The sequence below is a fragment of the Lynx rufus genome, unplaced genomic scaffold (assembly GCF_022079265.1).
Source record: "Lynx rufus isolate CCGP_SWC_20201006 ecotype Redwood Valley unplaced genomic scaffold, mLynRuf1.p SCAF_5, whole genome shotgun sequence".
Taxonomy (NCBI): domain Eukaryota; kingdom Metazoa; phylum Chordata; class Mammalia; order Carnivora; family Felidae; genus Lynx; species Lynx rufus.
The window spans coordinates 98,924,576-99,127,313 of record NW_025814867.1 but is presented as its reverse complement, the minus strand read 5'-3'; the positions used below and the strand labels follow the sequence as shown (position 1 = coordinate 99,127,313).

Here is a 202,738-nt window from a genome sequence, read left to right as displayed (position 1 = left end):
TCTTTTCAGCATCCTGATAGCTCAAGAAGTTACTTCCCAATGCGTTAAATATCCCTCCCAATTTTGTATCTTCTTTGAAGGATCCAGGCATTTTCCAAAAGAGATAAACTATTACTTTACCTGGTGGCAACGTTGTATTCCTTTAAGGCAGCCTGATATTACATTATCTTTTTGGGGTGGGGAGGTGGTAGGTTCATCACATACTGACTCATCATAATCAGCTTGTAACCAACCAGAATGACTACACCGTATTTGTGTGTTCTCAGCCATGTCCCATCTCGTATAACTGAAGTAGCTAGGTTTAGGAGTCTACTTGCAGAACTATCTTAAATCTTCTTTTATTACCCTCAGGGTCATTGATTCAGCCTATGACTCATTCTGTTAACCAACTCATTGAGTATACTGTCAAGTTTTGAGACAACCCTGAGGAAGTAGAAAGAAAAAAAAGAGTCATAGTTACACAGTGGTGCAAAGGCATGTGTTGTTAGAAGGAGGTTGGCTGGAAACCAGAGAGAATGGTCCCCAAGATGGCACTACTTAGATTCATCCACCAGATTCTAGGGTCAGTCTTCAGTCTCACCAACTCAAACACTCCGCAGCAGCGTGCCAGAGCTGGCCATGTTAAGACTCAGAGGTTGTCGTATAAAACAGATGCTCAGTTTTTACTTTACAATGTGAAATACCACTGTGGAAAGAATAATGATAGCCCATGTTTGCTGAATGATTACCATATGTCAAGCACCGTCCTAAGGATTCGGCACATACTGTTTCACATGTTTCTCAAAACAACTCTATGAGTTAAGTGCAATTTACAGATGAGAAAGCAGAGCAGTTACTCTTTGAAGTCTTCCCTCTCACTCAACTCATGCAGTTGGTTTCTATGTTCTGTTGCCAAGTAAACAGTTATTAAGCCTTTTGAATTCACCCTCTCCCTTCTATTCCCACTGCCAGTACCCTACTCTGGTTATGCTGTCTCACCTCTTCCATTACCGCAGTCTCATACCTTGTCTCTCTCTCTCTTCTCTACTCCATTTCTACCTGCCTCTTGTAGTTTCAAAACACAGCTTTTAGGGTGCTACTCTTCCTGTTTGGAACCTTTAATGGCTCTTCACTGCCACAGAATAAGAACTCGGATTCCTTGGCATGGCACAACGGTCCCTCATCTTCAGGTCTGCAGCTCATCGCCTGTCACTTGCCCCTTTCCTGGTCCCTCCTTAGCTCCTTCTCCTTCTCAAAAGTATTAGTAGCCATCTGGGACGACTCACAATTGACCAGACACACTGAATACTTACTCGTATGCTACTATATCTACTTGTATGCAAAAGTATTTACTCTGTACCAACTACATGCCATGAATGTGCTACTCACTTTACCTGTAATATCCTATTTAGTTGTAACAAGAACCCCATGAAATAAACATTATCATCTTCCTTTTCAGAGAGTAGAAAGCTGAAGTGCTGAGGGGTCCATGTGCCGAGTGTCACACAGTTAAGTGTGGTGTGGGCTGGTTTGCGTGACCCCAGAACCCAGACACTTTCCCACCAGACTCCTTGCTTCTGGAGCCTGGGCTTAGCCCGGGTCTGGCACCCCTGGGTCTGCTGTCTTCCGCCCCAGCCGGATTAGGAGTTCCTTGCAGGCAGGAACCGTGTCCACTTTGTACCCAGTGTCTAGCTCCATGCCCGCCAATACTAGCCGTTTCAATGTTTGTTGAACGGATCGTAGCAAGGACGAAGGACTACGTCTCAGCAAGTCTGGACAACGCTAGCTCAGTCTAAGAGAAACCCTAGTAGGCTCAGCTGCTCCCTGACTCCCTAACAGATTTGAGGACGAGTTCGCGGGAACTGCCGTGCTGCCAGGCTCCAAACTTACCCAAGGCACCAACAGCCGCCACGCATTTCTAGTCCCAGCGTCAGCCCCGGGTCTCCGTTTACAGAGGTCACCACGGCAACGAAGCCTCGCCTCCCGGCGGGCGGAGCCGAGGGGCCAGGAGGCGCATGCGCCACCGGGAGCTGGTTTTCTGGGAGATCCCGCGGCGGTGCCACTGGGACCCTCAATGTCACTCGCCCTTTGGTCCCAGCTGTTTCGTGCCACATGACCCAAGTTGGAGACAAACAGAAAAGCCCAACATTCTATGAGTTTATCATCCCATTTTTAATTTTATATACAGTTTATATTATAATTAACCTAAGAATGGTATATTGATAAACGAAGTGACTTTTGAATACTTTCTTAGATAACTGCCCAGGAATAAAAAAAAAAAAAAAAAAAAAAGGTCCAAAGGAGCCCTGATTGGGCACTATCATCCTCAAAGTTACATCGCCAGACTTCTTTATTTAGTAGTTGTTTATTTTCCGCTGTTATCTCTGTTGGCTTTTACGGTAACAGATTGTATGTTGTGGGATCCTTGGCCTCCTGACGCTGGGCACACAAAGTATAGGGCTACCTTGACAGATCTCGGTTTAGCAGTTTGCTCTTTAGCCTCTCTGTGGTACAGGCAGCGCTCAGTATTGAATTTTAAGTACCTAAAGTCACTGGTTACAAACATCATTTTAAAATGGCTACATTGCACACCAGAAACTAATAAACTGTGTTAACTGGAATTTAATTAAAACGGCTACAATATTGCAATAAGTGACAAAGGACTTTGCATCCAGAATAAAGGATTCTTATAATTGAATGAGAAAAAAAAAAAACCGACAAGTTAATTTTTCAAATGGGCAAAGGACTTTGACTACTTCACCATATCAGCGGTATGAACGGCCAGTAAACATATGGTAACATGCTTCACAGTAGTCCTCAGGGAGATGCACACCACAATGCATATACACCACACCTACCAGAATGGGTAAAAATTCAAAAACTGCCAGCACCGAACGTGGGAGATGTGTAGATACTGTAACTCTCATGCCCTGCTGGTAGGAATGTAATAAGGCACAACGCTTTGGAAAACTGTAAGGTAGTTTCTTTAAAAGTTAAATATATACCAAGCCATTCCATGTCCAAGTTATTTACCCAAGGGAAACAAAAATTTATGTCCATACAAAGCCTTGAATGTAAATGTCCATAGCAGCTATATTCACAATAGCCAAAAATTGGGAAGAAAGCCAATGGCCATTGACAGGTGAATGGATAAACATTCATACAATGGAATACTACTCAGAAGTAAAAAGGAAGAAACTGATACACACATGAATGAATCTCAATAGTGAGTGAAAGAAGCCAGACACAAAATAGTGCAATTATGATTCCACTTAGATAAAATGTAAACCAATCTATGATGACAAAAAGCACATCAGTGGTTGCCCAAGGCTGGAGCAAAGGGTGGGACGCACTGCAGAGACAGGAGGAATCTTCTAGGCATGAAAGAAATGTGTCTTGTGGTTGTTTTGTCTGCCAAAAGTCAATGAATTATTCTCTTTAAATGGATGTAGTTTATTGCATATAAATTATTTCTCAATAGTTTATTTTAAAAGGCTATATTCTATTTTTGTTTATTGTTTTCCATAATGTTACACAACAATTTTCCAAGACCTTTATACCATGCATTTGTTGGTAATATTGAAATGTTTTCTTTAGTCAATTATTCTTGACTTAAAGTCTCCTGACTTAAAAAAAAAAAAAAAGGATCATTATCTTTGCTGTTAATTATAAATGGCATATGCAGGGTGTCTGGAAAGCCAGAAAACAGGAAAAAATTAAACAGCTTATTAGTTACATTTTCAAATAAAATTCTCAACATGTTTTCTTTCAACTTCCAAATATCTTTTCAGGTGAAATAAACTCTAAATTTAAAGCACTGGGTCCAATTGTTAATCTGAGAAAACCACTATAAATTCACCATTTAATACCTTTAAAAATCTGGAAGCACAGAGAAAATAGTGTATTTTTTTGTATACCAAAAAACTGGCAGTCATCATTACTGAATGCTTATCGTGAGTCGGGCTCTGTTCTTAACATATTTACATATACTCACCTCACTTACTCCTCACAATCCTAGAAGACATATCATGTCTGACTCTCAAATGGGAAAAATGAGATTAATTTACCCAGGGACACAGCCCAACTGGCAGAAATGGCACTTGGATCCAAGCTTTCTGCTTGCAATACTTGCAGACTTAGCCACTGTGCTAGATTAGCTATTTCTCATAAGTAGGAGAAGTCCAGTAATTTTTTTCAAAAGAGCTTCAAGTCATGGCTTTACCTCATACATTCTGACATTAGGCAACTTACTTCACCTCTAGGGCTCAATTTCCTCATCTGGAATGGGGAGGTGGATGGCATTCAAACACCTCTAACTCACAGTTTTATTGAAATAATGGAGCTACTTTTAGCTCAGCACCGTGCCCACCACAATTACAACTCTATAAAGATAGCTATTACTATTATGGGGCTTCCACATCATATTCACTGTAAGATGGCAGCACGGCATAGGTTGTGTAGAAAGACTTCCTATGTCCCATCCCAGGGCCACCATTCCCAAGCTGTGTGACCTTGAGAGGGTACTTACCTTCTCGTACCTCGGTTTCTTCATCTGCAAAGTAAGGATAATACGATCTACCTCATAAAGGTGTCATAAAATCATGAGGAGTGGCTAAAACACTATCTGGCATTTAGTAAACCATAAACTATTATTAAATTCTGCTAACTTAAAGAATTCCACTATATACTATAAGAATGATTATATCATTAACCGTGGATTTGATTATCAATCTAGTTTCTCTCCCGAGCTGTAATACGGAAAATGGAAAATTTTACTAAAGTTTAGCAAGTGCTTAGCAGCTTTCTGGGGCACTCTAGAGAAGTCATGTGTTGACCAAAAACATGAATCTATATATAAGCAATACAAGTACTCTGAGTTTGAACTGTGAAAGTAAATACAAATCATCAAATATAGCAGAGTACACGCTTTGTGATGCCATAGATCCAATGGTTCCCAAATTTGAGCATGGATCAGGATGACAGGAGGGGCTTATTAAAACAGAAACAGAGTTTCCTATCCATAGGTCTGGGGTAGGGCTCAGGAATTTTCATCTCTAACAAGTACCCCTGGTGATCCTACTGATGGTGCTGGTCAGGGTTCATACAGATGCGGCTGGCTCTGAAAGCTAATAAAGAGGGCACAAGGTAGTGTTAATTAAAACCAAACATGCACCACTTTATGATTTAGGGATGATAAATCCTTATAATGTTTCCCAGGCTTGGCTATACACTGGAATCATCTGAGGAGGTTTCTCAAAATGCTGATGCTTGTGTCCTGCCCCCAGAGTATAAGTCAACTGGTCTGGAGTGAGAGTTGGGCAATGGGAATTTTAGAAGGTTCCTCAGTGATGAATGGTGGCCAAAGTTGAGAAGCACTGCTTTAGAAAGCCTAATAAAGCTCTTTTTCTCTGTATCTGTTATTATTGGAGTATTTTCAATCTACTTTTGTATTTTATCAACAAAAACAAATATTAGCAGGACAGATACTTCAATGTGAGCTCCACAAACCTGTGGAGGTTTGTGAGCACTGGTTCTCTACTCTGGCTGCACATTAAATCATCTTAAGCAGTTTTTTAAAATGTCATGCCAAGGACTCACTCCCCAGGTAGTCAGTTTGGTCTTTTTTCAGTGCTCCCCAAGTTGAAAATCATGGCTTTTGAAGCTTAAAGAGTTATAAAGGAAAAAAGTAAAGAGCCAACCAGTTGAAGAATATTAATAAAAATGTATGTCAGGGGCACATGGATGGCTCAGTCAGTTAAGTGTCCGACTTTGGCTCAGGTCATGATCTCATGGTTTGTGGGTTCGAACCCTGCGTTGGGCTCTGTGCTGACAGCTTGGAGCCTGGAGCCTGCTTCGGATTCTGTGTCTCCCTCTCTCTCTGCCCCTCCCTGCTGACACTCTCTCTCTCTCAAAAATAAATAAACACAAAAAAAAAAAGCAAAGAAAAAGAAAAATGTATGTCAAAAGAAAGCCTTCACATGGAATCTTGCCATTTGCAATGACATGGATGGAACTAGAGAGTATTATGCCAAGCAAAATAAGTCAGTCTGAGAAAGACAAATACCTTATGATCTCACTCATATGTGGAATTTAAGAAACAACAAACGAGCAAAGGCAAAAAAGAAAGAGAAAGAGGCAAACCAAGAAACAGACTGCTTACTCTTGAGAACAAACTGATGGTTACCAGCACGGAGGTGGGTGTGGGGATGGGTTAAATAAGGGATGGGGATTAAGGAGTCCACTCGCTGTGATGAGCACAGGGCGCTGTATGGAAGTGTTCAATCACTATATTGTACACCTGAAACTAATATTATGCTGCATGTTAACTAAGTGGAATTTAAGTAAAAACTTTTAAAAATTAAAAAAAAAAAAGAATTCATTCACAAACCAAGCAGATAACTTGACATTTAATAACAGAAGGAATGGTACTAAAATGGTTTTATATTCCAGGCAGGGATAGTACTTATTAAATACCAGGTTTCAAAAAGTATAATACAGATGGAAGAATCTGCAATAATGCAAATGAGGTCAGATGACTTCATGAAAATACATTCAGTGATACTAGAAAAAAATCTTTATTTTTGTCACCATAATGATGAAGCCCATATGCCACTTCCTAGAACAGTGGTTTATAACTGCAAGACAAGGGACAGCGTTGTCTGAAAAAGTTCCCCAAGTAGTTCCAATGTGTTTCCCCAACCCCACTCCCACCATTCCAAGCTGAGGATTCTCATCATACAGCAAAAGGACAGAAATAACTTAAAAAGTAATTTTAAAATAAAAACCAGTGTCTGAGAGCCAAACAGGTGCCTTGAAGAAAACTACTTTGAACGTGTAGTAGATTCAGGGCTGGGAAAGTTGACTGCAACTTTTTGTACTCATTTCTGTTTCAACACAAGCTCTATGATCACTATCTATTTGATGTGCACTATCATTATTGATGACATTTTCGCATTAGAAGACTATATAAGAATTTTATAATACATACAACCACTCTTACCTGTGTAAGTAAATATAAGCAAATGTTCCCACACCTATTTTTTAAAGCTGTACATTCCACTTGATGGGAAAGTGATGAACAACAGTGGCTTCCCTCCCAAAAAGAGATCAAAGGGAGTGTTAAATTTTTCCGAAAGCCAGACATTAACTACCGCAGCCCATTTTATTGTAAGCTACATGCAAAGCAACTTAGTTCTTCAGAAAAAAATAAATAAAAGAAATACATCATTTAAGATATACTAAGACAAAAAGAAAAAAAACTATTGAATAAAGATGATAAAGGTAAAACTGTGTTAGAAAAACCTTAGTTATGAAATTATCAGAATATAAAACTTCAATTTTCCTATAGTCAAAATTTTATTCAAAGGAGGTTGTACGTTGGTTAGTTGTTGGAAATTTATTTGCAAAGGTCCAAACTGAAATAACTGCTTTATTCTTTGTTCCATAAGTACTAAGTCACAAGATCTTTGAAGGTTTTATCTAAAGGGACATGAAAACTTGCAAGCAGGGGTAGGGATATGGGAGTGGAAGTTCAAGAACATGCTACCAAGAACAAACTGTACAACTAACTTCATTTATGACACGTGGGTAGAAAGAGCAAACCAGCCTTCTTCATTTTGCTTCTCAATCTGTTGAACAAAGATGCAAAAAAGGATTTAGAAAGTAATCAGAAACATGAGCCCATTCCAGGTTTACAATTATTTAGATCAAGTACACAGAATCATGTTATCCTATGCCATCAAATGGTACTGAAAATTAAATTGCTACTGGTAATTTTAATTCTCCAATAGAGAAATTCCCAAATAACTGATTCCCTGGTCAACATATCCCCTTATTGATTGAGGGAACCTAATTTTTAAATAAAGGATAAATCCAGTGTTTTATACAACTTGTATGTGCAACTTCTTAAAATAACAAAGGTATTTGATCTTAGTAAACTAAATCTGTTACTAAATTCCAGAAACTAAGGGCAAATTAAATAAAATAATTTATAACTTTTTTAGGATATAGGAAACAATAAAGGATAAATCTTCTAGTGCTAGGCAACTGGGATATGAGCCTATCGATTAATTTGGGCTATAAATACTCAGTGTTTACTGAAGCATTCACCATTTGGTCTAATCTAGAACAAAGCAGAACACATGAGGAATATGTACAACATTGATTCACCGTAACCTCTCTAACTAGTGGCACACTCTGATACAGCACACTGGGGTAAAGGGACAAGGAAAGTGGCCCCAGGGCTCTGTCTATCCCAAGTCCCACACAGCCACAGCAAGCACTGAGGGAACCAGTATCTCGGTATACCTACTACTTCAAGGCACGCCTGTATGTCCTGCCATGTAGGAATGCTCTGCCTGAAACCAGTAATTTCCAGTCTATGTTGAAATCCTATTGAATTTCACCTTGTTCCTTAGCTACCCCAGAACACAAAAGAAACTGTATGGCTTTTTCGGTTTTTTTTAGCAAAGGTGAATTAGGAATTCTCCTGAGAATTTCATGTCACATTAATAATGGAAATCACTAAATCGGCCACCTTCCACCCTCACTCTCCTGACCCTTACACACATTTCACAATTACATTTTATCACATACCTTTGCTCTTGGATTAACAGGAGTGAATCGCCCACTTCCTGAGGTGGCGTTTAATGGAGAACAAGAATTACTAGTAGCCCCTGAAGACCTATTTATGAGAAATGAGAAATAAAAGAGGGTGGGAGAGTGATCTATCATTACTAACCTTGAATTATAGAAGAATGACAAATCTCAGGATTGGCAAGAGTTTGAAAAAGATTGGCTGAGTTACATCCAAATTATTTACAACATTTTTACCAACCTAAGTCTTTTTTTTTTAAATAACAGACTTTCTTTTTTAGAGTAGTTTTAGGTTTACAGAAAGATTAAGTATAAAGTACAGAGAGTTCCAATATACCCTTCACCTCCCTTGCCCAGTTTCCCCTACACCTTGCATCATTTGCATCATTTATTACAATTGATACTATTGATACATTATTATTAATTAAATCCATAGCTTAAATTAGGGTTCATGCTTTTGTTATACATTCTATGGGTTTGGACAAATGTATAATGAGGGCATCCATTGTGATAGTATCATGTTGTAACATTTTTACTATTAAAGGGGAAAAATGCATGTGCATGTGTGGGGGTGAGGGGGAAAAGGCCAGGGGGTGGAAGAGTAACGAGCCTTGGATCAGCAGCACAGCGTCATGGTAAGCACAGAGAGTGCTGACAGAAGAGCCAGGTCCATCCTCAGTGCCACCATTTACCAACCACATGACCTATCTAGAAAAACCACCCAATCAGCTAGCTCTCTGAGCTTCAGCTTCATTTACTGTAAAAGAGAAAAATACTACTGTTCAGTTACTCACCCTGTCATATGTGATCTCCTAATTTCGTAACCTACCAAGAGCTCCATATATGTGCTACTATCCTATTTTTGTTCTTAGTAACAACCCACACTGCTCTACTTAAAGCTCGTCCTCACTCCTTTTCCCCCCCAGAAATTCTCTTCTCCCATTACTTTATTTTCTCTACAAGAGTGAGTCTGCCTGAACCTAAGTCAGATACTATGCACTTTCTTTTTTCCCCCAAAGAGAATACACTTAATTGCTTTCTTGATTTTTTTAAGTAACTATTCACATTGTAACCCTACCTTCTTGAATTTATCCCACTGGTAGGAGAGATAGTACTGCATTTTGAGCTTTCTGGGGCTTCTGCTCCTGGAATGGATACTTCAATCGTCCTCTTTCCTCCTTCTAAAATATAAAAATAAATATCAGTTTCATTAACTTTCATTAAAATAAAAGCAAAAATTTAACTTGATTTCTATCTTACTGTAAAATTTCACATTATAAATTTGGGGGTTCTTTCTATATTTTCATTATGACCCACAGACACACTGGAAGAATTTTTTTTCAAAATGAACTGTGAGACAAGAAACTTTAGTTACTAGTATCAATTCAGTAGCATGCCAGGTCATACAATGCCAGAATCTTCAGACAAGTGGTATCATGTCAGATCTGGAAGTGAAAAACAGAAATTAAGAGCTAGCCCTAAAAAACTTGTGATTTTTGTCAAAACAGCTTATCTCAAGTTTCCAAAAAGAAAAAGAAAAAGGAAAATTTCTGAAGTCATTCAGTGAAACTTCAAATCTTCTAAATCTATTACATTATTCGATTCCTGAAGACAACTTAGGTTGGGGGAAGGTAGCTGAGGAGATCACATGGCCAATGGCAAATAGTTGTGTTCATTTTCAGTATTTCACAAGAAGGTTATCAATCAACAAATATTTACTATCTACTAATGAAAGACTTAATGTTTACCCCCAGTTTCAGAGACTCCTATGAATCACTACTTAACACCAGTGATTTCTGGGCTTTAATGGGTAATGGAGCCATATTTAATTGTATAACATATTCCTCCATTACTCTAGAAAACAAAAGAGGTTTTGCATGGCATATGATTTATTTTTATCTTTATCATCATAGTGCATGAAGGTTCTCATGAAAGCACGAATTTTACTTTAAAAAAGAATATCTTGGAGATAAAGCCACTGGAATGAAAAGAACACTGTTGCAAATTTACCAATTTGCTTTAGATAATCAGTTAACTTCTTTTGCCTCACTTTACTCAGGTAGCAAATAGCTGTAATATCAGCTCTATCTACTCACAGGATGTGTTGAGGACTAAATAACAGTAATGAAAGTACTTTAAACCTTAAGGAACTATTGACACACAGATGTCTAATGTAATTACAAAATTATTCTTAAGAGTGATTTGCTTTATTCTTCTTCACTGCACTTAGCACTAACATTATCTATTTATTTGCTTCTTTGTTTCCTGCCTGCTCCCCAACTTGAATGCTAAAGTAGTCAAGCTGGACAGGGATTTGTCCTGTTTGGAGCAGTTTCCCCAGGGCCTAGAACAGGCTGGCAGGTAATAGATGTTCAGACTTATTGAGTGATTTAATGTACTCATTCTAATCAGAAGTCATCTCTAGGCTTCATGACTATGAAGAACAGCAGACAAAGCTGTCATGTGAAGAAGCCTAGACTAAACAAAGAAAGATCCCCAAGGAAACGGATTATCCGTCATTTTCCAGTAATTTTCAAGAGTCTGCTCTCTAGGTCTGAAGTTTCAAAACGGGAATGATTTGTAACTGAAAGGAAAATTCTTTTTGGCAAAGAGGAGGTGGGTGGGAGGATGGGTCAAACAGGTGAAGGGGATTAAGAGTACACTAACCAGCAGGCACCTGGCTAAGCATTTGACTCTTGGTCTCAGCTCAGGTCATGATCTCAAGGTTTGTCAGTTTGAGCCACGCATTGGGTTCCGTGCTGACAGCTTGGAGCCTGCTTGGGATCCTCTCTCTCCTTCTCGCTCCACCCACCCTTCTAGTGCTCTCTCTCTCTCTCTCTCATCTCAAAAATTAATAAATATCTTTATGGGGCGCCTGGGTGGCACAGTCGGTTAAGCGTCCGACTTCAGCCAGGTCACGATCTCGCGGTCTGTGAGTTCGAGCCCCACGTCGGGCTCTGGGCTGATGGCTCAGAGCCTGGAGCCTGTTTCCGATTCTGTGTCTCCCTCTCTCTCTGCCTCTCCCCCATTCATGCTCTGTCTCTCTCTGTCCCAAAAATAAAAATAAACATTGAAAAAAAAATTAATAAATATCTTTAAAAAAGAGTACACTAGTTGTGGTAAGCACTGAGTAAGGTACACAATTGCTGAATCATTATATTGTACACCTGAAACTGATGTAACACTATGATGATTACACTGGAATAAAAATTTTCTAAAAGTCTTATTGGCAGATACCTTAAAGGTAGCCTTCCTTCTTCAACCACCACAGGACATATGAATCCCTCTAAAACACCGATGCTTGAGCACCTTAGGGAAAATACCACTTACTGATATAAAGATTTTCCTTCTTTTATCCTGAGCCAAAATTAGTTTCTCTATAGCTTTCACACAGCTCGACCCTCTTGAGGGTCTTAGGAATTCAATTTTTGCCTAAAGAACAACTTGAGAGCCACTTCATCAGTACCTTTTTGAACGTAAATATTATGACAACTAATTTTTTAGTTGCTGTTCTATTATTTAGAACCCCCTCTGGTTTTTCACATTCCTAAAAGTAATAACAGAATGGAAAGTTTAATTTACAAATAAAAATGTTTTAATTAGTTTTAACAAAATAACTTGTAATTTGTTGCTGATGAAACTCTAAATCATTTTGATGCTTAGGTTTTTGTTTATTTATTTATTTATTTATTTATTTATTTATTTATTTATTTATTTTAGAGAGAGGAAGGGCACAAGCAGGGTGGGGAGGAGCAGAGAGAAAGAGAGACAAAAAATCTCAAGCAGGCTCCACCCTCAGTGTGGAGCCTGACATGGGGCTCAATCCCATGACCCTGGGATCATGACCTGAGCTGAACTTGAGTCGGACACTTAATTGACTGAGATACCCAGGCACCCCAATCCTTATGTTCTACACTTAGCCACAGCAAATATTCCTAAGTGAATCATACACTTTAATGAATCCCATTTACACATAGGGCAACTTAGGAACTCAGACACCAAAGATTACCTACAGGCACCATGGAATAGCTTTCTACCCAGAGACTTAGGTCTTTTTCTTTCTATGTAAAATTGACATGACTCAGGTCTATTTCTTTCTATGTAAAATTGAAGGCACTGAAATATATGCTTTGAGATTTCTTTCAGCTCAAAATCAAGAAAGTGAAAACTCTCATGTGTCTAGCTTTTAAATCATGAATTTGTGACCAACCAGTCCATGCTCTGAGAGGTGATGGAATAGGTGATACTGGTGGGGAAGAAAGATTCAAACCAATAAGTTTCTGTTGCTCTATTAACTGCAAGAGTTTTCCACGAGCCTCCATACTCTGCCGATTCAATTCTGCAATCCGTTCCTCCATGCTAATTGGTGTGAAAGGCTGTGTTGTTGGATAAGTCTTAAAAAAAAAAAAAAGGCACAAATTCCATATCAGAAATAATCCAAACAATTTTGACTGTTTGTAAACATAAATTCTTCCACTAAAAGCCACCTAGTTAGTATTCACCACCCTTGCTATATGTAAACTTGAATAGTAGGCAAAGAATAAAATCTACAAGTCATTTAATTGAAAAATTAGGGCTGGGGCACCTGGGTGGCTCAGTCGGTTAAGTGTCCGACTTCAGCTCCGGTCATGATTTCATGGTCCGTGAGTTCAAGCCCAGAGTCGGGCTCTTTGCTGACAGCTCAGAGCCTGGAGCCTGCTTCAGATTATGCGCCTTCCTCTCTCTCTCTGCCCCTCCCCTGCTCATGCTCTGACTCTCTCTCTGTCTCTAAGGTAAACATTTAAAAAAAAGAAAAAAAAAAGAAAAAAAAAAAGAAAAATTAGGGCTAAAGGAAAGGGATACGAATCCTTCTGTTACTGGTACCACACAGACCTTCTACTCCCTCTCTCCATGGGGAGTACTGTAAGGCAAAGCTTTCCTGTATCTCTTCACGTTTGCTGAGGGGCACAAAAGATCACATGAGCAAAGACAATACTGCTAGTGACCTGGCTTCTAAATAATTATAATGACAGATGTGCAGTTTGAATCGCAACATACAAAAGAGGATCTGCTGTACTTGAGAGATGATTCTGCCACCCCAATCTTCATACATGTACCATGAGTTATTTGGCAAAGATTTCTAGGAATCTTATCGCTCTCCTTGACCACAGGTCAGCCTCCCCAGGCCACGTTTGGCCTCAGAGATCTAATTTGAAAAAGGTGATGACTGTGAAGGAATATGGGAGGTAGAGTGAAAAAAACCACATATACATATACATATACATACACATGTGGAATATAACTACGTTTAGTATGAAACTTCCTAAGAGGAATATATGTGTCATTCTTATTTAATTTAGTTAAATATGTCCCTTTGGGAAAAAAACAATTCGTAATAGAAATCACTAATTTGTAGCTTATGCCCATTAGTAAAAAAAAAAAAAAAAAAAGAGAGAGAGATACTAATTAGAAAATAAGGCAAATTCAATTTTTAACTCTGTTGCCTTTTTAAAACCAAGACTTAGTTAACCTGTTTTGAACAACTGTCAAAACTCTGTAAACATAGAAACACCTTCAGTGACTCAAAGATTAAGGCAATTTGTACTTACACACATCTACACTGATGTCCTGCTCACTCCTAATTTTTTTCTCCTCTTCTGCTAGTCCCTTCTGACCGAGTAATAACTCAGTGACTCCGTACTCACATTGCCCTTATCTCCCAGGAGCCAGCGCTGACAGAAGTGGCCCTTGTTCCCCCGCCCCTTTCTGAACTTCCTCATAGAAGCCCTGAATCTAACATTGGTAAAGCTCTTTATAGAAGCAATCCCCTCTGGAGCCCCACTAATCCATAAAGTTTCCCAGCTCCTTCCCACTGCCAAAACACTATCCCATCCCCTATCAGAACCCTCACAGGAGCCACTTTGGCTCATGAAGGAATAAAAGGAAGTCTCCCCCATCACTGGGACCAGCATGAGAACATGTCTGTATAAACACTTACCAGTTGGAACTTCGAATTCCTTTTCTCCCCACAAACAAGAAAATGAAGATTTTAAGTTACCAGCTTAGCCTACAGTTTATTTAACTTACAAAACTCCTGGACTATAATAAGCAGACTTTTGTTATTCAAAGTATAATCCTCAGTCTACTATCTGGGAACTAACTAGAAATGTACAGGTGCTATCTCAAAACTATTTAATCAGAAACTGCATTTTAGAAAAATCTCCAGATGACTCATACATACATTAAAGTCTCACTTTAATAATCCTTTAAAACATCATTTCTTTAGGAAAATGTATTCTGCATCCTAAAAAAATAACTCCTCATGAGTTGAGGGCCAGCTACACATAATTCTCTTGTATAAGCCCCTTTAAGAGTAAAAATGCTTTTGGGGTACCTGGGTGGCTCAGTTGGTTAAGCATTCGACTTCAGCTCAGGTAATGATCTCACAGTTCATGGGATGGAGCCCCGTGTTGGACTCTGGGCTGACAGCGCAGAGCCTGGAGCCTGCTTCGGATTCTGTGTCTCCCTCTCTCTCTCTGCCCCTCCCCTGCTCATGCTCTATCTCTCTCTCTCTCTCTCAAAAATATACAAACATTAAAAAAAAAATTAAGAGCAGAAATGCTTTCAGTTAAAATGTAGCTGTGTGGCAGACTTTCAATTCATACTAATTCTACATTTTATATTTACAACTTCATTCCCAGTTTAATTTTGGCTTTGTTCCATATTTTACCTTGTCCTATTTTCCTCATTCATTTTCCTTGTGTTCTATTTTATATTATCCTCTTTTACTGTATGTGTTAAATAAACTGATAAATAACTTTTCCTTACTCTGTGATGAGGACATGACTAAGCATAAACCTTCGAGTAGCAGCCTCAAAGATATCCAGGATCACTTCAGGAAAGGAGGCCCTTAAGATGTTCCAGCAATATAGTTAAACTCCTAAATGTTCCTAGTCGATCCTTAACTGGTACTCACTGCAGCCACGTCGCTTGCATGACTGGTCTCTTGTTTGTTTAATTCCCGAAGTCCATCCCCTTGCTCTCCTCCTGGCCCAATAATATTATTCAGATGTGCTTTGATAGCTGAGTTCTGCAGTGTCAACTCTGCGATCCGGGCCATGATGTCCTTTCTTTGTGTTAATGCCTCATTTGCTCTAAGCTGTTGCCCCTCTCCCAGTACTGGGGGCTCTTCTGAGAACTCGGGGTTTCTGGCCTGCTGAGTGTGTGAATGGGAACTATAGAAGGGCTGTGAGAGGTTAACAAAAGGAGCCTGGATTTTGTTCTCCAGATCTTCCCCCATGTGAGAGACCCTCCACCTCTGAGTGAAGAGGTGACTTTCTTCATTTGGATTCTGATTGTCTGTGCCAGTAGGTAAAGTCTTCCTTTCCCAATTTTGTTCCTTCTCAATTATTTCCACAGTTGGAGGAATTTGTGGAGCAGGGCGAGTTTGAACAGTCCTCCTCAATACTGTAGATAAAATATCAGAATAAACATGCATCATTTAACCACAGATTCGCACTATAATCTTTTCATTACTCATCATGGTAGTTAGAGATGTATTTCAGTAGACGGGTTTGGCTTCTGAATGCCTGAATTATTTCAGCAGGAAATATTTCAGCAATGCCACCTCTAACAATCAAATCACAGACAATTTCATATTCCTTAAGGCTTCGTCAGTATCCTTGTAAAAAAAAAAAACCTGCCAAGTTCACATTTTAATACATGTATTAATTCATACCAGGGAATCCTGGGGTTAGGGAGAGTATAAATACCTAATATAAACTGAGGATGGTCAGGAAAGGCATCTCTGAAGAAATAAAATTTTTAAATGGTTACGTATGTGGCAGAAAGCAGAGCGAAAACATTACAGGCAGAGAGAACAACATATGTGAAGGTCCCAAAATAGGAAAGAGCAAAGAAATGAGGCCAGTTTAGCATAGCACAGCAATAAGGGAGAACTGGAAAAATATGAGCCTGGAGAGGTATACAGAAACTTAAGCCATGTTAGGAATTTTATAATTTTTTTAACATTTATTTATTTTTGAGAGACAGAGAGACAGAGCATAGGCAGAGGAGGGGCAGAGAGAGACAGGTGGACACAGAATCTGAAGCAGGCTCCAGGTTCTGAGCTGTCAGCACAGAGCCCGATGCAGCACTGAAACCCATGACCGTGAGATCATGAACTAAGCCGAAGTCAGACACTTAACCAACTGAGCCACCCAGGCGCCCCTGGAATTTTATAATTCAATCCAAGAGCAATGAAACCTGGAGAAGGTTTGGCAACGACTCAATTTATATTTCATAAATGCTGTGGTTATTTGGAAGGCCCAGGAATGGAAGTAGGGAGACCAGTAAGCCATGGTAGTCTAGAAGAAAGATGACAGTAGCTCTGATGAAGGTATGTTGATTACAAAGATGGAGAAGTGAATAAATTTGAGAAACATTTTAGCAACATAACTAAGAGTGATGAACTGGAAGTGGGGAGTAAAGGAAACACCGATCAAGACGGCACGCACAGCTGAGTGGGTAGTGATACAATTTAGAGATGGAGAAGATAAGAACAGATTTGGGGGAACGGAAGCTACCAAGAATTCCATTTTGGGGGCACCTGGGTGGCTCAGTCAGTTAAGCAACTGACTTCGTCTCAGGTCACGATCTCAGGGTTCGTTAGTTTGAGTCCCACATTGGGCTCCATGCTGTCAATGCTTTGGATCCTCTGTCCCCCTCTCACTCTGCCCCTCCCCCACTCATGCACGCTTGGTCTCTCTGTCTCAAAAATAAACAAACATTTAAAAAAAAAGAATTCCATTTTGAACAGGATAAGTTTAAAGGTGCCTTATGATTTATCCCAATATCCATCCAAGCAGATGGATTCTTCATGGGTCAGGAACTCAAGAGAGTCATCTAGGCTAAGATACAAAATTGGAAGTCACTGGCATATACATAGTATTAGAAGCCAAGATTATCTGGAGAAAAAGAATAGAGTCAGAAAAGAAACCAATACCAGCAAAGAAGGAAGTCAGTGTTTAGGGCTTCATAAAGGAGGGGGGGCGCCTGGGTGGCTCAGTGGGTTAAGCGCCGAACTTCAGCTCAGGTCATGATCTCACTGTCCGTGAGTTCAAGCCCTGTGTCAGGCTCTGTGCTGACAGCTCAGAGCCTGGAGCCTGCTTCGGATTCTGTGTCTCCCTCTCTCTCTGACCCTCCCCTGTTCATACTCTGTCTCTCTCTGTCTCAAAAATAAATAAATATTAAAAAAAAATTAAAAAAAAAAAAAAAAGGAGGGGAAGCTAGCAAACAAAGCAGACTGAAATGGGGCAGCCAGAAAGGAGAGAGAAATATTATAAGAATATGGTATGAAGGAAACAAATGTGGTATGATTATATATTAATCATATATAATGCTACTGTAAGAACTAGAACACAAAGACAGAAGAAAAATACACTGGAGTTATTAACCTGGAGGCCAGCAGAGCTCTTAGCAAGAGTAGTTTAGGTGAAATGACCTAATAGGGAGTGAACTGGGGAGACAGATGCTCCTAGTTCAACATCATAGGCTCGCTTCCTTTCACTGACAACAAGGAAATGAAATTTAAAAAATTGTAAAACCCACATCAGTAAAGATAATGGTCTAGGAAGAGAGTCATTAGCAAATGAGATACTTCAACACATTTCTGAAAGACTGAAAGTAGATGAGAAGGATGTGAAAGAATGAAATTGAGCAGAAGACACGGTGCAGAACACATATATGTATTCTAAGGAAGCTACAGGTAAAAGCCAGTCTTTCTGGGGGAACCCTAAAAAGGCTGTTAGCTCAAAGACGACAGTACAGAGGGAGAAAGTGAGAAGTAGGACTGAAAACTGGAGAATAACTTGGAAGTTCATCTACTGTATAGTTACGTCAGTCAGGCTGTGCTCACTACTTACCCCCACCCATCCTTGAAAGCAAAAACAAAAAACAAACAAACAAACAACAACAACAACAAAACGGCATTGGGGAAAGTAAATGTGGTAGCTCCAGTAGAACAGCTCGATCTTAGCTGCATATTGCATACCCTAAAAGGAGGCCAGCAGTTAACAGAGCATGTCCACATATACAAAGTAACTGCTGAAGGGAAAGCCTACTGGGAAAACAGACCAAGACTCACCTACACAGAAGAGCAAATGTATGCCAACCACCTATAACATTCAGTCATGTCATTTATTCTTAACTATCATGGGCCATGAAGTAACACCAGACATATGAGGAAAACTGACAGCACAAAGAGAAAAACCAGGATAGGTAAACAGAACAAGAGACTAAGAGGAAGAGAAGGAAAATCTAGGTACAGAAGATAATGTAACAAAATTCTAAATGGTCTACTCAGAAGAGAGTTTCTAGAAGACAATGCAGTTGTAATAAGCATCAATGAAAACAGATTAGACAATAAGAAAGGGCTCTTGCTTAGAAATTAAACATACAACTTGGTGAATTAAAGAAATCTAAAAGACAGGTTTGAACACAAAATGAAAAAAATCCTCCAGAATATAAGAAGGAAGATATAAAGCTAAATACATAAGAAAATAATCCAAAAGGTCAACATACAGTTTTCTAAAACTGCAGAAATTCATGTGTCTTTAGTCCAAAAGGTCTCACTGGTGCCTCTTTGTGCAATGAGAAAAAAAAAAACAAACTATTATTTAGACACACATTATGCAATGTCAGAATTACAACAAAGGAACCCTAAAGCTTCCACAGAGAAAAAGTAGGTCAAATACAAAGAAATAAAAATTAGATATTGCATCTGACATCTCAACCACAACACCAGATACTAAAAATCGATGGAACAATGCCTTTGATTTCTCAGGGGGAAACGAATATGAACCTAGAATTCTGTATCTAGACAAATTATCAACCACGTATAATAGAAAAGTAAAAATATTCTCAAATTTTTAAGAACTTAGGGTTTACCTTCTATATACCCATTCTGATGATTTCTTTCAAAAACTTGAGGGAGAAAATCAAAGAAGAAGAAATGGCATCCAGGAAATAGTAGATGCAATCCAGGAGTGTAATGTTAGCAATTCCCAAGATAAGAGGCATGCAGTGGGCCCAGCGAGCAATCAGTCAATACCAGACCAGGGGATGAAGAGCTTTTGCAAAGTATCTCTGAGATGAAAGTGGATTCCATGCCACAGACAGTATAAGGACCAGAAGATATTATTCACGTGTAAAGCACATTATTCTTGTGAAAACAAGAGGTAAGAGCAATTTGAAATTCCAGGCAAAACAAAAACTGAGCAAGAAAGTCACCATAAATGCAGAGCAAGCTTAAAGATTCTGAGCAACAGATGAAGTGAAATAAAGAAATTCACACACACACACAAATTTCACTTTGATCTTCAGAAGAACTTTTTCCTTCCTGTGGCACAAGGATTGATAGTTACAATGGATCACAAAACAAAAAATAATTGTCATTTGTTTTCAACTTTCAGTATCCATCTGTAGACAAGACACAGAAGACGGAAGTGTGGTAATGGAACAACGTAAATGTTACCAACTGTGATCCCGTAAAAGGAAAGGTAGGCTGACTGAAGGTGGGAAGTAGAAGCAAAGGAGAGCCAGAAAGGGGAGCCAGGATCCTTGTCTTACATAGCAGAAAGCTGAGATATACTGCCTAAAGTGAACCAAGAAGAAATTAAAACTATTTGAAAACACAAAGTTAAACAACAGAAGAATTAAAAATTAAAATGTAATCTTCCAAATTAGAGAAGAGAAGTAGGTTAATATTAATTAAAACCTCTTCTTTAATACGGGGTGCCTGGGTGGCTCAGTCAGTTAAGCGTCTGACTTCAGTTCAGGTCATGATCTCACCATCCGTGAGATCGACACCCAAGTCAGGCTCTGTGCGGACAGCTCAGCCCTTGGAGCCTGCTTTGGATTCTGTGTCTCCCTGTCTCTCTCTGCCCCTCCCTTGCTGGCGCTCTGTCTCTCTCAAAAATAAAATAAAAAAATAAAAAATAAATTTTTTAAACCCTCTTCTTTAATAAAGGAGAGTCTATAATTATTGTGTAAAGCTGACATCTAAGCAAAGAAATATAAAAATATTTTATATTAATTATGGAGACCACCACAAGATAAGCAGAAATCAAATTGGAAAAAAATGATTCCCTCTTAGCACAGGCCTAAAGATGAAAGAGGAAGAGACCCTTGTATGTGCTTTTTTTTTTAAGCACATGGAAATATAAATTAGAATTAACATCTGAAAGTAAAAAACGAATAGGAGATAAGAAAATGAAAACAGCTTAATATACTACTCTTTCAAAAAGTGTGGCTGTAAGTAGAAGTCGATTAGTAGCTAAAGGAAAATATCTATGACAGGAAATTCTAGAGTGAGCCTGTCCATTATGATAGCCTTTGGGCATATGCAGCTATTCAAATTCAAATTCAAATTAATTAAAGTTAAGTAAAATTATTAATTCAGTTCTTCAGTAATATTAGCCACATTTCCAGTGATCAACAGTCCCCTGAGGCTAGTGGCTACCATACTGAATGGAAAAGACATAGAACATTTTCATCACTACAGGATGTTCTATCAGGCAGAGTTGTTCTAGAGCACAACTAAATGCTGATCAAGGGCCCTATGTATCTCCTACCTTTATCCACATGTTCAGTTTAACCGAACAATTCTTTACATGTGAGCATTCTAAACAAAATGCTGAAAAATATGATGATAAAACTTCAACTAACAATACACACTCAAAGGTTATCCTATCTGCACACTCTAAAAGAAATGTATAGTGTTATTTTCAGTGCAAACCTGCTAACAAAGTGTTGTCTATAATAGTCCCCAAATAATTTGCTTTAGTAAACATTTAGTATTATTTGTAATCAGAGTAAAAATATTTACCGTCATCATTTCTTTAAAAGAATTTCAAGCTATTTTACTATCACCAATGGAAAATAATTTAGAATATCTCAAAAGAGATCATTAGACAAGCTTACTAATACCATGTAAACATTTGAAAGATTACTTTAAGGAATGAAAATCTAACCTGAACAGAAATCAGAATTGAAATCATATTTCCTAAATCTAACCAGACTTAACAATACTCTCTAGCCTCTGAAGAGGAAATACTGAATCACAGAATTACAGAGCTCGAGGAACATTAAAGATAAAAGAAAAATCTTTCATTTTAGAGCTAGGAAAATGAAATGCAGAAAATGCATGCCTCACGGCTAGTCATTGGGTTGGCCAAGACTTCAGCACTTCTGACTCTCAGTCTAGCACTGTCTCCCTATGCCACACAGATCTGACAGATTCTGCAATCACATATTAAAGGCCAAGACAAATTTTATAATGGTAAGGATTTGTCATTTCTTTAACCTTTATGGCCTCTTCCTGTCCTTTATTGAAAAGTACAGAAAATCTGACAAAATTTGTAAGTCCCAGTGACAACAAAAGCTATTACTGTGGGGGCGCCTGGGTGGTTAAGACAGTTAAACACCATACTTGATTTCAGCTCAGGTCATGATATCATGGTTCATGAGTTTGAGCCCCACGCTGGGCTCTGCACTGTCACTGCACAGATCCTCTCTCTCTGCCCTTCCCCTGCTCATGCTCACACTCTTTCTCTCTCTCTCTCTCTCTCTCTCTCTCTCAAAATATAAAAAAAAAAAAGTTATTATTCTGTTCTCCTATTCAAGAATGTAAACACTCTTTTTAAAGAAATAAAAATGTAGGCAAATCAAGGCTGAATTAATATTTCTCTAAAAACACTGGAAAAGAGTCTAAGGTACTTTTTTGATTAAAGAACTGTTCTGAAAATGGGGGGAAAAAAGCTATAGTTCTAGAAGAATGCACAGGTGGACAAATAAATATAATTTTCCAAACAATGAAGCACTCCATGGAACTTCTAAAGACCATCCATGAGCCCCCAAGTGAAGAATCTCTGACCTGATTTTAAATTTAAATGTTTTTATTCTTAACTCTATATATGCCCTGCAAAAAGTGGCTCTAAAGCTATTTTTAATTTTCATTATAAAATTACCTCAACTGACTAATAAGCTAAACAGTTTCCATGAGAAAGATGTTAACCACATATGAATTACAAATGCCTAAAAGTCACAACTCTTACCCTTCTTTGGTTAAGCTTTCATTACTCTCTGGAGGATAATCTCCTCCTGTTTCTTACCCTTTCCTGTGTTCCTGGAACACAGGGAAAAGAGGATTTCCCTTACTCGGCATTTTAATGCTGAGGACTTTGATCCTTTGATCTGATTTAATATTTACAATGTCCAACAGAACAGATACATAATGAAATTCAACATGATATTTCACCATTGATGTAACATACATGATATAAACAACCCTGAAAAATCCTCCTCCAGCTTAAAGATTATGTGTGGCAATCAATAGCTTTCAAAATTCAGTTTATCAGGTAAAAATGGACACAGTGTTACATATTTAAGGCATAAAAAGGCAACAGGCACACCACTCTAGAAGAAGCCTGCTCACCTTCCTGCAAGGGAGAGAATCCGGAGCTGCTCTTCTGCCTGGGTGGTGTTAACAACACAGCTGGCTCAAATACATGTGCCGGAAAACTGGTGGCCACGTTCGCACTACCCGGCGGGGCTGGCACCTGAGACAGTTTAACAGGCAAGTCTTCCTGTGCCAATGCAGCCACTTCTTCCCCTCGGAACACCAACGGCACAGAGACATCAGCATTTACAGCTGGGCACTCTGAAGAAGATGAGAGGCCATTAGCACTTAAAGAAACCATGGACACACTGCAGGTGTTTATACTTACATGCATTTCCATAAAAGGCAAAATCACATGGACTCTAGAGCCTTCACTTTCTAGGCCACATCCTCCTTAGCCGTAACTCGTGAGGGGGCAGCACCGGGAAGAAGAGGCCGTTTTTGAGAAAAGCACTGGTGGCCCCTAGCCCTTGAGACCTGCCCTAGCCATTGAGTGTATCTCACACAAGTCAAATTTTACTCAGCCACTTCTTAGAATCCCTCATGAGAAAACACTCCTACATACATAAAACACTCTCCACACAAGACACTCATCAAGATATTACTTAGAAGCAAAAAACATGAAAAGGCCTAAATGCCCTATTCAGTCTGTGGCATATGAAGGTACACAAAGTGAAGAAAGGTTTTCAAAACATCAGAATTTCTAAAACCCGGTATTTCTTTTTCTTTCCAAGACCATCTCCTCTCCTCCTGAGCCTGGTGCACAGTGATGAAAAGTGCTGGCACGAAATCCCCACTGGTATAGGAAGCAAGTTCTGCTACTTTCTAGTTGTATGATCTTGCTAAGTTACCAGTTCTCTCTAAGCCTTGGTTTTCTCCTCGAGAAAATGGGGATAACACAGATACTTACCTCATAAGACTATTATGAGGGGTATATGAGATAATACATGTAAAACACTCAAAAAGTGCCTGGCATACAGCAATAACCCAATAAATATTAGCTGAAAATAGTAGTGGCCATTGCCATACTGACAAAGTAGTGACAGTGCTGCATATGTACCAACAACCAATAACTCCACGCAAGTTTAGAGTCTTGTTTACTCTATCAGTGTTTTAATACCAACCTGGGGTAATAAGACCACACCCACCTGGACTGTCTATAATTTTCCTACTCGTAGATCCCCTTTCTGATGCCTGATTTTCTTCATTGCTTTTTATCACAGGACAGTTCTTCATGGCATGTGTGAGCGATATAAGTTGCTCATCTGTTGTGACCATGTACTGCTGAAGCCTTGCCTGGAGAAAAAAGAATTAAATAACATCATTGACATATCAGACATCAAATCATCACCTAGATATGTTTAACCATATCATTATCTTAAATAGTCTAGGAACTTTGAACTTCCATTCAAACACTAAAATAGTGCCTTTGTAAGAACACGTAATCATAAATATTTTAAAAGTCTCATGATAGAAGAATGGTTAAATGTATCACAGAATATTATTAATAAATACACCGCCAGAATAATAAGGATTAACCTTTTATAGGGCTTTTGATTTATAAAACCTCTTTTATATAGATGGTATCAACTGACTCAAGCTACCCCAAGAGGCAGGTATATCAGGTGGAGGAAATTTAACAGAATATTATAAGGGCATTTAAACTGAAAAAACGTGATCCTGTAAGTGTTTATAGTAACATATAAAATAATGTTAAGAGAAAATATATACAGAGAGAAGAGATATTATACACACATAGATATATACATATATATCCAAGAGGTACAGACATTTGATAAAAATCAGAGATGGCCAGAAGTCAGAAGTATTACTGGTAGGACTAGTGAATGAAATCTACTAAACAATTTCATATCAGCCCAAATTTTTTCCCAAATTCCACACTCCTCTCCAATGACCTGCTCAGCATCTCCACCTAGAACTCACATAGGCTCCAACTTTACATGTGCACAACCAAATTCTCCCTGAACACCCCCACCTCATCAACAGCACCTCTATCCTTCCAAATATTCAGTCCATAGCTTTGGAATCATCCTTGACTCTTCTCTCACATCCTCTCCTTGGCCCCATATCAGCAAATCCTACTGCTTGCCTTCCAAATACATTCACAGTTTAGTCCCTTTTCACAGCCTCTCCCACTTCCAACCTAGACCAGGCTGCCATGTCTCACTTGGATTATTTCATTAACTCCTGTCTGTAACATTCTGCTTCCATGTTTGACCACCTAGAGTCTAGTTCTATACTGTTCCCCAAAATGTTTGAAGCACTTTGGGCCTCCACAGGGGCACCACAGGACATCTTATATTTTTAAGGAAAACACTGCTGCTCAACATCTGTCAGGCACCAGTGAACTCCTAGCTTGAGGTGGTTCACAGCTTCCATATTAGATCAAAATACATTCCTTTTCATGATGTCGTATCTTCATGAAGCTGGGCTGTCAGTAGCTGCTATGATAAAAAGCAACACTGCATAAAAATTACTGTGGAATAGGAAATAAGAATGGCAATATCCAAAATGATTCCAAGCTTTGAGAAGCTGTACAGTACCCAGCAGGTAGACATATCCCATCAGTAAATAATTGTGGTTATTTAATCATGAATACAAATAAAACTTTTTCTATCAATACTTCGATATTTTGTGGGTTTTTTTCCAAACAGCATCTAAGTTGTTGAGACATAAATACTTACTAAGTAGTTTGAGCCGAACTACTTAATAAAGGAAACTGTTGGGTATTTCTTTCAGCCTACAGGGACCTTGAGATAATAAGGGCACCATGAACCGAGAAAGGGCAGTGATCTCTGATCTAGTCTCCACACAGCCGCCCACAGTGATCCTCATAAAACCTCAATCACATCACATCACATCTCTTCTCTCCTCAAAACCCTTCCGTGGTGTCCCTTCTCACCCAACATAAAAACCCAAATTCTTACCCAGCTTGCAAGCCCTCATGACACAGCTTATCTATTGGCTCTTGCCTCCTACTACTCTTCCACACTCGACTCCAGACATTCTGGTCCTCATGCTTTTGCGCTCAACAGCCACGCTCTCACCTCAAGACCTCTGCACCTGCTGTTCTTCTGCCGAGACTGCTCTTCTCTTAGCTATCTGCACACTCGCTCCCTCACCTCCTTCAGGCCTTCCTCACAGGCATGGCCCACCCCAATTACAATTCCCATCCTAGGTACTTGCTATGCCTCTTACCTGCTTTATTCTTCTTTATACCACATACCACCATCTAACTTACAATATACTCCGCTTTTTTTTTCCCCAGGATTTATTTAGAATATAAACTCCACGAGGGTAAAGATTTCTTCTTTGTTCACTACTGTACTTCCTACACCTAGAACAGTGCCAGGCCCAAATCAATAAAGATTTGTTGAGCCAGTTAGTACATTTAAAAACCATTCATTGTCCCAGGAGAACTGAAAACCTGTGTTCACGCAAATACTTGTACATGAATGTTGACAGCAGCATTATTCATTCATAATATACAAAAAGGTGGAAACAATTCAAAAATCCATCACTTGATGAATGGATAAGCAAAATGTGGTGTATTCACATAATGGAATACTAGTGGACAAAAAAAGTAATGAGCTACTGACAACATGCTACAACATAGATAAGCCCTGAAAACATAATGCTAAGTGAAAAAAAAACACAGACACAAAAGATCACAAATTGCAAGATTCCATTTATATGAAATATCCACATTCGGCAAACCTATAGAGACACAGAGTGGAGAGCAATATCCAAAGAATATCCAAAAGGCACAAATGAAGAACATAGCATTGAGGCAGTAAGATTTCCTAGAAGAAATACTGTGTAAGTTTTTTTTATTTTCAGTTTTTTGGTTTTGTTTTTGAGAAAGAGAGAGAGCATGCATGAGCAGGGGAGGGACAGAGAGAGGAAGAGAGAGAATCCAAGCAGGCTCTGCTCTGTCAGTGCACAGCCTGATGCAGGGCTCATTCTCACGACTATGAGATCACGACCTGAGCCAAGAGTCAGATGCTTCACTAACTGAGCCCCCCAGGCACCCCCTGTGTAAGCGTTTTAAAAAAAAAAAAAAAAAGCAATTATCCAGACAAGTGGCAAAGAAGACTTCTATAATAAATTTGAAGATACTGTAAACAATTTTAAATGGCAAATGATTACAGCAAGCTTCCTCAAATGGTATCCCCTGATGTTTTGAAATTAAAAGTAGCTATCATAACATTTTTTTATTTCACATTTTGGATCAACTACTGGAATACTGGTAGTTACCATTTAAATGTAGATTCTGTCTTCCCCACTAAATAATATGTTTCTTAAAGACAGTAGATTTATTCTATATGTATTTAAAGTCCAAGTTTCTACTATAGTACCTTCAATGTAATAAATGTTCAATAAAAGCTACCATTGATGATAATAAAGAAGTGAGAGGTAATCACATCAGCATAACAAAACCAAAGGCAACTAGAAGAGAATCTTATATATTCTTTTTTTCTTTATTATGAAATGTATTGGCAAATTGGTTTCCATACAACACCCAGTGGAGAATCTTATATATCCTTAGACGTTTTATGATACTAAACACAGAAAAGCTTGATTGCATCTAAGTACCTGGGTTGCGGTATTTTCTTCTCTGAGAAGAAGAATTTCAGCTGTAAGAGCATCAATGAGCTCTCGATGATCACCTAACATTTGTTCCAGTTGCTGCCTTGTCTCCACTTCTTTACGCAGTTGGAGCTCACTCTACAAAAAAAAATCCACTTCCATCAATACAACTCCCATCCAAAACTAAATTACTATCAACAGCATCAAGTACTGAAAACTAAAAGTTTCTACGCAAAGCTGTCAAAAAAATACTTAGAGTATATGTGACAGTAATGAGAATGAAATATTTTTATTAAAAGGTTTATATTTCATTAAAATGAAATACTGTATCCTTTTCCCTTCTTTAAATAGAACACCATAAACACAATGGTATGCAGAATTAAATGACTACAACTTTTGCAGAATGAAGTGGAGGGGGAAGTACATATACATATTGGTTGAATACACACAGAGCATCTCTAGAAGGACACGCTCACACCTGGTCGTCAGAGCTGGCGCCGAGGAAGCAGACCCGTAAAATGGAAGTTAAGGATGGGAAGTAGGGGGCGCCTATGTGGCTCAGTCGGTTAAGCATCCGACTTTGACTCAGGTCATGATCTCACTGCTTGTGGGTCTGAGCCCTTCGAGGGGCTCTGTGCTGACAGCTCAGAGCCTGGAGCCTGCTTCAGATTCTGTGTCTCCTTCTCTGCCCCTCCCCCTCTTGTGTGTACACTCGCTCTCTCTCAAAAATAAATAAGCATTAAAAAAAAAAAGGTGAGAATTAGAATTTTTATCTGTATCTCTGTTTCTCTGAATTTCATACTGTATGAATGCATCACCAATTCAAAAATTAAGTTTGTTAAAAGAAAATTAAAAATAAATGACAGGCTTAAATGGTTTAACTTCATAAAGCAAGTGATTAGCTAAAAAGTATATGCTTCTAAACCTGTAATACTTTCAGAGAGCCAAAAGTACACTCCTAGAGATTCCTAACTTAAGGGTGGAAGAATGTGAAGACTTTCCTAAGTCTGACCATACAATAAATATTTCACTAAAAAGCAATTTTAAGAGGACATCTCCAGAGAAATTGGAACATCTGAATTAGACTGGGGCGCCTGGGTGGCTCAGTCGGTTTAGTATCCAACTTCGGCCAGGTCATGATCTCATGGTTCATGAGTTTGAGCCCCACGTCAGGCTCTTTGCTAACAGCTCAGAACCTGGGGCCTGCTTCAGATTTTGTGTCTCCCTCTCTCTCTGCCCCTCCTCCACTTGTGCTCTCTCTCTCTCAAAAAAATGGATAAACACTTAAAAATTTTTGAATTAGAGCAATGAATCAACAATTTTAATAATAAAATGTCCTTGAACATTTTTTGTTGTATTTAACAAATTTAAATGTATAAAAAAATAATAGTTTAAATAGATTTTTTGAAAGATGAAATGTTTACCCAACTCTAATTCCACAGCATTCTGAAGACTGATTATTCACAAATGAACTAAAAAACAATTCCTGCTAGTTTTATAAATTATTTTCACAACAACAAAATATCTCCCACTTCAGACACTAATGCAAAGCCTGAGTTAGTCACACAGATAACATGAAGAACTTTCCCCATCTGTGTCTATAGATTACAGGTATGCCGCTTTCCAAACTCAACTAAAGTGGGAGTAGGAAGCAGAAAAAGCATCAGAAGGAGGACACGTTGAGTAGTTCTACTGAATTTAATACTGCCAAACAATAATATTCAATATCAGCATAAGACATGATCTTATTTATAGCAGATTAACCCCTCTAATTATATTTTACTAAAGCTCATATTAAAATCAACATCACTAGCTGACCATGTATCAGTATATGAGATGATACATAAATCAGCATGCAGAGGAAAATTAAGAGGATAAAACTTCACTGCAGATAATCTAAAGTTGAGGTATTTTATTTTTTATTTATTTTTTTTTAATTTTTTTAAGATTTATTTTTGAGAGTGAGAGAGAGAGAACACAAGTAGGGAAGGGGCAGAGAGAGAGGGAGACACAGAATCTGAAGCAGGCTCCAGGCTCTGAGCTGTCAGCACAGAGCCCGACACAGAGCTCGAACCCACGAACTGCGAGATCATGACCTGAGCCGAAGTCGACACCTAACCGACTGAGTCACCCAGGCGCCCCATGCTGAGATATTTTAAATAAAGCTATTCAGATTTGACTATATTTCATTTGGAGACTGCAATAAATTAAGGGTAGAGCAAAAACAAAAAAACAACTCTAAGCATGTCTACCCACACTCTGAAGAGGAGACTCTAATAACTTCTTGCTCTTACCTCTTTAAGGTACCGAACCAGGCGACAGAGGGAGCCCACCAGAGACAGAGTGAAGCCTGTGAGACCCTGACTACTTTGCAGTCCCTTGACCTCACGTCCTGTACACCGTTCATATTCTTCCATTTCATGTTCCACTTCATTTATCATGCGTTTGAGGACATCCAGGCTGGAATTATTGCTATTTGGTAAGTCTGTGGAGGCTGTGCTAGCTGTTAGTATGCTCTTTTTCTGCTTGGAAGGAGCATGAGAATCCAGTTTTCCTTTAACTGATAATGAGAGAAGTCATTCTATTATAAGACCAAGAAAAATTATACCAGAAAGCTACTAGAGAAAACTTTGACTCTTATTCACAATTTATAAACAAACAATTTTTAATGTTTATTTATTTATTTTGAGAGAAAGAGACAGTGCAAGTCAGGGAGAGGCAAAGAGAAAGAGGAGAGAGAGAGAGAATTCCAAGCAGGCTCTATGCTGTCAGCACAGAGCCCAACGTGGGGCCTGACCTCATGAAACCGTGAGATCATGACCTGAGCCGAGATCAAGAGTTGGACACTTAACCAACTGAGCTACCCAGGCACCCCTATAAAAGGTTTTTATAGAAATTATAACCATTTTTTCGTAAAAATCCATATAGGTTTACACTGTGTATAACAAACACACTAAAACTATCTTTCTACAGAGTTACATGGCATAGAACATTTCTTAGCCACCATTCAACAAAGTCTTAATCAGTTGGCTCTGACTGGATGAGTTTAAGGGGAAAAACTTTACTAAGAGATTAAAGAAGTTGTATCAAGTTATGTGTTTACTAATTCATCTTGGCAAATCAAGGGATTGAACCTTTATTTAACAACTGTTTTTGCTTCCTTGAGTTCAGCACTTGTCCCACAACATAGCTTGAGTCTAGAGTCTCAGTAGATTCTTCAGATTGAAGCCTGGTGTGGATTCTCTTGACAGCATTGGTAGCATTCAGAGCAGCTAAAAGAAAAAGTATTTCCAAAAGAATCTCCAGTGAACAACAAAAAAGTTTTAAGCATTCCAATTAACAGATCTATCAGTATCTTATTCAATTAGGTAAAGACAGTCTAGACTAAATACCATTGCTTTAAAAATTGCTATGTTTAAAAAAGAACACACTAAAACAAGTCACTGTTCTGGGAGAAGTAAGACAATGGGGGAGCAAACCGTTTTGTTCCCCTGATGGAGGAGCAGATGATGGAGTTTCTGGAAGGGTTGTTACTTGTGACTGTGTTGTTATTTTCTGCTGAATATCAGTCCACAATTTTTTAATTAAGTCAGAATTATCTTCCTTTAGTTGGTGGAGAAACCTATAAATTATGAGACAACAAGCTACATTAGAATTAATAAATGCTGTCATTTAAACTGTTCAACTGCTTACATATTTGCTTGATGGAGCTTTTAATACTTCATAATCAAAGAAAAAATACATTTTCTTCAACTTATAAGACAGATGACTAAAATGCCAATCTTCTTAGTGTTAGAAGAAATCATTCCATCTTCCTCCCAGTTTCCTACCTACATGGCTCCTAATCAGAGGAGCAATTTGCCCTTTCTGGACTTCGGTGATATGGGCCCCATCCTCCTCCCTCTTTCCCAGAGAAAATACATGGCTTGGTCTTTTCTATTTTCTCTCTCCTATGAAGGCTGTCCTCAGAACATAGCCTCCGCTCATCGCTGAACTGAAGGGACTGGAGCAGACTCTGCCCTAAGTCTCTGGGAGCAGGGGAAGGAATGGAAGAGCTTGCAGTACAGGGAGTTAGAGCACTAAGCCTTTTGCTATAATCATCTTTAGTACTGATAAGGCTGATATTTTATCTCTAATCACCTGATTCCTTTGTCTTTTTCTCAGTTGGACAGAGGCTTAGAAGAGGTAGGAGACAAAAAAGTGGAAACAACCCAAATGTCCACCAACTGATGAGTGGAAAAGTAAAACGTACTACAACCACACAATGGAGTATTACACAGCCATAAAAAGGAATGAAGCAAAGATACATGCTACAACATGGATGAATCTTGAAAACATGCTTAGTAAAAGACACCAGACACAAAAGATCACATATTGAATGATTCTATATATATGAAATGTCCAGAACAGGCAAATATATAGAGATAGAAAATAGATTAATCTGATAGATCAGACAGGGCTAAAGGGCTTGGGAGGAAATGGGGTTTGACTATTAAAGACCATAGGGTTTCTTTAGGGTAATGAAAATGTTCTAAAATTGCCTATAGGTTGCACAATTCTGCATATACTAAAAATCATTGATTATACTTTATGTGGGTGGATTGTATGGTATGTGAACTATAAATCAATAAAACTGTTATAAAAAAAAAAAAGAGGAAAAGGGAAATCTTATTTAGTGGCTCCACAAATGTCAACCTAAGGGAGTTGCCTTCAAGCAAATTATGCACATTGCACATTAGTTGCTACGAAACATATTTAGCAAAAGGCCTATAATGCAATCCATTCAAAGGGGGCTAGTTATCAAAGCATCAGAAAGAGTTCTCTGTAAGACAGTATTAGCTCTAAGTCCAACCTTCAGGATAAATCCTAAGAAAAGTGCTGTAATGAGATTTCTGCACAAGTTAGGAAAGTCCAAACCAATCTGAACTCACTGTCTCTAATGTTTATACTTTTAAAAGTCAGGTTATATGAAATAATAACAAGAAAAATGATACAATGCTACTTATGGTAGGTTTAAGAATGGCCTCCCCAAAGATACTTACAACTGAATCCCCAGAACCTATGAATGTTACCCTATCTGACTAAAAAGGGCCTTTGCAGATGTGATTAAGTTAAGAAGGATCCTGAGAAAAAGAGATGATCCTGGATTATCTGGATGGGACCTACATGAAATCAAGTGTATCCTTATAAGAGGGAAACATAGAGATTCTGACACAGAGATGGTAATGTGAAGACGGAGGCAGAGGCGGGAGGTATGTGGACTCAAGCCAAGGAAGGACAGCAGCCACCAGAAGCTGGAAGAGGCAAGGATTGGATTTCTCCCTAGAGTATCCAGAGGGAATGTGGCCATACCAACACCTTGATTTCAGCCTCGTGAAACTGACTTCAGATTCTGGCCTCTAGAACTGTGAGAGAATAAATTTCTGTTGTTTTAAGTCCCCAAGTTTATGGTAATTTGTTAAAGTGGCCACAGAAAACTAATATAGACTTTGGTACCTGGATATGAGGTGCTAGCGTAACAAAATACTAAAAATGTGAAAGGAGCTGTGGAATTTGAAAACGAGTGAGGCTGGAAGAATTTTTAGGTAAATGACAGAAAAATCCTAGATTGCCTTAAATAGGCTATTCGTAAAATATGAATGTTAAAGACCCCAGCACTGAGGGTTCAGGAGGAAGTGAGGAACATGGTAGGGAAAGCCTCGATCATCATAACAGAATACTGGTAGAAATATGACTATTAAAGACCCTACCACTGGAGGAAGGGTTCAGAAGGAAATGAGAAACATGTTATTAAACTGGAAGAAAGGCAATCCTTATTATAAAATGGCAGAAAACTTAGCTGAGTTGTGTAGAAAGCAGAACTTGTAGGCAATGAACTTGGATATTTAGCTGTGGAGATTTCTAAGCAGAGTTGAAGGTACAGCCTGCTTTCCTATTGCTACTTAGAGTGAAATGCAGGAGGAAAGAAATACGTTGAGGGAAGAACTACTAAGCCAAAAGGAACCAGAACTTGATGATTTGAGAAATTTTCAGCCTGTCCAGAATGCAGAAGATGCTCAAATTAGGAGACACTATTAGGAAAGCATACCCTGGACAGAAGGTCTAGTGCATGGCTGAACGATGCTTTGCTAATATGAAAAGAGTAGGCATCTGACTCATGGATCCCCTCAATGATCTCAACAGAGGCCAGCAATATAGATGGGATTATCCAGGAAAGATCTCTGGAAGGCCTCTTATCTAATGGCATACAACATACAAAAGAGACCCATAAAGTCTCTTGAGAATGTTATACCTGCAGAAATACTGCCAGCTTGGACTGAAAGGGACAGAGATAGGATAAAGTGAAGGAAGGATGTCAAACTCCCAAAATTCTACAGTCAGCAAACAGGCTGATAAAATTACTTGGTGTAAGCATGGGCTTCAAGGAAAATGAAGAATGACTTCAAAGCCAGAGCTGCAGGTATAAAGGCGTGCATAGGCTAAGGACAGAGCCACAGGCCCAAAGGACACAGCCATGGACCCAAAGGGTGAAGCTTCAAGTCACAAAAGATTATTACCAGGCTTTGAAACCTAATGGAATTTGCCTTGCTGAGTTTCAAAGTGGCCTAGGACTGGTGACCCCTTTCTTCCTTGGATTTTCAAATGGCAATGTCTATAATTATCCTATGTCTCTTCCATTATTGCATTTGAGAAGCAGATAACTTGTTTGGGTGCCTGGGTGGCTCAGTCAGTTAAGTGTCTGACTTTTGATTTTGGCTCCAGTCATGATCTCGTGGTTCATGAAATCGAGCCCCGTGCTATTAGCATGGAGCCTGCTTAGGATTCTGTGTCAAAATAAAGAAACATTTAAAGATAAATAAATAAAAGCAGATAGCTTGTTTTCTAATTCCACAGGATCATCCACAGAGAGGAATACTGGCCCAGGATGGCTCTTATTCAGAGCTCACCCATACTTACTTTAAATGCTAAGATTTGGTTTGAGTTGATAACATTTAGAGGAGATTTTGAACTTGAGTTCATGCTGAGACACCGGGGAATACTGCAATGAGGGTAATTATAAATTTTGCATGTGGGCCACTGGGGGCACTATGGTAGAACCTGAAGATACGTCCAAGAGAGGCAAAGAAAGACTTTAACATACAAAGAGAGGAAGGTAGAAGATAGAGGCAGAGATTGGAATGATGCAGCCACAAGCCAAGGAAGACCAACAGCCATCAACACCTGGAAGAAGCAGGAGCACCTGGGTGGCTCAGTCAGTTAAGCATTGAACTTCAGCTCAGGTCATGATCTCACGGCTTGTGAGTTCAAGCCCCACATGGGGCTCTGTGCTGTCAGCTCACAGCCTAGTTCAGATCATCTGTCTGCCCCCCCCCTTCTCTCTCTCAAAAGTAAATAAAACATTTTTTTAAAATAATAAAAAAACAAAAACAAAAACAAAAAAAAACCCTAGAAGCGCCAAAGAACAGATTCTCCTCTAGAGCTCTGGAGGGAATGTAGCCCTGCCAAAACCTTGATTGGTCCGATGAAACTGATTTCAGATTTCTTGCCTCCTGAACAGTGAGAGAAAAAATTTCTGTTGTTTTAGACCACACAGGAACATATATTTACAGAAATTTTCAAACCAGAAGGCACCTTAGAGTTCTAACCCTCATATTTTGCAAGTGAGGAAATACAAACTTACAGATTATCCAACTATTAAATAACCCAAGGCTTACCCTCCAGATTCCAAGTCTAATGCTTCTTCTGATACCTCATGTTTAATAGTTAAAAAGTAACATTTTGAGATATTAGGTATTCAAAAAAAATGGAAACTGTCTATTCACACAACTGATGAGATAAAACTAACCTTGCCCAAATAAAAAACAGTAATTTGATTCAAATGTAAAGAATAAAAGCAATTTGTACAAGATTAGTTGTATTTGGGTTCTGAAAGAAAAAACTGCTTAAAAGATGATACATGTTTCCAGGTGTCCTTAAGAAAACGGTGACCAGCTAAATTTGAATCACTCTATGCCAAAACCCACGAGACAAGGCAACAGGAAGAGCAAAAACAGCATATAACCCATACCTTCTACATTAATGGAATACAGACAATACTACTAACTTCAAATTACGTATTCGTAGAAAAACACACACCAAGTTCCAGCAAAGATATTTCCTGAGTTCCTGTCAGAAACTCTAGCTGGATGTGAGGACAGTTCAAAATGACTGCACAAAGAAGAAAGCTGAGAGCCTAATGGTGACAAAATTACCTCCAAAAAGAAAATATGCAAATACTCTAGGTATGCAAATACTTAAAAAGAAAAGAAAAACACACACACACACAAAACTCCAAACCTAAACATCACAATACTACTAAGAAGTGTATGGAACCCAAGGTGGTCTATCTTAGGAGGTGAGTGCTGAGGGCAAAAAGAAGTGTATTATCTTAACACATTTAACTAGGGAGCACGGTTTAAGACAAAAAAGAACAACAGTACTGAAAGACAAACCAACTTCTACCTACTGATACTTAAAAAAAAAACAAAGCACCCATTAAAATAACTCTGCTTCACTGTAACTGAGAGAAAAACTACCCCAAACCCCCAACCCTCTCCACAAAATACACAAACTAAAACAGTCTATATCCATACAAAGACAATATAACAAAACAGAAAATTTAATTGAAATATTCCAGCTAATAAAAATTTCTCCCCTCCAAAGAAAAAGCAGAAAATAAACTGTGACAAACACTTTAAATGGAATTAAATATACTTAAACAAGCATTTGGAGATATATATCTTTAATCAGAAATTCCAACACTAAGACCAGATATGGACAAAATCCAAGAAGAAACAAAATAAGAAGTGACTGAACTCAGGAAAGAATAAGAAGAAAAAGAAAAACTCAGAAATAAAGATTAAATTACAATGCATCCAATGGAGAATTGCTAAATAAACATTTAATAAGGAAGACTGAAGAATTATAGGAAAACAAAAAAATATATAGAAGAATAAAAAAGGTTAGAAAGTACTAGAAGTAGAAGACAAGAAACATCATTTTATGTATATAAAAGGAGGCTCTGAAAAAGAAAAACAATGATATCAAACTAATATTTGAAACTACAATCCAAGGGGAAAAAAAAAAAGAAAGAAAGAAAAGAACTGAATCTATACACAAAAAGGGCAGCTGTGTTGGAAAAACTGACCTGGAAAGGTAAACCCAAGACACAGCTTAGCAATATTAAATTTTAAAGACAGAAGAAACAAAATTTAAATATAAAGGAAATTAAGTACCTACATAAAAATGCCAAATTATTTATAAGGGCAAGAACATTATTCTAGCATCAGACTTGTCAAAGCAACATTCAAAGCAAACTAAGAATGGAGGAACATTTTCAAGAAAATGGGGAAATTTAAAGAAACAATGCATCAATCAAAGATTTTCTATCTGGCCAAGCTGTCCCTCAAACTTTTAAGCCTTTCAAGAACTCAAGGAATACTATATTCACAAGTGCTATAGCATGAGCCCTGACAGATCCAACCAAGAGTTAACTAGGGAAACATCAAAAAAAGACCAATGATGACCATTTACTATATTTAATTGTAGCTCCAAAATAAAACCAAAATGGCAATACACAGGGAAGAATAATATGTTTTATGTTCTGTCAAAGCAAAAAATATGCAGCTAAAAGAGAAGAAGGCCTGAGAGAAAAGGGAAAGAATGAGAATACAGAATAACTTATTTGTTGTACAGGAAGCAGGTAGAAGTCAAAATACCACTTAATGCCAACACACCAGACAACAAAAGATTAAAGAAAACAGGGGACTGAAACCCTCTATAAAAGGTAGATATAAAGGCAACCAACCAGAACAAAATTACCAACTTCCTAGACACCAACAGAAATTTTTAAGAGAACAGAGAAAACATCACATAGAGAAAGAAAACCGTAATTACAGTATAACACCATAGTACTATAAAATAATATGACAAAGTTGACATCAAACACATCAACCATATTAATAAATATTACAAGCTTACTTTACTAATTAAAGAAAAAAAGATTCTCAAACTGGCTAACAAGGCAAGACCCAACTCTATGCTGAAAATAAAAGACACACCTAGCACCCAACAATTTAGAAAGGCTAAAATAAAAGGATGAGCAAAGATGAACCAGGTAATTAGAAGCAGGAAGGCAGAGATTTCACTCCTGATATCAAAGTAGAACTGAAGCCACAGGTATTAAATGTGAAAAAGGACACTCATAATGCTAAAAGCCATACTTCACAATGAAGATACAATACTTCTGGATATCCATGTACCAAAAAACACAGCAGTCACCCATACAAGGATGAAGGTATTCAACTACAAAGAGAATTAAATATACGTAAACATCAAATGCGAAGAAAAATAGAAAACACTAACAGAGACTTTAATACACTACTCTCAATATAAGATCGTGGCAAAAATGAGACAGAAAAAGTAAACAACATAATCAATGAAGTAAATTTTATGGATATACATATAGAACTTTACACCTTGTTAATATAGAATATACCTTCTTCTCAAGCACACAAATGGAGCATTCACAAAAATTTAATCATATATTAGGCCACAAAGAAAACATCATTAAGCTCTACAAGTAGGAATATCATAAACCACCCTCTGAGTATAATAAAACTAGAAATAAGAAAACCAAAAACAAAGAAGCCCCTCTGTCTGGAAACATTTTTTAAAAACCTTCTATTAAACAACTCTTAGGTAAAAGAAAAAATATAAACTGAAATTACCTAATTTCTAAAATAATAAAACACTACGTATTAGAATATACGTTACACATTTAAAGCACAGACCAGAATAAAATTCAGAACCTTAAACGTATTTACCAATTAAAAATAAAGTATGAAAATAAATATATTAAATTGCCAACTGCAAAAGAAAGCAAAGTAGAAAAAAGCAAAGTAAATGAAAGAAAACTAAAAGAAGCAAAGATGAAAGTGAAAATTGATAAGAAGACATCAGAAAAACAGTAGCTCTAATTAATAAATCAAAATCCTGGTTCTTTAAAAATTTAACAAGATAGACAAACCACTAACTAACCTAATTATAAAACATGGAAGGGAGGACAAAAAGAAATGAAGAAGGGGAGATAAGCATGAAAGCAAAAGACATTTTTTAGAAGTACAGAAATTATTTGCACACCTCTATGGAAATACATTGACAAACCTACAAAAAAATGGATAATTTCCTAAGAAAATATAATTTACCAAAATTGCCTTGAGTAGAAGTAGAAAGTTTAATCCGCTCTCCATGGAAGAAGAAAAGTTATTATGACACTTCACCACAAAAAAGCACCACATTCAAATAGTTTCACAGGGAAATTCTACAAACCTTTTGAAGAACACAGGGTCCCAAACTACATAAATTGTTTTAGGACTTAAACAATTAGAAAATGTTCTGGATGCTTCTCATGAAATCAAGTATAATATTGTTACCTCAATCTGATATTATATATTTAAAAAATTATAGACAATATTATTTAAGATTAATGCAAGAATACTAAATAAAATATTAACAAACAACATCCAACACCACAATAATGAAAAGAATACACGATGGCCAAGTGGAATTTATTTCAGTAATGCAAGAATAGTTCAATATTAGGAAATCCATAATCTAACGCACCATATTAATAGATCTAAAGCAGGAAACTTATATGATTATCTCTATAGATCTTGAAAAAGTCAACACTCATTCCTGATTTAAAAAAAAAAAACAAAACCTCAAAATAAGAACTGATAGACCTTTCCTTAGCATTGTTAAAAAACAAAAAACAAAAACAACAAAAACTTCACTTCTAAAACCAGCACCTTACTTAAGAGGAAACAAAAGAGTCACTTTCACAGATCAGGGACAACACATAGATGCCCACTATTTCCACTATTTTTTTTTCACTATTTCCACTATTATTTAATACTGTCCTGTAGCTACTGCAATACACAAAAGAAACCAACTAGAGATATAACACTTAGAAAATATATAAAACTATGTCTATTTGCAGATGACATGATGGAATACCTGGAAAACTCTAGAAAAACAATGCTAAAACTAACTCAACCAAGATTCAATAAGTTAGCAGAATATCAAGATAACACACTGAAATCAACAGCCTTCGTAAACACAAACAACTACTTAGAAGGTATAATGGAAGAGAAAAATCCCATTTAAGAAAATAACAACAACAAAACATTAACTACTTAGGGATAAACCACAAAAAATGAGCAAAATCTATATAAGAAAAATATTAAAACACTAAAAAAACAAAAATGTAGACATTAACAAATGGAAAAATATACTTTGTCCTGGATAGTAAAACCCAACATAATAAAGATGTCAGTTCTGCCTAGTTTATTTATTTTATTTTTTTATTAAATTTTTTTTAATGTTTATTTTTGAGGCGGGGGAAGGAGAGGGAAGGGGGAGGGAGGGCCAGAGGGAGAGGGAGACGCAGAATCAGAAGTAGGCTCCAGGCTCTGAGCTGTCAGCCCAGAGCCTGACACAGGGCTTGAACCCACAAAACACAAGATCGTGACCTGAGCCAAAGTCGGACGCTCAACCGACTGAGCTACCCAGGCGCCCCTGCCTAGTTAATTTATTAAAAGAACAAAAATACCAATAACCTTTTCTTATGAAGCTGGATAAATTGATATTAAAGTTCACATGGATAAATAAACATGTAAAAATCATTAAGAAAATTCTGAATTAAAAAACAGCTACGAGGCAAGTCTATTCAAACACCACAAACTCTAATTAAAATAGTGTGGTATTAGAGCATAACTAGAGAGACAAGGCCAATGGACTAGAATAGTAAATCCAGAAATAGACCCAATATTATAATATGTCAATAACATATGTCAATATATATATAATATTATTATATTATATCTCAATAAAGCTGAAAATCAAAAGAAGTATACTTGGAAGAAAGGGAAGCACTGTAGAGATTTATGCCACATATACATACCTGTCTACATTCGTATTTGACAGAGAGTTGATAGAGTTATCCAATTCATTCTCACTTTCTCCAGACTGGCTGTTAACGGTTCCTTCTTCTTCTTCATCATCTACTTCATTAAGAGCCTTTCTCAACGTAACAATAAAAATAAAAACACAAGTTGGTTATATATACACTCATCCTTTCTTTCTTTTTATCGTAACAATTGAGAGGTCCCTCCTTCTAAGGCTAACAGCTCCACAAGTGCTCTAGAACCTAAACCCTCTCACCTCCATTCTACTCCATGACCTTCTATCTCCTGCCTCTCCAACCTCTCTCTCTGTACCGGCTTCAGCTCATCCACATTTAAATGTGAACAAGTCTCTCTCATTGTATCTTCTCCCTTTCACCACCAAACCTCTTGAAAGAGTCGCCCCCCACTTCCCATTTACCATCTGTGCCCTACAACTTTGCTTCTGCCCTACCATTCCACTCAAACTGGTCTCTACAAGGTCAACATTGTCTTCTGATTTGTTCCTAGATCAAACAGATTATTTTTTTTAGTTTTTGCCTTCCCTTACTTCTTTGATTCATTAGACATTAATTACCACTCCTTTCTTCCCTTCAAGATCTTCTTGATACACTCTTCCTTTTAATTGGCATGATACCAGATTTCTCTGTTGTTTTTTGTTTTTTGTTTTTCTATTCCCAATCTCCTTTATTGGTTCTTCTTTCTACTATTTCTTAATATCTAATGGGACTCAAGGTCCTCCCTTTGGACCTTTTCTCCTCTCGTCTGATTCCCTTTCTGAATGATTGTAGTTCCAAAGCTGCAATCACAAGTAAAATGCTGTGAATTCTCAAATTTCTACCTTTACCCAGATTTCACTGGAGCCCTAGGCAATTATATCCAACTGCCTAAAAGATATCCCTAGTAGACATCCTATATACATATAATAAACATGTCCCAAATTAGTCATCTTCCTAAGCCTCTCCTATTATTCTTCCAGAAGCTTTGTTCCTGCCATATTACCTAAGACCATGAACAGCATCACTATCTACTGATATGCTCAAGCCAGCAAACTGGGAGGTATCCTTCTTTCTCATACATCACATCCAATCAGCTCCCAAATCCTGTCAATTTTATCCCTTTTTAAAATCTCTCAAATTTATCCCTTTTCCCCTCTACCTCCTTCTCTACTGCCACTGCTTAGGTTAGGCTCCCACTACTTCTCACTAAAATTCTATCCTAGGGTACCTGGGTAGCATCCAAGTTCAGCTCAGGTTATGATCTCACTGTTCCTGAGTTCAAGCCCCACATCAGGCTCTCTGCTGCCAGTGTGGAGCCTGCTTCGGGTCTTCTGTCTCCCTCTCTCTGCCCCTCTCCTGCTCACACTCTCTCTCAAAAATAAATATACATACATACATACATACATAAATAAAATTCTATCCTGAGTCTTCTAATCAGATCCTCTCACCAGTCTCCTCCCTCCCAAACCCATCTTTCACTCTACAGTCGATTTCATCATGACTCTACTCTTCCTATAATCTTTTGGTGGCTCTACTCTTACTTTCTGGTTCCTTAGCCCTTCACTATCTAGTTCCTCCCTATCTTTCTAATATCAGCTCTTGCCAATTCCCCATCCCCATAAAAGAGACCATGATATCTGAAAGCTAACATTTTTAGTAAATGCCGAAACATAATGGTTTTTGGCTAGAGATACGGCTAATGGGTGTTGTCTATTTAAAACGTGTAATTTTACTTAACTGCCTTTGTAAATAGAAAACAATACTTAACATGGTTTTTTATGATTTTGGACCTTATAATTCCCTAGGATCAACCCTCTAATTGATGATTCTCCTTTTCTTCATAGGACATATACATAACCTAGGAAATTGCATTAAACAGGTATTGAGTCCTAATCAGTTCTACAAAGTTGTTTTATTTTAGTATTAAATTCTTCAAGTGCTTTTAAAAAATGTGTCCCATCTCAAAATTCTAAACATTTTGATTCATGAGTTAATCATTAATGAATTAATCATTAATTAATGGTTTCAATTAGCTTAGGATATGGTTAATTAACGTTTTACTACTAAAATAAATTTTCCCATCTAACTAGACAATAAATCCCAAGTTTCCTGGGTAGCTACTTTTTAAACACACTATTAGAAGGGACTAACATTTAATGAAGAGCTAGTATCTGGAATTATGCAAGGCATTTTACATAATTTATCTCAGCTGATCCTCACAACAACCATAGTAAGTATATTCTATTCCCATTTAACAAAAAAACCAAAAACACTCTGAGCCAATTCAGACACCTTAAGAAATCAACTCCAGATCAAAGAGCTAGTAAGTAATAGAATACAAACATAGATCCACCTGATTCCAAAATGCAAGTGAAAAGACTCCCCACTCCTTCCATACTGGCAGATGGAGCCCAGCTTGAAGGCCATCTCTGATGCCAACAAGCTATGTGATCTTGGACAAGGCACTTAATTTTTCCGAACCTCAGGTTTTTCTTCTGCTAAACGGAGATAATAATAGCTTACCTTGTAGGTAAGTACTCAATAAAAGGTAGCTATCATTATCCAGTCCTGTCTTGTTTGGTAGAAACATTACTCACAGAGAGTGCAATATGCTTCAGTAAGAACAATTCTAACAACCATAACTAGATATCTGTTGATATTTAAGCTTTTGAAATGTTTACCACAATACCTACATAAGCTTAATTTCCACATAAGTATGATGGCTATGAGAATAGCACATTACCTGAGGCTCTATGACAGATTCACTAAGAATGGCCTGGGTGACAGGGTCTTGATTTACCACGATGGGACCCTGAGAGGAATCAGGAGCCACTGTTACATTCGGAAACCCTGCAGAAGGAAAATAAGTAATGATGATTTTATTTCATTTAGTTAAATTGACTTTACAAACAATACACATTGCCCTAAGTTTGTTATCACATGAAAATCTTAAATAATAATAATAGCAGCTCACATTCATATAAACACTATATGCCAGGCGCTGTTCCAAGTACTTTTACATATATTAAGTCACTTTACCCTCACAAAATCTGATGAGATTGTTACTAGTATTATCTTACAGACCAGTAAACTGAAACTCAGAGACATGAAGCAAATGGCCCTGAATCACACTAATAAATGGCTAAGCCAAGATTGAAACTTTACACTAAAAACTAATGATCTATTTTTAGGGATTAAACAATAGATTACATACACATTAAAGTGAATGATGCTATGTATCTGAACAGAGGCAAAGTCCCTTTTAGAGAGAGATTGAAGTAGATTTAGACTTCAAATTAAGTTTTACTCAAGTTACACAAATACAAATACTTTATATGGTAACTTAATATTAATAAACTGGAAATTAAGTCATATTTTAAATTATAAAATCTTGTATATTGCCCTATAAAATATCCTAGTAAATAATAACAATTTACCTTTGCTTAGCTCAGTAATTTGTAATAGTTAATATTCTTAGTGAAAAAAACCAAATTATAATGAGTCTATGCCTAACAACTCTTATATGTTATCCACTCTAGAATACTTGTGATATAAATAATGTGGTGCCCAAGGGGCACCCGGGTGGCCCAGTTGGTTAAGCAGATGACTCTTGGTTTCAGCTCAGGTCATGATCCCACATCCTCGTGGGTTCAAGCCCTGTGTCGGGCTCTGCACTGATGACGTACAGCCTGCTTGGATTCTCTCCCTCCCTCTTTCTCTGCCCCTCTCCCACTTGCATTGTCTCTGTCTCTCTCAAAAATAAACTTTAATAAATAAATAAATAAATAAATAAATAAATAAATAAATAGATAAAGTGGTGCCCGAGAAATGATTTAAAATTCTTCCAAGTAGCCAGCTATGGGTTATGGCTAATAAGAAAAAGAAGTTTTTGTTTGAATTGAATACATTACCTGTGCGCCTACGAGGAAAATCAACAAATAGATCTTTTGCTTCAGCCATCAAATGATCAGATTTTTCCAAAACATCCTGCATCTGGTATTGATCAGAAAGAATCTAGATACGTGTTAATGATAAATATATTACTCAGAAAAATATATATACATATACTTATGAAATCACAAAGGAAAAGTCCATACAAAGGTAGCGGGCATAAAAATAACCAAAGGCCACTACCTTTCTAAAATCCTTCAGTGACAATATCCTTAAGTACCAGTAGATGGGGCTATTACAATAATTAGTAGATTTCATGTGCTTGGCCACAATCCAAGTAAGAAATACAGTATTTAACTGCGAACCAGCACACATACAAATGTAAATGTATAACAGAATAAAAGTTTTACTTAACCTTACTCTTTGAGAACCACTCTGAAATTTTCCTTTTAGCTCCTATTTCATTTTTTTAAATAATGGCTACAACACACTAACTCAATTTCACAATCCACTAAAAAGTTGTGATCCACAGTTTGAAAAACACTGATTAAAGACATAAATCTCTGAGCCATAAATTCAGAGGTGTTTCAACCTTTAAAGTGTATTTCATAACCTACTATGGGATCATGATCAACAACTTAGAGAATATGAGCTAAGATATGAGGTTTAGGGCATCAAACAAAGTGATGTTTCTGTATTTATAAACAAGATGGATTTTTATCATGGGGGGATGAGAACCAAAACAATACCATTACAGTAGTGCCTCTGATTAGGCACTTTCAACTTAGGAACTTTCATAATTACAAGCAAGGACATGCAGGCAAGTCAACTCTAGCCACCACCGCCAGATGGCATTCTTAAACTGAAAGGAGTCACAAAATTGGAAACGACCCACTGTTTCCAACAATGATTCAAAACAGTAAAGCATCTGGCAACAAATGCTCTTACCAGAACCTCTCTAGCCCATGGAAACAGGTATATAATATAACCTTAGTTACTGTTTTAGGACACTGACAAAAATAACAAGAATAAAATTCTATTTCCCTTCTTCTCCTGCTGTAGCCAACCATGTTGGCTAGCTCACTAGATGAGAATAAAGTCCTGAATTTGTTCCTTCCACAAAGAGTAAGCTTTGGAATGCTATAAGGCAAAGAGCATATTTGGAGCCAGAAGACTGGGATCCTAGGCCCAGTCAAGGGATACTAAGCAAAATCCAACCTCTCTAAACTTAGTTTGCTAATATGGAAATGAAAATACCACCACCTTCCCCAAACCCAAAGGGGTATTATCAGGATGTAGACACAATGAAAACCTGTATCATTCTAGAGATATTTGACAATGTTGTTACAACTTAAAGTGTATTATCCCATGAACCAAATTTCAGTCCCTGGTTAGCGATCTTGCAAGTACATACAATACATGCAATTAGAGCTTAGGAAAGAAAGTAAATGGAACACTATAATCTATCATTTAAACTAGAAAAACTACACACAGAATATTTCCTAATAGCAGTTTGATATTACTATTTAAAAAAAAAATCACTGACCTTCCATCAAAATAAAAAGATATAACTGACAGAAGCAGATTACAGAGAAATAACTTTATCATATCAAGACCTGATATTAATTATAATGAAGTCTCCAGTAAAGCCGCTGCCCTGTTGTACTCTGCCAGTCTGCCCAGCCTTCTAGGGGCAGATGGTTTGAGAGACCAGAGATCAGTGTATTGGCTTTCTTTTGCTCTTTCTAGATTTACTTATCGCTTCTTTCGGTTAAAACTCATCCTCTTGATAGGTAAGCCAATCTGTGCAAGCCCATCTGTATACATTACTTTCCCAGATGGGTTCACAGAACACAAGGCCAAAGTTATGAATGGTGGTACACAGCCTGGATTTGCAAAGGACTGTCCAAGATTCCTTCAAAAACATTATAAAAAACTTCCCATCCTAGCACTTTTGTTCTCTGATAATAAAAACCAGATTGAAATAGGAAATTGCAGAGAGACTTGGGAAGTTATTATACTTTTAGAATTTATAAAATCTTCATCAAAGTCTCCCTCTCTCTGAATCTGGACCCTCATTTGCCTGATTCCCATAACATGAATGCATCCTACAGCAAATGCCAAAGAGCTTTTCTCTGAATTTTTGTTAATCCAGGAGTCCAGCCCTGGGGGCTGGACGGGTAGCGGTAGCTCTTAATACATAATGATAACTGCCTACATGAATATTCCCAACAAGCCTTCTTCATTTGATCCCTTCACATCCCTGAACAGAGACATTACAAATTGAACCCTGAAATAACAGATATACATATCCTTTGACTCAGCAATTCCATTTTTAAGAATTTGTCCTATAAATAAAGTTTTACATGTACTTAAAAACATTCAAGGATATTCAATGTATTATTTGTAGAACCAAGACAGGTAATAATCTGTGGGTGACAGACCTGCCACTTATCCACCAATCTCCTTTCTTTCCATTTTCCTTTCAACAGCAGAATCCCCAAGTTTTAGCCAAGTACATAGCTAGATTTCCTGACCATCATTCCAGGTGAGAATGGTCATGTGATGAATTTCTGGATAATGGGAGACAAGCCAGAATTTCTGGGCAGTATGTGAAAGGAGTAGCATGCATTCTCTTCCCCTTTTCATGCTGGCTGGAATACAGCTGAAGGAAGCTGGAACAGCCATTCTCTACTCAAGAGGTGGAAGTCCTGGAATAAAGGACCCCAGCGTCCCAACCAACTACCATTTTCTTCTCAATTGTTTTATAGACAGAAATAGATTTCTATTTTGTTTAAACCACTATATCTTGGGGTCATTCTTCTTCCAGAAGCCTAAGCTTTACTCCAGTACACTTCCTAAGTGCCCACAAATAAAGCAGTAAATAAATAAACTGTGGTACATCTATATACTATCTGGCCAAAAAAAAAAAAAAAAAAAAAGAAAAGGTAGATTTCTAGACACCGACATGGATAACCTCCAAAATATATTGTTAAATGGAAGTACCTGAATCCTACTAACAGCAGAGGTTCTCAATCCTGCAACGTACTAAAACTGTCTAAAAAATACCCACATCACAGGTCCACTAAATCAGAATATCCTTGTATAGCTACATCTTGGTCCAAATGTGGTGATTATTTAATGGAAGTTCTCAACCCTGATCTACTGTGCAGTGAGTGTTGAGAACCACGACACCAGAGCCTGAGGAGCGGCCCTGGAGTGGAGGCAGAGAGACTTTACACACCCTCTTTCACTGCTCTTCCTCTGATCCCTACTTCTACCACACCCATTCCTTGTATAAGCAATTCAGAACCTGAGCAGGAGCCACAAGAGATGGGACACAAAAGCCCAGAGCCACCTCAAAGGGGCTGCCTTGTTTCCTGGTCACTGAGAATTACCCTAGAACGTTGAAATATGCATGACGGTCCAAGATCACCAAAACATACTTATCTATAAAGAACCATATTCCCTCCATCCACTGTTCTTTTTATAAGTTCATGTAAACATTTATTTGGGAGCTAGAATTCTTCCTGCTGATATATAAGATCAAGACTTTTACATTTCACTAAGAAGCCTAATGGATTCCTCAAAAGACAGAGTGATTTAAAGCTGCAGTGAAAGGTCACCCAGACATCCAAGTGCCATAAGTTTCAATAATGAACAAGAAGCAACACGACAAAGTATATTTCTTTTACAATGATTACAGTGATATCATCCCAAATAAAAGATTTTTTACTGTGGTTTCCTCTTATTTGCCATATTGTTTATTCCTATACATCTGATTACTTATTCAAACACCCTACATCTGTCAAAAGATTAAGCCAAAGACAAATGGCTAACACATTTTTTTTGCAAAGTAATCAATCTAACATCACTTGTGTGAACTGAGAGAAGTAATTATCTATATGACACTAATTATGTGCCAAGGACTGTCGTAATCCCTTTATTACTACATATCACGAAAATCTCTTAACAATACAGTCAGACAAGTCACACAAACAGTAACTTGCAGAGCAGGAATTCAAACCTCCAAACTAGACTAATCGTCACTCTGCTGCTTTTTTCAAAGTCCATGTGTAGATCACTGTATAAGGACGCAATCATTTGCCAGACCTTCTCCAATGTGAATCAAATTTAGGGGGAAAGAGAGAACCCGATTTATCACTTCTTCTCTAATATTATGCAGCTCAGCATTACCTCTCTCATGATAGATAATCTCCTTCTCTCAAGATGAGAAATTTCTGGTTTCTGCTTCTTCCATTTTCTCTTCAAAGCTTTTTCTTGCAGTTCCCAGTGTACTAATGCTCTGTTCTTTGATTTGTGTATTTCATGACGACGTATCTGTACAGAAGGAAAAAAAATATAAAAGAATGTTTCAGGAACAAAGATGTTACCTATTCAGATGGTGGGAACACCTAATCTAACTCATCTTTTAAAAATATTTTTCTGGTCCAACACATATATATTTATTCATATTCACAACCAAAATTTTCACAGTCTTCTACATTTTCAAAAGTGATTAAAAAAAGAAGTCTCTAGAACTAGTAGACCTAGCAAAAAGACAAAATGAAAAAAAATCAATTTTTACCTCCTTTGTACAAGACTATTCAATAAACTGCTATTTTTCAAACTGCAGGTGAAGACTCATTTAATGGGTGGCAAAATCAATTCATGGGTCAAATCAACATTTTTGAAATAAAATAGAATATAGAATAGAAAATATTAAGAGTACATCACATTTAATAAAGTTAAAAACTGTGTTTTATTAAACTTTTCAGTTATGCATGTGTGTATATGTACAATTACATACACACACACACAGTGACTAACCACAATGTAAAAGATACAAAGCCCACTGAGTCACCTTTGGCAAAGTCACACCCATTTCATAATACTCACATCACTACCAAAAACTAACAATGCACTGTTTTTTAGAGCCCTGCAAAGGCTGCATGTGGAAGAGGGTCGCTGGAGATGCAGAACTCCAAGAAAGTAGAATTGCTGAAGCAGAAGCAGAGATTTGAACCACAACTTAAGAGTTAGAGGAGAGTTCACAGAGCCGGCTAAGGAAGAGGAGCAGATACTGGCTTCACAAGCACTCTACTATTCAGAACTATGAAGAGAACAAGATCTATAGGGCATCTGATAAAACGTACCGCAACAACCAAATACCGTGTAAAGATTCTGAAGACCAAAAACAAATGAAAATGACATTTTTGAGACAACTGGGGAAATACGAATATGGACTGGGAATTAGGCAATACCAAAAAATTATTGTTACTTTTATTAGGTATGATAACAGCATTGTGGTTATATAAGAAAATATCTGCATTTTTTTAAATGCAAACTGAATATGTTGGCACAAAATGACACGTTCTCTGAGATTTGCTTTAAAATGCTACAGTGAAGGAAGAAAAGGGTATGAAAAATGAAGCAAATATGGCAAAATTTTAATAACTATTATATCTGGGTGAACACTGTATGGGTGATCTTTATACTTTTGTCTCCATTGTCACATAAATTTGAAATTTTTCATAATAAAAAAATTTAAGTCAGTAGGGGATCATTACTATCCTCAACAAATATTTAATGAGTATCTACTAGGATTAAGATTCCCAGGTCCACAGAGACACATAAGAGGCAGCCCCTATCCCTCAAAAGCATTAACAATCTGCCCAGGGAGATTGGGAACATACAGCTGACCTTTGAATGACAAGGGTTTGAACTACGTGGATCCACTTATACATGGACTTTTTTCAATAAATACAGTACAGTACTATAAATGTAATTTCTCTTCCTTATGATTTCTTAGTAACATTTTCCTTTCTTTAACTTCATTTATTGTAAGAATATAGTATATAATACATATTACATACAATATACATGTTAATCATCTGTTTATGTTACCAGTAAGCCTTCCTGTCAATAGTAGGCTATTAGTAGTCAGGTAGGGGAGTCAAAGCTCATACACAGATTTTTGACGGTGCAGGGGGTTGGCACCCGTAACTCCTACACTCTTCAAGGGCCAACTGTACATGTAAAAATAAATGATATGCATTAGGCAGCACATACTTAATGCCTCATACACAGTACGTACAACCACAGTTCAGAGGAGATACCAATTGTTGGGCAGCTTCAAAAAACTTCACACTTAGAACAGAGCTATAATAATCAAGACAACGTGGTGAGGCATAAGGATAGACATATAGATGGGTGGAATAAAACTTAGTGTCCAAACCAAACCCTTATGTTTACAGACCACTGATTTTCAACAAGGGTGTCAAGATAATTCAATGGAGAAATGGCACATAGGACAACAGGGTATTCATTTAGAAAAGAACGAAGTTGGACCCCTATCTCACACTATATACAAAAATTAACTCAAAATGAATCAAAGACCTAAATATAAGAACTAAAATTATAAAACTTTTAAAAGGAAACATAGAAGTAAATTTTTATGAATCTTGGGTTAGATAATGGTTTCTTAGATATGACACTAAAAGCACAGGTGACAAAAGATAGATAAACAAGTTCATCAAAAGTAAAAACTTTTAGGGGCGCCTGGGTGGCTCAGTCAATTAAGCATACGACTTCGGCTTAGGTCATGATGTCACAGTTTGTGGGTTCGAGCCCCGCGTCGGGCTCTGTGCTGATAGCTCAGTGTCTGGAGCCTGCTTCGGATTCTGTGTCTCCCTCTCCCTCTGCCCCTCCCCTGCTCATGCTCTGTCTCTCTCTGTCTCAAAAATAAATAAACATTAAAAAATTGAAAATTTAAAAAAAATTTTAATTAATTAATTAAAAACTTTTGTGCTTCAAAAATACCCATCAAGAAAATGAAAAGAAAACCAACAGAATGGGAGAAAGTATTTGCAAATCATACATCTTATAAGGAACCTGGATCCAAAATGTGTAAAGAACTCTTACAACTCAAAAATAAAAACACAAGTAATCCAATTTTTAACTGGCTAAGGAATCTCAATAGACATTTCCCCAAAGAAGAAAATAATACAAAGAGCCAATATGCACACAAAAGGATGCTTAACATCATGAGTCATTAGGGCAAATCTAAACCACAATGAGATTCCACTTTACACCCACCAGGAAAACTAAAACCAAAAATACAATAATAACAAGTGTTGGCAAGGGATATGGAAAAAGTGGAACCCTCATGCATGATAAGAATGTAAATAGTGCAGGGGCACCTGAGTGCTCAGTCGGTTAAGCGTCCGACTTCGGCTCAGGTCATGATCTCACAGTTGGTGAGTTCGAGCCCCGCGTTGGACTCTGGGCTGACAGCTCAGAGCCTGGAGCCCGCTTCAGGTTGTGTGTCTCCCTCTGTCTGCCCCTCCATTGCTTGCACTCTGTCTCTCGCATTGCCTCAAAATTAAATAAACATTTAAAAAAATTAAAAAAAAAAAAAAGAATGTAAATAGTGCAGCCACTGTGAAAAACTGTGAAAGACTGTTTGGCAGCTCTTCAGAAAGTTAACTATAGAGGCACCATATGACCCAGCAATTCTACTCCCAGGTATACAAGAGTACTAAGAACATATGTTCACCCAAAACTTGTACATGAATGTTCATAGCAGCATTATTCATAATAGTCAAAAAGTGAAAATAACCCAAATATCCAACAATGGACAAATGGATAAATAAAATATGGCATATCCATATGATGTAATAGTATTCAGCAATATAAGGAATGAAGAACTGATACATTCTACAACATGGATGAGCCTTGAAAACATTATGCTAGACACAAAAGGACACACACTATATTCCATTTATATGAAATGTCCAGAATAGGCAAATCCATAGAGACATAAAGTAGATTAGGTGTTGACAGGGATTAGAAGGAGGGGGAGTATACAGAGTGACTGTTAATGGGTACAGGGTTTCTTTTAGGGAGTGATGAAAATCTTCTAAAATTAGAAAATGATGATAGGTATATAACTCTATGAATATACTGAAAACCAATGGGTTGCACACTTTAAAATGGTGGATTTTATGGTATGTGAATTGTATTGTAATAAAGCTGCTTTTTTTAAAATCTACAGTAGAAACCTTTCTAAAAGTAAACCTTGAACTAGGATAAGAAAGCAAAGTAATATTTGGACATGCACACAAAAAGGCAGACAAACTGTTCCAAGTAAAGAAAACAGCATGAATTGAGGCTCAAATGTGGAAATATACATGGCATATTCAAGGAATAAATTAGTACATTGACTACACCAGTACGTTTGTATAGGGAAGTAATAATAAAGCTAGAGATATCTATGATGTGTACAGGACAATACTGACCACAGAGATTTGAACTGTAAACCAAACCTATCTAATAAAATTTTAATACACACTAAGTGACATTCCTAGGTAAATTCAGGAAATACTGAAGATATGCTTTTCAATTTTATATAGACATAAGATTAAATAAAACTAAACAACTTCCAGGAAGTGTCTCTGGTTTCTATTCTGAATGTCAGAAACCAAATACTAAATGAAACATTGAATAAATCTTAACTTTTGATATTAAACTTACCAGATCCTCAGGAGTTGCCCGATGAACTGTAAGATCATTCACAGTATTCTGCAGAAAAAGAGGACCTTTCTTTAAAAACAACAACAAAAAAAAGATTTCTTGCAAAATATTAGTATATATTGGATTTTTTAAAAAATAGGACTTCAATGTTTATTAACTTTCTTTGGGTTATTTTCTTACAGGAAAATTTGTCTTTAGACTAGGTTAAAAAACATTTAAAATCAGTTTTAGTTTATTTTTGATAAATTCATTTTCCTTTTTTAAAAAAACCTTCTTTTTTATTTTTTAACTTTTTTTTTAAGTAATCCTTATGCTCAGTGTGGGGTTCAAATTCACAACCCTGAGATCAAGAGTTGAATGCTCTACTGCATGAGCCAGGCAGGTGCCCCTCAAAAATCTCCTTTTCTTAGTTTAAGCCTTCTGTACCTTTTTTTCTTCTATATGCCAGATGGGCCTCAGTTAAAAGATTATGTACTTAACTAAATAAGCAAGCTAACCTCCAAGAAACCTTTCTTCAAAGAGTTTAGGGATTTGTCTGATCATCTCATTTTAGCAAGATAAAACTGCTATTTTAAACTGAAATAGGGGTACCTGGGTGGCTCAGTTGGTAGAGCTTCTGATTCTTGGTTTCGGCTCAGGTCATGATCCCAGGGTCATGGAATTGAGCCCTACGTAGCCCCACATCAGGATCCATGCTGAGCAAGGAGCCTGCTTAAGATTCTCTCTTTCTCTCTCTGCCCCTCTCCCCTGCTCACACACTCTCAAAGTAAATAAACAAATAAATAAAATTATTTATATTCTCACATAATATATAAAACAAATGTGTTTATTTAAATTAAAATAAAATGTTAGTTTTATTACTCAAACTTCTTATCACATTTTTTCACATCCTCCAGAAAGTTATATCACACCTATGACCTTATATTGTTCATTTATGTGTGGTGAGATATGAGTATGTACTGGATTTTAATGGCTGAAAATGGATTCAAACTCCTGGGACCAAAACGAATTTCTGTCCAGGAACCAGTATCCTCAATTTAAATATTAATATGGATTATTGTTAGTTGTCTTGGTTAAAAAATAACAGGCTATTTTTAGATGTCTTACAGAAAATAAGCAGTGTATTTACCAAGCAGTCATACATTCCATTAAAACAATAAATAAAACAGGGTAGTATGTAATTCAAAATGAGTAAGTTTAACTAAAATTGTAGCTTTCAAAATGCACTCCGGAATGAGGCACCTCTCAAGATTCCTGAAAGATAAACTGTGATCACTACAGAGAGGTTAAATCTGTATCCATGCAAACAACTTAAGCATAGAATCTGTCACACATAATAAAGGATAAAGTCCGAGTGCACTGTATAATTTCATAAAATATGAAAATAGTCACTTATGTAAAAAGGTACTAAACCTACATGGCAGGTCTACCACACTGCACAACTCCAGGAACTCCCGCTATTACTCTAGTCCATGTAAAAGTACCCCCTTGGAACTAAGCAATGCACAGCCTACACAACTTTAAGTAGCTGCCCTACGATTTGGCCCTTTCCAAAATGACTTCAGCCATTTTGTCATACAGATTTGGTAAGGCAGGAAATAAAACAAGTTAGAGTTCTACTTCTAACAGAAATAGAACTGGGTCTGGTGAAATGGCTTATATTAGAAGATGGATATATTCAAAGACCTAACTTTTTGGTCACAGTTCATACTTAACTCAAGGGTTCTCTATACTAAAATTGCCATTCCTTTCATATTAATTTATAAAAGTACAAGATAGGGGCACCTGGACACCTGAGTCAGTTGAGTGTCTGACTCCTGGTTTCGGCTCAGGTCGCGATGTCAAAGTTCATGGGTTCAAGCCCGGAGTCAGGCTCTGTGCTGACAGCAAGGAGCCTACTTGTGGTTCTCTCTCTCCTTCTCTCTCTCTCTGCCCCTCCCCCGCTCATGCTGCATGCTCGCTCTCTCTCAAAATAAAAATAAACTTTAAAAAAAGAGTTTAAAAAAAAAAGTACAAGATATAACTATAAGATCTTGAGAATTATTCTTAATAATCATAATAAAATTCAAGCATATAAGTTATATGCTTGGATTTAGTTCTCATGGGAGAAAATATAATTTCATTAATACTACTATTGCTTAAAACTATTTTCTTTTGTGGGGCGCCTGGGTGGCGCAGTCGGTTAGGCGTCTGACTTCAGCCAGGTCACGATCTCGCGGTCCGGGAGTTCGAGCCCCGCGTCAGGCTCTGGGCTGATGGCTCAGAGCCTGGAGCCTGTTTCTGATTCTGTGTCTTCCTGTCTCTCTGCTCCTCCCCCGTTCATCCTCTCTCTCTCTCTGTCCCAAAAATAAATAAAAATTAAAAAAAAAAAAAACTATTTTCTTTTGAAATTGCCTTTATATATAAATTACAAGCCATTTCAAAAAAATCTCATTATTTTTATCAAAACAGTATTATTCAGTTTGATCTCTCCTCCCTCATTCACCATTTACTCCAAATGACTTAAAACTACTTTCAAGTTCAGTCTACAAAAAACAGATTTTTCCAGCACTAGAGACAATAAAAAAGCAAATGAGGAAAATTCTGAATGTAATTTCAAATGGTGGGTTTTGATTATGTTTTGAGCAATAGCAGCAGCATATCAGAATATTAAACTTCCCAAAGTAACCACTCTGAAGTAGACAACTTAAGTTATCATATGCATTTTTTTCTTTTAATAAGTTTCATTTATTACCTTAGAGTCACACCCTTATAATATCTTATAGCAAATCAAATGACAACAAAGTAATATAAACACAGATAAGTCCCCCTGACCCACTTCAACAAGGCTGTCAGTTTGCCCAGAAGTTTCCAAGTCCAAAAGAATCCCAGAGATCCAAAGTAGTCCCTGACTAGTTGCTCTCCACAACTAGAAAGAAAAGGAACCTAAAGTGTTATGGTCCAAACTAAAGTACCAAGCTGCACAAGATAAAGATCCCCTTGATAATACCAAACAGTATCAGAGTGGAAGCCAGGGATCACATGTCCCAAGTACTTGAGACTTGTCTTACATCTTAACAGAACCTTTCTACTGAAACTGACCAGCCTCGGGAGGTGAAAAACAAACAATTCAGGAGAGAGAGTAAGAATCACCCATTTTATCAGCCAAAAATGCCACTCATATGATTATGACGTCACTGGTTGCCATGGGCAAATCTAAAAAAAGTACCAAAAAAATTCAGACTTCAGCAACACAGGTTAGCTACAGTTGCCTTAAGCAGTGAGTTTTCAAAGTTCGGGAGGGGAGATTTTTAAAAACACTCCCCACCCTCTTAAGATTCTCTCTTCAAAGGAGGTAGAGGTTACGGGCCTGGCATGTGTATTCTTAAAAAAATCCCCAAAGGATTCTGCTCTTAAACACTCCCAGAAATCTATTGAGCCCTATTACATTTAAAGCACTGTCTTGTGTAGACTAGGTTCATGTCATCACATCTATTCCTCCAGAGCAATCTTACAGGTTTATTATCCCGCCTAGACTTACATCCCATTCTTGCTTCACTGACGTTTTCTTCTTCTTTACTTTCAGCGCTTTCCTTCCTCCTCCTCGGGTACCATAACGGTTCACTCTGACAAGTGACATCTAGAAGTAATAATCATACCACATTTTTAAAATATAATAAAAAGTGGTAATTAGGTATCACCAGATGGGAACAAAGACATCTAAGAAAATAAACTAAAGTGTCAGTAGAAAAATTTAAGCATTATGAAGGGAACAGCCTACCAAAAATACTTGGTTCTTTTACTTCACAATTAGAAAACTGTACTGATAACTATAATAAAACAGGTTTCAAGTTAATAACTTATGTATATTTGCTTAACAAAGAACTCCAGGAATAAAAATTATGACCTAAAACAGAGCTATGGCAGTAGTCACAAGCTTTGTCATCAGTTAAACTTCACAATTAATAGAGAAAATGTCAGTCAACATGCTAACAATCTAAAAGCAAAAGGAAAAAGGCAGAGTTGGAGTTCTTTATTAAGCATTCTAGCATTCAAAACCACTACCAGATATGTATGTGTTTACTTAAAATAAAGGTGGCTAAAGTTTAGAAAACAAGTGAGTTATATCATTTCTAGTATATTTCCACATAATACTAAATGGGGATGACTATTGATACTAAACTAGCATTTGGAAATTGCCAACATTTGCTTGGCACTTGAAATAACAATGCTAAGGATACTGGACTAAACATTACACAAAATTTGAAAAAGACTCATAGTCTCTGTATACTAGGATTTTACAATATGTATATATGACTTTTAACAAGCAACACATATACATGAACTTCATTACACAGCTAAATAATTACAGAACTTTCCAGCTGACCCCCTTATTCCAAATTATCTTAAAACAAAAGACTGTAGTATTTTCCTTATGTACATTTAAAAAAAATTATTTAGTCGACTGTAATAAAAACACCTAAATGCAAGTATTTTCATAGGCTTCTCCTTAGTCCTCTTTGCATTCTGTCTTAATCCATCATATTCATTCCTCGAACATGTTATCTATTTTCAGGTTTTACAATCCAGCAAAAGAGAGAAGCCTGGCTTTTACAAGTTAGAGAAAAATCTTTAACTTGTGTTATAGTGATCATGCTGATAATGATGAGGACAGTGAAGATTGTGATAATGATGGCATTAGCTAACACATATTATGTGCATGCTGTCTACAAGGTAGTGTTCCAAGTAAGCTCTTCCTACACAGTACTTCCCTTAATTCTAACAATAATTCCATTAAGTACTTACTATTTGTCACTCATTTTACAGCTAAGGGACAAATAGTTAACCAACTGTGAAGGTCACACAGTAAGTGGCAGAACCATAAATACCATTTTAAAAATGTGGAATAGAATAGAACTAAAAGTCCAGAACAAACCTTTACATTTACAATCAGTATATTTTCAACAGAGGTGCCGAGAAATAATTCAATAGGGAAAGAACAGTCTTTTCAACAAATGGTGCTGGAACAACTGGAAATCCATACAAAAAAGAATGAATTAAGACCTCTACCTCACAACATATATACAACTTAACTTAAACTACCAACTTCAGTGTTAAGAGCTAAAAGTACAAAACTCCCAACAGAAAACATAAGCATAAATCTTCATGAACCTTGGGTTAAGCAATGGTTTCTTAGATATAACACTAAATATAGAACACTAAAGAAACCAAAGAAAAAATAAAGTGGACTCCATCAAAATCTAAAACTTTTGTGCTTCAAAAGACACCATGAATAAACTGAAATGAGGGGGCGCCTGGGTGGCTCAGTCAGTTGAGCGTCTGACTTCAGCTCAGGTCATGATCTCACGGTTTGTGGGTTCAAGTACACAACAGGCTTTACACTGATAGCATGGAGCCTGCTTCAGATTCTCTCTCTCTGCCCTTCTCTGCCTCTCTCCTGCTCATGCTCTCTCTCTCTCTCTCTCTCAAAAAAAAAAATAAACATTAAAAAAAGAAAGAAAGAAAATGAAATGACAGCCAACAGAATGGGAGAAAATACTTGCAATTCATATCTGATAAGGAACTTGGATCCAAAATATATTTAAAAAAAAAAGAAAACCTTACAACTCAACAATAGAAACACAAATACTCCAATTTTATTTATTTATTTATTTTTATTTATTTTTGAGACAAAGAGAGACAGAGTGCAAGTGGGGGAGGGGCAGAGAGAGAGGGAGACACAGAATCCGAAACAGGCTCCAGGCTCTGAGCTGTCAGCACAGAGCCTGATACGGGGCTCGAACCCACGAACCGTGGGATCATGACCTGAGCCGAAGTCGGACGCTTAACCGACTGAGCCACCCAGGCGCCCCATACTTGATATTTTTTAAAAGTGGAATTGTTTCACTAATTTTTTTCAACATTTAAAAAAGCTAAGCATGTGTATCATAATGTATTGAATTAGTGATTTAGTTGTAAGATTTTTTTAATTTATTTAAATTCAAGTTAGTTAGCATATAGTGTAGTACTCGTTTCAGTAGAACCCAGTGATTCATAACATACATATAACACCCAGTGCTTATCCCACAAGTGCCCTCCTTAATGCCCATCACCCAATTAACCCATCCCCCACCCACCTCCCCTCCATCAACCCTCCGTTTGTTCTCTGTATTTAAGAGTCTCTTATGGTTTGCCTTCCTCTCTGTTTTTAACTTATTTTTCCTTCCCTTCCCCTATGTTCATCTGTTGTGTTTCTTAAATTCCACATAAGAGTGAAATCATATGATATTCGTCTTTCTCTGATTGACTTATTTCGCTTATTATCATACACTAGTTGCATCCACATTGTTGCAAATGAAAAGATTTCAGTCTTTTTCATCACCAAGTAATATTCCACTGCATATATACAGTATAATGGGATATACATACATTATTAATTAATTGTTGATTAATATATCTTATAAGCACTTATTTATGCTAAGCACTTCACATTTAATCCCACAACGCTATGAGGTACATACTTTCTTGAGAGACAATACAGCACAGTGGTTAAGAGTACACTCTGGGGGCGCCTGGGTGGCGCAGTCGGTTAAGCTCCGACTTCAGCCAGGTCACGATCTCGCGGTCCGGGAGTTCGAGCCCCGCGTCAGGCTCTGGGCTGATGGCTCAGAGCCTGGAGCCTGTTTCCGATTCTGTGTCTCCCTCTCTCTCTGCCCCTCCCCCGTTCATGCTCTGTCTCTCTCTGTCCCAAAAATAAATAAACGTTGAAAAAAAAAAAAAAAGAGTACACTCTGAAACCAGACTGTCTGGGTTCACATCCCAGCTTTGCCAGTAATTGTAAAATGGAACTAATTAAATACATTAGGTGCTTAGATCCCCTGCCTCGCACATACTAAGTTCTATTTAGGATTAATGACGATGATGTCACTGGTAGCTATTAACCATTTCTCAAATGAGAAAAATGGGGCTTAGAGAGATTACATATATTGCTCAAAGTCACATAATGGGCAGCTTGGAGGTGACATTCAACACCAGGTCTAAATGTAATGCACCGCCTAGAAAATGGTACCAACACTGTGTTATCTCTGATTGGTTCTATATTTTCCAAATTCTCTACAATGAACCCAGGTTACTCCTAAGATAATTCATTTCATGTTACGTTATTTAAAATCCTATACTTATTCAGGGGCTGAAATTCTACAAGCCTCAATTGTGAAAAACCTACCATGAATCTGAAGTATGCAAAAACTTACGAGCAGTCAAAAGGCCCAGGTACTTGTTTCTTTCATTCGTGAGGCCTTCAACATCACAATATTTGAAATTTAGGAAAAGCAGTACTTTTTAAATCATAGCTATTTGTACACTAATGGTGACTTCTGATGATAAATATAATGTATTCAAACAGAACTTTTCTTAAGCAAAGAGACAAGGAAATTAATATAAACAATTGATCAAATGCCTGAGTATTATTTGTGGAAATATCAACAGTTATCAATTTTAGCATAAAAAAATGTTATGTCCAAAACACCTCCATATTCACTGCCGAAAACAGTGTGAAATGAAGGGATATGCTATGGTCTGAATGTGTCCCCCCAAAATTCATGTTAAATTCTAACCCCCAAAAGTGATGGAATTAGGAGATGGATGGAGCCTTTGGAAAGTGGGGTCTTTGGGAGGCAGAGCCCTCATGAATGGGGCTAGTGCCGTCATAAAAGAGGCTCCAGAGAGATCTCTAACCCCTTTCACCATGTGAGGACACAGCAAGGTATGCTGGCTATGAACCAGGAAGAGGAGCCTTACCAGAACACGACCATGCTAGAGCCTTGATACTGGACTTCCCAGCCTCCAGAACTATGAGAAAAAAACCTCTCATTTATAAGCTATCTAGTCTGGTATTCTGTTATGAAAGTCTGAATGAACTGAGTATACAACTGTTATCTTTTTTTTTTTTTTTCACTTCAATTTAGCCTAGCAAAGCTGGCTGTGGTTACTCTAAGACAACTCACAATGAATCATGACCATTGTATAATCCCTGGCCCTTGAGTTTGGGCAGAATCCATGGCTTATTTAGTTTTTTTTTCCCCCGTGATTTGTTTTATCCAGTAAAACAAGACAAATGTGAGATATCCTTCCTTTGATCACATTATGTTATATAAGTCTTATATCTAGTCTTATAAGTCTTATATCTAAGCCTTATGTTATATAAGGAGAGTAGAGCAAGAGAGTCCTCCTGCTAGCCTTGAAGAAGCCAACTGTCACTGTGACTGTCTGTAAAAAGGGCCATATGGTGGGGGCAGGGGGTAGGGGCAGGGAGGGTGCCTGGATGGCTCAGTTGGTTGAGCGTCTAACTCTTGATCTCACCTCAGGTGTTGACCTCAAGGTCATGAGTTCAAGTCCCACCTTGGGCTCCACACAGAGCACACACTGGTCGTGGAGCCTACTTAAAAAGGGGGGGAGGGGCCGTATGGCAGGGAATTCAGACAACTGTGGAAAGCCCCCAGCAGAAAGTCAGTATGAAGACTATCACGCCCCCCTCCCAAGGCATACAAGGCATACAGACACAAGGAAATGAATTCTGCCAGCAACCTAAGTGAGGTGAGCCTCAAGGAAGATTTTTCCCAAGCTGGGTTCCAGATGAGAATGCAGACCACCAACACCTTAATCACAACTTTGTGAGACCCTAAGCACGGTACCCTGTCCACAGGAATAAGATAATAAATGAGTATTGTTTTAAGTCACTAAGTGTGTGGTAATTTGTTACACAGCACAGGAGACTAATGTACTGGCCAAGTTCAGCCTGTGTGTGCTAAGATCATAAAGGTAGAACTAAGCTGCTATCCCACCTATGGACTTCCTTCCACCAACAAATTTCATGAAGGAATGAAGGAGAGGCATATTTTGGCACTTTTACGTACTAACCCACAGTTACACATCAAACTTTTGTAACATGGGAACCACCTTTGCACTGAAAAGTGTTCTCCTGAACATCACCAATAAGGATGACCATATTTTTCTTAACCCAGGATCAGACTCTATGGTCTGACAGAGATTCTTGTGCTACTCAGAGAAATCAGATTTCACACGGGAGCTATAGTTTACATGTTGAAATGTCAGACTGTAGAGATATTCTGACGGTTTGTAGTACTAAGGGTACAAAATCAGCACAGCCCAGAAAATCTAGGCCTGTTCGGAGAAAATCTAAAATATCAATAGCTTCCTAACAGATAAAATTATTGGCGTCGTCTTACCTTTTAAGCCCTTTCCAACTCTACAGACTCCCACTCCTGGAAGCCCTCCCCTCCCTTGACTTCCATGGCACTCTTCCTCCTGGTTTCTCTCCTATTCATCTATCCTTTTCTTTGCAGGCTCTGTTGGCGCCTCCTCAGATACCACATAACCAAGAAGCCTCACCCAGTTGTATCCCAACCCTCTTGTCTTTCCATTGGACACCCTCTCTCTTCATGCAATAATTCTTTTTGGATGACACTGGCGATAAAATAGTAAACAGGTCTAATACGGTGCCAATTCTTATGGAGCTTGTTTGCTAGATCACCAATAGGCAGTTCACCTCTTCCCTCAGTGATCTCACCCACACCCTTAAGCAAAACTACAAATGCACTGGGCAAACAAGCACAAATCAAGGCTCCACACCTTTCCTCAACACACCTCATTTCCAACTGCCTTCTGGGCACATCTTCCAAATATCTCACATACAGTGTAGTCAAAATACAGCTTATCATCCATGCTCCTCCCTCCCCGCCAACCTCTAGTTCTTGATACACAATTGGCGTGCTCCGAACTTAACAGAATTACCATCCTTCTGGTTGCTCCGGTTTAAAACCTTAGCACCACCTTCTGTTCCAATCAGATACCAGATCTATTCATTCTTTCCCTGAAATATGTCTCTCCCCTATCCCCACTTCATTTCTACCACCACTGTTTTTGTCCAAGCTCTCATTTCTTCTAATTGAACTTCCTTTCACCCATTTGCTCATTTCATTATCCGTTATTTCAACAAATATTTTGAAAGCACCTGCCAAGCGCCAGGCACGAGATACAGAAAGAAAGTACAATAGGCTGCACCCTCACAGAGCTTAGGGTTTATCAGAAGACCACAATTAAATGAGTAATTACAATAAATGGGTAACACAGAAAGTAAATTCAGTGTCATGGAAATACCTTACTCTACAAAGTAAGAAAAGACCACTGCATTCCTCTAATTGCCCCCAAAATGTTTAAGCTGAGAGCTAATGTATGAATAAAGCTAGAAGTGGGGGGAAAAATGTTTCCGGTGGCAGAAAAGGCATTTACAAGTGGTTTGAGCAGTTTGACTAACAGATTTGAGGCGAGAGGCTAAAAAGAGGATAAAAAGAAAGGCGGAGGCCAGATCATGGCTTTGTAAGCTACAGTAATTTGAACACTTATCCTAAAGAACCCATAGGAAGTCACTGGAGGATTTTAGATAAGGTAAATTATGATGAGATTTGAAAACTGATGAAAGGGAAACAAGTCCAAACACTGTCCTTTCAATCAATCCTCTACCCAGATGTAAGAATGCAATATAGCTCTCAGCCCTTTGCTTTCTTCCCCAAAAGATTTTAATGGCTCCCTCCTGCAGAAAGGAATCCAACTCAGCTAGGCACTCGGACCCTCTCCCTGCCTTGTGGCCCGGCTGACTTTTCTTTCCAGTCTTTTCTCCTCACATCTCCCAAACATTCAGCTCTCGTCTTCACGAGTTGTTTCACCCATTCTTTACGTTCCGCGTGGAACACCCTTCAGACTTTCACTGCCTTCCTTCCACGCGGTTAACCCACTCATTCAAGTTGCCCCTCATGATACACTCTTTCCCGGCCATCAGTCGACTTAAATGACCCTCCCAGTCCCCAAGTACCCTGGGTAGTCAGTCTGTCTCCTACTAGACTGTAAACTCCTTAAAAGCTGCAACAGGGTAGCCCCAACTCTCAGCTCTGCGCACAAGTGCCCGACAGCGGTGCGCACACTCAGGGTACGCGTAAGGGGAGCGTGCCAGACAGCAACACACCCAGACACGCAACCTGACACGCACACACACTAGCAAAACAGAGTCGCCGTGCGCTTTCCGTAGTAAAGATCCTCCACCCAGACGCCCGGAGCTCTAGGGAACAGAAGGGAGACGCCACCACTGTTCTCCCCGCCCTGTAGCCCGGTCCCTAAGACTCGGTCGGGCTGCAGGCTGAAGGCCTCCGCCACGTCATCGCAACCTGCCTTGCCGTTTCCCGACGGCTGCCTCCACCGCCACTAAAACTTCAGGCTCCAGAACGGCCGGGCCCGCCACAGGTTAACGTAGCCCGCCACTTCCGGAATGTTGCCTAGGCTACCCGAGCGCCGTACTTCCGGTGGGGCCAGAGCGCAGGCGCGTCCCAAAGGCTGGCAGGGAGTGTGGTGGGTGGAGGCAGTTCCTCGTCCGTGTGCTCTGTGCAGGGTTCTAGGCAAAGCTTTCGAGGGTAGGCATGTAACATTAACCAGTTTCTCGTGAATTCTCTTCGCTCTCCACACGAAGCTTCACATATAATATTGACTTGCTTTCACCTTTTTTTTTTTTTCCAGAAATATTACCGCCTACCAATGTGCCATAGACTAATGCTAGGTCCTGCGGGATCTAAAAATAGGCAAGATCCCTGTCTTCAGAAAGCTTACTGCATAGTAGTAAACAGCTGTCAACAGACACAAATGTAAAATTAGGACTGTGACAAGTGCTAGAAGATACTAACTAGATACGAAATTTATAGGAATATTTGTTGGAATTACTCAGGAAAGCTGAAAAGCATGAGTCAGCTACCAGGAAAGAATAAAACATTCCTGCAGAGGGAGCCACATACGCAAAGCTGTGTGGCAAATGCAATAAAAAAAAAACAAAAAAAACAAAAAAAACAAAAAAACTGGAAGTTCAGTATATCTGGAGATCAGAGAGCAGTGGGAGCTTGTTAGAGAAGCTGACTTAATAGGTTAGCCCCAGGACAGGAAGAGCTGTGTAGGCTATGGTAAGGACTTTACAAAGCATTTTATTTGAAAATGGAGTTAATTTGCTCCAGTAAGACAACTTCGTTTAGTCCCTGGTTTTCTACTGTTAAGACACATCCGTACAGGGATCAGCAAATACATCTTCAGCACCTTCTAGATGCGAAGAACTACCTTGAAACAGTTTCCACTCTGGGGAAATTTTATGTACATATATTGACGGGTCAATCAATATAATCACTCCCTACATACATTCTCAACTCCCTGCCCCTCTCTGAATTACTGTAATTCTGGGCAAAACCATAGTTCTGGCCATTGCAAAACTCCTCACTAAGTGCCTGCATCTTTGCAGCTGAAACTGGAAGGAGAAAAACACCCAACATGCTAACTTTAAATTCATGATTACTAATTTTAAGTGTGCCCTTAAAGATGCCTGAAGACCATATTAAAGATGCCCCAGTGATTTCTCCCACCTTCCTACAGGACGACTTTATACCTTCTGTCATGGCCAACATATCTTCCTCTGTCCTCAGTCTTAGCCAGTGACCTTGCTTCCTACTTGATTGATAACACTGAAGCAATCTGAAGAGAATTTCCATAAGCTCCCGTTGCTAATTCAGTCCTTCTATCACATCTTTACCCACAAATCTGCCTTCCAGAAACTCAACAAAACCTAAACAAAAGAAAGATGAAGAACATTACATCAGTGTACATAATAATTAAATTGCTCAGAACCAGTAATAATAATTTTTAAAAAAATGCTTTAAGCAGCCAGAGAGAAACATTACAGAGAAACAAAAATAAGGATAACATTTTATTTCTCATTAGAACTTTGTAAGCAAAAAGACAGCATAGAACATTTAAGTGTATTGAAAGAAAAAAGCTGTTAACCTAGAATTCTTTTCTGTCAAAATATTTTTTTCAATGAGAATGCTTCCACACATAACTGCTTCCACACATAACTGATACAATTTATCACCAGGAGATCCTCACTATGAGAAATGTTAAAGTGAATACTTGAAGCAGAAGGAAAATAATACCAGATAGAAATCTGAGTCTACATAATGAAGAGCACTAGAAATAACTTTAGGGATAAATATATACAATTATTTTTCTTATTATTTTAATCTCTTTAAAAGTAATTAACTACTTAAATAAATATAATAAAAAATGTATTATGAGGTTTATGGTATATGTAAAAGTAAAATGCACAGGAACAATTGCATAAAGGCCAGAGTAGACCAGTGGAAGTCTATTATTGTAAGGTTCTTAAATTATTCCTGACATATATAATATTACTTGCAGGTAGATGTAATAAGTTAAAGATGTGCATCATAAACCTAAAGCCATCACTAAAATAATAAAAGAGATATTTATAAAAAAAGACATTACAAAAGAGATACTAAAATTTATTTGATTAATCTAGAAGCAGAAAAAGCACAAAAAAAAGGAAACAACAGGCTAGTGAAATAGGAAATAAATATCGAGATGATAGATTCATATCAATTATTATATTAAATGTAAATGGTCTAGGGTTGCCTGGGTGGCTCAGTCGATTAAATATACGACTCTTGATTTCAGTTCAGGTCATGAGCACACAGTTTCCGTGAGTTCAAGCCCCACTGTGCCAACATTGTGGAGCCTGCTTGGGATTCTCTCCCTCTGTCCCTCTCTCTCTGTTCCTCCCCCACTCATGCTGTCTCTGTCTCTCTCAAAATAAATAAATAAACTTTAAAAATAAATAAATCTTGCAAATGGTCTAAATGCCACTATTAAAAGGCAGAGATGGTCAGATTGTATTTTTTTTAATTGATGCCTATTAGAAGAAACATACACTAAATATAAACATGGAAGTTTAAAGCACAAAGATGGAAAAAGATATATCATGCTAACATTAGTTAATTGAAAGTTGGAATGGCTTGGGGCGCCTGGGTGGCGCAGTCGGTTAAGCGTCCGACTTCAGCCAGATCACGATCTCGCGGTCCGGGAGTTGAGCCCCGCGTCGGGCTCTGGGCTGATGGCTCAGAGCCTGGAGCCTGTTTCCAATTCTGTGTCTCCCTCTCTCTCTGCCCCTCCCCGTTCATGCTCTGTCTCTCTCTGTCCCAAAAATAAATAAATGTTGAAAAAAAAAATTAAAAAAAAAAAAAAAGAAAGTTGGAATGGCTTTATCAGTATTAGATGAACTAGTTTGCAGAGCAAAGAATATTACCAGGGATAAAAAAAAAAGATGATTTCAGGGGTGCCTGGGTGGCTCAGTCAGTTAGGCGGCTGACTTCTGCTCAGGTCATGATCTCGCGGCCTGTGAGTTTGAGCCCTGCATTGGGCTCTGGGCAGACAGCTCAGAGCCTGGAGCCTGTTTCAGATTCTGTGTCTCCCCCTCTCTCTGCTCCTCCCCCACTCACACTCTATCTCTCTCTCTCTCTCCCAAAAATAAACATTAAAAAAAAATTTTAAAGATGATTTCACAATGGCAAAAAGGACATTCAATCAAAAATATGTAAAAATCCAATATATATATCCTATATATAAAAATCCAATATATATATATATATATAATATATATATATATTATATATATATATTATATATATATATCCTAAACATTTATTCACTTAATAAGATGGAACTGCATTGTAAAATAAAATATTCATAATTATAGTAAAAAATTTCAATGCCCTGCAGTGCCTGGGTGGCTCAGTGGGTTTGGCATTTGACTTCAGCTCAGATCATGGTCTCATAGTTCTTGCGTTCAAGCCCCACATGGGGCTTTGCATGCTGACAATGTGGAGTCTCCTTCGGATTCTCTTTCTCCCTCTCTCTCTCTGCCCATCCCCCACCCATGCACGCGCACTCTCTCAAAAATAAACATTAAAAAAAAACTTTTTTAAGAAATTTCAATGCCCTTCACTGAATAATTTATAATACAAGTAGGCAGAAAACCAGCAAAGTTATAATAGGCTTTACAACACTATCAATCATTTTGACCTGATTGATATTTAAAGAACACTACTCTAACAACCAGAAGAATACACATTCCGTTCACGTATATACAGAAATTTTAGCATGATGGACAATAATCTGGACCATAAAACAAATTTCAATAAATTCAAAAATATTCAAGTCATACCAGGAATATTCTCTGACTATAATGTAATTAAATTAGAAATCAGTAATATAATGATTCTTGTCAAATCCCTCAAAATTTGGGGAAAAATAATATACTTATTAAAAAGCCATTAATCAACAAGAAATCAAAACAATGTATTTTGAATTAAATGAAAATGAAATACAGCATATCAAAATTTGTAAAATGTAACTCAAATAGTACTTCAAAAGAAACATATAGCACTAAACGCCTATATTAGAAAAGATCTCAAATCAGTGACCTCAGCTTTTGCCTTCAGAAATTAGATAAATAAAACAAATTAAATCCAAAGTAAGAAGAAAAAAAATAATAAATATTAAAACTGAATCAATAAAATATAAAGGCCAAAAATAATAAAACTAATGACACTGACAGTTGAATCTTTGAGAAGATTAATTAAATAGCTAAACCTCTAAACAAATTAATCAGGAAAATTACCTATAAACTACCAATATCAGAAATGAGAAAGGTGAAATATTCTATAGATGAAAAGAATGTATTTTGAACAACTGTATGGTAATACATTTGATAATATAGATAAAATGAACCACTTTCCTGAAAGACATAAATTACCAAAGCTTTCTCAAAAAAAAAAAAATGCATAACCTGAATGAATAGCTCTGTATCTATTAAAGTAATTTAAATTTCAGTTACAAAAAAACCTTCCCACGTAGAAAACTACAGGCCCAGATGGCTTTACTGATGAATTCTACAAACATTTGTGGGGGAAATATCACCAATTCTAAACAAACTATCTCAAAAAAAAATGGAAAAGGAGGGAATACTTCCCAACTCACACTCTGAGGCCACCATTACCCTGATACCTAAACCAGACCATTACAAAAAAAAAAAAAAAAAAGAAACAAACAAAAGCAAAAAAACAAAACAAACAAGCAAAAAAAAGAAAAACTACACACCAATATCTCTTATGAATATAGATGTAAAAATTCTTAGAAAATTTTTAACAAAACTCTTCTAACAAAATAATTATGCTGAGCGAAAGAAGCCAAACTAAAAAAAAGTACATACTGTGTGGATCCATTCATATAAAACTCTAGAAAATGAAAACTAATATAGTGACAGAAAACAGACCAGCTGTCACTTGGGAATAGAAAGGAAACAAGGAAGGAAGCAGGAGAGAGATATAAAGGAGGAAGGAAACTTTAGAGAGTATTGAATATATAGATAATGGTTTCATGGATATGTATGTATATAACACAGGTGATATGTGTGCTTTAAATATATGAAGTTATACTAAGAAATATGTCAGTTATACTAAGAAAGCTGTTTATATAGCTCTCTCTGGGTGGTCCAAATGTGAGCCAAATGTGTTCCCCAAACCATAAGATATCCTGCTTCTACTTAGTCTACCTCCAGCTTCCCCATTCCAACTTTGAATCAGTGTTTTTGAAGTCTTCCCTTTATAGTTTATTTCACTATAAACCTTTCCCACTCCCCTCCTGTCTTTGAGTCTCTGACAAATGCAAGTGATAGTGGCCGAAATCCTCCCTATATTAAGTTCTGAATAAATAGTCTGTTCTCATATCAGTTGACTTTGTTTCCACAACTGCTTATATCTTTTAATGACATTGATTCTTTTTCATATTGGCAAGATTTGTAATAATATCTGATAAGATCCCTTTCAGTGAGGTTTAAGAGCATTTTTTATCCAACGTCTCTTCCAACATGAAATTTCTGGGTAATGGCCATAAAGAGCCTGTTTTAGAAGTGTTGTGGGAAGCCGGGCTTAAGCTGTTCATGATAGGACTGGGTATAGTACATGACTCCCTTGCAATATTTTGCCACATATCCGTGCAGCAGAGAAGAGTCTAATATCAGGCATATAATTTCTAAATGTATGGGCCTTCCTGTTAACAGTTCATAAGGACATAACCAATGTGTCCCTGAGGAAATGGATCAGATGGCCATATGGGATAGTGGGAGTACTTTTACCCAAGGAAGCTCGAGTATTTCTGAAAGTTTTGCTAATTTTAATTAAAGGACACCATGTTTCTTTGGATTTTTACAGAAGTTTGTAGGTGGTAAGGACAGCACAGTTTTTGAGAAGGGGTAATGCCTTACAAAGTTCTTTTAAAAGGATTCATATAAACCATGTCTTGGTCATTTAATATAAAAATTGGTATGTCCCAGGTTGGAAACAAAATCAAGTAGCTTTTCAGAGACTGAAAAAAATTTCAGCCAAGATTTTCAGCAAGAAAATGCTTCAACCCATCCTAAAAATAAACAAATCCTGTGGAGAGTGATTGCTGGATAAAATTCATCTGAAGGTGAACTTTCACTTTCAAACCAGTGTTGGTTTGAAATAGTAAGCAATTTGTCTTTACCCTGATGAGTAGCTTCATGGAGAAATTCAGCTAATATCCATGAAATCTTCTGGTGCCACCAAATGGCCTTCTTGAGCATGCTGAGGATTATCTTAGTGAAGGGTATGCTGCATTTTTCCATTCTTCTGTTTCCAAATCAGAGGCTAAATGTGAGTATTTGATGATAGCCTCTTTGACTCAATCCAGAGATTTATCCTTTGGGGGTTTAGTTAGTATCATAAACTTGGTTAAGACAGCTTGTTGGCTTCTTGGCAAAATGATCTGCCAAAGCATGTCCTTTAACTTCCATATTATCTCTGTTACCATGGGCCTCAATCTTTACAATAGCTGTCTCACTAGGAAGTAGAAATGCATCTAAAAATTCCTGAGCTTGTTGTCCACTTTCGATGGGGTGGTGAGGAAAGCAGAGGTGTGGAAACCTTTTTGTTTCTAAAAGCATCACGTACTACTCCAGAAGCATACCTGCTATCTGCATGCATGTTTACTCTCTTGTCTTTGGCTGGTTAACAAGTTCTAAGTGTTATCAATTCTGCCATATGGACTAACTTTACCTCAGATAGAGGACTATCCTATAAAGGACAGTTTAGATTAGTGACAGCATTAGAGATAGCTTGATAACTTCAGTTTCAATTTTGAAGTATGACCCATGAACAAATATTAGGTCAAGATTCTCAATGTAAGTCTCTAATAAAGCCAAGCAAAGTACAGGAAAGTCCCATCACTGAAGTAACACAGTTATGGGGTTCCTCTTCTTCAGAACAGAAGAGTGGTAGGATTTAGGGTGTTGCAGCAATAGTAATGTAAGGGGGAGAGGGTCAACAAAAATTCATAAGAGGTTAATCAACTCACTGAAAGGTGTTGTGTGTTTTCAGTCAGCAGTAAAGTCTGTACTGCATGAGGAACCATAAAGTCTAACAGGGAACCTGGAGCTAATTCCCCAGAAGCATCGACAAGTTTTGCAGTGGCAGTACTGCCCTAACACAAAGGGTATCAGCCTTTGCAATGGGGTGAGGGTGAGGCTACAGCAAGTGATGGGTTTTTGATGGTTTCCATGAAATTGAATTAAAACTCCAAGGCTTTAAGCCCCAGAACACTCATGCACAAATAGGCAAAAGGGTTTCTTTTGTTACGGATGTCAAGAGAAGCAGACTGTCGAAGAGCCTTCTTCAGGTTAAAGAAAGCTTGTGTAAAACCTGGGACCCCAGAAGACAGTGGATCTTACTGAAGACTTAGCCATTTCATAAAGAGGTGCCACAGTCTCAGAAAAAAATTGCACCCGTTGTCTGAAATATCCAGTGAGACCCAGATGTCATCTCATTTGTAGTTTTGTGAGAGGTCCACGATAGTCGTGGATTGTCTTTACCCTGTCATGAGAGAATGTTTTTCCCTCCCTACCCTAAATATACTACTATGTTTTCACAAAATTGTGATTTATCTTTTTTGAGACATTATGCCTTTTTTCTGCTAAGACTGAGAGCTATAGACTTCTCTAACAAAGTAGGAAATCATCTATAGATTATATCAGAAATAAACCACAAGGGAAACTCGTATCTTTGCGTTCTTGATTAAGGACCTAAGAAAATAGGAGGGGGCTTTCAAAAAACCCTTAGGGCCTAGCTATCCATGTATATCCATGTCCTCTCAGATGAAGGCAAAAAAAAAAATACTGACTGTTCAGTGTAGGGATACACCCCGAAAAGGCACAGCAATGATCCACTACATTGAGGGAGGTGGCTTGGGGATGAACTGATGACAGGATGATATTTGGGTTAGGTACCAATGGGGAAGGAAAGATAACAATTGTATTGATATCCTGAGATCTTGAATAAATCAATATATTCTGTCCATTTCTGGCAGGACAGAAATGTTACGAGGATTAGTGCACGTTATGAAAAGACTCTCAATATAAGGCCCTCAACTAAAAACGTAAAGACTTTTTGGCTTAGGTTTCTACCCTTGGTGATATGTGGGTAACAGTTTGGTAATATCTATCTGAACTTTAATAGATTCTGTTCCAATTATTTTTCCTATGTCCATGGGAACATTAGCCCATAGAGTGTCAAGTATAATCTCAAGATCTGTATCTGGAGTATACATTAAGTATAGTGGAGAAGGAAAGGATTATATAGAACAGACACAAGTTGATCAGGAATTGACAAGTCCTCTGAAACCTCAAGAAATAGTCCCTCTGGTGTCCGTTTTTAATATTACAGTTCTATTTGTGAAGTATATCTCTCGCTAATAAATTTGTAGATGTGGTATCACAGAGCAGGAAACGATGTTTTTTGATCAAGGACCCAAGAGTTATAGTTAAGGGCTGGGAGATAGGGACAAATCTGTGAGTTATCTGAAATACCTACACTCGTGTTCTATATTTTCTCCAAAGAAGAGGTTAAGCAAAGGTGACAGGACTTAATACAGCAAGATTAGTGCCGGCGAAAGGCATTTTTATTTATCCTGAAATCTCCTGTAGTTTCATCTTTTGTTTGCACGATTGAATTATGATGTAATCAACTTTTATTAAAAATGTTTCAGGTATGGCTTTAAGAAGACTTTGACTTATTTTTCAAGCCCATTTCCTGACCCTAAGGCTTTTTGTGGAGAGAGGAATCCTGTAGGTCCCTCTCCAGATCGGTCCAATCAGCTTGTGTTATCCAGGATTTAGCACTGGAGGTTCTGATCAACATGCATACAAATTGATACAGGTCAGGCAGTCTGGGTTATGTGCACCCAAAGAATTACAGATTCTTCTATGAATCTTTGCTAGTCTTGTTTGGGATTAGGAAAATCTTTCTTAATTCATCTTGGGTCTGAGGTTTAAATTCTATAGTCATCTGCATACCTGGTTTATGGGAGGGATAGACCATTGGAGGCAATTAGCATTTGGAGGTTTTAGAGAGTTGTTGGGAAAAGATAGGAGGTCTGGACAAGGGAAAGAGGAAGGAGGAGGTGCAGAAGAAGGAATATTAGGGGGAAGGGGACCACAGGAAGGCAACTGGAGGACCAGGAGGGGGAAGGCTTACTATGGAAATGAATCTAGATTATTAAGTTTGCCAAGTTTTTCACTAGCTTTGACCAAAGAATATTTTAGTGAAACAATTTTTGAACACAAAATTTCATTTGAAGGCCTCTGCAAACCAGTCAAAAAGTAGGCCCCATTGGATCTGAGAAAACTTCGTTCCTTTTCTTTTTTAAGACACCTGTCAAATGATTTTGTTCAAGTCTAGTGTCCCACAGAGTGGCCATTGAAGGCCCAGGTCATCCTTGGTGAAGTTATGTCACTTGAAACATAGGTGTAAGAATTAGAACTGTAGGGGTGCCTGGGTGATTCAGTCTGGTAAGCGTCCGACTCTTGTTTCAGCTCAGGTCATGATCTCATGGCTTCATGGGTTCGAGCCTTGCATTGGGCTCTGTGCTGGCAGCATGGAGTCTGCTTGGGATTTTCTCTCTCTCTCTCTTTGGCCCTCCCCCACTTGTACTATCTCTGTCTCTCTCAAAATAAGTTAATGAATTAAAAAATAATAATTAGAACTGTAGTGAGCAGACACTTATCAGGAACTTCTCCAAAAGGAAGAGAGAAATTAGACTTAGCTGAGCCTGTAAGAGCTGGCAACTGAAAACGATGCTTGTGCACTTCGAGTCTTGAGATCCCAACTTGAAGGTAGCTGCCTCCAAATGTAGACCCAATGACCTACACCTGAAGGCAGGTGGAAAAACAGAATGCTCTCTGTGGGTCAAAACCAAACTCTAAGGACAAAACAAATGAAACAAAGAATAGGCGATCCAAAGCAAAGTTTGTCCAAAAGAATGCTGGCCCAGTGTTCTACGTTGTGACAAACAATACTTTTAGACAGCATAGCACAAAACAGAAGCAGAAGAGAGAGTAAAAAGGGATGAAAAAGAACAGCCTGACTCCACCAAAGATGCCAAACAAATGGGAACCAATAACAAAACGCACGTATCCAACTGAGACTGGGTAGCCACAGAACTCAAAAGCGAGGAAAGGGGAGCTCAGACACAAAGCTCACTTACCATGTCAACACACACTCAACACTGCGAGGGGTAAGGCGCAGGAGCCTTGGTGTGTATCACATCTGGTTAAAGGATAGAGTCCACGGTGACAGGCAGTGCAGACAACATCTCATCGGAAACTTCAAGGAAAACTAGGGACATAAACAAAAACCACTCAAATGAAAACAGAGGTTATTTATTCAGAGCTTGCTGTAGCAAGCCACCATCACTTGTGTTTAACCAAGACTCAAAGGCAGGCAGGGGACTGGGAAAGCTTTATAATGAAAAAAAGGGAAGGTTTCAGAAAATCTCTGATTGGACCTCGGTAGCACAGAGAAGCTGCGAGCAGGCTAACTAGAAGTGGGCCATTTTATGGTTTGTAGAGCATATTTAGCTTCCTCCAGTTGATCCTGAGCTGGAAGCAGAGGCAAAAATTGGGGAAGCTGGCAGTCACTGACCAAGTCCTGATTGTTCTGGGCCATTTGCTACAGAGATTGTGTTTTGTCTTCCAGGACCAGTTGCTGTAGAGGTTGGGGTCAGAGGTCTATTTTCATATATGGTCTGGTCATGATCTGTTTGTGTATTTAGCCTCTCACAGTGCAAGCTTGGGATTGTTAGATATTTTACAAGCCTGGCTGGTGGACCATATTTAACTTTTTAGCTGTTGAACTAGGAGTCATACAATAACAATATTTGGCCATATGACATTTTAAACTTTCTAATACAATGTCAAATACGTTCTTCTTCCCACTCCCCTTATCCTTACAGCACCCTTGTGATCCTGGGAGGTTAATTACCTGAGGTCATTCTGTGGAATGACGATTAGATCACAGTATAGAGTGATTTGTAATATATAATTCAAATTAGTATATATATCATCGATAATGGCTTTAAAGTAAATATTTTGGGTTCTTTGCTAAGATAAAGGATCTGTTCTCATCGCTTCTAATTTCATTACTTACAGTTAGGGTCATAGCTCCTTCAAATACCTACAAGGCTGTCATGTGGAAGAAGGATTAGGTTTATTCCTATGGCTCCAGAGGGCAGAATTCATGCCAGTGAGTGGAAGAGAGGCAGATTCCAATTTGGAATGTGAAATATCATTCTAATAAGTAGCCACTTGCCCCCAAAAGAAGGATAAGGAGTTCCTTATCTCTTGTGGTATTGAGCAGAACTCCATGACCCTATCCCTTAGAGGGTACCTCAACTGGCCAGTCCAGTTAAACTGGAAGAACTTTAGAAACTTCGTTTATGAAATTTTGTTAAATCCTAAAAAGAGGCATAGACATTTGAAATACAGCAGTTTAATATCATTCAAATTCTGGATGAAATTATTATATTTCTCAAAACAATGAGCTGCACTTTAAACTTTATTTTTTTAAGTGAAAATTATCCTAATAAGGAGTCTCTAACTCAATCTTCCATCAGCATTGGTTTCTGATTGCACAGTTATAAAACATTATACCAAATGTTTGGAACTCATTTTTGATATTTTAGTAAGTTATAGGAATTCAATGAAGTTTTAAATTAAAAAAAAAAAACCTTCCTTTGAACAGTAAATGCTAGGATTTCAATCTGTAACTTAACTCTTTGAACATCATCTCTTCTTCGTGGCTTCTCTTTAAATGTTCCTTCAGGTTCAATGCAATTATCTTATTTTCTAGTTTACAAATAACTTGAAGCTAAAATAAAACAGTAAGTCCTCTTCTACACCTGAAGTGTGATTGTTCGACATTCCACAAAGACTTCCCTGGGACCCTCTGCCCACCTCACCCTTCACCTGCCTTTTCAAGTGTTTAAATTGAATCCCCTAAATTTTGCCAGAAGGGTATTTCCTTTTAATGATGGACTGTGGTTTCTCTCTTTTGAAAAACAATCCCGAATCCCAAGGATTCTCCCAGAATTTAAGAAATCATTGCAGAGGTAAAGTAGGCAAGAACTTGGGGCAGAAAGAAATGCCCACTGCATAAACCTTGCTGCTCTGAGTCGTCCTTGACAACTTCCGGGAACAGACTTCAGGTGGTGTTTGAAATCGTCTCCTTTACCCTGTCTATTCATTGCTTTTATGACTGTACATATTTAATACATACAGCGAGGGAGAGAGAAAGCGATGATGTGAGGCACTGCTGGAGAAGAGAAGATGATAAGGAAATAAAACAGGTGGCTGGGAAGGGTTGCTGTTAGAGAAGGAAGAACTGAGCATTAATAGCCATCATTCAGATGGGCAGGAGTTCTCTGCAGGTAGCAGACAGGAAAAGCGAACTCGTGCACCCTCTTTGGGGACAGGCTCTGTTGCTTTCTATTTCTTCTCTTGCAGCCAGGGTACACATTTACTTGAAACAGACTGTTATTTCCTGTTCGCTGGCTGGTCAGGTTGACTCTTTAAGACTAGTGAACATTTCTAATGTATCTTATGCCTTTTTTTTTTTTTTTTTTTTTTTTTTTTTTTTTGAGGTTGAGTAGGGAAGAGATCTGTTGAAATTCTAGCTGGGTAAGTGGGGGATTCTCAGAAATGAGAAAGGGGGAAGGAAAACGATGTAGAAGCCGGAGAGCACAGCAGCAGCCCGAGACCCCCCGACCCCCCGCCTCCACTACTCTCGGCCCGCGACCTCGCGCGGAGACCCCAGGCGGCTGCATCAATATTTGATCGACCCTTCGCCCGCGCGCGCGTTGCCAGCACTCGCCGGTGGGGCTTGCCTGGCATCGCCCGCGCTGCGCTGTAGCGCCGGGGCCCGCAGGGGGCTTTGGAAGGACCAGCTCTGCGCTCGCCCCCTCGCCAGGGCGGCTCTGCTTCGCGGCAGGGGCGCGGCGCCCACCATGCGGGGCTGCCCGCGGCTGGCGCTGCTCTGTGCGCTGCTGCCCTGGCTCCTGCGGGCGGCGGCACCCCCGAGCCCCGCGCAACCCCTGGAGCGCGGAGACCCCCGCGAACCCGCCAGGGGCGCCGATTTCGATCGCGTCTACAGCGGGGTGGTGAGCCTCAGCACCGAGAACATCTACTCCTTCAACTACACCAGCCAGCCTGGCCAGGTAAGACACTCGCTCTCCTCGCTCGACTCCCAGGAACTTGCCAGATCTCAGAGCCCCGTCGCTGCTTTGGGTCCCCCGGGAATTGACCTCGGGAGCCCTTGGGGACCACAGGACCCTCGCTCCCTTTTCTCTTCAAAGCAATCACTGCCCTGCCAGAGCTGCCGCATCCCCCGCAACCGGCCTCCGGGACAACTCCGGTTCATCTCGCACCTTCCCTGGCCTGGTCCCCTGGCATTTCGGGGCTTTGTAGAAGCGCAGGTTCCCTGCACCTTCCGTGGCTCCTGCCCCCTGGTGGGCCTTTCTCTAGGAAACTCAAGGTTTCTAGGGTTGCGGAGGGAAAGGTCCGCACCGCTGTTTCTAATCCCCTGCGGAGAAGGAACCTCATTTCATTTGGATGATTCGGCCAGACCCTTCTATTTCATAGCGCATGGGGAGGGAGAGCTGCTCAGAATCTAAAATAGGAATGTGTGAGAATGGACGCAAGCTGCCTGCCGAGCCTCTGTGTGTTCAATAGTCATTTCCTGTGTTTTTGTACTACTGTCACACGTATGTGCTCCAGGGAAAGCCACAAGACCCGGCCAGAGATGTCTGAACTGCAGCCAGCAGCTGATCTATGAAGGTTTTGATGTGAAATAAGGGTGGGTAATTGTCTGAAAGTTCTAGACCTATTTCTGTCAAGAACGGAGGTGACACAAGGGGAGGAAATGACTGTCACAGCAACTATCCCTTTGACACATATATTCTGATTATATAATGTAAAAACAAAATGCACAATTAGGTCTTTCCTTCTAATATGGTACCCTCTAGGGCATAGAAAAAAAAAACAAAACAAAACTCCCCAATGTACCTGCCCCAGGCTGGCACCAAATCCTAAGGTGCTGTCACCGTGGCAGCAGAGCCCTGACCCTGGCTTGTCCTCTGCTGACCTTCAGGTTGTATGTCCTGAAGTGAGCAGGGTGACTCTGCAGAGCCATTCTATTGTGAACAAGTAGGAGGGGCAGCTTTTATCGCCCCAGTTCCATACAACTCATCTCTTCCTGTCCAGTGTGCAGTATGGGCCAGCTGACATGCGCATGAGTTGTGTTACTAGCCCTATAATTTGATCAGAAAAAAATTCCGTGATCTCTGGGGTATCCTGTCAGTTTCCCCCTAAATCATCAGTAAGGAAACTCAAATGGTATGTGCAAAGTTCTGATATCAGGCTTTAGTAGTTCTTTGCACTTCTGCTTAGAAATGGATTGACCGTGTTGGGGGGTCGCCTGGGTGGCTCAGCTCAGTTGGTAAGCGTCCGACTCTTGATTTCAGCTCAGGTCATGATCTCACTGTTCGTGGGACCAAGCCCCATGTCATGCTCTGCACTGACAACAAGGAGCCTGCTTAGGATTCTCTCTCTCTCTCCCTCTCTCCGCCCCTCCCTCAATCAATTCTCCCTCCCTCTCTCTCTCAATAAATAAATAAATAAACATTAAAATAAAAGAAACAGATTGACTTTTTTAACTGTTGCTTGGCCTTTCGCCCTTAATATCTCGTGAGTTTCTCTACCACAGCACAGGTGCACTGCTTGCTTGACTTTCCCTAGAACAGTGTGAGAGATTGAGGACAGGGCAGAGTCATGTTCATCTCCATATTCCAGTACCTAGCACAGTGCTTGGCACATGAGAGGTTTACTAATGTCTTTGAAAAGTGAATAAATAAGTAAAGAAAGATTTGAGGAACCTGGAATAAAACTAAATAAAATAGAATATGTACTTTTTAATTGGTTCAGAGTATGAGACCATTCCAGATAAAAACATTTTTAACAGTTGTTATGAAATTAGGCCCTTTCCATGGTGCCTGTCTACATGTTTAAATACCTTTTATTGGGGCACCTGGGTGGCTCAGTTGGTTAAGTATCTGACTTCAGCTCAGGTCATGATCTCATGGTTTGTGGGTTCAAGCCCCATGTCAGGCTCTGTGCTGACAGCTAGAGCCTGGAGCCTGCTCTGGATTCTATCTCTCTCTCTCTCTGCTCCTCTCTTGTTCACTCTCTCTCTCTCTCTCTCTCAAAAATAAACATTAAAAAAAATTTTTTAATACCTTTTATTTTATGAAACAATGGTACCTTTGTTAAATAAATACCTTTTGTTTTATGAAAAATTAGTTTGTAAAATATCTTTGCGTAATACAATAAAAAGTTGACAACCCCAGCAGTCCCTTAAAGTCCACTAGTCTGAGAAATACATTTGGGAACCATGGGACTGGTAGATAACTCAAGTGTTTATACTAGCAATCCCACCTTACGATAACATGAACACAATGCTTTTGGAGATAGCAGGATTTCATTGAAGGTTTGGAATAGCATAATGGAATTACAGAACAGCACAGGGTAAGTGATAGATGAAAGCAGAAATCTAGGCAATACTGTCATAACGTTTACCGACTGTTCCCCACCAAGGGAAATTTCAAGATGGTGGCACTACTATTTAGGTCCTGCCTTATCACCCTCTTATTGGCTACTTCCCTACCCCAAATGCTAGCCTCCCACTCTAAATTCTTGTTATTCATGAGAAGCAGTTTTGCTGTCATTACTGAAGGGGTCTGCTAAGTGAAGATCTATGAACCCAAGAGCAAAAGCTTGGCCAGGACCTTTTTCCTTTAATCTGACAAAGTGTTGGTCAGGGATTCCTTCCCTGTAGGGGTCATTTCTCACCTATTGCTCTTCAGTGCCACAAAGAATTTGGTTTAGAAAAAGACATAATAAAGTATAACTTTGTGAGTTTTAATCTTTTTTCCTTTTCTCATCAAGCCGTTGTTCTGTTTGCCTTTATTTTTTCTTCAGTTTGGAGGAGAAAAGCTATTCTCAGTTTAGGCTTTGGGGAGGAGAGGAAGCTGCTTTGGGAGCCTTTGGCCCTAATCTTTCCTGTCAGCCACTGCATCTCCCTTACCAAACACTGTCCCAAGGAACTAGTTAGCCAAGCATTTGTCATGCTAATTAGCTGAGGTCAGCATCAGGAAAGGTCTCACAGGCCTTCTAGGCAGAGTAATGTAAATATGAAGCTGCCATTAAAAAAAAAAAAAAACTGAAAGAATGGAGTGACTGCTTTAAAGAAGAAAAATGAAAATAAAGATCAAGTTACAGGTTAGGCAAGGTCATGAGTCATTTCATTTCCCTGGAGGGGAAGTATCTGGAGACTCCTTTCCAGGGGAGTAGGGTTTTACTTTGGCAAACAGAGTGTTCTAGAACTACAGGGCTGGAACTAAACTAGAAGGAAATCACCTTGTTGAGAAAGTCACCAGGCATATGTTTGACTGGGACAGAGGGCACAAAAGCAGGTTTATTGAGAAATGAGAATACTCTTGTAGAGACAGGTGGTGGCAATAATCAAATGTTTAAACTTGGGCTAGATGCTGATAAGGAGCTTTTAAATAAAAATCAAACTACCATGCAACAAGATGTCTTCTTGGAGGCTTTCAGTAACAGAATACATTGGTCACCATAGATTTTTAAAATTGAAATATTTCCCTGGAAATACTTCTTGTGTTTATTCAATGGAGACATGGAGACATGTATCTTTTAATGACATATGCTTTTCTATGCCCAAGGAACAATCCTTGGCTTTATTCATACCAACCAGTAGTTGCAGATCTAGAACCAGTTATACTGCCTCTTGGATCCAGATTCCAAAAGCCTATTCAATTCTCATGAACGATGAAATACATATCAGGATGTTCCAGTAGTAACTTCTAACCACACGTTACTGGTTACATAAAAGAATTAAAACCTTGGATGTGATAGCCTCAGCTCCCCCAGTCTGAGATGTACTCTTCCTGTGTTCCTTACATACTGAGGCAGAGAAGCCCCCTCTGCTGGCTTCATACTTCATACTTCCTCTTACTGACCTGCTTGTTTGTGAGGAGGAAATCATCTCATTAGCACATTATCTGGCTGAACAGAATACCATAGACTGGGTGGCTTAAAAAACAGACCTCATTTCTCACAATTCTGGAGGCTAGATAGTCCCAGATCACAGTGTCAGCAGATTTGGTGCCTGGTGACAGCCGGCGTCCTAGCTTGTAGACAGTGCCTCACAGCTGTGTCTTCTCATGGCCCAGAGATCAGGGAGAGAAACAAGCTCTCTCCCGTCATTTTTAAGGGCACTAATCTCATCATGAGGGCTCCAACTTCATGATCTAATTCCCCTCCAAATACTGTCACGTGGGGGATTAGGCTTCAACATGAATTTGGTGGCAGAGGGGGACACATTCAGTCCATAGCAGTCACCTCCCGCATTTTCCTCTGTGTCTCTGAAAAAGCAGCATCAACATATTATAAGGATGTTTAGGGGCTGACATTACTTCAGTTACAGGTCTGATTTTATAAAGAACCCATCTTCTTCCTGCCTAGACCTGACAGTCATGTGCTAAATTATATAATGGATTCTGTAAGTGTGTGATGTCCAATATGGTAGCCATTATCTACACGTGGCTACTGAGCACTTGAAATGTGGCCAGTCACAAAATGAGATGTACTGTAAGTATAGATTGCACACCAGATTTCAGACAGTATAAAAAGACATGAAATGTGTAATTAATATTTTTATTGATATGTTTAAATGATAATATTTTAGATATATTAAGTTAAATCAATATAGTAATAAAACTAACTGTGTTTCTTTGTACTATTTTATTTTTTTTAAGTATTTTGAGAGAGAGAGCGAGCACATGCGAGCAAGTGGGGGATGGGCAGAGAGAGAGAGAGGGAGAGAGAGAATCCCAAGCAAGCTCTGCACTAGTCAGGGCAGAACCCGACAATAGGGTTCAATCCCACAAACCATGAGATGATGACCTGAGCCAAAATCAAGAGTCAGATGTTTAACCAGCTGTGCCACTCAGGCACCCCTCTTTGTACTTTCTAAAGTAGCCACTAGAAAATTTAAAAACACATATGTGGGTCATGTTATGTTTTCTTTGGACGGCACTGTTCCGAGTACTACAAGAACCTTAGAGAAGTCATTCATCCCACAGATAGCTTTGTTGGAGGAAATGAAGCTTGGAAAGGTCATAATGGATAAGCAGAACTTGGATAGGCAGAAAGAAAGGGGAAAGTCCTTTCAGGTATGGAAACATAGATCAGATTTCTGTTTTGACAATACTACATTGAAAGTGGTGGTATATTTTACCAGGAGGCACATAGTGTCTGGTTGTCTCTTTTTGTGATGATAGCCACCTTTGGTCATTATTGCCTAGTTTCATGAATTCATTAGGAACCAGGTGATAATATATATATTTTTTAAATACTTTATTTTTAAGAGGGAGAGAGACAGAGCACCAGTGGGGGAGGGGCAGAGAGAGAGGGAGACACAGAATCTGAAGCAGGCTCCAGGCTCTGAGCTGTCAGCACAGAACCTGACGCAGGGCTTGAACCCACGAACCGTGAGATCATGACCTGAGCAGCAGTCAGATGCTTAACTGACTGAACCACCCAGGTGCCCCAACAAGGTGATAATATTTTAATTATCACATACTTCTTCTTTTTTTTAATGGGTGAGGTTTTTTAAAAATTATTTTAGAGAGAGAGTGTGAGCAGGGGTGAGGGGAAGAGGGAGGGAGAGAGAATCTTAAGCAGGCTCCACCCCCAATTCAGAGCCCAATGTGGGACCGGATCCCACTAGCTGAGCTGAAATCAAGAGTATCAAAAGTGGGATGATGCTCAACCAACTGAGCCACCCAGGCACCCCTGTTTATGAGCTGGAATACTTCTTCATTTTTTATTCTTTTCTTTCTTTCTTTCTTTCTTTCTTTCTTTCTCTCTCTGTCTCTCTCTCTCTCAAGAGCATGTGCACGTGAGCGGGAGAGAGGCAAAGCGAGAGGGGGAGAGAGAGAGAGAGAGAGAGAGAGAGAGAGAGAGAGAGAGAATCCCAAGGAGACTCTACGTTGTCAGGGCAGAGCCCAACACAGGGTTGATCTCACAAACCATGAGATCATGACCTGAGCAGAAATCAAGAGTCAGATGCTTAACTGGCTGAGCTACCCAGGCGCCCCAAAGAGCTGGAATAGTTCTATAATAAGAAACCTCTCCTCATCAGCTATTTGGGCACCTTAGGCTACTGTATGTAAACAAACATGAGATAAAGTCTTCATTTTTTTACCTTTATTTAGCAATTTTCAATATAATGAGTTGGTCTCCTAGCATTCTATAATAATGATCAATGAGATTTCATTTAGCATAATCATGAGCTCATGAATTTAAACCTATTTGATTTGCCTCAACCTATTGTCATTACTAACTTTATGTTCAAATTGTTCATTGGCCAGTGAAAGCCAATTTGAGTTGGAGCCTGAATTCTCTTGATAAAATCCAAGTGCTCTCTGACATCTTCCTTGCTTTCTGGTATGAAAAGTTATTCCAGATTCATCAGGTTCCGTTCTCTTTTTTTTTTATGTTTATTTTATTTATTTTGAGAGAGAGAAATAGAGTGTGAACAGGGGAGGGGCAGAGAGAGAGAGAGAGAGAGAAAGAGAGAGAGAATCCCAAGCAGCCTCCCCACTGTCAGCATACAGCCTGATTCAGGGCTCAAACTCACCAACTGTGAGATCGTGATCTGAGCTGAAATCAAGAGTCAGATGCTTAACCAACTCAGCCTCCCAGGCACCCCATCGTCACATTCAGTTCTTGTCTCCAACATGGAATCAGCCATTTTTCCAGAAGGTCAGGTTCCTTTGAGTAGCAAATAGAGACCACAGTATGCTAGTAGTCAGTCTGCTAGTGCCATTAGTATTGCTAATGGCTTGGTAAGTTTTTTTCTAAATCTTTTCAATAGATGGAGCTAAAGGAGAGACCATATCATGAGTTCATACTAGTTCTTCTGATTCAAATTCAGAAACACAGGGTTTTTACTTAACCTCATCCATCTTACACATGTATGTATTTCCTTTCTCCTGTGCCAAAAACCCTGTTTCTCAATGATAACAACTTACTCATTTGCTTTAATATACACACAACAGTTTTAGATAACAGTACTAATATTGCCACAAACAATAAGATTGCTGGCAACAGTTAAAGATTTATTTTTACAGTTCCTTTTACCTTAGGGCATATTTCATGATTGATGTCGAGACAAATTCCTACGTTTTAAAGTAAGGTAGCAGGACAGTCATGTTACCCTTTCAGGGCAGTTATGTTATCAACTTGTTAGGTTCATTTGTGTCCTTTTATGTTTGAATTTCAGGGATGCTTCTTAATTTTGTTTGAAAACTAACAAATAAAAATCTAAAAAACATGATATATTTGCAGAAGTCCAGCTTCTACCTCTGTTCCCTGCATCTCATTCCCTCTGTTCTTCTATAGGTAGCCATTTAAAATTTTATAGCCTATAAACTAAAGCAGTTTTGGGGTGCCTGGGAGGTTCAGTTGATTGAGCATCTGACTCTTGATTTCAGCTCAGGTCATGATCCCAGAGTCTGCTGACAGTGCAGAGCCTGATTGGGATTCTCTCTCTCCCTCTCTCTCTCTACCCCTTCCCCACTTGAGCTCTCTCATGAGCACGTTCACTCCCTCTCTCCCTTAAAATAAATAAACTTAAAAACAAATAAAGCAGGTTTTTGTTGCTCTAATAGTTTCCTCTTTACTAATATATTTATATAATGCCATTAGCCTCTTCTAATTTCATCTCTTAGTTCTCTGTGATGAGCAATATTGAAATTAGCCGGTATCTTCTTCTCCGTCTCTTTTTCCAACTCCAAAATCTAAACTCTAGTTAATACCTATAAAAAAATTAATTATCTTATCTACTTTTCATTTAACTTCATTATTTCATTATTCTTCCCATTCTCATCCCATTTTTGGTTCGTGGTACTTATCTATATTGTGAAAGCATATCGTCATTATGAGCTAGACTACCTTCCTTACAAACAACATTTAGTTTTAGCTCTACAGGTACTTATATATTAAAAATACACAACTCGTCTTTATATTAATGTCCTCCAGCCATTTTTCTCTAAAGCTTATTCTCTAGGATCTTCTAGGATCCTTTCAGGTTTATAATGCTTTGTCCACCGACTTTATACTTATAGGACTGTTTAGCTGAATATAAAACCCTTGGCTTACAGTTTTTTTTCCTTCAGTTTTAACCATATTATTCCTTTGGCTTCTGGCAAAACTGATGATAAAAGGGATTCTTCCCTTTGCAGCAATTTCATTTTTCTGCCTGGATTCCTGACACTTTTTCCTTTTTCTTTGAAATCCAATAGTTTTAACAGATGGGTCTGGTAGGTCAGTCTTTCCCAGGTATGTGATGTAATCTTTCAATATGTAACTTCAATAATCTTTTTTTAATTCCAGAAATTTTCCTTATAGTTTTTATTGTATGTATGTATGTATGTATTTAATTTTTAGAGAAAGAGCACACGCACAAGTGAGCAAGGGGCAGAGGGAGAGGGAGAGAGAGAATCTCATGAGATGCAGCAAGAGGGAGATAGAGTGAAGAGCCTACAGTGGGGCTCGAGCTCATGCAAAGCAGGGCTGGAATTAATGACTGTGAGATCATGACCTGAGCCGAAGTTGGATGCTTAACTGGCTGAGCCACCCAGGCACCCTTCTTTACAGTTTTTAACATTCGTTTATTCCAATGCTTGGTTATCTTCTTTAGGAATTCCCTTTATACTTATGTTGGCCCTTCTTTATTGTTTCCTATAGCTATCCATTTTTCTAGAATTGTTTTTTTATATCCTGCCCAGATTAAATTTTTTCTCCTTTCCATCTTCTATTTTTCTTTTTTCCTTCATACTATTCATTTATAACATAATTTTAAAATTTATTTGTAATCTTTTCCTGAGTTCTGCCATTTCTTTTTTAAAACTTCATTTTCTCCAATAGCCTCATTTCTTAATTTTTAAAATTCTGATTTATGGCCTTTTTCATAGATTTTAAAATGTTCATAATTTGAAATTTGGAAATATTAGGCTATGCTTTCCACCTGTTTTATAGGTACAGCTTTCTGGCATACCTTCACCATCTGAAATGGTGTTTTCTCTTCCTTATTCTCTTTGACTTGCAATGACTTTGTGTGGGATTCAACGGCAGTCCTTGTCTATTGCTCATCTTTACTTTAGATGAGTTTTCCTTATTTTATTTTTTTAACATATATATATTTTATTTGAGAGAGAGAGAGAGAGAGAGAGAGAGAACATGAGTGGGAGAGAGGGGCAGAGGGAGACAGAGAGCAGGCTCCACTCTCAGTGCAGAGCCTGACTCAGGACTCCAACTCACGACCCTGGGATCATGACCTGAGCTGAAATCAAGAGTGGGACACTCAATACACTGAGCCACCAGGCACCCTGAGTTTTTCTTACTTTAGAAGGGAAAGACAGACCTGGATAGCTTTCCTAGCTTTCTTCTCTTATCATGGTGAGGTGATCAAAACATGATTTTCTTTCTGAGAAATTTCATAGGTCCTCTCCCCCATTTTATGGAGACTTCCTCTTTCCTTTGTTCTTGCTTCATCCTGTTCAGTTTGGGTTCCACTCCCACAGCTTTTCGTCAGGCAGAATTTTTTCTAGGAAGGGAGTTTTGATTAGTTTTGAGGATCCATGAGGCCCAGACTACTCCAGAAGGGTCTGGATTTCCTCAAGTGTTCTTACACCTACTCACAACTTGAAGCCTATAAAGCTGCCTCCAGGTTCAACTACTATTCTCAGGTTGGCCCTCCCATCTTTTTAGGGAGCACTTTTAGATGGATTTTGGGTTCTCTGATTCTCAGAGCCAGCAGAGCTCCATGCTTCCTTCTGATTCTACCCACACAATTGCTGATACCACACAGGTGTTGAAGCTGTTGGTAATTTTTCCCACCCAGTCACGTTTTGGAGTTTGTGCAGGATACCTTATCTTGGTAAATGTTCTCCATGAAATTTTGGTTCTGTCTTCCCAGTTGCCCTATTTTCACAAGGCACACTTGAGATTTAAATTCTCTGCTGCTACTGACACCATCTTCTCAGAATCCTCTCTCCATTCTTTTCTGTAAGTTATAATTTTGAAATAACTTCAAATATACAGAAAAGTTAGAACCATATAAAGAACTCCAATATGCCCTTCACTCAAATTTCCCAATTGTTTTTGCCAAATTTGTTTTATCAGTCTCCCTCCCCATAAGCAAATTTTCCCCCAAAACATTTGAAACTAAGCTACAGATATGATGCTCCTTTGTCTCTAAATACTTCAATGTATATTTTCTATGAACAAGAATATTTTCTTATATAGCCATGGAATAATGATGAAAATCAGAAAATTAACATTAAATTAAATTAAATTAAATTAATCCCCTTCACCTATTTCACCCATCCCCCCACCTACCTCCCCTCTGGCAACCACCAATTTGTTTTCTATAGTTAAGAATCTGGGTTTTTTTTTTTTTTTTTTTTTTTTTACCTGTGGACCTCAATGTTTTTGAAGAGTATAGCCAGTTATTTTATTTTATTTTATTTTATTTTATTTTATTTTATTTTATGTATGTATGTATTTATTAAATGTTGCTCAATTTTTTTTTTTTTTTAAAGAGAGAGAGCACATGAGTTGGGGGTAGGTTGGGGATGAGTGGAGGGGCACAGCCAAGTGGGGAAGAGAGAGAAAGAATCTTAAGCAGGCATCATACTAAGCACAGAGCCTGAAGCAGGGCTCCATACCATGACCCTGGGATCATGACCTGACCTGAAATCAAGAGGCAGACACTTAACCAACTGAGCCACCCTGGTGCCCCAGCCAGTTATTTTATAGATTGTCCCTCAATTTGGATTTGTGTGATGTTTCCTCATGATTAGATTCAGGGTATACATTTTCAGCATATCATCACACAAGTGATATTGTATCCTTAGTGCATCATATCAGAGGCACATGATATTAAGTTTTCCTATTGTTATTGTGGGTAATGTGGGTTACGTGGTTAGGATGGTCTCTCCCAGGTTTCTCCACTGTAAAGTTACTATTTTCCTTTTGTAATCAAAAAAGTAATTCGTGGAGCAATACCTTGAGACTATAAATATTCTATCCCTCATCAAACTTTCAACCACCAGTTTTAACATCCATTGATTATTCTTGTCTAAATCAGATATTACCATAGTGGTTTCCAACTAGTCATTTCCTAATTCATCATTCCACATTTATCAGTTGATATTCTACTATAAGAAAGAGCTTTTCTTTCTCTCCCATTTATTTATTTATTCCTCTTAAAAAAATTTTTATGGATAACAGGTGATTTTTTTTCCTCTTCAAGTCAGTCGCACTCCTTGTCTATCGTGGGCATATTAAGGAATCTCTCTTTTAACTCCAACCCAGAAAGTAGGTTTCTTCTCTTTGCTCCTGTAATATCATGATTATAACAAGACATATATATATATATATATATATATATGTGTGTATATATATATATTTGGTTTTCAGTTTCTGGCACAGAGCTCCTAAAACCCTTGGAATTTTCTAAGTGATAAGAGTGATAAAGATGTCTTATCATTGAACCGCACCTGAGTTTATGTTAATGAAGTGATTTTTGGAAAGACCCTAAAGATGGGACTGGTTGCCAGAGGGAACCAACCATATAATCGGAGGGTTGGAACTTTCAGTCCAACCCCGTTTGACCTCCTGGGTGGGGAGGGGGCTGGAGTTTGAATTGCCAATGGCCAATGATTTAATCAATCTTTACTATGTAATGAAGCCTCCATAGAAACCCTAAAGGATGGAGCTCAGAGAGTTTCTCAGTGAGCACGTGGAGATTCAGGGAGAGATGTGCGCTCCAAAAGCATGGAAGCTCCACACCCCTTCCCACATGCCTTGCTCTGTGCATCTCTTTCATCTGGCTATTCCTGAGTTACGTCCTTTGTAATAATAAACAGGTTATCTTGGAAGTAAAATGTTTCACTGAGTTCTGTGAGCCACTCCAGTAAATTAATTGAACCCAAGAAGGGGGTTATTGGAATCTTTGATCTATAGCTAGTTAGTCAGGTGACAACCTGGACTTTTTTTTTTAAGTTTCTTTTTCATTTGTTTGTTTAAGTCATCTCTACACCAAACCTGGGGCTCCAACTCACCACTCTGAGATCAGGAGTTGCATGTTCTGACTAAGCTGGCCAGGCACCCCCAACCTGGACTTTGTGATTGGCATCTGAAGGTGGGAAGAAGTGGAGAGGTAGTCTTCTAGAACTGAACTCTTAACCTGGGGATCTGACGCTATCTCCAAGTAGATAGTAGATAGTGTCAGAATTGAGTTGAGTTGCAGATCACCCAGCTAATGTCTGAGAATCTTTTGGTGGTGTGGGAAAAACACATACTGTAACTGGGGGTGCATATTTGTACTTCTCCATCACTAGCAAAATAATAATATTTCAGTGGCTTTTAGGGAATCACAAAGGAAGATGACATCATCAGTTATCATCTAGGGCATCTATTGCAACCCATTATCCAGATTATCTGTTGGGTTCCAAGCAAATCTGTCTCTAGACCATTTAATAAGTATAGTGATCCTCAGTTTTGAATTTGCAGTTAAAAGGATAAGCATATAATTATTTTTTTACTCATGAGAAACTGAAAGCCAGAATAGTCAAACAAATTATATAAGTAATCACTGTGGCTAGAATATCTGAGTGTCTGAATTCAGTTTCATAATTTTATCCATTTCAAGTCCTTGACTATGGAGTTCTCAGTATGTTTTTTTAAATGTAGGTTTTCATTAGGGATCTTTGAAATATGATAAACTTTACATTGTCTCTGTGTGGTGAGATTATGGTGAATTTTAATGGTCTTTTCTGTATTTTCTAAATATTTCACACAAAAAAACATGTTTTACATTCCCAAGGCAAGGACAACAAAACACTGACAGGCTGAGCAGTATTGGGGAAGAACACTGTGTGGGGCACCAGAAAATGTGTGTTTTTATCTCCTTAACAACCTGTGTGCCTCCAGCAAATCCTGTTTCCTCTCTGAGCTTTATTTCCTCCCACTGAGAAGAGAAAACTACATCTTTTATCTTTATTCAAGCACTAAAGTTCAGTGCTCTCTTTTTTTTAACCATGTGTGAGACTGTAATTTTTTTCTTTTTTTTTTAATGTTTATTTATTTATTTTGAGAGAGAGAGAGAATGAGAGAGTGTGTGCTTATGGGAGGGACAGAGAGAGAGAGAGAGGAAGAATCCCAAGCAGGCTCCCTGCTGTCAGCACAGAGTCCAAATCAGGGCTTGAACTCACAAACCATGAGATCATGCCCTGAGCTGAAATCAAGAGTCAGACACTTAACTGACTGAACCACCCAGGTGCCCCCTGCCCCTTTTTTTAATTCTTGGCTTTATATTTTTTTATTATTTTATTCAAATCCAAGTTAGTTAACATATACTGTAAGAATGGTTTCAGGAATAGAATTTAGTGATTCATCACTTACATACAACACCCAGTGCTCATCCCAGCAAGGGTCCTCCTCAAAGCCCATCATCCATTTAGCGCCCCCCCCCCACCTCCTCCAGCAATCCTTAGTTTGTTCTCTGTATTTAACAGCCTCTTATGGTTTTCCTCCCTCTCTGTTTTTATCTTATTTTTCTTTCCTTTCCCCTATGTTCATCTGTTGTGTTTCTTAAATTCCACATATGAGTGTAAAGAATGTAAAGAATGTATACAACTTTTTTTTTTTTTTTTTTTTTTTTTTTTAAGTAAGCTCTCTGCCAAATGCGGGGCTTAATCTTGCGACCCTGAGGTCAAGAGTCGTATGCTCTACCAACTGAGCCAGGCAGGCATCCCTAATTTTTTTCTTAACTATTGACAAGTAGGAGAAATTTCTTGCCAAAAAGATCATTTCTAACTCCTTGTCTTATAAAAGCCAGTAAATGAAATCTTTAAATTATTGTTTCTTTTTTTTTTTCAACGTTTATTTATTTTTGGGACAGAGAGACACAGAGCATGAACGGGGGAGGGGCAGAGAGAGAGGGAGACACAGAATCGGAAACAGGCTCCAGGCTCCGAGCCATCAGCCCAGAGCCTGACGCGGGGCTCGAACTCACAGACTGCGAGATCGTGACCTGGCTGAAGTCGGACGCTTAACCGACTGCGCCACCCAGGCGCCCCTAAATTATTGTTTCTAAAACACTACTCTTTTCTCCTTTGGTTGGTTTTCTTTTCTTTTGAGAGGCTTCCCGTAGGGCTCCACCACCTGGAAGTGTTTTATTTTGTCTCCCTCTTTTACCTCCACCTTTGCCACCAGTGCTGAGCTTGTATTCAAGTTCCATTTTGTTTCTCTCTCACATTCCGTTTGTTTCTTCCTGAGTGCCATGTCAGTAGGCTTGCTATAGTGTTGGGTTTCGTTTTTTGGTTGTTATTTTGTTTTGATGATATTGTTGTGTTGCCCCTTCTGAAGGGGTATTTTAAGGTATCTGATACAATATGTAGGGATTTTCAGTGTTCGTTCCTTTCCCGCTTTGGTTGCAACATGTTACCTGAAGGGTCTCCTGTGTCATTTCTCCCCGTTGGCTTGAATGTAAAAGACCAAGGGACTTAATGCTTGTGAAACCGTGAAACTTCTTTGCTTCAAGAAGATGCCAGTATCTCTTTTTTCCTTTCAGACTGATTGATAATTATCACACGTTGCCATGCAGCAGCCAGAGTTTGACAGCCAGCTCTTCCTACATTGTTTAACTCTGGAGCTAACAGAAGTTCCACGTCAACACACCAAGATGGTGCATTAATGATTTAAAGGCACATCTAATGAGCTGTTCGAATTGGGGCCTCACCATCCTTTCTGCTCATTTGCGAAGGAAAATATCAAACATATCATGATGCTTCAGGCAATGGAATCACAGTCTTTTCTGTTTTGCCAAAAAAAAAAAATACATTTTAAACATTATTTTCTTTTCTTGGATATTGTGAAAATGGAAAATTTGAAGGTCTTTTTTTGAGGTATTTTAGTGGCTATGCAAACCAAAACCAAAACAAAACCTAAGGACCTGTATTTTGCTTAAAATAAACTCTGGTCAGCAGGGACACCTGGGTGGCTCAGTCGGTTAAGCATCTGACTTTGGCTCAAGTCATGATCTCATGATTTGTGGGTTTGAGCCCCACATCAGGCTCTTTCCTGACAGCTCAGAGCCTGGAGCCTGCTTCAGATCCTGTGTCTTCCTCTCTCTCTGCCCCTCCCCCACTTGTGCTCTGTCTCTCTATCAAAAATATAAACATTAAAAAAATAATAATAAATAAAGCTAAGGTCAGCAATAAGAACCAACTGTCCGACTTAACCCTTAAGTCCTCAGTCTGAGATCCTTCTGCTTTCATATGTAATGAGTTTCTAAGAACATGTGTAAAAATTATTGATACATGAGAAACAATTGATTTACCTATCAAAAGATAGTGCTCCATTCCTGGAGAGAGAGAAAGCAAAGCTGAGTGTCATATAGCAAATGTACATTACATATTAAATGTTATTAATAATAAAATTAATTGAAATGTTTTGCTGTAGTAATTAATTACTTCAAATTCTCATTTGCCTTATCCCCTCAGTTTATTTGAAGTGACAATAATAGACAAATAAATTGATTTTGCTCTTAGAAAGGATATGCAAATGTTGATTTTATACAAGATGGAACAGGGGATTTTTCAATGGGTTGGATAAGAAGAGTGAAACTGGTTTGAAGGTATCTTATATTGAAAAATGTGTCCAAAGAAAGTTGAGTGTAAGCCTTCTTTTCTGACAGGAAATCTATAGGAATCCATTTCCCTGTCATAGCTCCCAAGAACTGGGAAATTTTCCCTCTGTTCCACTGAAAAGCTTTTCAAGAACTAGTTCTCAGCCCATAATTTTAGGGAAGTTTATTTGGGACCCAGCCTTCTATAGTTGATCCCAAGGCTGGCCAGGGATATCTATATGTAATTATGAAAGTATTGGCTTCTTTGAAGGTACAGACCACCTGTTTTGGCTAAACTCATAAGTGTTTAAATAAAATATTTTATTTCTGAAAATGGTGGCAAAATGAAAGTTTATCTAACATCATCAAGTAGCATGTAGTCCTGAGTAAAAGCACCCTCTGGCTACCTGGAGTATTTACCATTGATTGGACCATTAAACGTGTAAATAAAATGGGGTGCCTGGGTGGCCCAGTTGGTTAAGCATCTGACTCCTGATCTCAGCTCAGGTCATGATCTCACAGTTTGTGGGTTCAAGCCCCGCATCAGGCTCTGTGCTGGCATTGAGGAACCTGCTTGGGTTCTGTCTCCCTCTCTCTCTGCCCCTCCCCACTCCCACATCTGTGGGCTTTCTCTCTCTCAAAATAAATTAAGCTTTAAAAAAGTAGTGTTTTTTTTTTTTTTACTAGAGCAGGCATTTTTAAATTTGAGAAAGTACTCAAGCGCCTGGGTGGCTCAGTCAAGCGTCCGACTTTAGCTCAGGTCATGATCTCATGGTTAGTGAGTTTGAGCCCCTTTTGGCTCTGTGCTGACAGCTCAGAGCCTGGAGTCTGCTTTGGATTCTGTGTCTCCCTCTCACTCTCTGCCCCTCTCCTGCTTTGTGCTCTCTCTCTCTCTCAAAAATAAATAAAAACATTAAAAAAGTTTTTAATAAATAAAAAAGTATTTAAATTTAAGAAAGTACTACTTACTTACCAGGTTTTTTTTCATGAATCGTGCCTTTGGTGTTGTATTTCAAAAGTTGTCACCAAGTCTAAGATCACCTAGCTTTTCTCCTGTGTTATCTTCTGAAAATTTCATAGCTTTGAATGTTACATTTAAGTTAATGATCCATTTTAGGTTTGCTTTGTGAAAGGTATAAGGTCTCTGTCTAGAATCTTTTTTTTTTTTTTGATATATGACATCTAATTGTTCCAGCACCATTTGTTGAAAAGAAAACCTTGTTTTTAGTATTACAGTGTTGTGTGTGTGTGTGTGTGTGTGTGTGTGTGTGCATTTATAGCCCACCTTGGACCAAAGAGTTTGAAGCAGCTCCTTACCTGGAGCTCATTATTCTTGTCATCGTTCCCAGCCTTCCATTCTGCTGCCACCACCTCCAATCTCTACCATTCTCTTGTTGCTACTTTTTTCTGGGTATCTTCTGCTGCCTGCTTCTCCCATCCTTTTTGTCTTGCAAATCTTTTATGAATACTGTTGGTCCTTCAAGGTTCTTTCTTTTCTCTGGCTGTTCCTCTTGTTTGAGGCTTTGCTACTGGCAAAGACGTTCCTTCTTCTTCATTTTGTTTTGTTTCTTACTTCCTCATTCAAAGCCATTGTGGGTTATCTCGGTTACTAGAGAGCTGGTCTCCTGATTTTTTAAGTTTTGCTATAGAATTTTAATAATACCAATAGTGAAGGGGCGCCTGGGTGGCTCTGTGGGTTAAGCATCTGACTTCAGCTCTAATCATGATCTCTCAGTTCATGAGTTTGAGCCCCGCATCAGGCTCTGGGCTGACAGCTCAGGGCCTGGAGCCTGCTTCGGATTCTGTGTCTCCCTCTCTCTTGGCCCCTCCCCTGCTCACACTCTGCCTCTTTCTCTCTAAAATAAATAAACATTTTAAAAAAAATTTTTAATAATACCAATAGTGGAGGATGAAGAACATATGCTATTTGGAAAGTCAGTATATATTTGTGTTGACTTTGTGTGCCATTATTTCCTTTGTTTACATCAACAGGATTTTCTTGTCAAGTCTTGTTGGCTACAGAAGCGTAACTAGGCTTGCATTTGAGACTTTTTTTCTGTTCTTTTTTCTATCATTAAAAGAAACATATAAAGTATCACTTGAAACAATTGGGATGGAAAGGGATTATTTTATTTTATTTTATTTTTATATTATTTATTGTTTTTTTAATGTTTATTTATTTTAGAGAGAGAGAAACAGGGCTCGAGCTGGGGAGGCCAGAGAGAGAGGGAGACATGGAATCCGAAGCAGGCTCCAGGCTCTGAGCTGTTAGCACACAGCCTGACTCAGGGCTCAAACCCATGAACCATGAGATCATGACCCGAGCCGAAGTTGGATGCTAAACTGACTGAGTCACCCAGGTGCCCCTATTTTATTTTTAATTTTTTTTAGGTTTATTTATTTTTGAGAGAGATACAGAGTGTGAGCAGGGAAGGGGCAGAGAGGGAGAGGGAGACACAGAATCCAAAGCAGGCTCTAGGCTCTAGGCTGCCCGTACAGAGCTCGACGTGGGGCTTGAACCCACAGACCAGACCATGAGATCATGACCTGAGCTAGAGTCGGACACTTAGCTGACTGAGCCATCCAGGCACCCCAGGGATAATTGTATTTTAAAACTTAAGAGCTAAAACTACCTTTTAAATCACCCAGTGTCTTCTCCACAGGAGAGAAAACTGAAAGCCAGTGAAATAAGTCACTTGTCCACAATCATGTAACTAGTGTGAAGCAAATCCCAGAACATAACTCCAGTTCCCACGTATATTTCTTCAAGATATTTTTACTAGACCACTCTCCCTCCCACAAGAACACATCTGTATACTTAGCAACAACAAAGCAAATAATTTAAAATACCACAGTCACGCTTTCAGTCAGGTCATTTGATCATGCTTTATGTTGGATTCCCTTACAATTTCCTTCATCTATTTGAGTCAGGCCAGCAGGACTGACACTAAGTAAAACGTAGAAGTTGGCAGATTTTCTTCAGTGTTTCAGAGCTGTAGCCACCCATCAACCATGATGTTACTTGGACTCCCTGTGGACCCAGAGGACTGAGCTTCATCTCTTTGGTGGTTGATTTTCATCAGTGCTGGTTTCCTTTGCGACAGACACAGGGCAGCTTAGAGACCCAAGCAGTTAGCCTATGTGTCACTCAAGGACAGGATTAATCCTGAGAACTGGTATTTCTGGATCTCCATTAAACAGCCATGAAGATAAGCCATAGCAAACAGGAATGACCAACTGTTTCTGTCCCTCTAGATTTAACTGCCCTGTTGTGGACAAATTGACTCATAACCATTTTAGTTATCTAAACTGGAAGAATATATTAAAAATTGACATGAAGGGCACCTGGGTGGCTCAGTTGGTTGAGCGTCTGACTTCCGCTCGGGTCATGATCTCACAGTTTGTGAGTTCGAGCCCTGTGTCAGGCTCTGTGTTAATAGCTAAGAGCCTGGAGCCTGCTTTGGATTCTGTGTTCCCCCTTTCTCTGCCCCTTCCCCGCTCATCCTATCTCTCTCTCTGTCTCTCAAAAATGAATAAACGTTAACAAAATTTTTTTTCAATTGACATGAAAATGCTCATAGGTTTTTTTTTGTCCTTTCCAATATTTGCAAAAAGAAATTCCATGTTTGTCCCCACTCTCTCCCCATACCATTTTCACCAAAGCAGAGTAATTACAGCTTTCTAGGACAGAGACAATGTTTATCTGCATAATAAAGGGACAAAAAGTGTGGGATAAGGAGAGAGGCAAATAGGATGACATTTGGGTATGCAGAGGGGGTTTGGCTTGTGGACAGTAAGTTTCCAAAATAGCTGTGGTATGAGTGAAGTAGAAAAGGGAAGAGAATATAGGATTAGGCAAAGTTCTTAGTTGCAAGCAACAGAAATCAAATGGCTAACTTAACCAGAAAAATAACTTATTAGAAGGATATTAGGTAGCTCACAAACCTGAGATGCCAGACTCAGACTATGATTGGAGACCAAGAGAGACTAAACTGTAGGAAATTGTAGCAACAGTCACGCTATAGAATGGTTTCATCAAGATGCTCCACTGGGAACCAGCACCTCCTCTACCATTAGATATCGTCACCCCTGGACCCTGCTGCCATGGACACTACTGGTGTCTGTATTGTCAGTGAATTCTAAACTCTCCCTTCATCTTTGTATCATGTAATCATCATTGAACATACCAAGTGGAAGCATCCAACTATCTGAGCATAGGTGGTATTCTTGGCTCCCTTGGCATTCAGCAGCAGCCTTGCCTCCCACAAAACTCACACAGTTCGATACGGTAGAGGAATCTCCTCTAAAACATGCAAAGGATCTGGATGCTGGGTAGGCCCCGAGTCAACTCCACCAAAATTTCTCATGGAGTCTTCTCAAGACAGCTATATGAATCCAGACGTGGTCAGGGACCAAGATGTGACAGGGAGAAAAAGGGGCGCTATAGCATTCTATCTATGCCCATTAAAGAGGAACATCTAATCTGAGCATCAGAGAATTTCAAGTTGCATATAGCATCCCAGTCACCATGTTCATTCCAATTACAAATAGTTTCGTCTCTTAAACATGGCCTTCCCTGAGGCCTCTTCTGCTAACCTCAAGAAATTTAGTTTTCAGAAGATGTTTGCAGACGATCAGTTTTGTCTTGTTTAGAAAGCAGTTTCCTATAAGTAATAATTATATCCTGACAATACTTATTTAAAATTATAAATGGCACTGGTCTAGCAATAAATACCATTACAGGGGTGCCTGGGTGGCTCAGTTGGTTAAGCATCCAACTCTTGATTTTGGCCGAGGTCATGATCTCACAGTCATGAGATCAAGCCCCACACTGGGTTCCATGCTGGGTATGGAGCCTGCTTTGGATTCTCTCCCTCTCTCTCCTTCTCCCCCTCCCTTGCTCGCATGCTCTCTCTCTCTCTCTCTCTCTCTCTCACTCTCGCTCTCACTCTTGCTCTCTCTCTCTCTCAAACATTTTAAATAAATAAAATAAATTTAATGCCACTACAGAAAAAAACTGCTTATAAGTGTCAGATCATAACTCTGACAACCATAACAATAATTTTCTAGTGCCTTCCCATCTTCAAAGCATTAATTAATTAGGCCTCAGAATAGCTCTAGATGAAACTTGCCTGCAGTGCAATCACTCAGCATATAAATAAAATCTAAGGAGTGGATCCTTGAATTCTGCCTCAAACCATAAAATAATTATGTTTCCCTCTTCAACCCTCTCCACTTGTACTCCAGAGTGAAGGAATTATAAGGAGACGGAGTTTAAGTGGGAGATAGAAAAAGACAGGAAAGGTAAAGAGGAGAAAAGGGATCATGCACAAGAGATGATCAGATCCTGATACCTGGGAGTTGTCTCCCAGGAACCAAGTCTGGAGATGCCTAAAGTCGGAGGAAGGTCAGGGGACAGAGGAACTAATTCAAAGTCTATGAGAAACCCTGGAGAGACAGAATATGGTTAGCTCTTGGAGTTAGAGGTAAATGGCAGCCCACAATGTAAGAGGCCACTGGTGAGGAATAGGTTGAAGGAAGGCTTTTTTGTTGTGCTTTTTGCCTCCCTCAGTTTGGCCTAGGTGGATTGCCACCTGCCCTGCCTTAGTGCCCTTGTGAGAGAGAAAAACAGCAGCCCCAGCCCAGGGCTGGCTGGGCTCCACGAGCTAAGGTCTGCGAGGGCCTGCTTGAGTGCAGAGGATAACCACTGTGGCTGTCCACCTGCTGTCTCTGAGCATTCCCTCCTTCCCCTCAACCCCCTTCACAGTTCATGGGCTGGCCTATTACAATGGGAGCAAAGCAGTGTGTGGATGGGGAGTGGAAGTAAAATTATATGGAGCGGGAACAGACTGGACCCGTGTGTGGGGGTAAAAGGGGTGTGGTCAACTCAGAGGCTGTCTACCCTAAGGGGGCTTTCCTTCCAGTCCCTCTTGATTTTGGCCTAAGTCATGATCTCACAGTCTTGAGATCAAGCCCTACATTGGTTTCCATGCTGAGTATGGAGCCTGCTTTGGATTCTCTCCCTCTTTCTCCTTCTCTGAACCTCCCTCTATTCTAAACCCCCTGATGTTTAACACCTCCCTTCTGGGGTTCTCAGTACTGCCACAGGTAGCTGATACCCCAGGGAATTCAAGCTGATAGGATAAAATAACAACACATCTGCAGAAGGAAGCTACCCGAGAGATGTTAAACTGGATGGCCTTTACCAGATGTAGCTGAATTAACAAACAAGAAGAATAAGACTTTAAACTAAGCAAAGTGAATATCCTGAAAGAGATGGGGACAGAAGGGCTTTGTTAAAGTAAAGCAGGTTACAGTTATAAAGAGGAGCCAACTGGAAACCTCAGAGTTAAAAATAACACTTTTCACATAAAGAACTCAGCAATGGGTTGGATATTAGAATGAACAGTGGATTAGAGAACTGGAGGATCTACCTAAAGAGATGTAGGATATCAACAGAAAAATTAAGAAATTGGGAGGGCAGACCCAGTCATGACATCAACATAATAGAGGCCCTACAAGAAAACAAATAGGGAGAAAGAAATCTTTGTAGAAATAATGCTGAAGAATTAATAACAGCCACTTACTCAACATCGTGGGAGTGCTTTCTTAGGGCTTGTTGAAAGCTGCAAGCTTAGCTAGACTATCCCCACTCACATAAAAACAGGAAATTTTGGGGCGCCTGGGTGGCTCAGTTGGTTGAGCATCTGACTCTTGATTTCAGCTCAGGTCATGATCTCATGGTATATGAGATCAAACCCCGCTTGGGGCTTTCCACTGACAGCACATGGAGCCTGCTTGGGATTCTCTCTCTCCTTTTCTCTCTGCCCCTCCCCCACTTGTGCTCTTTCTCTCTCTCTCAAAATAAATAAATAAACATTTTTTAAAAAAGGTAAATACTTGTAGTGTATGTACTGTCAGATACATTGCTAGATCCCAAATATGCCATAGATAAAATCTTCTAAGAGAGACAAAACAAATGCACGGAACAATGACCAAATATAAAACATGGAAAAAATGATACAATTGAGTATAAAATTGGGTAATACAGTCCATAAGTTTTATAGGTTACGGTCTTTGGGGTATACTTGACCCCCATTCTTGTGAAGAAAATATGTAGGACAGCAGTTCCCAGTGTGCTGTGTGGAATATTTGTTGTATAGAATGGTCTTGGTGTTCCATGTAAAAGACTTTCCAACTTGGCCATGTTTTGACTGCCTAACATCTGAGCTCCATTCCTATATGTTTGGGGAAATTCCTCATTTCATAAGTCTCTGCTGGAGCAAGAGCTCCTTCTTGTACACAAGTGGAACAGCAGCACCTGCTTTCACACACACACACACACACACACACACACACACACACACCAAATTCAAGCATGGCCTGTGGCCTCGGTACTACCAATCCAGACTTTGATTTGGGGGCAAAAGATGCAGGGAAGCAGCTGTTCAGCAGCAACAGAGGCAACCTTGGTTTCCAGAAATGGCCATGGCAATGGGGTGGTGGCACTTAAAACCCTCCAAAGGCTTTCTGTTGCCCTTAGAGTAAAGCCCCAACCTCTCCCACATGGCTTTAAGACTCTTCGGGACTGTAATATTCCTCATACACTGTCAGCTTCAGTCAAACTGATTTTCTCTTAATTTTTCAAACCTCCTTCTTGCCTTCTCCTTCCTTCCTTCCCTCCCTCCTTCCTCATACCTACTACACTGTTCCCTTTGTTTGGACATTTCTCTTGTTCTGGTTAATGTTACTCACTCTTTAGGATAATACTCAACCTGAAAATCTATGTCATGGACTTCTACAGGAACTTAAATATTAATGTAATTCCTTGTTTAATTGGCATTCCATAGGCAAACCTGTGATCTCAATGAGGGCACACTATATCTACATTGCCTAGTAATGTATCTCCTGTGCCAGAGCAATGCCTGGTACAGGACAGGGAGTCAAATATTTAATCAATGAACAAAGTCCATTGCCAAGCAGCTGGAATTTAGACTGTGTATTGTTCTGTACTCCTGGCCTGCCAATTATTATACCTCTCTTTAATGTTTCCCATGTTTTTATTGGAATTGAAATGCTCAATATAAAATTTAAATCATAAGCCTAAAGAGGAAAGTTTATATAGATATATTTGTGTGTAGATTATTGTTGGCATAATGAAATGGGTGAGATGAGGTATGTAAATCATGGTGCTTAGAAAAGTGCTTCGAGGGGCACCTTGGGGGCTCAGTTAGTTAAGTGTCCAACTTTGGCTCAGTTCATGATCTCACAGTTCATGAGTTTGAGCCCCACATCGGGCTCTGTGCTGACATCTCAGAGCCTGGAGCCTGCTTTGGATTCTGTGTCTCCCTCTCTCTCTGCCCCTAGCACACTCATGCACACACACACACTCTCTCTCTCTCTCTCTCTCTCTCTCTCAATAAATAAATAAATAAATAAATAAGAAGAAAAAAGTGCTTTGAATGCAAAATGCTGAGAATCTACAACTATAGAGAATAAATAGTTCCCAAGGGTAAACTGCTCTTTTCAACAAGATGAATACACTGTTCCAGGAAAGCTGGAAGCCAAATGGTGAGAGGAAATTAATATCTTACGTGAGATGAACCATATAAACTTCTCCTTTGCCAGGGACAATTGGACTTATAAGTGTGTCTGCACACATGAAAGACATCAACACCGATTGGTGTGTCCGTGAGAGTGGAAAAGCACTGCCCAACCCAAAACCCTGGTGGGACACCTCTGCTTTCTGCTGGGCCTGGTGCTCTGCAGGTCACAGAATACTGTTGCCCGTAGTCTATGGAGGTGGATAGCCTGGGTGTTACTGTTCCCATTCTACAATTGAGGACACTGAGGCCCAGAGAATTTAAGTGATTTGTCCAAGGTCACCCACATAGATGTCAGTGCCAGAAGTAAAAGCTAGGTCTATATATTTTTCTTCATTATGGTATAAATTTACGTGAGATGGTTTTCTAAGGCCGAATCAGACAGAGAGAATTTTAAACAGTCACATCATAACTATAGGAATTATTTTAATGCTTATCTCTTTAAAAAAAAAAAGGTATAATCTGTGATTAAATAACTTCATTCCTTCTAGTAGTTATGAAAATTTGGGGATGAAATGCTTCATTTAATAGGACTTTCTAACCTCTAATAAGAAAGGGATTCATAGGGTGCCTGGGGGACTTAGTCAGCTGAACATCAGATTCTTGATTTCAGGTCAGGTCATGATCCCAGGGTCATGGGATCAAGCCCCATGTTGGGCTCCACACTGAGTGTGGAGTCTGCTTAAGATTCTCTCTCCCTCTGCCCCTGTTCGCCCCCCCCACCTCCTTCTTTCTTTCTAAAATAAATTAATTTAAAAAAGAAAGAAAGGGATTCATAACTGCAAGGCCACTTTGCTCAGGAGAAGCTGTTTTCATACAATAGTCACATAATGGACCCTCCCAACAGGCCTGCTTCACTCAGCTCAAAGGGTCTTGGCAGGTGGGTACAAGTTGAAGATACAGTGATGGTCACGGAGAGATTCAGAGTCTTGGAGAATGACTTTATTGTTTAAAAATCCTATAAATCTAATGTTAGGGTTGATTTATGTTCCCTCCCCCCCCAAAATATATGTTGAAGTCCTAACCCCTGGAATCTATGAATGTGACCTTATTTGGAAGTAAGGTCTTTGCAGCTGTAATCAAGTAAAGATGAGGTCATTCAGGTGGACCCTGGAAAAAAAATCACGCTGGATTTTTTTAAAAGAGAGATAAGCATTAAAATAATTTCTATAGTTATTGATGTGACTGTTTAAAATTCCTTATTCCTGAATCAGCCTTAGAAAACTATCTTCTGTAAATTTACGCCATAGTGAAGAAAAATATGTAGACCTAGATTTTATTTCTGGCACTAAGAAGAGGGAAATTTGGATACAGACATGCACAGAAAGGGCATCAGCTTGTGAAACAGACACACAGAGTGTTGAAGAAATGAATAAAGTAATGCACCAAAGATGGCCGATGGGACTAAAACAAGCTCTGGTCTCTGACTTAGAAAGCCCTCTTCCAGGTTCTGCTTGCCCTGTTTGCCACACGTGTGAAACCTCCCTCCCCCCAAATATGGAGGCTGACAACTATAAATTACCCTTTCTGCTTGCATTCGGCACTCAGATCTTTGGAGAATCAGTCTCCTCTGAGCCCGCTGGCGTTAAATAAATCTCCGACCCACCAAGATCTCCAAGTGCCGCTTAGTTTTTCTGCCAGCATTCCGGCTGGTTCCGTAACATATTTGGTTCCCTGCCCGGGAAACCCAACTGCACTGGCCCATTGTTGCCACCGGTTTGGGAGAATGGTGAGGCGGTGACGGAATGAGGGATCGCAAGGGAGAAGGCGCGCCCTGCCCGAATTTTGGCAGCTTCCCTCTAGGTTGCCTCAGACTGACCCCCACTCCGCCATCCCCGCCAGACTCAAGGAGACTTGGCAGGGAAGGACCTGTACCCGATGTCAGAACTGGTAAGGCTGGGGCCCAATCTAGTCAGGCCCACTCGCAAGAGTGGAAGGGGGACTTGATCACTTCCCGGAGACCTCAGAAGTCTCACAGGTAGGAATTCTGTGGGAGGGAATGTAATAACCTCTGGTGTGTATGTGAATGTGAATGTGTGACTCGGTCTAACTTGCCTGCTGTGTTCGATTCTGTGGCTCCACGGGCGGGCACCCTTAAGATCCCCAAAAGCCCAAGAAGTCTGAGTGGGCTATCTGTGATTCCATGGTGAATGGCACACAGTCTATGGCTGCATCAGAATAGTTTCTGATTGTAAGTCACAAAGCTGAGACCGCTACCGCTAAGCGTCACCTAAGTTCCTTTGGGACACAGCCATATGGGCATCTGACTGGTCTCTTCATTAGAGGGGGCACCCCTATCCCTCTGTCTGTCTTTGCGACTCTGCCTCCCGGGAGCATTGTGGGGTCAGGACGGAGCAAGGAAGGGGTTTTTGGGAGACTGGAATTGGGATAGCCCCTGGCATGTTGGGGGCCCTGTGTGAATTGAAATGGCCCACTTTTGGTGTGTGGGGGGCCCTCTGGGGGAAGCTTTGATGTCCCGATGGTCCGCTGCATCTGGCATATTGTCTCCAGAGACCCAGGTCAGCCTGGTCAAATTCCATGCATCAACTCCTGGCTTGAAATTTCCCGAAATCCTCCGCCTTGGGTGTGATTTGTCCATGGCGGGTGGAGCCAGGCAGGAGTTTTGGCCACTTTATCTGGAAACTCACCCAGGGAGCCAAAGAAGTGACCCACCGCTCCCCTAGTGTTTACAGGAGACAGAGGAAGATATCATCTTTCTTCCTCCTTATGACTCATCAGTGTCCCTCCCCCTTGCCCCTGAGCTTGAAACTCCTCCCCGCCTGTCTCTCCATCACCACTGCCCATCTCTCTTCTCCTCCCACATGTGCTGGTACCAAGAGGCTCTCCTCCAGAGATCAGAGCAGGGGCTGAGAAGCCCACAAATATGCCCAGTAGCAAGGGGATTTCCCCCCATGCCCCTGGCATTATTATAAGAGACTTTGCGAGGCTTAAACCCTGTTTGCTCCAGATGCACAAAAGAGCCAGGACAAAAGGATGGGGAAGGTCTAGCCGCCAAAAAGGGGGAGGCCCAGAACCTCCTTAGCAAGTGGTCAATGAACCTACTGCAAGGGGAAGGACATTAAAAAGAATAAGTGTCCCAACCAGGGAAAGTCCCAGAAATCCAGCCGATATCAGGAGGAACCCCAAGAAAGGGACCTTATTGGTCTAGCCAAGATAGAATCAGACTAAAGGGGACACTGACTGTCTCTCCCTGTTCCTCTGCCTAATAGATGTGAGGGATTCTCCCTCATTTCCCAGGTTAACGGCTATAATTGGAGCCAAATGTGGTTAGTCTACCACGGGACAGGGACTTTAAGGAATATTCCCAAGCAGTTGCTGCTTCTGCTTTCCCCTCCCCCTCACGTGTCTGTACCAACTTGGGTGTGGTCCTATACCATCCTCAGTGTCTCAGGCACCATTGGTTCCTCCTCTCACCCTCCAGGTCAAGGAGCAAAGTGCACCCCCTTGGACCACCCATTTCAGATACCTCCACTGGTGCCCCAGGTGAAAATTGACAATGGGGAAAAATGGATTGACTTTTAGGTGGACACAGGTGAAACATATTCAGTGTTTAAACTAATTTAAGTTTGTTGGACCTATCTTTAAAGTTATCAGCAAAGGTCAAATAAGCTCATGTTATCTCTGTTGCAATTTGTTAATGATAGTTAATTTTGTCTGTCTCAAAGTTTTCATGGGTAATTGTTAAGATAACTTTCAAGGTCCTTGGTTACCTGAAACTTTCCAAATAGGATGGAATGCTAAAGCTTTGATTATTGAACATAGGTTTGTGTTTTTAACTTCTTATTGCTGAGAAATCAAGGCTATTCATACCTATTGGAAAACATGCTTTGTACTTAATTGGTTCACAAATTTACCATCTAAAAAAATTCTAATGTAAACACCTCTCAGTTGGTTACTAAGTCCTCGGTTGGAGACTAAGGTTTCCTAAGAGTTAAAATTCTGCTAAGTGTACTTAAGACTGATGGAAATAAAGAAAGCAACCCTGTATGTAGGAAAGTAGGAGGTATGTAAGAGATATAAGGAATGGAAATACAGTTTTATTGAGGGTAGAAGAAAGTAATTTTGTCCTAAATGAGACTGGTTATTTGGAGAGAAATGGCTTTAGGACAAAGTTTGAACGCAAAGCAAAGAAGGTTCATGAAGGGAAATCTTTGGAAAGGAATTTTATGTGTGCTCAGGATGGACTAAGGTTGAGATGAATGGAATTTTACAAGTACACTGGTATAAGGTTGAAATTCTGCTTTTCTCCGTGCTCAAATTACAAAGTTTTCTTGGACCATTGATCTGCTCTTGATAAGACAATGCAAACAAAGGTTTGTCTTCCGGGAAAGCCAAAGTATTAGGTTTCATTTCTACCAGGTCTTTGATTACTTAGTTAAAACTTCTCAATATTAAAGGAGCTAGGTTTTGGTAACAACTGTATAATGCTATACATTCACCTTTGGGATCTTTTATTGCCACCTTGGTTGAGTAAATTAAATTTTAAGATCTGTAATGATCTGTAATCCTATTTAGGATGTGCTTATGACATCCTGGGGTTTTAATAAACTTCCCAGGATTTGAATGGTAGGTGAAGTCTTTTTGACTGATTGGGCCCTTTTATTTGGGATGCTAAGTTACTTGGAAAAGCACTGCCATACAATGGTAACCCTTAGGTTGTATTGCACAGGTAAAAATGCTGTAACTGTCCAAATATATGCAGTTCCTGAAGCTTTAATGTTTTGGTATAAGGTCATCACTTAATATTCTGATTACTTGACGTGTTATGCATCACAGACATAACTGAATTTCTTTGTCAGTTGCATCATAATGAACTTTCATCAGATCTTTAACAATGTCTATTTCTGAGATTTTGTCATTTATAATTGTTCTTATTCTCTCACCAAAACATGTTTCTTCTTCAAGGAGATTTATAAAAAGGACTTTGGGGACAAATACAGGTATTTGACATCTTTAAGATTAATACTAAAATGGGTAAGAATTTCCAGAACTAAAAAGCTACATTCTAATTGAACAAGGATTAAGAACATGGTGATTAAATGAACTGAGGAAGATTATAGTTTTGTGATTCTTGTTAAAAATATTGCTGGTTCTCTAATGTTTCCTTTTACAGATTAAGGAAACTTTCTCTTAAGATATCTAGGATATACAAAAATGTCATAGGGTATTCATTTGTAAACTGAAGCATTCATCTTTTCTCTCTACATAATTCCCCTGAAATTCAAAAACTCTCTGAGTATTCTTTCTTTCTGACAATTACAATTGTTTGCATAAGTTCAATAAGAATCTGTTCATCTTATAACTGGTCACCATCGGAAATACTGGTTATTTTACCAAGGCTTTGACTGGAAGGTCATATATAAGAGTGACATTCATAGACTCAGATATGACCAGACAACTTTAAGGAACTAAGGTTGGCTTTATGAAACATGGAGCCATAAAGACCCTTGGAAATGTTGGCCTGATACCTTGCTTACAGAGCTCCCAGCAGCCCCACCAGGTGAGTAAAGAAGGTCACTTCCTGGCAGATGCAGGAACCTCAGGATATCTTGGGGACCTCATGAAGAGGAATTCACCCAATTCTACAGATATTGCAGGCCTGTCTGATGGCGAGTATTTGGCTTGGCTTCTGGCCTGGAGAGGCTACTAAAAGTTCAACCTGGAGATTCCTTATGACAGGTTCCAGAAAAGCAAACTTCAAAAGATCCTCATGATCAATCACTATTCTTGCTGGGCTTACGTAAATAATTAGGCCAGGTTTGTTAAGACTGGACTTGTTCTACAAATGCATTGGTCTCAATTTGGCTATCTCTGGAAAGGGGGGTTTTTAGAGAGAAAACTATGTTTCAACAATGCACCATTATGGATATTAAATTCTAGTTATGATTGTCTTTAAATGTTTGTTGTTTGCCTAAACTAGACAACTTGAGGTAAATTTCAGAAAAATTGTTACAGTATTTCACGTATAGACAATCTGTGCTTGTTATTCTGTGGGGATAATAATAAGACCCCATGGGCATATGATTATTTAAACAACTAGAAAACAGGATGGATCTCTAAATATGCAAACCATATCTTCCCTAAACCTGATCTGACAGTTATCAGAAACCCGCCCCTTTCGAAGACTTGGAGATGGACTTTACAGATATACAACCAAATAGAGGATTCAGTTTCAAGTATCACCCCATGGGTCCATCACTCCAGAGTTAAGAAGGCCAACTCAGGGGAATCCACAACCTGGAGAAGTGATCCAGATCCAATCAACCCGCTTAAACTGACCCTCAAAAAGACACTGGACCCTGAGATCTCCAGCCCTGCTCCAGCCACACCCCAGAAGCTGGCTGGCCTGTGCACGGCATAAGCTTGAGGGATCAACGTGTGGACTGAGCCCAGGGGTTCGGATGCAACTCTGCCAGCCCTTGCCCCTTACTGGTGTCATAGCCCTGATCTTGCTTCTTGCTGTTGGACTGAGAGAGACTGCACCAACAAGCTGGATGTGGAACGGATGGCAGACTCCCTGGTAACCTGACAAAGCCAAATAAACTCCCTGGCAGCAGTGTCCCTCCAAAATAGGCGAGCCCTCGATCTCCTCACTTCAGAAAAAGGAGGGACTTGTATCTTTCTGGGGGAGGAATGTTGCTATTTTGTAAGCCAATCAGGAATAGTCAGGACTAAGGTTAAAGAACTCAAGGAAAGAATTCAACATAGACAACAGGAAAGTATCAGTCAATGGAGAGGATGGGATCTCACAGACTGGGCATCCTGGCTCTCTGCCCTGGCAGGGCCCCTCCTTTCCATAATTTTACTTGTGACCATTGGCTCCTGCATACTAAATACCCTGGTACATTTTACTGAAAACACTGTTGCTCGCCAAACTGCAGCACGTATCTTAGCCTTCCGAGAGTACAACCTGTAAAACTGAAAGGTGATGCCTACTGAAAGTTTTTTAAAAGGCATCAAAGAGGGGAATGTTGGAGAAATGAATAAAGTAATGTGCCAAAGATGGCCGATGGTACTAAAACAAGCTCCTTAGAAACCCCTCTTCCGGGTTCTTCTTGCCCTGTTTGCCATGTGCATGAACCCCCCCCCCCCCCCCATATATGGAAGCTGACAGCTATAAATTACCCTTCCCACTTGGATTCGGTGCTCAGATCTTTGGAGGAAATGGTCTCCTCTGAGCCTGCCAATGTTAAATAAATCTCCAATCCACCAAGATCTCCGAGTGCTGCTTGGTTTTTCCACCAGCGTTCCAGCCTGGTTCTGTAACAAAAGCACCATGTGACAACAGGTAGACACTATGGTGATGTAGCTGCCAGCCAAGGAGTACTAAGGATTGATGTCCACCAGCAAAAGGTACAAAGAGTCAAGAAAGGATTCTCTCCAGAGTTTCAGAGGTAATGTGGCCTGGCTGACATCTTGATTTCAGACTCCTGGCCTCCAGACTCCAGGCCACCTCCTTCCTGTTGTTTCAAGCCACCAAATTTGTGGTACTTTGTTATAGCAGACCTAGGAAATTCATATGCCTGGTACAGAATCTAGGTTAGGCAGCTTACCGTTTAGGGCAGTGCTAGCTTCATCTGGGGCCCTGACCATATTTCTTTTCCAGGGTAAAGCAGTGGGGAAATGAGTTGTGTTATTTAGAGCAAAGACAATGCAAAGTTCTGCAGCTAGCTGAGAGAGAGAGGGAGAGAGATGGAGGGAGAGAGAGAGAGAGAGAAATCAGTGAAGTTAGCATAAGCAGGTCCAGCACTAAAATAAGGATAGACTATAACAAAATAAGCCAAAGAGCAACAAGAGTGTGTTGGTAACTGTTTGCTGCATCCCTGAACAACAAAGAGACTACATAAACTGAGGGCTGTCCCTCAGAAATGGGTAAAACATCATGGCTTCCTTTTTATTATTACAATGAAATATTTTAGATATGTAAACAAGTATAGAAAATAACGCAACACCTGTGTGCCCACAACTCAGCTTAAGAAACAAACAAACAAAAAAACAAACAAGGGGCGCTTGGGTGGCTCAGTCAGTTAAGCATACGACTTCACGCTCAGGTCATGATCTCACAGTTCGTGGGTTCAAGCCCCGCGTCCAGCTCTGTGCTGACAGCTCAGATCCTGGAGCCTGCTTCGGATTCTGTGTCTCCCTGTCTCTCTCTCTCTCTCTGCCCCTCCCTCACTCATGCTCTATCTCTGTCTCTCAGAAATAAATAAATGTAAAAAAAAATTTTTTTTAGAAACAAAAAGACAATTAGAATTCTCTATTTGTCCCCACCCTAAAGTAGCTAGATTCTAGACTGTCCTCAGATGTCCTTCATCCCCCAGAGTAATCATTTTGGGGAGACAGTTCTTCATGGGTCTCTTGATTTCTGCACATCTTACAGGGAGACACTGACTGAATTTTTTTCTATACTATTGTGTCAAGAATATTTGTATAGCAAACAACCTCAGAAGATAGTGTCAGTCTCTGGAGCAAAGGTGAGGCAGGTTTGCTGCCCATTATAAAAGATATGCATTCCCTAAGCTCATGGTTCCTCTTCTGTTGTGCAGCCTACCCATATATGGGCAGCAATCTGGGCCCATTCTCATCACCTTAGTGGTACTCGATGGCAAGAGGAACTGTTGCAAATGTGCTGATGTTCATGCTGCTTGCTGTGACAAGAGGAATAAAGTCCTTTGTCCCTAACCCAGAAGTCTGTCTTCCATAGTATCAATGAAACTGTGGCAATGGGGGTAAATAAAGTCTCAGCTCCTTCAAAGCTTTTGAAAACAATTACCTTTTATTTTATTTTATTTTTATTAGTTTTCTTATTTTTGAGAGGCAGAGAGAGACAGAGCATGTGTGGGGGAGGGGCAGAGAGAGAGGGAGACACAAAATCTGAAGCAGGCTCCAGGCTCCAAACTGTCAGCACAGAGCCCAACGCGGGGCTCGAACTCATGGACTGTGAGATCATGACATGAGCCGAAGTCAGACTCCTAACCAACTGAGCCACCCAGGTGCCCCTAAAGATAATCTTGTCCTTGAGGAGTTCATGATCTAGTCAGAGAGACAAATGATGTTATCACCAACAGCATAATGTGATGATGTTGTGGTAGCAATGTAAGCAGGTACATTGCTAGGATCAAAGTGGCTACCTATGTGGGGGAGTCAGGCAATACAGCACAGAAGCTGGTTGGTCATTCCCCCAACTGTAGTTAAGTTGGACTTGTCCACATAGGTCCTGTCATTGCCTGCCTGTGCACATGACCTTGACTCATTAGAGAAATTTATTGTATCTGGGAAGGTGCTCAAGAAGATGATCTAGTCCCAAGATACTATTTACAGATGAGGAGCCCAAAACATAGAGGCGGTGTGACTTCCCCAGGGATACTCAGCTATGGAAGAATCATGACTGGAACCCAAGCTTCTTGCATCCCAGTCTGCACACAGTGCTTGGTCAGATCATGGTATTATCACCATTTTGAATCCCTGACTCCATTGAGCACCGCTATGGATATAGGCTTCTCCTATTGTTTCACTGTGAAATCAAGAAACTATAAACACCATGAATGAAGGAAAGAAATGAGCCATAGAATAGGAGATGTTATTGGTACATATATAACAGACAAAACATCAGGAACGTGAACATATAGAACTGACAGAAAAACAGAACAACCCAACAGAAAAATTGGTAAAGGATATATATGAAGAGCAACTGCAGAGGTGAAGAATGACCGAAGAATATGTGTAAAGATGTTTAGCCCTCTACACTCACAGAAAGGTAAAGCCTCAAAAGTATGATACCACATTTTCAAGGATGCAGAGAAACAGGAACTCTTTTTTTTTTTTTAATTTTTTTTTTTCAACGTTTATTTATTTTTGGGACAGAGACAGACAGAGCATGAACGGGGGAGGGGCAGAGAGAGGGAGACACAGAATCGGAAACAGGCTCCAGGCTCTGAGCCATCAGTCCAGAGCCTGACATGGGGCTCGAACTCACGGACCGCGAGATCGTGACCTGGCTGAAGTCGGACGCTTAACCGACTGCGCCACCCAGGCGCCCAAAGAAACAGGAACTCTTGCATATCGCTTATGAAAATGTTATTTAGTACAACCACTTCAGAGGGCAAGTTGGCAATCTCTGCTAAAGCTGAATATGGGTTCACATTACATGCCAGCATTTCCACTAAGTTTATACCCAAGAAGAACCCTCTTACATAAGGACAAGGAATTATGAATAAGAATGAAATGAATAAACTATGATATGGACCAGTATGGGTCACTCTGAAGAATGTCAATTGAGAGAAAGAGCAGGTTGCTGAAGAATACATACTGCGTGATCTCATTTACATAAACTTTGTAAACAAGCAAAACCTTTATTTCTATCTATCTACCTATCTATCTATCTATCTACCTATCATCCATCTGTAGTAAAATATACATACACAGAAGTGATAAGCACCAAATTTAAGATTATTGTTTTCAAGGTATACCTGGCTGGCTCAGTCGGTTAAACATCTGACTCCTGGTTTCAGCTCAGGTCATGATCTCATGCTTCTTGGGTTCAAGCCCCGCATCAGACTCTGTGCTGACAGTGTGGAGTCTGCTTGGGATTCTCTCTCTCCTCTTCTCAGTGCACTTCTCCTGCTCGCTCTCTCAAAATAAAAAAAAAAAAAATAAGCATTAAAAAAAAAAAAGGTAACTGCTGCAGATTCTGTGTCTCCCTCTCTCTGACCCTCCCCCATTCATGCTCTGTCTCTCTCTGTCTCAAAAATAAATAAACATTAAAAAAAAAAAAGATTGCCTTTAGTATGCCCACTTCATATCCCAGTGCTCTTAACTCAGGGGATGTTTGATGAATGTTGGTGAGATCGTGGAAGGGTAGCAGGAAAGGGTGGAAAGAAGGAGGGAAGGAAGGAAAGATCAAAGAACCTAAACACTCCCAAGATATACACCTTCTGAAAATAACACAGTTACTAAAACAACACACATTAGGAAAAGCAAATTCTATTTTAGCTATTTTATAAGTAGACTCTGTTTTTCAAGATCACACAGGAAAACAGGGCCATGCTTAATAATGGAAACCAATAATCTCTGATTTATAATCTGATGTTCCAACTAATAAAGCCTACAGCCTCATTAATTTAGCAAAACCAAACCAGATTTTAAATTAAACTCATTTTCATCCTCTTTATGCAACAGAATTATATTACTTATAATTTTGAACTTTCCCCTAGTGACATGTTCCAAAAGATTAAATTGGGAGTCTCAAAGCTTTAAGATCTTTCATAATTGTGATCTATATAATATCAGTAATGAGAATACTTAAATAATTTTTCTCCCTTAGCTATAACACAACCCCTTACTTGTAAAAAACATAGAAAGAGGGGCGCCTGGGTGGCTCAGTCGGTTAAGCGGCCGACTTCGGCTCAGGTCATGATCTCACCGTCCGTGAGTTCGAGCCCCGCGTCGGGCTCTATGCTGACAGCTCAGAGCCTGGAGCCTGTTTCAGATTCTGTGTCTCCCTCTCTCTGACCCTCCCCTGTTCATACTCTGTCTCTTCCTGTCTCAAAAATAAATAAAACGTTAAAAAAATTTAAAAAAACATAGAAAGAAAATAAGATATATATATACTGTATATATATATACAGTATATGCATATATACTGTATATATATATATACAGTATATATATCTCTTATTTTCTTATGCATATATACTGTATATATATATATACTGTGTATATATATATATACTGTGTGTGTGTGTGTGTATATATATATATATATATATATATACACATACAGTACCCCCCCCCCTTATCTGTGGTTTCACTTTCCACAATTTTGGTTACCCATGGTCAACCACAGTCCAGAAGCAGATAATTCTCCTTCTGACATATGGTCAGAAAGTCCACAGTAACCTAATACTATGTCATGATGCCTACGTCATTCGTGTCAAGTAATCTCATCATGTGAGAATTTTATCCTCTTACATCATCGCAAGAAGGGTGTGTACAGTACAGTAGGATATTTTGAGTCACAGAGAGACCACATTCATGTAACTTTTATTACAATTATTGTTATATTGTTCTATTTTATTATTAGGTATTGTTATCAATCTCTTACTGTGCCTAATGTATAAACTTTATCATAAGTGTGTATGTGTGGGAAAAAGATGCTATAATAGGGTTTGGTACTATCTGCAGTTTTTGGCATTCACTGCAGGTCTTGGAACATAGGCCCCATGGGCAAGGGGGGAGCACTGCTAGGTGCTCACGACAACAGAAAAAAAAGCAATAGGAGGGAAAATCTTGGCTCATAAGAATGATCTGTTACAAGGTGTCATGATCCATTATGCATGGTCAACACTGTCCTTCATTCACTTTTGCCTTTACATGGCTTATTTCACTGCTGCAAATATAATCCAATCTTCTCAGTTGTGTGTTAGCCTCTGAAAAAGCAAAGCAATATTTCAACAGGACTCTTTATCCCTTCCTGGTGGCAATGCGTTATTTATTTGTCTCAAAAAAAAAACTGCCCAGTTCAATCTCCTACTCTATTTTTCTGCAATTTATTATGTCAGTATCTCTGAGTTTGTTTTTATTATAATTAGTAAGATCATTATTAAATAATACAAAAGTAAGTGGATTACAAGAGCCAGACAAGGAATAAAATTAGGGTGTGGCAATGAGCAGTGAATGGGGTAACCATGGTGGTGATACATCTGTTCTCCCTACAGACTTCCTTCCTTCCAACCCAGTTTTAGCCCCAGATGACACCAGCTTCCAGACATGCTAGTGACATTTGGTGGTCTCAGGGTTGTGCATCTCATAATAATGGGCAGTTGGCAAGTTGCTGACAAATGTGGTCATCCACTAGATGGTTTCGTTGGAACAGTACTTCCCAAAGTGTAGGCTCCAAGTCATGTGCATCAGAATCTCGCAACATGCTTAAGATGCATACTTTTAAGTTCTATTCTTGATCTGCTGAATCAGAAATTTATAGGGGTGGGCTTGAGGGATTTGAATGCCAAAAAAGCACGCTAAAATTTAAGAATCACTGTCTTAAAGTGTGAAAAAACAATGGAGGGAAATCCCTTCTGGTACTAAGTACCTAAGAAGGGAAGAGGAGGCTGCATTTCTAGGTCCAGAAAAGGGAGCAGACAGGCTAAAGATGAAGCTTGTCTAGTTCACAGCTTTCCTTAGGTTGTACCTCAGTTCTGACTGCTGTAGATTTAAGCCGCCTAAAAGTGTGCTTTTAAATCATGTGCTGCATGCATAATGCTGTTGAGTGTTCGTATTATGCACCACAAAAGTGAGCTTGCTTCTGAGCTAATTCATTCTGTCAACACTAGGGATACCAAACATAAAGTTTGCACCTTCCTAAAAGAGTGCAGGGTGTATTCAGCTGCCTCTGCCTATCGCCTATCGAAACTCCCCTATACATTCCCAGACTGGCTAATGTTGACCCGTAGGTAGGGACGTCTTTATGCTCCCATTCAGCAGGAAGAAATTACAGAAGATGAGACCTTCTGCCTCCAGCAACTTTAAAGATTTAAGCGTCAAAATTGTTCAGGGGGGATAGGATGAGGGATCATAAGGTAAGATGAGGGCAAAGCACAAGCAACACCCTCCCCCAGCCCCCGGGTGGGATATGTGTGACATTCCTCAGGCACTCCTGGCTGCCCAAGAACAAAGGAAAGGGGAAAAACAAATGATTAACTGATAGAGATCACTGTCATGCAGGACTGGAGTCTCCATCAGTTTACAATATGTCTTAGTAAATTACAAGAAAAAGGCAATCTTATCAACAGCCTAGTCTCCAGAAACCTATGTACTCTGTTTCCTGGAGCCCCTAGTATCATCCTCCCCTCCATATGATGTGGGGAACAAAGGCAAGAATAAAATTTAAATAACATTAAATTTCCTTATAACCTGCATCCCATTGACGAATACTTGAGACAAACACAAAGTATAACATTTCTCCAGGAACTCCCTCCTGTCTTAATGTTAATGCCTTACTAAAGAGAAAACATCCTTAGTTGGAAAATAGCAAGGCGTCCAGTATCTTAGGAGTACTCTTTAGCATATGAAAGTCCTTTTGGAGACCTCCCTTTTGCCTTTACTTCCCCCGACTCTATAGTATATAACTAGTCTTCAAAACCCCAGTGCAGTGCCCACAGTTCCTGTTCCCATGCTTTAATAAAACCATCTTTTTGCACCAAAAAAAAAAAAAAAAAAAAAGCTAGGCAGGTAAACAGTTAAAATACCATGTGGTTTACAAGGAGGTACTCACACCTACTAGGAGAGTTATAGGCAAGAAGATAGTAACAAGTGTTGGCAAGGATGTGGAGAAATTGAAACACTTATATATTACCAGTAATGTAAATTGCTAGAATGTAAAATGATGAATCTCTTTGGAAAACATTTTGGCAGCTCCTCAAAAAGTAAAACATAGAGTTACCATGTCATGTAACAATTCTACTCCTAGATATACACTCAAAAGAATTAAAAACATATTCATACAAAAACGTGTATATAAATGTTCATAGCAGCATTGTTTGTAACAACCGAAACAGCCAAAAGGTGGCAACAACCAAAATGTCCATAAACTAAAAAATATATTTAAAAAATGTGGGATATGCATACAATGGAGTATCATTTAGCAATAAAAGAGATGAAGCATTGATGCATGCTACAACATGGAAGAACATTGAGAACATCATGCTATGTGAAATAAGCCAAAAGAGCATATAATATTCCATAAGTCCAGAATAGGTAAATTTATAGAGACAAAAATCAGTTTAATAGTTACCAGGGATTAGGGGAAAGAGGGAGTGAGGAGTCATTGCCATGAGTACAGGGCTTCTCTTTGGAGTGATGAAATATTCTGGAAGTAAATAGTGGTGATGGTTGTATAATTCTGTGAATACTGAATTGTACACCTTAAGAGTGGGTTGTGTGAATTATAGCTCAATTTTAAAAGTGATGGAAGAAGTGTCCAAGAAAAAAATAATAATTGACTACATGAAAAAAAATGCTTTGTTGTTGTCTATAGGGAAAACTCACTTCCATTTTCTTCTACTCAACACTTCTGATACCAAATGGGTAGATCTTCCACACATCAAGTAACACTGTGACACCAGCTGGGTGTCCTGCAGTTCAGTTCAGGTCTAGCTGGTTTCAGCATCAGATCTCAGAGGTTAAGGGCTCAGTCCCACAAGGCTGCCCATCGCCTCATTTAAGATGTCAGTTGCATGGCATCTGGGTGGCTCATTTGGTTAAGCATCCAACTCTAGATTTTGGCTCAGGTCATGAGCTCATGGTTCATGAGATCAAGCCCTGGGTCGGGCTCTGCCCTGACAGTGTGGAGCCTGCTTGGGATTCTCTCTCTCCCTCTCTCTGCCCCTCCCCTGATTGAATGCACATTTACATGTGCACTCTCTTTCAAAATAAATAAACTTTAAAAAAAGATGCCAATTGCACATCCAGGTGTTGGGGTAAATCAGAAAATTCCCAGAGCCACTAAAGGCCTTTTCATATAGGAGGATGCCAAGATGGAATTGACATCTGAGGGGGCAGAGTCCTGGGGATAAGACTAGCTAAGGTACTGTTGATGAGGAGATAAACTACGAGAACTATGACAGCATCATTGTAGCGGGGAGAGTCTGGATATGGACAGAGTGAAGGAGGTAGAAGCAATAAAACTTGATGACCTATTGACTGAGAAAAGCTAAAGAAGTAGGAATCAAGGATGACTCTCATCTAATGGTTGTCATTAGATGAAATGGCTGCATGCTGAGGCCGTTCAAGAAGCAAAGAAATTTAGAGGAAATTAAAGATGAAGAGAATGATAGATTCCATTTCTGACAGGTTGAGATTGGGGTGCCTATGGAACATCCAGAACTTAGGAAGGAGGTCTGCACTAGAGGTAGGGTGTTGGCATTTATCGGCTGCACCATAACTTCCATGGAAACATGTAGAGTTTAGGCACAAGGAAATGTTCCCTTCATGAGCAAGTGCTTCTTATCAAATTAATTACTCTTGGACTGTTTCAACATTAAAATAGCAAAGTGGTTTAATGAAGAATGATATAAGAGAACCAAAGAGTAGCATATGATATCCATGTGGTTCTGCTTCCCCTCAACTTTCATTTTTTTTCAAGTTGATTTATTTATTTTGAGAGAGAGTGTGTGCATGGGAAGGGAAGAGGCAAAGAGGAAGAGGGAGAGAATGCCAAGCAGACTCTGCAGTCAGCACAGAGCCCAGTTCAAGGCTCCATGTCACGAACTGTGAGATCATGACCTGGGCCAAAACTGAGAGTCTGGCACTAAACCAACTGAGCCACCCAGGTGCCCCCCAATTTCTGTTTTCAGTATGTATAGTTCTTCAGGGTTTAAATGCAAGATTTTCTTGTTTCATTTCTTCTTCCCAATAAAGAAGCTTTCAAGCGAACACTAAGGCTTTCATACAACATTGGGGTGGTGGGGGGAGTCTCATGTGAAAGATCAGGTTTTACTTTTTCTTTCTTACCTTGTCTTTTTTCTATTTTGTTCTTTCCATTTAGCCTATGGTATTATAAAAACAGAAGGAAAACACCAAAACTATCTAGATCGAGGGCCACAGTTCAATTTTCTGTCTTTAAAACAGCATTGATAGTGTTAAATCCTTGGGTTGAAATGCGTATTCAGAAGGAACCATGGAGCTGCTGATGTAGAAAAGCATTTTGTCTAAGGGATTGATTTATGCCTCGGAGCAGGGCAAAGAGAAGAATTCTCAGCCCCTGTGGTATCTGTTGCTAGGGGAGCATCAGGCCATCTGCTAGGCTTGAATAAAACGTGGCAATAACATTTTGGATTAAAGCACAGAATGATTTTCCAAAAACAAAATTAAAGTTTGTCAGCAATTGAGGAGCTTGTAGGTCTTTTTTTTTTAAGGTATTTGAATCTGTAGTGTTTATATTCAATTTCTTTTTCTCTTGTGGACTTATTCCCAAAACCTTGTATTGACTGCCCAATTCGAAATATTCAGCCTGCCATTTGAAGCTTCCAGAATCTGGTTTCACCCAAGATGATGTCAGGTAGCAGCTATGATGCATATGCTGTGTGTGTGTGTGTGTGTGTGTGTGTGTGTGTGTGTGTGTGTGTGTGATTTACTTTATCCCCCTCTCTGCCCTGGCTCCCAGGTGAATGCTGTGCGGGTATATGTGAACAGTTCCTCCGAGAACCTCGACTACCCAGTCCTCGTTGTGGTTCGCCAGCAAAAAGCGGTGCTGTCCTGGCAGGTTCCTCTGCTCTTCCAAGGACTGTAAGTGGATATTCTCCTGGACAATTTCACATTTGGTTTCTTTCAGTGATTTAGACCTTAATTGGTATTTTCCCTAGTAAAGACAAATTAGGCTTTTGGAATGCTGACATTGTATGCTAAGGGCAAATAATGATCATGCACATAGCCTGACCGTTTCGAGCATGTTCAACTTCCATCCTCTTAGAATTCAGATAAACTCTCTGCCTAGATTTGTAGCACCTGGAAGAACTTTTAGCATTTTGATTATATCCAGAATATTCTATAGCTCTGGGTCAGTGGATTATCCACTAAGGATAGGGTTAGGCTCATCAGTCAACGTAAATGAGTAACACCTCCTCCATTCTTCAGAATGCCCACAGAGTATGCATTCTTCATTCCATAGTATTTATTAAGCACTACTAAGTTCTAGAGCTAAGAATACAGCAGTGGGAGGTGGGGGGAAGAAAAACAAAATCCCTGCCTTCAGGAAGTTTATATTTTTGCAGAGAAACTATGTAAGGTACTATATAGCACTACTAAGAAAAAAACCAGAAGACATTCAGACATATGTACATAGTATGGTGTTAAATCATTTTTAGTGGCTGAGTAATTTGAGAATCAAAATAGTCACTCTCACAGCCTTGACTTGGGCTCTGGGGCGCTTTTTTTTATGTTCCATTCAGTGAAAGCTTGAGTAGAAATATGAAATCAACTGGTTGTTTTACCAGGACAGTTTCCCCTTCAAAATATGGTATATTTTCCTCCTTGAATTAGGAAGATCATTGAGTATAATGTAGGCATGACTGAATTGAACTGGCCAGCACTGAGAAGTACTCAAATCCCTGTTATCACATCACACAAGCTTATGCCAAAGACACTCGTTCTAAATCACTATCAATAGGTCCAGTCTGAAATTCAAAACATAAGGACTCAAAAACAAATTTGGAGAGAAATGAAATAAGATCGGCTTTTTTCCCTGCATGTTCACTGAGTCTCTTTCTCTTGTTTTTGCTGGTTTTTCCTTCCATTGGCTGCTACAGATACCAGAGGAGTTACAACTACCAGGAAGTGAGCCGCACCTTATGTCCCTCCGAAGCAACCAATGAAACAGGACCTCTGGAGCAACTGATATTTGTAGATGTAGCCTCCATGGCACCCCTGGGGGCCCAGTACAAACTGCTGGTTACCAAGATCCAGCACTTCCAGCTACAGTAAGCAGGACTTATTGTGGCCTTTCTCTATTCATTTGTCTGCTGCTGCTGTGCTTGGGCATGCTCAATCCACTTTCCAAGTCAGCACTCAAGAAGGAAATTATTCACTTGGCGTCTTGTCTGAGAACCTTCTGAACTCACCTACTCACAGCTGGGCAGCAGGGCCATAATCTGTGCAACAGGGAAGCAGTAGGGACTGGTGCAGAGGGGAACAGTGCTTGACATCATAGGTGTATCTGTTCTCAGGGATCTGTGAGGACCCCGTCTGTCTGTAGTCCAAGAAAGAGGCCCTGGTGACCAGGTACTTTTGCATTATGCATCAGTTCCACTCTCCTGAAGGATTTTATTCTAAGGAATACCTTAACCTATTTTTCTTGTCCTTACTGGTAGGGATGTGTACAGGTAGAAAATAATGTTATGTGGCTTTGTCCTTTGTGCAAAAACTCATGGTAATTTCCTCCTTCTCCTTGCACTACCATCCTTTGAAACCAAAATCAGTTGGGATTCACCATCTCAAACTGTTCATCTTAGACATACATATAATAAAGTCAATTGGGGGAATTATCTCCAAGGGATCTGTTCTCTTCCAAGGGTACCTTTTGTAAAATATTGCATAAATCTGTGTGAATACTTAAGCAGAAAGACTAAGGTCATTCCTTAATAAGGCCAGAAAGTTCAGGGATTTTCTGCCTCATTCTCTTCTAAGACTAAGGCTTCTCAAGGGTTCAGACCACTTCCTCTTCTCTGTTTTAAATAAATTTCAAAAGAAAATATTGTTAAATTTATTATATTAAAATTAGAATTTTACTCATCAAAATGTTTCACTAAGAGAAAAAAAGATAAATCATAGACTAAAAGACACATAACTGTAAAGGGTTCATAGCAGGATATATAAAGAACTTCTACAAATCAATAAGAAAAAACAGGCAAGTTCTTGCCTGCTCCCCCCATTATCACCCACCCTTCTGTGGTTCTGGCTTCTTACAGGGAAGAATCTTGGAACTGATGAGTTTGGGTACCGCTGAAGATGGAGACTGGCACCCAGGTGTGTGCAAGCCTGTGTGCCATAGGGCCAGACTCAGCTTCACTGGAACAATATGTTTTCTGAGAAAAAAATGAGGAGATCTCAGGGGCAGAAACTATACTGGAGGAAAAAAAAAATCCTGTGACCTAGACTTCTCGCTAGAACTTTGAAACAGAGAGTGAAGAGTCTCAGGAATTGAATCAATGTTTATATTTACCCAATGAAAAAAATATATATAATATAAACAGACTCAAATATGCCAAGAAAAAGACTAAGAATGTCAATGAGATTTAGAAAAAAAAAAGGAAACTATGTGTTGCTTACAAGAGTACAACCTTAAATAAAAGAATATATAAACGTAAATAAAAGGATAGTAAAAGAAATATACTAATACTAACCAAGAGAAAGTTTGGTTACATAAATTTGTATATATCATATTTATCATATTTGTATATATCATATTTGTAGTATATCATATTTACAAGATATTCCTTAATGCAAGAAGCATTACTGAAGATAGAGGGGACAGTTCATATTTCTAAAAGAATCAATTCTAAATTTATATGCACCTGCTAACATGACTTCATAATATACAAACAAAAATTTCAGAATGAAAATAATGGGACTAATTTGCAATTGCAGAGATTTCTCTATAGATAATAGAATAAATAGACCAAAACATAATTAGATAGAACAGGCATTGGCAATCTATGGCCCACAGACTGGCCACTGGGTTTTGTAACTAGAGTTTTACAGGAACATAGCTGCACCCATTAATTTACCTATTGTCTCTGGCTGCTTTCATACTACAATGACAAAGGTGAGTAGTTGGTTTGGAGGCATTATGGCCTGGAAGCCTAAGATATTTGCTATCTAGCCCTTTAAGATATAAAGAGCAAGTGAATATGAACAACTAGCTTGAACAAATTAATGTATTTAGGAAACTGTATCTCAAAATGATAGAAAGCCTAACCTTTTCAGGTGCACATGCAACATTTACCAGTTGCCAAGCTCTAATGCATGTCTTGATAGATAGATTTAAAAGAACCGAAATCCTGTATATGGAATTGAGGTAGAAATCACCTACAAGATGATATCTGTAAAAGTCTCCAAATGTTTGGAAATTAAGTAGCTTACTTCTAAATAAATTATGAGTCAAAGTGTAATTACCATAAAAATTAGAAAATATTTAGAAAAAAATGATAATGAAAATATGACATATCCAAACTTCTGGGATGCAACTAAGCACTGCTTAGAGGCAAATGGATAGCTTCAAATGTATATGTTAAGAAAGAAGGATGGCTGAAAATCAGTGTGGTAAGTGTCCATTTCAAGAAGTTAGAAAATAAAACTCAAAGAAAGTAAAAGAAAGTAATAAAATAAGAGCATAAAACAATGAAATAGAGAACAAATCAACAGTGGACAGAACCAACCAAATCACAAGTCAATTATTTGAAATGACTAGTATTATTTTTATACCTGTTTTTTAAAATATAATAAAGCAAGCCCATTGGAAAAAAAATAAGCAAGAGAGCTTAACAGACACTTTACCAAAGAAGGTATCCAAATGGTCCTAAAACCCAACCTTATCAGCTACCAAATTAAAACTATAAGGAGATTTCCCTACACGTACCAATTTCTATAATTTGTGAAGACTGACAATGCAATTTCACACCTACTTATTATAAACCCAACTCCTAAATATATAATTGTCCTATTCATCCCAGGGAATACTCTACAACAATAAAAATTAACAAACCATTGCTGTACCTAGCAACATGGATAACTCTCACAAACGCAATGTTAAGCAAAAGACACCAGACAAAGGGAATACATACTGTTTCGTTCCATTTATATGAAGTTTAAAAACAGGCAAAACTTCTGTAATATTGGAAGTCAGGATAGTGGTAACTTTGAAGAGGAAAGAGGAAGTATATGGTTGTTTACCTGGTGAGGATTCGTTCAGATACATATTTATGACTTGTGCTTTTTTCATGTTTTTTATGCTTCAATAAAAAGATTAATTTTTTTAAGTCAGAATATTTACAAATAGTATATAATACTTCTGCAGTTTATTGTTGTACTCAGAATGTTTTGTTCAATTATAAATCTCACTTTAACTTTTCTAAGGCAGTTTATAAAGAAGTCTATAGCCAGTAGAGTTGCTAATAGGAATCGGATATTTACCTTGGTCTTCTGTGCAGCTCTTGACAATGTGTGCCCATAGCAATGGATGGACAGATGGAGGAGTGAATGGTTAAAAGGATGGAGGAGTGGTCACAGCATTTTTTCCAAGTCCCTCCATTAATTTTGGTGTAGAAAAAAGTGACATGGTAATTTCAAGAGCAGAAAACTCTCACTCCCACCCTCCCCCCAAAAAAGACAGAAAAAGTTTCTCTGATAGACAAAATCCACCCAGATCAACTAAGTCAGAGTTTCTAGGAGGGAGGTTTGAGCATTAGTATATATAATTTTAAAGTTCCCCTGGTGATTCTAATGTGTAGCCAGAGTTAAGAACCACTACCTCTAGGGGCGCCTGGGTGGCGCAGTCGGTTAAGCGTCCGACTTCAGCCAGGTCACGATCTCGCGGTCCGTGAGTCCGAGCCCCATGTCGGGCTCTGGGCTGATGGCTCAGAGCCTGGAGCCTGTTTCCGATTCTGTGTCTCCCTCTCTCTCTGCCCCTCCCCCGTTCATGCTCTGTCTCTCTCTGTCCCAAAAATAAATAAACATTGAAAAAAAAAAAAAAACCACTACCTCTAAGCAATTTCTAAATATGGTGCTTACATTTAATGATTTTAATACTTAACTATTTATGATATTAAACAATGTGGGAATTCACGGTGATACGTTTGAAGGAGGTTGTCGCACATTACTTGAACAGAGTACAGTTTGAACTTCAGAGAAGCATCGCATTTACTGATTGGTTCTGTGTCTTCGACCTGTGACTGTCATCTGGTGGCAGTGTACTTGAATTCTAGGGCTGGTTTTCCTGTGAGGCTAATTTGACCCTTTGGAGAACTGAATTCTGTGAAACTGAAATCATAAGGTCACAGGTCTGCGCAAGTGTTAATGAATGATATGCATGCTGCTGGAACTGCAAATCTGTTCCTTCGTGTTGTTTTCAGCTTCCACCTCTTATCATGTGATGACCTCAGCAACCAGACATTCAGAGCATTTCAAACTGTATGGTTACTAGGGTTTTTATGAGAATAAGATAAGTCTGAGAAGAGATGGTTACTGAAATATGTATGTCTCCTTCTCCTTGGCTCTGGTTTGTCCCACACCAACTTTGCTGGTGACTCAGAAATCCAGAGGATGATGATAACAAGCAGGAGCTGGGGACTGTGGTGAGATCTGAAGTCTAGGTGTTGGGAGAGATGCTGAAAAATCAACTCAAAAATTCCCAACATGGCAGTTTCTGTTGCAAGTTTTTGAGTGGCACACTAGAAGGTATATGAACCATGTTTCAGGATTTTTTTCTAGAAGCATATATTTTAACAATGAAAGGAACTTTTTTTTTTATTTTTTTTTTCAACGTTTTATTTATTTTTGGGACAGAGAGAGACAGAGCATGAACGGGGGAGGGGCAGAGAGAGAGGGAGACACAGAATCGGAAGCAGGCTCCAGGCTCTGAGCCATCAGCCCAGAGCCTGACGCGGGGCTCGAACTCCCGGACCGCGAGATCGTGACCTGGCTGAAGTCGGACGCTTAACCGACTGCGCCACCCAGGCGCCCCTGAAAGGAACTTTTGAAATTGAATCCACTCACCTCATTTTTACAGATGAGCAAACTGGTGCCCAGAGAGGTTAAGTGACTAATCCAAACACACAGCTAGGAAAGGATAAAATCAGGACTAGATGCTACTTCTGACTCCCAGCTCTGAGCAATTGCCACTATAATATGCTATTTCTACTTTGTGTTTAAAGCTGTCCTCCCAATGTTTATGTGGCCCTAAATATATTTCTCAATTCCATGAAGCATTTATTTCAATTGAGCCTTAAAAATAAAATTCTGTCTTAAAGCATTACTCCCTGCCATCCAGCTATCCCTCACTCATGTTGCGGAGTGTGAAGTCGCAGACAGGGAGGAGCAAGAGGCTGTTGGAGCAGGCAGGCACCTGATCATGGGCTGGGCGGAGCTCAGAAGGAGCGTGAAGAAATTCTGGCAGTTGTCTAAGTCGGAATGGTTGCGTGGAGGATTTGAAGGGGACGAAACTGGATGCAGAAAATTGAAGGTGGATGCAGCAGTCAAGATAATAATGAGATGAGTGGAAGAATTTAGAGGTGACATTGACAAAACTTGATGGGGTATGAGGAGTAAGGGAAATGGGAGAGTCAAGGGTGGCCTGCTACCCCATAAAAGGTCACTAAGGGAAAATGAGAATGCTGAGGAAGGAAGGAAGAGAGGATAAGTTCAGTCTGGGACATGTTGAACGTGACGTACAGATGCTTGGCAGGGTGTTGGATACACAGCAACATGATGCTCAGAAGTAAGGTCTGGCTTACAGAGAGCAGCCCGAGTAGAAGTGCTTCAAGGAGGCAGGCCCACGGTGCCTGAAGTGGAATAAGAGGAGACAGGGTGGAGACATGGGTAGCAGTACCCAATCCTTGATTTTGAGATCTTCTATGCTAACCAGGGAGTTTGGACTTCACCTTTCAGGTTACAGGAGCCACTAAAGGATTTCAAGCAACGGAATAAGATAAACAAATTTGATTTTTAGAGATGAATTTAGTAGTCACGTGGAAGATGAACTGGAGAGAGGAGAGGGCAGGGACATATAGACAAATGAAAAGTTATTTGAGTAGAGAAGAATAAACAATGATTAGGGACTGAATGTGTTATAGCAGCAATAAAGTTGTCAGGGAGAAAAGGGGTTAAGTAATATACATAAGGATAATTCACAAATTCAAAAAATACATGTGGCAGAATAAAAAATATATAGTCCTATATGAGTACCTGCAGCCTTTGACCCTCCTCCAGTCTTCTAATCAAGGATTTGAGTCTGTGTTGAGAGAGTTTTGAGTGAGATCGTTCAGCTACCAAGCTGTGAAAAGTGGTAGATTTTTTTGAGAAAATAGGTAAGTGAAGAGGCTTTTAGACCATTTGGTCATGTGTCACACTAGGTAATCACCCTTAAGTATTTGAGGGTAGACCACAGTAATGATTTCCATTACTTTTCCAATTGTTTTCTTAGTGAATGCTATATTGGGCAAAGATAGTGCTTCAGGTGGGTCAGGTGCATCCAGGTTACATTTACACTAAGAGTAAGACTTGGTGATGAATCAAATGTGGAAGTCAATAAAAAGGGAATCCAAGATGACTCCAGCAATGATGTCAGAAGTCTGGTGAGGTTTCCTACCAAAGAGACCTAGTGGCTCAGGAACAGGGAAATTACAGCACATTCCATTTTGATTACGTGCAGTTTGAATGTTTGAGGGATAGCCATGTGCAGAAGCCCAGCAGATAATTACTCCTCCATGACTGGAGTTCACGTGATAGCCCTGGGCTGGACATGGAAACCCGAGATTCACTGACATTTGTATGGATTTTGTGGCAATTGAATATACATTTAATATATAGTAATTAAATATAATGTTTACTATTATATTAATGACAAAGTATTAAATATAATATGTAATATATAATATTTAATTGCCATTATATATTGTATAGATATATAATGTACATGGCTAAGGAAAATGAGAAGGTCAAGAATGGGACTGTGGGGAACGTACTTATGTAAGGGGTCATCTGAGAAACAGAACTATCACAAGAAGCTGAGTAGGCATAGCCAAATGTGTGAGAGAAAACCCAAGGAAAGCAGGTGTCACATAGCCCAAGGGAGGAAAGTTTCAAGGCAGAGGGAGTGGTCGTCAGAGTCAAATGTCACAGAGAGGTAAAGTTAAGGATGAAGTCACTGGCTTTAGCAATTAGGAGGCGACTTACCCTCAGCAAAGGCAACTTCAGGGGGATGGTGGGAAAAGAATCCTGATGGCAGTGGGGAGAGGAAAAAACAAATGAGGGATGAGAGATTAATACTATTTTAAGAAGCTAGTTTGTGAAGGAGAGGGAGGATATAAATGACATCAAAGGAGCAAAATATAGGAAAAAGGGAGGCATTTTGTTGGGGCGTTTTTGTTTACTATTTATTTTGAAAGTGGTTGAGATTTTAGTATATTTATAAACCAAGAGTGTATAAAATTTATAGGACTGTTGAATTTTGTAGAAGCAGAGTCCCAGAGGAGGGAAGAAAGGATAGGATGTAGCACATCCATTCAGAGTTTGTACTTCTACTTAGACCAGAGCGATGAGCTGGAGGGTTACACATGACCAGAAGGTGGGTGGAAGGGTTGGGGTGAGCGAAGGGAGTTCATAACAGATGGCAGTAAGGAGATAACAGGGAATGATATTCTGAAGTCCATAGTCCAAATGAATAATAGGGCATAATTTCCTTCAACAAACAAAGTGGGGGTTTTGCACGCCCACTGGGCTCTGTGCCAGGGGCTGGCTATCCTAAGATGAAGAAGATGTCATGTATCTCACAGTCCTCTCTGATACCCACCTCAAAAACTACTTAGCTTTTGTCCCTGCCTGTCTTCCCACCTACCCTTTCTTCCAAACCCCCTTTCTTTTTTCTTCTGTTTTTTTCTTCTTCTCTCGTATGTATCTCTCCTCTCTCTTCTACCTTCTCCATGGGCCTCTCTCTTCCTCTTCTTTTCCTGCCTCCCTTATTTGCACACCCACCTCTCTTGACACCATCTGGTCTCTTTCTCTTCCCCCCTCCTTCAAACTAACCAAAACAGGGGAACAAAGTCAGCTTTTAGTTTTTATTTACCAAATAAACCTTTGTTTCCTGTGTTGAATTTTTTTAAACAAGTAAGTTGAAATGTTTATACCTCTTTCTCTAGAGGTATATGAGAGTCTCAGTTAGCTTTGTTCTGTTGGTTAACGACTCTTGGTTAATTCAACCTCCCCCAGCCTCTGACAGGGCCCATGGGGAAGGAAGCAAAATGTTTCATCTGCAACAGACACGATGTTTATTTTACACACACTGTTGACTCTATGAGAAAGAGAGGGCTTAAATGTGATAGTCTTAAAGAAAACAATGTTTTGGAAGTTTGTATGTGATTATACTGGTAAAGAAAACATAAAAGGACAAGGGGAAAAAATCATATCGATGCCCATACTTTCAGAGTATAAAAAAGAAATTCCTGGCCAAAGAATACTGGTTGCATCTGGAAATCTCATGCTGTCTGTTGCTAGCCAAGAAAATCAGTGTCGTTTTCCTTCCCCTGACCTGGCAACGAACAGAATTTAAGGCCCCATGTTGCCCTGGTAATAGCAGATGACACAACACTACCCAGCCACGCACGGCACCAGGGTCCTGACTCTGGTTGTGGAATCTCAGGATCAAACACACAACTAGATTTGGCTTCGTTAGCTGACTTAGAGCCACAAGTTTTCCACTGTGCTTCAGCAGAATGAATCCTTGACACTGATAATATCTGTTGAGAGTAAATACATACACATTGCACCCATTGTTAAATTCTGAGCCCAGTCTGCCAACAGCCTAAAATCGTTGGTCGTTAAATTTAGAAACAGTGCTCAAGTTTTATGACTTCTAAACAACACCTCCAATTATAAACCTCTTGTTAAATGTCTTGACATGTCCTTTATAAAGGAACCTTTAATAAGGTTTTTAAAACTGTTTTACTTTTTTAAAAGGAAAACTAGCAGTGGGGAGAAAGACTTGTTAGAGAGCACCGAGGGATGAAGCTGGGAAGGGCCCCAGAAGAAGTTCAGGCTCAGGTTCCCCAAAATTCAGGCCAAACAAAGTAATTATTTCCATAGGCATGACATCATGGGTATATAGAGACATAAAATTGATCCCTCCCCAGTTTGATCATTCTTGAGAGTTGAAACCAAGTCCCCATGCAGTTAACTTGGTCAGTTTGACAGGACTAGAATTCCTTTCACAAAGAGTAAGGCTCTCCTTGCATCTAGTTTAGGGTGGTTTTCTTTTACAGAAATATTTTTTGCTTGCTAACTTAGCTTTTCTCTCACTTTTCCCCCTTTTCTTTCTCCCACTTACATTTCTCAGGACAAATGTTGCCTTTCACTTCACTGCCAGCCCCTCTCAACCTCAGGTAAGTGAAGCATTTCAAGGTTATCATGATTCTACCTACTGACATTACCCAACAAACCCATGGTAATAGGCAGAGTCAGCATGTGGCATTGCCCTTGACCTTTCACAATTTGAGATATATTTGTATTTTTGGAATGTCGTTCATATTACTGGGACTTTAGACACAACATTCGATCTTATCCCCTTAACTGGTGTGAAATGAGAGGCATGACATTTGTTTGCAGATGTTCCTTGGCTCAACTGTTAGCAAACTGTGCATCTATTATGCACCAAGGACAGTACTAGACTGAACTAGGTGCTGAGGATATGATATGAAGAAGATGGAGATATAACTCCTGCCCTTATGAACCTTATTATCAAAATGGGGAGGGACAGGGAGTGGAAGGCCAAACACAAAACAGGTACACAAATAATTAATCAACTGAGAAATACAATAAAAATGGGACATACTTTAATTTCTAGAGTGTTATGGTATAATAGTTTCTCCTGTCATAAAGAGAGAACAGGAATGCTGACATTAGAAGAATTAGATATGTGTGTTGTGCTCTCCATTAAACCATAATCATAAGCAGAATAAATACATGAAAAAAAATACATGAAAACTTTAAGCTGCTTTTCCATGGACACTTCTAGCTACCTTTTTATTTTTTCACAGCCTCTGAAAGAGTTAAGTCTATGCAATAGCAGGCTTATCACAGATTTATTTAATGTCCCAATATTTATTGTAAATCTTCTGTAGGCTGTAATACAGCTTAGGTCATAAATGGCTACTTAATTTTTGCATTGAATGTATTAAAACTGGAATTAACACAATACATGGATACTGTTTAAATCTATTACAAGCACTTATGTGTTGGTAAATATTTAACAACCAGTTCCCAGAGAGAAACCCCTGATTTGTAGCATTTGCCCATTTCTGTGGTGTAAATACCTCCATTATGGCCAATCTTAAGCTGCCAACATGATGCCCTTGAATACAGAGTTGGGATGAGATGTGCACAATCAGCCCCCAAACCTGTGTGGGCCAACTCCCATGCATCTTTTAAGACTTCAATTTCCCATCAGTGAAGGCCTCCACAGTGCATATATACTGCCACCCAGTGACAAAAGAGGACTACAGGCCCACATGAATTGCCCTCAACATTTATTGGCCACTTAATTCATGAAATATGTGAAAGCACTAGTTGCTAGGTGCAATGGGAGATATCTAAAAAGAGGAAAAACTTACATCCCAACCACACAAATAGTATAGTGTAATAGTGCTGTACGGAGATATACTAAATATGGTAACTAACTGAATGCTGAAATGCACTCTCAGTTTTAGAAAATCAGTGATGAGGGGAGCCTGGGTGGCTCAGTGGGTTAAGCGTCCAACTTTGGCTCTGGTCATGATCTCACGATTCACGAGTTTGAGCCCCATATTGGGCTCTGTGCTGACAACTCAGAGCCTGGAGCCTGCTTCAGATTCTGTATCTCCTTCTCTGTCTGTCCCTCCCCCACTCGCTCTCCGTCTCTCTGTCTCAAAAATAAATCAACATTAAAAATTTTTTTTAAAAAGAAAATCAGTGAGAATTATATATTATAGCTTTCTCTCATTTGAAAAAAGGTATGTAAATATGAAATTCTAAGTAGTTTTATATAAATCTCAAACTAGAGTAAAACATACTTAGAACTAAAAAACAAAATAGAAATTATTTGATATCTATGAAAGTTTTACTTTACTATTAACTGTTCCCATTTTGACCTAGATTTTATATCCCCTTCAACTGTAGGAAAGATTTTCTATTTATATAAAACCATCCAAATGACTGCACATTCTCACAGAACCTTGATTATCAGATAGAAGCAGGTTACAGAAACTGGGTGGGTAATGAAGACCCAAGATGGTGATTTGTGGCCTAAATTCCAGCCATTGCTTTGGGTACTTGTCATTTGCTTCTTTCTGATTAAAGTAGATTCTCGAGGCAAGGGTCAAAAGTATTTATTTGGGGTTTATGGTAATTTAGAGATAAAGAAGACTGATAATAGTTTGGCAAAAAGAGAAAGCTTCAGTAGATGTCTGATTTTTGCACAAAACCAACTCCTATAATAAAAAGAAATAGATATGATACTCATTATTGCTAACAGTAATCATAACAATGCTCTTAGGTTACAAAGTTTGGCTTCCCTAGGAACCAAGAACACCTCTTGGGAATTGCAGACCATTCACCTTTGGATAGACCTCTGTCTTACATGTATTGAATCAGGGTCCAAGATGAAAGGTCAAAATGAAGTGGGTTCTTAGAAGTGTTGCCATCTGTGACAAGGTGTGAACAGACCTCCAAACAGCAATGTTAATGACATTCCTTAATCTTGAGGTTATTTTTTTCCCCATCAGAAGTCTTTGGATTATTGAAAAATATTCTATTTTTATTCTCTGATTCTCAGAGTAAGGTTAGTAAAGAGGATGTTAGAATTCAAAATTAAGTTTTTACATGTTTTGCCTCTCCTTTAAACTGATAGATTTGTGGTGCCTGGGTGGCTCAGTCGGTTGAGCCTCCAACTTCGGCTCAGGCCATGATCTCAAGGTTCATAAGTTTGAGCCCCACATCAGGTTCTGTGCTGTCAACACAAAGCCTGCTTCGGATCCTTTGCCCCCCACCCCCACCCCAGCTCTACTTCCTGCCCCTCAGCTCTCTCTTTTCTTCTTCTCTCTCAAAAACAAATAAACATTTAAAAAAAAAAAAAAACCTGATAGATTTATTAGAGTCCTAGGATATTGAGCTTGTTTTAGTTGGTATCCTCAAAATCTTAATCAGATATTTAATGTTAAGCTTCTCAACCAGCTACCACATTTATAATTATTGACAAAAGTCCCCTTTCTTCATTTATTAGCAATATGTTTAAAACTCGGTGTTAATAAACGGTGGATTCATAATCTAATCTAGGTAAATGGTATAACTTCTGATTTCCTGATTCTTACGATATCTGAGAAACACTTTTAAAGAATATCTCAGCCTGCTCAAAATTGTGAACATATTTCAGGGGAATAGATGTAGCGCTTGATCTTTGAATGGAAATATTGTCTCTCTATATTTCAGCCAGGAAACAGATTCTTTAGCAAGAAGTCTAGGGGCCCGATGGGCCTGGTAGTAATTCTCGCCTATAGGAAGGTGGTTAAGAATCTTGAAGAACCACTTATCTGCTTTTCAAAGTGGAATTTCCTATTTCAAAATGATCCCATGGAAGTAAATCTTGGCTCAGATTACATCTTGAATATCCCTAGTTCAAAGGGTTGGAGGGATTTTCTTAAGCAGAAACTGGAATGAAGTGTACCCAAGTTTATTTGGGAAAGAAATGCTAGCGAATGAAATGACATTGTCTGAAATGGCTACCTTGTTTTGTTCACTGCTTATCCCTAATAATCTGGCACAGAGCCCAGAGCCCTGCACAGAGCAGTTGCTCAATATGTATGAGATGAATGGCTGATGGAATGAATGGAGATTTACATCTGAACTTTGTGCCTTGTACTAGAAAGGAAACAATCCTATTCATGTAAATCTAGTTTTGAGTTCATAACTGTAAACATTACTTAGTATTAACAAATCATGTCTTTCTTTTTTCTTATTCTCAGTATTTTCTATACAAATTTCCTGATGATGTGGACTCAGTTATTATTAAAGTCAGGTCTGAAATGGCTTATCCATGTTCTGTTGTCTCAGTCCAGAATATCATGGTGAGTCTTAATAACTTGTCAGTTTTTCAATATGGAACATTATGTTGTCACAGGGTAAATGAAAGAGAAGGGTGGGGACTATGTTGTCCTCTTACTATGTATCTCCTGCAAAACTGTTAAATAATAAAAACAGTATCTTGTGCACACAAGTGGATTGTCTGTTTGGAGACATTGATTTGGGGAGATAGAGAATAGTTGACTCCTCACCAAAATAAGCAATGGAAAGAAGGGAGGGAGGATTATGACAAAGAATAAGGAAGACCAAATTGTGGGCTGCACAAGAAATATCGAAACCTATCATTTATTCTGTTTTAAAAGTCTTACTCTAACAATGGGCCCTTTTCTGCCTCAAATGTGTTAATAAAAAATGGGAAAGGTGTTATATACTTGAGGACCATCTTTTCAGTTCTTTTTGATATAAAGTGACCTTTAGAGGACTTTAGAAGGCAAGGCACTAAGCTTTAGGAGGACTGTGTCATGACTTTCCTCAGAGAAAACTTTTCATGCTTTCTGGCTTAGTAAGGAACCCCTTGCTCTGTGATCCTCTGGGTAGAATGTGTGTTGTGTGTAGTATGGCTTTAGTGATGCTTTCCTTTTTATCCTTCATGCATGTTGTAGTGCCCAGTATATGATCTCGACCACAATGTGGAATTTAATGGTGTCTATCAGTCCATGACCAAGAAAGCTGCCATTACACTGCAGGTGAGACATCACTTTGGTGGCCACTATTGTCAAAGACAATGCACAGTTTATAGTCAGGTTACCTGCTGGACGAGCATTCAAAACGTATTGTCATTCACTGTGTCCTTGGATCTCTTTCCTTTATGATTGGCTTTAAATTTTTTTTTCAACGTTTATTTATTTTTGGGACAGAGAGAGACAGAGCATGAACAGGGGAGGGGCAGAGAGAGAGGGAGACACAGAATCGGAAACAGGCTCCAGGCTCTGAGCCATCAGCCCAGAGCCCGACGCGGGGCTCGAACTCACGGACCGCGAGATCGTGACCTGGCTGAAGTCGGACGCTTAACCGACTGCGCCACCCAGGCGCCCCATGATTGGCTTTAAAACAAGGATTCCTACTCCTGAAATCAAAGACCAGGCCATGGTGGACAATAGTGCTCTGCCAGGGGCCCCATTCCCGTTAGGGGGTCTTGGGAACCCATGATGCAGTGGGACATATATCTGACAGATTGCTTAGAGAGGTAAGGTGAGATGCCAGTGTACTTATTGGGAGATGCCGATTTAGTGTAAAGTTTATCTGATCCATTTAAAGCAATTAAACATATTCTAATACTCTGTATACCTATAACAGTATACAAAAAAGGACTTCAACTCTGGACAGAATGGGTAGGTTCAAAGGAATATGGGCCTCATGTGTATGGCCATTTGCCCTTTTGTTATTTGTAATTAAATTATTTCAATGGTAATTTTATAGCAAAAATGATTTTCAAAAAGATTCTGTCCCTGCCTTTAAGGTGGCATTTACTTAAGGTACCTACAACTTCATCTGTTCTCCAAAGTAAGGTGATACTGTCTACTAAAGGACAAGGAACGAGGGCTTCTGGGTGGCTCAGTCGTTTAAGCTTCCGACTCTTGGCGTTGGCTCCGGTCATGATCTCTCGGTTTGGGGGATCAAGCCCTGCATTAGGGTCTACGCCATCAATGTGGAGCCTGCGTGGGATTCCCTCTCTCTCTCTCTCCCTCTCTGCCCCTCCTTTGCTCACACTCTTGCTCTTTCAAAATAAATAAGTAAACATTAAAAAAAAAAAGAACAAAAAATGAGGATTTAGCTATCAAATGTAAAAACTTCTCTTAGGCTTTGATTTCCTAGTGCCTCAGTTTTGATAATCCAACATCTCTGCTCCTGTTCACTCATGAATAAGGAGACTGGGACACAGAGAAGAACACTTAGAGAAAGTCAAAGCCAGGACTATAACCCAGGTCTCACTTTTGCATCCCTAACCTAAATTATTTAACTGTGACTGTGTGACTGTTAGGAAAGTCATGTATCATTGGATTTTCAAATAATAAAACCTGAACATAGTGAACCCAAAACACACTAAAAATAAAGTATGTTAATTTTAAAAATATAAAGTACAAGTATTATTATTAAACATAGGCTGTTGACATATTTTTTTACATGGGGCCTATTACAGTTCTAAGCACATAAGTGGGCACAAGATAGATTGAGATTAGAATAGTGTACCTGTTTAATTTTTTGGATTTAACAATTATTTTATTGTGGCTAAACTCTGGAGTAGATCATAGGTATCTGAAAGTTCTTTCTAAGAAACTAGGGGCAAGGGCGAACTTTACTTTTCTTCTCTTTCATCTCTTTCTGCTCCCACCCCCACCACCATGGACTTTCTCCCCTCTTGCTATCCTTTCTTGCTATCATAAGTTGTTATGTCTTATGCAGAAGAAGGATTTTCCAGGCGAGCAGTTCTTCGTGGTATTTGTGATAAAGCCTGAAGATTATGCCTGTGGAGGATCTTTCTTTATCCAGGGTAAGAGATAGTGAGGAATGTTTGTGACTTAGAAGAACCTAATGAAATAGAAGAGAAGGGAAGCCAAAAGCTCCCCATGGCCCCTTACTACCATCTCTAATTCTCATTGGGGATCATCAGCAGTAACTTGCAAGGCAGTCTGAGAGATCTTTGAAAAAAAAAAAACATAGGGAAGAAAATGATAAATCTAAAAGGATTACTGATACTACAAAATGTCATCTAGTGCACTACATCTTTTCAAAGTGTTGGGCTCTATCAGACCATGTGAGGTATATTCACTCAGTTTGCCTTTTACTCAACAAATATTTGCTGTTGTGAAATAATGATTTTATGTAGCATATCAAGGTCCACTGTCTAAGACTGGTTTGGTAGCCAGCAGTAATGGAGCCATTTGTGTTAGTCAGTAGTCCTCATTTCCACAAGGACATACAAGGAAAATTCAGAGTTCTCAATTTCAGTTGCCAAAATTATACCTTGCAAGATAGTAAGAAAGCAAAGCAGGACCATTTATCCCAATGACAGGGACTGTGTGTAATACCCTTAGGCATAGTACAAATGGCTATGGCTAACTACCCAGTCACTACTGTGGGAATGCAAGAGGCTATTGATTGAAAACACAGACCCCCAGCAGCTGATGAGCCACATGTGATCAACACAGAGGGTGTTTAATGTTCAGTATAATATGGTTCTCTTGACATTCAGGTGAGATGTATTCTTCATGTATTCTTTAATCTCTTGATTACCTAACTCTAGAGTTTTGCCAGTGTCCAATGTTCTTTGGTAAACTACAAGTCATTTTATGACTATGTAACAAAAAAATTTTTTTTTCACTGGCTAGAATAATGCAAAGCAAAAGACAAGACAGTTTTCTATTTTTGTAGCCATTTTCTTCAGATGTCTATGGCATATTGGGCCACGTGGATATCAGAGGATGAGTCAAGCTTTTTTACTCAAGAAGGGAGGCTACAATCTCACTTCTTCAATACTACCAAAAATGCAGTGAGGCAAAGGCTATCGTGAAAGTTTAGCCAAAAGCCATATGAGATAGTTTGCAGCTTTGGGAGTTAGGTTTTCCTCTAGTTCTTGCTAAAAGAAAATTCAACAACCAGAGCTAATTGTGGACAGTTTTTGAACAACTGTTTAGATGAGAGGCCAAGAACCAAGTATCTGATCTATTTTGCCTTTTTCTTTTTTACCAGAAAAGGAGAACCAAACCTGGAATCTACAACGAGCAAAGAACCTTAAAGTGACCATTGTTCCTTCCATTAAAGGTCAGTATTGGCTCTAGGATTCCATGGAAAGATTTCTATGTCCGAAGGCAATCATATACTTCAACACTAATGTCATCCTTCCAGAGAAACATCATAAGAAAACTAATATTTACCTTGGAGATAGAACAGAGAATCAAAGCATGTTGTTAAATCTCTTCCAGAAAGAAAGGGAACTCAATTATGACATCGTATACAGGAAGTCCCTTCCTGGCTTCCATTGGGAAGTCATTACTGTGATAGGTAGCCATTTGTGGAGAATGTCTGGGTGACCTCCAGTAGCTTTGCTGCTTTGAATGGAATTATATTAGGACTTAAGAGTGGGTGTGATGGAGATGAGCCCTTGAAGCCATGCTGTCCCGAACATGGTTCTCTTTTTTCCTGAGGACACCCTGACCAAAGTTGTTTCTCTTCCCACAGAAACTATTTATGTGAAATCCATCCTTCTCAGTTTCCTCATCTTCTTCTCCTTCTACTTGGGATGCCTGCTTATTGCGTTTGTTCATTATATCAGGTAGGTCGAGAGTATCAAGAAATGTTAACCCCCTTTGCTTGTCTCTGTGTGGTGAGTAGAGCATTAGGCTTTACAGCCATATTGACCAGATTCAACTCTACCTCAACCACTAACTGTGTGACCTTGGGCTAGTTACTTAACCTCTCTGTGCTTCAGTTTCTTCCTCCTCAAAAATGAGATAATAATTTACCTCATAGAATTGTATAGCTGCAGTGTTTACGTCAATGTCCTGCACAGAGTGAGTACTGTTTAGAGTATTAGTTATTTTCATAGTTAATAAAACCTCAACAGAAAGACAGCTTGGGTATTTTTTTGGATCAGGAAATACTGTAAATCCTATGGAATGTAGGAAATGAGGAGTTCTTCCTAATATGGAGATTTAGGAACAGCTTTAAAAATTCCATCAACAAGTAAATTTAATGTCTAAAATAAACCTTGAGGTATAATAAATAGCAGGAGTGATGTGCTTTGATATTGCACTGCCAAGTGCTTTCTTACTATTATAGCATCAATTTTCCAGTAAAATGTCCCTTGAAGGGAAAAAAAAAGGAAATGATTATATTGTAATTTGACTAAGACAATTTCTCTTCCCAAGAGATTGGAGCCCCTAATAAAAAGAGCTCCAGTTTTTCCTGGTGTCTCTGAGCAGGCCCAAACATTGAAAATTCTGTACTTTGTTGTGGTCTCTGTGAAGCAACTACAAAAGAATGGCAGAAGGCCTACAATAAACAAATGTTCTTTCCCCTCTTGAACATCTGAAGAAAACAAAGCCAGCCCAGAGTTTTCAGACTATTGGGCAATTTAACAGCATCAGTAGAAAAAAAATAATTCTCTTCTGTGACTTTACAAAGCTTTTCAGTTGAGAAATTGAATTTTAAAACCCTGGGACTACCATTAACCATATCTAGAACAATTTGAGCATCAGAATACTTAAGGAGAGTAATAAATTATAAACCATTGAGAAAAGTAGAAATTCATGAATCCATATTGATGGAAGAAGGAAGGAAGGAAGGAAGGAAGGAAGGAAGGAAGGAAGGAAGGACCTAAATATCTCCAGATACAATCCAAAGTCAATAAAACAGGTATACATTGAGGAAGTGAGTCATTAGCAAATGCCCACAGTATAAGGAAGAACTCTTGCCTCCATAAGAATGCCAAAAGCTGACTGGAAAAAATGGAGGGAGTGCTGGAATTGGAAAATCATCATCTTGCATATATCAGGTTAAGAATAATTAGTGGATACTAAAACTAAGAGGAAAATCTGATGAAAATCAAAATATGTGCATGACCATAAAGTGTATCCCCACGAGTTGCTTAGTTATTCTAAGGGAAAACATAGTAACTATACAATGGAGAACTCAGACAAGGATTGACTGGGTGATCAAAATTAATGTGAGCAAGGGGAAGGTAAGACACTGTGTGCCTCCACATGTGACAACCTGAGGACACAGCACTACTCATGCAGTATTCCAGCCAGAAATACATATTTTGAATATAATCCTGAGGAAAAATCAAACTACCCCAAAATGACAAGCATTCTATTAAAGACAAATGAAAGGCTGTGCAAATGATCCAGATTGAAGGAGACTAAAGAGATATGGGCAACTAAAGACAACACCTGGTCTCAGATTGGATGTTTTACTAGAAGAATATACTATAACGGACATTATTGGGTCAATTGACAAAATTATAATACAGACAGATTAGAGTATCTTATCAATGTTAGATTTGCTGAATTTGACAACTATACTATGGTTAGGTACGAGAATATCTTTATTCTTTGGAAATATTTAGGTCGCCTGGCTGGCTCCGTCAGTAAAGCATGTGACTCTTGATCTTGGGGTTGTGTGAGTCAAGACCCACATTGGGCATAGAGCTTACTTTTTAAAAACGGAAATATTTAAGAATAAAAGTTCATGACATATGCAACTTACTTTCAAATGGTCCAAAAATTATATATAATATATATATAACATATATATAGTTATATACATATACACACATACAGAATGATAAAGCAAATGGGATAACATGCTAACAAATGAATCTAGATAAAGCATATGTGAGTATTCTATATTTTATTCTTATTCTTACAACTTCTCTGTAAATTTGAAGTTATTTTCTAATAAGAAATTAAAAACAAAAACCCCAGTTCACAGGCAAATATATCTTGAAAGTATATACATTAACTGATTATCAGCCCACTTAATTTATTAGATCATAATCACTGACATTTACTAGGCACCGTGATTATCTGAGATTATCTCAATTGATGCCCTACAACAAGCACTAGTATTATCACCATTTGACAGTTAAGGAAATTGAGGCACAGAGAGGTGAAGCAGTTTGACCACAAATTCACAGCCAGTAAATGAGGGAGCTGGGATTTGCCTGGATTTCCAGGCAACGTGGCTCCAGAGCCTTACCTATGAAGCAGGCTGGTCAATACAGGTCTGGAGTGGTAAGGGCATGCGAGAGAGGGCAGTCCTGATCAAGGGGGCCAGACCAAAAGCCTGGTACCCCAGCATGGATTCGAATGGAAAAGGATCCCAAAAGCTGTCAATTTGAACTCAGATGAACTCCAAGATCATGGAAAAAGAAGTTCATCTCTTATGCTCTCTTAGGAAGACTGTCTCTACTCCTGATGTTTTAGATTTTAGAAAATAGGATTTCACTTCTTTAGTTAGCTAGCATGCATAATCAGCATACAGACAAAAAACGTAGAGATGGATATCAATGTCCCTGACATTGTCATGCAGCTACAGCAGGAAACACAGGTTTTGAAAGATGTGGTATAAGGCTTTGTTGAAACCTCTGGCTGCCAGGTTATTTTGCTATAGTCAATCGCACAAGCATAGATTCTTCCCAAATATAGCGAAAGTGAAAACTGAAATCTGGAGACATAAGAACCATTTGGCATCCTAAATAAAATAATAGACCGAGGAAAAATGCTAACAGAACTCTTTCTCATTGAACTAAGCAAAAATAACAAAGTTTTCTACAGAACCAAATGAAACTAGTCCTGGAGCATAACGCCATTTGCTTGATAAGTTCTCTGTACTTTATTATTAGTACACATGGGATTTGTAGTACATGCTATGAAATTAGGATGAAAATATGGATAAGAGACATGGCCCTGCTCTCAGGAAGCTAAGAATCCAAAGTATTAGCTATACTGGCTTGAATCTAAACACCATCCCCCTCCCATTGCCAGCCACAATCCATTCAGCAAGTATGTAAGGAGTCACTACAATAAATGTGCAGGACCGGGGCCAAACACTGGATACATGTTCTCTTATTCATTTCTTTCAACCACCCTACCAGACATTGAGTTCAAACTGCACAACCCTGAGTACTCATCCCTCCCTTGATTCTTGCATCAATTATCTGTGGCCACAATAATGCTGCATAAAAATCAACCATAAAAGCTCCAATGGCATACAGAAATAGTTAAGTTTACTTACAAATCTCTGGGCCAGAAGGATGACACTGCTAATCCAGACCGGGCTCAGAGGTCGCAGTTGGGTGTGGCTATAGAGTGCTATCACCTGGCGTCAGCTAGGCGCTGGCTCTTCTAGACCAGCCTCAGCTGCACGTGGTCTCCCAAATTCCAGCAGGCTAGCCCTTGTTTGTTGTATCGCCAAGAGAGATAGCAGAAGACTTTAAGGCCTCCTTAAGATGTAGGTTCAGAAGTGGCATGATATCACTTCTCCTTTCTATTAGCCAAAACAAGTATGAGGACAGTCCAGACTCAAGAGGTGAACACACTAACTCCACCTTTTGATTTAAGGAGCTAAATACAAGATGAGGTGTAGCCATTTTGCAATCAATCTAGGAGAGTTCTCATTTACGATCTTCTCCTTTGCTCACTGGATACAGTCTGCCTCAGCCTAGCTTTCTAAATCATTTAACCTCTACTGAAGAATCTTATCAGCTCCTAAATCTATAGCAAATGTGGGTACAGCCTGTTAGCACAAACACATCATTTTTTCTTTTAATGTTTTATTTATTTTGAAAGAGTACAAGTGGGGAAGGGGCATAGAGAGAGAGGAGGATAGAGGATCTGAAGCAGGCTCTTCCATGAAAGAAGTGAGCCCGATGTGGGGCTTGAACTCATAAACTGTGAGATCATAACCTGAGCTGGAGTCGGACGTTCAACAAAATGAACCACCCAGGTGCCCCCAACACATCATCTTTTATGAGTGCATATAATTGCTTGCCACTTAATCTCACTAGGATTGTTTTAAAAAGGGATTTCAACAGGTGTTGGTGAGGATGTGGAGAAAAAGGGACCCTCATGCAATGTTGGTGGAAATGCCAACTGGTACAGCCACTGTGGAAAACAGTATAGAGATTCTTCAAAAAGTTAAAAATAGAACTACTCTACAACCCAGCAATTACACTACTAGGTATTTACCCAAAATTACAAACGCACTAATTGAAGAGTATTATGCTAAGAAAGAATTACAGGCCAATATCCCTGACGAACCTGGCTGCAAAAATTCTCAACAAGATACTAGCAAATCATATTCAACAATACATTAAAAGAATTATTCACCATGATCAAGTGGGATTCATTCCTGGGCTGCAGGACTGGTTCAATATTTGCAAATCAATCAACATAATACATCACATTAAGGGATAAAAAGAAGGGATCACAAGAAGGGATAAAAACCGTATGATCCTGTCAATAGATGCAGAAAAAACATTTGACAAAATACAGCATCCTTTCTTAATAAAAACCCTCAAGAAAGTCAGGATAGAAGGAACATACCTTAACATCATAAAAGTCATATATGGTTTTATACAGCTTTATACAGCTAATATCATCCTGCAAGCTTTCCCCTGAGATCAGGAACACAATGGGGCTGTCCACTCTCCCCACTGTTGTTCAACATAATATTGCAAGTCCTGGCCTCAGCAATCAGACAATGAAACTAAATAAAAGGCATCCAAATTGGCAAAGAAGAAGTCAAACTTTCACTCTTCGCAGATGACATGATGCTTTTCATGGAAAACCCAAAAGACTCCACCAAAAAACTGCTAGAGCTGATACGTGAATTCAGCAAAGTTGCAGGATATAAAAGCAATGTACAGAAATCGGTTGCATTTCTATACACCAATAATGAAGCAACAGGAAGAGATATCAAGGAATTGATCCCATTTACAATTGCACCAAAAACCATAAAATACCTAGGAATAAACTCAGCCAAAGAGGTAAAAGATCTGTATGCTGAAAACTATAGAATGCTTATGAAAGAAATTAAAGAAGACACAAAGAAATGGAAAAACATTCCAAGCTCATGGATTAGAAGAACAAATATTGTTAAAATGTCAATACTACCCAAAGCAATCTGCACATTCAGTGCAATCCCTATCAAAATAGCACCAGCATTCTTCACAGAGCTAGAATAAACAATCCTAAAATTTATATGGAACCACAAAATACCCTGAATAGCCAAAGTAATGTTGAAAAAGAAAACCAAAGCTGGAGGCATCACAATCCCACACTTTAGCCTGTACTACAAAGCTGTAATCATCAAGACAGTATGGTATTGGCACAAAAACAGACACATACATCAATGTAATAGAATAAAGAACCCAGAAATAGACCCACAAATATATGGCCAACTAATCTTCGACAAAGCAGGAAAGAATATCCAATGGAATAAAGACAGTCTTTTAGCAAATGGTGCAGGGAGAACTGGACAGCAATAAACAGAAGAATGAAACTAGGCCACTTTCTTACACCATACACAAAAATAAATTCAAAATGGATGAAAGACCTAAATGTGAGACAGGAAACCATCAAAATCCTACAGGAGAAAACAGGCACAAACCTCTTTGACCTCGGCCATAGCAACTTCCTACTTGACATGTCTCCAGAGGCGAGGGAAATAAAAGCAAAAATGAACTATTGGAACCTCATGAAGACAAAAAGCTTTTGCATAGCAAAGGAAAAAATCAACAAAACTAAAAGCTAACAGATGGAATGGGAGAAGATACTTGCAAATAACATATCAGATAAAGGGTTAGTATCCAAAATCTATGAAGAACTTACAAACTCAACACCCAAAAAACAAATAATCCGGTGAGTAAACGGGCAGAAGGTGTGAATAGACACTTTTCCAAAGAAGACATCCAGATAGCTAATAAGACACATGAAAAGATGTTCAACATCACTCATCATCAGGGAAATACAAATCAAAACCACAGTGAGATACCACCTCACACCAGTCAGAAGGGCTAAAATTAATAAGTCAGAAAACAGTAGATGTTGGCGAGGATGTGGAGAAAGGGGAACCCTCTTACACTGTTGGTAGGAACGCAAATTGGTGCAGCCACTCTGGAAAATGGTGTGAAGCTTCCTCAAAAAATTAAAAATAGAACTACCTTATGACCTAGCAATTGCACTACTAGGAATTTATCCAAAGATAAATTTTTATAGCAATGTTTATAGCATCACTAATAACAATAGTCAAATTATGGAAAGAACCCAAATGTCTATCAACTGATAAATGGATTAAGAAGATGTGGTTTATGGCACAAAAACAGACACATAACCAATGGAATAGAATAGAAACCCCAGAACTAGACCCACAAACGTATGGCCAACTCATCTTTGACAAAGCAGGAAAGAACATCCAATGGAAAAAAGACAGTCTCTTTAACAAATGGTGCTGGGAGAACTGGACAGCAACATGCAGAAGGTTGAAACTAGACCACTTTCTCACACCATTCACAAAAATAAACTTAAAATGGATAAAGGACCTGAATGTGAGACAGGAAACCATCAAAACCCTAGAGAAGAAAGCAGGAAAAGACCTCTCTGACCTCAGCCGTAGCAATCTCTTACTCGACACATCCCCAAAGGCAAGGGAATTAAAAGCTAAAATGAATTACTGGGACCTTATGAAGATAAAAAGCTTCTGCACAGCAAAGGAAACAACCAACAAAACTAAAAGGCAACCAACGGAATGGGAAAAGATATTTGCAAATGACATATCGGACAAAGGGCTAGTATCCAAAATCTATAAAGAGCTCACCAAACTCCACACCCGAAAAACAAATAACCCAGTGAAGAAATGGGCAGAAAACATGAATAGACACTTCTCTAAAGAAGACATCCAGATGGCCAACAGGCACATGAAAAGATGCTCAATGTCGCTCCTTATCAGGGAAATACAAATCAAAACCACACTCAGGTATCACCTCACGCCAGTCAGAGTGGCCAAAATGAACAAATCAGGAGACTATAGATGCTGGAGAGGATGTGGAGAAACGGGAACCCTCTTGCACTGTTGGTGGGAATGCAAATTGGTGCAGCCACTCTGGAAAACAGTGTGGAGGTTCCTCAAAAAATTAAAAATAGACCTACCCTATGACCCAGCAATAGCACTGCTAGGAATTTACCCAAGGGATACCGGAGTACTGATGCATAGGGGCACTTGTACCCCCATGTTTATAGCAGCACTCTCAACAATAGCCAAATTATGGAAAGATCCTAAATGTCCATCAACTGATGAATGGATAAAGAAATTGTGGTTTATATACACAATGGAGTACTACATGGCAATGAGAAAGAATGAAATATGACCCTTTGTAGCAACGTGGATGGAACTGGAGAGTGTTATGCTAAGTGAAATAAGCCATACAGAGAAAGACAGATACCATATGGTTTCACTCTTATGTGGATCCTGAGAAACTTAACAGAAACCCATGGGGGAGGGGAAGGAAAAAAAAAAAAAGAGGTTAGAGTGGGAGAGAGCCAAAGCATAAGAGACTGTTAAAAACTGAGAACAAACTGAGGGTTGATGGGGGGTGGGAGGGAGGGGAGGGTGGGTGATGGGTATTGAGGAGGGCACCTTTTGGGATGAGCACTGGGTGTTGTATGGAAACCAATTTGACAATAAATTTCATATATTGAAAAAAAAAGAAGATGTGGTTTATATATACAATGGAATACTACTTGGCATTGAAAAAGAATGAAATCTTGCCATTTGCAACAACATGGATGGAACTGGAGGGTATTATACTAAGCAAAATAAGTCAGAGAAAGACAGATATGTGATTTCATTCATATGTGGAATTTGAAAAATTAACAGATGAACATGGGGAAGGGAAGGAAAACTAAGGTAAAAACAGAGAGGGAGACAAACCATAAGAGACCATAAATACAGAGAACAAACTAACAGTTGATGGGGATAGTGGGCTGGGTTAAATGGGTGACCAGCATTAAGGAGGGCACTTTTCGGGATGAGCACTGGGTGTCATATGTAAGAGATGAATCACTGGGTTGTACTCCTGAAGCCAAGACTACACTGTATGTTAACTAACTTGAGAATAAAACAATAAAATAAGGTTTTTTTTTAAAAAAAGTATTATGCCATGTGAAATAAGTCAGAGAAAGACAAATACCATATGATTTCACTCGTGTAGAATTTAAGAAACAAAACAAATGAGCAAACAGGGAAAAAAAGAGAGACAAGCCAAGAAACAGACTCTTAACTACAGAGAACAAACTGATGGTTACCAGAGGAGGGGGGGTATGAGGGAAGGGTGAAACAGGTGATGGGGATTAAGGAGTGCACTTGTTGTGATGAGCACAGGGTGATGTATAGAAGTGTTGAATTACTGTACTGTACACGTGAAACTAAGATTGCACTGTACATTAACTAACTAGAATTTAAATAAAAACTAAAAAAGGGGACACACATACCCCTATATTTATTGCAGCACTATCTACAATAGCCAAATTATGGAAGCAGCCCAAGTGTCCATCAAGTGATGAATGGATAAAGAAGACGTGGTATATATACAGTGGAATGTTATTCAGCAATAAATAAAAAAAGAAATGAAATTTTGCTGCTTGGAACAACATGGATGGAGCTAGAGAGTATAATGCTAAGTGAAATAAGTCAGTCAGAGAAAGACAAATACCATATGATTTCACTGTTGTGTGGAATTTAAGAAACAAAACAAACAAGTAGAAGGGGCTGGGGAAGAAAGAGAGGCAAACCAAGAAATGGACTCTTAACTATAGACAACAAACTGATGGTTACCAGAAGGGAGGCAGGTAGGGGGATGGGTGAAATAGGTGAAGGGAATTGAGTACACTTACCGTGATGAGCACTGAGTAATGTATAGAAGTGTTGAATCACTATATTGTACACCTGAAACTAATATAACACTGTGTGCTAACTGTACTGGAATTAAATTTAAAGCTTAATTTTTACCAAAAGGGACTTAACCATAGCCTCATTTGCCAGCTAGAACAGTCAGGCCAAATTGTAACCATTCTTAATAATCTGCCTTGCTCGGTCAACAAATATTTAGTTATCATTTTCTATGTGCCAGGCTCTGTCCTAGCGTTCAGGGATACAGTGGTGAACAAGACAGTCCAGATCCCTGCTCTAACAGACTTTACATTGTACAGAGGGGAAACATATAAGCAAGCAAGTATTAATAAAGCAAATAATTTCAGCTAGTGACAGGAGGGAAAAAAAAACACTGTAGTGTGAGAGGGAATGGTTGGATTGGGAATCTACATTAGATTTGATTTGTTCAGCAAGGAAGATATCTCAGAAGGAAGACTTTAATAGGAAGAAGAGGCTATCCATGTGAGGATCTGGGGAGAGAGTGGCCCAGGCAGAGAACAAGAGCAAAGGCCCTGGGGTGTCTGTGTGGCTCAGTCACTTGAGCATTCGACTCGGACTTAGGTCATGATCTCACTGTTGGTGGGTCCGTGCTCCGGGTTGGGCTCTGTGCAACAGCTCCAGAGCCTGGGGCCTGCTTCAGATTCTGTGTCTCCCTCTCTCTCTGCCCCTCCCCCACTTGTGCTCTGTCTCTCAAAAATAAATAAAAAAAAAAAACACTCAAAAAAAAAAAGAAAAGAAAAGAAAAAGAGCAAAGGCCCTGAGGCAGGGATGAATTTGCTGTCTCTAGGAACAAAAGAGGTATAAAGAGAAGTTCTTCCACCAGACATACCAGGATCTGGGGTGTGCGATTTCTAGAGTCTCTGTCTAGAAGTAAGAGTATGTATGAAAGCACAAACACATCTAATCCCTAACTTTCCTCCTCCCTGACCAACCTCACATCCAAAAGGGAAGCTCATTTTGCGAGAAGACAGTGATTCACATTTTAATGTTTGATAGATGTTCCCAAATGATATATCTGGCTTTTTTAGTAATAGTTTTATTCAGATATAATTCACAGACCACAAAATTCACCCTTTTAAAGTATAAAGTTCAATGACTTTTAGCATATTCACAGTTGCACAACTGTCTAATTTTAGTATATTCACAGTTGCACAACTGTCTAAAACCACTATCTAATTTTCATCACCTCCAAAAAGAAATCCTGAGTTTATCAAGATTACAGGATACAAGATCAATATACAAAAGCCAGTTTTATTTCTATTCACTGGCCATGACTAATCCAAGCATGAAATTAAGAAAACAATTCCATTTACAATAGGATCAAAAATAATAAAATACTTAAGAATAAATTTAACAAATTAAAGACTTGTACATTGAAAATGACAAAACAGGGGCGCCTGGGTGGCACAGTCGGTTAAGCGTCCGACTTCAGCCAGGTCACGATCTTGCGGTCCGTGAGTTTGAGCCCCACGTCAGGCTCTGGGCTGATGGCTCAGAGCCTGGAGCCTGTTTCCGATTCTGTGTCTCCCTCTCTCTCTGCCCCTCCCCCGTTCATGCTCTGTCTCTCTCTGTCCCCCAAAAAATAAATAAACGTTGAAAAAAAATTAAAAAAAAAAAAGAAAATGACAAAACATCCTTGAAAGAAATTAAAAAGGACCTAAGTAAATAGACATCCCATGTTCATGGTTTGGAGGGCTTAATATTAAGATGGTGTAGTCAAATAATGGCCCCCAAAAGGTGTCCACATTCTAATATCCAGAACCTGTGAGTATGTTACTTTACATGGCAAAAGAGATTTTACAGATGTGATAAAGTTATGGAGATTGCTTTGGATTATCCATGTGGGTATAATCTAATCACAAGGGTCTTTGTAAGAGGGAGGCAAGAGGGTCTAGGGCAGAAGGAGGATATGTGATGATGGAAGCAGGGCCAGAGCAATATACTTTGAAGATGGAGGAAAGGGCCATGAGTCCAGGAATGCAGGCAGCCTCCAGGAGCTAGACAAGGCAAGGGAAAGGGTAATCCCCTGGCAGCCCCTAGAAGGAATACAGCCCTGCTTCATACCTTGATTTTAGCCACAGTAGATGTACTTTGGAATTCTGACATCCAGAACTATAAGATAATAAATTTGTATTGTTCTAAGCCACTATGTTTGTGATAATTTGTTACAGCAACAATACAAACTAAAACACATAGCAACACTCCCCAAATGGACGTAGAGATTCAAAATAATCCCTATCAAACTCCCAGCTGACTTTCTTACAGAAACTGACAAACTGATCCTAAAATTCATATGGAAATGCAAGGTGGGGAGACCCAGAATAGGTAAAATACTCATGAAAAAAAAGAGAACAAAGCGGAGGTCTTACACTTAATGATATCAAAACTTACTACAAAGCTACATGATTGAAACTCTGGCACTGACATATAGAAAGACGTATAAATCAATAGAATAGAATTGAGAGTTCAGAAATAAAGCCTTACATTTATGATCAATATATTTTTGACAAGGGTACCAAGACAATTCAACAGAGAAAGGATATTCTTTTCAACAAATGTGTTGAAACAACTGGGTATCAACCTGAAAAAAATGAAATTTTACCCCTACCTCACACCATATGAAAAATTAACTCAGAACAGATTAAAGATCTAAATATAGAAGCTAAATCTATAAAACTCTGAGAAGAAAACTTGGGTTTAAATCTTTGTGACCTTGAATTAGGCAACAATTTCTTAGATATGACACCAGAAGAACATGTAACAAAAAAAATTAGATAAATTGGACTTAATCAAAATTAAAATTTTTACACTTTTAAAGAACGCCATCAAGGAAGTGAAAATACAACACACAAAATTGGAGAAAATGTTTGCAACTCATATATCTATCTGGTAAGAGTCTAGTATCCACATGATATAAAGAATTCTTACAAGCCAGTGATACAAAATAAATAAATAAATAAAATGGGCAAAGAGTTTGAATAAATATTTATCCAAAGATCTACAAGTGGCCAATAATAATATGAAAAGATGTTCAACATCATTAGCTATCAGGGAAATGAAGATAGAAAGAACAAGGAGATACCACTTCTTACCCACTAGGCTAGCTACAATATTTTTTTAATGGAAAACAACAAGAGTTGGTAATGCTGTGGAGAAATTGAAACTCCATACATTGCTAGTAGGAACATAAAATAGTTTCTGCTATAAAGCTGCTGTGGAAAAGTTTGGGGAAAAAAAACCCACAAAACAGTTACCTCATACTAAGCACATCTGTACCTAGGTGTATACCCGAGAGAATTTAATACATATATACCCAGAAAAACTTGTACATAAATGTTCATAGCAGTGTTATTCATGATAGCCAAAAAATGGAAATAATCAAATGTCCACCAAATGTAAACATATAAATTAAACATGGTGTATCCATACAAAGGAATACTATTTAGGGGCACCTGGGTGGCTCACTCAATTGTGTCCAACTTTTACTCAGGTCGTGATGTCACAGTTTGTGAGCTCGGGCCCCACATCGGGCTCCGTGCTGACAGCTCAGAGCCTGGAGCCTGCTTCAGATTCTGTGTCTCCTTCTCTCTCTGCCCCACCCCGTTCATACTCTCTCTCTCTCTCTCTCAAAAATAGACGTTAAAAATTTTTTCACATAAGTAAATAAATAAATAAATAAATAAACTAATAAATAAATAAAGTAATAAATAAAATGAAGGAATATTATTTATACATAAAAGACCAAAGTATTGATTCATCCTACCACATAGATGAACCAGAAGCCAGTCAAAAAAAGACCACATATGCTATGATTCCATTTATGTGAAATTTCCAGAACAGGCAAATTTACAGAAAGTAGATTCATGGTTGTCAGAAAGTGTAGGAGTGGGGAATGGGGAGTGACTGCTAATAGGTTTTAAATTTCTTTGGGGGGGGGATGAAAATGTTCTGGCTGCAATTTTGTGAACATATTAAAATGCATTGAAATGTGCACATTAGAGGATGAATTTTATGATGTATGAATTATCTGAAAATAAATGAATCTGAAAATAAGTAAATGAATTTATGTATGTATGTACACGCCTAGGAGCGGGATTACTGGGTCAGATGTTAAGTCTGTTTCACTTTCGAGTTTTTCAAAGTGGCTGTACCATGTTACAATCCTACCAGCAACATGTCAGAGTTCCAATTTCTCTACATGCAAAGGCTTGTTTTAAGAGATCCTAGCAGACAAATCTGCAACAAATGTAAAATGCTGAAGTTTTCACGGTCTTAGGAGCATGTGTATGTTCTTGTTTACAGATTTCAAAGAAAATCCATTGATGGAAGCTTTGGTTCCAGTGATGGTAAGAAAATTTCCTGGTAAGAAAAGTCAATTCGAATGAGAGAGAGTGTGCGGCAACATCCCATTTGGCACTTTTGTCTCTCTGACTTTCATCATTGCCAAACCCTCCCTTGATTCCTATCCCACAGACTAATCTAATCTACAGTCTTTCTAGAGAAAGCAGAGCTAGTGAGAACCAGTTTTCAGAGTTGGTAAGTACTGAGATATGGAGCTCCTACTAAGACCCTTTGCTTAGAGTGTCCCTTGCAATTGTCCATGGCTCATTTATCAGCCATTCATCTTCTTTAGAAGTTTAATCTTTTATAGGATGTAAATTGTTCACACCTATTTCATCCCAAAGCCAACTTTCGAACAATAAGAATTTATTGTCTCAACTCTAATACACAGTTCAATTTTCCCAAATTGAAATAGAGGCTTTTTTGTTATTGTTGTTCAAGTGGCTAAAAACCTGAATTATTTGAGACTAACAAGTGTAATAACTTTGGGAAATCCAGAATAATTGATTATTTGACCATTGTAATGTGCCCTTTCCTCCACTCTGATAATTTGAAGAAACTCAATTACCTGATCTTTTTATAAAAATTTTTTAAAAATTGAATGTCCTCATTTTTTAAAATCAAGAAATAACTGACATGTAACATTGTAAGTTTTGAGTATACAACACAATGATGCAATATTTGTATATATTGCAAAATGATTACCACGATTAAGTCTAGTTAACATCCATCACCACACAGAGCTACAAATTTTTTCTTGTGATGAGAACTTTTAAGATCTACTCTCTTGGGCGGGGGCGGGGGGGGGGGGGGTGTTGTGCCTGGGTGGCTCAGTCAGTTAGTTAAGCATCTGACTTCAGCTCAGGTCACGAACTCGAGGTTCGTGGGTTCAGGCCCTGCGTCAGGCTTTGTGCTGACAGCTCAGAGCCTGGAGCCTGTTTCAGATTCTGTGCCTCCCTCTGTCTCTGCCTCTCCCTTGCTCACACTCTGTCTCTCTCTGTCTCTCTCTATCTCTCAAAAATAAACATTAAAAAAAAAAAAAGATCTACTCTCTTAGGAACTTTCAAATACACAATATAATGACCAGCCTGTACCTTATATCCCCAGGACTTAGTTAGTTTATAACTGGAGGTTTACACCTTTTGTAAATATCCTCATTTTTAAAAAGTCTAAGCATGAGTTACTCAGTGTTCACAAGTTATTTGGCACAGAGTGATGATTTAGAAAAGGAACGATGAAATGAGACTTGATTTTTAAGTCACATGCAGCAGATGTTCAGTTCTGTGTTTTCTGTACTTAACTGAGCCCACAGAGTCTTAGAGAAACACAAATTGATCCCCTACCCACCCACCAGGAGCATTTCTCACTCTGCTTCTCCTGCCTTCCTTTGACTTTTGTCTTCCTCAATGTCAGCATGTTTATTTTCCAGCCACCCAGGAAATTGGCTTTGACAACATTCGACTAGCAATATGAAAGACTATCAAAGGACACCTGCTCTAGCGTCTTTAAAATACTAAGTGCTACTTTCCCTTTTATTCGTAAAATGTTTAAATGAATTTGTCTTCTCTCTGGATCTCATCCTTTTTCTTCTAGTGCTTTCCAAGTTTTGCTCTTATTTTAGGTCCCAGTTGAACTTAGAAAGCCTGATTAGTCCAATCCAATTGGTGCTCTGTGAAAGTATGGTCTGTTATTTTTATTGTATCAATGAAGTATTTTATTACCATATTGATAATTGAAAGAATTTCCGTGTTCAGAAGAGTTTCTTGAACAGTGAAGTGTAGGTAGACAGAGCTGAAACTTTAGCTCAGATCATTATCTAAGATCAAGAAAGCTCTGAAAATTAGCTCTGAAGGGACCCTTCAGATGGCAAGCAGAAGTGAATGAGTGACAAGAAAAGAAAGAAAGAAGAAAAGGAGGAAGGGAGGAAGGAAGGGAGGGAGGAAGGAAAGAAGGAAGGAAGGAAGGAAGGAAGGAAGGAAGGAAGGAAGGAAGGAAAGGGGGGAGGAAGGAAGAAAGGGAGAGAGGGAGGGAGGAAGGGAGAGAGAAAGAGAAAGGAAACGGAAGGGAAGAGAAAAGAAAAGAAAAAAGAAAAGAAAAGAAAAGAAAAGAAAAGAAAAGAAAAGAAAAGAAAAGAAAAGAAAGAAGATGGAAAGGAGGGAGAGATGGAGGGAAGGAAAAAAGATAAGAGTAAAGATGCATCAGTTAGGATTCACATCGCTGCAAATAACAACAAATTATATCTCAAACCACACTTAATATAGATGCTTGTCTCCCTGGAAGTTGAACAAAAGGGTGCACTTAGGACTGACTGAGTCTGGTGGCCCTGGTCCTTTCCCCTGCCATTCCCTTGGCTCTGTTTTAATTCCAGTGCCAGTGGTGAGATGAATCACTCTGACACCCTCACCTGACAATGTCCAAAGGGAAGGACTTTTTCAGAAGCACTCAGTAACTGCTCATGTTTCATTGGCATAGAGTGGATCATTTGCTTGTTAAACCAGTCACTGCAAAGGAATAGATTTACCTACAGATCAATCAAGCCTCCTTACAGAACTAGGATGAGATCATCTTCCTCTAAGACTGGTGTTTCTCAAACTCAACGTTATTGACATTACAGGCCAGATAATTATTTGTTGGGGGGGGGGCTGTCCTGTACATTGTAGGATGTCTACTCCATTCTTCACCTCTACCTACTAGAAACCAGTAGTACACTCCCTCCTTGTGACAACTAAAAATGTCCCTAGACAATGTTCTCTTGGGAGCAAAATGGTTCCCCCACCCCTACCCCCAATTGGGAATCACTGACTTAAACACACAGACTGCCTGACGAGGATACCTGAACAAAATCCCAGCTTAGTTAGGAAGTAGGGACTAGGAGTATTCACCACAAAGGACTTTGAAATAGGGAGGAAATACAGCACCTTTGTTATGCAGACAGGCTACAGGGAGAGAAGGCACATGACAAGTGAGATGAAACCTAGATGCGGGAGACAAGAGCAGAGAAGGCAGCCTGGAGCAAGAGACACAAGCAAATGAAGGGCACTGAAATGAATGTGAGACATTCAGGGGAGGAAGGTTTGCAGAGAAGCAAGGATATAGAAATGTCTTTCTCGGGACCCCGGGGTGGCTCAGTGGGTTGAGCATCCAACTCTCGATTTCTGCTCAGGTCGTGATCCCAGAGTCATGGGATTGAGCCCCTGTGTCAGGCTCCACACTGAGCATGGAACCTTCTTGAGATTCTCTCCCTCTCTCTCTCTCTCTCTCTCTTTCTCTCTGTCCCTCTCTCTCTCTTTCTCTCTCTCGGCGCCTGGGTGGCTCAGTCGGTTAGGCACCCGACTTCGGCTTAAGTCATGATATCGTAGTTCATGGGTTCGAGCCCCGCATCAGGCTCTGTGCTGACCACTTGGAGCCTGGAGCCTGTTTTGGTGCTGTGTCTCCCTCTCTCTCTCTGCCCCTCCCCCATCCATGCTCTGTCTCTATCTCTCAAAAATGACTAAACATTAAAAAACATGACAAGAAAAAAAGAGTCTCTCTCTCTCTCTCTCTTCCCCGTTCTCGGTCTTCCTCTCTCCCCTGCTTGTGCATGCTATCTCTCTCAAGATAAGAATAAAAGTAAAAAGTTAAAAAATATTTCTTTCTCTCCCAAGGGCCAGGATCGGTGTGACTGTGGGGGCTACAGGAAGTTCAGTGGAGCTCAGAGCTACAGGAAATGCCCTGGGGGACTGCTAATCAGAGAAAATGCTAGGAGCAGTATCTGAAAGGGAAGGAGGATCCCATTAGGCTTGGCATGGTGTCCACCCAAATCAGTGTGGACCTAGACATCTGAGGAGCTGGGCCTGATGCTTTCACCTTGCCTGTGCTTCACGCAGAAAACATGGAGCCAGGTCCCTACAAGGCTGTCAAATTGGTGGCAGTCCTGTTTTAGTTACATAACAAAAGGAAGGCTGCATTTGGAGTATCTGTCAGCTCCCCTGTATTTGTTTTTCTTTCATTTGCCCGCCATTCTTTAAGTTCTATTTGAAAAATATTGACATTGGTTCCGATTGTGCTTAAAACAAAGAGATGTCTTTCATACTTCACGGGATAAAGATGGAGATAATTTCATGGAGTCAGGTGAAATGGAAATAGTGTTTGTAAAGACTTTCTTGAGGCCATGAAGGCATTTTTTACTGTATTCCCCACTCATCGCTTAGCACTGAAGTCAGGGACCTCTGGGGTATTGTGAGGGGTCCTAGGAAAGGCTCTGTGCTCTAAAAACCTTTAGTGGCCCTGTCAGTGAAAAATCCCACATTTCACATCATTGTAAAGAACCTATACAGAAATTCAGCCACAACTGGAGAGAAAGGTGAATGAAGTATGTCTCACAGCCTTCTGGGACCACATGAGCTGTCAGCATGGAACCTGAGGGTAAGAGAGGGTTACTGTCTCAAGTGAGAGAGCTTAACAAACGTGACAAGTTGTTAGATTTAAGAACCCAATGGCCAATCAAATTCTTCCCTCCATGGAGCCATTACCAAATCAGCCTCTTAGCAAAGAGCAGGGTGCAGAGGGAATGAAGACAAGCAGTGTGAGTTTGGAGGAGTCAAGGAGCATAGGCCACATCAGGTTCTGTGGCAATGGGTCTCAAACTCTAGTCCTGATGCTTCTTTTTACAAATTTTCTTGGCTTGGCTTTTCTTGCCACTTCTTCTTTAAGAGAAATCTCATTTTTGTGGTTTTCCTCATTCTCTCAACTTAAAAACAAAACAAAACAAAAACCTCCAGACTCACTTTGTTTATCTTACCCCACTGCACGTGCCATTGTGACCCCAGAGAAGGGGAGAGGTTGAAGGCTACCACAGCAAGAAGATGAGGCAGAGAAACTCTTGCAAGAGAGAATGAGGCCACTTCTTTGAGGCCAGTGGGATGGTGGGAGGAAAAAGTGACCAGCTAAACATGACGTGTATTTCTCCCTCTCCATGCTGGCATCTGGAATGTGGCCATGGAGTGCCAAAAACAGAGGTTTTACCCAATTTGCCACTGAGGACTCAGGATGCCTGTCCTTTTATTTTTTTCCCCTCAGAAACATTCTCTTCAATAGATACGCTTAACGTTGGCGGCAAAATTTTACTAGAGTAGAAAGGCTTCACTGTATATGGTTTATATTTAAAGTTTATTCATCTTTCTGCAGAGAGAACTTCTAAAACTAATGTGTACTAAGGAGGTGGGCCAGCTATGACACCTGGGCCATGCTCCCCTGTACTCCATCCAGGTGGAGGGGGACAACGAACCAAGACCCTGGCCAGACCCTCCCAGCAGAGAGAGTTCCAGTAGCTCTCCCACCGTTTGCTGGAGTTTGAAGGCTGGATCTTTCATATTTGAGTTGCCCTTTTATTTTTTTTTTATGTGTTTTTATTTTTTGATTTTGAGAGGGACAATATGCGTGTGCATGTGAACAGGGGAGGGGCAGAGAGTGAGAGAGATAATCCCATGCAGCCTCTGAGCTGTCAGTGCAGAGCCCATCTCGGGCTCGAATCCACGAACCATGAGATCACGACCTGAGCCGAGACCAAGAGAGTCAGATGCCCAACCAACTGAGCTGCCCAGATGCCCCTAGTTGCCCTTTTAAACCGTGGTTTTTGTCAGCATCCCAAGGTACACAGATCTGCTCATGGTCCCTCCCACTGTAGTTCCCATAGTGCCCTTCCTTACCATGTCTTTGTTTTTCTTGCTGTTCTATCTTTACTTGCGCAGAAGCTACTCAGGCAGCCCTAGGTTCTTCGGGAGGAATTGCTTTATAAATGGGTGTAGATTTGGTGTGTCCGTGGAGGAGGTGAGCTCGGTGTCTTCCCATGTTGCCATCTTGGACTGGAACTCTCTCCTCATCTGTTGAGACTAGTTGGGATAGGTAGCCTATTGGCATAAAACTGAAATTTTCCAGCAGCTAGTTCCCATCATCTCTGACTACCTCTTCAACTTCCAACCTCCTGAGTCCAGAGACAGAAGGCAAGACAATTATAGATATGAAATCACTGAAAGATCCAAACATGCTCAAAATGAAGTAAAGTTTTTCTCCTCATGTTGAGCATTTAATATTAAAAGCCAACATGCAAACATATCTTATGCAGTGTAAGTAAACAGATGGCAAAGGGCTCATGCTCAGAGAAAAAGATGCCAGAATAACTCTCTTCATTAAGATGAGCTCATTCACAACTTTATATGTTTACTTATTCCCAGCCAGAACATCTTGGTCTGTCCTATAAACTGATATTTTGTGTTTAATTCTTTCTAAATACCATACAGTTAAATATAAATATAACTCTCCTTCTGGGAGCATACTTGAAGTTTGGGAGCCAATGTTCTGGTTTTTTGCATTCTGAGAAGGTCTTAAACATTAGAAAAATTAACAGAATACTGTTATACAAAGTTGCCAATCTCATATTTAAATTGTGCCTATAAAAGTCCACAGAGTTAGGGGTGCCTGGGTGGCTCAGTCGGCTAAGCGGCCGACTTCGGCTCAGGTCATGATCTCGCGGTCCATGAGTTCCAGCCCCACATCGGGCTTTGTGCTGACAGCTTAGGGCCTGGAGCCTGCTTTGAATTCAGTGTACCCTACCTGCCCACCCCCACCCCCGCCACTCTCTGCCCCTCCCCCACTCATACTCTGTCTCGCTCTGTCTCTCAAAAGTAAATAAATGTTAAAAAAAAATTTTTTTTAAGAGCACATTTCTTAAAAAAAAAAAAAAAAGTCCACAAAGTTAAAACATCTTTATGTTCTGGCACTTGTCTTGCCCGTGAAAATCTTGGTTCTCTTGTCCATCCTAGAATTAGTGATGTTGCAGATGCCTCAGAGTGAAAATGGCTAACAACCAGATTAGAATCACAGCTTGCTCAATCATGAGCCAGAGCTGAGTACAGAAATCAGTGACACATCCAAGTCTGAACAGACCCACACAGCTGGCTTTTGCTTTTTAATGAAGTGTCACCTAAAAAAACAGCGATTGTTTTTGTTTGCTCACTAGCTTTGATTTTAGGTTTTGTGGGTTTTTTTCTCCTTTGTTTACACCCACAAAAACATTGCCTCCCACAAACCATTTCAACCTCCTGTCATAACCAAACTCAAGCACTTTCCTATGCACACTTCTGCCTCTCGTGGTAGAGGGCTTCTCAGTAGCACCAAAATGCCAAAAATTCTGGGTTTTATGATTTTAGTGTCATTCTTCACTTCCTATTTATACATTTAATAATTTTAAAATTACATCTTTATAAAAGGACATAGGGTAATGGTAGAACTTATATGTAATGTAGATCTTACATCTACAGATTTAATCCCTATCAAAATACCAACAGTAGTTTTCATAGAATTGGAACAATAATCCTAAAATTTGTCTGAAAACACAAAAGACCAAACAGCCAAAGCAATCTTGAAAAAGAACAAAACTGGTGGTATCACAATCCCAGATTTCAAAATATACTATAGAGGTATAGTAACCAGGGGCACCTGGGTAGCTCAGTTGGTTAAGCATCCAACTCTTGATTTCGGCTCAGGTCACGTGTCATGATCTCACAGTTCGTGAGTTCAAGCCCCATGTGGAGCTCTGCACTGACTGTGAGGAGCCTGTTTGGGATTCTCTCTCTCTCTGCCCTTCCCTTACTTGCGCTCTCTCTCTCTCTCTCAAAAATAAATAAATAAACTTAAAAAAATATATGTGGTAATCAGAACAGTGTGGTACTGGCATAAAAATAAGACACATAGATCAATGGAACAAGGTAGAAAGGCCAGAAATGAGCCCACACTTTTATGGTCAATTAATCTACAGCAAAAGAGGCAAGTACATACAATGGGAAAAAGACAGTCTCTTCAGCAAATAGTGTTGGGAAAGCTGGATAGCTACATACAAAAGAATGAAACTGGGCTGTTTTCTTATACCATACACAAAAATAAACTCAAAATAGATTAAAGACCTAAGTGTGTGACCTGAAACCATAACATTTCTAGAAGAAAACACAGGCAGTAATCTCTTTGACCTCAGCCTTAGCAACATTAGCTATGTCTTCTCAGGCAAGGGAAACAAAAGCAAAAATAAACTATTGAGACTACACCAAAATAAAAAGTTTCTGCACACCAAAGGAAACCACCAACAAAACAAAAAGACAACTTATTGAATGGGAGAAGATACTTGCAAATGACATATCTAATAAGGAATTAATACCCAAAATATATAAAGAACCTATATAGCTGAACACCATAAAAACACATAATTCAATTTAAAAATGGGAAGAGGACATGAACAGACATTTCTCCAGTGAAGACTTACAGGTGGCCAACAGATACATGAAAAGAGTGCTCAACACCACTCATCCTCAGGGAAATGCAAATCAAAGCCACAATGAGTTATCATCTCACACCTGTCAGAATGGCTAAAATCAAGAAGGCAAGAAATAACAAGTGTGGGTGAAGATATGGAGAAAAAAGAACCCTCATGCACTGTTGGTAGGAATACAAACTGGTGCAGCCACTGTGGAAAACAGTGTGGAAGTGCCTCAAAAAATAAAAGAATCAGGGCACCCAGGTGGCTCAATCAATTGAGTATCCAACCTCAGCTTAAGTAGGTTCACGCCCATCAGGCTCTAAGCGGTCAGTGAAGAGGCTGCTTTGGATCCTCTGTCTCCCTCTCTCTCTGTCCCTCCCCCACTTGTGTGTTCTCTCTCTCTCCCTCTCTTTTTCAAAAGTATATAAATATAAAAAAATAAAAAATAGGGGCACCTGGGTATCTCAGTCAGTTAAACATCTGACTTCGGCTCAGGTCATAATCTCTTGGTTCATTAGTTCAAGCCCCACATCGGACTCTATGCTGATAGCTCAGAGCCTGGAGCCTGCTTCAGATTCTGTATCTCCCTCTCTCTCTGCCCCTGCCCTGATCACGCTCTTTCTCTCTCTCTTTCTCCTTCTCAAAAATAAATAAACATTCAAAAAAATTTTTTTAATTTAAAAATAGAATTACCATATAATCCACAATTCCACTACTGGGTATTTATCCAAAGAAAACAAAAACACTAATTCAAAAAGATTTAGGCACATCTATGTTTCTTGCAGCATTATTTACAATAACCAAATTATGGAAGCAGCCCAAGTTTCCATTGGTTGATGAATGGATGAAGAAGATGTGTGTGTGTGTGTGTGTGTGTGTGTACTAGAATATTACTCAGCCATAAAAAAGAATGAAATCTTGCCATTTGCAATAATATGGATGGACCTAGAGGGTATAGTGCTAAGTGAAATAAGTCAGTCAGAGAAAGATAAGTACTATATGATTTCACTCATATGTGGAATTCAAGAAACAAAAGAAATTAACAAAGAAAAGGACAAATTAAAAAAACAGACTTTTAAATACATAAAACAAACTGGTGGTTGCCAGAAGGGAGGTGGGTGGGGTTACAGGTGAAACAGGTGATGGGGATTAAGAGTACATTTATGATAAGCACCGAGGAATGTGCAGAATTGTTGAATCATGTTGCACACCTGTGACTAATGTCACACTGTTTGTTAATTACACTTGAATTAAAAACTTTAAAAGAGGGAGTTTAAGCTTGAAAAGAGACAAATATGAAAGACACTGAGGGAAATGACCCAATAGAAAATCATTGGTAAGCAGTAGCAGACAACCTAAAAAAGCAAATGTTGCCCTTAGACGCTTCTTTAAAGTATCAGCTTATTATAGTGGAGATGAGAACAAGTCTCAACCTCCTTGTCTTTTTGAAAGATATTCTTGAATACTCCATGAAAGTAACATGCCCGCTGCCAGTTATTCATATACTGAAAGAAAATCCTGGCGTTGTTTTTCAATTAAGAAGATAAGGTTTGGGGGGCGCCTGGGTGGCTCAGTTGGTTAAGCGGCCGACTTCAGCCAGGTCACGATCTCGCGGTCCGTGAGTTCGAGCCCCGCGTCAGGCTCTGGGCTGATGGCTCAGAGCCTGGAGCCTGTTTCCGATTCTGTGTCTCCCTCTCTCTCTGCCCCTCCCCCGTTCATGCTCTGTCTCCCTCTGTCCCAAAAATAAATAAACGTTGAAAAAAAATTTAAAAAAAAAAAAAAAGAAGATAAGGTTTGGGGCACCCGGTGGCTCAGTCAGTGAAGCGTCCGACTCTTGGTTTCTGCTCAGGTCATGCATGATCTCAGGGTTTGTGGGTTCGAGCCCCACATCGGGCTCCGTGCTGACAGCAAAGAGACTGCTTGGGATTCTCTCTCTCTCTCTCTCTCTCTCTCTCTGTGTCCCTCCAACACTCTTACTCTGTCTCTCAAAAAAAAATAAAAATAAACATTAAAAAACAATAATAAATAAATAAATGAATAAATAAAAAGAAGATAAGTTTTGACTGAAACTAATACAACAAACCACTCTCGGTGCCTCTTTTTTGTTATTTTAAAATGGTGAGAACAGTACCCACCTCATTGGGTACTTAAATGAGTAAATTCTTGAAAAGAAATTAAAAGGGTGTCTGACATGCAGTAAGTTCTCCATAAACATCAACTAGCATCAACAACCACAGTAGTGAGATGCAGTAGTTCTATAATATATAATAGCAGTGAGAGCATTAGTTATCATAGCAGTACTAGAGGTGGGGGTCATAGTAAGTAGTACTTGTTATTGTCAATAGTATCCAGCAGCAAAGCTCTGTGCTGTAACTACGACCAAATCTGTCCTAGAACGAAGAGTCAGTCAAGTTGTACACATCTCCACATGACGTTATTATTGGGCAGAAAAAAAATTTAATACCTCATACTTACGGGTCTGAAAATAACCTGTTTCTTTGTCTTGAAGTTGGATGAAAAGCAAAGATGGTGGTGAAACCACGTTCCATATTTACGGGTAAGCCCAAGAAAGGCCAAGGTACATCTACTTTCTTGACGTGATGAGAAATCTATCAAGGAATCTCCAGGCCTAGGAACAGTGCCAGGGAGTCTGCACTCTGAGGGCCTGGGAACAACCCTGCCTGCCAGGAATGCTGTGTTAGTTAAAGACCTTGGCTGAGCCAGCTCTTGGCTAAGCTACCAAAAGGAGGAAGGAAATTGAGTCTCCAAGACCATCTCTCATCACCTGACTAAATATTTTGAACTCAGGATTTAAATATTTTCCTTTCTTTTTTCTTTTAAGCTTATTTATTTTGAGAGAGAGCAAGAGTACGAGCAGAGGTGGGGCAGAAAGAGGGGAGTGAATCCCAAGCAGACACGGGGCTCGAACTCATGAACCCATGAAAGCACGACCTGAGCAGAAATCAAGAATCTAATGCTTAACCGACTGAGCCACCCAGGCGCCCCTTAAATCTTTTTCTTCATGAAGGAAATGAATGGACACAAAAAGACTAAAAGATATGATAAAGCCTACAAATTGGCCTGAAAAACCGTGAGTGATTTTACTGCCCACCAGCGGAAGGAAGTTTGAGAGGTGGATGAGGAGAGCTGGCTGTGATAAATGATGAACTGGTGAGGCTTTTGGTTCCATTGTGTGGGTTACATACTGCAGCATGAACGCAAACTGTAACAAACTGCATTTTCAATGAAGAAATGGAAATACATTTACAGTGAGGGTATCATAGAATATCCTCAGTTATGTGTCTTCACTGAAAATCTATTTCTCTGCAACCATATAAGAGACTGACTGGGTAACACACAGACCTTTCTGCCTGTAATGTGATACAAGCGATCTCACTTCAGAAGGAAGATACTATATTGAAATGCCCACCAGCCTGACAATATCCTAGATCCTTGACAAAGCTCAGGAGGCGTAAAGAAACATTTTCAAGCATCTCCGCGGATGAGTGTGGCTCCTGGAAATATTGTAGCATGAAGTCAGAGTCAGAGAAACTGCCTAGATACCCTGCTTAATTGTGGTTTCTCCTCTCCTTGTTCAGATCCACCTAATTCTCAGGGGTGAATTAACTCAGTGAATAGCATCTTGCCTAACAACCAAGGAGAAGGTTGGAAGCTATTTCTCTCTGATATTAGTGGTGGCATGGCTCCAGATGACAGCACCAGACACAGAGGGATGAGTTCACTCCCTGTACTACAAGGAGTACTTCAGTGGAAAAGTTTGAGGAACATTATCTTAATTTATCTCTCACTGCCAACAAAAATTTGGCAACAGATACAGAAATATCTCTCAAAATATCTCATATTCTTCCATATCCTTAGTTCAGTTTTCACCATTGATTGCTCCAAGGAGTGCTGTAATTTCCTCCCTATCTGGACTTATCCTGCCAGTGGTTAAGGTGCTGCTAAATACTATTTTGAAAGCCTCCACATTACAGCGGTTTAATGACAGACAGATACTTCTGTGTTTCTGTTCAGTGGTGACCTTCCTCAAAGTGATTTCAGGACCTGTGCTCCTTTGTTCTTGTGATTCTGCAATACTTTCAGGCAGGAACTGGAAGATTTTTTTTTTCTCTGTAGAGTGCCAAATAGCAAATATGTTAGACTTCACAGGGCCGTATCGTCTCTGTCACAACTGCTCAACGCTGCCACCATAGCCAAAAGCAGCCATAGACATACCCAAGTGGCCGTGACTGTGTTTCAACAGGACTTCATGTATGAGTACTGAAATTTGAATTTCATGTGATTTTTACCTGTCATGAAATCTTTTGATTTCTTTCCCCAACCATTTAAAATATTTATTTTCCTTTCCAAGATTTTACCTAAGTTTAGGTTAGTTAACATATACTGTAGTTGTGGTTTCAGGAGGAGAGTTTAGTGATTCATCACTTGTATATAACACCTACTGTTCATCCCCACAAGTGCCCTCCTTAATACCCATCACCTATTAACTCATCCCCCCACCCGCTTCCCCTCCAGCAACCCTCAGTTTGTTCTCTATAGTTAAGAGTCTCTTATGGTTTGCCTCCCTCTCTGTTTTTATCTTATTTTATTTTTCCTTCCCTTGCCTTATGTTCATCTGTTTCGTTTCTTAAATTCCACATATGAATGAAATCATATGGTATTTGTCTTTTTGTGACTGACTTATTTCACTTAGCATAATACACTCTAGTTCCATCCACATCATTGCAAATGGCAAGATTCTATTCTTTTTGATAGCTGAGTAATATTCCATTGTGTATATATAAACCTCATCTTCTTTGCCCATTCATCAGTTGATGGACATTTGGGCTCTCCATAATTCGGCTATTGTTAATGCTGCTGTAACACATTGGGTTATATGTGCCCTTTCAAATCAGTACTTTTGTATCCTTTGGATAAATACTTAGTGCAATTGCAGGGTCATAGAGTAAGTAGTTCTATCTTTAACTTTCCGAGGAAAGTCCACACTGTTTTCCAGAGCGGCTGCCTAGTTTGCATTCCCCCCAACAGTGTAGGAGGGTTCCCCTTTCTCTGCATCCTCACCAACCTCCATTGTTTCCTGAGTTGTTAATGTTAGCCATTCTGACAGGTGTGAAGTGGTATCTCATTGTGATTTTGATTTGTATTTCCCTGATGATGAGTGATGGTGAGCATTTTTTCATGAGTCTGTTCACCATTTGTATGTCTTCTTTGGAGAAATGTCTGTTCATGTCTTCTGCCCATTTCTTAACTTGATTATTGATTAGGTGTTGAGCTGAATCAATTCTTTATAGATTTTGGATACTAGCCCTTTATCTGGTATGTCATTTGCAAATATCTTCTCCCATTCCATAGATTGGCTTTTAGTTTTATTGATTGTTTCCTTCACTGTGAAGAAGTTTTTTATCTTGATGAAGTCGTAATAGATATTTTTTGCTTTTGTTTCCCTTGCTTCCAGAGACATGCCTAGTAAAAAGTTGCCACAGCTGAGGTCAAAGAGGTTGTTGCCTGTATTCTCCTCTAGGATTTTGATGGTTTCCTGTCTCACATTCTAAAACCATTCTTAGTTAAAGGGTTATACAAAAATAGGTAGCAGGCTAGATTTTGCCTGTAGGTCACAGTTTGGTGAGTCTTGTATTGGACTGATGATTCAAGCTACTTAGAGTTGTGTTGTTTTAGCAACTGGACATGAAATGTTTGCTTTTCTTTTTAACAGGATCTGGAAATATGGCGGTGTCACATCCCATTGCTGCCAGCACCCCTGAAGGAAGCAATTATGGGGCAATAGGTATTGCCTACTATGAGTCCATTCATTGAAGTATTTCTTAATTCTCCAGAGAATAGGATAAAAAGGGCCTTCCAGCCACTATTAACTGTGTGAGTGGGCAAGGCAGTCATCGTCTAAGATTGTCTTCTCTTTATAAGAGAAATTGGTTGGAAGATCTGGAAGGCTCCTTCCAGCTCCAACCTTCTCTAGTTTGTTATTCTATGCTAGCCACACTTGAGCAGAATTCCCTACCATGGTTGCCGTCAACTCCCAAAGTCCGTGTGGGGATGTTTTCATACCCGGCCTGAGTTTAGGGCATGAACAGTATGTCAGAGCCGGTGTCAGGGAGCCCGAAATCAATTGACGAGCTCTTTCATTCTCAGGTTTCAGTGGAGTAAGGGCGATCAGAAGACTAAGGCTGTGCTGCAGGTGAACATGGCTGTAGCCTGACAATCGTTCATTTTGGCTAACTTCATAATTGAACCTAGTCATTCACATGGCAACCCCTCAGTGTTCATTGCGTGGCCTGAAAGAGACAGAATTCCTGTGGGTCTGTGAATGGTTTGCTTAATATGTCAGGGAGATGGGCTGGAGTCCTTCCTACTCTGGTGTACTGTAACTTTGAGAAGCATGTGGGTTTCATGCAGGCTACTTATTTCTAGCTCTGCAAGAACAGGATTTTTTTTTTTTTAACTAACTGAACAGAAGCAATAAAACAGAAGGTAGGCTCAGCTCATGTGCTCATCAAGCTGCACAAATTCCCATCTGCTCTGGGAAACATTCATGAGAACACAAGGATTCTTCTTCCTGAGAGTGTTGTTCTCATTATATAATCATAGATGCGGCATGTGGGGGGTTTCAGTGTACAAATACTTTACCCACGAGCAATGTATAGCTGCTGGATATGCGTGTGCTTACACGGGTCTGTGGTCGATGCTATACATAACTGTGCATGTGTATGTTTATATATTTATGTTCATATTGTAAAATATGAAACATGACATATAAGCATAATCTTATTTTTTGCATCCAAGTAGTTAACAGAGCAGTTGCCTTTATGTTCTTAATATGCATTCAGCCCTAGAAATAGACAATTTAAATATAAAAATAGGAGAAGCGGCAAAGTAGAAGTCCATTGAGGAGGAATTAAGAGAAGGACATGTGTTGTGGGTAAGGAGTTCGTTTTTACCAACACAACATCTTCAAGAATGAGTCAGCACTGCTTTTTGCAGAGAGGGATGGACTGCATGGGTTCTTCCTAGCTTCGGAAGGCAGATGAGTTTTCTCTCTTTCAGAGGAGTCAAGCTCCAGTCCTGGCAGGCAGATGTCCTCCTCCGATGGTGGGCAGCCATGCCAGTCAGACACGGACAGCTCTGTGGAGGAGAGTGACTTCGACACCATGCCAGACATTGAGAGTGATAAGAACATCATCCGGACCAAGGTACCTCTGCCTGGCCGTACTCTTGGCAAGGGCAGAATGTTCAACAGTCAAATACACCTTCAGCAAAGGTCTCAGTTTCCTTTATTTTTTCCCTTCAAGGGAAACCATATTTCCCTGAGGGATTTTTAGATAAAATATAACTACAGACTAAAAGCAATACCCTGCTAATTAGCATTTCTTTCTGGAGGAAGAAGGTGAGAGAATTAAGGAGAGCAGTGCATTAAAACACTCAGGGTCTGGGGGCACCTGGCTGGCTCAGTCAGTAATTCATGTGACTCTTGATCTCTGGATTGTAAATTCAAGCCCCATGTTGGATGTAGAGATCATTTAAATAAATAAAACTTAAAAAAAAAATACTCAGGGTCTGAAGTGGATCCACCAGATGAAAGAAAAGATTCATGAGGGGTATACCTGGGAAAACTCTCTGTTTCTGTACCTATCATCCCTCAGGAATAAAGCTCATTTCTTTTTGGCATATATTTATTATATTGTGTTGTATCCAGTAAGGAATATGAAGGTGGACTGCACAGTTTCAATAGTATAATTCAAGAACCACACAGTGGACATCTCCAAAAATGGCAAAACCAGTTCCTGAGATGTAAGAAGCCGTTGAGACTCCCAATAGGTTTTTCTACATCAGCCAATTCTTACTATTTCAGAGAAAATACTAGGGTGTGTATTAGCGTATTCTGGGAAAAACAAAATTGAAAGAAAAGTTTATTAAATAATTTTAATCCCTAGCAATGGATTGGATTGAGAATTTATAAAGCTTTCCTTTGTGTGTCTTCCACAAAAAAAAAAAAAAAAAAAAGCCAAGTACATGTTTGCATTCTTTTTTTATTTGATATTTTAGATGTTCCTTTACCTGTCAGATCTGTCCAGGAAGGACCGGAGGATTGTCAGCAAAAAATATAAAATTTATTTCTGGTGAGTAGGTGGCCACTGGGACCATGGTTCCCTTAAGTAAAATGAAAATTTTCTTAGTAAAAGCCATGATCACTTATGGCACACCTTTCAGTTTAATGAGGCAAAGATATAGATGCTTCAAGGATTCGTGCCACATTCTATAAGAAAAACAACAACAAAAAAAACTACAAAAAGCAGCCAGCCCTAAGTAAAATTAAATTTTACTTTTGAATACATAAAAGTAAAAATAAGAATGGTAGTAAAGTGGGGGGATGGGCATTAAGGAGGACACTTGTTGTGATAAGTGTTATATGTAATATGTTATATTGATGGGATGGGTGTTATATGTAAGTGATGTAAGTGATGAATCACTAAATTTCACTCCTGAAATCATTATTACACCATATGTTAACTAACTTGCATTTAAATAAAATTTTAAAATTAAAAATAATAAAAAACATGAAAAAAAAGTGTTCATAGTGATTAAAAAGAATCATAAGAATAGTAGTAGAATCCCATATGTTTATGGAACACACTCAATCCGTTTCCAGAAAGGCAACCTAACAATAACATGTCACTGTCTTCCATGGGACACGCTAAACTGAAGCCATTCCATCTTCTCACCCAGACTTGCTCTTACAAAAGCCAATGATTTCAGGGACTAGATGTCTACAGCGTCTCAGAGTAGCTGCGAACCACACTGAAAGGAAATGATACCACAGCCAGTGCTAAATAGACCCTGATGCAGCCTCTCTCCAAGCCAAGAGGCTGAGCTGCCTAGCAGGGGACCCCTCTCCCCTCAGAAATCCCAGGCTGATGCTGTGATAGCTCTTTCCATTTTTTTCTCTTGAAGGACGCCCTTTAACTTGGATACAGGTATTCGAGGGAAGCAAGGGACAGTGGGGGCCCCATGGAATTTCATAGTGGGACCATCATTTTGGAAGTAAGAGTTATGTAAGAGAGCCACATCCTTTCATGTGATCCATCTCCCGTTACTTGCGCTCTGGTCACTTTTAATTGAAAACATCTAACATCTAATCTAAAACAACCTAAGAAATAGGCCCTCATCAATAATTTGGTTAAAACAGAAGCAGGTATCACTTACAGTTTTACCAATGTTTGTAGGAGTGGGAGGCTGAAGAAACGGGAACTGCATAATCAGTTTCTGATTACTTTTGCAAGTTAATTAGAGAGTTACGGAGTGGAAGGATTCTTATGTTAAAAAATTGAGCAAAAATTCCATTGTTAATTTGGAAATAACAATTTCCGGTTCTTTCTGGCTGCTTAGGAACATCATCACCATTGCTGTGTTTTATGCACTGCCTGTGATCCAGTTGGTCATCACCTACCAGACAGTGAGTACTGCCCAGAACCCCAGAATCCCAGCTTTCGTGCTGCAGGGAGAGATCTTTGCTATGACTTGCAGAGAAAAGTCTATATAACTTGATCTCAGTCCAAGAATTAACTTCCGATTTCGTCTTCAAATTAGACATCTCCGTTGCTTCATCTTTGATGAATCTTTAAATCTAGTTCCCAATTGTTTTATCACAGAGGGGCCTGGGACCTCGTATTATTTTGTCTACCAATCTGAAGTCATTACCGTAAGCTCATTCAGTCATAATATCTATCAACTATATCTGTTATTTACCAGACTGAACTTCTGATTATCAAGGGGTAATGAGCGGAGTAAATAAAGTTCCAATCAAAACAAAGAAACCTGGTATTTAATTTAGCCTGTGCCCTCTCATTGAGGGTACTTTTTATTAAACTACAAACAGCTTCTTAAAAAAAGGTAATAAGTTTTTAAAAAGCTAATAAGATAATAAAATTGAGAAAATATAAAATAAGAACTAAAATAGAGTAAAAACAAATAAACAAAGATAATAATTAAAACACCTTGAGAATCCCCATTGCGCCTTCATAGAACCTTGGGTCCAGATCACATAATGACCTTCTCTAGCATTTATTTTATGCAAGAAAGCCTACATAGAAAGCACAAGGGGCTGATGGTGTTTCTAATGCAGTGATTCCCACACTTTGCTGTGCATTAAAATCACCTGAGGAGCTTTGAAATCCTGGTATCCAGGCTGTACCCTACACCAAATTAGGTCCAAGTTCCTGAGAGTAGAACCAAACATCAGTACTGATTAGACCCCCAGTGATTCTAATGTACAGATTTCTAAGTTTGAAAGCCATTGGTCTAATAATTTGGCCAGTTTCCTACTCACTATGTGATGAGGACAAGGACTTTTATGAGGTTTGGGCAGCACTGCTTATAATCTCCATACTCTCTTACTACTCCAGGGCCCTGTCAGAAGATACCGCTGTGCTATGGTCTAGGAAGGTTCTTAATGATAGAGATGGTGAGAAAAATGGAAAACTGAACACATGCTTCCTCCTGTCCACATGCCCTGTGGTTATCACTCCTACATAGAGAATAGGATAGCTCCACACCCTCCCAACATGCATCCAGAAAATAGAACATATCATGACGGTCCTAGTTAGCCTGTGCTGCGTAAAGGCAGCAGACAATGACCCGTCCCCTGCTGAGAAGGAACACTGGTTATATGGTAAATCACTGTGAGCATTGCCTGCCTTTTGTGGTTTCAGGGTGGGCTCAGTAGATGGAGAAAAACTGCATCTGCTCCTCTCGCTCTTGATTTTGCAGGTGGTGAATGTCACAGGCAATCAGGACATCTGCTACTACAACTTCCTCTGTGCTCACCCATTGGGCGTCCTGAGGTGAGCCCTGGCCTCTGGTTGCCCATGAGACATTTAGAGATTCCTTTCTGTGAGATGCGATTTCAGTTTTTAAAAATACTAAACACTGGGGCGCCTGGGTGGCGCAGTCTGTTAATCCTTCGACTCTTGGTTTCAGCACAGGTCATGATCTCACAGTTCAGGAGTTCGAGCCCCCTGTCAGGCTCTGCGCTGACAGCTGCAGGGTCTGCTTGGGATTCTCCGGCTCCCTCTCTCTCTCTGCCCCTCCCCCACTTGCTCTCTATCTCTCTCTCTCAAAATAAATAAATAAACATTAAAAAAAAATACGAAAAATAACTATGGATTACTACCCCAGTCAAGGGTAAGGAGGGATGAAATCAAAAAGTTGAGACAAGGTATCTTCCTTTCATTCCTGTATAGGGGCCTCAGGAAACATTCCTAAGAAGACAGGCACATTTTTGAAAACATCAGGTCCTAGCTGTGACGACACTCATCCACGGGCATGAGCTGCTCATATGTTAATCCACTGAACAACCTCATAAGATAGGTAGGATTAGCATCACTTCCATCTTCAGATGAAGACACTAAGGCTTAGAAAGGAACTTGCAGAAGGTCCCTCAACTATTAGTGATGCCAGGACCTGAACCCAGGCCTGCTGCCTCCAAGGCCATGGTCTAGCCACCAGAACATAGTGAAGTGGAAAGAACAGACTTCTTGTTCCAGAACTGAACCAGCCTCAGTTTCCTGAAATAAAGCAACTGACCATGACCGGCTGACACGTCACTATTACAGAGCTGAATATTGACACACATAGCATGGGTCCATCTATGAGAATTCCCTCTCACGGTGTAGCTGAAACACTTGGCCAAACTGCCCATCTTTGGAGCAGCTCTGTTTCCTGGGATTCATTCCATGCCAGTGTCGTCAGGATAAGAGAGGATTGGGTGGGTGTTGGGGAAGCCACACAGGCATCCCAGGGAGGAAATGGGCACGTGATCACAGGTTAGGCATTCTAAATTAAAGGAGTAAGGTTAAACATGATCTCTGATGATTTGCTAGTCCTGAAATCTTATGAAAAGTCTAGGTAGAAAACGTGGAGTGCTGAGTGTACTCACTCATTCAAGCATTCATTCATTCTCTGAATATCTTGGATCACCTCGACTCTCTCATGGTTTCCTTCTCCTCCTTTAGTGCCTTCAACAACATTCTCAGTAACCTGGGCCACGTGCTCCTGGGCTTCCTCTTCCTGCTGATAGTCTTGCGCCGAGACATTCTCCATCGCAGAGCCCTAGAAGCCAAGGACATCTTTGCCATGGTGAGGAGAGGGAGGGTAAATTGGATGTGGGAGCTAGGAAGGGTCATGGTTCCAAGAAGGATCTGCAAAGGGGAGGGACATCTGGCTTGATGGTGTGGTGATGGGTTATGTGTAATGAACAACAGGAGGCCAGAAGCTTGGGTTTCCAGATCCTGTGGTTCTGTCACTGATTGGTGTCTTTCCATTGACAACACTTTCTCCTTTTTCAGGATTATGGGATTCCTAAACACTTTGGTGTTTTCTATGCTATGGGCATCGCATTGATGATGGAAGGAGTGCTCAGTGCTTGTTACCATGTCTGTCCTAATTACTCCAACTTCCAATTTGGTAATTAGAATTTACATCAACCACACAAATTTAAGTTATGGGAGTCCGGCCCTGGGACCCTCCACAAAATACCAAGGTCATGCATGCAAGAATTAAATATTTTATGTGAGCTAAAGTGATTCAAGGGCACTTCCCCACAGGGTGTGGTTTCTACATGTTGTACCATTTTTTCTCTCTGACCACTTTCAGACTAGAAAACACTCAACAGTGAATGATGATCCCATGACTAGATTTGCAGGTGGGCAATGGGCTAAGTATTAGGCAGCAGGGCAGATAGAATTCAACAGACACCTGGAAAGTTTCCTCAGTATAATTTGGCCTAACTTAGTAATTAGACTGCTTTGGGTCGAAAATAATAGAAAGCCCAATTCAACTGGATTAAATAATAAGGACAATTATCAGCTCACCTTCTGAAAGTCCAAAGGTGGAAAGGGCTTGCAGTTGATTTATCTGGTGGCTCTGGCTCCAATTCTCCATAATCCCTTGGGTTATGCTGAGCCTGCAGGCTGATTTTATCCTCAGGCTATCAGGAAACTCATGATGGCAAAAATAGCTACAGCGAGTCCTGGCTTCCTGTCTCTACTTCATGATGTCTGGTGGTTACAGCAAGCTGGTTTTCACGAGCCTTCATTTAAGGGCAAGGAAACTTCTGGGGCGCCTGGGTGGCTCAGTCGGTTGAGCGTCTGACTTCGGCTCAGGTCATGATCTCACGGTCCGTGAGTTTGAGCCCCGAGTCGGGCTCTGTGCTGACAGCTCAGAGCCTGGAGCCTGCTTCGGATTCTGTGTCTCCCTCTCTCTCTGCCCCTTCCCTGCTCATGCTCTGTCTCTCTCTGTCTCAAAAATAAATAAAAACATTTAAAAAAATTAAAAAAAAAAAACAAAAGAGCAAGGAAACTTCTTTGCGAACCCCCTCCCCCCCCCCCCGATAACATTCTTCCATGCCTCAATAGTTTAAATAGTCATGAGCCATTCCAGAATTATTCTCCAGGTGCTGGTTAGCTCAAGCCTGGGTTGGGACATCAATCATGGTGGCAAAGGAGGCAGATCACCTTTTAGACCAGTGAGAACCATCCGACGCACCACAGGTGGGGTTAGCTTTGCTGAAACCAGTAGGCTAAAAAGGCATGCATTTCTGAATTGAAAATGGGGCTGAGGCAGTTGAGTTACTAACATGCTGTCAGGAAGGAGAAAGGTGAGAACGGGTGCCAGTAGTAGTGACCTCCACACTCAAGGAGAAGAATTTTAAAAAGTCATTTTTATCTTTGTACTCTAGCCTCTGTGGGCCCAGAACGCCACAGAAATTCTCTGCCACATTTAATTCTTTTTTAATTTAGAAACACTTTTAACAGAGAAAACTACAGAGAACAATATCATTCACCACTCAGAATGAACAAATGCCAACATTTAAAAATACCTGCCTTAAATCTACCTTTTAAGAAATAACACGTTGTGGGGCGCCTGGCTGGCTCAGTCAGTACAGCATGCAACGCTTGATGTCAGGGTCGTGAGTTCAAGCCCTGTGTTGTGCATGGAGATTACTTAATTAAAAAGAAGAAGAAGAAAAAGAAGAAGAAGAAGAAGAAGAAGAAAGAAAATGTGACAAAGTTGAGTCCTTTGAACTGTTTTCCAAACTTATTCTCCTCTTCCATCCTCAGAGGCAACAGCTTGACTAATTTGATATTTTATCAGTCCAGTTTTTATAATTTTACTACATTTGTAGTAAATTAATATTTACCTATCAAACTATGTTCTGCAACATTTTTTCGTCCAACAATATGTTTTCAAGATTTATGAATATTGAATCAAAGACATCCAGTTCTTTCATTTTTTTTTTTAATTTTTTTTTTTTCAACGTGTATTTATTTTTGGGACAGAGAGAGACAGAGCATGAACAGGGGAGGGGCAGAGAGAGAGGGAGACACAGTATCAGAAACAGGCTCCAGGCTCTGAGCCATCAGCCCAGAGCCTGACGCAGGGCTCGAACTCACAGACTGCGAGATCGTGACCTGGCTGAAGTCGGACGCTTAACCGACTGCGCCACCCAGGCGCCCCTCCAGTTCTTTCATTTTTAAGGACTGTCATCTTCTGTAATAAAAATATGTATACTACATTTGTCAATTCCTCTACTGAACAACATTTAGATGTTGCCAATATGTTGCTTTTGTAGACAGTGCTTCAGTGAACACCCTTACATACTTCTCTTTGTGCACATGTGAGAGAGGTTCCCTGGAACACCTAGAAGTAGAATGTTGGAATCACCTGGACCAGTCACCATTTTACCAAGAACTTCCAAGTTTCTCCAGAGTATTGATTCCTACTCCCACTAGCTGCCTGAGAGTTCCCATTTCCCTATATCATCACTAATATGTTACCATCAGACATTGAAATGTTTTGCTACACTCTTGAGTAATATGGGACATTGCCTTGTTGTTCCAGTTTGCATTTCCATCACTGTCGTACAACTAAGCCACATTTAATTTCTAGCTACTTTCCATCCCTAGGCTGTAAAGCTATATATGAGCAATCAATTATATGAGCTATATATTGAACAATCAATGTGGTTATGTTTCAGGACGCGGATAAGGACCTTCCACACCCACCTAGCATTCTTTCCGTGGTCACAGTGCCCTAACTGTCACCAGTATGGACTCTTGCTGTTGCTGTTGCTGTTGAACACCAGCATTTAAACGCAAATACCCCTGCAAGCGGGGATAGTCAATTATTTATCCTATCATCAGATACTTTTCTTCTGTGAGTGGAGTATGTGGGGTCTGGCCAGAGAATGTGCCTGTGGAGGCTGCCATGTTGGAGGTCTCCACACAAACTGAGGGCAGCAAATATTCTAGGGCCTGAAGGCAGGGGGTTTTCCAAGACTAAAGAGAAATTGTCTGTCACCTACTGGATCCTGATTGTTTTGGCTCCCCCTGTGCGCCCTCAGACACCTCCTTCATGTACATGATCGCCGGCCTCTGCATGCTGAAGCTCTACCAGACCCGCCACCCAGACATCAATGCCAGCGCCTATGCTGCCTACGCCTCCTTCGCGGTGGTCATCACGCTCACTGTCCTCGGAGTGGTGCGTCCCTCCCCGTGGCCTTCAGCCCGGCTTTCCAAACATGCCCCCTTGGGAGGTTTTTTTGTTTTTTTGTTTTTTGTTTTGTTTTGTTTTGTTGCTGTTTGTTTGGTGGACCTCAGGGGAACAGGTTTGAATTAATTACAATCCTTGGTTCCTGCCACATGGCCATCATGAGTCAATTCATGGCATTTTATTCAGTTACTTAGCTATTTATCTCTAATAATGTAATAGGCACCTGTAAAACTACCACCCCTGGAGAGTTCCACTGTAAAGCTGGGACCTCACTCATGTGAGAATGGAATAGAGATGTTCAAGCTGATGGGAAAGGCCGACTTAAAAGAGCAGAAGCGGCTTTCTAAATGTGCAGGGACACATGTCCATTGTCTGCAGTCATTGTCAGAGCATTAGCTCCCAGCTTTAGACCTATTGCCCCTAACTGTTGTTGTTCCGTGCCTCACCCATTTCCTCCTTCTTCCATTTTTGCTTGGCCAGGTAGCCATTCTTTTTTGTGCAGTGTGATCCCTGTGAGCTCACAGAAGTTGGGGGGGGGGGCGGTGGTGGGGATCAAAATGCATGCACAGCTCAGTTTTTGACTCCTTATGCATACATGAGAGAATGATTTTCCGGAGTTCTCTGGGGAAAACCCCGGATGAAGGTAACCTCCATCTTTACTCCTAGGTGTTTGGAAAAAACGACCTGTGGTTCTGGATCATCTTCTCCGCAATCCATATCTTGGCATCTCTAGCCCTTAGCACCCAGATCTACTACATGGGTCGTTTCAAGATAGGTGAGTCACCTGTTGCTCTACACTAACACACTGATTAACTTACCTCAAGAAAGCATTGTCTTCGCTCACCCTAAATGGAAGTGTTGCTGGTCATCATGAACACGTGCTCTGAATTCTGGGTATTTTATAACGTCCTCTCCTGTGTAGGATTACAATGAGCTATTGCCACTGTTCTGATTCCAACTGAGAAACTAAGGTGGTCATACTCAGACCTGAGGCAGACCCCCAGCCCCAAGACCCAGTGCTTTATAACTCACAGACTTTGAAAGTGTGTTTGAAGAATGGTTGGTCAGCACTCCACTCATTCCACCTAGAGAAATAGCTTTCAGACTGTAACATTTAAAACGAGCATTTCTCTAAGTAGCCTACATGGTTATCAAGAATGAATTTTATATTGTTTTCAAATCCTGGAACTGGAGCGTTTTGAGACTTAGGAATCATAAAAGGTGGGACACCTGCTGAACTACCCCGACAATGTGAACGTATCACATTAGAGCACTGCGTGCTCTATGGGACCAGCTTCTGCCCTGCTGCTGTCAGTCAGCATGCACGGGAACAGATAGATTGAAGTCATAGATGAAGTCATTTAAATATCCCCAGGCCGTTCAAGGTCCAGGAAGCCACACTTAAATATTCTTTTGTATATTTCAAGAAAAATAATTGTGTATAAGCATAGGCTGAACCCTCGTATTTGCAGAGCCCAAAGCAAGAGTGTAAATAAAAGCCCACTAAAGAAAAATTTAAGTTGTAAAGCAGACTTAAAAATCTATTAAATATGTGGATAGAAGGAAGGGAGGGAGGAAGGCAGGGAAGCAGGCCAACAAACTGATAAATATATATGCCTTCATTACAACCTAGAAGGTCCAGTTCAAATTTAAAATTGTCATTTCCTCAGAAGAACACTCCAGAACATAACTGTATCGGAGAGCTGGTCCCCAGCCCCTGCCCCTCTCTTCTTCCCACGCTGGCTCTGTCCTGCATCTTAAGGGGTCTCACAAGTATGTACATGGATATTCTTGCCCAGCATTCAGCTGGCCCTTCCTTGCCCCTAGAAGTGCCCGCTCCAGGGGTACCATCTGTTCTCAGGAAGGTAGACTAAGGAAGGGGGCTATCAGGCTCTGCGAGGGGACTCAGGTCCATCTGGGCGGGGAATTCTGGGGTCTGGGAATTCAGAACGTGGCCTAGAAGGAGTATTCATTTGCCCGGCAGACGCCTTACTCACTAGGGAATGAGGGCCTTTAAAATACAGCCAGGTCTAAGAGTGATTCTACATAACCAAGTAACTTTCAGATTAGAAAGCTGAATAAAACAATTTCTCATTTTGGCAGCTTAGTTTTCCCCTGTGGCACAGTCAGTAGATTTGCCCGTGGCAATAACAGAGCCAATGTACCTCCAAACCGCCCAGTGGAAGCATCATTAAATGGTTGTGCAGAGCATTTGGCTTGATGCTCTGGTCATGCCCCATCCTCCAGATTCAAAGGTGAGTGAAGGCATACAAAGTCAACTTTGAAAAGTAAAATAATTTGGAGCATGGTTGTTCTGGTTGCTCCCTGAGTTGGAAAAATAAACTTGAATACAGATGTATGTAACAGTGTGACCATTAATAATACATACAGGAACTTTTAATATATCTATACCACTTTTGCCCCATACAATTTTGCAATACCGTATTGGTTTACCTTCTGAAAAAGGAGAGATGTAATGTAGCATGTTATGACCATGTAATAGTCTGTAGGGTCTCAACAGGAAAAAGATGTCACACAGAAAGATGAAGGTTTTAGTCACAAAGGGACTGTTCATAAGACAAGGTCAAGGTAGAGGAGAATGAACGTGGTAGTCTGGCAACCTGGAGTAAGTAGCAGAGAAACTCTCATATCCATTAGTCCAAAGGACAGGAAGGAGGTAGTTACCAAAATGTGGAAGGAGAGGACAGGAAGGAAGTAGTTACCAAAATGTGGAAGGAGAGGAAGTCACCCTGAAAGACACGGCCAGTCTGAGGCAACCTCACAGGGAGGGCAGAAGGTGGATAAGTACTCTGAGCTCACTTTTCTTCTTGTGTCCCTCCAGTCTCCTACTGGGGCTTCCCATTGTCCAAATCCATGGAGAGTGAGCAAATCCACTTACGTGGTCCTACAGTCTGGCTCGTGGGCCTGGTGCAGGACAGAGATGCGGCAAATGGGTCTGCAAGGGTAAATGGAAGACAGCCAGTGCATAGCACTACTGAGTATTTTCAGTTTCTCTACCCACCTCTTCCCGAGGTGGTCACAGACTTACCAGAGTCCAAAGGAAAATGTCCTGTTCTATGGTGACAATGATTGCATCTAAATTTAGTCCAAAGGCAGGAATCTGAGTTAGTGGACAGTGGTTCAGCCAACACCAGCCTCTCTGCCCATTTCATAAGCTGCCTTTGCTTTCTGCAATGACATACCTTCTCCGTGGCCCTCAGGCCGCACCTGCAAATGAACGTGGATACAGGAAAGGCAGCAGCAATGGGGCAGAGCATCTCCTAAGGAGGACAGAAAACCATAGAGCCACTTGCCCAGATCATGACTCTGCTACCAGAGCCCAAGGAAAGGATGGCAAGGATCACTTGTGAGAGAGAATGGATTGCAAAATGCAAGTGGTGCATAAAGGAGATAGGGAGAGACAGACTCTGATTCACTCTTTGAAGAAGAGGAAACGTCTGAACGTTTGAGACAGGCAGGAAGTTTCTGTGTTCTTTATGATGAGCAAACATTACTTTTTTTAATTGGAAAATAAAACTAAAGTCATCGTTTTGAGAGAAAAATAAAATGACCAGTAGTTTACCTGTTTGGCTACCTTCTTATATCATTTTCTTTTCTCATTTATTCCCTGCTTCCCACCGATTCAGATGTGTCTGACACAGGTAATGTTCAGCCACCCTTCCCAGGGCTCTAGATTGCTTTCTTAACACAGCGACCTGTGTGACTGTCTGCCAGCCTGGCTCTCTGAACACCCCTTCCAGGTTGGGCAGGATCAGCTTATGGGGAGGGGGCCAGAGAGAGGCTCAGAGGAAAGGATACACTCCAGCCCAGCCTGCCCTGCACGTCTTCTGGACTATTGCATGGACCCATCCCATCCCCTCCCTCCCTCAGTATATCTGGTCTAGTGAAGTCTGGTGAAATTGACCCCAAGGGTAAATGTGAGGAGGAATGGCATTCACAACACAGCTGGGGTCCGCCTTGGTTGAAATGCTTGCTTTGAGCAGACCTCAGCCTTGCCTGTGATGTCTACGAGTGTAGACTATTCACAGAAAGACAGCTCCACCTGTGACCCTCACTCTGTTCATAGAACAATTGTAACACACACATGTGCTGTGTTTCAGTCTATGCTTTTGAAGGATCGCATTTGAAAATTCTTCCCGATCTTTTGCTCTCCATCGTAACTTGCATTCCTTTGATTACTGTTGCAGTACAAGTTTAGACTCTCTGAATGTGCTCCATAGACTTCAGTGTCCCTTGGCTCAATTCTTACTGACTTACAACCACATGGAGAAATACAGATTCGAATTTTTACAGGCTAAGATTTCCCATCCTCTAGAGAAAGCAGATGTTTTAAGGTACCTGGAGGGGCCCCATAACATCTCTGCTATAAAGGAAACACCTCTGCACTAAACTGTACACAAAGGGGAACTTAGCTGATGGAGACGATAGAGGCGCTGGCCGGCCACTCAAATTATTTGTGAGCATTTGTCACATGGGTCCACCTCACTTGCCTTTTTCTGCAGTATGATGCCTGGATACAGCACACCTTACAGGACAGCACAGGCATGTACAGGCACAATTTTTTTTAATTTTAATTTTTTAAACGTTTTTTCATTTTTGAGAGAGAGAGGGAGAGGGACAGAGAGAGAGGGGAACAGAGGATCCAAAGTGGGCCCTGCACTGACAGCAGCAAGCCTGACGCAGGACTCAAACTCACAAACTGTGAGGTCATGACCTGAGCCAAATTTGGATATTTAACTGACTGAGCCACCGGGGCGCCCCACAGGCACCATTTTTTAAAGCAAACATCTGTTGCTGACCTAATAAGTACAAAGCACCATTTTTATAAGGTGAAGATGACATCATCTTGGCCCTAAAATCTTGGGCCGTATGGGAGTATTCTGTAGTATCTCTGACTAAGCCTTACTATGCAATTGTGTCATCGGCAGATCTGGGGATTTTCCGAAGGGCCGCTATGGTGTTCTACACGGACTTCGTCCAGCAGTGCAGCCGGCCTCTGTATATGGTACGTGCGTGCTCCTGTGTGCCTTGGCCTTGTCCCAGAGAGAAGGGGAACAGTATGAGGGGCAGGCTCGGGGCAGACACTCAGGTTCCCTAAATCAAGAAGGCCAGATGGCCCAGGGTGGCTGAGCTCCAAGTAGGGGGAAGAAGCATGTTCCTTACTCTTCTTCTTGCTCATAAAAAACAGACTGGGATAGATCCATTTTTATACATGAAATACTGCTAGTGTTTAAAGAAGAAATCTGTGTATACATACAAAACTACGGAACAGTGACAGTTGCTATGGGGAAGGATCAAGGCAGGGTGTCATCCAAAGAGGTATGACTATTTCACTTGTGGAAGTGCAAAGGGTACTCACTGGATAATTATACCATGACAGCAGGCATAAACCAGGCTTGTCCCAAGAAAACTGGGCATCTGTCACTCCGGTTGCTTTCATCAAGAACTGAACACTTTCAGGGGCACCTCGGTGGCTCAGTCGGTTAAGCATCCAACTTCAACTCAGGTCATGATCTCACAGTTCACAAGTTTGAGCCCCGCATCGGGCTCTGGGCTGACAGCTCAGGGCCTGGAGCCTGCTCCGGATTCTGTGTCTCCCTCTCTCTCTGCCCCTCCCCCGCTCATGCTCTATCTCTCTCTTTCTCAAAAATAAATAAACATTAAAAACTTTTTTTAAAAAAGAACTTAACACTTGCCACACCATACACTGGTTTGATTTGTGTACATTGTTTGATTTTTACAGTAAGCAAGGATATTTTCTTCAAAATTGTGGTTATTACTTACTGGTTGAAATGCAAGTTCTAAAAATTCTCCATCACTGTTTTCAGCATATCATACATTTCTACCCTAGGCAGAAGGATTGGGACCCTGGTCCCAGCTATATCTTGGCTCTCTGGCCAGTGAGTGACCTTAGGAAGGCCACATACGTGCTGGGAGCCATTACCCCAACCTTTCCACCATGCTGTGGTCAGAATTCCTGATACTGTTTGGGCCTGACACACAGGAGTTCACGAAGTACCTGCTAATAATTTATTGATCAAATAGTTTACGATCATATTGACATAAAGGAATATGAGAATGTTTTCACCCTCTAGAGCTTGGGCAGGAACTCTATTGAGGGGACTGAGGCTGCAGGGTTTTATTTACATGAGAACTTAAAAACCCAGTAGGGCTGGGGCTCCTGGGTGGCTCAGTTGGTTAAGCGTCCGACTTTGGCTCAGCTCATGATCTCGTGGTTTGTGGGTTTGAGCCCCATGTTGGGCTCTGTGCTGATAGCTCAGAGCATGGAGCCTGCTTCAGATTTTTTATGTCTCCCTCTCTCTGCCCCTCCCCTGCTTGTGCATATGTTCTCTCTCTCCCTCTCTCTCTCTCTAAGAATAAATAAATATTTAAAAAAAAAAAAACCAGTAGGACCTGTATTTTGAGAGTTAAGCCTGCCTTAGCTGTGAGCCATGAGCAGCAATTAACGTTTTGTTTGTTTGTTTACTCACATTATGTGATGCAGACTGTCTTTTTTTCTAGCAGACTATTTTTCTTTTATTTTTTTTAATGTTTATTTTTGAGAGAAAGAGAGAGAGAGAGACAGAGTGTGAGCAGAGGAGGGGCAGAGAGAGAGGGAGACACAGAATTGGAAGCAGGCTCCAGGCTGTCAGCACAGAGCCCGATGCAGGGCTTGAACCCATGAACCGTGACATCATGACCTGAGCCAAAGTCGGATGCTTACCCAACTGAGCCACCCAGGCGCCCCAGAGCTAATTTTTTTAAAGGAAGATATTTCCTCCAAGCTAGATGGATCACCCACAAAGACAGAGAATCAGCACTTTTAAATAGTCCACGAGGACATGCAAGTTAAAGTACAATCAGATGCCACCTGAAAGTTTTACATTGTATGCAAAGAAGCAGGGCCAGGTTGTGAATTAATCTCTATCAGAGGAACTTTCCTTTGAGATGGACCTCTCCTAGTTCACCCACCACCAACATCTTTAGTGTTAAGGCTGTGTGTTTAGAGACCGGGAGCCTGAGCGTTGCAGGACCTCCTTGGAGTCAGAGTAATGGAGAGGAAACGGGAGCCAAACGGGTGAGGCCTGAGAGCTGCCTCGTGGCTCGCTAAGTAACAGCGCAGGAAAACAGTGCTGGATTACATTACAGCAACGGCAGAATTCTTTTCACTACCGAGTAATCTGCACACATCACCAACTTCCTCAAGAAGTGGGGCCGGGGTGCCCAGCTACCCTACACACTGGTGGGGGAAACAGTAAGAGTCCTGCTTCACTCACCGTGTTTTCTTTAACAGACACAAAGTCACATCCGTTCACAGACCGAGGCCTCGCCATTTGTTCCCATAGGAGATTAGTGTCCGCCTGCAGGCACAGCTCTCTTAGAACCATGGAAACTCTTTTCACCAGGCAATTGTTTCCCCATAATTGATGCTGCCCCTACAAGTAGGTCAAAAGAAAAGAGATGTGTGCAGTCTCTCATCTGATGTTTTCTTTCCAGGATAGAATGGTGTTGCTCATCGTGGGGAATCTGGTTAACTGGTCCTTGTAAGTAGTCTTAGGAAGACACGTTTTTCTCTTTATTGATGTCTGTAACACGGCGGTTTAGCTTTCCTTGGCTGTCATTTATATAAAGAAATGTGAAATTAAGGAGCGTGTAGGACTGTGCTTGCCCTAGGGACTTGGAAGAAAGGTATTTTTCCTCCACAAAGAACACACTAGGAAGCCTTGTGTACCAACGGTGGTCTCTTTTAAAGTGCTGCGTTCAGCACCTTGATGCATTGAGCTCATTTGCACCACAAGACCAACATCAAATCTGTTATCAACATGGATAGACTATGTAGATAGATACTAGAGATTATTCTAAAAGTTACAAACATGAAGCATAGTTTTAAAGTCTTGTAAAACTTTCCGTCAAGGCTACCCAGTAGACATTTCCCTTTCTTACTAAATGTGTGTGTGCTTGCGTGTGTGCATGAGCGTGTGTGTGTACAAGTCTCTTTCCTCTTTATTTCTTGCCCTATAGTTCTCAATCTTCCTACTGCACCAATATCCCTTTTCTTCTTTTCCCTAATTATTACCTGGGCTTTTTTCCCTCCGGTGGCTTCAAAATAGAACAGTACAACAGACCTATATTTTTGTTATCTGTAACTATTTTATACAACCTACTCTCAACTTTAAAATGTAAGTGAGCTGTTTCATTAGTCTACCCCAAGTCAGTAAGTTTAGTTGCTTTTATTAGTGGTTCTTAGCTGATATGCTAAAAAGGTCAGTGACCTTTGATAGAAAGATGACTCCTGCCACCCTTTAAGACATGAAAGGATTGAAAACAGAGGCGTACCTTCAGGTAAAGCCAGAATCGGGTTTTGAGAATTCAAATCTTACTTGGGGCATATGCTTGTGGAAGAAATTTCCCATTATGTAGTCACCCAGTGATTACCTCGGGGTAAGCGCCATGCCTGTGAAGGACCCCTCCCTGATGTAGAGACACATCGAGATGGGTGATTCTTGGCAGTGGTCACCTGTGGCCCTCTTCTTGACCTCTCTTTTAGGGAGGACCCCACAGTCCTGATGACTCTGTAAGATAGGGTGCAGGGTGCTCGTGGGAGAAAAGGGACCAGCCCCTTGATAATGAGCACCTGATAACTATGTCCCCAGTGCTCACAAACACCTGGCTTGTCCCCACCCCTCCCATGACCAAAACCAAACCCACGATCTGCTCACAAGACAAGGTAAATGGCCTCTCTTTTCTTACACAGGCGCTCTTTGGGCAGCAAGGTCTGCAGGGATGAATGGGGTGTGACAACACACCGGCACTATGGGAACCTGGTGGAGGGTTGGCTTCCTCTTTGCTTCTCCATCCTCAGTTTCCCATGGACACTACAAGACATGGAGTGACTTCATGTGAATCTTGAATGTTATTTTAAAAGAAATTTGGGGGGAAAAAGCAGTGCTAAACCCCAACCAAACTAAACTTCAGTATTTTTTTTAATTTTTTTTAACGTTTATTTATTTATTTTTTTTTTAATTTTTTTTTTCAACGTTTATTTATTTTTGGGACAGAGAGAGACAGAGCATGAACGGGGGAGGGGCAGAGAGAGAGGGAGACACAGAATCTGAAACAGGCTCCAGGCTCTGAGCCATCAGCCCAGAGCCTGATGCGGGGCTCGAACTCCCGGACCGCGAGATCGTGACCTGGCTGAAGTCGGACGCTTAACCGACTGCGCCACCCAGGCGCCCCTAACGTTTATTTATTTTTGAGACAGAGACAGAGCATGAACGGGGGAGGGGCAGAGAGAGAGGGAGACACAGAGCCGGAAGCAGGCTCCAGGCTCTGAGCCATCAGCCCAGAGCCTGACGCGGGGCTCGAACTCATGGACCGCGAGATCGTGACCTGAGCTGAAGTCAGACGCGTAACCAACTGAGCCACCCAGGCGCCCCTAAACTTCAGTATTAATGTAAAAACCATAGGGGAGCCCGAGTGGCTCAGTTGGTTGAGCTTCCAACTCTAGATTTCAGCTCAGGTCATGATCTCATGGTCAAGGGATCAAGCCCCTAGTCCAGTTCCATGCTGGATGTGGGGCCTGCTTGGGATTCTGTCACTCTCCCTCTCTCTCTGCCCCTCCCCCGCTCATGCTCGCTCTCTCTCTCTCTCTCTCTCAAAAATAAACAAACATTTTTAAATAAATAAATAATAAAAACCATAGACAGTTTTTTTGTTGATAATGTGTGGCAAGACAATTTCGAGATAATTCAATTTCTAGTAATCTAGTCTAATGAATTAATCTTAAATGCAAAAAAAGAGAAAAGCATAATACGCCTGAAGGTAGTGATTTATTCATTGCACTGTTCTTTGTAATGAAAAGCCGCAAGGCAAAAGGAAAACTATTTCAACTAGAGAGGAAAGAGGATTGTGGTACATCCACTTATGGGAACCTTACAATCATCAAAAATGCCAGGTCTGAAGGAGGTGTTGTAATTTACTTGCATTAGAGGTTTTTTTTTTTAACTCCCTTCCTCCCCAAAGTGGAGGTGAAAAAGCCAACAATGTTACAAACCCAGCTTGATGCCTACATACTAATCCCTCCCTGCACCCAGCGCCCTCTTTGGACTGATCTATCGACCCCGGGACTTCGCTTCCTACATGCTGGGGATCTTCATCTGTAACCTGCTGCTCTACCTGGCCTTTTACATCATCATGAAGGTGAGAGTGGGCACCGGGAGCCGCCTGCCCTGGGTCCGAAAAGGCCGCGAGCTGCATCTGCTTTCCATCCACAGCTCCGCAGCTCGGAGAAGCTCCTCCCCATCCCGCTCTTCTGCATCGTGGCCACGGCTGTGGTGTGGGCCTCCGCTCTGTATTTTTTCTTCCAGAATCTCAGCAGCTGGGAGGTAAGAGGGCAGTTTTCTTTTCAGAGGAAATGTTCTCCCTCCCTCTTGCCTTTTTTTTTTTTTTAATTTTTTTTTCAACGTTTATTTTTTTGGGGACAGAGAGAGACAGAGCATGAACGGGGGAGGGGCAGAGAGAGAGGGTGACACAGAATCGGAAACAGGCTCCAGGCTCTGAGCCATCAGCCCAGAGCCCGACGCGGGGCTCGAACTCACGGACCGCGAGATCGTGACCTGGCTGAAGTCGGACGCTTAACCGACTGCGCCACCCAGGCGCCCCTCCCTCTTGCCTTTTTGATCTTCCTACTTCCCTCTCCGTGTGCTTGTTGCTGTTTGTCTTTGAAATGAAAGCTTTCTCTAAAAGGGATGGTGTTTAATGTCCACACATAAATGGCATGCTGTCGTCATTGTCAGAGTAGGCCTCGTCAAGGTGTGAGCCCTCCAAACAGGGCAGATTGGATGCTCATTACGTGTTGTATTATGACTCTCTTGCCCATGGATATTTAACGTGTGCCAAACCTTCATTACTGTATCTTCTCATAATCCTATCCATAAACAAATACCCAGCTGCAGGTGTTTATAAATCCATTGCATAGATGGGAAAACTGAGGCCTAGGAAATAAGTGATACATTGAGTAGCAGAAAGGAAGCCTCAGCTCTCCATCACAATCAATTTTAGAACATTTGTTATCACTCCAGAAAGAAAGCCTGCCCACTAGGAGTTGCTCTCCGTTTCTCCCTAAACCACCAGCCATGGGCAACCCCTAATCTATCTTTGGTCTCTATAGATCTGCCTGTTCTGGACATTTCATACACATGGAATCATACCATATGTGATCTTGAAGTCTAGCTTATCCATTCATCCATGTGGTAGCATATATTGGTACTTCATGTCTTTTTAATTGCTGAATAATTTTCCATCGTATGCATGCAGCACATTTTACCTATCATCAGTTGAGGGACATTTAGATTGTTTCCACTCTTTGGCTCTTATGAGTGTGGCCGCTGTGAACATTGTGTACAAGTTTTCGTGTGGACTAATGTTTTCTTGGAAGCTAACTTTTTGGGCCGGGCATCCAATAGCATTTTTGTAGCTTTCTGGATGCTCGGCCCTCTAAACAGTTGAACTGTAGGAGTGCTCACCCACATTCTGCCTCACCTTCCTCCAGGGAACCCCAGCCGAATCCCGGGAGAAGAACCGGGAGTGTATCCTGCTCGATTTCTTTGATGACCATGACATCTGGCACTTCCTCTCTGCCACAGCCCTGTTTTTCTCATTCTTGGTGAGTTTATAATACCTGTCTGTCAATTTCTTCTCTCTTCACATCCTGTACTTTCTTCCCCTGCGTTCCTTACTTTTTTGTATTTCTAACTTCTCTAATTCCTCATTATAATTTAATATACAGATTCTTTTATATCTTTTTTCACATTATATCCTTCAGTTAGATCTTTATTTTCATTTTCCTTTTACTCTCCAATATTTCAAGATACAGAGTTAACAAAATGATTTTCCTTAAATGGCACAACGTTTGGACTGAATCGGTTATTAGAACTCACATGCCCAGAATCGCCCCAGGAATCACTTCTGGCACTCATTCAAATTTCAGTAACATTAGATTCTTCCTTCTTGTGCTCACATTCCTCCTCCTCTTCCAGTCTCACTGAATATCCCACAGATATTTTACAAGTTTCTGGAGCGGCTGGGGATAGCAGCCAGGTCTCTTGCTTCTAACCAGTCTGTCCCAGATCTCTCCTGTAATCCTTCCATTTCTTGTGGCCCAAACACCTTTCCAGAAGCTATGCATACTCTAACAATGGATGATCACTGCTGGCTTCCTTTCATCCTAATTTAGACTTTTCCAAATTAAAAGTCCGCTGTGCCTGTGCACAGGTAGCAAGCAACAACACTGGGAGACCTGTGCTCCCAGCACTGCTCACGGTGAGCGGGCTCTGCCGCCACACGGCCTCGAGAGTGGAGCGGGGCTGCCCCCTCGTGGCCAGCTGGGGAAGTTCAACAATCTGTATAAACCTCACTCCTCGTGACGTGTAGTTTTGATGAACAACACCTTCATGAGAGAGACAGAGACCACAGAAGTGGAGTGAAAGTTTCCATGTGAAGAGAGTGGTGGCAGAGGGAGCTGAAAATGGAGGCGGAGTATACATTGCTTGTATAGCAATACTCTATGCAACAAGATTTCCTTTCCTCTAGATCTTGGGCCACATGTCCCCTTTTAAGTAATGACTTCCCTGGCCACCCCATCAGCACTTTTTTTCAACCTTTCCCTACCCCATACTTCCTATACTCCCTCCATAGTTTAATTTTTGTTACTATTTCATTACATATTATTATCTAGTACACTGGACTTTGCATACATCACTAACATGGCTATATTGTCCCCATTTGCTTCATGTCTGAAGCTCTCTCAAATGTAAGCTCCAGGAAGGTAGGGAGTTTTGTCTCTGGCATCTAGAATAGCACATAATAGGCCCTTGGTACACATCGGAATTAATAGATGAACTAGGTGATCAGAATTGCCCTTGTAGAGCACAGCACTGCAGACAGCCACAGAGGACAGGAAGGCGCTTGTGCTGTCAACCCAGGTGAGTCTCAGAGAGGAAGCTGGGCTTACTGTGGCTGTGACCGTGCACTGCTTTCATTCCTCCGCCCCTCCCATTCCAGGTTTTGTTAACCCTGGATGATGACCTGGACGTGGTTCGGAGGGACCAGATCCCTGTCTTCTGAGCCTCCAGCACTAAGAAAGGGAGGGGGAGCAATCGATCTCGGTGCTGTTTCATGAAAATACAGGGACCGCAGCAAAGTCACCACTGCCAAATGCTCCACTCACCTCGTCAGGTCAACTTGGTGTGCGCTCACACAGGGAGGACAGGGGCAGGAGGGAGATTCAAGCCTGCAAGAAGGGAGGCGGAGGGGAAGCCACGGGTCTGGACAGAGGCAATCCCTGAAGAGTCTAGAGACACCCATCCCCTTGTGTTTGCAGCCCTGAGCTAAACGTGGACACAAGCTGCATCCAAGTCAACTCTGTCTTGGGACCCCTCCCGCCCTCCTCTGAGACTCACCGGCAAGGACAGAGTGATGCTGCCCTCTTCTGTCCAGCTGCCTCCAGGCCCGGAGAGGCCAGCAGCTCAGATCTCCTGCCCAGACACTTCTTAGATGGGCCCCCTTCGCACCCCCATGGTATCTGCTGCTTGACACATCCCAGAGCACCAACTCGCTTCTCCAGGGTCCAGGGGTGATACAGCTCCTCAGAGTCTGGTAGAGGGCTGAACCCACGCCCTAGGGCTTAGTAGGACCAGCTAGTCACCTCCTTGGAAGGAACGCTGTATGCGTCCCCCAGGTTCCTGACCCCATTAGAAGGGCTCTGGATTGGGCTTTGTCACACAGTCGTCCTAACAGGTAACTGTTCCCAGGACCAAGGCTTGGGTGCTCACCTACTTGTTAGTGTCTTCATGCCACCGCTGTGTGTTGACCCCACAACTGAGGCTCTACTTTCTTGGGTTAGGCCCCGGCATTCTCTCACCAGCTCCAAAAACTCTTCTAGCAGCAGAAGGAGTGAGAGAAATGACCGACAGGGCTAAGAGACTGGTGACATCAGCCTCCAGCAAACAGACCTCACCCTAAGGAAGTGGGTGCCTAGAGCACATGCAGCAAAGCTGAAATTGCCTCCTCGAGCGTCCAACTCTAACAGCTCGATTCTGTGCCCATGTCACCTGTGGGGAATAAATAATTGTTCAAACCAGGGATGCTGCATTGGGGGTCCTCTGCCACCGACCAAGCCCCTTACCTGTCACTTGAGGCAGGTTAGGGCCTCCAGATTTTCTCTCTGAAGTTCTCTAGAAGTAACTCTCAGGATGAACACATTTTACTCATCCTCTTGAGTTGCAGAGAGCAAGCTGATTGAGGATTGCTTCTTGGTTGCACCGGATTCTCATTCTCTCGCCAGTAAGGTGCTGCAAAGCCCACTTCACTGCCACCGTCTGACATCTCTGCCCCTGCCACGCCCCATTTGGACCATGCACCCGTGGTACCTGGAGGAAGATGTAATCAGAAAAGAGACATATGAATGTGCACCCTATATATATTTGCCTGTGAAGTTGAAGTCACCTGTCACCTCTGCTTTCCTGATCGTTCATTAGGGAAATGGATCAGGCGTCCTTTTTGTTTAAAAAAGTATTACTCTGTCTCTAAAATATTTGTATAATGTTCAAAGTCACATTGCAGAAGTTTCAATAGCAAACTTTCCCGGATTTTAAAAACACAAAGATGCTTTTAATGAACCTTTTTGTGATTTTCTTTTCTAAAATGACCCCAAATTTATCATTGCTTTTCTACTATTCTTCCTTCCTTAAAAACTGTTGGCTTCCATAGGCTATATAAAGTCCACCTATAAAAATAGTTGTGATAGTCTAACATCTAAAACAAATTTCGAATCCATTTAATAATGGCTCATTTGACCTAATTCTTTTATTTTAATGCACTGATGGCTTCAATCAAAAAAAAAAAAAAAAGGTGCACTAAGGAAATGTGGACAAAGTCTGTTCAAGTGGCCCTGTGGCCCAAAGTGAATAAATTGTGAGATGCGTTACCTGGTCCAGCAGCTTGTTTGGAAATGTATCTGTGGGAATGGGGAGGGGGCTCTGAACTGTGTTGTGCTGCGGTGTTCTTGACCGTTTACTCCCATCATGTCTCTATTATGCTGTAAACTCACACACTGTGGTCAGTTCCCTTCTCTGCAGCAGGACTAAAAACCCAGACCAAGCCTGCTCCAACAACTATCAATTCTAAATGTAGTTGTTGCTACTTCTCTCTACAGTATGAATGTCATGGCTGGAGGACATGAGAAAGTTGTCCGACTGCATCCGTGGTTGATAGGAATGCCGGGGTGGAGGGGGGCAGCCTCCCAGCTGAATGGTCCCTTGTCCCTGTGTAGAACAATGCCCACGCAACTTTTGTCTGTGCTCGTGGACTTCGCTCTTTAAAGAGAAGGGAAGATTAATCTGAAAGCCAAGTTCAGCCAGAGGGTAACCGGAGAAAACAGCCACTGTGAAGAGGTTTTTGGCAGACGAGGCACAGAAGTAATAGGAGTAGGTCAGCTGGAGCAGGACCGAGATGTGGCAGCCAGGGGAGCAAAGCTGTGCGCATAAAAAAATGACCTCTTCACACCTCTGACGAATGCTGGAGAGGCAAGTCCACCTGTTGACGTTGGATGGTTGAGGGATTAGCCTGATTTTATTTTAGCAGCAGGAGAAGCCAGTGGAAAACCAGAGTCTATCTGGGGAAGGGACTTTCCATGACTGAAGGAGATCACCAAGCCAGCTCCTGGTGCAAAGAAAGTGGCAGCTGCTTCCTTTGTAGCTCTGAGCAGCCACCAGAATGTTCTGTGAGATCACAAAATGCCTGTGTCGGTAAATCAAATAACATCCAAAATGTTTCTCATTCTGGGAGATAGTCTCTCTGTGTAAAACTTAGGGGAAAGGGAGAAACAGAGATAAACATTATTCACAGAAGGAACAGGGGAGCCTGGAAAGATTCTTGAGTCAGATTTTCATCCAAGTATGTTCACGTGCTCACTGTGTGACCTCAGGCAAGTTGCTGGAACACTCCGATCCTTGCCTAACACATCCACTTGACAGTACATTAGGGGACAAAAGTAGAGACGTGCAGAGCACCAGGAGTAGTGCCAGGACAGAGAAGATTGTCACCCCGTCCCTCTTGAATCCCACGGGGGGGGGGGGGGGGCAGGGCAAGAGCGGGTCTCTCCACTGGGCTGGCATCTCTCTCCTCTAGAGGCTCTCCACTGAAATCTGCTGTCCTGTTTCCTGTCCTCAGTTCCAGGAGGCCCTGAAGGGTTTGGGAGGCCTCTTCACCTTCAAAGATACTGCCCAGAGTTCTCAAACCTCCTAGTCCCAGTGTCCCCCCACCCACCCCACCCTTTATGGCTGCATGTCACTGCCTCTGGCCCTTAATACTCTTACCCCAACCCAGATGAAAAATCACTACCAAATCTAGGGCCAAGTGGAAAATCTGGCTGTGTAGGTCACACCTCATTACCGCCATCTCTGCCCTGGGAATCTCAAAGAAAACCTGAATTTTCTCCCTTTCTCGAGTAGCTGTTACTACTGTGGTTCAGCAAAAGCCACGGCAAATGTTTCCCCGCCCCTCCCTACCCCCTCCCAAATGTTCTGTAGAGAAAGCCTGGATGTTCAGCCTGCATGAAGATGGGAAACAAATCTGGCTCCCGAAAGAAGCAGGGGAATGTCCCTCAGGTTTTGAAATGACTAATATCCCTGGTGAGACTAAGGAAAGGCATTGTGAGTAAAGATACAATCTGCCTCTGCCTGAAGCAATGGAAAACCCTTGATTCTGCCCATTTATGGTAGGTGTTTTTGTTGTTGTTTTTAACGCTGTTTGGTGGAGACAACACGTATTGTGTAACTAGGTTTTAACGTCTCTTCAATATTAAAGCACCACTGTCAAGGAGGTAAAGTGCCTGTCAAATCTTCGGCCTTAACACACATGAATTCAAAAAAAGTTTCACAGGAGTCAAAGATCAGCCTTCGCCATGAGTTTCTAAAAGGCCATAGTAATAGTTTTGCTTGGATGGGACTCTTCTGTAAGAAGAGACCCCTGCTCTATGAACTCCAAGGCAGGACTTAATTACACTTTTCCTTGGTGTGGTCTGGCTATTCTCATTGAAACACAAAGAAGGCTAAGTGGTTACCATTGTTCACACAGAAGTCCCCTATACTCCCCAATCTTAGGAAAATGGACTCTGCCCTCTTCCTAAATATCCCTGGATTAAGAGATTTCATAACTTTTCCTGAACTTCAAATTTTAAAAAAATTCCTTGGCTCTATCCTACATCCTTTTCATTGCCTTAGAGTTTCTGTCATCTCAGGATTTACCCATTTCTCTGGAGATGAACAATAATTAACCACCATATTTTAACATAGAATGGCCTTAAAGTCATATCACATCTCAGTCAAGGGCTAAATAAAGTCTAGGTGTTTTATCTCTTGTTCAGCAGTATAGTTTTGATTTAGCAAATAAGAGATTGAAACAGTGAAAGATGTTCAAGTCAGGACAAGAGAAGACTGACACCCAATCGTAGTATGGCTTTCTTCTGGCCCCCTCATCTACCCTATGTTCTAACATTCTTCTTGAATTAGGACTCTAAGTCATTTAAACAGAAGATAACCCAAAATAATTCAGAGGATGTCTATTTTATGGGGCTATAACATTGCCATCACAGAAAAGAGCTGATTTGCACTTTATGATTTGTATTATGTCACCTATCCGAGCCTTTCATAAGGTTCAGTACCCAGTACTAGGCAGGTCCCTTCAAGGAAGAGCACAAATTCAGACCTGAGGTTGACTCTGCTTCTCTCTCAACCTAGGATACTTGATAAAGTAACCTACTTTTTTAGGGGATCCATTTCTCTTTTAACCTCTCCTTCCTTACCACTTCTCTGTCCACTTCTCTGTCCGTTTACACAGAATCAGAAATACGGCTTCTGCTAATGGTTAATCAAGAAATATTTGGGCCAGCCTCCACAAGGAGCAGGACCCAGCAATGCGCAAAAGGCACACAATTTCTTCCGTCACAGGATCTGTGGTCCAAAAAGGAAGATGGACATGAAGCACATCATCATAATTTGTTCATTTTAAGTGGGCAAAGAGCTCCAAGAAGAGAGTGGCCTTCCGAGAATCTTATCATTAGGCACAGAGCAGAAAAAAGTCCAAATAGGTACCAGCAATTTTTATCCCCATGTGTGAAGCCCTAAACTTGCTGCTGATACAACATAGCATCTCAAATTCTTGGAAAGGATGCTTGCTGGGTCTCCAGAAGAGATGTTTTCGGAGGTGCAGGCTTTCTCCCTCTATGGTTCCCAGTCCTACCACACAAACAAATAAAATAATTAGAGGGGACTTTCTCAGGATCAGAGGGGTGGGTGCTATTCTCAGCGATGGGTAACTTGGAAGGAAGAGGCTTATTGCTAAAACTACACCAAAGATGTCTGAGAATTCCAAGTTGGCTTGCGAGTGCTAGAACAATGTAATGCAGAGGTAGGTGAAGCATGAAAGAGAAGGGAAACTGAGAATGAGGCAGGAATAAGGTATGTAAACCTGGAAGACCCAGCTGAGATTCAGTCAAAGGTCAGGTTCAAGCAGTAGTGTCCTCTGAAAGCAGAAGCGGAAGGCAATAGGTGACAGCCTGAACCATCCCTAAAAACTATATATGGGGAGATACAAGAGGCTTTACACAAAAGGGTAAATTGAGGCTTGGTTGGGATGTGGAGGGGAAGATAGCTGCTTCTTTGTGTCATGAAGAAAGAGAAAGTTGTTTACCTGGTAATGGTGTTGGTGGCTCACATGATGGATAGAGCTTACTGGACCATCATTTTAGGGAACACCTTGTAAGAAGGGATGGAGAAGGACTGGGCCCAAGTAGGAGGTTCACGTTTTGATGTGGTACATTTGTGGGTTTGATGTTATTTACTTGTTTTCAGGCCGAGTGAAAGCAAAATGAAAGAGACCCCCGGGCTCCACCGGGTTGAGACTACAGGACTGGACAATATTTTAAAATATCACACTTGGACTAAGAGGGAAGCCCACAGCCTACAGGACTCTCACAGCCTGCCCTGTCATGCCCAGAAGAGGAGAATAATTGTGTCTTTCCCAGATAAAAGGAGAGAAGTCAGAAAAATTGAGAGGTACCTTGATGACCACCTCCAATTTTTCATAAGAAAAATGAAAGTCCCAATTTTGATCTTAGCAGAGAACAGAGATCCAGAAAGAGAGAGAGAGCTGGGGTGGGGATCATCTCAATCCATCCTTGAACAAACAAAAACTGCTCCAACTCCCTAATTCTGAGGAATTGCAACAACCCGTCCCTGCTGGAGGACAAACAGGGCACTGAGCTTTTCGATCTGCCCTTTTAGTAGGGTCTTCCTGTTGGAAACTGTTGTCCTCAGTGCCCGTCTCTGACCCGTAGAACATTAAAGTCAGCAGAATTGATCATTAAAACAGCAAACATTTGTCATCAGGCATTCTGTCAAGGGTTTTGTATGCATTACCATATTTAAATTTGAACCACCCAACCCCATGAAGTAGGCACTCACTGTTATGACATTTGCCGCATGGAGAAACTGACACTTAAAGAAGTCACTGTTCACTAGATGAAGTGACTGCTGCAGAAAGCTGGATTGACAGTCAGAAGGAGTAGCCTAGGTAAGGAGACCGGAGAAAAGAGAAGACGGATTATGTTGTAAGGAAGGGTCAACTCTTACTTACGCATGTATCTATACATGCAAAACAGAGCCTAGAATTATATGACTATTGAACAGATTAACAAAAATTGAAAGTTTCAGCAAAATTCAGAAGATATGTGTCTGTTATATAAACATGAATAACAATGAAACTGATAAAATCATGGCTTTGGATCACTTTGGCTCTATAAAGCTGGAACAGCTGGATACATGTGAAGACTGTTGCTTCAGTCTCTAAGCTTGTAAAAGTTAAGAACCAAAGTCCTTTTTCTAAATTCAATGATTGTCCTTGGCAAAGGGCTACACGTCCAAAGATTCATTTAAAATTATAATATATGTAGCATGAGGTGTCAGGTTTCCACTGGGAGCCTGCTGCTCCAGAAACAAAATTAACAATGGAGAGAAAGTACAGGAATATAGTCCTAGGTTTTTATTTCCTAAAAAACATTCACAGATTCGGGGTGCCTGGGTGGCTCAGTTGATTAAGCGTCTGACTTCGGCTCAGGTCGTGATCTCCCGGTTCGTGGGTTTGAGCCCCATTTTGGGCTCTATGCTGACAGCTCAGAGACTGGAGCCTGCTTCGGATTCTGTTGTCTCCCTCTCTCTCTGCCCCTCCCCCACTTACACTCTGTCTTTCTCCCAAAAATAAATAATCATTAAAAAAAAATTCGCAGATTAAAAAAATCGTCAAGGCAAAAAGTCTTCCAAAGCTACCTCTAAGACTGATCTCTGCTGGTCCAATAGATCAGGTAGAATCTACCACTAGCGTCAATGGCTGGCCCATCCTCATACTTGGTGACTGTGCCCAGCTGTCCCCTCATACAAGGGAGTGATTTCATCCTGATGAATTGAGGCAGAGGAACCAGCCTCCATTGAACTGAGGAATTACAATTCTCCGTTTGAAGTATAATGATAATAGTGGTAAATGTTTTTAAATGTGTCCAGAAATAAGACAAAAAAGAACATGACTTGGTTTGAAACACTGATATACTAACCAATTTTCTTCTCCTATACTAAGCTGTCTGTTGGGCTTTTATATATATATATATATATATATATATATATATAGTGTGTGTGTGTGTTATAATATATATTTTATATATATACATATATTTATATTTAATGTGAATTTGCACATCCGTCACTCAGCAGCATTTAAAAAAAATAGGATTTAGTTTAATCGAATCATGAGTTCCCAGAAAACTTCCCTGAAGCACTAAGTTCTCCACTACCACAATTTGGCTTCAGCCTCTTTCCAAGCCACAGATCTGAATATGATTAAACAATGTACAAAAACAAAACCAGACCTGCCCAGCACAAACTTAGTTAAAAGCTGGATTTTCGTATCTCCCCCCAAATCTGCAACTTACCTGATAATGTGAAAAATTAAGTGGCACATTGATACCAGTTTAACCAACCTACCAGACTTCTGAACTTATGTAGGTAGCAAATTAACATTATCTCCTTAATTTCCAACAGAAAGAAGGAGAGGTCAAAGGGGCTGTTGACATTGACCAAGAAACTGTATTCTAGTGTTCCCTGCATTTCAGTCTCCTGGGTAGGGGAGATGGAAATGAGGATTTTCATAAAAAATAATTGCCACTTTACATTCAAATGTTCCTTTGCAACTGTGTGAAAACACTTTCAAATATCAAACCTCATTTGTCCCTCATGTCGGCCCTGTGAGGCAGGATAGATAATGTTCCAACAAATAAACGAAGATGCAAAGAAGTTATACGACTTGCCCAAAGTCACATAGCCGGGCAACAGGAGCCAGATACAAAACAGTGGCATCGTTTTTTCTTTTTCTAAAGAATGACAGTAAAATAGCTTTTAGATTTTACCAATTCTAGAAATTCATCAAGAGAAAACTAACATCAGTTCAGACTTCCGTAGATAATTTTTTCTTAACCTTTTTATTTAGGGACGTATAAACTATGTTCAGTAAGGCATGTATGTGCACACACACACACGCATACACACCAATGTAAACACCACCCACACTGAGATAGAAAACATTTCCCATATCCTTGTGCCCGTCCCGAGTTAAATCCCCACCCCAGAGGTAACCACTCTTCTGGCTTTGCTCCTTATAGGTTAATTTTGCCTGTTCTCGAACTACACATACATGGAATTATGCAGTAGATACTCCTTTTTGTCTGGCTTCTTTCATTCAATATAATGTCTGTGTGAGATTCACCCATGTGTATTAGTACCTTCTTTTTGTGAGTATATAGCATTTCTTTACCCATTCCCCTACTGATGGATGTTTGGGTCATTTCCAGTTTTTGGCTGCTGTAAAAAAAAAAAAAAAAAAAAAAAAAGCTTCTGTGAACATTCTTATACGTGTCCATTGTGAACTTACACAAACATTACTTCCAGGCTATATACAGAGTGCACTATGGAATTGCTGAGTCATGGGGTAAGTCTTTTTTTTTTTTTTAATGTTTTATTTATTTTTTTGAAAGAGAGCGAGCGCGCAAGCATTGGAGGGGCAGAGAGAAAGGGGGACAGAGGATCCCAAGCAGACTCCATGCTGACAGCTGTGAGCCCACGTGAGGCTCAAACTCATGAACCATGAGATCATGACCCGAGCCGAAGTCAGAGGCTTAACCCACTGAACCACCGAAGTGCCCTGGGGTTGGTAAGTCTTCAGTTGTTGTTATTTTTTTTCTTTTCTTAAGTTTGTTTATTTTCTTGGTAATCTCTACACCCAACATGGGGCCCAAATTCACTACCCTGAGATGAAGACTTGCACCCCATCAGCGGAGTCAGCCAGGTGCCCCTGGTAAATCTTTTAATTTTAGAGGATAGTGCCAACAGTTTTCCAAGGTGGTTATACCAATTTATGCCTTCATCAGCACCATAGGAGAGTTCCAATTATTCTGTATCTTTGCCAACACTTGACATTTGTCAGTTCTTTCCATTTTCTTCCTTCTGTGTGAGGAGTAACAGTATCTCATTGTATTTTATTTCGCATTTCTCTCAAGGTGACTGAAGTTGAGCACCTTTTCATAAACTTCTTGGTCATTTATGTGAAGACTTTTTTCAAATTCTTTGCCAATGTTTCAAAGCAGCTTATGAGTCTTTTTCTTTTTGATATATAATCTTTGCCAGTATGTGAGTTGCTGATGAAAAACTCTCAATTTTAATGAAGTCTCAAGTAACAATTTTTTATAGATATGGCCAGACAATATTTCCTATGGTTTCTTCTAGAACATTAGCTCTCAGATTTTGTCGTCTCAGGACCTATGTACACTCCTACAGATTATTGAGGACCCCAAAGAGGTTTTATTTCTGAGTTACACCTATCAATATTTGCCGTTACAGAAATAAAAATTGAAAACTTACAAATAGGTAACAATAAGCTCATTACATGACACAAAGAACATATTTCATGAAAAATAACTATATCTTCCAAAACAACAACAAAAAATACTTGTGAGAAGAGTAGCAGTGTTCCACATCTTTGTAAATCTATTTAATGTCTGGCTTCCTAGAAGATTGCTGGATTCTCCTAATAATTTCTTCCTTCACTCTGCTGAAGTATGTGTTTTGCTTGAAGTATGTATGTGAAGGAAATCTAGCCTTACAGAAATACGTAGTTGGAAAGGGGAGTAGTCTTTCCAGACAACTGTAGATATTCTTCTTTTATACTCCACCAAAACTCAACAAATGGTAGTTTCCCAAAGATTAGTTGCAATGTGGAATTTGAAGTTATCATCAGTGAACTTTTCATGTATTGCAACATTAAAATCTATTGTTCTAGCTTCAATTTTTTTAAATGTTCATCTATTTTTGAGATGGAGAAACAGAGCACAAGTGGGGGAGGGCAGAGAGAGAGAGGAAGACACAGAATCCGAAGCAGTCTCCAGGTTCTGAGCTGCCAGCACAGAGCCCTACGCAGGGCTCAAACTCATAAACTGCAAGGTCATAACCTGAGCCGAAGTCGGTCACTTGACCAACTGAGCCACCCAGGCGCCCCAGTCTAGCCTGCAATTTGAATGGATCATTTTATCCATGCACGGTTTTGTAACAACATCCTTTGGTCGTTTGGAAAATCTTGGCTCACTGAATTGTGGAAATCTTCCAAACATTTGCACATTTAATTATGTATACATATGTAAAATATATATACTGGGGCACCTGGGTGGCTCAGTTGGTTAAGCATCTGGCTCCTGATTTCAGCTCAGATTAAAAAAAAAAACATATATGTGTATACACACACACATACACACACATATATAAACATATATATATTATTGTTTATATATATAAAATACATATATATGTATTATGTTTATACATATATAAAACATATATATAAAATAATTCATTGATACTACCACTGACTTCATCAGAAAGTCCTTAATGGAAACCTTTCAAACTTACAGTACTGGATATAGCGATGAGCTCATTTCATTAATTTTTGAGAATGCCAAATAATCATAGATTTCAATAATTCTTTCAGCTAAAACTAGTATTCCATGAAGAAAGCCACTATTTCATTCCATAATCCACACACTAGTACCTTTTCCTACCACCACCACCATACTTTGGTTTCTAGCAGAAGCGCATTATGTTTGTTTTCCGTGTGCTCATAGAATACTACATATTAATGCAATGTTTAAAAAGAATATTTAGGGGCGCCTGGGTGGCTCAGTCGGTTAAGCAGCCAACTTCGGCTCAGGTCATGATCTCGCAGTTTGTGAGTTCGAGCCCCGTCTCGGGCCCTGTGCTGACAGCTCGGAGCCTGGAGCCTGTTTCGGATTCTGTGTCTCCTTCTCTCTGACCCTCCCCCATTCATGCTCTATCTCTCTCTGTCTCAAAAATAAATAAACCTTAAAAAATTTTTTAAAAAAATATTAAGAGGAAGTGTACTCATGACCCAAGATTTAACAAAAGTATTAATCTGTACTGCTTAATCAAGAACATTCTGAAATGAAACTGGCTTTTTTTTTTAACTGTAAGTTTATGATGATTAAAAGTACAATGACTCGGGGTGCCTGGGTGGCGCAGTCGGTTAAGCGTCCGACTTCAGCCAGGTCATGATCTCGCTGTCCGTGAGTTCGATCGAGCCCCGCGTCAGGCTCTGGGCGGATGGCTCGGAGCCTGGAGCCTGTTTCCGATTCTGTGTCTCCCTCTCTCTCTGCCCCTCCCCCGTTCATGCTCTGTCTCTCTCTGTCCCAAAAATAAACGTTGAAAAAAAAAAAATTTAAAAAAAAATAAATAAATAAAAGTACAATGACTCAATGTAATCCCTATCAAAATATCAACAGCATTTTTCACAGAACCAGAGCAAATAATACTAAAATTTGTACAGAACCACAAAAGACCCTGAACAGCCAAAGCAATCTTGAAAAAGAACAAAGTTAAACGTATCACAATTCCAGATTTCAAGAAATACTACAAAGCTGTAATAATCAAAACAGTATAGTACTGGCACAAAAATCAACACATAGATCAATGGAACAGAATAGGGAGCCCAGAAATAAACCCAGCTTATATGGTCAACTAATCTACGACAAAGGAGGCAAGAATATACCAGGAGGAAGAGACAGTCTCTTCAATAAATGGTGCCAAGAAAACTGGACAGCTACATGCAAAAGAATGAAACAACCACTTTCCAACACCATATACAAAAATAAACTCAAAATGCATGAAAGACCTACATGTGAGACCTGAAACCATAAAAATCCTAGAAGAGAAGACAGGCAGTAATTTCCCTGATACGGGCCATAGCAACATTTTCCGAAGTCAAGAAAAACAAAAGCAAAAATAAGCTATGGGGACCACATCAAAATAAAAAGCTTTTTCACAGAGAAGGAAACTATCAACAAAACAAAAAGGCAACCTAGTGAATGAGAGAAGAGATATGAAAATGATATATCTGATGAGGGGTTAATATCCAAAATATATAAAGAACTTATACAACTCAACACGAGAAGAACAATCTGATTAAAAAATAGGGGACCTGAGTAGACATTTTTTTTAAAGAAGACAAACAGATGGCCAACAGACATATGAAAACATGCTCAACCTCACTAATCATCAGGCTAATACAAGGCAAAACTACAATGAGATATCCCCTTACGACTGTCAGAATGGCTACAATCAAAAAGACAAGAAACAACAAGTGTTGGTGAGGACGCACCGTTGGTGGGAATGTAAATTGGTCCAGCCACTGTGGAAAACAGTATGGAGAGTCCTCAAAAATTAAAAATAGAAATACCGTATGATCCAATAGTTCCATGACTGGGTATTACTCAAAGAAAACAAAAACACTAATTCAAAAAGATATTTGCACCCTTATGTTTACTGCAGCATTATTTACAATAGCCAAGATATAGAAGCAACCTAAGTGTCCATTGACAGACGAATGGATAAGGAAGATGTGATACACACACACACACACACACACACACACACACAGGAATTTTACACAGCCATAACAAAGATGAGGCTGTGACATTTGTGACAACATAAATGGACCTACAGGGTATTATGCTAAGTGAAATAAGTCAAAGAAAGACAAGTACCACAGGATTTCTCTCATGTGTGGAATCTAAAAGTGAATGAGTAAACAAACAAATGTTATGCTGTACACCTGAAACTAATGTAGCATCATGTGTCAACTATACTCAAATTTTTTAGAAAAGGAATACAATGACAATTAGCACAGCAGTGGTGCCACTGCCTTGATTGGTGCTAAAGCACCGACAGTTTTACACACCACTGATTTTGCGCCATCAGTGCAAATGCCAATACAGTTACAGGCATCTTATATCTTAGTAGTATCGTAAAAATAACTGTGACCTCACAGATGCCCTGCAAGCGTCTCAGAGAACCCCAGGATTCTGGGACTACATTTTAAGCACCACTGCTCTACAAGCTTCAGTGTTTTACCTTTTACATACATGTAGGCCTATGACTACAAAGGAATTTTTGTGTATAGTGTGGAGTAGGGAGGCCCAGGGTCTTTTTCCCCCCTCCATACTGATAGCCAGCTGCTACAGCCACATTTATTGAAAGTACCACCTTTTACTCACTGAAACGCAACTGGCAGTTTTGTCAATCGAAGGACTATAATGTGTAATCTATTTCTGTGATTTCTGTTCCCTCCCGTTAGTCCACTATCTTTCCTTGTGCCAGTATCACACTGTTTGAAGTGTTAGAGCTTTAGAGTAATTTTAAATGGTTTTATTGAGATATAATTGCCCTGTTAAGTGAGTTTCAGGTGTGGGACAAAATGCTTTAATATTTGTATCCTTTAATTTCTACCAGCAACGTTTTATAGTTTTGGGTGAAGAGCTTTATTCTTCAGTAATACACTGGCTAGGAACATCAATAAGATGTCGAATAGACAGATAAATAATGATCATCCTTGTCTTGTTCCTGACTTCAGGGGGAGATCATCAGCTATAATATGAGCTGTAGTTCTGTGTTTGGTGTTTTGTTTGGGTTGTAGATATGCTTTATCAGATTGAGAATGTTCCCTTCTCATTTTGTTTAGAGTTTTTACCACAAATGGAGGCCGAATTTTATCAACCGAGTTACCATATAGTTTTTTTTCTCCTTTATTCTGAGACAATGATGCATAAATTGATTTTAAAATGTTAACCTTGTATTCCTGAAATAAACCCTGTTTGGTCATGATGCACAATTCTTTCCCTGCATCACTAGATGCAATTTGTGGACATCTTTAGAATTTTCACATCTATGTTCATTAAGGATATTGGCCTATAATTTTCCTTTGCTATAATGTGACAGATTTGGTATCAAAGTTGTTAACTTCCTAAAACAAGTTTGTAAGTGATCCCTTCTTTCTCTATGTCATGGTAGATCAGTGTTATTTCTTCCTTTAATATTTAAAGTAATTTTCCAGTAAAACCACTTGAAGTTTTCTTTGTGGAAATCCCTTTAAAAAAAAAAAAAAAGCTTTATTGGGGCAACTGAGTGGCTCAGGGGGTTAAGTGTCTAATTTCGGCTCAGGTCACGATCTCACGGTTTGTGAGTTTGAGCCCCGCATCAGGTTCTGTGCTGACAGCTCAGAGCCTGGAGCCTGCTTCGGATTCTGTGTCTCCGTCTCTCTCTCCCCTTCCCCTCCCCCACTGGTGCTCTGTCTCTGTCTCTCCCTCTCTCAAAACTGAATAAACATTTTAAAAAAGAGCTTTGAGATATGGGAATAAATGATCTGTAACATCCTCATTTTACCCATTTTAATATTAGA

General features: G+C 39.9%; 2 protein-coding genes across 10 annotated transcripts; one reads left to right on the top strand and one right to left on the bottom strand.

Moving 5' to 3' along the window:
- Window positions 1–7,390: 7,390 nt before the first annotated feature.
- SPICE1 (spindle and centriole associated protein 1) lies at window positions 7,391–64,339 on the bottom strand. 6 transcript variants are annotated; one of them, XM_047099311.1, is made up of 19 exons: window positions 59,552–59,638; window positions 57,967–58,060; window positions 56,572–56,670; window positions 53,052–53,099; window positions 48,714–48,857; window positions 44,537–44,639; window positions 43,369–43,475; window positions 40,626–40,741; window positions 31,102–31,244; window positions 30,757–30,894; window positions 29,917–30,182; window positions 27,629–27,760; window positions 24,160–24,307; window positions 23,048–23,272; window positions 15,530–16,020; window positions 12,785–12,968; window positions 9,653–9,755; window positions 8,575–8,662; window positions 7,391–7,607 (listed from the first exon to the last, which is right to left on the bottom strand). In XM_047099311.1, the coding sequence occupies exons 3-19, from the start codon at window positions 56,668–56,670 to the stop codon at window positions 7,554–7,556; spliced, it is 2,589 nt and encodes an 862-aa protein (XP_046955267.1). In that variant the 5' UTR covers window positions 57,967–58,060; window positions 59,552–59,638; the 3' UTR covers window positions 7,391–7,553. The 6 variants fall into 6 exon arrangements, 5 of the variants coding, with proteins under 5 accessions (XP_046955267.1, XP_046955266.1, XP_046955269.1 ...); XM_047099310.1 differs by lacking the exons at window positions 57,967–58,060; window positions 59,552–59,638 and adding an exon at window positions 64,275–64,339; XM_047099313.1 differs by lacking the exons at window positions 57,967–58,060; window positions 59,552–59,638 and adding an exon at window positions 64,275–64,339 and having other exon boundaries at window positions 44,537–44,618.
- A 12,620-nt stretch (window positions 64,340–76,959) lies between these two features.
- SIDT1 (SID1 transmembrane family member 1) lies at window positions 76,960–189,836 on the top strand. Of its 4 annotated transcripts, XR_006965584.1 has the most exons (26): window positions 76,961–77,555; window positions 118,964–119,085; window positions 120,105–120,275; window positions 129,401–129,446; window positions 133,059–133,160; window positions 133,779–133,862; window positions 135,580–135,667; window positions 136,867–136,938; window positions 137,356–137,449; window positions 150,910–150,953; window positions 164,970–165,041; window positions 166,316–166,461; window positions 167,315–167,388; window positions 168,656–168,722; window positions 170,036–170,109; window positions 171,280–171,403; window positions 171,613–171,730; window positions 174,669–174,805; window positions 175,484–175,592; window positions 179,767–179,843; window positions 182,336–182,382; window positions 184,933–185,038; window positions 185,113–185,223; window positions 186,390–186,503; window positions 187,901–188,083; window positions 188,220–189,836. XR_006965584.1 is itself a non-coding variant. In XM_047098550.1 (25 exons), the coding sequence occupies exons 1-25, from the start codon at window positions 77,346–77,348 to the stop codon at window positions 187,961–187,963; spliced, it is 2,472 nt and encodes an 823-aa protein (XP_046954506.1). In that variant the 5' UTR covers window positions 76,961–77,345; the 3' UTR covers window positions 187,964–189,836. The 4 variants fall into 4 exon arrangements, 3 of the variants coding, with proteins under 3 accessions (XP_046954509.1, XP_046954506.1, XP_046954510.1); XM_047098550.1 differs by having other exon boundaries at window positions 187,901–189,836; XM_047098553.1 differs by lacking the exons at window positions 184,933–185,038; window positions 185,113–185,223 and having other exon boundaries at window positions 76,960–77,555; window positions 187,901–189,836.
- The last annotated feature ends 12,902 nt before the right edge of the window (window positions 189,837–202,738 follow it).

Coding starts and splice junctions, on each gene's coding strand:
- SPICE1 (XM_047099310.1), bottom strand. CDS start 56,670: ATGTCACTTGTCAGAGTGAACCGTTATGGTACCCGAGGAGGAGGAAGG. Junction 44,640..48,713: donor GATTATCTATCATGAGAGAG/GTAATGCTGAGC, acceptor ACACGTATCTAG/ATTCTTTCTGATCAATACCA. Junction 24,308..27,628: donor AAGAAAATACCGCAACCCAG/GTACTTAGATGC, acceptor TTTTTTCTCCAG/GCAAGGCTTCAGCAGTACAT.
- SIDT1 (XM_047098550.1), top strand. CDS start 77,346: ATGCGGGGCTGCCCGCGGCTGGCGCTGCTCTGTGCGCTGCTGCCCTGG. Junction 119,086..120,104: donor CCTCTGCTCTTCCAAGGACT/GTAAGTGGATAT, acceptor TGGCTGCTACAG/ATACCAGAGGAGTTACAACT. Junction 186,504..187,900: donor CCCTGTTTTTCTCATTCTTG/GTGAGTTTATAA, acceptor CTCCCATTCCAG/GTTTTGTTAACCCTGGATGA.